The sequence below is a fragment of the Amblyomma maculatum genome, chromosome 6 (assembly GCF_055883805.1).
Source record: "Amblyomma maculatum isolate TAMU_Amacu chromosome 6, ASM5588380v1, whole genome shotgun sequence".
Classification (NCBI taxonomy): domain Eukaryota; kingdom Metazoa; phylum Arthropoda; class Arachnida; order Ixodida; family Ixodidae; genus Amblyomma; species Amblyomma maculatum.
Genome location: NC_139349.1, coordinates 78,824,805 through 79,113,162, shown reverse-complemented (window position 1 = coordinate 79,113,162; position 288,358 = coordinate 78,824,805). Strand labels below are relative to the sequence as shown.

Below are 288,358 nucleotides of genomic sequence, written 5' to 3'. Positions count from 1 at the left end.
CTCCGAGCGTCTAACCTGAATTATGTTTTCGATTAGACAGGCGCAAAGTTTTCTTGCACCATGTGCAATGTCGTTTAACCAGTAAGGAATTCCGCGTTGGGCTTTATCCGTCCAAGCGCTCATTTATTGAGATTTTAATGAAAGCTGAAAACCATTAAACGGTAAAATTTATTCCTTAAGATGTCTTTGTGCTAACCCCCTCGTGAAAAGCGACTGTTTTCTATTTCGTGATGTCTAGTCCAACTGTTGTGATAGGAATACATTAATTAATTATCCAGGCGGGACATCATCGTCTTCTCATCCCAGTTGTAGCAGATGTCGCAATCGATAACTATTATGTGCATCCGCTAGTCATTGAGGATACTGTGCGGCATGTCATGAGCGGCATTTCCCCTGACGCGCTCTTCTTGTCAAAAAAGAGCGTTGTTTGGCGTTAATGAGATTAAGTTGCAGAGTATGCTATCCACTTCACTCTGTGGTGTACATGCAAGCTGTACTGTAGGGACAGGCGAATCGGCCTTGCCGCAAATGTAAATTGAAAAGTGAGAAGTAAAGAACTAAGAGATAATGAAGGAAGGTATGTTGAGAGCTTGCGCGTGTCTCCGATTTTCAAGAGGAGCGCGCGCTTCGCCTCCGTCGAAAAAAAAAATAAAATAAGAATGCATCATGAAATTCAAAATGACAACGACCCAGTTGCAGTCGCCTTTCATGGCTCCGACTGAACAGTTGCCGCGGCGGGGCATGTCACGTGACTAGAGCGACACACGCGCGCGCGCGCAGCGCGCAGCTATTACGTCGACCCGTCGTCGTCGCCGTCGTGAGCTGGCGCGCCGCCGCATCACGAACCCGAAACGGCTGCGGCGCTCGCTCCTAAAGGAAGGAATAACGAAAGAAGATGCAAAAGAGCGCGTTAAAAGAGCTCTGTCTGCTTTTCAGAAAGATTTCGAGGGGGAGTAATAAACGCGAAGTGTCGTTTTTCTCATTTCCGCTCTCGCTGCAGCCGCCGCTTTGGGCGGGAAAACCGTGAGGTGCTCGCGCGGTGGCTGCGCTGTGTGTGCGTCGGTCTCCAGGCGCTCGCAGCAGACATTCGGCCTATATATTTCTCCGGAGAAATCAGCCGCACGGCAGCAACAGCAGCATGCATGCACGAACGCAGCCGGCAGGCAGTTCGGGACAACGAGCCATAGGCGCTTGAGCAGGCGGGCAGGCGCGATCACGCACACACACACACTCACTGCTGGCGTGCTGCTGCTGCGGCGGCTGCGGCACACACACAGACATGGCAGCAGCCAACGCACGTGGCCGGACATCTGTGCTGCAGGTGCCTGTGCACTTGTGCCGCCTGGGATCTCGCCGATCCCCACGAACACCCTTTGTCAGCAGTCCTTGTCGGGGGACAACGAGAGAGAGCGCCCTGTAGCAGCTCAGAGATCTCTCACACTGTGTGGGCCTGCGTCGTGCTTCTCTGTCTCCTACGAGTTGCTTGTCCCGTCCACCGGGCCACATACGCGTGTCCGCTGCTACAGCGTCGGCGAAAGCGCCGTCCTAGTAGTCATACAGTCACCCTCTCGAACGTCCGACATCCGGTCTTCTCGGACCATGGTAGTCGCCCAGACCAGCAGCCGTTTGGCCTCGCGGGGCAGCACGGGCCCCGGCCGCAGAACCAGGCGAAGAACGACCATGGCTCGTCTCCGTACGTACTACCTCCTCGGCAATGCACCGCGATGTGGAACGCGCCCAGTTCCACGGCGTGCCTTCACCCTCACTTCCGCTCTCCCTCACTCTCTCTTCGTATCTACTTTCACGCCATTCGAATAGAGGGAAACCATTGCACGCTCTGGGGAAAACACGCAAATGTCTCTTCTGCATTGCACCCCCCAGCTCATTACCGTGGTCTTAGTCATAAGATGTCTTGAGCAATCCAGGCAAATCTCTTCGTTCGGCTGCTGAACATAGTTTCCCGGTTTCGACCCCAGCAGTGGTGGCCACATTTCTTTGGAGGCGAAATAAAAAAGGTAATAATAGTGTGCTCAGGTTTCGGCCCATGTTAAGAACCATAGGTAGTCGAGATTAATCCTGGGCCTTCGAGAATAGCTCGCCTTACAGCTCGCAAAGTCATTGTGGCACTCCGACTCAGCCAGGTAAATCGGTTTGGGGATGAGCTGCCCGTTTGGGGATGAGCTGCCTGCCACGACTTAAATCCGGCTCGTTCCTGAAATGTCTCTCTCGTCCTGTGGTGCAGCGCAGGTTTGTGAAGTAGCTATAGCATTTCACCACCGACGCGCATTCAAAAGCGGAAATGGAAAGAAAATAGCTTCATTCATTGCAGTAGAAACGCTGCTGCGCAGCTAAAGAGCAAAGTAGGGTTTTCGGCGATATGTCGTAGGATATAGTTATTTGCTCCTGAAGCTTGCACAAGTGGCTGAAGCCAAACGCCGAGAAACCTACACTGTATTTAATGGTTCCAATGGAATACCAGTGCGTGCCTCCATCTTTGTTGAGTCAAAAAATTTATTGTGAGAACACATTCATCTACGAAAAAGAGATACCGGGTTTAAAATAATCATTTTAACGTGCTGTGGTCATAACAGAACAAGAAACTGGTAAGTGTATAAACGAGTTTAAGGCTACCCTGCAAACTTTGTGTGCTAGTGCCTGTGTTATCTGCTCAACAATTGTGCCGTAAGGAGGGGAAGGGAAAGTTAAATCATTATGCAATTACTGCCCTGTTTTACGTTTTAAACAGGGGACATAAACGTATAACGGTGGTATGTGTGCATACTAAGGGACACTTGGTGAAGATATGACCATGCACGCAGAAGGAGTGCTTATTGGGTGCTCTCTTCGTAGTACTAAACAGAAAAAGGAAAAATAGACGATTACGTTCCAGGGACACGCACTGCTCTGCACTGTCGGTTCATAGCAGGAAACACGAGACGGTCGTAGAATTATGGTGTCGCGTTCGCTCCAGAAAAAAAAAAAAAAAAAAAGAGGAGGAAGTGGGAGGGTAATTGCCATTTTTTGGTATAGCCGAATTGGAAGCTACAGTGCTCTCTGCATCTGACGATGTCCTCATACTTGCTTCCGACGGACGAAAGTATCATGCCCTTGAGAGAAATGTGAAACTAGAACTGCGCACTAAGCGTAACGGTAGAGCTGCTAACCCTGATGACAAAATGGCGCCAAGTGTTTCCGGTTCACCTTATTGGAAGGCATTTAAAATGAAAAGAAAAGCAAAAGAGCGAGCTCGAAAGCTGCGAGGACCAGGCAATGATTGCGAGCGCCGCTGTTTGCAGCAACCGCGCGAGACGTCACGAGCGCTCTTGCAGTTTGGCGGCACAGGTGCGTGCGGTTAAGTGCCATCAATTCCACGCAAGCAAGGGAAAAGATAAAGAAAGCAAAGCCGGCTTCGAAGCTATGCCGGCGAGCACCACCACCTGTGTGCCGTTCGTCGTGTAAAGCTGCGACGAACGCGCGATCTACGCAAACTTGCCGGAGGCGAGCTTGAAACTTTTTTTTTTCTCTCTGTTTTAGCGCTGTCCCTGCGAACATTGAAGGGAAGATGAGAAGCTCCAAAATGTTATGTCGTTTACTGATGTTCGCGTCATTGCTTTTTGCCGACAATTCCTGAAGCATCCCTATTGCAGTGGGAGTTTGTCGCGGGTGTTTTTCTCGGCCACTCGGCACCGGTGGTGTGTTAAGAAGCTGCAGGCGCAGGCAACACGTAGATAGGACGCTCAGTCTTGGTGTAATATTGATTAATGCACTACGTCTTTGTTCTGCATCCTCATTTCTTTGGCGTAGTTATTCTCATGAGGGCAGTCGCTTTATCTGCAGTAGAGCTGCCCTCTATATTTAAACGTGCATTCTCTTGTCATCTGCGTTACAAAAAAAAAAAAAAAAAGTTCAATCCGATGGTCGTGCTATATATTTTTTTTGCCAAGTAAAACAGGTCAAGCCAAAGCAGCGCAAGCTCTGCAGAGTTTAGCGAAACTTTGGAGGGAAAAAAAGGGAAGCGAACCAAAGATGAACATTCAAATATCTCAAAACGTAAAATATTCGAAACTAGAAAGTGCGCATTGTGACTGTTGATGAGCGAACGTTGACGCAGAAGAGCTAGCAGCGAGTGCGGCAGATTCAAACAGGACACCGAGAACCTCGTTCCTGTATCAGTACACCTAATGCTCACAGCAATAGCACTTAAAGGGAATTTTTTTAAAGGTTTCATACAGCTTCACTAATGGAATCAAACTAATATACAAACTATAGCTAATTCAATAGCCTGCAAAAGTCCCCAGATGTCCACAGTCAATAACTATTGTGCAAGATTATGTCACAACTGTCGCGCATGAAAACTCGCGCGCAAGTTTGCCAACAGTGCGAATTTCTATGCCGCTTCATGTGCCTCATTTCCTACGCGCCTATTCGTTTTAATTTTTTTCCAATTTCTAACAGTGATTCCGAAAAGGTAATGAACTCGGAAGCGTCTAATGACCACAATGACGCAGCAGGCAAGGCATATTAAAGAGAAAAAATTGAGTGACGTGAGTGAGAAATAACTTTTTTAATATCATTATGGCGCCAACAATTCCAGGCTTTCAGAGTAAAGCCAGTCTTAAAAGCGGACTGCTGTTGTCAAAACGCCTAGCGAAACCCTCATGGCACGCTGAAGTTCGTCGATCTAGACACCGTCACGTGATGTATCGTTGTCAGGTAGTATAAATGATGAGCTTCCCTTTGAACATGGTTCGCTAAAGCTAATCAAGCAACATCACGCCGAGCAGGCGCTTGAGAGTGCTCACCTCACTTGTCACACGACAGGTAACGTCTGAGTAAAGAGAGACACGCAGTTCCCCTCGTACATTTAGGTATATGGTTTGTTCCCAGACAACAGGGACTGAACATCGGCTAAAATTAAGTTAGGCGATATCCTGCACTCGCAGATAACTTTATAGCTTCGTCAGATGTTCAACTGAGCTTTAAAAACTATGTTGGGTGTATCGCTTGCAGTTTTGGTTGATGCAAGACCTTATAATAAGGGAGCAATTACTCATCATTGACATCCACCCAAGCGCAGCCATATACGGCTACAAAAGAAAACTACACAGCTTTCTCAGAAACTTCGTAGTTCAAGAAAAATTCTTCCTGGTCCGGGGATCGATCATGGGACCACCGCCTTTTCGGGGTAGTCACTCTACTAACTTAGCTAACCAGTATGGTCAGCAGACCAGATGGTAGGGCGAGAGCGAATTGATCAATAACTCGAAGTGGGAATGTCGTTGACCAAATATTTAGAGGAACCTCCAAGGTGGAGTAGATTTGTAATAAGGGAGTAATTACTCATTGACATCAACTCAAGCGCAGCCATACGGCTACAAAGGAAACCTAAACAGCTTTCTCAGAAACTTCGTAGTTAAAAAAAAAAAAAAATTGTCCTGGTCCGGGGATGCAGCGACTTAAGGTTTTCTATGAATAGGTAAGGCGGCAGTACTACATAGTCGTAGGATCTTCTGAAAAGACACTTTTGGATTGTTCAGCATCTTTAACTTATAGGTATTCGTCATCGTGTTCTTTTTTTTCCACGTGGCGATTCTGTTTACGTGGAACAGACATTTCCTTCTTAACCGGCTCTGCCTGCTACTGTCAAACGCGTACGGCATCACCTTCCGCGAGCTGTCTTTGCCGTGAATTATTTTTTTTTTTCAGTCATATGTTCTTTGTCTCAATGGCGTGTCGGTTATATGACTTACATGAGCTTGTTCCGAAGAGCCTGCTTTAATCCCGAATGCGTCGATCAATCTCCGAAGATTCGGTTAGTGAACAATATTCTCCTTCTGGCCCTATGCAATTATCGATTGTCATAGAGAAATTTTGGGGTTAGGGACCTCACTGAGCGGCCTGCACTCAGTTGAGATTGCGCGCCCATGGTGACCCTGCGTTGTAACTAGCGTTCAGAAGACATTGCAGCTGCAGTTACAAGTCCCGGTCTGCTATAAGAATACAATTCCCCTTTATATTTTATTACATTCCTACTGTTAGCTGCGCCGACTTACGGACCTCGCTATAGCGGGTACTTGACGTCCCCAAGTGCAATGGCATAGAACAAAATAATAAAAATAGAACAGAACTGCTCTATAGAACGGTTGTATTATCCTGGCCCCGGTTTAATTCTTACGGAAGAAAAAAATTAACAAATATCTGTCGCGTCATTTACCACCATGTTGGGCTTCGGCTCTCTTTTCATTAACTTTTCCCGCTTGTTAACGATACTCCATTTCCTGCAGCCATCGCCGGTTCATGACTGAACGCGCACTCTCAGGTACAATAAACTGAGCTTCAAGCGTGCAAGTGAGCACTGAAAGTGAGTTATGAAAACAAGTCATGCAGAAACGCGGTGCAGGTTAGCGTATAGTAAGCAATGCCACTTTAGAGTCAATGGCGCGAAAGGTAGTCATGGGATCAGCATACGTGCAGATGTTCTGCTGGAATTTAAGCAACATGCTACAAATGTGAACAACACTCAATTCCTTCGCCCTCGCCTTGTTTCTTTCTTTCCCCTGTCATTGACCAATGCGGTAAATGTGGCATGTACTATATATATATATATATATATATATATATATATATATATATATATATACAAGGCTTGTGTAAACGCACTACCTGCAAATTGCGGAATCTGTACTGGAATGACGTGTGTATATAATGAACTCACCTCATTTATAATGCGAGGTTTCGACTGGCATTCTTACTGCGGTGAATACTGCATGATTTGCAATGGTTCAAAGGCTGAACACATGGGTACTCAGAATAAACAAAGTGAAGCCACTATAGTTGTGCCTCGTTATTATGGAAACTCGCTATTTCTACTATGGACAAGGAGAAAGCGCAAAGAGACCATTCAGGCATATGTAGTTTTTTCGCGTTAATGTAGACAGTGACAAACATAAAATATCTACTGCATGAAGTAGATGCTTCGTATTGTACATTTTCATTGCCGGATATCAGGGTATGCAGTTTGAAATTGCAATTGACTGAGTGATGGCCCTCTTTTTGTATTGGTTTCGTGCTTTACACTGCGAAGTTTCTCAGTCGATGCACCCTACTATGTTTAGTGTCATTACCGACGGTAAAGAAAACAAGCTTTACAGAATGTTCCACGTAGAAAGACGCAATCAGAAACTGTCATCTGACTGAATGCTGATATATACAACGACTCGCGGGATGTGAGCTGCCGTAGTAGGATTTAGGCCAAGAGATACCACCAAGCCACGGTCAAATCTATATAGGTGCGTCAAACAAATATCACTCTATTTCATAAAAAATAACAACTAGAATAACGTGCTTGTAGCTCCCAAAGTTACCTTTTAGAACAACTTAACTGGTCACTACAATGCGCCAAAGTAGACCTTAAGCACCGCGTGTGATTTTTTCTATTATATTTTTCTCGGTGATTCGTTATAACAGACGATTCAAATCTGCTATGACGGATTCGTTATAACGGTCGACGCAGTTTTGTTCGGGAACTAAAATGTCCACATTAACGAGGCGCATCAGTACTTAATTAGAAAATGGTCGTACGTTCACAACCACTTGCTTTTCAAAAAGCCTATTGGTTATACTTCCGGTTGAATATCAAATAAAATTGTTTTCTCGTGTTAAACCACTGCGCGACTAACTAAAATGAGACCGCGTTACTCAGCAAGCAGAAAAGGTAGAGTGCGAGTTTTTATTTATTTTTTCTGTCCTTGTTTATATTTTTGTCGCTCCCTTATTTTCTTTTTTTTGGCTTATTTTTCATCGCTCAGCAGTGACAACTAAAGCCATGCGTAAAAAGTGCTCATTATCCTTATCCTCATTGTACATTTCGTGTATGAGCAGAGTCCACATTTGGAGGGCATTCAACTGAACCGCAATGACAACGACACGGTATCTCGAGTTCGGCTAATGCTTTTCAAACGCTACACCGTAAATGCATAGATGCCTCGCAGCAAGCACACATACATGCAGGCAAGCGAACGGTGTTTTTTCTGAAGCGTGAGCCGACTCCGCGTTCGAGAGCAGCCGAGACCACGAAGCTCCTCCTACACAGCTGCACAGGGGACCACAATGGCGCCCGGCGCTGCGCCGCTTGCTCTCGCAACTCGCCGTGCAGCTCACCTCTTCCCTTCCCTCCCTCACCTCTTCCCTCCCCCTCAACGCCTGCTCATCTAGCACACTGCCAACGGATCGGCCGACGCAGTGAACCTACGCATGACGGAAAAAGAATCAAAACAAGGGAGGCAGGTAGTGAGCGATAGATGAAACGTGGGAACCCCTCCAGAGCTAAGCCTCGTTTACCCGCCAACTCGACCGGATTGACACCGTCCGGTCCTTGCGCATTCTTTTTGCAGCACATATTTGCTTTTTACTTGCTTCATTCCGCAGTTGTGCCATTTGTCTTTTATCTCATCTGAACATCTCTCCCTGTCTCTTTATCTACACCACGTTTTAGGAGTGAGTGAAAGGGGCAGGATCGAGATCCGCGCTTGCCGCGAGGGGAATTCGAGTTGCCCGCGCTCAGGCTTGCGTTGCATCTGGGTCCTGGATTCGGGATCGTGCTTCACACGTGCGCAGTGTCACAAGCTCTCGTGCACAATGCGAGTTGCAAAATGCTGAAATATTCTTAGCCGAGCAACGGTTCACAACCTGAATTTTAAGCAAAGTGGCTTGTTGGGCTAGTTTGTTAGACATTATGTTAAAACAGCGCAATTTGTGTTTGTCTTTCCATCTTTCCGTGTTCCAGCGCTGTTTTAACACACTCACTTTTAAGCTAGCACGCTGTGCTTTGTTCAATGTGGAAACTGCGCGCGTGGTCCAGATTCGAGCAAGCATGGATGTTTCATCGTTCCTGCAAATTGTAAATATCGGCTGTAGATTCCATTTTGAGTTTTATGGCGTTTGTGCTCTTTGACCGAGTCTAATAGTGCCATGAAAATGGATTGCATTGCGTATTCTTTATTGTTTCCCCTCTTTTCTGTCACCCAGCACAGCGTTATAGTATACGTCAGCAGAGGACATTTATTGCTCACTAGCTCTCAGTTCTTTCATGACAGCATGCAACGAAAAATAGTATGGGACAAAAGAATCTCTCAGCAATAATGATAGTCGCGAATTGAAACTAAAAGGTGACGACTGTTCAGGGAATGATGTCGACCAAAGAAGGCTTCGTGCACTTTCTTCGAGATGTACAATTTGCCCATGCTCAGAGTCTGCTGCATTTGCTGCATTTGCCTCGATAACGCATAGAGTGATGTGAGTAATGCATATACAAGGACACTAACGCCCATTACGGCGAATGCCATCGGTATGGCGTTTTCAATCAGAATTAAGATCTGCTCTATACAGCAACGAAGCAGTGCTGCGTTATGGAAACTATAGACCTGGGCCGGTAAAACGTAACGATTCCTTTAATGCTCTATTCCAATGTCATCTGCCGTGCTGATCAGCTGACCCCGACAATGGAGTAGGTTAGAGGTGTCTCAGCCAATGACGAATGCAGAAAAGAAATACAAATGAAGAAAAAATATATAAATGGAGAGAATCATGCCATTATGCTAGTCCTTGGATTTGTATTTGCAACGGTTCTCTGTGCGGTTTATTTTTCGTTCAGTATTGGAATACGCAGCTGCCGCCTCTAAATTCAGAGTTGATATCTTGCAGTCAGCGTCAGTCCCTGTCTCCACTATAAAATCCGGGGCTGACCTTTAACGTTAACTATTCTTACCGATGAGAATCGTTACAAGATACGACCTCCAGAATCCTGCTTAAACCTATTAAGGTGGCAGCTTGGGCTTGTTGGTAACACATGTAAAAAAATAGAGCAGTGACAGAACAAGGACAAGCAAGGACACACACGAGCGCTAACTTCCAACAGCTTATTACGAAACGCAGGGCGGTAAATATACACGTGGTGGCAATGCATTGCGCAGGCGCAGGAGGAACAAGACAATCACCCATAGGGCATGAGAGGGCAATCGCCTCTCATGTCCCACGGACTTTTCAGTGCTAAAGCCCTGGAAGCAGTCGCTAATGCTTTCGAATCTCACCTGAAGCGGTCTATTCCTAAGCTGAAATCTAGAGCCAATGAGCTTTGTAACAGGCTGCAGCTACAAAGAGTTTTAAAAGGCATAAAATCGTCCAAACAAGATCACCTTGATATCTTCTTCAGTGTTAAAACGCACAAGGGGAACGTTCCTTTCAGGTCGATTGCCTCTGAGAGTGACACGTGGTAAAAGTGTATTGCTCTCTTCCTTCAAGAAAAGCTCAGCCTGTTACAAATCAACGATTCCTTCCTAGTCAAAGACTCCAATGCTGTCATAACTTACGTAAAGTTTCCACCGCTATAGAGTTTAAGAGCTTTCTCTATAGGATTTATTTTATTCATTGTCGCAAGCTAATTTGCTTCCTTGTGTTCAAACCTGCATTGGCAAGTTTAGAGTTATTCACTTCCAGAATGCTTCGGGTACGTCTAGCAGTGGCTTTTTGGAGCTTTGAAGTCTCTATTCTCAAGTCCACTTTTTATTCACTGGGGCGGATCGCCATATCTGCAGAGAAATGGGATATGTATAGGGTCGTGCGCTACCCCCGTGCTTAGCGATCTATAATTGGACGAGCTTGACAGAGCGCGTTGCAGCCACCTTGCCGGCTAAAAAGTAACAAATATTTTTAGATACGTTGACGACTATTTAATATTCATTGACTGTGATTCTGGTTCCTTCGAATCACTTGCCACTAACACACTAAATTTCGTACGCACAGGTTTATCGCCTCTAGTTATTACGCATGAGTTGCCATCAGGGGGTGGTATCCGGTTCCTTGATATCAACCTTTTGTTTCAGGACGATCAGATTTACTGGAAATATCAGCCACGCGCTAACAAGTCACGGCTCCCGTATGATTCTGCGCACTCCAATCTTGCCAAGAGGGGAATTGCAAAGTTATGCCTCTCCAATGCCATAAAGATGTCCTGCCCTCAGCTAATAGCAGCAAGTTTTGCTGAACAAGTACAGAGGCTAACTGATGCTGGGTTTCCTATGCATGTCCTTGCAAGTATTGCGAAATACTTCTGAGACAGCTCTGTTTCCCTCTAGATGTCCCACCTCCTCTTTCAGCGAATAAGCAAACAAGGTGCTATTATTCCATACATTCACGGCTTGTCCCATCGCTTGAAAAAGATTGGACAACGGACCAATGTAAAAGTCGTTATTTCAGCTCCTGAAAAGCTGCAGGAACTCTGCAAGTTGCCAAGACCTGGCCCTGCGAAAAAGGGTGGTTGTACTACGAAGCATGTGACAAAGTTCGTTGAATGTATAGAATCAATTGTGTACAGCATTCTATTGACATGCGGAAAGAAATATATCGGTCAGATTGGAAGGTGCCTGAGCAAACGCCTTCGCAAGCATCGCTACAATGTAAAAGAAATTCTTGGTGTACACTACAGAAACTGTGAAGATTGTGTATTTGTCTATGAGGCATGCAAGGTGATCACCAAGAACCCTAGCAAACTTACCCGGGAAAATCGAAGCTGGAGCCATAGACAGCTTAGGTGACTTGTGCATTGCGAAATCGTCTATAGGTTTATCTCAAAAAGAACTAAATTATCTGAGAAATTATTGAAAATTGTTGGTCTTCCTGCGCCTGCGCAATGCATTACCACACCGTGTATATTTACCACCCTGCGTTTCATAATAAACTGTTGGAAGTTGCGTCCTTGCTTGTCCTTGTTCTGTGCCTGCGCTATTTTTGTTGGCCTGCATGAACGTATTGGTTGGCTTGTTGGTTTATCACACAGAAGCAACCCGGGCAAGAAAGACGGACGCGAACAGAGCGCTGCACTAACAACGTTTGCTGACTTGAACTGGCTTGTACAGGCACCAGTACCAGGACAGCAGAAAGAAATTTAAGCAGCAATAAACAATAACACACGCAACCGTGACACGATTATCTCGTTGTTCCAACTCCTTCCCTTCAGTCATTAACGCGTTCATGAACGCTTAGAAACAGCAGCTCTTTTTCGCTCAGGTGCACGGTCGTGACACATTTATCAGATAAATTTTGAAGTGGCCTGAGCTTCCACAATCAGTTTTGTAGTATTGTCATGGCATTTACATAGAACATCATCATCATCATCAGCCTGATTATACCCACTGCAGGGCGAAGGCCACTCCCATATTTCTCTAATTAACCCGGTTTCTGTGCTAGCTGCATCCACTTGATCCCTTACATAGAACAGCTGTTCTTTCAAAGGAAGGTGTGCAGTTCTTCATTGGCTGCAGTGCTTGCTTATATATAGTTCACCCGAGTTCATAGCTTTAAGGGTTTTTCTGTGTTCTTGCAGCCTTGTGTTCAGATATCTTCCTGTCTGGTCTTTGTTTGTGTCATCTATCTTGTCCGCGTTGCTACTGCGATGTATTCCGCTGTCCGGAATCCTATTTTGTAAAGATATTTTTCATAACACTCATCTTTCCCGCCCTGTTATCGTTTGTAACTTTTTTTTTTTTTTTTTTTTTGTGATGGGCCAATAGCCAGCGAGAAATTTGGTTCTGACACTCGAGATTCAGATGACTAGCAGCAAGGAGGCAGAATAATATGGAAAACGAATGGTAGCTAAAAATCTAAACATGACCCGATGGTGCAATCAGGTTGGGGTGTGAACTTACAAACCATGTCTCCTAGTGATACATTTACCTTACTGGCTGACCCAAGGGGATCTCATGTAGCTTACGTGACTGGACGGCAGCCTGCGCCGACGATCGAGAAACGCTAACAATACGGACTATAAGCGCCCCTAATCTGGCCGAGTGATTTGCTCACCCTTTAAATTGTTAAGATTAGTCGTAAATATAGTGCCTGACGTGCACTCTTTGCACGTGTATGGCAGTACAAGCGTGCGGAAGTTGAGAGAAAAAAGGCTGCTAGTTTGTTGTCGTCCACGGTCTCGAATGGGCCTCGATAGCATGTATTACAACCTTCACGAGGTCGTCCTCTAGGGCGCGGCCCACCAGCCCCGCATGATCCCAGGCGACGCCACATGGGTCACATTGTGCTCACGTGGTTCCTATACCAGGTGGCTCACTTGGATATACGGCACCAGCTGGCCCACGTGTGCACTGTGTGATACGCCGCCTATGATCACGCGGGGTGGGCCTGCTTTCCTGCAGCTGAGCTCATTCAATGCGCCTCTAGGCACAATTGTTCCCAAGTACAATTTCCATAATACGTGCACTTTCCGGCTTCACTGCGCTCGGCATATACTGGCTAACAAGTTCAAGCGCAGGCATGAGAGCAACGATTGGGGATCCATTGCTCATTGACATCTCTGGTACTTGTACTCTTTGCCGCTTTTTAGTTTGTGCTGTTGATCAGTAGGAAATTATTAGTGTAGTCATCTTATAGCCTCAAGATAATAGACCATAAACTACAAGAAACCAGAGTTCTGGAAGCTGCTGTGTCGTAGACTATTGGCTTGTTTCATATGAATGACTACTTCATGGCGTTCTTCATATACTGTGTATGCGAGCGACAACTTAATGATCATAAAATTATACTGGGTGGCGGATGTCACTCTTATGATCCCGGAAGAACCTTGATAGGTTCGAAAAAACAGCTGGCACTGAGGACAGATGTATCAGTGCAGTGGTGTGATATCGCTTAGACATGTCACCGTGTCGGAGAAAAACGGTCTCGACGAAGTACGAATGGTGACCTTGAAGTTTAAGTATATTTTGTGCTAACAGTCGCCTTATTCGGCCAGCGCGTACTAAAGATCCAAATTTTAACTTTTGCTTACTTAAGGACGATTTCGAACCACCGGCGGACAACAAATTTAGCTTTGGACCTAAGTTGCTTCGGCGCCGTCCTGGGCCGGGGCTTTTTCTCTGGATAGAACAGGGGTAATTTGCACATGCAGTAACACGCTTTCAGCGAAGTCTCAATGTTGCCCTTGCCAACACAGCTGACTCGCACCATTATTATGTGATCCGTTTAAGTCAACGAGTAATTCATACAGTGTGCGAGTGTTTACAGCTCCGGAAAGCAAAATTGTTTGGCATTCAATGGGCCTGCAACTGCGAAAAAACTCCAAATTATTAGTCATGCCTCCCCTCCCACTTTTTTTTTTTCAAACTATAATGACAGTGTCAGGTGACACATGACGTAACATGAGAACCTATGATCACGTAGTCTTTGGTGATTAAGCCGAAGTAGCATACATGCGTTACAAAGAACTATGAGAAAAACACTGGCATTTAAAGCAATCAGATGGAGCCAAGCTATCCTTTGGTTTGCCACGCAAAGGCCCTTCTGTATCAATGTGCCTTGCAACCTGTAAAGTAAAGCATTTTTAGAGAGTCATTCGAACAGTAGGCTGCAGCAGCGTATACGCGACCTCGTTGTTTGACTAGATTTCTGACCAAGCGCTCTTCCTCCTCTCTGCACACCCGCTCCCCCTATCCCAATGAATTGCAGCTCGTAGTTCGAGCACGCTGAGTCGCGAGGAGCAGAAGCGCAATGCCTGCGACCGCGAGAGGAGCCGTATGCGTGACATGAACCGTGCCTTCGACCTGCTCAGGGAGAAGCTGCCCTTCTGCAAGCCGCCCGGCAAGAAGTTCTCCAAAATCGAGTCGCTCAGGCAAGTATACCGCCCACACTCCTGTTCTTTCGTACGAATACATACCTGTAGCCGTACCGCTCATTGCCAGCGTTTTTGTACGTCTAAGCAGGGTTCGACCATTATAACTGTTCTGTGACCTCCGAGACGCATAGAAGTAGATACTCTCTACGTTGCTTAGCCGCATCAAGCCGATAGGAAAATGTATAACACTCTAACAGGGCTTCTAGGAGCTTCAAATGCGCACCCACTTTACTACTCTTTATTGCGGGCGCCAGAATTTCTCACGGAAGGAAACAGCGGCAGTGCGCTGGGCAACGGCATGGCAAATATTAATGGTCAGTGTTACAAACCGCCAGCGCCTGGCGGACGCCTGCCAACGGGTCGGCGGCGGAACCCGTTAAAGCCCAACGAGACTGATGGCTGGGGCAGAAAGAACAAGGTTTATTGTGTGGCTTGGGTTTTTATACCAAGCCAAAGGAAAAGAAGAACGAAAGGAAAGCTGCAAGCAGAGGCTGCCGTGACGAAGAAAAAGCCGTCGGCAACGCTATTCAGTAACGTAAAAATTTTGAGCGCGGCTCTGCAGGCATTTCAGTTTTGCGATATGATGATATAAATACTGGAGAGAGTCAAGTATATACAGTTAGGGCCTGCTCTATGTTTTCCAACACATGACCATATCCTTCGGTTAACACACACTGCAGGCACCCTACCAGTTCTTCTTGTGTTGGCCACTTTCATGTCGCTCACTGCTCAAGTTACCCGTCGTATATCAGTCTTTCTCCCTGTTCCTCCTCCCCTCTACCAACCGTTTCCATCTCTTTCCATCTGTTCCCTCTACCGCGTGGTAGCCATGGCGGGTGGAAGGTGGCGCTTTGCTCTGTTTCTACCTGCCATGCCTAGCAGGTGGCCGGTTGCTCCAACTGCTACGCCGCAAGCTATACTGGCTGACAACAACGCCGACGCGCAATCCAGGAACAAGGGCTGCAGAGCAGCGCTGTAAAAATAATTAAGTAGAAAAACCGGCCCGTAAGAACTCAGAACGTGACAGAATCTTTTGTGGTGCAGGATGGCCATCAAGTACATCGCGCAGCTGGAGTCAGTGCTGTCCTCCCAGTCGTCGCCGGCAACGGGTGCGGCCAGTGGGCAGCACTACGACCCGTCCTTCTTCTCCTCATCGGTGTGGGCATCGGCTCCAAATTACTACAGCTGGATACGACAGGTAAGGGCAACCACAATCTTCATCATCACCACCACAACCATTACTAGTCTAGTCTAGGCTCGACTTTCCCATATCCTTCCGGTTAATCATGTCATGTGCCAGATCAGCGGACAGAATAAATATAAAGTCCCGCTTTAACGACGTCGTACGAACGTACCTGCGTGGCTTTTATATGGGTCTGACTCGGGATCCGAAGATCCTGGAGGGCTGGATTACGACCGCACCCGCCTATCCCAGAAGCGAAGCCCGAGTTGGCACTGTGCGCCAAAGTGGCCATGCAGTGCAGCCTTTTGACTTCAGGCAACCCGACTACCAGTCAGTATCAGTACGTGCCACCTAGTGACCACCACCTGCCAGAAGCATATCCAAGATTTTTTGCTGATATTGTCGATGCCGGATTTTCTACAGAAGGGGAAGCTCAATATTGGCGTGTTCAAAAGTTTGCGTCAGCAGACAGTATTGGTACGACTTGATTGAGATCACGGCTTTCCTATGCCTGCGAAGAGTCAAAGGTAGTGCAGCGAGTCAGCCTTGCCGCTAGGTGGGGTGCTTTCGAAAAGTCATCTGGGACAGGAAATTGGGCTGTTTATACGTGCGGTCAGTCCCTGATGTTTTGAGGGTAGCCGTGAAGGATACCTAATTGTATCGCCGTTTGCAGCACAGGATCTCGGTTCGGTCGTCTTGATTGTGCGCAGTGGTCAGATAGCCGTCTGGGCAACATTAAAATTTCCACAAATAGAGCAGCTTCCAGGTATTCTTCAGATTATGAAGACATTAGGCAAATATGCGAGTAGATGAAGGCCAATTCTAGAAACACCGATAGTTAGGCTGGTTGCCTGAAGTTTATTAAAAAAAAAAAAAGTGCAGCCGGACGACGAGGGGTGAAAGGGACGACGTGAGTTGAAAGTTAGAGCTTGTCTATGTCGTCCCTTTCCGCCTTCGTCCTCCTGCGCTATTTTTTCAACATTTTTGAAGACGTCATACTCTCTGACATCGAAGTCTCTAAGCTGTAGGAGAAGAAAATATGTTTGCTCACTTGCAGATTCTTTACAATTGAGTATATGTCTTCCCGATATCCATAATAGCCGAAATTCTATTTTTGTTTCCTTTCCCACTTTTCTCTCTTACTTGCGGTTAGAACTACATTTCTCCTACATCGAAATCTCCGAGTGTTCAGTGAAAAAACGAAATATTTTGTCACTTGTAAGTTTTTTATATTCCTATAGCTCTTCCACCAGTGCAGGGTAGCCTACCGGAATCCTCTCACAGTTAACCTCGCTGATTGTTCTCTCGCTCACCCCTTTAATAAACAAAATAACCCTCTCAGTAAGCGATAATTGTACTCTCCCACATTGAGGTGTCTGCTCTTTCGGAAGAGTGAAATACGTTCATTTACTCGTATACTATTTTGACCTATTCGAGATGTTTGTCATAAGACACAGCAAGAAAATGGGAGGGAATGTAGAAGGGAAGCCAATAGAAATACATTTCTGATTAACGTCCCGCCTTTCATTTTCTGTCTTTCTTTCCCTCCAACTGCATAACGCAGGACGTAGAAAATGGTGGACCGAGTGGCGGAGCCGGCACCGCCGGCGCAGGCCAGGGCACCAACGGCATGGGCATCGACGCAGCCGGCGCCAACCCGAGCGCCTTTTCCCCGCCCAGCCCCAAGTACTTCACCAACTGCGACAAGGTCAAGGAAGAGGCCCCCACGGCCGGCGGTGCCTACTGGCACGGGGAGGGCGCACAAGCGGCCCAATTCGTCTACCAGTAAGAAGATGCGGATGACCCCTCGACCACATTTTCGCGCACCTCTCTGCCTTGGACCATATGTACAAACTTGTATATTACCCTTCTAGTCAGCCTTTGCTCCTTCGTGGGAGGGCAGTGGGTTTGCTATTTGATTTTTCTCTCTTCTCTAGCTCGTTTTATTTTTATTTTCTTCGCCACCAAACTGCCTAATATCACGTGATAACGAGGGTGCTTTCGTGACACACAGCGAAGGCTTTACTTCGCCGCTCGCTCCTGCGAATACCTGCATTGTCAAAACCAAAGAGCGCGTAAAGAGCCTGTTTCTCCACCACCCTGTACCGAGAGACCAAAGAACGTGCCTCGCGATCGGAGCTGCGCGGTGAAAGTCATTTATTGTATATTTTATTATCTTCTCGGAGTCCAGCAGTCTGGAGCTTTATACAGACTTCTATCATTTACTACGGTTGCATATTATCGAAGTTTTCACGGTCATTAGAAGCAATAACAACAGCCTTTAAAAGTAGTTAGTCTTAAAATATGTTAATGTTATATGCCATTCACGGTACTATGCAACATATGTGATGTTAAAGGGCCTTTAAGGCGTAGAATATATACACACTGAAATCGAATACATCAGTGCGTCTAAAATATACCACTAGTGCAATCAAATTACGGGAACTACACGGCTTGTATTTGCATGTCGACACTATGCATGGGGAACGAAGGTGTGTTGGGAACGCGATATCACACCGCTCTTTCGCTACGACTTTAAAGGAACGCTGAAGTGGTCCTCAAGAATTCCCCCGAATTCAGGTATTCAAATTTATGGAACGTGTAGGTAAAGCAGGTCAATATATTTGGGGGTAGCGCTTAAAACTGGTGACATTATTGCCATTTAAACCTCCGAGAATGTTCACTGTTCTCCTCGAGGCATAACAAATCGGCGAGAAAGCTCAGTAAGGACATCATCTATGGCTAGATTGCAGATTTCGGCTGCCTTCACATCCACCCTGTCGTGCATGGTCTCGTGTCGCCAAACAATGGCGGCATTGATTTTTCTTCTTTTAACAAAGCGTTTATGGCGTTCCACATGAACCACCGCCGTAAATTACGTGCCGCCCCCCCCCCCTCTCCCCCCTCCTCCTAAAACCCTATGGTGGACAGTGCGGAGAAGCGTTAACATCATCGTGACTTTATTCGACGACTACGTCACTTTTTCAGATGCTAGCCAAAAGAATGTTTCGCATGCGTCAACTACAAGTCATGCGCGTTCGACACTTTTAAGCTCTTAAAATTCTCTACATCTGGATATATTTGAAGGAAGCACGGCAAACATGCTGTGTAGTGACAGACGAGGCGCTTCTCTCTTACTACGTGGGTGGCAATAAGGATAGTCTACGCAAATTATTTCATGAGCTTAAGCACGTTTCATTCAGAATAAACAATTATGATAACAACACAATATTACTGCGGGCTCCTGTTGAAAGAAATATGCTAGTCAGTCCCCACGACAAATATTTCACCGTGAGTTGATTGCTGTCATTGACAACTATCTCTATACTGACCCACATATTCTTGAAGCAAATGTGGAACACATACATGAGTTTTTGTTGCAAACGAAACCTCACGTTGTTGAGGTTTCCCAATGTCGTCTTCGTACCTTAACTAATTACAATAAGCAAAAAACATTTGTTCGTATTCAGCAGCGACACAAAAATGCTGATATGTGCTACAGCAGCTATTAGAGGCGACTGTACAAGTATTTTAAAGAGAAGTTCGCGTGCCTACTTCGTACTACGGTGCTTTTTTTTTTTTTTTTTTTTTTTTGTACATGATCGTGACACGTCCTTTAAGAACAGCCTCAAGTTTTGTGCTGATCTTATGAAAAGACAATCTGGAATGCCCTTTACAGCCAGGTTAAACTTCATGGCAATGGTACCTGCCTGTGCGACGTACAAACGCTAATTAGCAACAGTTGTCCGCACGCGCAATCGGAGAGGCGTGCTTACAGCTTCAGTTTGAAAAGCGGGCCTTTTCAGGGTTGCCTGCTTTATTTAGTCGGCCTTTGATAAAAAAGAGAAGGAAGGTTGCAAGATATTTAATGTGAACGAGTAATTTCTTTGTTCATTTATTAATGTAGTATGCAATATGTACAACGCCACGGAGCACCGAAATCAAAGAGGACGCTACGTGTGGCAGAGTTGTGCAAATGCTATCATGCTGTACTGCCGTATTTTTCATGCTTGCTTTTAGAGGAGACGGTTTTTGTGGATTCTGCCGTCTTGAGTTTGTGTGCACATGGCAAGTTTGTAGAAAAAAAAGGTCCTGAGCATTGGCCCTTAATTTTCTGTTATCATTTACATGTAATATTCTTGCGAGTAATTTTCTGTCGCGTTAATCCTCTTTTGTACCTTACTGGTGTTGTTTTATTCGCGGTGATCTGTGACGTTCCACGCATAAAAAGTTTAGATTTCTGAGAAGCATAGCTGATTTCTCTTCATTTCACTCCTGAATTTAGTGTTTATGTGTGATAGCATTTATGGGCAAACTCTGAACCACTTTCGGTGTCCCGGATTGAAGAAAAAAAAACGCAATATTATTATTCTGTTTTGATTAAGAGAGCGACGAATATCTTTAAAGAGTGCTTCCTTCACTTTCAGTGCGGGGGTAGTAGTTAATATCTCATTAATCCCAATACGAGCTAACAAATTCTATCTTATCTCTGCTATAAGAGCAACAACTTTAGCCTCAGCTTTTCCCTTCCATCGCAATCTTTTTAAGTACCGGCAGTCAGATATTGTGTTAGAACAGATTTTGTTTCTCACAGTCCTGGTATGAGACGCACAGTCGGATAGGAAACTTCTTCTGTTACAAGTATGATAGCATGCGATTCCTGACATCCTTGTTTCAGCTTTCTATCCTGTATCTTACGCTTTCTATTTTTCCAGGTGTACATAAATCGACAAATAAATATATGACAGTTTTCTTGGGCGGCACCTCACTTTTTTTCTTTTCTTATGTGCTTAGTTTCAAATAAAATACACCACTGCTGCTAGAAGCATAACGTGAGAGGGGCTTCTCCTGAAGTCTTAAAGCGCACGGTGAAGCCGCATTTTCAGTTTTGTGCATAAAACTCGTTACTGAGCTCACGGTAGGCCGGATAATGAACAGGGAGTATGTACAGTATTTGCCAAAGGTAACCAGGCTGCATGGTTTGCTTCTCACTTGTACTGTAAAGCCAACATAGATTTCCAGATGATCACAAATTGTTAAGAAGTGAGGACAGGGCCTCGTCTTTACTTTGCACAGATTTACAGCTGCAGAAGGGTTACGAGTTCTCTGCTACCCAACCGAGAAGCGGAACATACTGTCTGGTTACTTTTGGCAAAGACGGTACAAGTTCGCAGTACTGCAGTGAAATCTCCTCTTCTCGTTTTCAATTGGAAAGCTTATCCAGTGGTTGTATTGCAAACGCGGTGTCTTTACAACACGTGGCTGTTTGCTTCCGTTTCCAGCGAGGGACTGGTGATATTTAATAGCCTTTTACTAACTGTAATCGTTGAAGCTTGCAAGCGTGCGCATGCGTTTTTTAAACGCGTATTGTTAGTGAACAGGGATAAAATGTAAACGTTAGCTTCTACTGTTCTTTCTCTGACGTAGACTAAACATGAAGGGACGAATTAACGGTATTATACAGGACTTGGGCAGGGCGGATAGACGAGATAGAACACTAGTAATTTCGCGATGCGGTTATGATTGCTTTGTATTCCGATATTGTCATTGTCGATATACAGAGCCATTGAGAATGCCGCGTAAAAAGTGCTGCCTTATTTTTTTTCTACGGAGAAGTTTGTGTTACCATCAGTGCCTTGACAAATCGTGTTTGATTATTAAAAATTGTTGATATTGTTGCGAAATTACTGTTGCCGTCTTCGACAAATAAAGTATGTTTATTCATCGTGTGTTGCAGGCCACAGTATTATGCGATCACAGGCCGTAGCATCAAAGCGCGCTCGCCTGTACTCGACGACTGCCAGTAAGCTTCTTCCCGAAGTGCCGCTCCCTTGGTCGGCGCAGGTCAGACCCGACTCTATGTCAAAGCAGCATGATTTCAAAGCGGTGACATAGTGACTGCGTTTTCTTCTTAACTCTCAAACGCCAACCAGTTGGGTCATAGAGCTATAATGAGAGCAAAATATTGTGTCCTTCAGTGGGGGAAACTGAAGCAGTATCGCAGAAAAAATTTAGTTACAAATCATTTTCTGGGTGTAGGCGAGCTATACGAGGCGAACGATGTCTGCTAACGCCTTAAGCATTGCTTTAATGAATGCGCACAGAACCAATATTTGATGTCTGCGACCCATTGACACGTTAGCTTACTGCTTAGCTTTTTTTCAATTCCCTAACAGTTGAAGACGAGTTGACGTTGCAGTTATTTACAGCTGCCACGTAGGATGGCGTATGACGTATATGTAGTCTCGCTCACTCAGAGCTGAATAGGTTATGAGAATAGGTAGCAGTACTATCTAAGGCTGACTGTAAAGCAAATGCCTGAGTTTGTAGTTGGCAGTGATTAGTTACAAAGATTACTGATGTAGATAGCAGTCCCTGTAGTGGCTAGCCGGTTAGCTTGGCTGCACTGCTGCACGCTCGCGTGATGCTGGCTGGGACTGGTAAGTGTCTCGTGGCATGGCCAGTGTTCGCCTGGTTGGTGTCAGAAGTGGCGCAATTTCCACAGTAAGCTCAGCCGGGGCCGCTTCCTCTCGCTCGGGTACCCCATCTACGGCGGCGCACGTCACAGCAGCGTCTACGGCCTGAGCTACGCGGCCGTAACATGATGTCCTTAGTCATTCAACCACCGGAGGTCTTATGCTTCACGACTCCTGCCGAACGTCCGAAATGGAGGAAGTAGTTCCGAGTTTTTCCACGCTGCTTCGGTCTCTACGACAACCTAGAGTCGCGCCAAGTCGACACGCCCCTTTATTTGATGGACGACCAGGCTGTAGATCTTCGGAACTTTCAAACTTTCCAGAGAGAACGCCCAGAAGTTATAAGTCGTCCTGAAGAATGTTCTACATATGGTTCATATCGCGGCGAAACGTCATCTATGAACGGGAACGCTTCAGCACGAAGGTCGAACCCGACGGCGAATCCGTGGAAGACTTCGTGACTGCGCTTCGCAAGCTTTCAACCACTGTGAGTACGGCATCCTCCGAGAGGAACTGATTCGAGACAGACTGGTCGTCGGCATTCAAGGTCAAATTGTCAGCGAGATTGCAACTTGACGCTGATCTCACTCTCCAGAAGGCACTTGAGTTCATCAGGCAGGTCGAAAGTGTATGTCAGCAGCAAGCGGTGCTTCACCCAGAAACGCTCACCGTCAACAAAGTTGCATCAGGCAAACACGTCAGGCATCCGGCAAGAGCTACTCACGTCAGCGACGGCCGAGCGCACTTTGAGGAGGAGGAGGAGGAGGAGGAAAAAACTTTATTAAACGAGCGAGTTTGGACCCTTCAAGGGCCCAGGGCCACCGCACGGCCCTCACATTACGCGCATGTGTCCAGGTCACGTAGGGCCATGGCACTGGCACCCCGGTCCACACAGCGAAGTTGTATGTCCAGGTCCTGCGACGTAAGGAGGGCCTCCCATTCCTCCCATGATCCGATGGCGGGCTGTCCCTGCGGGGGAGGATCGGCAGGGCAGCCGAAAAGAATGTGGTCCAAGGTGGCGTGCAACTCTCCACAGATTGCACTCAGGGGAAACGGGTCGGTAGTAGGATAGGCGTTGAGGGGTGAGAAGCGTTCGGGTTTGAAGACGCCTCCGGAGGATTTGTTGGGAGTGAGACAGCTGGGGGTGGGGAGGGGGCTAGAGTCGACGGGCAAGGCGTGCTTGCTGTGTGAGCTCAGAAAATGTATGTGCCCGCTCCCTCGAGAAATCCCGGCATGGGTCGCCATTTGCCCGGCTAATAAGTCCTCGAGCTATGTTATCGGCGGCCTCATTTCCGGGATTGCCAGAGTGAGCCGGCACCCATATAAGCTCAATACGCCTGTCAGAATTCAGGGTGCACATTCTCAATATTTGCCACGCGGGAGAATGGACGCGTCCGCGGGCAAAGTTAAGTATGGCTGTTTTGGAGTCGCTAAGTATGTAAGCCGCATCTGTTTGCGCGATTGCTAAGGCTATACCACTTCCTCTGCTTCTTCCGAGTTACAGGGGGGGTCTATGAAGTGAGTAGGGGGGGGGGGGGGGGGGGGGCTGCTGGATTGTAGGCCACAGCTACCGAATGGTCTGAACCACATGCGGCGTCCACCCAGCGGACATCCTCTGCAGTCCCATAGTGTTTATGGAGAGCTTTGGCTCGCGCGACGTGGCGGGATTGATGGTGTTCTGGGTGGACGTTCTTAGGAAGAGGTTTGAGGATAAGCGCTGAATGCACGGCCTGAGGGAGAGGGTTTAACTCTTCAGCATGTGCGGGTATGCGAATGCCGAGAGTATCCAGTATATGTCGTCCTGTTTGCGTGCCAGCCAACCGAAGGTACTGCGTGTACCGATGTGCCTCTATAAGTTCTTGTATATTGTTGTGCATTCCTAGTTTTAAGAGCCTGTCCGTGCTAGTGGTCTTCGGTAGGTTGAGCGCTGCTTTGGTAGCCATGCGGATTAAGGCGTTGATTTTATCTTTGTCTGCACAGGAGAGGTTCAGGTAAGGAGAGGTGTAAAGAATGCGACTGAGCACAAAGGCATGTAGTACCTTTAAATTGTCAGCTTCATCTAGGCCGGCTCGTGAGTGTGAAACCCTTCTCAAAAGATGGATGACGGAGTAAGTAGACAAGTAGACTGTTTTAGTGCCTTCAGGGTAAGGTCGTTTTTCCCCGTGTCCTGTAAGTTCAGACCAAGAATGCGGAGGTTGGGAGTTGGTGGTATGGGAGTATCGTGCAGATAAATTGTTATGGGGGCGGTAGGAACACGCCGCGGCCGGAGTAGAAAGAGTGCTGACTTTGTCGGGGAGCATTCAAGGCCAATTTTTTCCGTGTGGGTAGATATAGCTGTGGCCGCTTCTTGAAGTGTAGATTCTATGTCTCCATCCGAGCCGTATGTGGTCCAAACCGTGATATCATCCGCGTAAATGGTGTGTCCCAAGTGTGGGATACTGCTTAAAGCCTTTGCCAGCGGGATCATGGTAATATTAAAAAGGAATGGCGACAACACTGCGCCTTGCGGGGTGCCAATGTTACCAAGTGTGAAAGAGGGGGTCTGTATATCATCTATATGCAGGGAGGCGGTGCGTCCGTTCAGGAAGGCCCTGATATAGTTATAGGCCTTAGGCCCTAGCTGCAGCTCTTGAATGCCTTGCAGGATAGCACTGTGCGTGACCTTATCAAATGCTTTGGTGAGGTCTACTGCCAGTATTGCTCTGGTGTGGTGTGGCATATCATTGAGGATAGCATTTGAAATCTGTAGTAGGGCGTCCTGCGCCGATAAATAAGCTCTAAAACCTAGCATGCTATGGGGATACAGTCCATGGGATTCCATGTGTTGCGTAAGACGGGTGAGGATGACATGCTCAAAGAGTTTCCCAGACATGATGTCAGAGAGATGGGACGGAGATTTTGGGCATTTATGGGCTTGTTTGGTTTAGGAATGAATATTATTTTACCGTGCTTCCATTCATCCGGCAGCTGCCCCGCTTCCCAGCACTCGTTAAAGTATTCAGTGAGCAGGGAAATAGAACGGTCATCTAGGTTTCTGAGCATGACATTGGTGATTTTGTCCTCTCCAGGGGTTGAGTTGCGTAGCTTAAGGAGGGCTGATCTAACTTCGATCTCCATAATGGCGGCATCTAGGGAGGGTTGATCAGGGCCTATGTAGTCTGGATAGGATATTGCTTGGCCCACAGTAGTATAATTTGATTGCAGTTGGGCTAAGAGCGATTGCTGACTACATCGATGTTTATGGATAAGCCTTTTTAGGGTAAGCCGAGTTTCCTTTTTATTTTGTGCGGGGTCTATCATGTGTCGAAGAAGATGCCAGGCCCTGGAGGAAGAGATTACCTCGCAACCCATCGCATATTTGGTGCCAGTTATGTTTACTGAGGGCGGCGCTGTGCTCCTCTACTTGCTTTTGAATTTGCGCCAGTTTAAGTTTAAGCTTTCGATTATGCTTATGTTTTTTCCAGCGCGCAAGGATACTCTTCTGTGCTTCGAGAAGGTGCATTAACCTACTATCTGCAATGGGAGTCTCGGGGGTGGTGTCTAAAGTTTGCGTGAAAGCCTGGACATCCTCCTTGAGCTGTGTCATCCATTTGTGGAGGTTAAAGGGGGTCTCTAATGTTCTGGCCTCTCTGTGCTTACGCAGATTATCCCTGCTAGTTTGCCGGACACGGTAGATTTTAGCTTTTTCGGCAAAGTCAAGCTTTATAGGTATTATATAATGGTCACTGCCCAGGGTCTCATTCGAGTTGCTCCATACCAGTGTTGGAAGGTTTCGGCCGAATGTAAGGTCAGGGCTAGTATCGGTGGTGGCACTATTGCCGATTCTTGTAGGTGTGCTGAGATCATTATATATAGAGAGGCCCTGCATCTGAAGGGTGTTGTGTAATTCCGCTCCTCTCTTGTTGGTGCGCATGTAGCCCCAGTCTACATGTGAGCAGTTAAAGTCGCCTATAATAATGAGGGGGTCCTTTTTTGCCACTGTGGATGCAGCTTTAATGAGAGCAATTAATTCGGCGACCGGCTGTCTCGGAAGGAGGTAACAGTTAAGGATGAATAGCGCACTTTGAATCAAGGCCATATCCTCGTGCAGCTGACGAAGTTCCGACATTGTGTCGTTGGTGTGGAAAAAATTAGCTGTGGTTTAGCTCTGGTTAAACCTGAATGGAAGCGTAAACTTCTTTTTACTGGCTACGCCTGTGGCCGAACTTGTAATTAAACACACGGTTAAGCAGTGGTTTAATTTGTGGTTTCGTTTTTATTTATGCCAATTAATACGCTGTAATGGTCCGTGAAGTAGTGAGACTTGGTTTCTATCGTGTTTATCTGCATAGTCGAGCTGGACGGTCTTGCGCTGGAGAACCAAGTCTAGACTGGCGCCCCAATCGGTTGTCCTCTTTGGTTCCCATGAGTGCGACTCCAAGGCAAACTTCAAAGAGCAGCGAAACCGGTGGCTAGGCAACGGGACGCTCTTTAAGGCACCGGCGAAATGCTCATGGTTAGCGTAGTGTAGCTTTCGCTACAAAATTATGGTTCACGTTTAAGCTCCGCCTTTAAGGTTGTGACCCGATAGCGTAGGCTACCAGCCCCCATATAAAACTCCGCTTTAACTAAGCCAAATGAACGTGCCTGCTTGGCATGTTCTAGTAACGTGAATTAAAATGTAATGAAAGGGTGTTTCGAATGTCACCATTGTTGCAATATGTTTCGGTTTTGGAACTCTCGAGCCTGGTGCAAGTAATATCGGCATCAGGCGTAGCATCAATAAAGATGGCGTTGCACAGAAGCCGCTGTGCGTCTCCACGTCCCTCCCGTACAGTCTGACAGAGGCACGACGGGCATTGGAAAATGGTGTCAGGAGCAGAAAGCAACGAGCCATGACACTAAGACTGCAACCAGTGTGAAGACAGCACGATAGCAAGGGACAACGGTGAGCAAAGATTGGCACGCCAACGTGATAAGCTAACCGCAACATGGCGTCGACAGCTCCTATTGATGCGCCAGAACGCATGTGCCTGACAGGTGACTTGCGAGCGAATTGGCAGCTTTTCGAGTAGCGTTATGAACTCTACCTCATCGCAACCAGCCAAGGCGCCGTCTTCAGAGCCGAAAGTTGTACTACTGCTAACGATTGCCGAGGCAGCCGTTACTAATGATGGGTCGCTCCGGGGCGAACCGGATCTTCGGAGCCGCTCCTTTCAAAGAGCGGGTGAGCCATTTCGCTCCGCAAAGTCGGAGCCGGATCCGCCGGAGCCGGAGCGGTCGGAGCCGGAGCGGTCGGAGCCGGAGCGGCCGGAGTGGTCGGAGCGGTCGGTGCCGTCGGATCTTTCAGAGAGCTGGTTGCTGGTTCTCTCGTTCAGCGAATTTTTCCGTCACAGGTGGGTGCGACTTCCGCGACATCTATTAGCGATGTGAGAAAGCAACCTCCAGCCCTTTCTTGCAAGATTCACAATAATGTCCTCGCCTTCGACTGTCTTTTGAACGGGGTGCGCCATTCTCTTGGAGAGCGAGTGAGGTGGAGATCTGCTAGATGACTGGGACGGCGGTTCTTTTGAAAAGCCGATTCTTTCTCGTTCAGTGAGCCTTGTCTGTCGGAGCCGGGTGAGATTTTTCAAAACGCAAAGCGAAAAAGCAACGATACCGCCCTTCCTTGTCAGTGTCACAACCAACCCATTGCCTTCGGATCTTCCCGCGGGCGCACTGCTGCTGGTGCCTGCACTTTTTTTGTCTTGCAGTTTTGTCGTTTCGTTCCATGCCAACGAGTGGGGACCTGTACTCGTACTCGTATGCTGTGTAAAGGGGTCCGCGGCAATCCCTTTGGCTCAGTATGACATCCGATGGCTCTGAAGGGGGAGTAAAGAAGCCTTAATTGGCAAAGAATGGCGCCGTTCATTGCCACGCTGCTTTTCGAACGATGTCTCACGACACTCATCGGTCATGCATTATTCACTGGTGCAACAACACCATTTGAGGCAATCGAACGTGCAGTTTACTGTTTTAATCCCCCTGTGTGGGTATGTGCCATCAAATTAGAGGAGAACAACAACAAGAACTTCTCTTTTGATGAAATAGTGCGTAGGGCTAGGACGAAAATAGAAGGGGACACAGAGAGCACTGACTACAACTATTATACATCTAATCGGAAGAGAAGTGATAGAAGTCAGTGGGAGGTAAGAAGAGAGAAATAATGACCATATGGCCGTCGCGCTCATCGTACAATTGCTGCTCGTGCCAAACACAAAGGAGCGTCGCACCGGAAGAAACACGGCAGTTGCCGTTCTGCCACCCAATGCCTCTTTACTGACGGCGTGCGAACCAGGCGAGGCGCCGAGAAGCCAGCGTGCCGAAGCACAGTGAAAATCAAAGAGAAAATGCGAGCCAGCGTGAAAATGGTAAATGCCACCGCTTGCTGTGTCACGCTTTTTTTATGGCCACCACCTTTTCCGGCATCGGATGCAGGCCATCCTTATCAGTTTCATGTCCCAAGTACGTTATACGTTGCTGAAACAAAGCACACTCTTTCTCATGCACGCGCACACCATGTTCGCTCAGACGCTGTAGGACCCGTCCTACTCTTTCGTAAGCCTGCCTGTAATTCTCGCCTGTGATGACTACGTCATCCGAGTAGCAGGCCGTACCCGGCATACCATAAGTACTTGGTTCATGACAGCTTGGAACGCTGCCGGTGTACAAGATATGCCATACGGCAAGCGACGAAACCTAAGAAAGCCCACGTGCGTGTTAATAGTCAGCATTGCTTGAGCTTGGTCATGTAGCTCGAGCTGCAGGTACGCCTTCGACAGGTCAAGAGCGGAAAACACTGTTCCGCCTTGCAAGGTTGCAAAAATGTCTTCGGGCAGCGGTAAGGGATAATGCTCAGCCTCAATCACCGGGTTTACGGTGACCCGGTAATCACCAAAAAGACGCCGCTCTTTGCTGTTCTTTATAGGAACTATGACCAGGGGCATGGCCCACTATGCCAGACCCGATATACGACACCATCATCATCATAATCATCAGCCTGACTATACCCACTGCAGGGCGAAGGCCTCTCCCATATTTCTCCACTTAGCCCGGTTCTGTGCTAGCTGCGTCCACTTGACCCCTGCGAACCTCTTAACCTCATCCGCCCACCTAACTTTATGCCGCCCCCTGCTACGATTTCCTTCCCTTGGAATCCAGTTTGTTACCCTAAGCGACCATCGGCTATCCTCTCTTCGCACTACATGTCCTGCACATGCCCATTTCTTCTTCTTAATTTCAACTAGAATGTCGGTAACCTGAGTTATTTCTCTGACCCACTCTGCACGTTTCCTATCTCTTAATGTTACCCCTACCATTTTTCGTTCCATAGCCCTCTGGGTTGTCCTCAACTTAAGTATACTCTTTCGGTTATCCTCCACGTTTCAGCCCCATAGGTGAGTACAGGTAAGATGCAACTGTTTTATACTTTCCTCTTTAGCGATACCGGTAAGCTGCTAGTCATAATCTGTGAGTGCTTGCCAAATGCGCTCCATCCCAATCTTATTCTTCTTGTTATTTCCTTTTCATGGTTCGGATCTGCGGTTACTACCTGTCCTAAGTAGACATATTCGCCTACTACTTCCACTACTTCGCTACCTAATGTAAACTGCTGTTCCTTTCCGAGGCTGTTGAACATATAGTCTTCTGCATATTGATTTTCAAGCCTACCTTTCTACTTTTCCTGTCTAGGTCACCAATCATTATTTGCAATTCATCCCCCGAGTTGCTTAGCAAGACAATGTCATCAGCAAATCTCAGATTACTGAGGTATTCTCCATCTACCAAACGACACCAGCTCTCTCTAAATTTGCCAATTCATGCTCAACTTGCGTAAAGCGTAAAGCGTACGTAAGCGACCTTGCTTTACCAAACACGAGGCGCGCATTTTCTTTCAAGACAATAGCTTTGAAACATTTGATAAAACCAAAACCAGAGTCAAACACATGGCGATTTTTTTTTTTTTTTTTGAAGGACGTGTCACTCTCCGCTGTCTGCACAGTCATTATCTCGTGCCAGTTCAGCTTAATTTTTGAAAGCCAGTCTCGACCTAACAACGTGGGCATTCTCGCACCCTCCGTTTCTCTTGAAACAACTAGCGGCAGATCAAAGCATCGATCTTGGTACTGCACTTTGGCGTCCATGACTCCAGCAATAGGCACAGGCGTTCCGTTGTATGCGACCAATTTCACATTAGCTTGTCTTAAACAGGCATGAGGAACGTGTTTCGCCCACTCTTTTTCAGACATAATTGATACAGCTGCGCCTGTATCTATTTTCAATTAAATCGCTCTGCCATTTATCGTAACCACAATAACAATGGCAGACGCGCCAGCCTTCAGGTTAGTGTGATAGAGATCCAGCAGCTCATTACTGTTATCACCCGACTCTACAGAGTGCACTACTTAAGATCTGCGCACTTTTACAACGACCTCTTTTTGTTTTGTTTTTTAAATTGGTAGCAGCGTCTATTTACAAAAGGGCAACTCACAGGTGAGTGTTGGCCTCTGCATCGGTGACAGGGTGCGTTCGTCCCTTGCGATGCATTCTTACGAGAGCTTGCTCTGGCTCCTTGCTTAATAGTCATTTCTCCGGTATGCGCTTTCCGTTGTTTCACTGTCGCCTGCTTCCAGTAGACTTCGGTGCTATCTGACGCTGCTGCTTGGTTGCTCGACGATTGCAGCATGTCTTATTTCATCGTCAGGAAGGGCCAGCAATCGGCATCGTATTGCTTCGGAACGCAATCCCGCGACGAGCCGGTCCCGCAGAGCCTCGCTCAGAAACGTGCCGAATTCGCAGGCTACCGCTAGCCTCTTCAATTCGACTATAAAATCCACGATCATGGGTTTCCTGCCTGCGCTGGTTGAACCGATATCGTTCGGTGAAAAGCGAGCGTTTGGGAGCGTCGTGCTTCTTAGGCGCACTTACTACTTCCTTGAATGAAGACTTCGCCGGCGTCAATGGCAGTAGTAAGCTCCGGAGCGTGACATAGGCCTTTTCGCCTACAGCCGTTAAGAAAACTTGCAGTTTCTTATCATGACGTAGTTGGCAGCAGCGAATAACTCGAATCGTTCAAGATACACTTCGAAGTCGCCGCTGTCAGGCAAGAACTCCGGTAACTTCCCGACGTGTGTTGGTCATCCCATAGCAGCCTGGCCAATCATCCCATGGGAGCAGCTTAACTTGTTATAGCCGGACGTCAGGCCAAGAAACAGGAAGCTTTATTACGAGTTGCATGCTCGCAGCCTCAAACCAACAACCACCATGGAGAATGCGCGCTATCTTATACCTGCGTGAGCTGCCGGCGCATGCGCAGGCAGACATGACGAACGCGATAAGCAATGACAATACATAGCGAGCGTCCTTCTCGCGCTAGAACACGACGCTATAACACTCCCTTCCTTTTACAGTTCTAAACAATCCGGCGGTCGTCGCTGTCTGGTGCTCCTTCGCAGTGGCACCGGTTGGTCGTCGCTTGTTTGCTATGCTGGCAACGGTGACGGGGCTGATTCAGCGGATTTTTCTATGGCCGGTGAATGTAGCCCTACGTCTGATGCATGAGGCAGTTCCGCCTCAGGAACTAATCTTGCACTCGACGTGATGGCCTAGCGTCCGGATATAACAGCGTCCATGTTTAGATTGGGTGTCCGGTGGACGTCCACATGATGATTTGTATACGCGACCACTTGTAGAGTATACTTGCTTTCTTAGTTTCAGTAAGAAACTTGCACTTTGCTACGAACATTTTGTGCTAAAATGTCAGATTAAGTGAAATGCTTCAAAGCTTTACTTTACTGCACACAATGTGCAGAAATTTGGTTTCCCCTTTCCTCACTACGCGGCCGACTACCACCCCATCACGCATCGGAACAGCCGTGAACTCGTTGGTTTTGAAACATAGGTTCTAGTAAGAGCTTAATTTCTTCCCTCATCTGTGGCACGACTGGTTGCATAGCCTCCTGAATCATCTGCCGCATACTTTGAAAAAGTTCTGTCCTTAGGTTATCTATAGCCTGGGTTACCCACGTTTTAATTTCGGTATACTGCTCGGGTTCCCCTGTGGCTTCAGATCGGATGGTAGGGGGGTTGGGTGCGAGTGGAGAGGCGCTAGTGTCAGTGGAGGGTAGGGGGTTGGTTTGCGTGGGTGATGTGTTGTTTTGGGGTTGAGATAGGAGCTGTTTTAACCGGCGGTTTTCGGCTTCGAGCGTGTTGAGCTTATCTTGCATTTTGGTTTGTGCCAACAACTGAGGGGAAGTAATGGCTACCTTAGCCCAGCTCACCTTTTGTGCGGAGCCGTCTCGCTTGTCTTCTCTTTGACTGCCGCCTCGCCGCCCAGGTGAAGTGCTGGAACGCCGGGAGTTTGCAGAGCCTCCGCTGGACGACCGCAGGCGCTGATGTTTATGTGGCTCATGGTGCTGCAAGCGTTGTCTGTCCCTGGATGAGCGGGTGCTGGTTTGATCGGTGCCAGATCGCTGACCTCGGGGGGTTGGTGTCCGATATTTAAGTTTGCATTTGTTTGAGTTGGTGAGGTGATCGCCTCCGCAGGTGAAACAGGTAACTGTGCACTCATGGCCAGAAGGTGGGTTCTGAACACCACAGGAGGGGCAGCATGACGCGTCCGGATGAGGACAGACGTCTTGGCGATGGCCTACCTGGCCGCATTTCAGGCACGTCGGTGTGGTTTTCTTGTATAGCCGGACCGGGGTCGCTTGCTGGTAGAAGAAGATGTGTCGGGGTAATTTGTGCCCGTCAAATGTGAGGGCTACCATGACTGTTTTCCCAAGGCGGCGAACGCCGATGACCGCAGCTTGTGGAGAGTAAATGGCTTGCATGATTTCGTCTTCCGTGGTTTCCAAGTCGACAGGAATGACTCCTCTGCATGTCGCATCTTGAGGCTTGAGGTATGCAGTCACCGCGTACAGATTACCTCCGACCCTAATGTGCTTGATGTTCAAGAGCTTGCGGACAGCTTCCTCGTTGCGTGCTCCTATGACGATGAGATTCTGGTTCCATTCGGGCCAGATGCTCAGTAAGCGCGCCTGCGGCTGAATTCCAGTAGCTTCATGAAGCGCGTGGCTGATTTTTCCGCTGTTCTTGAATTGGCTTAGATCGAGGGTATCCTTGGGTTTTATAGTTACGACCGCTTCGTCCTTGCTGATCTCTGCCTGTGTTGAAGGACGCCAGCGGGGCGGCCGCGTCCGTGGTGAACTGTCTGTCGTTGCAGAGCCGGACGCTTCCTGACCTTTTGGCGCTGCGACGTGGCGTTGGCTGGAACGCATTTGGGCCCATATCTCTTTCTGCCTTTCGAGTAGCGTCTCCGTGTAGGCGTTAAATTTTGGAGAATCGCTCACCTGGATTGTGGAGGTTTGCATTGCGTCGGGGTCGTATCCGGTGACGGTAGCCATCTTGATGTAGGTGGTAGCATACGCCTGGATCTGGGGCCGAAGCCCGCGCTCAGGCGGTTAGGCCTAGCTGCAGGCCACTGCTGAGTTTCGGGGTTCAGAATTTACGGGAAGCAGCGCGCCTACAACAACAGGTGGCGGAACTCATGCGGTCTGCCTCCCCACGATTGAAAGGCTTCCGTCGCCGACACGCTGTCGCGGACGAAGACTTGGAATCCTGCCTCGAACCCACCCTCGAACCTATGCGTTCCATTAACGAAGAATCTTCTCCACCTGTACCATGCCTACCGCCCGGACAGCAACCACCCCCAACTTAAGCGTCCTACAGTGGAACTGCCGCAGCTTCCGCCGTAAGAGAGCCTCACTCCAACAATACATTGATTCTCTCCCAAACCAACCAGATGTCATCGCTTTACAGGAGGTTAACAACTCCGCAAAACTCATTAATTACTCCACACACCAACGCACTCAGGCAACTTGCATTATGGTTCACAAGGATTATACTGCACTTGCTTTAGATCTAGAAGAAGAAGATGATGTAGTGTACGACTTTGTACAAATCCTACCTAGACACCGCAACGGTACGGGCACCTACATTCTCAGCATTTACAGTAAACCCACCCAAATTGCCTTTCCTTGCGCCAGGGTGTTCACGAAGGCACTCACTGTCGCCCGTGGAGCTCCGCTCCTTATTTTGGGCGATTTCAATGCGCAACACCCATCCTGGGGCTACCCGAAAGTAAACAAGAAAGGCCGCATCCTAGCAAACACCATATCAAACCTCATGCTTACCATGCTGAACGACCCGACCCAACCTACTCGACTTGGCAACAGTGTCACGCGTGACACCAGCCCCGATCTCACACTAACCCACGGATGTAAAGCTTGCCTATGGGAAAACACACTGGAAACTTTAGGCAGTGACCATTTCATTCTGATCATCCATCTTGCAAGCAAAACGCATCGACATATACGCGGTACTGCCAAAATCACTGATTGGACCGCGTTTCGAAAAGAGCAAGCTGACCTTGATCACCCAGATATCACTGATTACGCTTCCTGGGCATCGGACCTTAGGCACCTGTCCTCTAAGTACACCCGAACCCTGAAAACATCTTTAGACCGCCCTGCTATTGACTCCCATCTCCTGCACCTGTGGGACGCCCGCAGAGGCCTGGTGAAACGTTGGCGCCACCAGCGCCACAACAGAACGCTCAAACGCCGCATCGCAACCCTAACGCAAGCTGCAGAGGACTATGCATGGAACCTTGCTCAATCAAATTGACTGACAAGATGTGATTCCCTGAGTGGTAACCTTAGCTCGAAACAAACTTGGAGCTTACTCAGATGCCTCATTGACCCAAACAACTCCAAAAGCGACCAACGCAAGAACCTTGCTAGGGCTCTACATGGTTACCGCGGCTCCAATAGGGATCTCGTACAAACCATCAAACAAAAGTATTTCTGCACCACAGTCGACACGGACCCCCTCCCTCCATATAATGGGCAGCCCAACGAGAAACTAGATGCAGAATTCACTGTCAAAGAAATACAGGCCGCCATCCTAGCCATGCGCAGAGGCACAGCTCCTGGGAAAGACAAGATCACGGTGGGACTCCTCGCCAATCTCCACGACGCAGCCCTCACGCAGCTCGCGAATTACATTAACAACTGTTGGCGCATGGGCCGGTTGCCAAACGAGTGGAAGACTGCGGAGGTGCACTTCATCCCCAAACCGGGCAAACCCATAAATATTAACAATCTACGGCCCATCTCTCTCACCTCCTGCGTAGGGAAAGTTATGGAGAAGGCGGTACACATCAGGCTCACCCGATATCTTGAAGAAAACGACTTGTATCCACACACCATGTTCGGATTCCGACCTGGCCTATCCACCCAAGATATACTCCTGCAGCTTAAAGAAGAAGTCATAAACCCCCCTAACAAGCCTTTCTTCAGGACAATTCTCGCTCTTGACCTCAAGGGGGCGTTTGATAACGTAAAGCACCACTCTATTTTGGAAAATATGAGCCACATCAATTGTGGTGCAAGGACCTATGCATATGTTAAAGATTTCCTTCACGGTCGTACCGTCTACGCCGACCTCGGTCTGGCAGAACCCAGCCAAATACAGCTAGGCACACGTGGCACGCCACAGGGTGCTGTTCTATCACCCTTACTTTTCAATATAGCTTTAATCAAACTCCCAGCACAGCTAAATCAGGTATCGCATCTACGGTACGCCTTCTACGCGGATGACATCACTATTTGGACCACGGCCTATTCTACCGCGGAAATCGAAGACCGCCTTCAAGAGGCCGTAACCATCGTGCAAGCCTACGCCGCTAACTGCGGCCTTACTTGCTCCCCCGAAAAGTCGGAGTTGCTGGTACTACACAGCTCCCGCCAACGCAGACCCACTGTTGAAGTCAACCTCAATGGAAACCCAATACCACAGAAGGACATCATCAGGGTTCTAGGGCTTTACATCTACGACAAGGGCAGAAATGTGTACGCCCTCACTCGGCTCAAAAACACCAGTCTGCAGGTTGCGCGTATGATAGCCAGGGTCACTACCAACAACAGGGGTATGCTCGAACAAGACACCCTGCGCCTGGTTCAAGCATTCATCATTAATAGAATTGTGTATTCGACACCGTATCTGCACCTCAAAACGGGAGACTATAAGCAAATCGACGTCATTATACGAAACGAAGGTAAAAAGGCGCTGGGTCTGCCCCAAAGCACTTCCACAGAACGTCTTTTGCAATTAGGGGTGCACAATACAGCCGAAGAACTCCTTGTCGCCCAACGCGCCACCCAGATAAATCGACTAGCAGCAACCCGCACGGGCCAGACCGTTCTTATGGACCTGAACCTGACTAGCCCGCAAGGTCTCGTACAAAAACAGGCTATACCGCCCGGGTGGTCAGACTCGTTCATAGTCAATCCCCTACCCCGCAATATGCATCCTCTGTTCCACCAAGGGCGCCGCAAGGCGCGGGCCAAATACATCCAGGAAAAGTACGGGACGGACACTGCATCCTACTACGTAGACACAGCAAAGTCAGAAGCGGGGTACACGGTAGCGGTTGTGATTCACCAACAAAAACTGGTTGATGCCCTCACCATCTGCGATGACAATATAGAAATGGCGGAGGAGGTGGCCATTGCTTTAGCCGCCACGCATACCACCTGCGCCTATATAATAACAGACTCTATGGCTGCCTACCGCAACTACATCAAAGGGCGAATATGTCCCCAGGCTGCCAGAGTATTGAAAAATTATGGACACCCCGAACAAGACAAATGCCTCGTCTGGACACCGGGACATCAAGGCGTGGAAGGGAACGAGTGCGCCCATGCCGCTGCCCGAGCTCTCCTCCCCCGGGACTCGACCCCTCCATCCTCCACACCACCCTATCCCGGCCCTCTGGCGACGTATGCGGAGAGGTTACAGCACTGCAGAATCTCTCGCAGAAAATATCCACCCCCAGCCAAGGGGCTCTCCAAAGCGAAGGAAGTTAGATGGCGACGCCTAGACAGGTACATATAACACACCAGCCCGTTTAAACACAATACACCCCGGGTTCTGCGACTCCAAATGCAAATATTGCGGGGAAAAGGCAGGCCTGCACCACATGGTGTGGACCTGCCCACACAATCCTCCAGATGATCCGAATGCAGTGCCAACAATTGAGGGGTGGGAGGCTGCCCTATCCAGCTCTGGACTAGAGGCCCAACGGGCCATCGTGACACGTGCGCGGGTAGCAGCGGCAGCCGCTGGAGTCCCGGACTAGGGACCCCACCTACCATCCCCCTCCCTTAAATATACTTAATAAAGTTTTTCACTCACTCACTCACTCACTCGGAACAGCTCCGGCCGAGCGAGGCGTAGTACCGGGGAAAAAAGTGCCCAGGACATGAGAAAAGTAAATATGGCGTGCAATTTGCTCCACATTCTTCAGTGATCTTTTGATTTCACTGGCTGATGTTACAATACGAGAGTCCGTCTTTCAGGCAGTTGTCTGGTCCCCGGAACAACGGCTAACAGCATATCTATTCGATTCCTGATGATGCGTCCTGGAACCTTTTGTCCCTTGTAGTACATACCTCCCTGGTATGGGAAGCGGAAACAGCGACGGAAAGCTACCAAGACGTCTATGCGAAATCTCAGAAAAAGACGACACTTGGATTCGGCCGGCAACGCGGGGGTGATGACCGCAAGATGTCGCTACCTCCCACGGGAAAAGTATAGTCTGCCCACAGTATGCAACACCCATGGAAGGGCCCTTATAGCACGGCCGCCGGTGTTCTGCATGGTTCCAGGCAGCGAAGCGACCGGTATACCGCATGTTCTCCGCCTCTTGCGGGAGACTCCATGGGATGGCTTTGGCAGAAAAGATGGCTTTGACTATCTTTGACGAACGGAAAGATCCTTGCCTCCATTATCGGCGCATGCAAACCCAGCAGCTGGTAAGTCATACATAGCCCTTACATAGCCTTCTTCTTCCAGTCGGCACGATCAGTATTATTTGCAGATGTAATAAGCACGCCTTGACGTCACCTTCCAACTCCAACTCCTTGCATGGGGCGTGAACGAAAACGTTGCATCCACGGAGTAAACGCAGCCCAATCGCCACAAATATTTGTCAGTGAAATTTGAAACCAGTTCTCTCATAATACGACAACATAAACTGACAAATTCAGCCGGCCGATTGGATGTTTTTTTGCATGAACATATGCATGCCTGATGAGGTTATACCTCAAAATTTTAAAATGCAAGTTTCTTTCGACTGCAACAGAAATTTACCCCCGAATGATTGCGTTAAGAAATATCAAACATATTTTGGGTGCCTTATAAGCGCGGCATAAGATATCCATTCCTCAGTACAGCAGTTAAGGCGATACTGTAACCGCGTCCCTGCAGTACATGTTTCAAAGAAGGAGAGTGCCAAACCGGCTGTATCATGCAGTTGATGAAGAGATGAAACGGACGCCGTGCGGAAGCCCTTTATTTTAGTGATGCGCTATTCGTTATATGAATGTCCGGCACTGAATAATAAACCACCACGATAAATTATGTTCGAAGGTATCCGACTACACATTCGTATATATAAGGATCGAGCCTCCAAAGCTGATTCAAAAGATTCACGGGGAAAACGAAACGTACGAAAACGGACGTCGGAACCGCGGGCTGTTTGTGGGACACACAGGAAGCTTCTATTAGGAGAAATTGAGAAATGTGTTCAGAAAGACGTTAGATTTAAGGAATTTACAAAATGCGACGAAATCGCTCCCTCGTCGTCTAATTCACAGCAACGCTAAAGGCACCCTGACTCAAGAAAAAAATATTAGGGCAGATTACACTCTCGAGTAATTCACAGCGCGACACTGTTTGCGTTTGATTCGACTAAGTTATCCGTGATTATAATTCGAGCCTTGTGTTGTGGCTGTAGGAAGAAGGAAAGAAAATGCACGGGCCTGCTACTGGTTCTGTAGCTGAGCATCCTCCGCTGTCTCGTGCGGACAGAAGAAAGAAAAAGAAGAGGGAGAGAAAGACGCGCCCGCAACAGCCGTCGTCCACCACCTAAGCGGTGGCGGGTGCAATGCTGGCCTACAACAGATAAAAAATTCGGTGGCTGGCTAGCCCCCGCAGCAAGCGGCGTTAACCTATACCGTCCCAGCCCCGTAGGGCCAGGAACAGCCACCCTTCCTCCCCATGTCTATATATGTTGTCGTCGGCTGAGAAGTGTGACAGATATTGTGCCTTTCGTGTAAACCAATTCGAAACGCCGCTGATTTTTGCTTTACTGTGTCTGCTTCTGTATGCTGTGCGGTGCGGCGTTCGAGGAAGCGCCATTCGGTGAGGGTGCCTGCTCCTGGCCCTACGGGGTTGGAAATGGTAGGCGCCCGCCTTTTGCGGCGGGGGCTCTCCTGCCACTGACCGTGGTACCTGCCGTCATTGCACCCGCCACCACTTCGGTGGCGGACGACGGCTATTGGATCTATCCACCTCCCCACGAAGACCTCAATAGAGAGCAGTCGGTTGCCTGGAGACAGCTACAGACTAACACATACCCCAATCTGAGTCTACTCAGTAAAATCCACCCCACTACATATGAAAATAAATGCCCACTATGCGGAGAACCCCCTACACTCTACCATGTTACATAGGCCTGTCAAGAAACACAGGTAGCACCAATGAACACCACACCAACACCGGAGCAGTGGGAGGCTGCGCTGTCCTGCTCGACGCCTGACGACCAGCTCAAGCTGATTGACAGAGCGCGCAAGACGGCAAAGGCCACTGGGGCCCTGGACTGAGGGGGCCTCACCAACGCCGGGAGAATTCCCTTTGAGTAAATAAAGTTTTTCATTCATTCGAGGCGCGTTTTTCTCTTTCTCTCTTGTAGCGAGAGCTGCACTACGCGCTGCGCCGTGGCATCACGGCTCCGCCAGCTGAGTGCACGCGCGGAGTGACGTCTAGCCGGAGTGACGTCATAGTGCGCGCCTTGCCGCTGCGCCGACGGCGGCTTCAGGTGCTTGTCTTCACTAGAATTACTAGTCTTCACCGAGACGGGAGTCGCTGAAGATGAGGCCCCGTTGATTATGGGCTTTAAAATCGTTGCTGTAGCCAGGAGAGTAGACCAGGTGCGAAACGCCGGGGTTTGCGTTTATGTCAGGGAAAGCGTTCAAGCTTAGCGTCACCTTCCTCCTGTACTCGGTGAACGTGTCAAACTCTGTGAAAGTGAGATCATCATAATCGGTGTAAACCTATCTCCACAGGCGACCAGCGAAACCGCCCTAGACGTTGTGGCAAACGGGCTGCCTATAGCCATACCGAACGGTAGTTGGTATTCATCACGGGCGATTTCAAGACTCCAAGAGAGACTCTACATTTCTTCTAGCCTCCGAATAACGATTTCAACTGGAGCTGAGCAAACTACAAATGACTACCATCACGCAATGGGGAAGCAGTCTAGAACATTATCTCCAACGAAGCTCTGCTGATTCAAATGATGCTGTCGACAAAGTGAAAACAGCCTCAATACTTTACTGACCACCGGAGCGTCTTCATTGGTATAAGCAAAAAAGTTCAAGCCGTTACGTAAACCATGTGTCTTATTTTCAAGCGAAACCTAAGCGTAGCCAGGGGTATCTAGCTCTCGCTACTCTACCAGGTTTAACCAGAGATAAACCACAGCCAATTTTTTCTTTCTTCTATAAAATCTCCTCTGTCCGCAATAGGCAGCGGAGGTGGCTCAGCTTCTTTTCCTTCTTCCGACTGCCACAACAACAACAAGCGCCAAATTAAGGGCGCAGCACGGACACCTGCATGGATCGGACGCCCCGCGGGGTAAGCTTCGTATATGCGTGAGTAGCATGGTGAAGTCATCGGTCATGACCAGATGTGACGCCGTGATGAACTCTGCTCATGGTGACGTCATGTAGAACCGGACGTGATGTCATTACTGCGAACACATTCAGCTGCGCACGATACACGGAACAACCTCCAGCTTAAACTGAGTCGCTGGTAAAACAGGAATCCCGATTGCAGAGGTTATATCACAGATTTTCAATCATTTGCCAGCTCATGAGTGGCGTCTGGAGAAAGCGTGCGCTACACCTGTCAATCATCAAAAAAATAAAAATCCTGCCTCCAACGGGAATCGAACCTCTATTCCTCTGATCCCCAGACGAGAGAGAGAGAGAGAGGGCTCTATAATAAAAAACAGATTTTAGCCGGCGTTAATGTTCGCTGACATGCTACTCTGCATGGGGTAGGGAGTTGGGGAATAAAGACGGAAGAAGGGTTATGAAAGAGTGCGGTCATTGAATATGGATGGATGGCTTTTTGGATAATACCGAAGTCCAGTAGTGAGCTTGTATAGCGGGATGGTCAAGTGGGTGGGTAATTTAGATCAATATGTTTAAATAACAGCTCAAAAGGACCGAGACGAGTGGAAGGAGGTACACAACGACGGCGCTGAACTGTAGCGCCATCGTTGTGTACCTCCTTCCACTAGTCGCTGTCCTTTTGCGCTGTTGTTTAAACATGGATGATCACCAACTAGCCCAAACGACCGTTCCTCTACGGGTAATTTAGAGTTTGTTTAACATACCAATAGCACCTAAATAGGCAAATAAGAATGTCGTTGTACGGCGCTGCTGTCTGTAGCAGACTAAAGGCTAATATAGAGTTAACTGTGAGCGGCACATGGGTGACAGACTGCATGTGGTGTTCATAGTGCGCAAGTTCGTTGCCTGGACATTCGCGGAAAATATGGAGTACAGTCAACTGAGCTGCAGTTGTCACAAAACGGACTGCCTGCTTGCTTGAATCGGTACCATAGACGATGATAAATTGTTTCTAGATGACGCGGAAGCCAAAGTGGTAATCTTGATTTGTGGTGTGGGTTGATGGAATGGAGAAAGGGATAAGGATGACTTGGTAAGTTCCAGAGGCGGTTCTTCTCACCCTGGGTATATCGCTTGGCGAGTTGAGACGCATCTGATTTTGTGAAGTAGGTGCGCTTATAGTTGTGATGCAGTAGACCTTTGGGGGGGGCCTCTTCGTCTGCTCTCTCGTTGGCCAGGATGCCGCAGTGAGCCGAGCGCTTTAACCAACTGCGACACGCCCGGATATTTTTTGTATCGCTTTGATCAGCTACTTGTTTTCAAAATAATTTATACACTGTGCATGTACATAGAACATTGTTTCACTGTAATAAATATCATATCAAAAAAGCGCCACGCCCGAGATCGCGAGAAGCACATCGTAATTATCCTTCTCTAGCATGAGGATGATATAGCGGTGACAATGATGCTGCAATTATTGATAATGATGATAGTAGTGATAATAACAGTGCATTTGGTTGATAAGGACAACGAGAGCAAACGCAATGCACCGTGTGCAGAAGCAACACTCGTGGCTTTCAACCAACCGTGAGTGGCGCGCAGTCGTTGGGCGCTCGACCTCTGTGCCCAAGGATCCGCGGGAACGAATCTTGCCGCGGCGGCCGCTTTTCGACGAAGACGGAAAGCTAGGCACTCGTGTGCTCTGCAACGTCAGCGCACGTTAAAGAACTCCACGTGTCGAAATTTCTGGAGCCCTGCACTTAGGCGTTTTTCATATCCTGAGCCGCTTTGGGACATAAACCCCATAAGCCATAAAGATGCAACCAAAAGCAGGACGTTTTGTGCAGACGACGTAAATATCCTTTCTAAGACAGCTTCCAGACGTCTTGGCTAAGATTTCTGCTAGAGTCTCAATTCTTATATATGCCTTTTGCAGCAACATGGACGTTTTAGGATATCTACATGATGTGATGACTCTAGTTACTTAAAGCGGTCCTGGGTCCACACTGGGCTTGAGATGGAGGGACAGAGTAGGGATGTTTAATTAAAACAACTGGCTCAGTTTCGCTTTTGGCTCACCGTCAATGTGGGCTGCGTCGCTGCGTTGGAATGATGCTGCACGGGCTCTGAAGAAGGGCTGGGTGTTCGTCACGGCCAGGAGGTGGAATTCCGAGGGCTGCCGCTGCTTCCTTGTTTCCAGCTGGCGGAGGGATGAGCTGCCAGGCGTGGAGGCAGGATAACAGGCGCCGAACTTGAACGGCGGCTAGACCCCGGGCTCGCAGGTCGTGGCGCAGTCCCAATCATCTACCCTGCTCGTTTTCTGATCGACCGTCTCGTCCGCTGCCTGCGATCCTCCTCCCCCGCTCTCCCGTTTGCCCAACACCCCTTTGAGCCCTTTCACTCCATTGTCGAGCTTCCTTTTCACAGGTTGACCGGTTTCCGCGGCCGCCAGGTGCCTTTGTTAGCTCCTCCGCAGATTTCGCCCTTTCGCCCTTTCACAGGTCCCGTCCCAAGGAAGCAGGCGCGTAGCCAGGGGGGGGGGGGGGCTTATGGGGATTCAGCCCCCCCCCCTCGAAATGTTTTCGTGCTGTCATGTACCGCCGACCAAAACAACCACCGGCGCTCGAAAGCATTCTGGGTTTTGTCTACAATATCTTTTTCCGGTTCGTTCGAAAATAATTTCGGCACGAACATTACGAACTTGGGGGCTACATTTCGTAGCAACGCCCATGCAGACGGAGTCACGTAAAGCCAGTAACCATTTCCGAGCACTAAGTTTCAAGGGCGTTTAGATAGCGAGCGGGCTCGTCGCGTCAACTCGCGCCGGCCGCGGAGGTGGGGGTGGACGACGAAACAAGACAGGTTTCCATTCCCGCTCAGTGTTTCAAAGGCGGTATTTCTCTCGCCTTCGACTCCCCGCTTCCTCAAAATCCCTGTGCCTCTATTTTGGGGCTTTCTTTTTTCTCGTGCCTTCTGCGAATCCTCACCGTGCGGTAGCAGCTCTTAGTGGTACTCCCTCGCCCTTCTCCCCGTGCACTATGCTCTCTCCGTGGTTGCGCTTTTGGTTTGTGGTTGTTTTTTCCTACGCGCCGAAGAGAAGGAGCTGAACATTGGCCCAGGAGCGTTTTGGTTTTTTTATTGCACCTCGTTTTTTTTTCCTACATCGCTCTACGCCGCCCTACGGATCTTGCGGACGCCGGTGAGCGACCGCGACCAAAAGGCATCGAAGCGGCGCCGATGGCGGCGGAGTGACCGTTTGTCTCCTGATGAGGAGCCCAAGCCCCCTCCCCGCCACCCCCTTTTTCGGGATGGAGACGGAGACGAGCTGCCTTTTCAGTCCTTAATCCCCCTTAAAACAGAAGCTGACCTTGCGGGCGCCGGTGAGCGACCGTGACCAAAGGCACCGAAGGGGCGCCGACGGCGGCGGAGTGATCCTTTGTCTCCTACTGCGGGACAAAGAGATATCATCTGTTAACTTCTCCTTGGATTCCTCCGAAAGGTTACGTGTTCAAATGTACGAAAGATCTGAAGCAAAAACGGAGGTTTTAGTCCGCTTGGCTAGACAGGTACCGATGGCTCAGCTACTCAGCGCTTCAAGAAGGTGCGTTTTGCCGAGTGTGTGTCCTTTTCTGCAGACATGAGGTTGGTAAGGGCCAGCATGCGCGCACTGGAGCTCTCGTATCCAAGCCGTTCCAGAAATGGAAACACGCCCTCGAAATCTTTGACACGCACGAAAACACTAAATATCACCGTGACTGTCAGCTGGCGGCTGATAATTTTTTCCAAACATTCTCGGGAAGCGCGCCGAGTGTGATCGACCAGCTCGACCAGGGCAGGCAAACTCAAATAAGAGACAACAGACGAAGGTTAGGCCTATTACTGAGACAGTTCTTTTTTGCGGGCGACAAGGTCTGGCCCTTCGTGGCCATAGGGACAGTGGTCCTATTGATTTAAGCACAGGCTGCTCTGAAAATACTGGCATTTTGAGAGCGCTTCTTCGCATGCGAGCTCATTGTGGAGATACAAATCTGAAGAACCATTTGGAAAGTTGTCCCAGTAATGCATCGTATTTAAGTCCAGATGTGCAAAACCAAATTATAGAAATTTGTGGGGAAATTATCAAAGAAAGCCTAGTTGTAAAAATAAACGCTGCAGGCAGCTTCTCCGTACTTGCTGACGAAACGGCAGATATTGCTGAAATCGAACAGCTCACTGTTTGTGCAAGGTACCTAAACAAGGATGCCAACGATATCGAAGAAGTGTTTTTAGGTTTTGTACCAATTCAGGACCAAAGTGGTAGGGCCGTCGCAGACACCATTATAAAATTTCTGCTAGACCTTGGAATTAATATGCATAATCTTCGTGGCCAAGTTTATGACGGTGCCAGCTCGACGGCTGGTAAAGCGAATGGTGTGCAAGCTGTCGTTCGTGAGAAATATCCAGCCGCATTATACACCCATTGCGCCAGCCACTCCCTCAACCTAGTTCTCTGTGCGGCGTGCTCCATCACAGATATCCGAAACTGTTTTGGAACGCTAAAGGCAGCGTCAAACTTTTTCCGCAAATCTCCTAACCGCTCGCACATTTTACGAGAAATTATAAGTTTGATTTGTCCTGAGTCCAGAAGGCAGCGACTTTTGGGATTATGTGAAACGCGCTGGGTGGTAAAGCATGATGCAGTTCTTTCATTTGTGAATCTGTTTGAACCGGTGATCGCGGCCCTAGAGGAGATAAAATTAAACGGCAACGGCGAAAGTCCAGTTCAGGCAAATAGTTTGGCGTTGGCACTTTTGTCACCGGCATTCCTTGTGAGCCTGCATGTGGCGGAGCATGTGCTAGCGATGACCCTGCCTCTGTCAAAGAAGCTGCAGACCAGGAACATCGACATGAGCGCCGCCATTGACGACATAGATGTGGTGCAGCAGGCGATCGAAAATGACCGCAAGAATTCGAATGTTTCTTTTTCAAAAACCTTTGCGCAAGTGCAGGAACTGGCAAAAAAAAATGAATGTTGAAATCACCACCCGACGAGCCGGTGTCCGGCAGCAGGATCGTGGGAGCGTTACATCAGAAAATGCTGTGGAATATTTCCGGAGAACTGTATACATTCCATTCATGGACCACGTATTAGCACAGCTACAGCAACGGTTCGAAAGCACAGGACAATTTTAAAGGGCTTTTCTGTAATTGTGCCATCGGCAGTACCACCAATGCAAGATGAGCGAGAGAAAGGAGCAGAAAATCTCCTGGACGCTTTTGCGCAGGACGTGGATGTGAAGGCTGCTTTGGGGGAACTGCGGCTATGGTGGACAAAGTGGGCGAACAAAACAGCAAGCCAGCGTCCCAGTACAGGAATAGATGCCCTCTCTCACTGCGACGGCAGCTTCTACCCAAATGTGTACAAGCTGCTGCAAATTCTAGTCACCCTTCCAGTGACCACTGCCAGTGCAGAGAGATCATTTTCAAGCATGAGATTGCTAAAAAACTACTTGCGTTCTACAATGTCTGAAGAACGCATGGTTGGGCTGGCGCTTCTATACGCCCACAGAAACGTCGACATCAACGTGTCCGAAGTGATTGACCGCCCCGCCGAGTAAAGTTTGCCCTTTAGATAGCGAAGCAGGAAAAATAATGAAGTAAAAGCACGGTTCCTTCGGGTTCATAAACGCCTAATTATAAGAACATGATTGTTCATTAGCTTTTAAAACCGCAGACATTTTTGTCTTTTATTGTAACAGTCAGCATCTAGATCAAAATTATCACATGAATGCGAAAATTGCGAGGACATCAATAACCAATTTTGACCGACCTGCTCATTGAAAACCCAGCCCACGCGGCGTTTTTAAACAAGCACACTCGGATAATGGGTAGTTCGAATTGTCGCATCGTGTCAGGGTTTCGTCTGTCCCTTTCTTTCTTTTTTAGCTACCTGTCCGTCCTGCTTGGAACCTGTAATATAATGCAAATATATATGCCAACTCACAGCTGTATACACCGCAACAATGTGCCATATATACTGTGCATGCGATTCCTGTATATGTTTATATCTATTTTATTTGGCAAATTATTCTACTGTCTATACCTTCATGTACAGTGCCGTTCAAAATTGTATATATCATCACAAACAGACAAATTTTATTCTCCGTGTAAATACTGTATTTATTCGTTAGGCTGTATTTTATGTGCACTTTCCTTTGTTCTTAATCACGTGCATTTCCTGTTTCGGTCATTTGTCGGCGCCCATGTGATTGTCTAATCTGAATGTCTAATGTGTAATAAAAAATTTTCTAAACACACCTGTCCTGCTTTTTGCAACTTTTTTTTTAACCAAGGCAATACCCTTCTTTAATTTTGGGTACAGAATAACTGTTGTCGTCTGTGCAGGCAGTTAAAATCTACATTTAATGTATTGATTTTTCCATTCTTCCTCTATTATTCTACCCAATGGTGCTGTCGCGACCGAAGCGTGGCGATCATAGTTTTGTTCTTGTCTAGATCGTCTGTCTTTCTGTGCTTAAACTTTACTATCTGTGATTGCGCAACATGTTTATGTGCCTTGTTTGACGCATCATATGCAGTGACTTTGCTTACTTGCATAGATATATTGGAGACTTGTACGCATATTTAAATGTCATGTTGCGAGGTTTTGTGCATACATATAGTGAAGTTTGTTTCCAGTGGTAATTTTTTGCCCTTATCAAGTTGTATCATCTCATTTATAATATTCCATTATATCTTCGCATTTGTATGTACATATGTTTCGGAACTCTTCTGCTTTTTCTGTGCGCTCTCTGTTGCGACTGTAATTTCACTTAAATTACCCACAGTATACGACCGGTCACAGGTGTTCCTGTGCAATAAATGGAAAAAAGGACAGCGTCATTGGCCGTTGGACGTGTACAAAAATGTAAACAAGCGTCTTGGATGACAATGAATCATTTCCCGTCAAAGTGTTCATTTCTTGGCCTTTACGTTTTCATATCAGCGGTATGCACTGCTTTGCTGGTTTCGAACTGATATAGTTCTAGATTTCGTTTAATATGTTCTGTACTTATTCAACAGACAGAATCAGGAAAGCATTGATGTCAGTTATTTCCGCCACAATGTTTGTCACATACATATATGTCCTTTTACAATAAAGTTAATATTTTACATTTGTCTTGGCAGTGCGTACTGCGTGGCATTCAAGAATTCGTTTGCAGCACCTAATACACAATGGCTATTGGCTATTGGCTGGAATGAATCATATTTGATCCATCGACAAATGCTATATGGAGGAGGACGCGCTGCAACGTGAGCCCCCCCCCCCCCCCCCCCCCCCCCCCCCGAACAAAATTTCTGGCTACGCCACTGCAAGGGAGTAGTCGGTGGCTCTCCATAAATGGGCAGATTTTCGTCCCGTGATACCAAAATATGGGCATGCCTAAAGTTTGGCCACTCGAAGCCGGCATGGCGCGGCCAGCAGTGTCCATGAGTCACTGACCGGCGTCCGTAGCCTCGTGCACGCGCACGAGCCGTCACAATATATATATTTTTTTTTTTTACTTGAGCGAGTACTTCTCTCACAGCCACACGCCAGTTGTACGTGAAAGCGATGATTCTTGTTGAAATTTAAGCAACTCCATTACGGCTGCACACTGGTGTAGGCCAGCCCTTGAGCCCCACTGCGGCAAGCAGTCATCGCTACAGGCCTATAGGCGGCAAAGCGTAATGTAGATAAAATTAGCGCTAAACCTTTGACTAAGACAAGTGACACATACGACGAAAGACAGGCGCTTTTCTTTCGTTGCGTGTGCCACTTCATGAGTTCTTGCTTTAATGAAAGGCTTTGGGCTAACTTCATCGACATTGTAAAGCACCAGCTAGCCCAACACGCAATTCTGAACGGCTTGGATATTTTGTAGAAATTTGTTAGTCCGAGACATGCTTATTGCTTATTAGCATACTGTATAATCTTATTTTGAAGCATATGCGAAGCACAGTAGCAACAACCCCGGTACGACGAGTATATTTAACCTCCAGTGCGCGTTTCCGAGTGTTAAATTGGTTCACAGGAAGGGAAAGGCGCAGTAACTGTCACACTTGCTCTGTGGACACCCGAACCGCGCCGAAGGGAAGGGAGGAAGGTGGGAATGAAAGTGGAAAGAGAGAAAGAGGAGCCGTAGTGGAGGGCTACGGAGTAATTTCGACCACCTGGGGATCTTTAACGTGCGCTGACATCGCACAGCACACGGACGCCACTTCGTTTCGCCTCCATCGAAACGCAGCCGCCGAGGCCGGGATTCGATCCCGGGAACTCCGGCACAGTAGTCGGGCGTCTTACCACTGCACCACCCCGGCGGGGCACGTTTCCGAGTGTCGCTTTCGTTCTCACGTTCTCATTCTCTCGCTGGAGCGCCGTGTTCATGGGGCTTATGTTATGCCTCCCTGGGGCGTTTGCGCTACTATTTTAGTGCTAACAAAATGTTTCCTTCTACTTGTACCTGTGTAAACTGTTGCTAAAAATAAAACCAACAATGCTACTGGTGCCATCAAGCTCAGAACAAAAACACTTGCTAGAGCAACTACCTTCACAGAAAACCAGCAGATGCTGTTGGGACCAACTCCTGCTGAGACCAGTTGGCCCAGTTGAAAGCCACTAGTGTTCCTGTGGGGCCAACCAGCAGATTCCCAACTAACCCAGTTGGAAACCAGCTGGTGCTGTAGCAGATTCCCAACTGACCTAGTTGGAAATCAGCTGGTGTTGCTGTTGGAAATCAGCTGGTGTTCAGCTGGCCCGGCTGAAACCAACAAGGTCGCTGTTGGGACCAACTAGAAATTTTCACCTGGGATACACCACCGCACAACAAGGAAAAGACGTAGTTATCAAGGCCCTGGAAGCCACGTATCTGCCCCACACGCCAACGGAAACCCACCCGCCATACGGGGGGCTGCCGAACGCGTGGCTCGATCGAGACATTACCATGTCGGAGGTACGGGTAGCGCTGCACGAGCTCAACACCCGCTCAGCAGCCGGCCCCGATCTTATTACCAACAAGATGCTACGCAACCTCGACTATGCATCGATCGAGGCCCTAACACGCTACTACAACGAATGCTGGCGTGCGGGCAAGCTCCCCCGACAGTGGAAAACGGCAAGAACAATCCTAATCCTGAAACCGGGCAAGCCATCGGACATCGGCAACTTGCGTCCCATCACGCTCACGTCCTGTGTGGGCAAGGTGCTAGAGCACGTGCTTCCCGACCGGTGGCAGAAGTACCTGGAAAAGGAAGACTTATATCCGGATACGATGATCGGCTTCAGGCGCAGACTCAGCACACAAGACGCCATGCTACAACTCAAACAAGAAATAATCGACTACAAGACACAAGACAGCAAAGTAATTCTGGGACTTGATTTACAAAGCGCATTCGACAAAGTCAAACACTCAGCCATATTAGCACAATGACTCAACATGGGGGTAGCGAGCTACAATTACATCCAAGACTTCTTGACCAACCGCACGGTGGAACTGCGCGCCGGAGACCTTAAGTTCCCCGAACACAAGTTCGGAAGCACGGGTACCCCGCAAGGTTCAGTCATCTCGCCGTTGCTCTTCAACCTTGTCATGATCGGGGTAGCGAGGACAGTAGAAGGGACCGGCATCCGGCATACGATCTACACCGACGACATTACCCTGTTGGCGGCAGGCGGCACCGACGCCAGCATTGAGCAGCAGCTCCAAGAGGCTGTTACTGCCATCGAGCAACACCTTAACGGCACAGGCCTAGTGTGCTCGCCCGCCAAATCCGAGCTGTTCGTCCTCACACCATTACAACGGGGACGGAAACGCGCTCCCCCTCGGGAGTGCGATCACATAAAGATCGTGGCTGCATCGGGGCAGCGCATCCCCGAAGTTCCCAAGATCAGGGTCCTGGGCCTGCTACTAAACAAGAACGGCCGCAACGACGAGACCATCAACAAGATTACCACCAAGGCAGTGGACGCTATCCGGCTCACACACCGAGTCTCGGACGGGCAGTCATGCGTGAAGACAGTCTTCTGCGCCTCGTCCAGTCGTTCGTGATCAGTCACATCGCCTACGTTGCGGCCTACCTCAACTGGCAGGCCACTGACCGGACAAAGATAAACACGCTGATCAGACGGGTTTACAAGACGGCGCTGGGATTAATGGGGACCACGAGTACGGCTCGGCTCCTGCAGCTCGGCGTCCATAACACCTTAGAAGAAATAGCCGAGTCGCAGCTCACTGCGCAAATGGAGCGCCTCTCTACCACTAAGACAGACCGCAGTATACTGACGTCCCTGGGTTACAATCCCCGAGCTCCAGTCGGCAATCGTGCGAGATCAGCGATGAGGCCTGGGCCCACATCCACGTGGACCCCATCCCGAAAAACATGCACCCCGAGTACAACCAAGAACGGCGGCAGGCGCGGACCAAAGCCCTCGTCGAGCAACACGCCCAGGACCCGCACGCCGCGGTTCGTGGACACTGCGGAATACAAGCGAGAAGGATTCGTGACAGTGGCCGTTGCGGCGGACCGGCATCAAAACAACGGTAGCGAGCGTGCGGGGCACGGACGCCACAGACGCCGAGGAGGTTGCCATCGCTCTGGCGATCTCGGAGGCCGAGTGTCGCACCTTGCTCAGCGACTCAAGGAACGCTGTGCGCAACTTTGCCAAGGGGCGAGTGTGCGCGCCGGCGGCCGCCATCATCAGTAAGCTCGATGATGGGGTTGGTACAGGTGGGTCACCGCCGCTTGCGGCGGGGGCTAGCCTGGCGCCGACATTTTATCTGTTCTAGGCCGTCATTGCACACGCCACCGCTGGTGGTGAACGACGGCTGTTGTTGCGGCGCGCGTCTTTCTTTCCCTCTTCCTTTTCTTTCTTCTCTATATTCTCTTCTATCTGCACGAGGCAGCGGAGGTGGCTCAGCCACAGAGCCAGTAGCAGGCCCGTGCATTTTCTTTTCCTTCTCCCTGCAGCCACAACAACATCAGTAAGCTCCAGCTTCAAGACCGCGGCAACACTATCCGCATCAAGTGGTTCCCGGCGCACGCGGGAGATTGTGCATCCTCACCGAATCACAACGAGACGGCCCATTCGGCGGCGCGAGCGCTTACCTTCCGCGCTCCCGAGAGGGACCGTTCCGAATGGTGGTTCGAAACAAAAGACCGAATGACCAGTTACGAGGAAGTGACCAAATTTTACAGCCTAGCTCGACGGACAATGCCGCCGCCTCACCCGGCACTTAGTCGGGAGGAGGCGGTCATCCTAAGGCAAATGCAAACCGGGTCACTCCTAGCCCCGGCAATGCTACACGTCCTCCACCCAGACATCAACACGAGTGATATGTGCAGTGTATGCCAAGTGGGTCCGGCGGACCAATGGCACATATCATGTGGGACTGTGCCAGGTTCCCGGCCGAAGCTGCATCCAGGACATACCCGCCGCAAAGTGCTGTGCAGAATACAGACAAGGGCATGCAACTATGGGCCGTCCAGCAGGCTCGGGGTGCGCTCGAAAAGCACAAGCCTCACAATCCATCACAAACGGGCCAAATGAGGTAGTGCAGAGTAAGGCTTAACCCCAGGTAGACGCTTGGCCAGCGTCACGACGCTTTAACCCGTCGTTTGCCGGCTCCCTAATAAAGTTATACATACATACATATATGCAGCATCGGTGAGTGGCGATGAAGAGTGCACTCGATTAACGGCCCGGGAAGTAATCATGCACTGTACAAAATGTAGAGGTTCAACTATCCTTGAACCATCTGCCGATTCGATATTGACTCCATCACCTCCGCTCTTGGTAGGCTTTTCGGCAAATTGCTAGTGTTGCTCGACGGTCTCAGCAGCATGTCTGGCACACCTGCAGCTTCCTCTAAAAGTCACTTCTTTTTTGTCATGCCGCCTGGGGGATTCGACCGGCACATACACTCGCGAACCTCGGCCGCACTGTATGACGTATTTACTAGTTAAATGAAGGAGCGGCGTTCGTTGCAGTGCTATAATTATAATTGGTTTCAGGAAAGGAAAGACGCAGTATCTGTCACACTTTCTCCGGCAAGTGTCAGTTTGGACAGTGCATCATATCGCTCCTGTCGCGTACGTGGCGGGGATCCCCCTGATGGGGCTGGGACAGGTAGGTCACCACCGCTTGCAGCGGGGTCTAGCCTTTATCTGTTGTAGGCCGTCATTGCACCCGCCACCGCTTCGGTGGTGGTGGACGACGGCTGTTGCAGCGCGCGTCTTTCTCTCCCTCTTTTTTCTTTCTTGTATATCTTGTCTTCTGTCCGCACGAGGCAGCGGAGGTGGCTACCGAGCCAGTAGCAGGCCCGTGCATATTCTTTTCTTTCTTCCTACAGCCGCACAACAATAAATAACAACGTGGCGCTGAAGTGTGGCATTGCAGATTGCAAGAACTAATCTCGCGGAATCTCGCTGAATATGACAAATCTCGCGCACGGGATTTCTTTCTATGGGACTAGAAAGTTTTCGCCTTAAAAAATTAAGCCTTCCGTAATCGAGAGTGTCATATATGTAAGCATGAAATGGTTATACGAGCTCAGTTGCGGCCAGCTGTCACCTTTGTGAGTGGCTGCATAATCATGGCGTTGTCGACAGGGTCGTCTTCTGCTGCGGTGGACGTATAAGCGATCCGCTTTCCGCAAGACGCTTCCTACTGCTGGATCCTTTCATCATAGCCTGTATATTCCGAGTTTGCGGCGTTATCGAAGTGTCGCTATCTCGCGTGACCTCGAGTCACCTGATTGGTGGAGACGCCGGAACCGGGTGTTGCCACTACGGAACCGGAAGAGGTGGCAACATCATGTTTCGGCGTTTCCATCAATCAGGTGACTCGAGGTCACGTGAGATAGCGACACCGATAACGACGAAAACTGCAGAAGCGTACGCCGACTAGAATACTGTACCATGAGGAGGCGCTTACTGTACGATGCAATTCAGGAGACGCAGCGCGTTGGGTGCTCCGTGAGCGTCGATCTATACATCCGCCCGAGCTACCCGAGCTCCAACGCGAGCTGGATAAGCCAGCGTTGGTCTGCTGGCTCGAAAGTACGCAGGAAAGACTCGTACGTACCTGGGGTGTTTGAGTGGTCTGTGTTATACCGCACAGCACCCCACTTACTCTGGACCGGTCTCAAAGGCTTCCCAGACGGCCATAGACGTCCGACGGTCGACCGACGGACGTCCGTTTTCGGACCTTCGGACATCCGACGGAAGTCCGGTTATGTTCGATATACGTACAGCGGACGTCCGTCGGACTATCGTTCGTGGATCCGGATCGCGTCCCACGGACGTCCGACGGGCAGCCGGAGGCGGACATTCGGACGTTTCCCGGAACTTGCCTGCAGGGCCCACTATTGGTGTAAAAACTTACCAATAACATTCGTGTAAAGCTCAGCAAGCATGTGCCATGGAAATTTCAGTCACATACTAGTGCTCAATGCCTTTGTCGTGAGAGTAAAGCAGACAATAGAATATGCAACAGGTTCAAGTTTCCTGTTGTCTGCTTTACTTTCACACACAAAGCACTGAACAGCAGTGTGCAATTAAAACTTCCATCAGAGGCACATATGCTAGCTGAGCTTTACACAAATGCACCATTCCTGAAAACATGCGAAGTGCATAGGCATACCAGAATGCGAGGTTGTAAAAAAGCATTTTTTTTGGCTTTATTGCAAAAACTGCATGCATAAATAGTCTACACTAAAAAAATATCGATGTTAAGGAATGGCACGGTAAAATGCAGGCCAACTGGAGTATTAAGAATCTACTTGAATAATTTTTTTTAATTATCCTTGGCCGTGACAGCTCTTCCCTTGGGGAGGTGGTGGAGGAAAAGGTATTCATTGAAACCTAATATTTCGGAATTAGCGAGGAGATGATCGAGTTCTCTGTGGGCGGCCTCCGCAGGCCGGGATTCCAGGAGCAGTTACTATCCTGTGCATTTGCTCGATCAGCTGTTGCTGGCCTTTCAGGCTTAAGATGGAAAGAGCAGGTTGGGCTCCTCCTGCAATAGAAGGGAAAATGAAATTCAAGTTATCTGTGCTGAACTTTGATTACACATCTCCAAGGGCAACTGCCAGTTTCTCTCAATTGCTTTTTCCAGATGGCACTGTACGCATGCATCTCCATTCAGAACTGTCACATACTATATAGAAAGGTCATATAACTGCAGCAAAACCCATGCAGAATAACAAAAGATACAAATGTAGTTTGACCAGAACCTGGCATTCAGTATTTTAATGTTTTTATGTCGTCTCTTTGAACATGCCACTCTGACCAAACATAGCATGTTATGCTTGCTGCTATGCGCCCTCAGCAATGCCCAAGACATGGAGTACACATGCAGAGAAACTAAGCATAAAGGATGCTGTATATGAACATAAAGCACAGCCAGAGCATTGCAGTATTACACAGGTACGCATTGGCGGCAGAAACCTGCATTTTGAGCGGTTTAACAGGTGGATTTCTAAAGTCATTGTTCCTGCTTTGAAAAGAAGTGATCAATAATAACATCATTTAAAATTGTTACCTTTTTGTTCTGTAAACTGCACATTTCGCTGGTTTCCATGTACCCTCTACCGAAGACATTCCCTGGGCGTGTCAGGGGTATATCGACATCAACATCTAGGCTACAAGCGTCTAGAAAGCGTCTCCTTAGAGCAGCTGCGACGAAGTAACTTATCTGATAACATGCAAGCTGCTGCAGCAGAATAAAGACAGACATTTGACATGTGGCTAAAGCCCAATGTGGAAGCATAGCCCTCTGCAGTGATTGCGCAGTGTTCATGCTTCTACAAGAGTTAAAAGTAAAAGTAAAGTTATTTGTTTACCCACATCGCAATATGTGACATTACAATAGCAAGGCTTATAGTTACACAAAACACAAAAAGCTGACAACCACAAGCTCCTGATGTATTACCGGCAGCATGCAGCATGGATGTTAGTTACTGAAATATGGTTGCATAATTCTGGCAACCAGCTGTGCATGTATGTCATGGATTTCTCTACTACGCACAACAAATTACAAAAAAAAATAATGGTCTTTATATATGCAGCCAGCTGTTCACAAGAAACACTAGCTTTTTTATGGGGAAGGTAGTGGGCGCCAAAGAAACTGCCCCTGTAAAGGCGCCTAATTTGCCCCTATGTAATATCGGGGACAAAAGTGCGTGGACTACACAAACTGATATCAAAGCACATAACTTTCACATCGACCAGGAAACTCGGACCACACTTGTCAATGTGAAAGTTGAACGTTAGTTCTTTCATGTGTGCAAGAGAAATAAGGTCACAATTCGTTTACATCACGATTCTAGTCCAAAATCTCCAGACATACTGTCCAGAGACTTTCGCCCCCGCAGTATAAGCCACCACTTGGGTAAGAGATTAGTAAAAGAAGTGTATAAAAGACATTAGTGCTGCTGGACAGCCTAGCTATAAAAATGGTATTGACATTGGAGTACTGCCTTAAAGGGAAGCTGCACCGGTTTTAGAATTTGATGCGTTTCAGAGGGTCGAATCTCCAGGGTTTGTATGTTAAGTATACGAAATATTTTGGCTTTAGCTTTTGAAATAATGACGTAATCATCGATTAAAGTTGCTACCGCGTTCAGGCTTCTCCGCAGTGCACAGCGCTGGAGGGGGGGATGTCAGTAGCAGACGACAGGAGTACGACAGGCGGTAGTGACGTCAAGGACGGCGTCTACCTCTCTTCCGCTTCTATTGCCCGAGCAGGCCGTGCATCACCTGTCGCTTGTAGGCTACGCAGTGCAACCGTTTTCTTGTCTCGCGCTTGTTTTCTTCTTGCGAACGTTACCGCAAGCTTTTTCAGTGCATCTTGCACCATTCTTCACGAAAAGAACGACCATGCCGTGGTTCTGCGCAGCCTATGGTTGCACGAACACTGGCGGCCGAGAGGATGTGAGGATGTCGCGTTTCATAAATTCCCAAAGGAACGCAAGCTATCGGCGCAGTGGGTTGCCGCGATCAAAAGGAAGGATTTCAAGCTTACAAAATCGTCGGTGATCTGCTCAGATCATTTTCGCGACAGTGACTATCACCAAAGCTTGTCGTTGATGCGATCTTTTGGGATACCGATCAAATCTGCGCGATTGAAAATCGGTGCTGTGCCTTCTGTCTTCGCACACAAGAGCACCTCTCCGCCGCCAAGAGCTGCTTTCGCAAAAAGAAGAAAACTCGAAGTAAGAGGCCCAATACATCATATTGCTCTTCTGTTCTGTTTACGTTTTTGTTCTGTGGGGCAGAGGGGTGTCTGGGCAGATGAAGGCACAGGTGAAAGTAAAACGATTCAGCATTGGCGCACGCTGACGCGGCTGCAAAACTGTGAGAAGTAATGTCAGAGAGTAGAACGTTTTTTTTTTTTTCTTTTTTTTTTTAAAGAGGAGGGAGTGGGCAATTAGTGGAATGTGAGGAGTGCCATACCTTCTCCACGCGCTCATGCATAGCCAGGAACCTCAACGCCGCACCCAGTGCACGAAGTGCACGCCGTGCTTCGTAACTTGAACCGGGAGAACGCGAACGACCGCGCTAGCCGCGCGCGTCGGACTGGGGCGCGTTATATATCTCTGTCAGTAGAACAAGGACACACGCTAGACTTGCAACTGAATTTTACTCCGAAGAGGATGCGTTTATGCATTTTTTTATCTTCCTTGGTTGCACCTGGATAAAGATAAAAAAAATGCGTATAAACTCGTTCTTTCAGGAGTAAAATTCAGTCGCAAGTCTAGTGTGTGTCTCGTCCCCCTGCCTTCTGTGTTCATCTTTCTTTTGAGCTACCCACTGTCAGACTCATTTCAACAACTATCCCAATTAAGAAAAGAAATCGGGGCAGCTTGATGTCTGTGGTCGAAGTCGCGATGTTAAGCGCAGCTAAATGAAGTGCGCTAAACTCGCGACATGGCAGCGCGTGACTGCCGATAGCTGTCCTAGCGTTTCGGTATTTTTGCCGGAGCTCTAAATGGGATTACGCGCGCGCAGCAAGGCAAGGCAGCGGCCTGGCTTCTCGTCGATACCGCGCTCCCGCGTTAATTTGCTAAATCCCGCCAGAATAAAATGTATGCGTACTCGAGGTTGCGGGAGCTGAGAGCATGACTTTGGCTGCTCTTGCTGACATATAAATGACTAAATTCACGCAACAAAACTGGGGTGACGGCTCGTCTGGATGAGTTCATTTGTTTACAATCGGCACATCAAGCGCATTGATGTGACACTGCTTCGTTCGAGTCAGGCAGGAGATTTAGGGCACGAGTAACGCAGATATGTTCAATTGAGAGCGGATCACAGTCGCATACAGCAGTGCAGCGCAGCGATGCGTACCAGTGTGAATTTCCCATGCGGGAAATGGTTAGCGCTGTCTCCTCGCTCATCATGTCGCCGCTGCCGCCAGTGTCACCTTGTTCCGAAGCCGCCGCTGGTTCGAACAAGTATGGCTCAATATCATATTCCCCTGAGCAGCGTGATCGTTGCATGTTTAGTGGCATACATCCACAGAAAAGCATGTGCGTGCATGTACAATCGCTCGGACCGCCGCTACCACTCAATGGCACGCCGTCATTGACGTCACGGCGCGCTTGACCAATCAGAGGCAAGAGCGCCACTTTCAAAACGCTCCACGGCGTTGGTGCACGTTTTTCTGATTAAAAAGTAGTTTGCGGTCACTTATGGCTAAATTTAACGTTGTATTCGTGTTCAGGGGGTCGTAAACAATATATCTGTATTCCGAACTCTTTTTTTCTAAAAAGTGATGCAGCTGCCCTTTAAGGCGGGGCCTAGGGCATTACAAAAGCAAGAGTTAGTGTCCGCTGGTCCTCATTTGAACGAACAAAAAGAGGGGGGGTGGGGAAGAAATCTACCTCAACTACATGTTTTGAGTGACACCAAGCCACAGTTAGCATTAAAGATATCACACAGTTTTGTGAAAGATTTGGGAGTGCTTTGCTGCTTTCTTACAGGATTGGACAAAAGAGCTCACCATCTTCAGAAAGGCATGTTATATAGAAATGAAAATAGTGAATTTACTGCATCTGGCCACAACAACTTGCACACGGAGAGGAAGATGAACTGAAAATTTTATACATGAATGTACGTATTTACAACAGGTGAAACAATGACCATGATCTATGCTGAAGAGGAATGAGATCCAAATCAAGCTCAGAACGAGTTCTACAGGCCGCGGGGCCGTTTCATTAACTTCGGGACTCCGCCCAGACTTCTCATCCCCAATGACAACGAACTCACACATGACTGGCTAACAAACATTTTGGCATGTCTTTCCACTTACATAAGGTTCTTCACCCTCTCCCTAATACAAGCAATGCAAAAAGGACAACAAATTCGTTTGACAACAAACGGAATTTAGAGAATGGACCTCGAAATGATTGGCTCACTAGGTCACATGCCAAACTCTCTCCCCTAGGAAAAAAAAAAAGAAAAAAAAAATTAGAACCCATTAAAACGGTGTTCCACGTGCGCAACCATTGCCCAAAGCTTGCATCCTTGGCGGCTCTTTTTACAGGGCAATTATTGCAATTATTGGCGTCCGAGTCAGCACCATTGCGGACCACATCAGAAGAGCCAACCCACATCCTCCCGCTCCGCATCATACCGTCACTGTTACACACTTGCCCTTTCTCAACGCCGCCATCTCCCACCATTGTTGACATCCAGGGTTGGAATCCTCAACGAGACCCCCCTCAGCGCGCCTGCACTGAATAATTGTCACTTTTGTGGGCTCCCCAACAAGGAAGAGGGCCTTACACCCTTCAAATTGAGTGTTTTTTCTTTGAACGATAAGCAGTTCTTCCAAAAGAGGTGCGCGTTTCAAAGTTGTGCTGCCTCCGGGTGATGGGTCCAGTCAGCGTACTAAGGACCCCTTAGTTGGTGTATACTGTTCGTAAAGCTCCTTAAATAAAAATGAGCCCCCTACATGACGCAGCAACGAGAACTGCCTGTCCCCGCGTCTTCGAGTGCGACAGCAAAGTCCTCAGAAGAAGGGACTTCTTTCCATCTCTGCCTACGTTTCCATTAAGCACTGTAGCTACTGTAGCTGCCTCTCTGTGCGCATCTCCCCGCCTCCTGCCCGAGGGCAAGTGGGAGACGGCCGCAGCTGGGCATTGACCAAGTGACCCAAAAAGAGTAGACTGTAATAATGATGCCTAGCATACCCACCGATCCCTTACAGAAATAATTAAAAGAATGAAAGCAACACATCAGATAACGCTACAATGTTTCTAAGTGCAAAGTCGACAACTACAAGTATTATATAAATATATTGTACATCTCTGCACATTAACTAGACAGAAACAGTGCAGAGTAAACTAATAACTCAGTGTCTGGCAACACTATTAAAAGGGGATAAAGGCCACGGGGGGCTACGATTATTAGTACCGTTTTGCCTTTAAACTACAATAACATACTTGTTGCAAGCTTAAAATCAGATTCACACCTGCCCCACCCACAGCAATGGAACACACATCTGACTCAAGTCTGCAGAGAAAGAGCAATCTAGACTATTACAGACGCACCCTTGGTTGTTTTTCTGGCATTTCTGATGGTGAAGAATCTGACTTGTCAGTAGCATGTATATGAATAACAATCCTATGGCAGTAAATGCACCAGATTATCTGGAGTGGCTTTTCTTTGCTGACCACATATGAGGTGAGCTATAATTTATCCAACTTGGCCTAGCTTTATTCTATGAATAACAAAGCTATAGCAGGTACACAGTCGCCCACTCTTAGGCTGAACATGCGAGTGCGTGGCATGCACTTTTCGAGATGCCACTGCATCCATCGCAGCCGCACACCGTAGCGAAGAGGCAGACAGCGTGAAGTACCAGCCTCTAGTCCCTCTACCGCCACTGGGGTTCCAAACTAGGGACCCCTTGTTTTTGTCAGGACAGGCCCCCCCAGGGTCAGCTAGTGCGTAACCTCCTGTATTTGTATCTGATGGAAATGTTTTCCACCACCACCCACAATACGCAGCTGCGCATCATAGCAGATGTGAAGCAACAGCTCCTGGTCCTTCTACGCATAAGCCACTTTGCCTTGATGCATGCCTGCGCACCATAGTAAAGAGGCAGACGACATGACGCAGCAGCTCATGGTACCTTTACACATGAGCCCCCCCCACTGTACTTCGATACGCACTATAGCAAATATACAGACTACGCCACACAGCAGCTCCTGGTCCCTCTATGCATAAGCCATTTTGCCTCAATACGCACCTGCGTACCTGAGCGAAGAGGCTGACGTGAAGCTGCAGCTCCTGTGCCCTCCATGCACAAGCCACTTAGCATCAATGCACGGTTGTGCACTGTAGTAAAGAGGCGAAGGACGTTAAGCAGCAGCTCCTTGTCCCTCTACACATCAGCCATTTTGCCTCGATGCGCATCTGCACACCGTAACAAACAGCCAGATGTGACAAAGAAGCTCCTGGTTTTTCTACACATAAACCACTTTGCCTCAATGCACGTCTGCACACTGGAGCAAAGAGGCAGATGACGTGAAGCTGGAGCGACTGGTCCCTCTACGCACAAGCCACTTATCCTTGATGCATGGCTGTGACGGATGCATTGCTATTTTGCAAACTGCATGCCACACCTTCCCATTCAAGCTAGGAGTGGACGACTGTGTAAACGTAAAATAATGGTTATTTACTTCAATGGACAATGACAAAAAGTAACATGGTGGACAATGTAAAAAGAATTTGCTGCATAAAGTTTGTTGAAACCAGTTCTACATCCTACATGTAAACAAGCTAAAACCTGTCGAAGGGATGTCCTGTGTGTTTAAAATCATCACGCTCAAACAACTTCAACACTGACATTCAATATTAATAATATAGATAATGATACAATACTCACTTTTAGCCATACCAAAGAAATGAGAATGCAAAGGGATGTTGCTGTTTTTCCCCCGTGGATGACAGTTTTCCATGCTCAAAGTGCTGCTTCCTGTTGGCCTATGAAATCGGCTACAGCAAATGGCATCTGAAAAATTTTTGAAAGCCTTATGCTAGTCTTCAACGAGAAAAGCATTGCCATACAGAAGCAGAACACAAATATTTTTACAACACACTAAAAGCACCAACTGCGGTGCTGTTTTTAGGATGACTAGGTACAGGTTTTGCTGTAGCAAGCCAAATGTTAGCCTTCAATAAGGAAAGAATTCCCATACAGAAACAGAACACAAAAACTTTTACAACACATTAAAAGCATCAATTGCACAAATGTTTGTAAGATGACCAGGTACAGGTTTCTGCTATAGCCCACATCATGTGACCGGCGGTTATCAGAAGCCTTGTATGTGAGCATGATGCCCTAGATTCAATTTATGGCTATCACTGCATTAACAAGCATGGGTTTAAAGCTACTTTAATATGATAATCTAAGAACATGGTAAGAGCTTTCAGTGCAAGACATAAGCTCAGTATCATGCACTATAAGGTGCTGCATGGCTCTAGTGTAGCTGTGGCATTATCTCGCTGTCAATAATGCAGTGAAGTTCTTATGAGCCTTTGAATATCTATAAGGACAAAGCAACAGCAATTTTGTTTTCATCTCACTTTTGCTCAGCTCGTTTTTTTTTTTTTTTCTTTTTCTTTTTTTTTTTTTTTTTGAGCCCGCGGCTTGCATGGCCTCCCAGTATACCTGTTTTGCGTAAAAGAAGGCGTTGCAGGCACCAGAGCTCACAGCCCAACTGTATCGCGGCGGCGGTATGTCAAATTCGTGCCAGAACAGCGCAGAACAACGGGTCAAGAAAAAGGCAAGTGCTGACTTTTTTTTTTTTTCTCTCATCTCCTTGTCCGGTTGTTCTGCGCGGTTCGGTCCCACAAGCATAACCAACATGCGCAAGGTGCCAAAATAGAAGCCTGGGCGAGTTGGTATGTATACATTCTAAAACAGCGCAAAAGAACAGGGACGAGAGAACGAAACGTGTTGTACGTTTTGAGAAAGCGCTCGTGTTGTAGTACGTTTCGTTCTCTCGTCCCTGTTCTTTTGCGCTGTTTTAGAATGCGCAAGGTGCTGTCCTGGTTTGTCAAAGCTGAAGGAGAGTATTAAACCTTTAGTTATTTAGTAGCTACAGCCGTTCCTTCTAGAAACTGTAGTTGCCGTAAAGCTCAAGAGAGAAAGATCAGCGGCTGTCCATTAAAAAATGAAATAAAAACCTCGCGACGTTTTCACAAGTGTAGGCATGTCGCACGATAGGCTCGAGTGCATAAGTTTTCTCGTATAGTTTTTACAACTCAGCACGTTGCGCATGGTTAACAAATTAACTCCTTTAAAGCTCGGGCAGGCACTCCTTTATCAGAGACAGAGAAGTTGCGCGGCTTACTGGCGCAGCGTCCAGTAATGCCGAGAAAGATCGCCCTCAGACTTGAGGCTGCACTTTAGTTAGTCGGCGCGGAGCCATCCTGTCAGTCTCGCCTAAAACACTCGACCGTTCGGCTGCTGTACAGAGCTGTTTCCTTACCCAAAAGCTCAGCACCATCGGTGCATCGAAAAGTTCCACTAAAGAAACAAAAGTTCGTTGAAATACTTACTTTGGAATCGGCGGGTGAACAAAGTGTGCCAGCCGCACCAAGCCACAGCAAAAACAATGCTAGCAGTGCATTACAGCCGTAGGTATTTGTAACTGCGCAGAAAATGCAGAACACGGAAACGTGAAGCCATCTTCCATGACTAACTTGTCAGGTGGATTGGATTGGCTCATTTCAGATTTTTTTGAAGATAGGTTCGGTTTCGTTCTTTTTGAGCTTGCTGCTTGCTGCGTCTATTCAGCCACTGATTAAAATTTCACCGAAGCATCACGATAGAAAAATGTTTAATGGTCATTTAACTTTTCATCAAAAATTTTTGATGGAAGAATTCAACGGTGAAACATGCGGAAAATAAAAAAAATCTGTTTAATGGAAACGCTTTCTATCGCATCGATTCGCTCTGGTATCATATAATGCAGACTTGACGGCATTACTGATTTATACGCAGTTCAGACGAGCTCGACGACTACAAACTATATCATAGCTGTGTAAAAGCAAATCCAGTGGCGGACGTACGGCGGCTGTCCGCTGGGCGAACGGATTCGACCATCCGCTTTCGTACGTACGCCGGAATTCCGGCGGACGTCCGAAATCGGCCGCCGAGTTGCGGCCGAGTTCGGTTGTCCGTCGGACGTCAGTGGCCGTCTGGGTTCTGACAGCCAATGATAATGACGATAATAAGGTGTGTGGTGCCATATATTATACTTGCCTTTTGCACGGCGTTATTAGAAACAACAAACTTCATCGTTTTTAAAGGTGATACCTTAAAAAAAATAAAATAAAGTTAGAGGGTTTCTTAAATGGATAATGACGAAAGCCTACCCTTAATATCTTATAATTTGCCTCCCATCGTTAGCATCTTGTCGGCATTCGTTGCAGTACTATATATAATTATAATTGGTTTATAGGAAAGGAAAGGTGCACGCGTCTATCGCACTTTCTCCGGCAAGTGTGAGTTTGGACGGCACACCATCGCTCCTGTCACGTGGCGTTCGTTGGCTGATTAAAAAAAAGACTTATTTATTTATAGGAAGGGAAAGGCGCGGTAACTGTCTCACTTGTTTTCTGTGGACACCGCAACCGCGCCGTAAGGGAAGGGACGAAGATGGGAGTGAAAGTGATTAGGCACTACGAGAAGCTGCGCGGTCTTGTTGGGTGCGAAGTTCTTCACGAGGAAGCCATTTCTTAACGTGAAGGATGATAAATGTCGCCTGAACACACCAGGAGTGGAAGCGGTCTTTCCTTCCAAGTAATCGGCTAGCGCTTTCAGCACAGGGTCTGATCGCTGTTGTTCTGCGAAACTGCTGGCGCTTACCGGTCCCAAAAAGGCGTCGTCGTCATCGTCCTTCGGGGGAGCATCGACGGGAGCGCGGGATAAGCAGTCTGCGTCGGAATGCTTCCGGCCCGACTTATAGACTACAGTCATGTCAAATTCTTGAAGTCGTAGGCTCCATCTGGCAAGGCGGCCGGAAGGATCTTTCAAATTAGCCAGCCAGCAGAGCGCGTGATGGTCGCTTACCACCTTGATTGGTCGGCCGTATAGGTATGGACGAAATTTAGAAGTGGCCCAGATGATATTGCAAGGCACTCCTTCTCGGTCGTCGAGTAATTGACTTCGGCTTTTGTGAGGGACCTGCTAGCGTAGGCGATTACTTTCTCCTGTCCGGCACTCTTCTGGACGAGAACGGCTCCTAGGCCCACACTGCTCGCGTCGGTGTGAATTTCGGTCTCGGCGTTTTCATCAAAGTGGCCAAGTACAGGAGGGCATTGCAGGCGGCGCTTAAGTTCGCCGAAGGCTTCTCCTTGCGGCGCTTCCCATTTAAAAGGTACGTCAGCCTTTGTAAGCTGCGTCAACGGTTCGGCGATCCGCGAAAAGTTTTTGACAAATCGTCGATAATAAGCGCACAGCCCAAGGAATCGGCGCACAGCTTTCTTGTCGGCAGATGGTGGGAATTGTGCAATTGCAGCTGTTTTCTCCGGGTCTGGGCGAATATCGTCCTTGCTAACAATATGACCTAGGAACCGGAGTTCTTCGTAGGCGAAGTGACACTTCTCTGCTTTTAGCGTTAGTCCCGATGACTTGATGGCTTCCAGCACTGTCTGTAGTCGTTTTAGGTGGTCTTCAAAGTTTGACGAGAAGACAACAACGTCGTCCAAATATACCAAACAAATTTGCCACTTCAAGCCTGCCAGGACTGTGTCCATTACTCGTTGAAACGTGGCTGCAGGTGCGGAGCAGAGGCCAAATGGCATCACCTTGAACTCATAAAGGCCGTCCGGTGTGATGAATGCGGTCTTCTCGCGATCTCTTTCGTCGACCTCAATTAGCCAATATCCGCTCTTCAGGTCCATCGATCGATGAGAAGTACCTTGCATTGCAAAGCCGGTCGAGAGTGTCGTCGATGCGGGGAAGCGGGTAGACATCCTTCTTCGTTATGCTATTCAAGCGGCGGTAATCAACGCAGAAACAAAGTGTGCTGTCTTTCTTCTTGACCAAAACGACTGGTGCCGGGCTGTTCGATGACTGGATTACGTCATCACGCAGCATTTCCTCCACTTGATCGCGAATGGCCTGCCGTTCTCGCGGCGGTACACGATAAGGGCTTTGGCGTAGAGGTCGGGCGTGTTCGTCCGTTATTATGCGGTGCTTGGCCAGTGGTGTTTGTCGTACCTTCGATGACGATGAGAAGCACTCCCCGTAGCTTCGAAGCAGACTGAGAATCTGGTCTTTCCTGTTGTGGGTCAATGCCGTGGATTGATGTCAAATGTGGGCTGACGGAATAGGTGCGGTGCGTCTTCCAGCGTTTGGTCGTGGAGGGCGAATACATCTTTGAGGTCAGCTAATTCGTCGAGAAAAGCGATCGTCGTGCCCTTGTTGAGATGCCGGTATTCTTCGGTGGAGTTTGTTACCAGAACCTGAGCTTGACCTCTCCGGAAGTTCGTGATGCCTCTTGCGATGCCGACACCTCGTTCTAAGATATTTCCTTCGACGATGCCTTCAACGGTTTCGATGTTGCGCTACCTACGCAGATTGCTATGCTTGATCGGGGCAGGACGGTCAATTCTTCATCGAGGACGTTTAGAGGGATGTGTTACATCGACGTCGTCGTAGCAGGAATGGCTTTGTCTGCAGAGAGCTTGCCCAGCCAAAAAAAATCAATGGGTCCAATTGGGAAGACCAGTCAGATTGAATTGGTTCTGCCAATCTCAAATGGTTTGTCCAATGGGTACTGTCCAACCCAAATAGCTTCTCCACTCCCAATTGGGAAGCCCAGTTGGTTTCCTCACTCCCAATTGGGACACGCAGTTGGTTTCATGACTCCCAATTGGGAATGAAGAAACCATTTGGGGGTCCCAATTGGGATTGAATAAACCCATTGAGCTAATGGGAAGCCCAATGGGGACCAATTAGAACCAATGGGAAGCCCAGTTCGTTTCAAATGGGCGTCCCAATTGGGAGCGAAGGAATCCCAATTGGGACGCCCATTTGAAACGAACTGGGCTTCCCATTGGTTCTAATTGGTCCTAAGCAAACATTCCCAATTGGGAAAGTCAAGTCAGTGATATCCTTGACTGGGATGTGCAGATATAATACCTCTATTAAGAGACAACAGTGAAAAATTTAAGTTCTTAAGTATATGCCGCTTAATCTTATTAATTGATTATATCATGTTCACTCTAAGTGCAGGCATAATTAAATAAGTTAACTCTGAATGACAAAAATGTGTCACTGGTCCCAGCAGCACTGTTCAAAGAATGGAGTATATAAGTCTGCAACCTGTTGATATATACATTGAATCTGTATTAGTTCCGTGTGTGTAATGCTTGCTTGTCTCATATATGATTTCTGTAAAAAACTGTAATTTCATTCCACTTGTATAGAAGTCGGCTCCCCTATAACTTCTGGACACAAAACATTGAAATTGCATTTCCATTCTTTTTTTTTTCAGCTATGTGAGTTCAAACCATTTGGGCTCAATAGGTATGCCATTTGAGTTCAATTGGTGAACCATTTGGTCTTCATGGGTGACCTATTATTTCCAATTGGGAGCACCAATTCATATCAAATGGTCAGGCCCAATGGGTGGCGAAAACATAATTGGTTTTTGACCCATTCATTTCAATTGGGAAATTCCCAATTGGACCCATTGACTTTTTTTGACTGGGTGATGAGCTTGGATCGCAGGTCGATGATAGCCCTACGTTCATTTAGGAAGTCCATGCCTAAAATCACGTCGCCGGAGCACTGCTGTAAGACCACAAAGCTGGTGGGGTAGGTACGCCCATTTACAGTTATTCTTGCAGTGCATCGTCCCGATGGAGCGATCAGGTTGCCACCTGCGGTGCGAATCAGCGGGCCGAGAGAAAGAGGAGCCGTAGTGGAGGGCTACGGAGTAATTTCGACCACCTGGGGATCTTTAATGTGCGCTGACATCGCACAGCACACGACGCCTCTTCGTTTCGCCTCCATCGAAACGCAGCCGGCGTTCTTTTGGCTCGCATTCAAGTATGGTATTACAGATGGCGAGGACGCATCCCACCTCGGCGAATCAGAACGCCGAATGGGACACACTTTGTCCACGACGTTAGGAGCCATTAAAAAATTTCGCCTTAAAAAACAGAAGAAATTGAAAACAATTTTTGCAACTCGTTTGGGCACACCAGCGTTTGTATGCCGGTCCTGCACAGGCCAACGTTTGTTGGCCTGTGCAGGATCTCTATAAACGATGGTTAAATCTCGATCGCCGACTGGGTGATACCGTTTCGCTCTCGGTTTTTGCTCGTCACCTCTAGACCCCCGGCAACGCGAGTAAAAGCATTTCATGCTTGAAATTTTGAGTACCGCATTTGTTTTTCTTGTGCCGCCGAGAATAAGAGATGCCATATCGCGCCCACAGTCCAATGTTGCCGGAACAGCTGATAGCAGCATTTGCAGGGAATTTGCATTGAGCAGCAGCATTAAAAATAATCAACTTGCACACATGCCATATACTATACTTAAGACAAACATATTCCTTCTCATCTCAATATAATGCTCAAGTTTTCGAAGCTAGCAGTGTCAACTATAGTTTAATGTGCCCCTTAATAATAATGTTACAGACAGATCCTCAGGGCCCTGTTGGGGTGACTACTGCACCGAGAATAATAGGTTGCAGTAGCCTCATAGCTTTCATATGTTGCGACACATCTACTGTATGAGGAAGTACATCTGCTGCAATGGTATTCAAATTTGTGTTGTCTTGAACCCAGTGAATGATTATTGTCACTGGATAATGGTGACAAGCAGCATGTATAGTCCGTGCGACCCTAAGAGTCCAGTGGACTTTTTTTAAATGCTTTAGGGCTTCTTTGGAGCGAGTCTTTATGTGTACTTGTTTAAGCATAGGGTCGGCAGGCAACGCTTTTATGCCATTTATTATAGCTTGCAGTTCGAAGGCAAGAGTTGATTTGGTGTCGGTAAGGTAGGTTCGAGTGGTGTTCAGGTGAGGGCGAGTTGAGCGTATAAAAGCAACTGAACCACCTGTTAGGGTTATGGCTGCATCTGTGTAAATATTACCTGTGTAATAATTCCTTGCCACCGGATCCACTTTTGACCTATTTGACATAATCAGCATCCCTCAGGCAGCGCACACGTGCTCTAATTCCCCCGTATCCGTACCCCCTTCCCTCTAATCTAACAAGGGTGGAGGAGGTCTCTCTGGGATGGCTGAGAGTTGGAGTGGCCTTTACACCCGCCACTCGACACCAGTGGCAAAGTGCTACAATTCCAGTTCCCGACAAATGCCCACACTGCAAAGAACCCGCTTGCGACACCACTGTCCAGCATCTAATATGGACATGCCCAGGAACTTCGTATATGCGCAACACCATTCTACAAAAAGCTGGACTTTCACTGACTAATGACTCTAATTTCCACTTATGGATAACGGACAACACTTATGCACGCAATTATGCGACTTCTTGCACATGGCTGCACTCCACACTTCTGCGGCTCCCCCACCAACTTTTATGCTGTGTGGCAAACTCAGCGCCATAAATCATAGCTTCTATACCTAGAGGCTAGGAGGGGAGGATTGCAGCAGTTTGACAAAGGCAAAGCTTCCAGCGACTTATGAGGGGCATGTTCTTCGAGGCACACAGGCAATACAGGAGGCACTACCGCTAAATCAGATGGCAAAATAAGGATAACACAGTAAAAGCAGATGTCAGATGTTTATTCAATGAAGGCATTCACAAAACAAATAGTTTTCAAAGACATTTTATTGAATGTACAAGAACGGCATAGATTGTACAGCAGAAAATGTAGCCCATTTAACACTATATTAACATATATAAAATACTATTTACATCTTACTAACAAAACACCTAAAGAAAAAGTGAAATCTGGCACCAGAGAGGTTTCTTACTTTATCAACAATTATCTTTGCGTGTGGGCAGATTAAACGGGGCATGCTGCATCCCTCTGACTGCACTTACACGTTTAATGGAAACAGGGAGGTACGATATATGCCTATAGACAGATATCACTGGTATGAATGCACATTAGCACTCATTACTTCTTGTTAACCTCTGGTCCAAGAGTGAATGCAATTAGAAAAAAGAAGCATGCTCTGTCCACATCTGTACACACTGTCTACAAATGTCTAGTTATGATACTTTTGGTCAATCTACAAGCACATCACATTCACCCTTATGTGCTGAAGCACTAACTGCCAAAACTGCCTGGAAAAAAACAAAGAAGCTCAAGGCTGTCAGAAGGACGGAAGATGTGAAACAGCATTTCGTCAATTCTCCTAAATGAGAGCTACGGAAAGTCGTACACATTCACGCAGGCGATAAATTACAATAGTTTAGGGATAGCGCAAGAACCTTAGACAAACTTCTCAAAACCAGCCGTCCCTGCACACCTAACGTGTCACATTCACTTCAGAAATTGCACAACACTGATAAGAAGCACCAAAATGTGTAAACACATTTCTGTAGAGTCATTTATAAAAAAAAGAAAAAAAAGAAAAACAACTCAAGTCATTACAACTTGCAGAAACAGTCAACAAGAGCCGAACAGTATATTTGTAGTTATGTGGAAACAAAGACAATATATTAAAGAGTGCATTTACACCACAGGAATGTGTTCATTGGTCATTTTAGGTGAGCATTGACAGACCTGCGCCCACAAATGCTTTACTCACATATCCACAGCACAAAATTGTGCAAATAATATCCATTTCACATACATACACACAAAAGAAAGGCGACAACACAAAACAGTAACAGAGCAAGGGTGTGGGTTTAGCACACACTTTACTGTGACAACATCAATAATGTTACACATACATAAAATCTCATTTTCATTTCATTTTAAGCCTCAGTGTAGTGCTTCATGCCAGACTTTGCACACTACCAAGTCAAAATAAGGAAAAGTACTCTGAATAACATTCGAGGCAAAAACTTGCTAAAGAGTAAAAACAATCACTGAAAACGGATTAACGATGCTCATTGATATAGTCTCCATTCAGTTCACCGGTGCGTCTGAATTAGGACTGGCCTTGCACTGCCAAAACTACTTGCGCTATCATTCCCTTAAATGTCGTAAGGAAGTTAAAGAAGATTAGACAGACAGATCCTTGTCTAGCAGACTGTTTTTCAGCGTTTTGTCTGGGCCACCTACGTCACCTATGGATCTAAAATAAATTTGATTTGATTTGATTAATTCCTCATTTCCAAAAGCTCATATGAACAGTTATTTCCGCTGAACTGCTGGTGAATTTGTACTCCTACTTTACACAAGAGAAGAACTTTCTGGCTGTAGCTTCTGTTTTTTATTACCACGTTCACTTGTCAAACCTGCAACTTTGCCTAGAGTAAATAAAAATTGGAAATTGTACTGAGGAAAGGAAAAAAAACTTGGCAGCTTCCTGACAGTATGCTTTGTCACCAGAATAACAGCACATACATCAAAGCACAGCTAAAGTATTTAGAAAGCATTTTTCCTGGCTCCATAACTAAACCTAACTATACGGGAAGGAAATTTATTCTGGCTTTGTATCGCAACAGATGGTGCCATATTTCAAACCATAAGAAAAAGCTGGCGAGAATGCGAGAACGCAAATAAAACTGCAGTCGTTGCCATGTAAATTAGGTTTGTTTTGGATACAAATACCAGCTGAATCAAAATATGGAACAAGCTTACTAGATCCTTTTTTTATATTTGAATTTGCCACCTGCACTACATAAATGCCTAAATATGTCCAGGCTGGACACAGCTAATCAGTTAACACATCCTGGTGCACGTGTGACCAGCAGCAGTTACCAGGGAGGTAATGATAGTTGTTGAGCCTCACTATACATAGTGGCCGTTCCATAACACTGTGCCAGAATGTTTTAGTTATCTTTGACAACTGCTCCGCACAGTTCGGAGCACTGTTTGTTGCTGCATAACGAGTACTATGCTAACTTAAAAAGAGAGAGAAAAATTCCCCATGATCCTTTTGTCTGCATTGTTCAGTTATTACCAAGCTTCAAAGGCCAGCAACTTGCCATTCACCTTTAAAAAATTCTATCAACCTTTGTAATGCAAGGATGACTACCATAGCTGTAACTGCCCTTTTTACAGCAGAATTATATAATGTGGACTTCTGAAGCATGGCCCGAAATTTACACTAACCATTATGTTTCGTACCCCTTTCGCATGGTCAGAAAAAAATAACAGTATTAATGATCAAATGCATTTCTTTCCTCAGTTATGCAAAGTCACAATGCTGCTTGACGAGAATTCTCTCCAAGACTTGTTCCTTTCATAAGCGAATGCAAAGGGTGCAAATATTTGCGCTTAAATGTAAAATCAGATATGCAAATGCAGGCTGGAAATGCCCCCATCTTTTTTAGACAAAAATGCATACATCCAAAGACACTTCTGTTGCATAAGCTGCGAACAGAACAAGCAGTGCATCAAACAACCACACCGACATCATTATGGTTTGATTGTCATTTTCTGCCCAGCTATCGATTTCCTCGCATCCATTGTGAACTGGACTCTAAAAATTTGACATTAAAAAGCAAATGGCAAAATGTGAAGAAAGCAGATGTAAATAGTAATGAGGTTTTTATCTTTATAATCTTCATGACATTACAAACGACCTCAAAGCCCCAAACAGAATCTCAATAATAATAATATACACATGCGAGAGGGATACAGTGAAGGGCAGTTTTTCATCATAATTGCCAATGGCTGTACGCAAAGATAAGTGGAAATTCAAGACGGCTGTAAACAGAAATACACTATGACAACACGCACCAGCTTCAGCTATATTTCCACAAGCACATGAACAATGGCAGTAATCTTTAACTGCAAATAATGAATATTGTAGAACTTCATTCGGCAACTTCAATTTGAACAAAGCACAGAGGAAAAGCTCTAAACCAGATGGCTGAAATGAAGTTGGAAGATGCCATTCACCATGAATATATGCTGCATGCTGCTGCCCGAGGCCAAGATTTCATACTCTATAGTGCAGAGCAATCATGACAGGGTTTAAGAATCTTAAGAAAGTGCTCTATTATCCCTGACAACAGCTTCAGCAGAGATGACACGTCTGACATCTATATTCAAGGACAAACAATCAAAAATTACAACACCAGGACATGGAAAAAAGCTAATACACATGATGATGTGAATTGCAGCTACTTCTCTTCTCTCCTAGGTGCTGACCAAAATAAAAAATTGGCCTGCTGGTGACTGTGAAGAATTTCAACCTCATAAAGCGATTTCTTCTTTTCTTTTTTCCACCAAACGTAAAATAGGAACTCACCGGCAACCATTGCTACTCTTGTTTCTAGCTTGCCCACAGGTCTCTCAGCAAAGAAAAACAACACCGAGAAATTTCAGCATACTGTGATAAGCTCGCAGAACTGCCAGAAAAAAAAAAAAAAAGAACTAAAGATGATAAAAAAAAAAAGCTATTTAGAGGACTAACATAACCAGCTTTCATTATACAGTTCTTGTTGGTGGGGGAAAACTTGCGGACTGCCATCTTGTAATGAAGCAGCTCCGTCCATATGCTGGCTCACTGCATGATTTTTGCTTGATCCCATCCTCGCTGACCTGGTGAGGTCATATTACTTTCATTACCTGAAAATACAACAAAACATACAACAGCATATTTAAGGTATGTAGCATTAAAGGGTGAATCTGGAGAATATTCGTCATCTTATCATCCACTTAGCAGAACCCCGCTATAGTAAACTCTGATATAGTAAAAATTCGTATATCGAAAAGTGAAACCAAAGTCCCAGTTCATCTTACATAGATGACTCTACATGTTTTCCCCTTTATAGTAAAAACATTTTTTGTAAAAATCAGTTATAGTAAGGTGCGTCTGGCCACGGCGACGACTTTTCACGAAATGACATCACCGCCTGCGCCCTACCCAGAATCGCGAAGCAGATTTTTTTATTTCTTCTGAAAGCAAAAAAATAACACAGTGTTTCTTTATATGGCTTTACCACTAGGCTAAGCAGCATTCAGGAGACGCCAACTTTAAGTACGCCTTGAACCCGTAAGAGAAAGCATGCAGGGTATAGGAAAAAAAAAAAGTGAAGCTGTCTACAAACATGGAAAAAAGGCGACGTGGTCAATTCAGAAAGTAAAGGAGAGTAAAAGTGCAATGAGAAATAGAGAAGGGGAAGAAACGGGTGAACATTTGCAGCACTGTGCAGCACAAAGCACGAGGTGAAGAATTACTCCCATTCATGCTCTCCAGGCTGAGGCGCAATTAAATACGCTTGACGAACTGGTTCACCAACGTCAGCAAGCTCGATGCATGAAATGCCACATCATCCCTGAAGTTGCAGCTGTTGCCAAGTACATAAAAAATGGTTCTGTGAAGGTTCGTGATTTTGGCACGCTGCGACCACCGTGGCGATGCCTGCTCTGCATCTTGGCCGTCGACAGAGGCGGAGCAGTTGGCCATTCATGAGGCAATATGTCTTCTCTGCCCACTTCTCATCCCCTCTAACAGTCACATCAACATTATCACAGATTCCTTAGCCACCATACGCAGTCAGCAGCGTGTTCTGAATTCTGAAGATTTAACACAAGATATTCAGAACATACTTGAGGAATTTCCGAAAACGGTCCGTGTACACTGGGTTTGAAGGATAGCCACCCTGCTCAAGCATTGGTGGACGGAGCAAGCCGCAACGCAACTTCTCTTTGTCCCGTTGAAGTGGCCCCCTTACCTCCGGCGACAACACTCCTCATCGAAAAAAATTGGTGGTGGCTTAGCTTGGTTAAGCCTGGATATCAGAAGCGAAAAGTTTTGGCGATGCCATGGCTTAGCTTGTGGTTCCTTGGCGTAGTTGTGGCTTACCTCGTGGTTCAGTTGCACCTTATAGATATTCCATGGCTTATCATCACGGTGAAACATTGCTTACAGCCGTACATCACATAAGATTAAAGTTTATTCCAATTCCACATCATCATCATCGTTACACTTCTGTGTGCACATAAACACAGCCCGGTGAAAGCGTGCGGCACCGGCTAAAGGTCAACCGGCGGAGTCGCGGAGTCGCGGAGTTGCGGCGGCAGCGGCGGCTCCGACCACCTGTGCCTCTCCTGTGAAGTCACGTGGTTTGCGCATGCGCAGCTGTGGCTTTTATTGCGAAAGCAATACTACGCCAGGTCTAACCGCTCGTCACTGTGTGCCGTGTCCGTGTCCATGACCGTAGTCCCCTGGCAGGAGCAGCCAACTTGGGTCTCTCATTTCACATGGGACGGTTATGTCAGACTCGGCCTGCCAGGACCCTTGCATTCACTTTACCCCTAAACGCCACTCAGGCACATTCATACGGCTTGGTTAAAGCGGGGCTTTGTATGTGTTTCTAATGACGCAGCACACGCGAGACTCGGAGTTGACTAGCCTAGTGAAGCTTTTCACTTCAAAAGAGAACCTTGGGCGCGCCACACCAGCACTTCTCCCACCGTGTGGCACCGACCTCCCTCGCAGACTTCTGCGCAGAAAAGAGGTCTTGCTTCGAAGGTTGCGCCTTCGTGCCGCCCTCACTCCCACGGCAACCTCGTTGTGGCCGGCACAATACCACACCACATTAGATGACACCTGCCCCTGTTTCCGAGGCAGACATCACACATCTTCTCTGAACGTGCCCCTCTCTATATGCCATCCGGCAGAAACATCTGCTCCGATGCGGGCCTCCGTCAGGTCGACCGCCGGATGTGGACGCCTGGATACTAGATCCACATTACTGGCCACTACTAGACTTTGTTAAAGAATCAGGCCTGTACCTCTATTTGTAGCAAACAATATGCTGTAAGGCATGCTATCGCAAAGAAAAAAAAAAAAAAGAAGAAGAAGAAGAAGTGGAACGCAGCGTGTGCGGTCTTGCAGCACCTGACTGCCACATGCATTTATCATCTATTGCCTTTTACAAGAAAGAAAGGATGGAAAATAAGAAGTGTTCATGCGAGGCTTTTGTTTTCACATAAAATCAAAGTTGGTTGTAATCACTGCCACATTGTCCTCATGCTTAAGAGGTATTTCCACCAGATGTAAACAAAAAACCTTAAGTTGAAAAAATGGCACAAAGAGGTGATAAGAGAGAGATGGAAGGTAATTAAGAGTTTTTTTCATTAAGAAACCAGACGTGTTCAGTGAATAGCCATTTAATTACCAGACAGCATCTTCAGGATGATGTCATTACCAACAGCTGATATAGTAAAGACCCTAATATAGTAAAGATTTTTGCTGGTCCCAGTGACTTTACTATAGAGAGATTCTACTGTATTATATATTTTGTGTTATCGTGTTTTATGTTATATTTTCATTCCTTCTATGTCTTACAAATAGAAGGTGGCTATGCATATAACACACGTTTGATTGCACTCAAAACTAAGGGTTTGTTTGAGCAGCGTTGCATCATCTTCTGAGGTCTCGAGAACTGACCAGGGAGCCTTGTATCCCGAGTTCAATAGGATACCACTAAGCGTTGCAGATATATTTGTACGGCTTGCTTAATTAATAAGAAGCTCTATACCTATGTTGAAAGACTTTTCCACTTAATGTGGTATGCTGATCCAGACGTGAATGATAAACGAGGCAGAAATTAAGAGATTAGTGATTAAGCCAGCAGCAAAATGCATGCCCGCAAATCAGGATCTGCAGAGAAAGCCCCAGATGGGAGTCATTAACGCTGTCACATAACACACACATAAAGGTGGGGCTCAAGCGTCCCCATATTTTTTTTTCCCCTCCTCTGTCCTCTTCACTACACTTTTAATGACTTCACTTTTTAGTGGTCTATACTGCTTTCTCCCTATGACCATATAACAAACTTTTCTTTTTTGCATGTGCTTCACACTCTTTGCTCCGAGACCCTAACAAGACCTTCAAAAATTTGATTCTCCTTTCAGCTCACTAGCCTTTTGAGGTTAGACTACCTCAAAACAGGTGCCACAGTATCATCATTCTGTGGAGAGTGTACTGCCAAGGCCAGACGCTCTTTGATATCAATGCTTTTTACTATAGGTTTCTTTTTTATAAAATAAAAAAATACGTTTAGCCAGCTAGTGAGGCCCAAGTGGGACTGAACTATATCAGTTTTTACTGTACCAGAGTTCACCACAAGGAGGCTCTACTGTAAATGTACACCATTTCCTTTTGATGGAATGCAAGCCTTGGTATGAAAGCTTTGGCAAGTTTGAAGCACTTTAACCTCGATGGGTACTGCCACATTCCCAGGTTCCAGTGGCTCTGGGCCTGTATGCTGCTTTTCAAGCTGTTTCGAGGACACCCAGAAAGAGTTGCTAACAGGACAGGCACTACTCCTGTCCTTACCTCTTCTGCGTGCTGCCCCAACGCTTTGTTCTTTGTTCAAACATTATGTCTAGCCACCTGGTACCTCAGTGTACTTCGTTAGAGAGCCAATACCAAGACAAACGTGTGGTTCAGGTTTAACCAAAGGCGTGGGAGTGCAAATGTAAGGGCATAGGCAAGGAAATTACAAAGCAAACACTCTCCCGCCACCCCCTCCTTACTCTTCTTGGTGCGCTTGCACACTCATACTTTAGCCAAAAACAAAAAAAAGAAGCGAGTGCTCTAGTCCACCAGCGCACATGTCCCAATCAAGTTGGAAAACTGCAGTGTAATCCGACCAAAAACAAACCGGCAAATGAAAGGTGAGGGTTAAGGCCCGTACAAAACAAAATTAGCAAAGAAAAGATTGAGGCTAGTGCTGGTACGAATTTAAGTGCTCGAGGAGCACAAAAAGCACCCTAACAACAGCTTGGAAACTACTGCTTTAGGCTTTCAGTGAGCACACTGATGACTTGCTCTTGTTGAGCACTCTCAAGACCAGATGCCCAATTATAAGAGCCTCACCTGGAATCATTCTCTTCAAGCAGCTTGGTAATCTGGTTCTTGACAAGCTGGGTGGCCTCCTTGGCCTTGGGGATGAGCAGGCGGTCCATGGAGACAACCGTAAAGGTGCCCGTGGCATTGTCACTGAGGCCGTACTTGAAGGTGATCAGCTCAGGGTGCTGCTTCTTGCTCGTGATTTTGAGCACCGAGAGCAGTGGTCGCTGAGACACCACCCGCGCGACTCCCTTCTTGTGGCTCAGCTCTCGCAGCAGACAGAGATGCGTCTCGGTCACCAGGAGATGACTGCACCCAGGAGAAGATGAAAACAAAAAAAAAGTATTCCCTCTCTATCTCACCACTCACACAGCTTGTGCAATCATGAAATGCATAGCGGTTAGCAAGTCTTCACACCGTGTGGTGTTGCGCAACAGAAAACAGAATAAATTAGCAAAAAATAACCACAACGCAGATGCAAAAATTGCTGCGCTCTATTTAAAACAACTGGCATGTCTGTGCACCTGTCTCAGCTCATGTAATTTACCCATCCAAAGTGTATCCAAAGCCTAGGCATCAGCACCTGCAGCATAGCTGCGGCCGCCAACATAGATGTCGAGGTTTACCGAGTAACCTGCGGTCAGCTTCACCCAATTTGACATTACCAGAATGCCGCATTTAAGACACTGCTAAGTGATTGTTTGTAAATCGGCAATGATAAAAACGTGGCATGTTTTTCAGTTCGGCAAAGACAAGAATTCAAGTATGCCACGAATGGTGTCATCAAGCGCAATAGAACTTTGTTAATACGGTGCAAGTTCATAAACTCAAAATCATAAAAGCAAAAAACAAAAATGTTTTGCAGAGTTGCCTAGTTTTTCTTGTGATTAAAATATTCCCAGCTGTTCTCAATCCCAGCTACAATGAACTTTATGAAGATTGAAAAATAATTCTATACTATATGCATATAAAAAATGGCAGTAGAAGCCACTGCCAGAGAAGAAAGGCGAAATCTTACTTTGAGCACACAGAAACAAAATCATTTCTCACTAAAATTAAGGTGCTGTTGGCTTGCAAATAACCTTTGGCAGAACTTCACAGACAGAGGTTGTATATAAAGCGTTCCGATAAACAAAAGATGGCAATAAATGCAAACGTCAGTGCTATACTTTTCGACGGGATTTGAAGGGGGTGTTCGATTGTCCGATATAAGCAATAATTTGATACACAGTCAATTCCAGATATCTAATTATGTATATCTAATTATGGCTTATACTAAACTGTCGAAGAATCCCCTTGGAAATTCCACACAAAAGTAAAGCACACATATTTACTGAACTTCCACAAATGAAACACCTGATATACTGAGTGGTGCGATGAGCCCACCACGAGTAGAGCTTCTCCTAATGGCGCTACCGCAACCACTTTTCACACGTAGAGCAGGCAGGGCCTTGGGCACATAGTTGTCTGCTAGGCAAGTAATTAGCAGTAGCCTTTCATTAAACAGCACCATTTCCCACATGACATTGCTGCACCACGTGGGGAAGCTATGAGTTTGCAACATACACAACTGTGTACAGAGCATAGAATAACATATATATAAAGAGAAGACACTCCCATAGGGCCCCAGCGGCCCACCCTTGGGTATCAGCGCACAGCAGAGTCGGTGAAGCGTGCCAGCCTCAGAGCGGAGCGCTTCAAAATACCAAATCTCGGAGGCCCAATATTACTTTCGTTTTCGATTTTTCGCATGCGTCCCCTAGTTTAATACACAGGCTCTTTTGCTACTTGCGCGAAGTAGAAAGAGCAGAAGCAGTACCTGAAGCAATAAAGAACTATGTTGCTCGTTATCAACCCACCCAGGGCACGACAGGGACGCAAGAAGTGTTTGCACGGGAATATGGCGCTATGGATAAAGCAAAACCTTTTGAATCTGAAGGTTGCGGTGCATGCCACCTAGCCGTGACAATTAATACTGTTTGCACTTAATCTTGCCTTACTTTTAGTAACCAAATAATCTATATTCCGTTACTTCAACCTGTTTTTAATTAACCCTTTCGCTGTCACAAACATACTGGTAATTTTTCGCGTTTAACCCCCCCAGTGTCACCGACGTACCGGTACGTTCTCTATCATGCATTCAAAACTTTTCACCTGAGAGCGAAGCTGGCGTGCTTGGACAGGCTGCGCCATCTGTCAAATCTTTCTACAAGTTCGTATTTTCGTGCCGCGTTGTATTGCTACGTATATACTGAAGAGTATCAGAGCGACCGCGCCCACCCCAGCCACCTTCTTCGCTGGGGGCGCAGTCGGTCCGCGTGCGCTACTTTATCGCGCTAAGCGATCATGCGGCACACGTTTTGCGGCATGTGCGTGGGGTTACGAGTTCAATGGTTGTTCTGCCACATGCCGCAGGTTTGCAGGTTTTTATTTTTATTCTGTTGGCGTGTCTGCTACCATGCGTCATGTTCAGGCGCTCGCGCGTTTGCCTCTCGACACATGACACGATCGCTGCTTTCGCGCTCTTGCTTGTGGCTAGCAGCAGGCGGTCGGGACCTTTGACTGTGTGATTATAAATACGAGTTGAAGTCTGATTCGGTCTCTCAAGAAGTATCGAGCAGATTTTTTCTGATATTATCCTCATTTATCTAATTTATAATCAGGCTCATAATGATGATGATAACAACACCTGCAAAACACTGAAATGTGCATATTCCTTTGACTATGTTATTTGTATAGCAATCATAATAAAAAATAAATTGCTATGCTCGTTCCCTGATATGCTCTTTCCCTGAAACCAAGCCGACACTGGGGGTGCGTCACGGCCAGAAACGCCTGACAGCAAAAGGGTTAATTTTTAATTACATACAGTCCTGCAGCTAAAACTTTTTTTTTTTTTTTTTGTAGGTACAACGCCAACTGGCGAAGTCGTGGAACTTTCAACTGGGCCGCAAATGGCGTCGAGTGTCCTCTCTTTATATATATGTTACTCTATGTATAAAGTGCCTTAGGGTTGAAAATCAGACACCCGTCATATTAAACCCCAGGCCCTTCCACTAAGATCGTGGACCTCAACCCGGAACAATGAACACAGGGTGCATCAGTGTTGCTAATTCGCTTTGTGCGCTCTACACTCACATTAGAAAGGACATAACATAATGCTGTGCATGAATGGGGTTCCCCCATGCGAGCAGCACATTCCTTTGTGGTGACACTCAATCTCCCAGGCTTGGGTCCCAGCAAAACGCCTAATGTGCTTCGCATCAAAGCTGGTTGGAATCATCATAATTATACGTAAAATGTCAAGCCGTTATCAGTTTACCATCAAAAAATAATGTCACACTTAAATGAATGGGTAAGTGAGTTCCCAAGGCCTCTGATAGCAATGTGTGCGGAAAAGCAGTCCAGGTGAAAAGGCTGTCCCGCAGAATGGGCCTTGGTCACATGCATCGAGCACTACTCCAAAACGTCGGCCGAGCTGTCACAAACACAGAATCCTAGAAGCAACAGCTTAGGATTGCATAATGTTTGTCCGTAAAGCAGTACAGTGCCCAAGCAACTACTGGCAACTTGTTTTATTCCAGACCCTTAATTCGAGCTGATTGTCAAGAGCACATTGTATCACTTATACTTTCAATTAATTATGTATTTATCTGAAGAATTTGACGAGGCTGGGCTAAATCGTCATAAAAATGCATGTCACCGTTTAAAACAGTGGTGCATAATTGGGGCTCAGCTGCCGTAAAAAAGATAGGGAGCAATGGCCCGTGCCATACAAGGGCCACATAGAGTCAGAACCGTCAAAAAAAAAGCAGCGCCTTTAGACAATTATAAATGGTAAGGGAAACAGAAGAGTCTCGAAAACCAAGATGTAAATAAATTTTACCTAGGGTAGAGGTGTCCATTCTCTTTGATCTCTTCGCATTTGAAGTGCCCCAGAACTTCAGGTTTCTTCACCCAGGCGCTGATACTTTCTTCCTCTTGCGTCGACACTTCCAAGTCACCGTGCCCACCAAAGTCTGGAATGGAGTGAGCACACAACCCGTAAACACAAAGAACCGAAACATGTAGTCCGAAGTGGTCCACATGATAAGGCAGCAAAAAAGAAAATTTTGAGCTGAGAAACATGTGGTCCGAAGTGGTCTACATGATAAGGCAGCAAAAAAGAAGACTTTGAGCTCTTTTCTTTATCACACGAACGGAATCTTCAAGCATGCAGATGTCCTGAGCACGATTTTCATATTAAGATAAGATTAAATGTTCCAGCTCGCATTTTTGTGAGCTAACTGCAGAGAGTAGATGTCAACCAATGCACAAAGTGCCTTTCAGGAAACTGTGGCGGCTTGATGCTCTGCCATCAACGTACTAATGTGTGGAGTGATCTTCAAAAATAGTCTGCTTGCTTTGGAATTTTAGCTTCGGTGACGTGTTCTTTGAGCACTTTTAGCAAAATATTATTTATGTTGTGTCCAAAAAATGTTAACAAAAATTACGTTACACGTCTTAACGGATTGCAGTACAGGTGCATCACAACACAATGTTGCAGTTTCGGTTCCAGTATGCTTAGTGGCGCCACCCTGTGGCGATGCCAAAAAGCTTGCGAAGGAGCAGAGAATAAAATGTGGCACAAGCACCAGTAGCGCATGTGCGTTGTGCAGTGGAGTGGAATGCGGCATGTCTGCATGTTTCTTGGAGTTTAGTCATTGAAGGCAACTGCCGAGCTGGTCCGCTCTTCTGCACTGCTCAGTCAATACACTCATAACAAGCATGATCGCCTCTACGTTCTCACTGCCATGTCCAGTTTATATCAAAGTTAAATTTTCAGTGGCAGCAACCCCGCTGACCTCAAAAAAAGGTACTTGAGTTTGGTTCCCCTCAGCAGCAAACAAATGCCAATGACTATACAGTACAGCGCGTTGCACAATTACCGGCACGCAGTAGAACGCTTCTCCCAGCTAAACCGCAGAATCCTCGCAACTCAAATTTCATACGAAAATGGCATTTTGTCATTAGTATTTTTTAATATGTACCAACTTTGTTTGGGGTACTTGCTTGATTCGATCAGAAGTCGGATGTTTGCATCGTATGCGATGCCGGTGCCATCGATGGGGTAGCGGCTCGTCTTGCATTGCCGCCTTTGCGTGCGATGCGAACATCCGACTTCTGATTGAATCAGGCAAGTAGCCCAAAATATTTTGGTATAAAAAATACTAACAACCAAATGCCATTTCCGTACGAAATTTGAGCTGCGAGGATTCCACGGTTTAGCTGAGAGAAGCCCTCTACAGCGTGCCGGTAGTTGTGCAATGCGCAGTGCATCGAGTATTGTAAAGCACACAACAAAGTAAATAACAACAAACCTACCGTCATGCTCATCGTCAATGCTGAACACCGGTGCCATTCCACGGTAACGTTTGCCCAATTTGTCAGAGCTACTCACATGCCTGCAATAAGAAGAGAAGCCCCAAATGTGATCTGTAGGTTGGACACACACAAGCCTAAGTTTAATACTCGGCAATATGAGCAGAAATGGGAAAAAGTGAATGACCTTTGTCTTCCCATCCTACCAATCATCTAGCATTCTGTCTTCTATTGAAATGCTGCTTAACCAAGCATCACAATCTAATTGCTTCTTTATATTACGCCAGCCCTCATGTAACAGTTCTAATGGGATTCTAGTGGTGATAGACGGCAGACTGGGCAACCAGATCAGCTCATCACAATACTTTTAACAAGAAACAACTTCCATTCTGTTACGATAAATTCTGCGCCCCGGCCCACACACCTTTCGACGGGAGGCTGTTGTGGATTCGTGATGTACTCCACCAACTTGCCCTTCATGTCACTCGCTCTGCTCTTGAAGACAGTTGTGACCTAATGATATGAGAAAACAAAGGAGCAAATGTTTTCACACCAAACAGAAAAAGGGTTGTTAACTTATTACAAAAAATAGAAAAAAAAGGTCATAGCTCTGTGATGAATGCAACACCCCATTTGAGTTCAGCTGCAAGTACAGTACAACCTCGATAATTCGAAATCCAGGATAATTCGAAGGTTTTCTGCGGTCCCGTATTTTCCAATGTAAATTTGGCCGGATAATTCGAACAGGCGGCCTGCGCCAGCCCGGTTAATTCGAAAATTTGGACTGCTATGCGGCAATGTCTGATCCATGTTTCGCCGCAAACCCGGCGAAACGACGGCCCTACGGAGCCGCGAGGCAAAGCCACATAGTAATGGTGATGATTTATAGGCGAAGCGCCCCAGCCGGAGCACTCTCTGCACAAAAATCGGTCCACAGTGCGCCTCGCGCACCGCCGAAACACGTGCCTGCAGAGGAGAAGACGTGCTTCACTGCAACACGGCGGGCATACCGGTTTTTATCACGTGACCTCGCCCTCACTCCATCCCTTGGTGTGCTTCGCCCACTCTTCCCCCGTGCCTCCGACGCTGCAAGTACGCCACCACCACCGCCGCGCCGGTCTCGCCTGCGCCATTTCTTTGTGTTGTGCGCTGTGGTTAGGGGTCGGCTACTGTGCGTTTTTTTGGGCGGGACTGTGCAGAAGTGCTAGCTTTGTGACCGTAGCAGTGCAGAAATGCCAAAGTACAAGACTTTAACACTGCAGCAGAAGTTCTGCTTGATCCAGGAAGCAGGCAAGAGCGCTTGTTCGAAGACCGAGTTGGCCAAAAGGCATGGCGTGCCCCTCTCGACGTTGTCCACAATATTGAGCAACAAGTCAAAAACACTAGAGGCTTACGGCAAGACCTATTCTTCGAAGCGGTCACGAGTGCGGGCTCCCACGTATCAAGATGTGGAAGCTGCTCTGCTTCGCTGGCTGCAGAAAGCAAACGCTGCCCACCTTCCCGTCAATGGAACGCTACTGCGGGAGAAGGCCAACGACCTAGCTCTACAACTTGGGCACGAGGAATTTAAGGAATTAACTCGAGAGCATGACCTTAGGAGCCGCGAACTGCCGGACGCAGCAAACCAGCATCTCTGATTACTTTCAGTAGTAATTCAAAATATGCCGAATAAAGGTAACACGTTCCTGCAACAAATTTTTTTGCCTAAGTCTTATTTCTTGGTGTGTTCGGTTAATTCGAAAACCCGCTTAATTCGAAGATTTCTCGCGGTCCCGATGACTTCGAATTAACGAGGTTGTACTGTATGTGCTGCAGTACAACAAGGCAAATAATGGTAGACGACGCCGTTTACAACTACTGTACACTCCTTGCATACACGTTACTATAAAATTTTTACCTACTCGCAGATTAATTTCCTAGCAATGCTCAAAGGAGTGGGGATACTAAGTGTTCAATGCATGTTCTTGCTTTAGACTGACATGCAACCCATTTGTACATGTGGCTCACAGCATGACATTTGCACCATACCATTACATATCTATGATTAACTTTTTTCTCTCGCATATAGTTTCAGTTTCACCAGCAGAAATGTAACGATAATGATAAAACTGATCTTGGACTCACAGCAGGCACATAAAAACGAGATTAAATTGCTGCTTTGTCATTTTAGTTTGCTTCAAGCCTTTTGCCAGCCTGCCTCAAGATCCAAAACAGCATTACTGAAATGAACACAAATTATGTTGGATTCCAAAAGTTTCGCTTTAAACAACCACAACCACCAGTGTGACATTACACCATATGGCTAGGCAGCTGAAACTGAAACCACACGAGCGAGCAGAAGCTTGAGCTTGAATAATCCGCATTAATAGCAAATTCAAATATATTTCAATATTTTGGTTTGCCAGCTATAGTTTCGATGTATTTTAATTTATTACAAGTGCAGTTGTGGTTTGGCTGGCCGCTGACTGCACATCAGCCAGCCAAACTCAGCATCACCTTTGTGAATGGTGACTGGCATATATCATTACTGGCCTTTTTCTTTTTAACAGTGGCACAAAGTCACTTTAATGAGAAGGAGCTCCAAACCCGAGTTCGTGATTTAGTGCCTTTTGAAGTGCTCGTGCTTTCACATTGAAAAAGAAGGTCCTGCTGACAGACTAACCTGCTGCACTTTGGCGAAGAAGGAGACATCGTCGTCATCCATGCCATTTGTGGAGCTCGCACTGGAGCAGGAGCAGACAATGCACAGCCGAGGGCTGTGATCCGCAAGGTACGAGTCCAGGTCTTCAGCGATGAACTCGTGCAAGGCTGTGGGATTGTGGAGGACGTGTGAGAAACGAACAAACAAAAACCACAACAATGGCTGTAAGGATCCCTGTAACAATGCCAGACTTTACACTGGAAGCATTTACGAGCCCTACACAAGCATCTATCATGCTGAGGTTAATACCCTGTAGAGTGCTCTAGAGGCGGCATTTTTACTTTTCATGCAGTGTTGTGCACAACACAGTATAAAAATAAAACGCAAGGACAAAACTGCAATGTACGGTACAAGACTTTTGCCAGGAGCACCACTAACTTCACCACTAATGTTTCCTGGAATATAAAAATACATATTGTTTTCCTCTTTGCAAAAAAAAAAAAAAAAAAAAGAACTGTTGCCATGCCCAGGGCTAAAGGAGACATGCACCTAAGTAGTGTTGGTGCAACTGACATTGCTTGCCTTTAGAGAGTGCACAAGAAGCAATATCGATCTTTGTCTTCACACTCGCCCAATTCTGATAACACAGTTCATAGAAAACAGAGTAGAAACTCAATTAGAAAGAGAAAAATTTGGGGGACACATATGCTCTACCTTTAGGATCAGCTCGCTAACCACAGATACCATAATATTTGTCCGTTTCCTCATGCCTACTTATCAGAGGACTAGACAAAGCATATCTGACTCTGGACCCATAAGTCCCAGGTCCGATTCCCATATCAGCCTCTGCAAAGCTGCAGCCAACTCGTCCATGTCATGTGGTTTCCTGACGTTGCACAAAGTGCAGACCAATAAAAGTCCAGCCATGACACCCGCACGTGCCAAAGGTATCCTTGTGACGTTTCGCCGCTGACCGCTGATAGCTATAACAACACTGACACAGGGTTTCCTGCTATGCTAACAGAAGCCCTAATGCTGTTGTGTTGAAGTTGCAGACAGCACCAGGTGCTGAATGCTAAGTGGAGTTCACTGATGCTAAAACAAGCACTTCTAGTTCTCCCTGCCACCAATAATATCTACAATTACCTCTTTTGTTTCTCTGAAGAGCAACAAAATCAATTCGCACAGCGAAGGTACATCTCTGATGAGTTCATCCCAATTCTGGCCCAGCTTGTTCAAGCACATTCAGGTGGGGTTAAAGGTGTGCGCTCAACTGCTGTTGCGTGTTAAGCAGCAGCTTGTGCTAGTGTGTAGTGTGAACAACTGTGATTTGAGTCACTCAATAGGTAGCTCAAAAGAAGCGCTGAAGCAACACAGGCAACCACACTATAAGCCTCTCCATCAAACAAAACATTTGAAGTCTTCAAAGAGTCTGCAGTCCACCTTGCCTTGAAGTAGATGCAAGTTGAAATGTGTTGCAGAAAGGATAAAACATATCGAAGGACGGGTTGCAGATATTGGTAGCCCCACTAAGAAATTGGTCACATTCTTTAGGTGCCAAGTGCATCCCTCTTTGCCCACAAAGAAGCGAGCATAATGTCCCCAAATGCCTCTATGGCTCGAGAAGCCTTCAACACACTATGCACTTTTCTTATTTCTTAGCTGAACAGCGCATTCATCTTTCTCTCCTCTTTTAGTGCTTTACGTGCAATCGAGTTACGCCCCTTCCATTTTTCATAATAGGCAGTGGTCAAAATATCTCCCTACTCTCACAGTTTGACACATGCCAAAGCACTCGCCCGCTCTTCATCAAGCTTAGCAAACACTCGTGGCATAGAATGAACAGACAAAAGATGGCAACGGCGTCCAAGTTCCAACATACAGTGGTACAGGCTACAAGTGAAAACATGTAACATGAGACGATGCAGTGACTGGTCAAGTGGTCTTGCCCAAGTCGGTCGGTGGGTCCATGGACCTCGGCTGTCAGCTCCTAGTGACATGTGGGCCATAAGGTTTGTGAGCCAGCACTAATATGGTCTTATTCTTAGGCATTGTAGCGGCAAGCTCTTTGCCTTTCTCTTTCTGAGGGACCGATCTGCCACGCCCATCATCATGTACTGTTTCTCATCCTCAGTGCTTTTCTCATAGTTTGCGATCGGTGACCCAGAGTCATTTTACGAACTAGAAGAAGACAAGTGCCCTCACAAATGCCATCATAGTGTTTTACGTCATTCTGTCTTCAGTGGCTAGCCATCATGAAACAAAGCGGTTAAGTTTTTGGTTAGAGCTGAATGCCATCCATACAGACAGATTTGAATATTCTGGACGAGTTTTGGTGAATGTTTGCCTTCATGTTTGGCTTTAAGTTTGCCAGTTTCCAAGTAATGTTTCCTTTAGTTTGCTGGAAATGGGAGCAGAATGCCTTGACAAGCAAGCTGGTTCCAAGCACCTTGCTGATTCAGGGGAAAGCAAAGCTACCATACAAGCAAGGTAGGAGCTGCTTGCCTTTGTATCCACCCCGAACAAGGCTGACGTACTGGAGGTGCTTCTGGAGGAAGCTTGAGATGACCATGTGCACGTACTGGTCCTCCTCTTCCCGGCCGCTGCCCATGAAACAGAGGTGCTCGCCGCTTGCAACTGAGTTGGCCTCCATGGCTTGCTTCTGGGCGGCGAACAGTGCTTGCACAGCTGTTTCAAAGGCACGTGGCTCCTGCAGCATCTGCACGTTGAACAAGCGCCCGAGAATGGCAGTCAGCTGAATGATAACTGAAAACTTACAAACTAGGAGTGCCTCCAAAAAGTATGAAACTCACTTATACAACGAACTCTTTTCCTCAAAAGAATTTACAAAAATTTAGGTCATGCATAGTTAATGCGAAGTAATATATGCAGAAAAACCTTGTTAAGGCACACCCTTTGGGACTGCACAGAAACTACGCACTGAGCTGCAGTATGCCCTAACCGAAAACAGCCTAGATACTACAGTGAAATCTCGGCGATTCAAATCCAGTCAATATGAATTTTAGCATGATAAGAATTTTTAAAATTCCCTGCCTGGGACGTGTTGTGTACAATGTGCAGAATTTCGAATGTTCTGAACACTCAGCTGCACCACTACGGACACAAACGTGCGAACCATGGCTGCATCCTTAAACACCATGCAAGGTTTGCACATCATTGACTCCATCATTGCCAGCCAAACTGTAAGCATGATGGGCAGTTTGCAGCAGTGCGTGGCCCAAACACTGTCACAGTGTGAATTGCCTATCAAGCTTTACATCGAGCATGCAGCCTTCAAATCGACGTCATCACAATCGCTAGTCCTGCTATGCACCGCGACCAGTTGGTGGCAGCACATGCAGTGGGTGCGCGTGGCCTGCACGTCACTGACTCCGCGATTTGCATTAATGATCTTCTGCCGCACTGCACGCGCCATGAGTGGCAAGCTGCGGCCATAATCAGATCAGAGTCCGTATTCCGGGTTTCGACGTTATCGAAAGTGTCACTTCCCGCCCTGGCGTTTACACCAATCAAATGACTCGAGGCCGGGGAGATGAGACAGACACTTTTAGTAACGACGCAAACTTGGAATACAAACCCAGCTTGAATGCCTTTCCCACACTTCTGCATACTGATTTCAGTCAGTTTTGACGAAACGAATTTCCGTATGATACAATCTTTTTGCGACCCCGTGAGATTTGTACCACTCAAGTTCTGCTGTACACCCAATGACCTTGTAAAGGATGATGCCCGAGGTATCCGCATCCACACCCCCCTCACTCACGGATGGACGGACAGATGGACGAGACACACACACACACACAATAAAGTTTTTATTTATCATGTAAGGTGACAGAAACCCGCAACATCTAGCGTCAAGACTGCCTGGCAGCCCCAAAGCCATAGATCCAAGCTGTTCAAATGGGCCTCGTATCTGTGCAAAAAAGAACTGCATCTAGTGCAGTGTGCATGCAGTTTCTCCAGCGGCAGAGCCCAGGCCATTTTGCGCTCCCTCGTTGGCAGTGTTAGCTTTGGATGATGTTTTGACAGTGACAGAGGCAACAGTGTCAGTATCGGACCAAAATGAAGACGTTAATACTGCAGTTTCTGTGCCTCTCAGCATGCAAATGGTAACCATTTGCACACTGCCTTCCTCCTGCAGAACTTTTGTGAAAACAGCTGTACAAAGGCATCATTGCCAGCTGCGGTCAACATTTGGAGCTTTGTCCCGACAGGAAATGTGCTGGGGAGTGGCATCACTTGGGACCCAACCGGTCCAATATTAGCCCAGTATTGCAACACCCGGTTAGTGCACTGGTCCTATGTAGGGCCCGCCATTGCCAACAGAGTGCCAATATTGATTTGTTTGTGCTGCCCGGGGAAGCGTGCACTTCGCGATGCCAGTGAGTGATGTCGGTCAGCCAGCAACGCAGAAATTGTGGCTGCAGCACATGAAGGAAAGCAAAAGTCTGTTCTGACCAGACACAGCTGCAGCGCCATTCTACTCCAGAGCAGTCAAGTCATGCCACAACAATAATCGATAGCGATAGTGTTCTCATTCGTACGGCTTGGACCCCGACCGTTCGGACAGCGCCGGCTGTGAATAGGGTGATGTGTTGATGGCGGGTGTATGCTGAATCACTTGCTGGTGGGAGGGAGGAAGGAGTATGCTCTCTAGAGATGTCAGCAACTGCAAGTGTGCCCATCGAGTGCTGTGGCGCGTCAGTATAGGCACACCCCAATGATATATGCATTAGGACCACTGGTGAGGTTTCTTTGCTATACACGGAATAGCTCGTGGTGCTTTGTAGAGTTCTTTAGTTTCGTAGAAAATAATACATAACATTAAGCAAAACATTGTGATATGTCACTATGCCGTAAGCAAGGATGCCTTAATTAAGTTTTACTTTGTCAGTGGAAATATATTAGGCAACACGGCTGGAAGCAGGCTCTAGCCTTTCGGAGCAGGTATGGGAGCAGCAAAAGTCTTATTTTGGAGCAGCTTTGCAGCAGCAAACGTCAGATTTCGGAGCATGTTTGGAGCAATTTATGGCCTATTTTGGAGCACTTCAGAGCAGGCTGATGGCATTAAATACTTCTAAGCACATTTTCTCCTCAAACCTAAAGAAAGCTCTATTTAATTTGGCTTCTAATAAAGCACAAGAAGTGTTCAAATTAGCCTAAAGTTCGAAGTTTCGAATGAAATCGAAAAAAAAAAAATGCCGAAAACTGTTCGTGTCACAGTAGTTTTGCCTGCATGACAGCTGTGTGCATTTGGGATGAAACACAAGAAAAAACGACAGTTATTCCTGGTTTCGTCAAGCACTTTGCATATGCACACTGCCGGGAAGGTTGAAATATTGCTTCAAAATCGTAAAAGCCTCCTTACACTTTCACAGTACTACTCGATTGTATTAATAACTCTGCACAAAGTGGCCCCTTCGCGTTTTCAGGATGCTTCACCACAGAGTCTCATGGTGAAGCACTGCGGCGAAGCGCGCAGTGCCGTAAACTGTGCGTGATCAGCTGGAAGCAGAATGTGGATGCACGCGCGGGATGTATGCGTATGCATTAGAACAGCGTGACACCATCCCAAAACAAAAATAAAAGAGCAGTGACACCCCGAGCAGCTTCCGATGCATGCGCCCACTGGCAGCAGCGGAATGGCATGGAGTCAAAGCGAATCCAAAGCTATATTTCTGGAATGGCAAACCTCCGATCGTCGCCATGCCTGCCACAGCGCGCACAATCTACGCGTGCAAAACAGTTACATGCAATTCAGGTTCGGGGAGGGTGATCACTAGTGGAGCGTATCGTAACTCAACATGTCGCCCGACGCCGGTGCACTTGCCGCGTGCCGCCCATCGTTGCCATCTACCCTGCTGGACGCAGGCGAAGAGCATGATCGGAGCTACGATCAGCCGTCGCACCACGGTTAATCACACTCACTTTTCGCACATGTGTTCCCTTTAAATAGGCATCGGCCGCAACTGCACTCCTCGTTCAAATTGTTTGAACTTTGAATTAACGAGGGTCGAAGCAAAAAAAAAGTTACTTTGAAAATTTATTCTGTATCCCATTTAGCAGAATTATTTAGAAGTGCAATGATTCCAAAGATTTTTGCTTGAGTTCATGAAAGAAAGGTAGGCAAATGACAGCTACTGCATACAGCAGTGGAACGGATCAGCTGCGATATATTAATTTCAATTCAGAAACTCTCTTGCCACCTGCCTTTTGTGAAAGCCGCAGCGATAACAGCTTTATGACAAGCACCTTGAGTGACCAACTGGATGCGGCTGCGGCTGCGTGCTTTTCTATAGCCAAGTGTCAGCCGGTGTGTCAGGGAGATGCGGCGGCGCTGGCAACAGCAGTGACTCCCGGGGTGTAGGCAAAAGCCTGTGCAGTCTGCATTGGATGCACGGCGCTTGCTGTGTTTTCGAGCATAATTCCTCATATCCCTGCAAGCTGTGGTGCGGTTCGTTTCGCCACGAGGCACAAAAAAAAAAATTACACCTGTATCCACGTTTCTTGCGGTTTGATAAAAATGTGAGCGGACGGCAGCAGCGTTGAGCATGACAAGTAGACCTTTCAGCGACGGATCGTGCGTTGCAATTCTGCATTGAAACTTGGTCAGTTAGTTTGCAACTCTTAATTTTCGTGGTTCCTTTTCAGCCGCTTTACGAAGAGCGCAATAGCAAGTGCATGCAGTTTGTGCACGTTTTGGTTTATATACTATCAAATCATATGATGTTTTGATGCGATATTCCGTGTGAGTATGATCTTAATCGAAGGCAGGAAAGCTGCGCTGTGACATCCCGTTCACCTGCAGTACTGTCCGTGTATATGTTCGTACAGAAAAGGACACAAAAGCTGCTGCGAAGGTAACTGCGCAGTTACATTGAGCATTCACTCTAGCGCGATATTGCCGAAACAGGCCCAGTCTTGTAAAGTATAGTGTTTCTCAGTTTTCACTTTCGCGAGTTTCAACAAGTGACTCTTCATCACCAGTCGTAGAAAGCAAGTAAACATCGTTAGAATCCCGGCAAAGACACGCAGCATTATTTCTTGTATTATTAAATTTTCTTCTGAACGTCATGAACCTGACGAACGAATTAAATATCCACGTACAACCTAGCTAGCCCTGATTCAGCAGGATATTATATGTATGGTACTATATGGAGTTTAATGTCCCAAAGTGGATTCGCCTATGAGGGATGCAAAATAAGCAGTATAAGATGACACACACATTTGAATAAAAATGTTAAGTATATTAAAACAAAATCAGCAGATCACTTAAATTTTGCTGCAAGCGATCGTGGAGAATGTTGCATTTGCGCTCATTTACCTCTCCTATAGCGTGAAGAGAACAAAACGAGAACATTCTTAAAAGCCTTCATGTATATATAACCTGTGTATGACGTTGACGCGATAAAACAGATGTGAAACGTTTTTTTTTTTTTACTGACCAGGATAAAACAAGTTGGCAGCCCACAGGCGAATGTTACAAAGAATGATACGATGGCGAATGTTACAAAGAATGATACGATGAAATTCTGTCACTTAAGTTGCAGGTACAGAGAGCTAAAAATATGGTTTCTAGTCCCTATAGTAGCCAGTAATAATTTTCTTTACAGTGATGGTGCTTGGAGCAGCGCAAAGCCAGTAGCCGGTAATAATTTTCTTTACAGTGAAGGTGCTTGGAGCAGCGCAAAGCCCATCAAAAGAATCGTCATATTAAAACACGATTCCAGTCATTCATATCGTTGTCCTCCTTTCATGCGCTAGCAATAGGCACGGGAGTTGAACAGTGTTGACGATTCGTTTTTTTATACATTGCGCTTTCTCGTTTTCACTTACCTTAATCAGTCACTATAGCCGCCCACCGCTGTTGAGGCCACGGCGAAGGAAGCCAATGCAGCTCTTTGACAGGTAATTCCAGCAGTAATCAGCTCCAAAAGTGTTGCTACGCTTCAGAATATTTGCATGCGCGTACTGATTTCAAAGGCAGCGTCGCTTGGCGCTGTGTAGGCACGCTGCATTTCTGCCTACACTCAACGTCGCTGCTGATCGCAGCACCACCTTTGTTTACAAACACGACACTTGTCTATAGCAAGCACCCAGTGTTGCTCAACCAGCGATAATAATCGTCTAAATTTGGCATTGTATAACTTGCGATGGTCGATTATCTCGTAAATTGCCGTTTAGGCGCAGCTTGGCGCAAATGATCAGATTGGCACAGAATGGCGCAATTGGAGCAGCACTTCCATCCCTGCAAAAAACTAATGGGTGCATTTACTGTGCTCTCCCCATAGACTGATCCTGACACTCATTTTCTCCAGCCAATTTATGGCCTCACGAGAAGAATGGATTGCTAAATGCGACTAAGGAGCAAATGCTCCTGCTGCAAACTGTATTCAACTTTTTGGTCTGTAAACTTCGAACAATGCAGATTAGCAGCACCCTATTAGAGGGATAACAAGGGTCAACCAACATAACGGCAGAAATGAAAAGTCTCAAAAGGTTTCACTGACCAAGCTGGCATCAAGATGAAATGCTGTTTTGAGGTGTCCGCTGTTGTACTGGTCAGCAGGCCGACAGTCCACAACAAAGTAGCGCACCAATGTGTGCTGGGAAAAAAATAAAAAGAAAGAAAATGCACCATGCAAAAAAAAATGTTATCAATTATCACGTGTGAATGTCTCATGCACGAAATCTTGTTGGCCCTCAAGAGCATTGTCATTTCATTTTGCTTGTAGGGTTAACGTTCCAAAGCAACCATATGGATAAAACAATAAACCAGTTGGCAGTAAATATGATCACGCAACACTTGAGGTCAAAACCTACAAAATCAACTGGAGCATGCAAAAGCCATGAACGTGAAAAAAAAAAGGGGGGGGGGGGGCAAACACAAGGGATTTGAAGCAGCTCACCCTGTCTAGCTTGTTCGATGTTACGAGCTCTGAAACAGACACAGGCAGGCAGAGTGCCTGCGGGAGGTCCCTGTCTACACATTCCTCAGAACCAAAGATGATGGCATGATGCTCCTGCACAAACACACATTCCAGTGTCACATGAAAATGCAGCCCCCAAAAGAAAAACGCGTTGAAATCATCCAAAACTGAAACGCACATTTTTATGACAGATGTATCCCCAGTTCTGCTAACCAATTATCGGTTTAGGTGCAGTACACACTACATGTAATTCAAAGAAACACATCTTTTGTAACCATGCAGATACTTTACTGAATTTGTCAACAAGAATTCACTACACTCGGCAAATCAAATATTTGGAAGTGTAAATAAATAAAAACTGTACATTCATTACGCTTATGCAAATAACTACAATGAAATAGATTTTGCTGCAGAATCAGCCGTGCAATCTCCAAAGTGGTGAAAGTGCAGCTGCAGCACAGCAATTTAGTGGCACACATACAGTCAAACCCGGTTATAACGAACTGCGTAATTCAACGCAATTTGTTCGCTATATAAAGTATTTCGCTATAACCAAACCCGTTTATAACGAACTTCAGTACCAAATTCGTTATACACGATGTCCAGACAGCGCAGCGAAAACGCACTTACTAAAGAAAAACCGTGCCGCTCACCATGAATCTACAAAAGAAATTTATTGCAGATAAATGCTCACTTATTTGCAGTAGGCAGTGATCTTCGCCTGAACACTGCATTTAACTCCATCAGCGAGAATCGCACTTTCCACACGCGACATCATTTCCACAAACTCCAGTCCGCTTCCCTGTATTCCGGAGCAGTATCGGCGCAGCAGATCGGTAGCAGCGAGGGCTTCGTGCAACATCGGGCGAGGGCGATCGTCCTCCAGCGGCGGCTCCTCGGTCTCCTCGTTCGCACCAGATGCCAGCATGTCGGCAACAATTTCCGAGTCCAACGGGCTCGCTGTCACGGCTACGTTGTCGTCAACAGTGAGAAAATCCTCCAGGGCAACTTCTTCGGGCACAGCGTCCGGAACATCAGCGAGTTCTTCCCACAGCGTGGCAACATCGCTGTCATCTTGCACAGTGCGCGCTTCACTAGCAGCTTCTGCATCCTCTCGACATAGTCCAGCATGGTGGAAGCAGTTGCGGATTGTGGATTGCGTCACGTCTTGCCAGGCACGGTTAATCATTTCTATTGCGGCCAGCAAATTTATCTTGAGCTCGTCGTTAACCCGCAATTTCACCAACAGCCACTCAACGACGCGTTTCCTGTAGCCCAGCTTGAAAGCGCGGATGATCCCCTGATCGAGGGGCTGCAAAACCGCTGTTGCGTTCGGTGGCAGGCAACAAAGCTCGATGTTCTTGAGCGTGACGCCGCAGTGGTGCGCAGAACAGTTATCGAGGAGGAGGCAAATCTTTCGCCCGCTCATTGCAAGTTCCTCGTCCCAGCCACGCTTCGAACAACGTTCTGGTCATCCAGGCCTTAGAATTTGAGTTGTATGTGACTGGGAGTGAAGTGCATCCTCGCAGGCACATAGGAGACTTGAACTTGCCTATGACAAGCGGCCGCAGCTTTGATGAACCGTCCATGTTTGTCGTGAGAAGAACGGTGACTCGGGCCTTATTCAATTTGCCGCCATGGCACTTCTCATTCTTTAGCGCCAAGGTTCTGCTCGGCAGCAGTTGCCAAAACAAGGCAGTCTCCTCGGTGTTAAAAATACTGCACGGTTCGTATCTCTCCGTGACAGCACGCCACACGTCTTGCACCCACTTTTCAGCACTCTCAGCGTCCACTGCTTGGCTTTCACCTGCAACCACCTTCCCGGTGATGGAGTAGCGGTCATTAAATCATTGGAGCCAACCACTGCCCGCTGTAAACCCCTCGACGTCCAGGACGAAGGCAAAATCTTTTGCCTTCTGTTGTAGCATGGGGCCAGAGACCGGCAGATTTCGCGCGCGAACGTCCAAGAACCATTGTTACAGCGCTTTCTCTACTTGGTCGTAAGCCGGCTTGCGGTGGCGAAAGCCGTCACCATTTGGTCGTTCCTGTGCATTGCCTCTGATGGCCGACTGGTTTTTCAAAATGGTGCTTAACGTGCTCAGCGGAATCTTGAAATGCGCGGCAACGTCAGACTTTTTTTCGCCGCGCTCCAGCTTGTCGGAAAGCGGTAGGGCACGCCGCTGCTTCGTCGTCATCTTGCAGGATGTAGCGCCGGAATGCAAGCCAGCAGCAACGTAGGCACGTCCGGAATCGTGAGGATAGCAGCAGCACGACTTGCAAACGCGAACAAAGAAAGCTCCGAGGATGCGGGAAAGTTCGCCACTGACGCGTTCGTTGTTCAGAGGCTGCCTTCCCTTCGCCCAAACTTGAAACCAGTTCTGGCCGGTGTTGCTTCTTTCTCGAAGCGCAATAGGTCCGGAGCTGCTCGAACGTCTTTGATCACATGGTAGGCAGCTGCCGAATAGGAGCGCTGGAAAGAGAGGCTGGCCGATGGCGCGGACTTTAAAGGCTACTCACGCTACTCCGGGCGACGGCCGCGCATGTGTACAGGAGGGTCCCTCGTGGAAGCTGCTGTAGAGAGCCCCTCCTGCGTTTTACGGAAGCGTGGCATCGGCGCAGAAGCACCCTAGCGGGCGCGTGATGACGTATGCACTGTGTGAGACCTTGGGGAACGGAGCCGTCGCCAATCCCCCTCCCATCTGACAACGGCATGCGCTAGAAGTATTGCGGCCCGGCAGCGTGGGCTGCCCGGAGAGAACTCGGAGCCGGCACAAAGGCCCGCCCGTTGGCGGGCGTTTGGCGACCGATCGCGCGCGCTGAGTTCGCTATATCCGATGTGTAGTTCGTTATAAAAAATACATTTTATATGCATAATGCTAGCGGAAATTCGAGTGTTCGATATAAAACATAATTCGCTCTATCCGAGTTCGTTATATTCGGGTTTGACTGTATATAGGCCAGAGAGGATGTGACCACGACCTGAATGAAATGCTGGCAGTTAATTATTAAAGGAGAAGGTGGGCAGCTGTTCGAAGTGTCAGAATTTTAAACTTAGGAACTGAACTAAAGCAAAATCCTTTAAATGGTACAAGATTTTCAAGGCTGCATACCTGGTAGAGATGGCAAGACGAGCAGGTGGCCAGGTCTGCCCTCAACCGTTCGTTTCACAAGCAGCCTGTGCCAAGCCAAGGGCCACTCACCACTCTAAGTTTTAAAATGTGTTCAACTTAGTGTTTGTGAGGTATCGCCTTTTGAACGAGAGTCGTCATGAGGCATCGCCTTCTGAACGAGTGACCGCAAGCATTTCTTTTTTCAGAAGACTCACTAATAGCGAAGTTACAACTATTAACATCAATCTACTGCTCCTTGCTCCTCCCATTCCCTTCCGACTCAAGAATTTCTCTCCTGCCTGGCCGATTAGCCTACGCAGATGAAATTCACCCTCTTACTCCAATTTTAGAGGCAGTGCAAGCCAGTGGAAAATGGCAGATGCTACATGTTCTACAATAAAAAGCTAAAACTAAACACTTTCTGTTTGTGTGGGTGCACGCGTGTGTGAAAATGAAAGGTGCGACGCAGACAATGCGAACAGACAACACCGCGTGATTTGCCTGTCATCAGAGAGGCAGACCAATTGATGCTGCCCTTGATTATGTCCCTGGTTCATCGAGCCAGGGTAGAGGATATAAGTAGGTTGGCTCTTTTGAAAGGGAGTGTGACGGAGCTGTGATTAGTATTTTCGCCCCTTTCAAGCATTCGCATCACTAGTATTTTACAAAGTGCAAAGGCTATCTGCAATACTTGATTAAAGCAATGGACTTGCTTGCTTGCCTGTGGCCCTTTAACTGCCAGAAATGACATCGCACACTTGTGGCACCACTGCGGAACTATACGAACTGGTACAGTGAGTGCAGCCTAACAACACAGACCTTACACTAATGCACACCTGATTCGTGCAGTAAATTGCCCTTCCGCTCAAAAGCATTTCTGAACTGCAAGGATACCTTTTTGTTCAATATGCCCCAACTTGTCAGAAAACAGAAATGTAAGTTCCTGTAATTCAATTTAAGTTGCAGAGAACCAAAACAATGCATGGGTTAAGAGAGAGTGTAGTAGATGGCTCTGCACTTATTTAGACCACTTGACGTTCTTCAACAGAAATGTAAGTTCCTGTAATTCAATTTAAGTTGCAGAGAACCAAAACAATGCATGGGTTAAGAGAGAGTGTAGTAGATGGCTCTGCACTTATTTAGACCACTTGACGTTCTTCAACAGAAATGTAAGTTCCTGTAATTCAATTTAAGTTGCAGAGAACCAAAACAATGCATGGGTTAAGAGAGAGTGTAGTAGATGGCTCTGCACTTATTTAGACCACTTGACGTTCTTCAACGTGTGCCAATATCGCACAACGTACGGGAGCCTTTTATGTTTCGCCCCCACCAAAATGTGGCTGCCACGGCCAAGAATCAACCCCGCTCGTTCGGCTCAGTAGCCGAATGCCCTAACCACTGATCAATACCTTAATGTATGTCTCTAGCACTATACATTTACAGACAAACGTACTGTATCTACTTCAAAAACACAAAAGGTTTTTAATTACTAAGTACAAATCAATAAATCCTCAAAACTGTTCAATTTTTAAAAAAATGCAGTCTTTACGAAACTACACACAGTAATTAACGAAGTACTTTGCAGCTGGCTGACCAAGAAAAAAGCTAGGGCAGCATACCCGACTGAAGGACAGGGGCGTCCTTGTGGAGTAAAACTGGGCGAGTGAGCAGAAGTCCTCAATGTCTTCCGCTTCTAAGGCACATGGAGCAGATGATATGAGTTCTGTAGGAAAAAACAAAAGGAAGATAAGTAGCAGCAGAAAGATGATACTTAAGCTCTGCTTTTAAGGACATGATGTGACAATGCTAATGGCTCTTGCTTGCAGCTCCCCTTGTTCACAAATAAATAGTTTTAAGGTGCAAATAACAGACAAGACACATAGGTAGGTGACAGGATGAAGCGCCAACTTCCAACTGGTTTTATTCCATGCATGAAATGTACTTATATAGCTTGTCGTCACATGTGCAGGTAGGTCACCTACAGCTCAGGAACGACATGATAAGGCGCACTCCAGGAATTTCTTTTCACTGGTATACAACTGCGGTAGTTGAATGTCTCCTAAACAAGACAAAGAATGGTACTGGTAGAGCTAAACCAGAGGTCCCTCAAAAGAGGTAAGACCAGTGGTGGTGCCATATGTGCATCGTGTGGCCCATAATTTGAAAAAAAAAATTGCCAGCCGCCATGGTGTACGGCTCACCTTTTCTGCGCCAAGAAAGATAGGTGGCCTTTGCTCCCACTAAGAACACCACACACACAGAGAACACAGAGAACACCAAGAAATGAGACTGCGGAACAAAGCACAGGAGACCGTTCGTGAAATGTGCTGAAGGGGTAGTCTACGAAATCCCCCTGTCTTGCGAAACTCCTACATAGGTCAGACAGGCAGGTGCTTGAATGAGCGAACGAGGGAGCATGAGAGAAACGCAGAGCAGAACAAGGAAGGCACACATCTAACTAAGCACATTAATAAGTGCCCGTCCCGCAATCGTGAGCCATGCTTCACTGATGTGCGCATTCTGGGCAAAAGCAAAGATACCAATGCTAGGGAGTTGATAGAAGCATTTTTTATCAAAAAGAAAGGCAACTTGTGCGTAAGCGACACATCAATTTCTTTGTATAATAGTGAAAAGAAATTCCGGAGCGCGCCTTATCATGTCGTTCCGGAGCTTTAGGTGACCTACCTGCGCATGTGACGACAAGCTATATAAGTACGTTTCATGCATGGAGTAAAGCCAGTTGGAAGTTGGCGCTTCGTCCTGTCACCTCCCAATGCGTCTTGTCTGTTTTTTGCACCTTAAAATTAATTATGAACCAAAAAAAACTAGCCCAGCAGCAAGTGCTCCTTGTACATGCACTTTGATACTTGCTTAATCACTAATCCCTTACACTGTGCCTCTCTTATCTCCCGCATAATCACTACCATAGAGTTTTAAGATTTCACATTATGTGAAAGACTACCTGACACTGCCATATAAAGCCCCATTTTAACCAAGCCATAAGAACATGCCTACGTGGCCTAGAAGTAGCTTGTTTCACTCTGGATACAAGGTACCAGACGGTTCGTTTCCCATCAAACCACACCACCTTAAACAGAGAAGCCTCAGTAGGCAGTGCTGGCCAACATGGCCATGTCACGTAGTCTCGTGACATCATACGACACTCTGACTAATAAGTATCTAGGCATGCCTGTGATTTTGTACCTCACTCTGCCCACAACACTGGATTTTCTGGGGAACCAGGGCCTTTCCACGCTATTGCGTTAAAGGGCACTAAGCTGAGCACAAAGACATGTGGCTTTAAAAGCTTTAGAGCAAAGGCACAATAAAAAAAAAACGAGCAGTGACTGAAACTGGCAATGCAGAGAACAATCAGTGTCAGCTGACATATGATAACAGTTATACACAAAAAGATGCGTGGCTGCCAGGCCAGGGCCTGAAGCGAAAAGAATGTCACATCTAATAATGCCAGAAGTGAATTGCCCCGTTGTAGTATCCCACGCACACAATTCGGTGCATTTGTGATTCTCTTCTGTGTTCAGCAGTGCTTTTAGGAATGTCCCAAGGAGAGCACTGCAGGGTTTTCCTCTTTACATGGACTGGAAGTCGAAACCTAATATAGACCCTCGCGGTGTGAGCCGAGCAATGGAGCACAAGAGAGAGGGGACTGTGTGCTTTTCAAGTCAGCCAGAGCAGCGAGAAGATGAACCAGGATATGCCAGCTAGAGACGATCCAAGCCAACTGCTTTTCCATGGCTTTGCTGGAAGAGGGTGGAGGTTTTGCAAGTACGGCACGTGATACAGAATGACCCATCACGGGCCAGATTTCGTGGTGCCCAAATGGCATCTCACAAAGAAGGATGCACACAGGGACGGTAAGGTCCAGGTGCACAATGATGATGTCATGGCACGAAGGGTGCAGTGGAACAAGCTGTAGGTCTTTCCTGCGGCTCACAGGACGATGCCGGTGCCCTTATGGCTAGGCTGTTAGCTCCACTGATAACAAATCTTAAGAGGCAGAAGTAAATACCACAAATGAGCTCAGGCACAGAATACTACAGGTCCTCTTGGAAAACGAACCTTAAACCAAGCTGCATAAGGGCCAAGCGACTGAAAGCAACTGAAATGGATGCAGTTGAAGAGAGTTCTTTGGACAGCCTTCTGCTGGCAGTGAAGACATGCCACCACACTGCTGGTGCATGACTAGCACAAAATGGAAGAAAGGCCAAGAATGGCATCTTAGCCTGACAAGATGGTCTTGTAGCTTGACAGGGTAGACACATGCATATCAGCTCGTACGCACTACATGTTCTTCCCAGGGACCTCCTGATTAAGAGCTAGCATTGTAAAATTAAATGGTATACTTGAGAATCCTACGCACTGAAAATAACAGTTGCACTGCTGATGCTATAGCGCACAGAAGTGTACACTGACCCTGCCTAGCAATGCTTCGATACAAATGCTACCAAGAGGAAACACCACAGTCCTCAGAAACCTTCAACTGAGCATGTACACCAGCAGCAAAAAACCTATGATATGTAACAGTGACTAACAAGCCTAAATTATTTGCTAGCTTTGCAAGCCGAATGAAATAAATGCATGCGACTCTAATTTCTGAGTATGCAAATTGTACAGTGCTCCATTGAATCATAAGCAAAGCATGTTGGAATGAAAAAGATTTTGTAAGCTTTTTACCAAAATCACATTCGATAAGAGCGGTTCAGTCAGGTGGGAATAAAAAAAGCGAGAGCCAACTCACCTATGATAGCACTTTTACTGTCACCTTTCCTTGACATTATTTCTTCCCTGGGTGATGTAAAAAAGAAAGAAGTTAAAATAATGGCAAGCAGCACAATCATCCTTTTATCTCAGGGAGATATCACAAAAAATTGCGCAAAGCTATGTGCGCGATTCTTACTTTGTGTTTGCTAACAGCACAAGGCTGAGATAAAACAGGAGAAAGGGGTCAGCCAGCTGAAGGTAGATGTCCCACATGTTCTGGATCACCTTCAGGTCGCATGTTGAAGAGAAGAGGCTTCGAAACTGCAAGCGAGGGTGTGGAGGAAAGGAGAATGAAGAGGAGGATATTGTCACATGGTGGTGACAATGCTGTAGGCCATAAATGAAACAGACTGGCATGTTACTGAAATGAGCTCTTTACTGGGCTGACTTCCACCCCCAAAGGAGTAAGCAACTTGGCCAAGGCAGCGATAGCAACAAGAATACTCAGCGGCTGTCAAACTACCGAATGCCTGCCACTTTTGGCTATGCTCAATCTGAAAGCTGTTAAGGGAAACTTTCAAATAAGGAGCAAAAGAAAACTGCGACAATCTAGACTAATGTGCAATCAGGCGTGTGTGGTTGCGACTGTACAATATGACCCTGGGTGCATCTTTCGTTACTAGGAAAGTGTGTGTGTTGTTTTGGGTATTATGGCACATAGGCAACAAAGGCCATCATGCGCCAAACTCAAAGTAAAGCAGTTCTTGTTAAAAATAACTCAGAGTTTGTTTATTAGCTTTACTTCTTTTAAAAAATCAAAAAATAGAAGAAATTTCGACAATGGCATTCTCCCCTAGCAAAAGATTTGGATGAAATGGAATGTGTTTATTATAGAAACACAAAATGTTTCTTCCTGATTTCCTCATATTTAGTGCACGATATTAAAATGTGGTTTACTGTCAGTTGTTCACGGCATGTCTCACATGTAGGTTTTTCTTGTCTGAGGAGTATGAAGTTGTGTGTGAGATGTGTATGTCCAATGCGGAGGCGACAGAAGATCATTCCAAAAAGCGCTCTTTATGACTCAATGACTTCCATTCTTGAACAATAGTGTAGCTTGTTATTTGTCTCATTATCCCATGAAGCCTGCCACTTAGCTCTTAGTTTAGTCATTATAAATTCTGTGCAGTCTTTAAGGGGTATGTTGAGGTGATTTATTTCGTGTTATGTGCGCGTGATGCATGTCTGTCCGCTTTTTCATTACCCTTGATCCCCACATGGCTGGGGACCCAGTATGTTTTTATAATCTGTCCTTTTTTATTGGCTTTTACGACATTGTGGATGATATCTCCAAGTGATAGAGCTGCATCTTGGTGGTACTGAGCGTGTACAAAGCTTTGCGGCAATATGAGGCAGACCTGTACAAAGAATGATTATTAAATTTTAAACATCATTCACTAAACACGACCATAAATCAGACTTACCTTGCACAAGCAGTGTCTACTTGTCTAAACTAATTTCCTGCTCCTGCCTGTTATGTTGCTGACCATCTGCCAAGTGCACTGACCTTAGTAATTCCTTTTCTGCCTTCATTCACACACCCCTAGACAATGTTTACATTGTAGTCTCTTCTTTACATTATGCACCAAATTGCAAATTCGCACTTGAAAAAGTAAGGTTCCCATCAAAAATAATCATCCTTTGTGACCTCAGCAGTGTTACCATATTAATAGTAAAACCTCGATAATTCGAACTCGGTTAATTCGAAATCCCGGATAATTCGAAGGTTTTCTGCGGTCCCGTATTTTCCAATGTAAATTTGGCCGGACAATTCGAACAGGCGGCCTGCGCCAGCCCGGTTAATTCGAAAATTTGGACTGCTATGCGGCAATGCCTGATCCATGTTTCGCCGCAAACCCGGCGAAACGACAGCCCTACGGAGCCGCGAGGCAAAGCCACATAGTAATGGTGATGATTTATAGGTGAAGCGCCCCAGCCGGAGCACTCTCTGCACAAAAATCGGTCCACAGTGCGCCTCGCGCACCGCCGAAACACGCGCCTGCAGAGGAGAAGACATGCTTCACTGCAACACGGCGGGCATACCGGATTTTATCACGTGACCTCGCCCCCACTCCATCCCTTGGTGTGCTTCGCCCACTCTTCCCTCGTGCCTCCGACGCTGCAAGTACGCCACCACCACCGCCGCGCCGGTCTCGTCTGCGCCATTTCTTTGTGTTGTGCGCTGTGGTTAGGGGTCGGCTACTGTGCCGTTTTTTTGGGCGGGACTGTGCAGAAGTGCTAGCTTTGTGACCGTAGCAGTGCAGAAATGCCAAAGTACAAGACTTTAACGCTGCAGCAGAAGTTCTGCTTGATCCAGGAAGCAGGCAAGAGCGCTTGTTCGAAGACCGAGTTGGCCGCTTGTTCGAAGACCGAGGATGAGTCCAACGCAGTCGGCTTCGCCGAGTATATCAACATTGAGAGCGAAGAGCAGACTGGCTACTCTGACTTGGAGAGTGAGATCACTGATGGTACGAACATGCCCGATGACAGCGACGATAGCGACGACGACACCGACGAGCCTCCCCGAGCACCTGCTCTTGGTGAAGTTATCGGATCGCTGAACGTTATCCGCAGTTTTGTTGAGTGCCGCGGTGGAAGTTCAGAGATGTTTCGTCTATTTGACCAACTCAAGAGCATGACCTTAGGAGCCGCAAACTACCGGACGCGGCAAACCAGCATCTCTGATTACTTTCAGTAGTAATTCAAAATATGCCGAATAAAGGTTCCTGCAATACTAGTTTTTTTTTTAACACGTTCCTGCAACGAATTTTTTTGCCTAAGTCTTATTTCTTGGTGTGTTCGGTTAATTCGAAAACCCGCTTAATTCGAAGATTTCTCGCGGTACCGATGACTTCGAATTAACGAGGTTGTACTGTATGTCCAATGAACTAGTTAGAAAAAGCAATATACCTTATTTGTTGCTACATAAACAATTTTTGCAATTCCATCTTGGGCCATAAACTGAATGGTGCTAGCCCTCATTATGGCAACTGTACCTAAGAACATGAAAAGGAAAGGGAGACCCATGGCTTTGCTTTCAAAACTTGAAAATGGTGGCAAGTGATGAGGATGCACATCTTGAAAGCCCAAGTTGCGAAGTTTTCTATATTCTGTCACGTGATATATCGGCAACCCGTATTCTCCCCATTCCCTTGCTTAGATTTGCAGTCCCAGAAAGCTGGATCAAAAGATTTTAGGGAATTTTAGGAAACTGTACCTCTGACCAATCATGGCATTCATGTCACCTGCCAACAATCACCTGTCACAGACATGCTCATGACTTTTCAAGGCTGCTAGCCTTCAGACACTGCAGGACTATTTTTTCCGACATGAGGGGTACGAAAGCTCTCGCTTTAGAACTGATATAATCGAATGTAACCAACTATTCTTTGAAAACCTCACGCTTTAATTTTTTTTTCTTGAGCCTCAATGACTTCGGCACATTTTAACCTTCACAGCTCTTATTCATTGTGTACCAGGTAAGCCACTGACTTTCTGATTCACACCGTTCCCGAATTGTTCCAGGAAGAGCAAACATATGACTGCAACAAGTTTAGCACAGAGATGTCCTTTTGATGCGTCCTGTTATTTTCTTGCATGTACCAAAACTTTAAAAGCGGACCCAGTTCAATTCCAATAAAGCTGCCAACTTTTAGGCAACAATAATGTCAATGCAAATTGCCTACCCAAGGTAGGGCGTAGCAGTCCGGCGTGATTTTCATGGTGTCCAGAAACGAGCACAGCTCAGGGTCATGGTACAACAGCAGAAGTCGCAAGAGATGAAAAGGGGCACCATCTTTCACGCACTGCCTGCAAAGAGCACGAGAAAATCACAAGAGGGTCATTACAACAATGGGCATACAAAGAAGACTTAATATTAGTTGTCGGGATAAAACTTCAATATGCTTGTCCACCTTGATGCCAAGTGCAGATGCTAGTTCATAATGCCCTGTTCTAGATAGCCAGGCATTACCATCTAGTGGTAAATGCAGGAACTCGACCGCACTGCATCGGTAATTTTGTAATGAATACAGAGTGGTCCACCGAATAGCGTCAGCAATCTGAGCTAGAAAAATGCTTCCTTTGACACACCACTGTCAGCAGTCATGTGCATCAGAATACAGCTAAGACATGTTAACTAGCTGGTTAACTATCACTTGGAGTTTTTTTCACAGTGCCCTGGTGAGAGTAGCAAGCAGGAGAGCACGTTACAAATGCGCCACTGCGTGACACATATTCACAGGCGTGGTTAGCTCTGTCAGCGGCTGTTCAGTTTCGTTTTTGCCAGGCTGCAATCCCGAAATACTTTGCACTGCAGTGGCCACAAAAAAGGTACTTTTGAAAATCGAGAAACTGATAAGCAAATTATTTACGGTGAGCCACAAACCACTCAATAGAAAGCCCAACAATAATAGTTAAAGGTTAACTATGTAATACTAGTTAACCAGCCTGCCAGGCAACATGTCTCAGCTATGCACGACCACCCTTCCAGCCTGCCAACGCAGGGTCAGCACACACTCTAACCGCACACTCACCTAGGAACGTAAGTGGTGATCAAGGCATGGAAGCAGAAATACAGCTCTTCTTTTGACAGGTGCAGGGCGATGAGAGGTTCCAGCACTTCCATCCAGCCGTTGCTGCTCTCATAGTGGAAGCCCGTAGTTTTACAAAACCGGGTCAGCACCGACTCAAGGTCACACAAAACAGACAACTTCTCCTCTTCATCATTCCCGAACCTGTCTGAAAGAGGACAAAATTTTCACACCAAGCTGTACCCCAAAAGGGGTGGGTACAAAACCAAGATCCCTTTTCATTGTTTCAAGCTCATAAAAAACAAGTGGATGTGCAACTAAATTCCACCACGATAAGGAAACATGACCTATTTGAAGAAACTTTCACGATTCAGAGAAGCTCCCAGGCTGACCACAATAAACCACTGCAAATAAAAAAAACTATGTGCTACTGAGCATATATTTAGGTATATATGCAGTTAAACTGAAACAAGATGAAACTGCTGTGGAAGCTCTAAGCAATGTTTTGCATCTTATATTCACAGAAAAAAGAAAACAATAGCATTTTGTACATGAAAGCTATGTGGCATAAACTTTGCATCATGACATGGTTTCCTTCATAAATAAAAGTTTTATCATAGCCTTCAATGTTCAATATATACAGGCTAGTTATTTAACAGCAGCCTTCAATGTTGAATGTATAATATTTACAGGCTAGTCAACTAACAGCAGTCAGAAAGAATGTTCAGGTTTATACAGGTTGAAACGACCACGAAGTCATCACATACATGCTAATATTTCTTTTTTAAAAGAATGCTTTCTTTCATTGCCGTACCACTCCACCCTTAATTTACCCTCAGATAATGTGACACACTTTTCTGCTAATACAAGAAACGCAAAGGAAAAACCTCCAACTCACCAACAAGTGCCTGACAGTCCTTTCTAATCAGTGACTGTTCCGAGAGGTCATAAATTTCATCCCAATCACCTACTTCTTGGCCTTTGACGCCAAGACTTATCTGGAACGATGATAAGGGACACTTGAGAGGAAACACCCTATTGCAAGCTCATCCTCCTGGGAAGGAATTCGCTGCTTTTGCAATGACACCCAAGAAAGAAAACTACCGGCTGAGTGTGGTAACCAACGCGATCAAAATGTTCACTACTCAAGCTGCACTCTACAGCACTTCCCTTGACTTGATGAAAAGAGACAAAAAATAATAAAAAATGGCACATGCATTGAATATTGAGAATCAAACATTTTGGATTTTCCAAAAGGTTGAATAATACCGAATTTTAAGTTCAATCCACTAAGCGCTCTCTCTATTACATGTTCCAAAACAGCATCCTAAAATAACCAAGTTTTAAGATTTGGAAACACCCTACACATCAACAAAAGGTTACAGAGGCATTAACCTTAATTATTAAGCTTGAAGACAACACACAAGAGCAGAAAGGAAAAAAAAAAGATTACAGCGCTGTTGGCTTTTTTTTTCTGTGTCACTTTTACTGATTACCAACACAAGTTAGGGAAGGATCCTCATAATGCACACACAAAATCAATCCTTCCACATCGCCCTTCACATCTCCACTTGCTGAGAACAAAAAATGTGCAGGCCGAAATTAAAGACTACTTGCACTGACGTAAGTACACCATCCAGTCACTCATTTTCTCCTTTTTTGAGTGACTCAGTGCTGGTCCCTCATGACTGCTTCAAAGCTACAAGTCTAATCTTTTTCACCCGAGTCTGAACAAACAACTAAAATTTCATTTCTTTGAATTGTCCTTGAGTAAAGGCAGTCAACAGAGATTTTTTTTAATTGGCACTGAAAACGCTTCAAGCTACAGTGTTCTACTTTACACGGTGTGGCATGTATGAATGAAAATTAAAACTAAGTGCATGCCTATATAGAGCCTGTCTCTGGAGAAAAAAAATACTTTTCCCACATTCAGATAAAACTCAGATTATTCAGGCGAGCAGCTATTTAAATATAAAACAAGTTAAAATACACTAAGTACTTTCATTCAAGAACAGTAGCAAATAAGATAGGTTTAGAGGCATCGCCAATATCATATCATCAGTTAAAAAAAAACTACAGTCCAGTAACACAATACTCAAGCCTTCACATGCATCAAAAGTAACGGACCTGCAATAGCGAATGATTTAGACAAAAGCTATCACACAGCCCACATTTATGAGCACCGCAAAAAATGGCCTAAATTTGCTCGTGCAATACAGAAAGCCTCCAAATAATGATGAGGTCCCTTTGTACAATTAAAATGAGAGCTGACCGACCACAATTCCACAGTGCCAGTCTCCACACCAGTTTTTGTGTCATGATGCTTGCTGTGCCTACCAGCCAACCACAACATGATGCTCTCGAATGACTACGGCTTTACAAAGTCAGTGTTATCTAGCATTTTAGGGGGCCAACTTACTCAGTACCCAAGAGCAGGTAAGTATAAAGACCCAAAGCAAGGTGCACAGAATAAGGTAGTCACTGTAATGTGACTGAGCCAACAATGTAAGTGACAGAAACACTATTTTCTCTGTGCTCATACTGCCGCCACTCACCTTCCAGACATATGCTCGAAAGCATTCGGGAACTGGTTTCATTTTGGAAACCTGGCGCAGAGTATTCAGGTCGCATTCTGAAAGGAGAGCGGTCTCCAACTCCTGCATCCTTTCAAGTGGCCATAAAAAGCGGGGGAGGAAGAGGAGAAGGAAAAAAAAAAAGAACAAGAGAATTAGGCACCCTGACACTGCACACTGAACCCCCCTTTCCATTCTATGAAAGAAGTCAGAGCACAGAAAGAAGGAGAGGTCTAGTGGAGGAAAAACGAACAAGAAGCTCCTCTATGCAGGGGTAAACAGACTCTGGACAAAAACTTCAAACATTACTACAATCCAATGTTGAGTTACCAAAGTAAGTGGCAGTCTGCCATTTTTGAAGTGCATGCAAAATGTGTCTGTTTTATCGATAACCAGGAAATAATTAAAACAAAAAGTTCTGTCTTCATTTTTGCGTGCGCACCCTGGAAACGTATTCCTAGGGTTTGCACCGATTATCTGCTGCTTCAATGCAGTCTGTTCCTTTCTGCTGTTGGTACCGTAGGATGTCTCTAGAAAACACCATCAAAAATGGCTAACCCAAAACACTTCAGCGACAACAATGTATACAAGTGGTTAAATAAAGACAAGAAAGTGAGCGCTGATGCTATATATAATAAAAACTAGAAGTTTCCAAGGTTGCTTACACATAAAATAATTTGACAAAAAAGTGCCTCATAAAAAATATGCAAAGTATCTGCATAAAAAAAGAAGCATACTGACAGATGTTAGGAGAAATTTAAAACTGCCAAACTCTTGTGCCTGCAGTGTTTTTCTGTTAGCGAGCCAATTTTAACTATTCTTGTTACACCAACACATGTGCTCTAATGATGAAATTTAAGCTCATGGGAAAAAACAAATGCAAAGAGGTCGAAAACCCATCTGCCGCCAGTCACTAAGCTTACCTCCCAAAACTCTTTGCAGGCTGCCTGAAATTAAAGAATGTAGTGACTAAAATATTCAATGTGATGAACAAGAACTAAATTATTCAAAACTCAGCGCCAGTGCCTCCCGCCTTGTTGTGCTCCTGCTCACTCGCTTCGTGACAGTTGTTTCCAGCAACTTTAATATTAAAGTGAGCGGCAACAATATATCACGATACAGAGTGACTCGAGACAGCATCCACAATTTAACTACAGACCTGATTCCAGGATTTCTCAAAGGTGAGTAAAAATATCTACTGCCCGTCAAGTGAAAACCTCTATCAAAACAACCTCATTACAGAAGCGTGAAGGGCACCGCAAGCATACAAAATTTCGAAAGCAAGATAGTAGGGTGCTGAAACAAAGAATTACGGCAAGTAAATATGCTCAAGCAAACTAAGCTGCAAACAGTTACTCATCCAAATCATCATACATGATGTAATAAGCGTGCATTTTCAGCATCCCCCCGCCTTGTAAATCCCACCCTGTTATATCTGTTTCTTTGCGTCCGTGTCCTCTGTTTGCATAGTTATACACTATGCATTCTACTTCAGATCCACAAGTAGCCGCCTGTGTAAACATTTGATGCCTGCAAATGCCTTGTCTCTCCCATGCATGCATGAGAAGCTGGCAGGGTTCTGTGAAGAAAACAAATACAAAAACAGCCCACTCATTTTGCAGTGGTACTGTGTATTTACCTATCCGTTCGTGAAGACAGGGAGTATACCAGAATAGTAAAACAAGTATTATCCAATCCATGAACTACTATATTAAAATGCAACACATGGATGCACTGTAGAATGCAACCAACATGTCGACTGACATTTCATGCTACTTTGCTACTCACCTGTTTTGAGGTAAGTGAAATATACAGGGTAATAAATCTTATACGGATGGTTCATCACACTAAAGAACAGGTACAGAAGAGAGGTAATAACTATAGCACTGCTAATCACTTGCAGCAGTGTCAGCTCATTACACTAAAGAAGCCCTTTCAAGTAGTGCTGAAATTTGTCGCAAGTTGTCCACTCTAGCATTGGAACATATGCAATTGCATATTATTTGACAACACAGTACTTTTTTTTTTTCTATTATAAAAGAGTGAAATGAACAAAATGCTGGCTAGAGCTCAAATGCTCCTCACCAGCTTAAAGGCATGCAAAAATCACACAGAATGATGCTCTACTCAAACCAGGGTTAGAGACCCATTTCCCCTTGCATTTCAACCAAGGTAAACTGAGCACCTCGCTAGCAGAAAGCTGGAACACGCTGTATCATCAGTGAGTAGCCAACAGCACTGGGGATCGAACCAATACATCCTGCATGCTGACATGTGAGCAGCACCCATTTGCTCCACTTAACCAACACTTCCGTGAAAAGCACGTAACAAATACATAAACAGACATGCAAGCTTAAATTTGCGGCAGAGGAAACCTGCAGTCTTTAGATATGCATTTTGTAGATAAAAAAGATGCATAAGGAGCTGACAACAAAGTGACAATCAGCGTAACGTTTAGCTGATGAATATGATGCATATGTGTAACGCCCTTTAGCTAAAGTTTAATTGGTTTCTTTATGCGGAACTTGAATGAACGGATGTCAACTTAATCGTAATAAACGTGCACTGGACAGCTAATGCGTTGTCGAAAGCATCATCACCTTCGCTGCTAACAGCTGAAATAAGATGGGGGGGGGGAGGGGGGGGGGGAAACTAAAAGTCTGTTCTCGTTACATCAACTGGGCCCTTCATATAATTCCAGTGAACGAACACCCACAAACAACCAGAATTAATTAAGCACACCGACGACTACAGAATAAACAAGAAGCGCAGATTTGCGAGCATTGCAGTTCTCATAGACAGCATCGGAAAGTTGAAACGTAAGGAAACTGCTGCAGACATGCACCTGATTTTTCGGGATTTTCTCCTTGAGAGGGCTTCAGAAGCAAAACAACCCATGTGCAAATCTTTATACAGACAATTCATACGGAGGCAACAACCCTGATGTGAATAAACATGCATAAATACTATACCCTGCCAAGTGTCGGCCGCAAGATGTGTCAACGAAGAGTGGCAACAGCAATGACAAATACAGGCAATACACGATATCACAATATATCGAGAATTAGAATGTAATAATGGCGTGCAAATAAATGATATAGAATGAGACAGAACGCCGCTTTTCTAAAACGTTTTAACCAGCACATGAAAACAAAACTGCAGCCGAACAAGATTGCCAAGCACGCACCACCAGCTTTCGGAACTGTCGAGGGCTGATCTTCAAGTGAACTTCAGGATGAAGGAAACACAGCTCTGTAATCTGTATTTACCTAAACGATATTCTTTCCCTACAACATCCTCCTTGGTTATCTGTTTTCTAATGTAAATCGGTCATTAGGAAAACAAGATTAGGAAGGAACCCGGCTTACCAGCTTGTATCGTCGACGTCCACTGAAGTGGCCATGTTGGAAGAGGATAGACTGATGGCGAAACGGAAGGTAACGAACTTTCTTTGAAAAAAAAAAGAACAGTTATCTTAAAATATTTAAATTAAACTGAAGCGCTAAAAACTTTTGTTTTTGGTTTCTTAAATTTAGTGAACGAAAGACGAAAAGTCATGCTTTTTTTGTGTGTATGAATTATTTCGCTCGGGCTGTGCATTGTGGGTAGTTTTCTAGTTCAGGGTGAATAGCCAGGCGATGTAAGATGGCGGTGAATAGTAGGTCTAAGAATTTACAAGCAATGAACATTACATCGTTGTTTAGTCGAATACACGGAGCATTTTCTGAAGCTATGGCCCCTCCCAAGTTTGTGATCGACCGGCGGACTATAGAGAAGACGTGGAAGCTTATGGACAAAGTGGTCAAACTGTGCCAGCATTCGCGGATGAACCTAAAAAATAGCCCCCCGTTCATTTTGGACATCCTGCCGGATACGTACCAGCATCTGCGAGTGATCTACAGCAAACACGAGGACAAAATGCATTTACTGAACGACAACGAGTACTTTCGTGTGTTCATAGAGAACCTCAACAGGAAGTGCAAACAGGCCATCAAGCTCTTCAAGGAGGGAAAAGAGAAGATGTTCGACGAGACGTCGCACTTTCGTAGGAACCTGACTAAACTGAGCCTAGTGTTTAGCCACATGCTGTCCGAACTAAAAGCCATTTACCCCAATGGCATCTTTTGTGGCGACACTTTTCGGATAACCAAAAGTGACGCGTCGGAGTTTTGGAAGAACGCGTTCGGGGACCGGTGAGTGTTTGTGGTTACCCCGCTCGTGCTTTTTCCGCATCCATCACACTCGACTCTCGTTTGCATGCTCTTCTCAAGAAGCCGGGAAGCTTTTAGCGTGGGAACGGCGGTTCTCGTTTCCACGGTGATGTCAAATCCTAGCTGCCGCGGAAACTGGCAGGCGGACGCTGCTTCCATTTTTTTCTTCTCTAATTTGGTTTCGTGGTGCTGGAGCATACGTCGCTACGCTGCCCCGAGTCGTCCACGCGGTTTATCCACTGATTGGGTCCTCCTCCCCCATCGCGGCGAGCGGAAACGATCGCTCCATTGAGCCTGACGGAGTTGAGGGGTTTTCCGAGCGCATACAACAAAGCTTGTGTTCCACCCCCTTCGTCTCTTGCGCCGCATTTTTACACCCTGTTGTAAATTTAGAACATTTGCCTACTTGAAACAGCAGTCGTTTGTTGTTGACCTGAGCTGGCTTTCCTTAGCGGTACTTGCGAAGAGGTATTGTTTAGATTAGCAGAAAAAAAAAAAAAAAAGTGCTTTGCCGACTTTTGGCAAGGTCGTGGGTAGGTATCGCAAATAGGTTATTGGCATGCACTAATCGCTATACCCACCAGTTGTCATTGGTATCAAATCATGGAACCCTCTGGCAGATGTTTTTTACTGTTTTGTTTTCAAGTTATGCAACCATGTAAGGGCATCATTTTCCTTTTGTGTCGCTTGGGTCAGCAGTTTATTTCTTAGTAGCATTTTTTATCCTGGTTAGGGATAGTTACTACTGATCACTTTATGTCCCTGTCATCCTGTTCACGCTTGGTGAAAGCAGAGAAGTTTGATTTGGAAGCATGAATGTGAGTTATGTCCTTATTCTTGATGCCTTATGACTTTTATAACTGTCATCACATAAATTGAAAACATGCTGTCTGAATCGCCAGCACAGTTCGAAACTTATTTTGCCAGGATAGTGTTTATAGTACAAAATGGGTAGCCATATAAGCTCTTATTGAATTTTGACAGTAACTGCTCTTCATTGCCATTTCCTTTGAGCTTTCATGATGCATTGCTCGAGGGAATTGATTACGTTTCATACACTAGTGCCAGATGTGGGGTGCACAACATGTTTCGTGGTCTGTGTGACTGAACTAGAGCATAGTTTATGACAATTAGTGTATATAATTTGTTGTCTCAAATTGACCTTTTCTGTTAGTTAAGGTGCTCGAATGCTGAACCCAAGGACGCAAGATCTGACCGCAACAGCCACTTTTCAATAGAGGCAAAAAGAAAGGGGCGTTCATGTACTTTGTGATGTCACTGCACATTAAAGAACTTCAGGGGGTTAAAATTTTCAGAGCCCTCCATTACAGCATCCCTCACAGCTTGAGTCGCTTTGGGACGTTAAACCCTCTAAACTAAATCAAACCAAACCATCAAACTGTCCTTTCAACGATAGCATATTTGTCCAGAAATAGCAACTTCGTGTCAGTGCTCACCTTTCACAGCAAGATTTTTTCTTTATTTGCTTAGGTTGCCTTGACAATGGATTGCATTCCATAAAAATTAATAGTCTATCCTTCACATTTTGCCCAGGGCCATTGTTTCCATATCCACAAAAATGTAGGTCCTACTGATGTAGTCAGTAATAGTTGGGGAAGTCTGCAAACCTGGGGCCCGTAGTGCCTAGAGTGGGTAAAGTCCAAACAAAGCATTCATTGTTAAATGTGGAGGCATATTCTGTGATTAGGGGTGTGCGAGTAGTACTTTTGCAGCAAAGGTCGTTTTAGGATTAGTGTAGCCCTGCATTCTACCCTGTAATCTACAGCATCAGCCATAAGACCTTAATTGCATGAAATTAATTGAAATTGGATTTAATACACATTACCCGCCAGGGGTGGCATTGCCTAAGTGGAGACAGGCTGAGGCTGATAAAACTTTATTCACAATAAGTGGGAGAAGTAGGGGACATCAGCTAGCGTGCCGCAGGCTGTGGAGACCTTTGGCGACTTCGGCCCATTCGCTGGCCTTGAACTGAATGCCAGGGTCATAGCTGGACCTTAGCTTGTCCCAAGCTTCTTTAGAGGGATCAGGCAAGAGTTCTGAGGGAGGCTTATGGGCTTTGCTTGCCCAGATCATATGCTCGAAGATGTCTTTCTCCCTGCAAAACTGGCAGAAAGGATTCATATTCTTATTTATGAATTTTGATATGTAGTTTGGGTTCCCCGTCTGTAGCTTTCTCCATATGATTTGTGGGTGATGGCAGTATTCTTTTTATTGCTTTGTAATGTGCGGAGACTTCGTAGTATGATACGACTGGCTCAACGAAGGGTTCCGGTTCCTGACAGGGACGTTGTCCTCTGCGCTTGTAGGACAGAGTAGGGGGAGGCTGGAAGGGGGCCAGCACTTGGAGAATCCAGAGACTGACTGTTCTGGGCAGAGGAGGTTTCCACGTGGGAGGAGGAACAGCCCAGCAGGTTGCTAAGAGGGCGAGGGTGAATGGGAGGATAGCAACGAGGCCAGGAATGTGCAATGTGATTTTGACTCGCTAACTCGTCTTGTGTAATGTGAAGAAATTAGTGTTTATGAGTAATGTATACAACTTAATGGCTGGCCCGAAGCTTTAATAGCTTTTGCTGGCAAACCGAATTGAATACTAATAGTGTGGCCAAGAGCCAAATCAAATGCAAATAAACAACCGGGCCGATATTCACTACATGTGTGAGCGTTCTTACAAAATGAGCAGTCATTCAAGACATTGAAGTGCCAGTGGCGGCACTACGGTACGGTGCTATAACTTAGGGAGTTCAGTACTATAACTACAGCTTAGAGCTAAGCTATAAGAGGATCAACACTAACCTCATCTATGGAGTTGTAACATGAATTCAGCATATTCACTCGAAGACTGTCAAGTTGTACGTATAAGGAGATGACAGCTACACATGAGCCATGGCCTCCAAAAGTCTGACATCAAGACAGAATTGGCTGGTGTCACATATGAGCCTGACACCTCAAGAGACCATGTGTTCCGACATATGATTGGGCACCCATCACAGCTTGAACAATTAACCCTGTGCATATTTTAGTAATTTTGAACTAATCTGTTTGATTCGTTCAAATAACTAAATAGGACGATATTCAGTTGACTATTCGAAATTTTCTAATATTCTCACACCTCTTTTCTCGATGCTTTAAACCTTCTATACAACGCCCAGTGTAGTTCTCTCGCTTATTGGCAAATTGAGCACTGAAGGAAATTCGGGTCATGGTTGTATGCTGTAAAAATGCCAAGGTACTACTTCTAGACCTTTTGGTTATGCACCAGGGATTTCATTTTGCAACAGTATTGCGCATGAAACTTTTCGCAGGGGTTTCTGAAAAGTGTTGGTGTTGCGGAGATCAAAGCTGAACGTTCCAGCATCATTTGCCATTTTTGCTGGAGATTGGGCATTAATGTGAGGTGTGCAGTTCAGCTGCCACTTCGACTTCGCTACCGACTGTGGCAGAAGCCCTTAAGGAGCCTTTGTTTATAAAGCAGAGGCACCTACCAGATCTCTTGGTACTTGCACTTATTACTGTGTGTGACATAGGAGTGAACCCCTATTATTTTCGTCATGTTTGCTCAAGTGTATTGATCTTAGCAGCAGCAGTGCATGCCGTTAACCAATCCCAGCGTGTCTGTGTCATGCCATTGTAGCTAGATTGCGCTAGACACAAAGGATAAGAAAAGTCCCCTCACAGGAGGGACAGCTGTGTCTTAAGCTCTTTTCCTTGTCCTGAAAGTTCTGAAGGCTTTTGTGCCAGTGAAAATTGTAATTTGTTAAACGAATACACTCCTGCTAATGAGTTTTCGACAAAACACTTATATGAGCATAATGCACCCCCCATGACTAGTGGTGAAGAGCATTTTAACATTTACCAAAAAAAAAAGCTTTTTCACCTTAAGTTGACTCCTTTTTCACACCCGCGTTGTTTAATTTTGAGGGAGATTTACTTATGCTATTTCTGCAGGCAGTAGGAGGATTTGGGCTTATTTCTTTGTAGTTGGTAGCTTCTTTGCATCTGTGAAATTGAATGTAGTGAAACAGTTGCATGTCGCAGTATTGCGAAGTTGTATGCAGTGTTTAGGGCAGGTTTGTTATCCTAGTTACTGCACTTAAATGAATTGTCTCTGTACCAAATTCATGATCAGTCGCACTCTTTCCATTCATTTTTTCTTCTTTCCTTCATTTTGAATCATAGTTTGCTACTCTAGTATGTTCATGATCGACCTGTAGTGAGCACTGTCAGAATATTGGTATGTTCTGTATTGGAATTGAGTGCTTTGGGTCGTAGTGTACTGATAGGGTGTCAAAGTAGGCGTCAACTTCAGTGGCCATCACCAGCATTGTTACTCGGCATTTTCAGGAACCTGTGGTTACCTCTTCAATAACTGGGCAGTGCCTCCACTGAGAACATGAACTTATTGGTGTATTTCGGGCCTTTATTTATTCTTGTAGGAACAGGTCTAGTCCAAAGCCCAATACGTATTGAATGCTTGCACAGAAAATGATCCAAGTCTTACAGGCTAAAAGTATACATGTTGTGTATACTATATATATATATATATATATATATATATTGGGCATTATTTATACTGAGCAAGGAGCAAGTACTGTAGGGTTTGTATTTAACATAAGGTTCACCTGTACATTTTTTAAGCACCACCTGAATAACTAACGTGTGAAGATTTTTTAATTGAACTTAAGATGAAATTGTACTTTGTGTTCAATGAGTGCTGCCTGCCACCAAACTTACTCGCTGCGTGTTAAAGATGTTTTTGTGCGAGAGGAATCAAAACGTTTCCGGCAACCTGGAAATCCTAGAGCAGTTAAGGAAATCTTGCATAACTTGGAAGGCAGGGAATTTTTGGGGATATAGTATCTAAAGTTGGCCAAGTCACGAAAAATGACAGACTGAAATTAACATTGTTCACAGTGGTTTGTAGGGGTGCAGCAAGTATGTGCCGCACGCAGTCTGTGGACGTTTGCATGACTTACTTTTACTTCACACGTGTGCAAGGCATGACTTCTTGATTTTCTCTTTGTCATCCACTAAGCAAGCACGGGTTATGCTGGTTTGTTCTGTGCTGGTTGCTGCACCCTTTAGTTCTTGAAAGGAAGTGCATCAATGATGCACATGACAGGAGAAGCAGATAAGGACATGGCACCTTTATCCATGTTTGATTCAGGCTTTTGGTTTTGAAAGGTTACTCACCAACTGATGCATTGACCAATTCTTCAAGTTTCAGTCAGTGCTGATAGAGAAACGAAGTCAAATTCAAAAGCATATTCAGCACAAGAACCCAGAAACATAGTGGGTAGAGTAAACTTCTGGTTTTACTTCCTTACACTGCAAACATCAATCCATATGCTCAGGAGAAGAGGATGGCAGCTGCCCTTATTAAAGGGGAATTGGGGACAACTCCATGTAACTGCTATCACGCAATTTCTTGTAATTTAAGTCCATGTTAAAAACGAATTCTAAGGCTCTTTCTGGCTGTGTCGATGTTTTATTACAGCAGCAGTCGGCACAGAAAGCTATATATAAAAATGCAAAATTTTTCCTCCGTTAATTCAGACTTGTGACATCAAGATTGAAAGTGACTGTTCATGACCACTTAAAGGGCATCTAAGATGTAGCCTAATCTCAGGGATCCATGAGCTAAAAACTGTCATGACGCACTGCAGCTTGCGAATGGGGGCCTGTGGCAGTAGTGCCTGTTTTATTAACTTTCATTGTATATTTCCTAGCTCATAAAATCTCCGTTGGCAGTTCAAGTAGTGCTCTTGCTGTTAAAACAGCTATCTGTTGATACAGGCGAGCTTCAACTTGTTCTTGGCGTTCCTTCTAAGAGCCGAGAGTGAGTAAGCAGCGGTTGCTTCATAAGTCTTAGTCTAAAGGCGGACTGCCTTCAGGGGAAAAAAAAAATGCTCTGTAATAAATAGAAGAGATGGAGCAAATTCATTTTCTATGCATTGTTTACACTTTCAATTAATAATATTTTTGTGTGTATGAATGGATCCGTGTGTGGTGCCAAGTACCATCACTAACTTTTTCCGCCTCTTCAGTGGTAAGAGGATTTTGAACAGTCTCGAAGAACATTTACAGTAAATCATGGATTGAAAAGAGTAAGCTCACTAGACACCTTGAACTTGCACCTAGCTGTGCACTGGGCACTCAGGAGTTGTTGAGGTAGGACAGGCTAGTTGGTTTTGATGGAATGTACGCATATTTTAGATGTAAAAAGTACAGGGCACAAAAAGTATGGTCATGGGAAGAGACGCACATGGACATACTCTGCCATGGACAAATACACATGGTTTAAGAGTTTGTTCATGTGTGTGTCTTCCCATGTCGCATACTTCTCGTGCTGAAGGATGTTCATTCAGTCTCGAATTGATTTTGCCCAGGAAAGCTCTGTGAACTTAGGTAGCCGCTTTTTCTTTCTCACTTGCCGCCACCATTGACAAGACAGACGCAAATGTGTCTAGCACGCCCACTCATGCGCTGGTTTGGGCTCTCGACCGTGGGCCGTGAGGAATAAGAGCAAAACACTCCCCCGACGTACAATGTGCACCTGAGTGCGGGCAGAAGAGTGAGTTGTCTCTCTGGCTCTGAGCCAGACGGGAGGGGACCGGGCGACTACGTGAATGAAAAAGTTTGGCGAAGTGCGACGGACGGGTAGATGTGAGGAGGGAGGGGAAAGACCCTGGGCTGACGGCCACGGCTGCTGCGACCTAGCTTTCCGTTTTTAACGCACCAGCTTTTTTGCTCTCCACTGCAGGGGCGTATGACATCACATCCTTCCTCCTCCCTTTCCGTTTGCTTGTGCCACATTGTGAGTGTGGAAACAAAGGGAGGTTTCCCTTTTTTTCTCTTCAGTGGCCCTCCTTGTGTTTTCGTTTCACTTTATATTTTTTGCTCTGTTTCTAGTGGAATGTGTAAACAACTCCGTGGGTAGGCAATTTGCAAAGTTTTTGTCTGCCTTTTTTTCTTTCAATAAAAACTTTCTTTTTTAATTTACTTTCCAGTTTATTACCCCTAATTAGTCAGCAGAGTTTACAGTAACTAGCGATTGCCTTTGCAGTAAAAGGCAGACAAGGTCCTTGTTCAGCAACGTGCAGTCACATGAAATGCAGGGGACGCAGTTCTCAGTGGAAATTGTTATAACCTGCAGAAATGAAGTAACACGACCTTTTGCTGGTATCTTGTGGAGGTGGAGTCCATTGTAATGAAGCCTGCTCATACTAGTCACATGTTGTTTCAGAGCCAGAATATGCTTATTTGTTTCTCTCTCTCTATCTGTTTATATTCGTTCATAACTGCGGAGTAGACATCTGTAATAGTAAACCCATGGTCTAATTGCACACATTATGTAACCTCTCACCAAAAGATAACTGGAGCTTGTTTTTTTCTTTCTTGTAATTGTATTTTCTTTTTGCAAGGCACAGAGAAGTTTTGAAATGGTTAGGCAGTCATGTATAAGGGCTGGAGTTTTCAATTTGAACCTCTGCTTGATACTACTTTGCTATATTTTTTCGAAATTTGCTGTTAATTGGAAAATACCAGTATCCTTAACCTTCACGCCACCGCAAACAGGCTGTTGAGTTAGAGTGACACTAAAACAGAGGAGAAAGTTAACAGTACAGAAGTCAAGGGTGTTGCTGTGGTACTATTGAATTAAATACTGGACTAGTGTGTTTCGATTTATTGTTTTTCTACTTTACACACCTCTGTGAACTGTGCAGCTCCAGTTTCTCACAAAACATTCTCTGCTAGAATAATGCTGTCGTCACCTGCTTAAGGCAGTTACTTTGTGAAGCGGGCATCTCCACTGCATGTCAGGGCACTCGCATAAAGCCATGCATAGGCACCACGAAAAAATGCCAAGTTCTGACTACCCCATTGGTTAAATGGAAGTTGCACTGATGCCGTATATGTACCAACTGCCTGATGCCCTGCCATCACACTTCAAGTGCAGCAACCAACCCAACATTAACCTGGGATCCCAGCTCTTAGAAGTCAACTTCCACTTGTGCTTTTGCCTGTGAAATTTGTCATATCATTTTCATTCCTTTTTTTTTTATTGCCGATTGTGTTTCCTTCTACAAGCACAGCTCTAATTAAGACCATTTATACATTAATTACCGGTAAATTAGATGCTTGGGAGGAAAACAAAAGGTCAAGGTAAACTACGACTGACTTTGACCGCATAGGAATAGCATTTAATATCACTGAAGAAAAAAACGTTATCTATTCATAGAAATATTTGGAAAACAAAATATATTTTAAGCCTGTCTAATTTTCAAAGAATGAAAACCAGAAATTCCAGCCTCAATTTAATACTGTTAAATGCTGTTTTTTTTTTTGTTTTTTTTTGTTGTTGAAAAGCTGCCCTTTCTTTTTTTTTTCTTTTCGTTGCAGGTTACTTTTTGTTTGTTTTGTCTGCTCAATACTGCTTTCTTATTTTCTTAATATGAGATGCTGTTTAACGGGTTCTGGCTTTTAGACATTGACACTCTTTGAAAATTGTGTGTGTGTGTGTGTGTGTGTGTGTGTGTGTGTGTGTGTGTGTGTGTGTGTGTGTGTGTGTGTGTGTGTGTGTGTGTGTGTGTGTGTGTGTGTGTGTGTGTGTGTGTGTGTGTGTGTGTGCGTGCGTGCGTGTGTGGTGTGTGTGTGTGCGCGTGCGTGCGTGTGTGCACGTGTGTGTGTGCGCACGCGCGCCTGTTACTGCATGCCTTCTCAGGAACCAAGCATTGTTCATTCGTGTTTTTAGACATTCTAGACGACCGCTATCTCTTTCTATGCAGGACTGTCGTAGCGTGGCGAGTTTTTCGACAAACGCTTCACGAAGTTCATCCCATCAGCTCAGGGCTCGAGGCCATGGCGCTCAAGTCCACCATCGACCTTACGTGCAATGACTATATTTCAAATTTCGAGTTTGATGTGTTCACAAGGTGGGTTGACGCAGTCTCTGTATTTAGTTTAAAGTATGATCACCCTAGTTAGTGGCAATTTATATTGCGCCTTTGGCAAGTTTTTTTTTTTTTTGTGTGTGAAAGAATGCGTTGGGGGGGGATGCATTGTGCGTATATAAAACATGACGACGGTTGCCTGTTCTCTTTCGACAACAGGTCAAAGAACTTTATCATTAGTAGGGGCATTATTTATGTATTTTGTTTATTTACAGTGTTGAACGGGTTGTTTCAAGAGAGCCATTAAACCCGGCCAATAAGCATACTGCAGTTAACATTAACAGCTGTGTAAATTGCTGGAATCGGAAGACATGGGTAACATTTATGGATTTTCTTGCTTCAGACACAGAAGCGTAATCTATTCCTCAGCAGTGCAGCAGAAAAAAAAAAAAAATGACAAGCATTCTTTTATTACATGACATTTACATTTGAACAGAAATGGCCCGTGGTGCCTTTCATTCATGTCTCTAAGCAGAAGTACTGAAACTTTCCGATTTTGACATGCCTTGAAGGACAAGTCAGCAGACACGCGCAGCTGAAGGAAGTGTGCCAGGAAGTGGGCGTTTTGCTGTGGCAGGATGTTGCCTAATGATAGTGCGCGTCTCAACTGAGCTCGGTATGTGTATGTTCCAAGCAGAAGCTTGCTTTTTCTGTCATAATGTGGTGAGCGCAGGCTGTCGAGATGGGAATAACTTTGAATTCTTCCTGTTTGCATGTTACAAGGCAGCGTAGTACTTGTTTCTTTAGTGTGTTCAGTGAATGGTTACTTCCTTCTGAGAAAAATCAGTAGCCTCCGTTTTGTTTGTTACTCTGTTCATTCGGTGATTGATACAGCCGAGGTAAACAGAAAGAATGGAGTTGTATTACCTACTCATTTCTGGAGCATAGAAATGCACTGATTGGTTTTTGCAGTAAATGAATTGTTCATCGATAGCTTTTGGTGATGCAATGCTCAGGTCACTGGCTTTCTTCGTTACTGATGTGTTGCTTTTGTTATTGCTAATACTGCAAGTGGCTGGCAATCCCAGCGGAGCATCTTCTGGATCATATGAGCATACGAGCAAGCTCAGCTGTTAGCTCGTGATGGGCTCACCATACTGGGGCGTCTTCTAATAAGACCAACTCGAAACATTTGATCTCGGCAATGTGACCATGTTTTGACACATGCTTCTCTTTGCACCAAAAGCCACAATGAAGAGAGTGCTTCTTCACCCCTTGAGTCAGGAATTAAAGGGAGCATTTCTCCTGCCTGTGACTGACCAGCATCCTGTCATCATTGTCATCTCATCTTTTCTGTCGCAGGTTATTTCAGCCCTGGTCAACACTTCTTAGAAATTGGCAAATCTTGGCAGTTACCCACCCTGGCTATGTTGCCTTCCTCACGTATGATGAGGTCAAGGCACGCCTGTACAAATACATCAACAAGCCAGGAAGGTAAGGATCGCAGCTTCTTCTTGCGTGTAGGGAAAATGACAGTGATGCTACTTGGTTGTCGAACAAGTTCTTGCATTGCGTACCATGCACTGTTATTGAAATGAAAGAATGTGGGACAAACAATTAGGAACTGCTCAGAGGAGCAATTATTTCGATTTTTTTTTTTTGTTTAATGTATTTTTCTTTTTACTCAGTCATTAAGCTGTCTGCGCTTTCTTTTCTCTTTTTTTTTTATGACGCTTCTATTTTGTATCCATGAGATCGCTCTGTAGAACAGCATCTAGGCATTGCAGGATACACTACAGATTTTTTTATGGACCTCAAAGCTTTACTCAGCGAAATTTTTTTTTCTTTCTCAGCAATGCTTTGTAGGCAAGTGTTCAGTCACAGCCTTGCTAGGCAAGAGAGAGCACCTGAGGCAAAATAAGACTTAAAAAAAAAAAAAAAACAATAAAGCAGCAAGTTTCTTCTCCAATATGTTAGCTAATGGAGCGTGATGGCGGTTGTACCTTATCAAGTTAGTGCTTGTGGTGTGAAGTCTGCTCTGGCCCGGTCATTTCTTTTGCGTGGTTGCTGACATGGAGCTCTCTCTTTCGTTGCGTGCACAGCTATGTATTCCGGCTAAGCTGCACAAGGCTGGGTCAGTGGGCCATTGGCTACGTGACAGCTGAAGGAAACATCCTGCAGACCATTCCACAAAACAAGTCCCTGTGTCAAGCGCTTCTGGATGGCTATAGAGAAGGATTGTGAGTAGTTCTTTAGTGGCAGACTTTTTTGCATTTATTGTTTTTACTCGGTACAAATGTTTGAAGCCGCTGCGTCATAGACACAGTGCACGTGCCTTCGCTTGCAAGTTGTGGGTCATGAGCAACCGTACTAATGCTAGCCAGCTTTCACAAAGGAGCTATCGCGTTTTCCTCATTTTGTGCAAATAAATGTGTTTGGTGAGTGTCTCGTGAAGCGTGAAAGTTTTAACTTTGAATTCCTGGGAAAGCTTAAAACTTTTTACTTTGTTCTTGCTTGAGCATGCTTATGAAAAGAGTGGGAGCAGAGCTTTTCCTGCTCCCGTCCAGTGTTGTAGGGAGATGCAGCTTATGTGCGATAGTGTGCACAGCTCGTTCTGCTAAAAAACCGCCGCCAGAAAAATCCTGATTGGTGAGTAGAGTCATGACATCACAGCCACATGACCTCTTGCGGGAATTTCAAACATCTCGCACTGAAATAAAGCGAGCAAATTGGGGAAGGCTCTAAATGAAGCCAAAATTGCCGAGGAGGTTTTCTTAAAGAAGGTATTTCGGGAACTCTGTAATTCAATAAAATAAATTTGTTGCCATTCCGGTTCAAATCCAGGCCCTCTGCATGACAAGCCAGCATAAGCCACGAAACGTCATTGGTACCAAGTGTTAATGTGTTTGGGATGTTTACTGATGTTACAGTATTGATACTAATTCATATTTTAACCAGAAAAAGAAATTGTTCTTTTTGTTGTTTCTTTAATTTGCCGAATGAGAAGGCAGATTCAAAGGTGCTGTCATATCTACTGTTAAGTGAAGCTTAAGTGTTTTAATAAATTGCATTATCAGTGCCGGTGTAGCACACCATAATACGAGAGCAAGGAGTGACTTAAGATATTTTGAAATAGCATCATCTTAGATGGCTTTAAAATGGCGATTCGTCCCAACGTCAATTTTCATCTTATCCTTGATTAAAGCATTCAGTGTTCACACTTGTCACATGCAGGTTTTTGATGTTTAAACCATTTAACAGTACAATTTTTTTTGTCTTTAGAGGTAGAAAATATTTTATTAGTATTCGAAATATTCGTTCGTCATTGCTCTCCTCCTATTTTCACCTGCCACAGCCACTTTTGTTATGCCTTTTTTTTTTTTTGAAATCCTAATGGTTTTTAAAATATCCGCATTATACAGTGCTAGTTTAGTGCCGCTATTGAGAAACCTTTCGTAAAACAACTAGCACAGCCTTCAAGGAACAGATATTTCACAATTAAGATTGTTGCTTTAAAACAGCAGAAATTTTCTGCCTAATAAATGCTGCACAAGGCTCAGGTGCGTGACGCTTCTGACCAAGAAACAAACCTGAACCTAAGTGCTGACTAGCCATGCTTCCCACAGCTACCTCTACCCAGATGGGCGCAATGTGAACCCAGACCTGAGTTGGGCTGTGCAAGCGACGCCAGAGGACCACATCAAAGTGACTCAGGAGCAGTATGAGCTCTACTGCGAGATGGGCTCCACCTTTCAACTGTGCAAAATCTGTGCCGAGAATGACAAGGACATTCGCATTGAGCCCTGTGGGCATCTCCTGTGCACGCCGTGTCTAACCTCCTGGCAGGTCAGTCTCCTCTTCCTCCTCTCCGCAATTATATTCCCACCCTACTGTTATGTCTACTACCTGAGCAGCTTCGGCTTTCGGCAGCTGAGTCCAAGCTTGTACCCTTGACCGTGTCCATGGTTTCAGCAGTGGTTCAGTAGTTATGGAATTCAAAAATGGCTATGCATTGCTAATTTGCATTGCTAATTTGGTCCATGTTTTAAGTACCCAAATGGTCAAGGTTATTCCTCGTGCTCTGCTGCTTGTGAGCTGTTTAGGACAGCCGTATCTCGGGAACCACTGATCAGATTTTCATGAGGTTTCTTTTATTCCATACCGCAATGGATTTCCGAGGGCAAGACGATTCAATTTTTTCAAGACATTGGGTCTGGAATTAATGACGATCAATTAAAAGTTGGTTAATGCAGGCCTGATTAATAAAACTGATTTTGGGGTAGTGCTAAAGTTTTTCAGCAAAGAATTTTTTCAGCAAAAATATCTCAAGCAATAAAAAAGTTGGTGCTAAAGGATAGCCTCACCCTCTTAATCCCACAGTGCTGCCTTGGCTAATAAAAGCAGATGGGTTACCTTTCGTAACAAAAGCTACACTGCGGTAGGCTTTCAAAACCTCAGGTGGCCGCAGCTATGTTGTGAAGAGGCGTAACTACGAAAAGACGACGGCACAGAAGACAAAGAAGAAAAAGAAGACGAAGACGAAGAACACTCGGTCATCGGCAGCTAATGCTTTCGTTCCACATTCGGTTCAGCGGTGTTGAACCCTTCTCATTTTATTAGTGGTGTCTTTGCTAGCCGAGTTGGCACTGCTGCTACCTGTAGCCGGCCTGCCATTCGTTTAAGAGCAGAGAGATATTTTCAGTGATTGGTTTATTCAGGGCAATTCCTAGTGATTGATAGAGCGTGTACCATAATATAGCTGTGTGCGTGCATATGCATGCACGCTCTAGAATAAATGATGCCTGAGCAGATGATGCGCGTTTCAGGCCACTGTTTTCTCAGGGGGAAGGTGCCGGCATATAGTGAAATCTCATTACTACGAACACCACATTAATGAATTTTTCAAATTAACGAATTTTTTTAAGGATTCCCAGCAGATTCCTCTATGTTTTCAATGTAAAACTATTTCAGAACTGCGAATTTTAAAATAGCATATATTTCAGAATAACGTACATATATATATATTTTTTTATACATAATCTAGGAACATCAGTATTACGAATTCGGCTAAAATTAACAACACCGCAGCTTGCAACTCTCGTGTGAAACAGAAACTGCCATTTGTGTGTGTATGGTCCGTGGGCTGTATCTATTATCATCAGCAGATCTATTACCAGCTCCTAGCGCCACCATGAAGCTATGGTTTATTACGCTATAGCCAGCAGGCCTAGCCGCCTGCCATTTTTCTTCCTGTGTTGTGTGCACGACCTACTGTATAATGGGCGACCTGCGCATCGCGCCACTCTCTACGGGAGCGCGCGGCCGAAGAAATACCACGTGACCGCTGAGTAGGGACCGAAACAGCCGGTAGATGCCGCCAAAGCTCACCCCCAGAGTAGCGTTTCACGTGCTCCGGCTGGGCCTGCAAGCGAGCGGCGCAGAGTTCCGCGGGAGGATTTGTGGAACCATTATTTCTCATGAGCGATAGCTGCGGTAAGATAAAGGCGTGGGCCAGTGAAATGAGAGTGGCAATATTGGGAGTAAGAGCCCCGGAAACATCTTCGAAGAAGCCGTCGTCGTCCTTTCGACGGACGCGGTTGCGTTTCTTCAGTTGGTGGGCGCAGTAGCCCAGTTGGAGCAGACTGCAGTCTCCCTCCCGTGCACGTTCGTTCCTCCGTATTTGATATCTGCGCAGGCAGGCTGTGTCCAGTGCAATTAAATATTTGCCGAATATGCGTGCTCGGCGCTTCCCCCTTCCGTTTCTTGTCATGCGCATAATAAGCTTGTGAACACAAACTGTAGTGAAAATGAACGGGCGGCGGAACACACTGGACAAGAAAGGGACACCACATCCGCACACCAACAATTTATTGAACGGAAAAGTGGCATATACGTACAGCTCAAGCAGGAGACTCATCGCCTAATATAATCGCTGCGAACCCAACACGTGAAAGCCAGGCGGCAACGTCAGGATACCAAACAAGATATCTGTAACCCCAGCAGATAAACTAACAGAAAAGGCAAAAAGTTCGAAACGGAAGGCAGGCCGACTCTTAGCAAAAGCAGTGTGGACCATTCGTAGCAACAGCAGAGTAAGACATCATGAGAAGCAAAGCAGTCCGGACCCTAAAAAACGAAAAAAAAAAAAGACAACAACGAGAAAACAATCGTAGCAAAAGCAGAGTCAAAAAGGTGAAGCAAAAGCAGTCAAAGCCTAAAAAACCCTAAACCGACAACAAAAGATGAACATAGAAAAAGCAGATTCAAACAAAGAGGCAAAAGCAGTCAGAAACCTAAACCACCACCAACAATTAAAAGACTATCATAGCAAAAGCTGAGTCAAACAAAAAAGACGCAAAAGCATGCAGACAAAAACTTAAACCAACAACAACGAAAAAAAAAAAAAAAGAAGACGATCGATCGTAGCAAGTCAAACAAAAAAAAGCAAAAGCAGTCAGAAACCTAAACCAACAAGAACACATCGTAGCTCAAGCAGAGTCAAACAAATGAAGCAAAGCAGTCAGAAAACCTTAAAAAAAAAAAACAATCGTAGCAAAAGCAATATAGTCAAAAAGGGAAGCAAAAGCAGTCAGAAACCTAAACACAACAACAAAAAGCAAAACCAGAGTCAAACAAAAGGAGCAAAATCAATCAAACCTAAACAATAACAAGACGCTCGTAGCAAAGGCAGAGTCAAACGAACGAAGAAATGAATTAACAGCACACCTAACCACATAACGTCACGTTATATACTGACCGACTTTTAAGCCCTGAATTTTTTAGCAACCTAGCTTCTGTTGTTTGGTTAGGTGTTGTTTGACTCTGCCTTTGCTACGAGCGTCTTTTGCTATTGTTTTAGGTTTGACCGATTTTGCGTCTTTTGTTTGATTCTGCTTTTGCTAAGATCATGTTTTGTTGTTGGTTTAGATTTCTGACTGCTTTTGCCTCTTTTGTTTGACTTTGCTTTTGCTACGTTCGTCTTTTGTTGTTGGTTAAGTTTTTTCTAGGTTTCTGACTGCTTTTGCTTCACCTTTTTTACTCTGCTTTTGCTAATTGTTTTCTCGTGGCTTTTTTTTACGTTTTTTAGGGTCTGGACTGGTTTGCTTCTCATGTCTTGCTTAGCTGTTGCTACGAATGGTCCACACTGCTTTTGCTAAGAGTTGGCCTGCCTTCCGTTTCGATTTTTATTTTCCGTTTCTATTAGTTTATCTGCTTGGGTTAGAAATATCTTGTCTGGTATCCTGATGTTGCCGCCTGGCTTCCTCGTGTTGGGTTCTCAGCGGTTATTTGGCGATAGGTGTCATGCTTGAGCTGCACGTATAACTATGCCACTTTTCCGTTCGCAAAATTGTTGGTCCTCCTGCTTAAAATGCAGGTTACACACCGTGCTCCTGTCGCTTGGAATCCAGGGCTGTTTCCCTGACACTGAAAAGCAAGTAGTGCCATAACAGAAATGTACTTTGCTGACATCACTGAATGCAACAGAAACTATACTTTTAGAGCATCAGCTGATGATCGCAACCCTTTCCTTCTAAAATGATCTCGCTATTACAACGGACGCCGTCGCCCGGAATTCTCGAGTAAGGCGATCTTAATAAGCATGTTTAAAAGCTGGTGCAGCTTCATAGCTTAAGTTTGGCTTGCCGCGAGATGTTCTTGAGCCACTGATTTCGTACCTCTGTAAGGTGCCTGTCGATGTTTGCCCGCTCGACTTGCAGAGTGGCACGCAACAGTAGACCATAGTGCACGTAATGATGCCGCAAACGCGTAGGCATCCGCCGCCACCCACAGGCACAGGGCACGTCAAAACTGCCTCCGGTTAAGTTATTTAGTGCCTACTTAAAATAAACTCGCCGGCATCGAGCTTTGCGGCCGCTCCAGCCCGTATATCGACGGCCCACTCGTGTTCAATCTTCGCGTTCCGTAGCCGGTCGACGCGTCTCGTCGTGGGGGTGAGTTACAGCGCCACTCTCAACAGTGACGTTTTAGAGAACTAAAAAAAACAGCACAAGCAAAAGCAAACCTCCGGCGCTGGAGAGGCGGTGCATGCGCAGGTCCCCCATTATACAGTAGGTCGTGGTTGTGTGTCGTACGCAAGTCAGTAGTTCATGCATTCGCGCGTGCGGGCGTTGTTTTTTTGTTTGTTTGTTTGTTTGTTTGTTTGTTTGTTTGTTTTTGTTTTTTTTTCCCCTCGCAGATTATTTTTTTGTGAAGTTTGCGAGATGGCAATGGTATTAGCCAGTGAAGAGCCAAGAAGATAATGAACACAGCTGCTTTCACTGCAAGCAATCGACGCAGGGAAAAAACAATTCGTCCTGTACAGACAGCTAGCATTGCCCCATCGACCGCCGCAATCACTATGAAAGACCCTGACCCCGGCGGGGTGGCGCAGTGGTTACGGTGCTCGACTACTGTTCCCAAGGATGTGGAATCGATACCTGGCCTCGGCGGCCACTTTTCGATGGAGGCAAAAAGCAAGGCGCCCGTGTGCTTTGCAATGTCAGTGCACGCTGAAGAACTCCAGGTGGTCGAAATTTCCGGAGCCCTCCACTACGGCGTCTCTCATATCCTGAGTCGCTTTGGAACGTTAAACCCCCCACAAACCAAATCGAGACAAGATTTTCAGACTTCAGGGAGCATTGAAGATGAATTCATATCAAACTCTGATGGCTTTTTTTTTTTTTTTTTTTTTTTTTTTTTTTTTTTTTTTTTTTTTTTTTCTCGCATGAACAAAGTTCGTACTTTCATCGCTTGGTGCAATCACACACGCGATGCGGTGTTCCGCAAAGTGGAAGGTGTATGTGCTGTAGTGGTGTAATGTAGTGCGCAGTCGTGTTTACTGCACGCGGCAGAAGAAAATAATTGATTTCTTCAAATAAGTCAGCTTTGAAGTTAGTGGAACATTTTCTTTTGAGGTTCTGCTTGTCTACATACGTGCCTACTGCCAAGGTACGTCACTTTCATGCCTAGGTTTGACCACTGGCTTACAACGATTATTCAAAATAACAAGTGATTTTTTGCGATCCCGCGGGATTCACTATATCGAGATTTGACTGTACCAGGATGGTAGCAACGTTTTCTCTTTGCCTGCCAATTTCCTCCCCAAACCTTATTGCCCATTATTGGTAGCAAGTGCCCTCCAGTGAGAGTGAGACATGTCGACGAATAAAACAACTTTGAAGGGTTACGTTTGTGCTAAGCTTTGGTCAAAATAATTTTTTTTTTTTGTTTAAGAGACTATGAAATGCCTGAAATGTGGTAAAGCAAAGCGGTCGAGAGATAGGTACTCCATCACTAGTCACTTTATCGCAAGAATTTTTCAGCTAGCTTCATTAACGCCGGAGGTATCGGCAATTAAAAATGGCACTCCTCCTCTTTCCCCTCAACTCAACACTCCAAAAAAAGAAAGAAAAAACAGCTCAAGGACTCGCCCCATCCATGAAACATCATCGGCTGACGCTCGGATCGCAGGCTTTGGTTCTCACGCCCGTTTTTCCGAGCACGGAATTTCTTCATCCCACATCGCCCACATATTCATCAGACTCTGCCTTCCCCTTCTCGCCTGCGCTTGCATAGCTTTCAACCTTGTCTCGTGTCTTCCTCGTGGTTGTTGGCAAATGCGTGCGTGCAACCTGCCCAGCTGCACGCACACCGGTGCAAATTTGTGTACTTTTGTGATGCAGCTGAGGGCAGACCTTTCCTGCCGTGCGTTTCATTTAACTTAACCCTGCTCAAATGATCGATGCTACGCTGTTGCTGTGCCGTCGATTGGTACTTGAAGGCTGACACCGCCTAATTTATGTGCTGCTCCTGAAACATGATCTGAAGCAGAAGTGTTGAATCGGGCCAGCTTTTACACTTTTCGCACTCGGGCACCGACACGCACTTTCAGTCCACAGACACCTCCACATTATCGGTTAACGACACGAACTGAAGCGCCAAGCTCAGGTGTTCACGCATGGCGCACTCGAGCAGATGACTTTCGCAGCTACTGGAAGTGTGTCCGTTACGTAGTGGCCATCGTGGCTGCAGCGAATGGCAGCCTTTAGCGGCCTGTCATTGTTTCTAATTGTGACGTATGATCTCAAGGAGAATTAGTCCCAAATCTCACCGCCACGCGAAGTCCAGTCAGCCCGCGAATTTAAAAAAAAAAAATGAATAATTAAATCGCTGGCTTTGTTCCAAAGAGTTACACTTTGGGCACTTGCGCAGAAGCATTTGTTCTACACATTGAAAATGCTTGTCAGTCTCCTTTCCAGCCATTTCATAATCCCTTTAACGTAAGGATAGTAATCTATTTGGTCACTCGCGTATATAGAAGCAGTGCAACCTTAATTCATGCACGTGATGGTGTTTTTATCTTTTTTTGCTTTTCAAAGCAAACTAAAAGCCACCACCAGCCGACCAACACATCATGCAGGTGCACTGGGCCTGTTGCATGTTTGGCGGGGTAAGGAGATAAAGAGGGATCAGAAATTATAAAAGTGGGCGTAATGGTGTCAACAGTAACAATGAGACGTTATCCTCTCAGTATAAAAGAACCTTGGGCAGGAGGTATGATGCTCCTTTAGTTTTTATTTTTTACAGGCAAATGAATATTCCATCACCTTGTCATTGTGGCAGAGTGGCCATGGGGGTCATTTTCATGTGTTTCATACATAGTAAAAGCAAAAAAACAAAGCACCAGAGAGATGGGTGCACCGTCCTGTAGCGATCAGGCTTTTATGCTGTGCCGCAGTGGCTCAGTGGTTATTTCGCTCAGCTGCTGAATCCAAGGACACATGTTCAAACCTGGCTGTGGCGGCCATTTTTTATGGAGACAGAAAGCAAGGAGTCTGTGTACTTCGCAAGGTCAGTGCACGTTAAAGAACTGCAGCTGGTCGAATTTTCCGTGCTAGAATTTCCCTCATAGCCTTAGTCGCTTAGGGACTTTAAATCCGATAAACCAAACAACCAGGTCATCGTGTAAAGCACCCACACTTCATGGCCACTCGTCGGCCTCGTCTTCATTAGTGCACAGTCAGAGATGGTTATCAGGTGCAGCAAGCACTTTTCTTTGCACTGTTGTTTGAAATTGTGTTTTATATATTTTGCTGGAAAAAAATTGAGAAATCTTGGTGTTTCGGGGAGCATTTATAAAATCTCTCGCTTTTTTCGCGCAGGACTCTGAAGGGCAGGGCTGCCCATTCTGCCGGGCCGAGATCAAGGGCACGGAGCAGGTGGTGGTTGACCCCTTTGACCCAACAGGTCGGACAGTGCGCAAGACTGACCTGCAGAACTACAATCACCCCAACAGTTTGGTCGACCTTGACGATGATGAGCCTTTCGAGGTAAAAGAACTGCTCACTATTGCCTCGTGACCATGTAACCTCCTTCCCTTCCTTAAACATACCCCCCTTCCCCACCCTCTTGTGCTGTTTGTTTGCAACTGTCTTGTGCCACCGGATGGCCACCCAACTCGGTCAGCTGTGTCTTTTGAGGCACGAAGAAAAGTGCACCACTACTACTGCCTACGCGGCGTATTTACACGTCACTCACCTCCTCCCCTCTTGAGCACTACCACGTCAGATCAGTTGCCGCCACAACCATCCGTGGCATTGCCGTGTCCCATGAGGTCCCCACAAGCATGGAGGAACTACCTGACATCATGCCACTTCTGACTGGCTGCTTCACCCTGGTCTTCCTTTATCGCGTGGTCCAGTGATGGGAACCGCCGTTTATTGCTAGTGTCTGCACCTTTCCTTTTTCCCTTTTTTTTTTTCCCCTCCCCTTCAACTGTGAGCGTGCTGCACCCAATTTCGGTGACCTTCGTCTGCCTGTGCCAGTGTGTGTGTGTGCTAGTGTGTGTGTGTGTGCACGTAACTGTTGTGTGCACAATGACCGACGTTTCACCTTGAGGCGATGGTCCGAATGCCAAAGAACTGTCGGCCAGGACGCCCTCGACACTAGAGCAGACGTGCAGTAGTCACAAAGCGTCCGTGTCACAAGCCTGCACCCTACTGCCTTTTCCGGCTTGGTTTTTCTTTAGTTTTATTATTATTTGTGTATGCTCGTGCATGCAATGAAAATGCACAGGCTAGGGCTGCAAATGTGGAAGTGGCAGTTGCTTCAATTCTCAGTGGTACTGTTTGATTTGGCCAGCAAGCATTGTTTAAAAGGTTTAAATTGATGTGCGACTCGAAGGAAGACATCTAGCTCTAATAATACGGGCAGGCTTTATCAAAACAAAATGTGGGGAAAATGGAAAGCAATCGGAATTCTTATTGCGCATAGTAGTGCTTCGTGTTTTCCAGGGTTTAAGTTAATCAGCCTTGGCCATGTGTTGGCTTTCTCAAGGCTTGCCAGAGCAAGAGTTTACCCTATAAGCATACCATGAAAGAAGGATAGCCTGCTGCTACCACCTTCAGCACTTGCCCGTAATGCCTTGTTGTCCCAATGTCTTGTTTCTTCTTTTGCATACCAAAAACGTTTTCTCAGTTCTCATTCTGGGACAGTTTTTCTCTTTGTGTATTTATTTCTTCTTGGGTTGGTCCCTGTTGGCCACTTAGAGCTGATACGTTCGTCGAGTGCAATTTGTTTCTTGAACTTCAGCAGTAAGCTTTACGTGTGCTGTTGGTCAGCCTGCCTGCACGCAAAAACTTTGTCGAGGTATGAACACAAATAATAGGTCTTACCGTATTTACTCGCATAATGCTCGCACTTTTTTTTTTGCGGAAAATTGATTTGCAGAGTTGGGGGGTGTGATAAATATGCGGGGAAAATTTTCGAGCAAATGTTTTGGAGTGCTAAAAGCAAATTTAAATAGGTGTGAATCAGGATTCTTAGGTCAGCTGTTGTAAATATAACCAAAACATTACTTTCAAGCAGAACTTACCCTTGTTATAAAAGTACAGGGTCGCCAAAAGCACAAATTGCTAAAGCACTTTATTTGCCGCACGCAGCTTCATCACTCTTCGCGTTTCGTGGTATAATGCTCACACCAATCCATACAGTTCTACTCTTGATTAGAGACTTGACCCGAGTCCATGTCGACACTGCAATCGCCGTCCGTACTACGCAGAACTCGTTGGCGCTGAAGTGCCTGCTGGCAGCGCGGTTGCTATGCTGTAGCCCGTACCCGAAAGCTTTCAGCTTTAAAGGAGCTGTATAACTTCTGTACCGCCCCATCGCGATGAGACACCAAGAACATGGTAGGCGGTGGAACAAAGCAAGGAACGGACGGTACCACTGGGGATGGAACGAAGGAGCAATTACAACGAGACGTGGAACGCGGAGACACCTCGCAAAATGGCGACGGCTACGAGCATCATGGAGGTAAAAAAGAAAGACTAGCATGACCTATGATGATGATGATCTACACGAGCACGCTATCGCCGCCTGGTAGCACGTGCACACGAGGCCAGCTAGGTTACGTAGTGCTCCAAATATGGCGCTTGTTACTACTAGCAGACGACTCTCACGGTGGTAATATTGGTGGTGCAATGATTATGCGAAGAAAAAAATTTCCAATTTTTGACGCCCAATGTTGGGGGTGTGCATTACGCGAATGCGAGCATTATGCGAGTAAATACGGTATTCTGCTTGCCCTAGTTGTAGCCTACTGGTCTCAGAGTCATCCTGGCCATTCCTCTTCTCTTACTTTTTTGGCAGCACACTTGGCACGGTTTGTGAATATATTAAGAACTAATATACCATGCCTGATTCACTGATAACTGAAACAGTGTTAGCGCAAATTTTTATTTATTTTGCTTTCTTTGTGACATTCGAAAGTAGCTGTACAAATGTTCGGGAACATGTGTAGCGCCTGAAATGTAGGTGCTTTTATGGACTTTGATATTATTGTCATTTGAGTTGTTTTCTTTTTATTTCCTGCATTTTGTGAATACTTCCTCTGTTTGCTGAAAAGAATAGCTGTTCTAGGCTTGCCTTTCAGTTGTTGGACTTGAATCTATTTTTCTTTCCTTTTCCTCCTTTTCAAGAGAAGCGCGAAAATTGTATAACTGCACAACTCAACAGCTTCGCCTGTTGAATGAATATTTTATTTAAACTGCATCTCATGACAGCAGTTTATTCGGCCAATGCATGGGATGAAGTTTCACAGCCAAGCATTGCTTCGATAAATTTCGTTTATGGCACCTAATAATTGCCTATTGCTGTTTTTCTTTTTGGCCCATTTTGTTTTTGTAGGCTATCAAATGAAAGCAGCTATTCTGTTTTGCAGTCAGTAACTTTGCCAGTTAATGGTCTAGTATTGCTAGTAGGTTTCTATGAGCATTTACAGTTGAACTCCGTTACAAGGGACAAAGATGTAACAGATTGTCAAGAATAAGAGGCGTTTTTCATTCAACTGGCTGGTCACCCTGTCTCTTCCCATAACCCCATAAGCCAGTCAGGCATAGGAGACATTCAGTTATACAGTTGAACCTAAATATATCGAACTCAAAGAGGATCATGAATTAGTTCGATGTATCAATATATATATATAAAACTTGCCAACAGGTAAGCTCCTCTGTAACCCAAAAATGCGAATTTGATGTACCCACACTAGGGACTTGCTTCCTGCAGCGACGTGCTGCCGGCCAGCTAACTGTGAAAACCTGCGCATAATATGAGGCTTTTTCCAGATTTTATCATGTCAGATTTCCGCCTCGTATTACATGTGGATATGAATAAATTTCAACCTAAGTTCGCTGTTCTGGTCGCATTATTCAGCGCTATCAGCATCGGGCTTTCAGCGAGAGGAGGCGCCATTTAAGCGGTGGCATCGGTTGACGATTTTGGTTTCCCTATGCTGGCCCCGAGTTCCTCATTACCATGGCATGACCACAATGCTCACAAACACACGTGACCGGAAGCAGATAGTCAAGGAAGCAATAGTCGAGAATATCAGCTGCTCGTTGCTTCATGATGCATGAAATTTTCTGGCATGGCCTTCGATCGAAAGCATGGAGTGCGTACGCCTCGTGCAGCAACCACGAAATGTAATGCAAACACAGTAAAACCTTGGTGATACGAATCCGGTTGATACGAATTTCGGGATGATACGAATTCGCGAAATTCCCCGGCCAGAGTGCATTGTGTACAATGCAAAATTTTGGATGGTCCAAACACTCTCCCGCAAACGCGCGTACTGCGACCGCAACCTTGAGCACTACACACCGCCCGCACATCGTTGACTCCGCGATCGCTGTTATGTACGCATCACAAGCAGTTAGCGGTGACGCGTGGCTCGCACCTCACCGACGTCGCGATTTTCTGTTAGGCTCACGCTGTGAAAAGCTTTCAGCAGCGCGTGGCCCACAAACCACGGACGTTACAACCGCTGTAGCTGGCTGCAGCGTACGGGGCGGGTGCGCATGGACTGGAGATCGCTGGCGCCGTGATCACGATCCATGAGCAGTTTGCGGCGCCGTACGGCCCGCATGTTGCCATCTTCAGTCATGCTGTCCGCGCCGCGAGAAGTACGCAAAGGTGAGCGGATCACACATCGCTGGCATCGCGATCGTTTTTCACGCCGTGAAATCTTTGCAGCGGCGCGTGGCCTTGAGTAGTAGTCAGCGGCGGCGGGCGCACACGGGCCGTACATCGTAGACTTCGCGACCGCTAATCTCGCTGTACGCATTGCAAGCAGTCGGTGGCGCTGCGCGGCTGGCACGTTGCCATCTCTTGTCGTGCTGGCAGTGAGAAGTCCACGGAGGCACGCTGCCCGCACGTCACCGACGTCACACTGTGTGCACCGCGAGTAGCGAGCTGTGACCGCTCGACCGTAATAAACCTTCTCGGACGTAAACAGATATACGTGACTGCCTTTCCTACGCTCTTGCATACTTATTTTCATTCACTTTGATGATACGAATGTTCGGATGATACGAAATTTTTTGTGACCCCGTGAGATTAGTATCAGCGCGGGTCTACTGTAAATGCTTTTGTTGATCTTTCTTTGCTCGCATGATACGCGGATGAAAAAAATTTTTCCTGTCTTCACTATCCCAAAAGTACACCTCGTATTATGTGCGGGTGCATACTATACGCAAGTTTTTACGGTACTGGCAGCACACCGCTTCTTGTGCATGCGCCAACACACGGGGCGCACTTGCATAATGGTGGATAGGAGGCCTAAATGTTTGCTCTTGACGGTCAGTAAATAAAAAAAATTGTAGTACTTAGCTGATCTCGGAGTTCCACTTATCTCGAAATTGTTTTGTTTTTGTTTTTTGTTTTTTACAACTACGAGCTGCCGAGGGCCAAGTATTTGTAAGAAAGCCTGCCAACAGCTGCAGCTGTGGTGCTGTAGAAATCGTATTGTGTCTTGACGTTATCTCAGGCAGAAGCGAACAGCTACTTTGCTTTTGCAGCTAACGAGCTTGTGTAACAATCTGCGGACTTCTTTTGCAAAACTCCTAGTCACCGGATGAACAAACCTGGCTTTGAGACCTCTCTTTTAACAGACAAAAATACCTCTCTATTACTTGTCTATTATAAATGGGCTCATCTGTGTTCTTTTTTATCTTCCAGCTTGGCTTATTTCAGTAAATATGAGCTATTTACTTTATCATAGGCGATTATCTCTTCCTAGTTTGCTAGGAAGGTGGAGTTTTTTTAAGAAGAAAATTTTATTTGGAGATTAAACTCTGCATCAGCGAATATACAGGAGGAGATCCCAAAGCGTGAAGGCTGTACCCGGACCTCCTCTCGGCAGTTGTATGAATTCCAACGCAGGCATACACTGCTGCGTTTTCTCAGTTTGGCTTGCAGCAGGGGCAGGAAATGTTTATCATGTCTCTTTTGAAGGAAACCATAGAAAGATTGGCTTTTGTTGTTGTTGTTGGTTTTTTTTTTTTTTTCAATGTTTATTGCCTCGGCATAAAAATACTATGAAGGATGAAGGGTGTGGCCCAATTAATGTTTAACGTGTTAGGCTAGCTGTGGGCCGAAATCCAAAACGACTGCGCATATATTGTTAGCTGCAGGAATGTAAATGCATTTATTTGTTTACTGTGAGGGTTTAGAGGGTGCATTTACTTAGTGGGGTTATAGACGTGAACCCTTGATTTTTAATTCCTTTCTTTTTCTATTATCAGTAATAGATGGGCACGAGGGCGATAAAAGCCACTGTAAATGAATTTCCCGTTCACTTGCGTAAACCTGTGTTCCTTTTATTTTTTCGGTCTTATTGGTGAGTAAGCGTGCTGTTATATTTGTTTCTTGTATAAATTGATAAATTGTAGTGATTCAAGTGGAAAATTTGCTTAGAAAAACTGAGTTTCTTGCAGGATTTTAGTGCGCAGACTACAAGCCTTCCCATTTCAATTGCTGCTATACATTCTGTCCAAGTACAAATAATACGTTTGCACGAGATTTAAATGTAATGATCTTATCGTGCTTGCTTTCTGTGCCTTTTTTCCTCTTTTGTGACATTTTTCTGTTCTGAGAAACACAGCGTGTATTGCTATGGGTACACCGTGTATGTATTTTTGCTTTGCTGGTGATTTATTTATCTTGCTGCGACTGCCATAGTGATATTTGGCTGCAGGTAGTATAATTGTTCCTTCTTGCTTTTTTTTTTTTTCCTCAGTTTCAGTTCTCAACTGCAACAGCATGCTGGTACAAACGCTGGGTTATGTATGCATGTCATTTTTATAATTTATGTCATCTGTACATACAGTGAGAGAGAGAGGGTGAATGCGTTGCTCGTCTTTTGCATGTCTCTGCGTGTTTTCTTAACTTTTTACACTTGTGATTGCATGAACTGCTCGAACCGCCTGTGTTTTTAGTTTGGAACAGTGTGTGAAGGTAGCATATTGTGGTTTGTGTCACACGCAATGAGATAAAAGGAACATGCACTCAGTGTCAGAGTCAACCAGCAAGGTCTGTTGCAGTTTTTGTCGAAAACTTAATTAAATGCCTGGTGTCTCTTTTGTTTTTTGGATGATGCTGAAAGTTATAGTCCAAATAACATAATTTTCCAAAGCTATTCTCATTTCTTGTGTTCACTGTAACTGCCTTCCAAAGTGTGGAATAAACATTCTAGTTTCTTTGGGAGCATGATGCCATGGAAAGCGTGTTGTTTTTCCTTTTTTTCTTGTCGTGGTCAAGCAGCCTTGCTGCAGTGCTTGCAGGCGTGGTAACGGTCATTTGTTCGGGTGGAACCTGCCTGCATATGTACGGTAGATTCTCTGAGTAGAGGCCTATTAGTAAGCCTCATATTTCTATGATAGCACTAGTCTTATCTCTGGGTAGCCTTTATTGTTTGCTAGTAGGTGCATGATATTAGGCTTGCCATTTTGTTTTGCAGCAAAAGTGGTTGAGCACATGTTCCTGCACTAGTGGTTGGATTAACCGGAAGGTGATCGGCATGGGAACCACCGGGAGGGCATGACGAGTGAAGATGCGTAATCAGACGGTGGTTACTACTGAAGCCATGTGGAGTGTAGTTATCATGTAATTCTGAGGGTATGGCGAGCGAATATGAATCTCAACCAGAGGATAATTATACTGTAGAGGGAAGAGTGTATGGCAAAATTGTTAGGAGTGCATAACCTTAGGGTGGATACCGCCCGAACCATTTGAAGCATGTTTTTACGTGGAAGAGATGGTAACCACTTATGGAGGAGCGACGAGAAGGTGGTTGCCATGGGAACTGCCTTGCCGCTAGTTACTGTGGAAGTAAGAGCGAAGCTGCCATAGACAGAAGGTGGGACTAGTGTATGGAATGAGCAGCCAAAGTGTTGCCACAGAAAAGTGGTCACTATGGAAGGAGAGCGATATGGCAACAGTGAAGGAAGGTTGCATGGCCCATCTACGGTGAACGGCAGTACACGCTTGGGATGGCACGCTGTGGAGGAACGCTAACTAGAGAACGAGTGTGTGTGCAAAACTGAAGTGAGCTCTTTATAGGTATACATAATATGCTAGTCACTCTCATTCTTTTCCTCAATTCTTTGTTACGTAGAAATGGCCCAACAGTAATCGCTAAATATCTCCTAACTCTGTGCTAACCGTGCTTCATGTTCGTTCTGCTTTTTTTCTACATTTTGCAAAATGTACTAATGCTTTTGAAATATATGGTGTGGGAAAATAAGGTATAAATATTAAACAAGCTGCGGCTGAAAAGTACACGGTAGCAAGTATAGTATTTGTCCGTGTATTTGTGTTCTTCTTTTGCCGTGGCCGCGCTTGTACAGCAGTTTAATTTAGTATGAAACAACTCGCCCATCAAACTCCTCTGCTTCAATAAATAATGATCAGAATTTCCAGATTACTAAAGAAAAATGCAAAATAATTCATTTTCAATACTATACTATTCACTCTTATTAGGAAAAGCTCGCTCAAATAAGGAGAGTCTAGCCTACTATGCTGGGTGATGAATTTATTGTTACCTTCACAAGCTGACAGCATATGTGGAGAAATATATGCACATGAGCTTGGCATTTCAAGGAAATGGAATGCTTTTGTCTCGCAAAATTTTATTACTAATAATTATTCAGATTGAAGAAAAAAAAAAGGGGTCAAAGATGACTTTTCATTGTTGAGTAGGCTAGCACGTAAATGTCTACATCTACAGAACAAACACTTGGGGAGTTGTTATTCATTTCACCACAGCATGGAAAATTGCAAAGGCAATAAATTGGCCACGTGAGTACCCTCAGACTGCTAATTATCAAAATTATAAAATTACAGATGATGGAGAGTACTAAAAAGTGATTTCATTTTTTTCTTTTCTTTGGTCATTAATAAATAAAAGCATTTACAGGAGCCTATTGTTTTACATAAATGAGCCTTGATCATCAGAAACTTCAACAAAAAATGGTAATCTTTTGAATGAAGAAAAAAAAAATGATTTGAAGATTTGCCACACAAAGTCATCATTCTTTTCCTGTGAGCATGTGAGAGTAACTGGCATAGTCAGTTATTGTTGAATAGTGGCTTAATAATCTATCTACCAGCATATATGCCTTACATTTTACCAGCTCGTGTGTTGTAGATTGTCCATCTTTCTATATTCCTTTTCTGTTACAGCATGAAGTGTGCGTGCAGTAATTATTGATAGTTTGCATATGTCTGGGTACATATAGATTGAATCTTGAGTGTCTTTTCTGCATTTTGAAATTTCATCGCGCTCCACTGAACAGTGTCGGAAATGCTATGCCCATTGCACCAGTCTTTACCATTGCACCAAGCTTTCTGCACACCGTGACAGATGGAAGAATGTTTATAATATTGTTCCCATGATGCAGCATCTAACTACAATTTTCACAACTAACAGGAGCCTCGGCAAACACCAGGTTGGCGATGATTCCTGTCGGTTCAGGAAGGCCGCGTAGGGGTGACGGATTGAATACAGTCCTATTTAGCTTTTGTGCATTTTTCCTTCTGCTCTTAGTTGGTGCACACACGCACACATGCACTACACTCGCCAGCGTTATTCAAAACTCGCACCGGATATGCTCCAGCTGCAGAACTAATGAATATATTTAAGCAGATAAAGGAACATCGCGATGCATCCTGAAGCGACTCAGTATGAAATATAATATCTGCATTGTTCGCACTATTGTTTTTGCTGCGTCAAGTGCTACTGCTGGTCATTTACTTTGCCTCACATCCCTTCTTCTTGAGTAGCACCCAATCCTAGACATTGTGTATACATATCTCTTAATTCTAAGCAGAGTTTTCTAATTGTGGCCCACACATTGTTCACTTCTGCATACAGCTCTTGCTTTCCTCTATGCTTCCGGCTACCGCTGCTACACTTCATTTTGAGCCACTCACTCAGGTGTTTCCATTTGCTCTTGTTTTGAGTAGCCCGTACCTGTTGCTATGATTTGGACTTTGCCTTGAGATTGATGCATATCTGCTTCCTGTTTCAAAGTGTAGAGCCGGACACTACTACGAATTTCTGCTCGCAACACCCAGGATGCTGGTGAATGACAACTTAACTCTTTCGCTACCGTGCCTATTCAAATCGATCAATCTGATTGACGGTTCAAATTCTCGCGCGAGCAGTTTGCAGGCACCTAATGCCATCTAGGTTAGAAAGTGCGAAACAAACGACATCCGACATGTTTTGTTGGTTTTTTGCTTTTCGGCGCTTCTCCCGGCGTCGTTTCGGATTGCCGAGCGAGCACTTCGAGCATGGCGTCGTCATCGCGCGCAGACCCTTCTGGAAGAGATTGCGTTTATCAATCGAGCGCTTCAGGAGCTGATTTTGCGGATGCAGACAGCAGTGGCGAGCCAGAAAAAGACGTGGACACATCAGATTTAAGCACCCATGAAGAGGATGCGTCGAAGTTGAGCCGGCACATCCAGCGGGTGTGTCAGATCTATGTGCAGCGCATATTTCGATTACTAATAAATAGTTATGAGCGGCAGAGCATGTGCTCGCAGCTATATTATTTGTTTTCAAGGTCACAATGTCATGCGGACATCATTCCTTGCCAGCAGCTGTGAAGCGCGTGCAGTTTTTTCCTTAAGAAAACCAGGGAGTCGAAGTTGGTGGCACTAACTTTTCTTTTTTTTGCTGAAATAACAGCTTTTGGCAATACCCTCTGAAAATTGTCATCTTTTTATGACAAAATTAGCTCCAGAATGTATATCTTCAAATTTTTTCACGCTTGGTGTTTTTGAAGTTTTGTTTTTTTTTCAATAAGAATGATGTCCTCACAGTACAAATTTTTAAATTATAAACATTTTTTTCACTAATTTGTCTAATAAATATATATGTAACATTTATGTTATTGAATAGAACATTCTTTTAGGTACATTTTGATACCAAACAATGTAAATAAGGCATTAGTGTCTAGTCGGCAAAAAATATTTCCTTCCACCTAGTAAAAACTGCCCTTTTTCTCGTGGTAGTGAAAGAGTCAAACCCACCAAATTGTTTAAATTTTCCAAAAAAGTGAGAAAACAATAGCTTTAGAACTGCTGACTTATGCAATTGAGAGTCTCTTTATTACATTTGCATGGCAGTTTCGTAGCGAGAGTTACACTACGCCAGCCACTTCGCCTCTTCGCCGTGATCGAACTTCCGTCATGGTCGCACATTGGCCGTGGTCGCACTGACCTTGAGCTGTTGCCTAGCAACCACTAGAAGGGTGATATAGCAATCAGCCTGCGAAAACCTTTGCATTCACGTTATCTCTAGGTCACATAGGCACGTTCATACGGCTCGGTTAAAACGGGGCATTATATGTTGGCTGCTAACTTATGCTACCGCGTCACCACGAAGGTGGGAGTGAAAATAGAGAAGAGGTGCCGTGGTCGAGGGCTTTGGACCACCACACAGGAGATGCTTTCACCTCATCGCAGTTTAGTGGTCTAAAGAGCCCCCTATGGCATAAATAAAGCTGGAACCATTGAGTAAACTACTATGTGCAATAGCCATGTCTTTATTTTCAAGCCAAACCTAAGCGTAGCCATGCAGATAGCTCTCGCGTAGCTCCAGGTTTAATCGCAAGCTAAAGCACAGTTGATTTTTTTACTCTGCTTTTAAATTTTTGCTTATGGCTTTTTGCATATTGTGTACTCGGAGGAAATCAGCAGACTGAGCCCCTGCTTCTTCAGTATGGTCTCCCGAGTGCAATTGAATGAGTGCCAGAATGCACTCTGCAATGCTTGTGCACTACTGCGATGTACTACAATGCACTGCAATGTACTACTGACGGGCATGGCAAGAGATTTTCCGACAGTTATAGAAACAACACCAGCAACGCCCCCAGTGGGCAACAAAGTTGAATGCAGGCAACACTGGTGGCATCACGTGAGGGCATCATGCACTGAATAAAATGCTGTAGTTTCACATGGGGAAATGATCGCATTCTGTGCAATGCACTAGTCGACTGCTGAAGGCACATTTTCTTAGAACGTGCTAAAGATACGGCTTTTTGTGCATGCATCCATCGAGTCTCATACAATATAATATGCTGCGAACTTTGGCTCTGGAAATCTCACATTGCATAGAAAATTTTGAGAGGTTTGCCAGGTTTATGTGGATGTGCACAATTGAAAATCATCAAAATCAAATGCATCTCAATTTTCACCAAGTAACTTGCGATCGCTGAAGCATTTGGGCATAGCTTTACATGGACGCAATGAAAGTGCTGTATGTGAGTGGGAGAGACCATGCCACCGTAGCTTGCAAAGAAATTACTCTGTAAAATTTGTCAAAATAAACTGGCACTAAGTAACACGCACCGTTTTCCTCTGTCATATAGCTTGACTAAAATAGTGCTGCAGTAGATGTCTGCAGTAGAAAGCAATGCAGATTACATTGCTGTGCAAAGTACTTGCTGTAACCTCATGTCAGCAGCTATAACTTAAGTGCTTAAAATGAGAGTGTGAATCCAGTGTGTCGGCGGTTTTTCGTAGGGCTCGTGTTAGGTAAAAAAAAAAAAAGGTTAGTAGTTCACCAGCTATAGCGACACAACTTATTACAACAAACGGTCTGTTATAGTTTAGAGGAAATATTCAGACTTGGAACAGGAGCAGGTTGGGATAAGGTTTGATGGAGAATACCTCAATAATTTGGGATTTGCTGATGACACTGCCTTGCTAAGTTACTTGGGATGAACTGCAAAGAATGAGTGATGACCCAGACAGGGAAATCGGTAAGGTAGACCTAGAAATCAATGTGCAGAAGACCAAGGTAAGGCTCAACGGCCTCGGAAAGGAACAGCAGTTCACAATAGGTAGCGAAGCACTGGAAGTGGTAGGCGAATATGAAACGAAGATAACTAGGAGAATAAGGTTGGGATGGAGTGCATTTGACAAGTGCTCGCAGATTCTTACTAACAGCGTACCAGAATTGAGGCTCAAGAGGAAAGTATATAACAGTTGCATCTTGCCTGCACTTGCCTATGGGGCTGGCACGTGGAGGCTAACAAAAAGGGTTCTACTTAAGTTTGGTACAATACAGAGAGCTATGGAACAGAAAACAGTAGGTGTAACAGGAAGAATACCAAGGGAAGGAAAGCGTAGCAGGGGGTGGCAGAAAGTCAGGTGGGTAGATGAATTTAAATTTACAGGGGTTAAGTGGGTGCATCTAGCACAGGATCGGGTTAATTGAAAAGAATATGGGAGAGGCCTTCGCCCTGCAGTGGGTATAGTCTGGCTGGTGATGATGATGATGACATTTAGTGATATAGGGAACAAGCACAGTATAGGGTTTTTTCTTAATTCTGTTCTAGATTGTTAGCACCTAATTTTTTTTTCTTGACAACTGGTTCTCAATTTGGAGTCTCCGGGGTCTTTAAGGATTGCGACAACATTTTTGGGATCCTTAAAGCTTTTATTTGAAGCCTGCTACTTTTGTAGGCTGGATATGCTCAGTCAAATTTGGCATTACGCATCTTTGCTATTCTGGAGCTTGATTATCATTTCAAGCTAAAGAGAACCTCGTGCCTGGCACAGGACAAGGATAATTGCAAACCCATCGTAACGGATTTGCCTTGCAGTAGAGCTGGCGTTGGTGTTGGTGACATTTACATATCAAGACAAGAGCCATTGGTTGCAATTTTTTTTTTTACTTTTTTAGTTTACTATTTTTAACGCAAAAGTGTTACTTCGCTATGTTCACAGATTTCTGTCCGCAGACCGTGTCCACAGCAGTTGCGGGTAATTGAGAAGTTGTAGAGGTTAATGAGTGGGGTCAATTCGATAGAGGCTGATGTAATGTTGCTGCAGAAAAAAATAGGCCAATAAGTTAATTAGGTAATTAATTAGAATAACTGGTTCACAAGAAATGAAAGGCACAGTATCTGCCACACTTGTTCTGTGGACACCTGAACCACGCTGTAAGGGAAGGGAGGAAGGTGGGAGTGAAAGCGGAAAGAGAGAAACGGGTGCCATAGTGGATATGACGTCAAGGTTGTGACGTCACGCAACCGGAAGTAGAGCCAAAAAAAGAGCATAGGAAGGGATTGGCGCGCAATTTGAAAGTACCAAAGACTAAAATGGGCAAACAAGAAGTGAATTAAGCTACTAGAAGCAACCAGAAGCAACCAACAGCAGCATCCGTGCTTTCGCATTACTCCAATGTAGATTCTGCTTTGCTCTTTAATTTTTTAGTTTTACTATTTACTACTATTACTATTTTTACTATTTTAATATTTTTTAGTTTACTATTATATGTGTACTTTGATGAAACCAAACCACTCCTATCTTTTTCCTGAATAGTACTGATAGTATTATAAATAAATAAATAAATAAATAAATATAGCAGCATTGCCTCAATGCTTGAATGAACGTTTACATGCTAGTTTGTGTGTGTGCTCATGTTCAGGTCTTGCTGCACAGTTTATCCATTGTCATCACAGTGCACCTATCTTTGCACGCTTGGGCTCCTCATTCATCTCCACTTGGGCTCAAACGATTCCAGAGACATCTGTAACTGAGAATTGGTGCTTGAAATAACTGTAGAACCTTCTGAAACGGCACTTTCTCCAATAGTATTCTAGTGAAAGACGTATCGACATGGTCGTTGCGAACATTTGAGCCAAATTTAAAATCTTTACGTGGTATCAATAATTTACAAATAATTTTTAAAAAGTGCTCCCGGAAAGTGCTCGCAACCAATTAGGGCAACGCGTTGTCCCCGCGAAAACCTCCCATATGACTCAAACCTCCCATGTGATGTCATCGGGGCTTGCTGGGTGCGCCCACTCATTGGACGCTCCCAAGTGGCGCGGGCAGAACGGAGCGTGGTGGGGTGCCGGCGCGGCTTGTTTTCTTCATTTTTCTTCTTCCACGCTGGGATTCATTGAGTTGAGGGGGAAGAGGAGAAGCGTTGTTTTTGATCGCCAATATTTTCCACGTTAGTCTCCGTGCTAGCTGAAAAAGTTTTGCCTTGCGGAGGGGACTGATGGGATACCTATTACTCATGAGCGTTTTCTAGCTTTAGTGAATAGCTTTTCATGGGCCACTTAGCTTGCGACATTTTTAGTGTTGAAATTTTCGCAAAATGTGTAGGAGCTGCGCTTAAGTCTCCTTGGAACGCACTGCCTCGGCACAGATGCGCACACTTGCGATCACAGTGTATTACTGATGGGCCAGCGTTGCTTTATAGTTACTTGTCTTCAGTGTTTTGCACAGGCCAGTCACCTGAACAGAACCACCCTTTCACCATTACATGATGAAGCTCATTCAACTTTTATGATAAAACTGATTTCACTGCAGCTGAGAATACCACTAGCGCTTCACGTGCATGACCTACTTTGCTGCTAGCAAAAGAAGCAGCTGGTCTAGCTACAAATGAAGCAAAGCGCCTTGGTCTGCTTTATTGTCGCCTAGACTTTCAGGTGCTGAATGCACTTTGTGCAGTTGAAAGGATCAGTAGGTGCCGAATGCATCGAATTTTGATGATTCTGGTTTTAGGACCCGAACACATGGACGTCCTCTTTACAAGCCCTGGCACTATCACCACGAAGTGAAACAGCCGATGGAAGCAGGGTGAGTGTTATTTGACTTCGTTGTGAAAGAGGTCCAATAGGGAGTTGGGTGGCTTTCAGAAGTGCTCGTCCTTCTTGCGGAGCGAATGTGCAGACAGGGATGCAGCGCTTAATTCATGTTTGTGTAGCATACTGTCGTACTACAGGGTAGCGCAAGCCTACAAACATACAGCCACAAGCCTATTTGCCTGCAAGAGTGCAGTTTCTCGATAAATATACTTTCAATCTATCCAACAAAAAAAGTATTCTTTGCTTCCCACCGACTCATACCTGACCCTAATCTCACCACCGCTGATCAAACTAACTAAAACAAGTTATTATTGAAACCAGGGCACTCGGGCTCCATCAAAAAATGGAACGTATGAGTTACAAGCTTCAAGTCTCAGAGATGTAGAACTGGTTGTAGTATTCTTTTTTGTTTTTTTTTTTCCACAGATGTTTTCAACAGCCGGGGTGCAACTTGAAGTTATGCTTCAAACAGTGGCATAATTTGTCACTGGTTGGGCAAGCAAAAAAGTTTAGTTATGGTTAATGAATTTAAACCATGGCAAAACATAGCATGTACAATATTGTATTATACTCCTTTACCTTTTAGCCTAAACTGTCCTTTCTTCCTGTCGTTCACCTCTTTGATTTCTTCTACCTGTTTCCTTGCTATCCCTTTATTTCCACCGCCCCAGTTCAGGTGCTTCAGTTCATTTCGATAGCAGATACTGGGGCAGGCAAAAATCTTTTCCTTCCTTTATTATTATTTTCATTTTATTTAATAAAACCACTTACTGGCAAGACATAGCATTGGAAGTGCAACTAGCCTATACTTCTTGCCTTTTGTTTGGCTGCAAATCATTTTGTGCCCTATGCCATACTCGTATACCTCACTGTGCTGAAATTAAATAAGGTTCTTCCTTTTATAATATTAGTTACTTAAAATCTATATCCCATACTTACTCATATAGTGAACCTACTTTTTAACACGACAGCTTTGTGGCTACACTCAGCAGTAAGCCTGGTGGTTTTGTAGCCGTGGTCAGTGTTGTGAGTGAAGAGTAGCAAACATGCCTCTGGGAGGTGGTAGTTGGCAGATGACGTGTGACTGTGTGATTGTGTGACTTCACGAGACCACACGACACGGCAGATTTGTCAGATACTTTACGGAGGGCAATGTGGGACCTCGGAGCCAGATTCAGGCACCCTACACCAAGACTGGGCTGGCACGTTTGTACGGCTCGGTTAAACTGCTTTGTGTCTCTGTCAGGCGGTCTTTAACGTAATTTAGTAGCGTCTGACTGTGCTAATGAGTATGTACGAGGTAATAGGGGCACCAATTAAGGGATTAGTTATTAAGTGAGTAGCAAAATGCGTGCATGCAAATGAGGATGCACAAGAGACTTCGCAGGCAGGAGGTGTTAATGCTGTTGGTCAGACCCTTGTAGGTGGAGCTCAAGTGTCGGCAAAATTTATTTTTCAAGAAAGATCACTGAAAATTTGATGGGTGTGTGTATTCATTATTATGCAGGTACTAAAATATATTGAAAAGATTTGAAGCATGGACGAAAAGTAGACTGGAAATTAAGTACTTCACCTGGTACAATTTGCCTTATAGATAAAACAAAGTGATCTCTTTGGTAGTCTGTGGGCTTAAGAGCATTGTCTTTTGCCCTCAGCTCTTATGTGTAACTTGTGTAACGGCCCATAATATTATCGCAACAGAACACAACTACCAGAATTCAGCATGCAATAAGTTGCAACAATTCATAATATGGCAGATCACACAAAGAACCCTTAGTGACCTGGCATGGTTTATAATGGTCCTCGAATTCCGCTGAAAACAATCTTATTGGCTGTTCATCCTGCATGGTGACCCCGAAACACGAAGGTGGGGTCAAGTGCTGATCCTAAGGGCTCATCACATTTTCTAGTCTATTGATAGTTTTTTTCACTCGTGTTGCACGCTTGTGCACGTTTGTACTTATCTATATTTTTGCATTTTGCTTCTACACTTCAGTCCTGCAGTCGTTCACCCCTGGTGTCACCACATTCATCTCCCATGGTGACTCGTCGTATAGCGACCACAGCACCTCCTCCAGTGCCACCACGCAGGGCATCACCCACTAATACCCCTGGGCAGTCACCTGGAACATCGCCAAGGTAACGCTATCTAAGTCTAAACTCTACTAGCTCTGCAAAGTAGTCATAAATATCTGCTAGGTAGTTATTGCACCGTGCCATCAATCACAGCAGGCAGCCTGCTGTGATTGATGGCATGGTGCACTGGGAGCACTTCTGAATCAGCTTAGCACTTTCTAATACAACTAAAGATAATTGTGGGATACTGAGACACTTCAGCTCTGCCTTTAAGTGTATGACAACAAAACAGCGTTAAGGGCTCCCATTTGCTGGTGCGCCTTGTGGAGCCTCGTTTGCACCCATTCACTTTTCCCTGTAATCGCTTAACCCAGAGTCTTTTATATCTGCCTCTGTTAGCTCTCATATACTCGTCAACATACAGTCGTAAGATGTCACATTTCATGAAAGATGACCTAACACAAATATAAATCACCACTTTAACCAAGTCCTACGAACAAGCCTGCATGCATGCTGTGAGAGGCAGTGTATCTAATTCTGGATCCTAGAGACTTGAAAGGCTGGATTTTGAACTCTTGTTTCAAAGGCAAAAAATGATTTTGCAGTGCCTGCCAACTCCACCATATTGTGTAGCCCTGTGACATCACAAAAGCCTACAACCAGTCTGTGCACAGCCATGTCACATATGAACTACCATTTGCCAGAAACGTGGCCGTGATTTTTCGCTCACAACGCCAACAAAACCGACACTGGATTTTCTGCAGAGTGAGGCCTTTATCGCTGTCATATTAAAATACACATTGCTCGTATGGCCTTTTGCTGCAGTTCTTTTATGTACAGCGCATTGCACTAATACATGCGCGTCATGAATGCTTCTCCCAGCTAAACTGCTGAATCCTTGCAGCTCAAATTTTGTACATAAATGGCATTTGTTCGTCAGTACTTTTTAAACGAAATTCTTGTGGAGTATTTGCCTGATTCGTTCGGGAAAAATTGGATGTTCGTATCATCTGTGGCAGTGGCGAAGCAAAAGTAGCCACTGTCCCAGCGATGGCACCGGTGGCGCCATCTTGTTTTGTTTGCAGCAATACTGCCACAGAGATTTGGTGAAGGAAAGTAGGTGGGCAGAGCTGTTTTGCAGAAGTTTTGAAGAGCTTTATTAATTTCTTTATAAATAACAATCAGCAGTTGGCAAAAGCTGCACTGAATCTGAAAAGTTTTGTTTGTGAATTGCAATAAACATTTTCGAGCTCGGAGCGCAACGAGGTGGCGCCACCAGTGTGGCTTGCTATCCTTGGCTGCTGCCACAGATGGTGTGAATATCCAACTTTTTCTGATCGAATCAAGCTAGTACCCCAAACGGATTTGATATAAAAGCATACTCAAGTCCAAATGTGATTTCTGTACGAAATTTGGGCTGCAAAGATTCAGTGGTTTAGCCAGGAGGAGTGTTCTACGGTATGCATGTAAGTGTGCAATGCATTGTATGGCATATTGGATATCAACATGGCTGTCGGGCCAAGGTCGTCGGGCTAGCTGGCAATAATGGAGGTTATGAGGGAGGGTTGAACTTAAGTTGATTGGAAAAAGCGGCCTGTGTGTACATGTTTCTTGTGTGCCTGTTACCTCTCTTCACTCCCAGACAGTTAGCATGTTTGATTGAAAGGCCAGGCTGTTTCATTGCTTGAGTAGGCAAGGTCCCATACAGCACACTGAGTTCCAGAGAATCCCTTCAGATGCACTGAAAAGTTAGGACATCAGAGCTGCTTTCTGTTCACTTGATGCCAGAGGCTATGCCATATGTTCTCAGTGAATATTTCATCCATCTAAATGAATGTAAAATTGAGGAGAAAGAAACTGCCTATAAAATGCAAAGATAGTTGGCATATGTTTGTCTGAGTTCATTTTGAGATAGAAAAGTAACTGCTTGCAACAGAGCCACCTGACTTGCACCTGATTTGCATCTGCAGACACCAAACTTTATTCAGGCCTGGGACAGATGAATACATAAACGGTGGGGCACCTTCTCGGACATCTAGTACACCTCAAAGCTCACCTGAGAATTCTGGTAAGTAGAGATTGCAAATCAGCACATTTGCCGACTGATAATTTGAAGCAATTTTTGTTTAATTAGGATCAGCATCTGCTGGTATAGCACATATATATTATTGACACACGAATGAGCTGTGCTGGTTAAAGCATATGGCTTCGTTTGTAAATAGGGGCTCAAGAAAAAAACATCTTATGTTATGTTTTTCTTAATCTGTTCTTCCCCCACCTTTTTATCTCATTCTTGCTTATCACTTCTTGCTTTTTGTTTTATCTTCGAAAGCACTGAATAAACCTTCTGTAGGATGCATAAACTAATCTGACATGAGTGGTCTCACACAGGCTGTTCATTTCCACACCACTGAGGGACTGCTGCTAGATATTCTTTCTCGTGGAAGCAAAATGCACCAAGCAAGCATCAAACATTTGCACCAGCAGCATCGTATCTCACACTTTGTTACGGCATTGTATCCAGGGACAAGTGTGACCTACTCGGAGGTGCAGCACGATGCGGGGGGCCTGTTTGCCAGGGGCTCATGCTCTGGCTCCAGCTCCAACCCTGGCTCGGCTTCAAGCTCCAGCTCTGGCTGCTGCCTGGGGCCCAGGCCTTCGTCCTCATTTCCCCCGACCATTGTCACCCTAGCTCCATCACCACCCAACACCAACGGCACGTGGCCTGGGGGTGGCTGTGGCAGCAGCATGGCCCTGCAGCGAGCACCGTCTCCGCAGCCAGCACCCAGCGTCCACTATGCTGAACTGGCTGGCCTATTTGAAGAGCCCAGCTATGCCAACACAGAGCTCAGTGCCGGGCATGGTTAGTGACTACACAACCACTGAAGGCCTCCCCTACAAAGCACCTTAGGTGCTTGCTATTGGTGCTGTATTGGTGCAATGTTGAGAGGAAACGCATCAGCGTCAGAGAGGAACTTAAAAGGGAAGAGGGTAAAGAGTGACTGCGATGAAAAAGGGGAGAGAGGAGTCGAAGGTCACGCTTTGCTCTCTGGCTGAAGCCTCGCAGCTGCTGTTATGACATCACAGGGTCACGTGACGTGGCCGAGAGCTACGATTGGTTGACCGGATGTGCGATGACATGGCACTATGTGACAGAGCCAAGTTGGCAGATTGGCATTGGTTTTACAATTGAGGCCTTATATCTGTTGTATGAAGAGGGAAATGCTGCAGTCTGGAAAGGAGGAGCAGGGAAGTGAAGAGAGTAAAGAGCAGTAACAAAGGAGAGGAGGAGGGAGGAGGCTGAAGGCAGGTCAGTCAGGAGAGGGAAGAGTGGAGAACAGAAAAGGATAAATAAAGCGCGGCAGCTGCTTTGATGCACCAATGCAGCACCTGCTTAGCGATCATGATCCAGCATTGCGTGCTGCTTTTGCATTTATTTATGTACATAGTAAAGCACTCGCGTAGCATGGCCCTGCTGCAGTGACTCAGTGGTTCGCATGCTCAGATGCTCATACTGAGGACATGGGTTCGACCCCAGTCGCAGCTGTTGCATTTTGGTGGAGGCTAAACGCAAGGTGCCCATCTACTGCCTGATGTCACTGCACCTTCAACAACCCTAGATGGCTGAAATTTCTCGATCCTTCCATTACAGTGTACTTCAAAGCCAATGTTGGTTTTGGACACTAAAACCTATAAACCCAACCATGCGGTGTGCTGTACAAAATTAGCGCTACTGCTCATATTCCATATGAATCTCATTGATTGGCTGGGAAATTTTTAAATGACATGGATTTTGGTTGATTAAAAGGACAATTTCGAATTGTTAATGCAGGGGGTGCACTTATACTACAGAGTGTGCTAGTAGGGCAAGTTAATGTGGCAGCATTGGCCACGAAGTGAGCAAACAGAAGACAAGTATTTTGAATTGCATTCGATCATATGCGTCACCTGCCGGCTATGATTGGTTCATTGTTTCCTCGTGCAACACAAAGCATGTTTCTCATTAAGAGGATGTGGAGCTTCAGTCTTTTCGCATACTGTTCACTTCAGCGAACTAAACCATCGTGCATGGCAACTTCGCAAGTGCAAACCAGGTACAAGCTAGAAGCAAGCCATCAAGGCTACATCTGTGCTTGCCAGACGTTCACCCTGTCGTATTAAGAAGATGGCGCTCGATGTTTATAGTGTGGTGTACAGTTTAGTGGTACATTATCTGTTGATGTACAATCTTTGTCAAAAGTATATGGCCCAAGAGGTTCACTTCTAAGCACTGTAATGCGGCTGCCAACAGCAATACCGGAATATGAATGTAAGCTAGAGGAAAACGAGGGCGAGATTTGTCATCTACAAGATTTCGAATGCTAGCGTTGCTTTACGAGCCTCCTTACTGGGCTTAGAACAAAAATTCTTGGGCCGTATACTTTTGACAAAGGCTGTACATAATATGATTTATTGCAACGAGTACCCATCTGATTGGCACCCCGCCGTGGTTGTGGTTGCGGCTCTCAACTACTGTGCCCAAGTACATGGGATTGAAAAGTGGCGCTCGGCCGCTTTTCAGTGGCGATGAAAGTGCCCGTGTGCTTTGCAATGTCAGTGCACGTTAAAGAATCCCGAGTGATCAAAATTTTCCGAGCCTTTCACTACGGTGTCTCTCATAGCCCGAGTCGTTTGGGGCGTTAAACTCCATAAACCAAACCAAACCGAAATGACGTTCTTGACGAAATGTAGAATTTAAAACCGCTTGCCACAATTGTGGTGTTATATGCCTGTTTTTTATGCTTTGGCATGTCATCTCGCTCTCTTCTGACTTTTCTAGTGTTTAAATTGTGTTTCATAAATTAAATTTTTTTTTTTCGAAACTCCATTCTAACATTTTTCATCTTTACTTTATCAGTATACTTCTGCACCAGCAGTGCTCACCTAATGAGGGTAGTAATGTGGGACACAAATGCACCTTAATATGCTTATTAAGCTTATAAAAACCTTGTGCTCTGTTTATTTCGGCAAACATTTTTTGTTCTAAGAACATGCCCCCTTTTGGAGGTAATTTTTGTTCAGTTGAAGTAAGGTAAGTTTCTGATTCTTATAAGGCTCATGCCAAGATAAAAGCGAAAAAAATTCTCACCCTTTCAGGGGCTTAAATTACGCAATTTATGTTCGGTCATCATGTGTCCACATAGTGGCTCACTACTGCTTAATGGTTTTCGTTTATAGTTATCCTGTTGACTCATTATTGTCATAAGAGGTCACTTTGTCAACAAATCAGCCCATTTTAGGTCCCTGGAATCCTCCAGCTGGTTTTTGTTGTGTTTGCACTTTGAAGAGGTTTGTGTGCATGTTAAAGAACCCCAGGTGGTCGACATTTCATTTTGGTTCAGGTGTCCTCGGAAACAAGCTGACAGATACTGAGTCTTTCCCTTCCTGTGAACCAATTATTATTATTATTATATTTTGGGGACGTAGCACCTTGTATATGAAGGTTTAAGTAGTGCTCGTGTCACGTCCGCTAATGTGGACTTGGCACCTGAAGGGGATACTATACCCGTCACATACTTTAGTCTTCTGAAACTAACATGGCACTATGATGCATAGCTGTTGCACTGCATAACTTTTTTCTGTTCTGTTCACTCTCTCTCCCTTTGCAGCTGCTATTCCCATTCCTCGACAAACAGAGCCATCCCCATTGGACTCTCCACTGTGTTCACCCCTTCCTGGATCAGCAAATGGATCTGCGGGGACTAGCCAAAAAATTGAGAAGAGGTACGCAGCTTTGAAAGCCAGTGTAGTAGTACTAGTATCGATGTGGCGTTAAAACATTATATCTTGATGTGCTTGTAAATATTGGTAGACTTCCAACTTATTTTAGAGGCCACGAGAGAGTGAAGAGCCAGTTTATTCTGGATGGATCTGAGCATTCAGAAAATCTGTAGCTTGGCATGCCAAAGCTAATTGGTGCAGTATACCTGCTGGTACACCGTGATGGAGCAAGGGGTTTGATGAAGTTGCGGCATCTGATGGCAACTAGACAGCAGTAGAGCAAGCTCGGCATAGTACTAAACGATTGTTTAGGACGAAGGTGGCTATGTTTGTAGAAAGAGGGCAGTATGGGCAATTGAAGAAGAGACGGCTCTGGAAGAGTTAAATGATGTATGGACAACAAAGGAGGGCAAAGGGGCTCAGAGTAGAATTAGCAAGAGGATGATGGCAGCGGCTGCTGCTCGAGAGACTGCTTGCATTCATTGTGAAATCTGAAGTGTTCATTGCCTTTTAAATGATGTCAAAAAATTTATTGATTTCATACGTTTTCATGCCGTTTGCATTTGTTTAGTGTTTTTTTCTAAAATCCTCCTAGGTTCTCAAAACTCGCTTCTTTTGTCATATTCGTGCAAATAAGGTAAATTATACCTTTTCCCGTTAATCTATAATTCCTGCTGATATCAATAACAGCTGTATCACCGAAAAACTGAGCACATGGGAGCTAACGCATGGAAGCTATAACTTAAAATTGTCGATTTTTCGCAGAAAACTGGAAACTGAAGGCCTTATTCATGACATTGGCTGCTATTTGATATGAAGGATGCGAAGAGGATTGTGGATGTAGGAAAAAACCAAAAGCTTCTATTTTTTGGGCACGCATGCTTGGCTTTTCAAATAAATTCAGTTGGTAATCACTGCCAGGCGTTTCTTACCTATTCACTGTGGTTCAGGCATCTGAGCAGCGGGAATGCTTAGATGCTCATTTCCTTTCTCGTAGGCTGCGAGCGTTGAGGCCACTCGGTACCAGTGCACTGGAGAACAAGGAAAACGACCGTGTGAGCTACGAGAACCTGCACATGGACTACATATCGGAGCTCACCTCAGAAGGCTATGCGCAGGATGCTGTAATTCGTGCGCTGGGCATCGCACGAAATGATTTGCAAATGGCCCGGGACATTCTGCACGAGTTTGCGGGCAAGAACAAGTGAAGCAAGTCAAGTCGTTACTCTAGCACCAGACTTCAAACGCAGGGGACACACTGGCACCTTCATTGCTCGTTTGACTTCAAGGTGCAAAGACTGGTGTGTTTGATATGGTGGACGTTGATTGATAACAGGGTGGTTACTGTCGGCACCGCGGTTATACGGTCGACTGGAGAGCAAGCCAAAGATGCGCAAGGATGTGCAACGTGAAACACAGGTGGACGCAAAAGGAGTTATTTTCTTTTTGCTTCCTTTTCCTGAGATCGTGAAATATACTTCTATTTTTTCAGAACCTTAAACCTAAACGTCCAGTCACTGCGGGTATGTATTAGTGCAAACTTGTGTTCATTTCAGCTGTCAGGGCTCTGCAATTTCTCAGCCGTTGGAGAGCTTGAAAATCGAAAATGATGTACACAATGGTTACTCATACCTCTCTGCTTCTCTCTCTCTCCAGTTCTGCAGAAGAGCAAGGCAGAGTTATGCAAGTTCAGGTCTTTACCTGCGAATCTTGTCCTTCTAGATGTAGTATTAATCTTCCTTTTAACAAGACGGCTGCTTTACGAGCTGTGGAGCGACCCCAATGATTTTCAAGGTTCAGAGCTCTGAGCGTGAAGTTTGCATGCTAGTCAATTTTAGACAATGCAAAGTACAGAAGCAGAGCTTTTTCTTTGCATCTTCTCTTTGTGATCATTTTACATAGCGAAGGCCACAAGGCTGATCTTGGTTTTATGCGCCGCATGTACAGCATTTATACATAACCGTTATCATATCACATTCATATTGAATGGTTTTAATTCAAATGTTAGCAGTGTATCGCTACTAGGCGCTCTACTCGAGGTACGATCAACGCACAGCGTGACCGTAATACATGCCTGACTCGTACCATAGGCATCATGCATCGTACTTCAGTCACTGTGTGCATACATGTCTTCGTGAATAATACTGTGATTTGAGTCATGCATATAACTTATTCCAAATGTGTGCACGATGCGACTGCATTGCCCATTGTGCAGTGATGCTGTCTTCTTTGTGTTTAGCTTTTAATCTTTTCCCGTTGATTTTTTTTTTCTTTATTTCTTTTCTCGTTCTTCTGTCAGACTGGTGATTTTACGATACTTACGTTCCTTTGTATTGGATGTGCGCACCTGTCACATGACATAACCACTCGAGTTCAAACCGTTTCATGCACACACCAATACACAACAAAAATTTGTAGTAGTTTTTGGTGTTAGGGGAACTCAAAGTTGTGCATGTAAAATTATTTTTGACAGCTCCATGTTTTTATTTCAGTGATCTGCTTTCGCTGAACTTCGTTCTCTTTTTATGTTGTGCGTGCACTTATTCACCATCAGATTCTGTTCAATTTTAGTGTGCTAACCTGTGGCTTTGGCTTAATATGGTTGATCTGGATTACTACATGAACTAGCATTAATAGAAAGGAAAACGATCCATGTTAAATTTTTTTATTTAGTGTATATCACTGTTTTACATGCATCTCTGATTTGGAAAAGGAAAAATATGTAGGCATATACTTGCTTTTGTGTATGTGTTGGTAATAATAGGCGAGTTTTAGCAAAGAGACTGCATAGGTAAAGCCTTTATGTCAAGCATCAAAGGCTCTGTTGTATCTGTTACTGCAATGGGCTCATTCATGGAGCTTGTATCCCTCTAGTATATATAACCACATGACAAGTTGTATGCGAAACATATGGCAGTTTGCTTTGCCAGCAACTGTGTTCTCCAAAAAAGAAAAAAAGGAATGATGATCGAGGTATAAGTACAATTTTCATGCCCATAAAATCATCTGTTGACATCATGCGCATCATACCACTCTGATATACTTTCCGAGTGGCATTTCAGATTTTGTCCATCTTCTATTCAGTGTGAAATCTAAACTCTGTCTCGTAACACATTGTACATGTGTGTGCATGTGTCTGTATATGCAGCCTACAAGACCCTGAAAAGTAGGGCATTTGTGTAATGTAAAGCAGACACTCTTGTAAGCAAGGTGCCTGTCAAAAAAAGGCAAAAAAAAAAAAAAAAGGGAAAACAGATAAACCATCTAACTTGAGCATCAAAATACCTGAAGACACCAGCTACCAGCTCTTACTGGCAGTGAAACTGGTTCTTACTGGTTCTTACTGGCAGTGAAATTCAACCATGCCTTTTTTAACAGTGTTGCTACATGATGAGACAGTATTTCTGATCTGCTAGCTTTTACTTTGTTGCTTAACAAGCTTTTTTTGCTTTGCCATGAGGCCCTTTTCAGATATGAAAATGTGCAGTCAAGGGGTCTATAAAATGTAGATCACCTTCTTCATATTCTTTAATACAGGAGTACTGACACTAAAATTTTAGCTTTTACATTTTCTTTCTATGCTTGTAACGTTAAAGACGGCGCCATACTATTAATAGAATATAATGTAAAATTGCTGGACACTGATTTTTGAGCCTTTTTCACTGAACAGCTTTCATTTTTAATTTCTCTGCAACAAGTACCCATTGCAACATCGTAAGCCAGGTTGCAAATTACAATGCCTCAGAGAGCAGGGCAATTTCCGGTGTTATCTTGTAACTTCGCGTGGGTCAGCTGTTATAGAAACTGAACTCCTGTCATGACAACAATATTATAAATTATTTATTGTGCATTCGCGGGTTTTGTACTAACATTTATGACAACTTATTACATGCACAGCTGCCTAGGCAGGAAAACAATAAAAGCTTCGGTGTCTGTTCTCCAGTTCCAAGATAACAGCGGCATCACACAGCTTGTATCCTGATAAGGAGTCAGTTTTTGTGGGCTTTGATAAGGGTATATGTGTTTATATGCATGCAGATACTATGCCACAGCTTCAACCTGTGCCATGCATGGGGAAGTAAGCCAGTACATGTGTGCTAATTTAATACGGGGCATATGCGAAGGTTACGTGCACTAAGACGCCATGGCTGTAAGGTGCAAAGTGTTGCAATGAAGGAGATCATACGATATGTGCTTCCGAGGTTGGGAAAAGGCATTGATTGCAGTCTGGGAGTGTGTACGTGTTTGTGTCGAGTGTTTTGCAACTGCACCAAAAGTGATTCAGAGTTGTTCTTTCATGAAAAAGAATCGAGCTTTATTTCAGGTTGCTTCTTTTCTTTCAATGCAAACCCAGCTCGACCAAGCTTGTGAGATTTGCTATAGTGGTGGAGAACTCAACATGCTCTCATAAAAATCAAAATAAAATTCTGTGCCAACTCTTTTCACACGACAATTATTGCATCCATGCCTGCATTGCTGAAGTTGAATTCATGGGACACTGAGGCGACGGGTAAGTTAGCTTGCATCTCTAAACTATGACAGAGTCTAATTGTATCGAAAACAGAGTTCTCGTAAGCTGGAAAAGACCAAGAAATGAAATTCTGATAACACCGTCACAGGGTTTACAAAAATTAACATCTGAAACATTGAACACCTTCAGCCCCACTGTGGTTAGTACACTCAACTGCTGAATGCAAGGAGATGGGGTCAGTCGGCCACAGCAGCCGTTTCTCGATAAAAGTGGAAAGCAAGGTGTCTTTGGGTTGTGCATGTCTGTGTGTACGTTAAAAAAGCCCAGGTGGTCAAATTTCCGAGCCCTTTATTATGAATTGTCCCACATAGCCATAGTCTTTTTGGGCAACTTTAAACCCCATTAACCAAACCAAGCCAAGCCTTTTGCTTTTCACGTGAGGTCTGCGAAAAAGTGCTCAAGTTGCACGAAAACAAAGAAAATTAAAGGTTTTTCACATGTTAAACTTATGGCAAGACTTCCCTGCTTAGTGAACAATCTCGAGGCTGGGAAGAAGAGCAGCACGGTTGTCAACACTTCCTGTCCTCCCCTACAAAATGGCACCCTAAGACTCTTTTGATGGTGGGCTATAAAGAAGGATAATGAATCGCACTTGAGCCAAAAAAACCATGTCTTGAAAGTGACATGATTTGGCGCGAATTATTACTTGCTTAGTAAATTCACTGCGAACTGTATACTTCCTTCGAAACCATCTTAAACTTTAAAAGGTTTGCGTATGTGTTTGTCGTTCGCCGCGGTTACAGGTATGTATACAGCCGCCCAAATCTACAGCTGGCGTGCTTGATGGCCGCATTTTTCGTGCTAGTTCCTGCGACTTAGGGCAAATAAAACATGCTGGCAGGTCAATTTTAAGCAAAAGCTTGGTGAGCCTTTGCTTGTACTTGGACTTTTCGCAAGTTTTAGCTCCTCTCTAATGCTCAGAATCCCAGAAAATGGGGCCTTTTACGGATACCAGTTAAAGAATTTGCCATGCAGGTATATGTATCACGCTAACTCGCTCCGTGACTTGGCTTCTTTTTTTGTGCCCCATATTTGATCTTCACATGTAGGCAGCGTCCTTGAACTTCATATTTTTCTGCGCCATAGCATGGTGCACCATTGCTGCATATATGGGCACGCCTGCATCGGCAGCTAGCACATTAAGTGACGGGCTTTCCACTATGACAAATTATTATTTACATGCAACATAAATAAAAGACGTTTTTATTACTTCTGTGCTCATGACTCAGGGGTATGCGATCGAAATATTACCCATCATGCGAGCTCGAGCTCGATGTCTATGCTGCTTTTTATCTGAGGCAGAGGCGGATGATGCAGTAGCGTTGAAAGCATGCCAGCCAGTGCTAAAACTTTGCCAGAGCGATGGGGATGCTGCATAGAATGCACACCGCGAAACTGCTTCATGAAAGTCCGATATGTGCGTTCCATCTCACCCGGTTACTGCGAGCATAGTCATGTTCGACCACGAACGGGGGTCGATTAACATATTGTTTATACTTGTCGGTAGGTCAGGAAAATTAAAAAAAAAAAGGGGGGGATTAAGCTAGGCTTAACACAGCTAAACCTAAGTATAAGTGAAAGCGCCTCCATGGTTTTCTGCAGACCTCGGGACACCACATCCGGGTCTAAAGTACGAAGATATCAAGGGCATTTTGAAGGGAGAGGTACCAGGAGGTGAGCCAGATGGGCAGTGCACAGTGCCGGTGGAGGGGAAGAAATGTGAAATGTTGTGGTGACAGGTATATATATAGTGTATTTGTGGAGATATATGTACCGGTACGAATGAAGTTTGCTGGGTGTGGGAATAAAAAGCGAAGCAGCAACAGAAGAATCGCACCGCCCGCTCTGTGCACCACACGCACGCGCGGAGAAGCAGATTTGATATGCACAAGTAGCGAAGCAGCAGCAGAAGAAGAATCGAGCGTCGCCCGCGCGTGCACCACACGTGAGAAGAAGAAGCGGGCGGCGAGCAGCTAGGGCACCGGTCATGCGGTTGAAGGTCGGCTGAAGGTCAAACTGCGGCGTACAACGTGTCACCGCTTTCGCTTATAAAAGAATGGAAAGGCCGGAAGGCGCAGTATCGGTCGCACTGGAACCGCGCCGTAAAAGCTAGAGAAAGTGGTGCCGTAGTGGAGGGCTTGAGTAATTTCGACCACCCGGGGACTGACAGTGGTGAAGGGTGGCTGTTCCTGGCCCTATGGGGCTGGGGCGCTAGGTCACCTCCGCTTGCGGCGGCGGCTATAGCCTGCCACCAATTTTTATATGTTGTAGGCCGTCATTGCACCCGCCACCGCTTAGGTGGTGGACGAAGGCTGTTGCGGCGCGCGTCTTTCTCTCCCGCTTCTTTTTCTTCTCTACTTTTTTCTCTTCGCACGAACTAGGCCCCGCCGGCGTGGTGCAGTGATAAGACGCCCGACTATATGTGCCGGAGTACCCGGGTTCGAACCCGACCTCGGCGGCTGCGTTTCGATGTCAGCGCACGTTAAAGATTCCCAGGTGGTCGAAATTACTCCGTAGCCATGGAGGAAGGAAAGAACTTAGGAGAGGCCTAGCTGACGTCATTTTTTGGATGCCGACGCGGCCCCGCCGCGACCGTACGTTGCAACCTTTCGCCTCCTCCTCTACCCTCCGCATTTTCTTTCTCCGCGGCGCTCACGTACCTAGGGCCCTTAGCAACGCTGTTGCTAGTGGCCCGAGTTTTCATAGCAACAGCGTCGCCGTTGCTAATGACCCGACTCGGCTAACCCTAAATTTTGACGTCACTTCCGCCACACTTTCTCCAATGCATTGGGAATGGCATGGAGGAAGGAAAGCTTAGGAGAGGCCCTGACGTCATTATTTTGAAGCCGGCGCGGCCGCGCCGCGACCGGACGTTGCAACGTCTCTCACCTTCGCACTAACTTTCTCCGCGACGCTCACGTACCTAGGGCCCTAGGGCCCTTTGCAACGCTGTTGCTAGTGGCCCGAGTTTTCATAGCCACAGCGTCGCCGTTGCAAATAGTAGCCCGACTTGGCTAACCCTAAATTTTGACGTCACTTCCGCCACACTTTCTCCAATGCATTGGGAATGGCATGGAGGAAGGAAAGCTTAGGAGAGGCCCTGACGTCATTATTTTGAAGCCGGCGCGGCCGCGCCGCGACCGGACGTTGCAACGTCTCTCACCTTCGCACTAACTTTCTCCGCGACGCTCACGTACCTAGGGCCCTAGGGCCCTTAGCAACGCTGTTGCTAGTGGCCCGAGTTTTCATAGCCACAGCGTCGCCGTTGCTAATAGCCCGACTTGGCTAACCCTAAATTTTGACGTCACTTCCGCCACACTTTCTCCAGTGCATTGGTAATGGGAAGGGCCTCTCCTAAGTTGTTTCCTTCCTCCATGCCCGTAGCCCTCCACTACGGCTCCTCTTTCTCTCTTTCCACTTTCACTCCCACCTTCCTTCCCTGCCGGAGTACCCGGGTTCGAACCCGACCTCGGCGGCTGCGTTTCGATGGAGGCGAAACAAAGAGGCGTCGTGTGCTGTGCGATGTCAGCGCACGTTAACGATCCCTAGGTGGTCGAAATTGCTCCGTAGCCCTCCACTACGGCTCCTCTTTCTCTCGTTCCACTTTCACTCCCATCTTCTTCCCTTCCCTTACGGCGCGGTTGCGGTGTCCACAGAAAAACAAGCGAGACAGTTACCGCGCCTTTCCCTTCCTATAACTAAATCAGTTTTTTTACGGCGTGGTTGACGTGTCCACAGAAAACAAGTGAGACAGTTACCGCGCCTTTCGCTTCCTATAAATCAATCAATCAGTGGATGTGGCTAGCTACAGGCCCATGCATTTTCTTTTCCTTCACAGCCACAACAACAACAGCACGCAGCCGCCAGCGGTCGGGATCGAACCCGGGTACTCCGGCACAGGCTTCTTACCACTGCAAGAATGGATGTAAGGGCACAGAATGTGGATTTCTAGAGCGTGATGATGACAACAATTTAAAACTTTTTGAGTGGTTCAGCTCGAGATTGGAACGACGGAACGAAAAAAAAAAGAGGAAAAAGTTGCGCTATACAAATGGGGAAATTCCACGTGTACTACATCCATATTCAACCAGCCAGCAGCCAAGAGAAAACGCTAAAGCGCGACGAGCTCGGACCCTCGAACCACCTCAGATAGCCACCGAGACGCCGAAGAACTGCATTTATATGGGTGAATACACTACGCGAAGCTGATATTGAATGTTTTCTTTACTACAGAACTTATTTGTGCGCGCTAAATAGCCTATAACAGCAGTTTGCTAACAGAATAAGACCAACGAATAAGACCCAAGGTAGATGGACCTTGCAAGACCTGGCGATCACATTAGAAGTTGGTGATCTTCTCGAAAACGAAACTGACTGAGCAAGCAACGGTACCGAGTCAAGGCATGTCAAACCGGTTAAATGGCGTTATGGCGCATGTCCGCCCGTAAACAGAAGTGAGCTTCAAAAGAGATGCCTATAGTTTTGTGATGAGAGCACCCTTGTACTGCACACTGAACTTAATCTGATAGTTTATTATGTAAATACACGCTATACTGCTGCTGTCAGGCCAAAATGAACCTCGAGTTGCTAGGTAAGTATGTAGTACTTACGAGGAGTTGCTCGTATGGCTGCTTGCTACTTTTATATGGTCTTGACACTGCCTTCTAGCTGCTGATTTACTAGTATTAATGGGCGTTTGCTCAAGTTGAAAATAAACGACGAGTGCGTACGAGTAGAGATACTTATAGTGTGTTTGTTGTTTCCTTGTTTTCCAGAATCATTCGGCCAGAACTACCCAGAGGTTTGTTGGTCTGCTTACTTCATCAGCACATAAAACAGGCTGCCGCTGTCACACTGCCATGTCAGCTGTCGTTTAATTTGTGCAGAGGACCGGCAAAAGCGACCGGCTTTTGCATGACACGGTGCATTCACTGTAAGGACCAGTCGGTGGCAATGGGCACTCTTAATAGCAGATGCTGAAATTTAGGTCTGACCGGACTAGGTAGTCTCGGCAGCGACCACAGCGATCATTGTATACCCGTCCGTATGGCCCTGGTAATATTCAGCTTCACAAAAGTAACAAATTACAGCTGAATGCTATCGTCCTGAGGGGAGGTTCGAAGAGGATCCTACCGCCTGAACAAATCATTCTTTGTAACTAAGTCATCGCTACTGTCTGTTTGTGCGCAGAGTTTGTTCACGTTAAATTACCTGGGCAGTGCTTTTTCACAGGGAATATTTTGTGGGGCAAGGCTTGACTTGAAATATTAGCCTGTACATCCCCAGTACAAGTTTCTTGGCTCTGATACTTAGCCTTACACAATGTCTTTGAACAGTTTAAAATACCTGCGGGGCAAAATTTTTTTTTTTTCATTTCTTTTGCACCAAACTGAGCTGCCTTTAACATCATTAACAGTATTCATTCTTGTCTGTGTTCCTTTGTGCTGTGTTCTGTGTTAAATGAGTACCTATTTCTCGTTTGCGTGTTTTGTTCATTGTAACCATTGTGAAACATTGCCTATCACGTCATATTTGCTTTCTACTGCTAAATAATTTATTACTGAATTTATTTTCTCAGCTGTTTCGATTTTGGTTCCAACAGCTAAGCAATGACTATGATATCAAAGTTAAGTATAGGTCATGTGAGCGATAAAAAAAAAATTGCAATATAATCATTCCTCCATCATTTTGGTTCACTACAATGCTGTAACCCACATGCCTCAAGAACAGGAATCACAACAAGTGAAGAAGCAGTGAATAGTATTGCAGCTTTTTCACCCCTTACCTGACCTATACTTAATTTTTACTTTATAACCGTCACTTGGTTGTTTAAACCGAAACAGGCAACAAAAAAATTCACTTATAAATGATTAAGTAGTTGTAGACAAATACCACGTAATATCTTACATAATCTTTAACAAGAAGGAAAGAGCAACCATAATTTGGTTTCTGTACTCCTATAATCATAACTGGCCAACACCCATATCCTGATATTTAGGTAAGTGGCACCTATATTATTAGTGGCACCTATATTATTAAGCACTGTGATTTTGAGTTTGATGGATAGAGTATAATAAATCACATTAATATATGACACAACATACTTTGACCATAAATACTTCATTAAGGATACCTGTGACATGCACAGAAGTTGCTGAAATGCTGTGAACGCAGAAATTTGTATTGCTCTTTCGATCAGCAAAAGGCGACCAGTTTACAGACTTAAAATTTGCTGGTGCTTGTGAGAATGCTGGTGCTCCACAAGGCTCATCCATTGTTATTTGTAATTTCTGTATTGGCAGCATTTTCCAGTATAGAGCAATTTTTATGGATAGTTTCAGATTCAGCACAAAAGCAGTCATTCATATGTCATAAAAATGTATACATTGTGCAGGGTCTGTGCTGAAAATAATTAGACAAGTTGTGGCATTGCACGCGTATGAAAGCAGGCATCATACAGCAACAGTGAAATGTCAGATCGTGAATGTTCAAATGGCTCTGCTCAAAGCATTTTACACGTTCGTTGACAAGTCCACATGAGCAAAAGTTCTGGGCGCGTGTTGACGATAGTTGCGGACCCCGGTATTGATTGTGTACATGGCTTAGTGGACACTAATAAGTGCCGCATAATTGTAGAAACTCTTCTGAAATCATACGGACACTTAAATGCCGACCACTGTTCACTATAACACGCACGCAATCAGTATTATCATCCGAAGCAGCCTTCACGGCCTTCTGAAATGTTTTATGCCACTTGAACACTTCCAGTATTACATTACTGCATATCGCTGTTTCAATGTTCCCAGTTACAAAACGTTCGCAGCTCTGAAATGGGCACACGCTCAGGCACGTTCATTGGCTTCGTTTGATTGAAGCCAACTTAACCCATTGCATCATGAAGCTTAAACTTCCTGCACTGTCCCCCAAAACTGCTTTCCGGGTTTCCCAATCACGCTCATATGTGTGCAACGCCACAACTTGTCTCGTTACTTTCAGGACAGACCCTATAAATTAAATAAATTTAAATAGATGCCTGATATTTATTAAAATGAAATGGTGATTCTCATGTTATTTGTTGTTATTCTCGGGTAAGTATAAGTTGCTGCAAAATATCATTAGAAGTCACTAATTTTATTTTCATGTAGAGCAGTGCATTTTCTTTTTTTTTTTTTACTATGCTCCTTCCTGCGCAGGAATTTGATGGAGCACTGGACTGCATCAGTTTGGCAGTCACATGTGCCTTCAACAAACGAGGGACTCTCTTGGCTGTTGGGTGCAATGATGGCCGCCTCGTCATCTGGGACTTCCTGACCCGCGGCATTGCAAAAATCATCAGCGCTCATGTGCATCCAGTCTGCTCATTATGGTGAGGGGGAACTCTTTTGTATTGGGCAGAGAGCGTAAATTACAGCAGGTGCTGTAATATTTGCATATTTGACCTCGTAGAAGTTTTGATGCATTAGATTGGCCAGCCAGCCTTTTCCGTGGTAGCGCATTAGGTGAGACTGCTGTAACACATTTCAATTTGTCTCCCGCATGACCCTTCTTCTGTAAGCTTTCCCCGTTGCCTGTGCATTACTTACTTCTCTTTCTAACATCTCCCTCGTGCAGTCTCATCTTATGTGAATATTTTTGCTTTTCCAAACATGCTGCGTGACTGTGGCAGCATTGTATTTTTACAGCAGTCGCAGAACTTGTACTTGAAATTTTTTTTTCTTTATTTTAATCATCGTCTTCACCCACTGCAGGGTGAAGGCCTCCTCCATATCCCTCCAATTAACTCTACTTGTGCCAGCTGCAGCTACTTGATCTCAGCAAACTTCCTAATAATCTCATCCGCCCACCCAACTTTTTGCTGTCCCCTTCCCCTATAGTTGCTTTCCCTTGAAATCCAATCTTGTTGCCTTTAGTGACCGTTGGTCACCTTTAGCTCGCCTTCACATTAAATGTCTTCTCCATGCTCAGTTCTTTTTGATCTCGCCTACGATGTCCTCCGCATTTTTTCTCTGACCTACTCTGCACACTTCCTGTCTCTCAGCATTACCCCTATCATTTTCCGTTCTAGCTCTCTGCATTGTCCTCAGTTTAAACTGAACCCCTTTTCATTAGCCTCCACATTTCTGCCCCAAATTTATATACGTTCGTCTTGAGGGATACTGGTAAGCTGCCATTCATGGCCAGAGAGTACTTGCCAAATGCGCTTCATCCCAGTCTTGTTCTTCTAGTTATTCCATTTTCATGGTCCAGATCACACTACCAGGATAAGGAGACATATTCTCCTAATATATTCACTGCCTCGCTACCAATTGTAAATTCCTATTCTTTTCCAATGCTGTTAACATTACTTTAGTCTTCTGCATGTTGGTCCTTTGGCCCGTCATTCTGCTTTGCTCATCTAGGTAATTAGTCATCGCTTGCGATTCGTGTCCTGAACTACTTAAAGGGCCACTGTCCAGGGAAGGATCTTTTAAGCAAAGGAGCCCAGTGTTTCGATCAGGTACCGGAGATAGTCTGTGCAAAATGCTACAGTGACGCGCGCTGCAAAGCAACGAAAATACAAATCAAAGCTCTCTCATGCTCTTCTTCGGGAAGCCAGCTTTCCCGTTTCCTGTGCTGGCCCGTCGAGCCACAGTTATGACGTACTTCCTGAGAACGACGTCCATTGGTCCGTCTTGCTGACTGACGGGAGAAGGATGGGTGTCTACTGCTCGCTGCGCGCTTTTCCCTCGCCACGGCCAGACTGAACCCAGCGGCGCGCGCTCCCTCGCCCGTTTTTTTTTTTTTTTTTTTGCGCTCGCGGAGTGCCACGCCCTACCTCCTGCCAAGCGCGGAGGAGGAAGGGGAATTTGTCTTGCGGAGGCTAGACGACCTCGGGCAGGAGAGTGGAAAACCTTTGCGAGGGAACGGAAGGAGAGAAGCATGACAGAATCGAGTGATTGCGGTGGCTGTAACTGTGTTATTAGTTACTCTTTTCAAAAACGTTTTGCGGCCTTGCGTTCTAGGGGTGAAGTCTCACAGTCACCGGGGAAGAAAATATTTTCGACCGGAGGGTGGACAGTGGGCCTTTAAGCAAGCCAATGTCATCAACGAATCGTAGGTTACTGAGATATTCTTCATCAACCGTTATCCCTAACGGCTCCCAATCCAGGTCTCTCACTACCTCCTCTAAGCAAGCAATCAAGCAAGCAGCAGAAGCACTTTATTTTGCAATCTTTGTCTGAGGAGTAGCCTCAGCTGCCACGGAGTTGAGACATCAATGGTTGCTTGGCGTTGTAACAGAGCAGCTCTTCCATTCAGAGCTAGTAGCTGTTGCTGTCATTTACCAGTGCCGCATTATGTGTAAAAGTGTTGTACTAACTGCATTTAATTCATGATGTCAAGACACCTAACATTAGTTTTATGTTACTGAAAAGTTTCTGCACTGCACTGCAGAGCTTAGGTAACTGAACAAAGACAGATAAAAAAAAAAAAAAAGATTTGGACAGGAAACATTAGCCAATCTCTTCAAGAGTAGGTGCAAGAATGAAGTGCATTGCAGGAAAAATTCAATACATTCTAGAATGGACCTCTCCTAGAAAACTTTGGCTTTCAATGTGGCATGCATTCCTCCGCTGATTTGATAAGTGGTTCTGCACCATGTGTTGTTGAGCCCAAAACTGGCGCGCGCACAAACACAACAAGTAAAGAAAAGTGGACGGAAATATCTGAGGCGCACTTAAGCTTTGCCTTTAAGTGTATGACAGGACAGCATGAATGACTCCTACCTATGGCTTCCGTTGTGGATTGTAGTTCGCGTACAAGCACTTTGCTCCTTGCTTAATTACTAATCTGTTAATTTTTGCCTCTAATATCTAGTGTATTCTCATATAGTCGTCAGCTGCCACATTATGTGAAAGACCACCTAAAATGGATATAAAGTTCCACTTAAAGCTGTACAAAAGTGCCTGCATGGCATAGGAGTATGTACTAGCATGTCTGACTTAGGATCCAAGGGTCCCGTGGGGTCGATTCCCACCTCACCCTCCCACCTCGAAAGAGCAGTCAGTGTTTGCAGCTCCTGCCAACTCGGCCATGTCATGTGGTCCTATGACGTTGCACAGCACACCGACTAACCAGGGCCTGACCATGTCACCTGCCAGCTACCAGTTTCCAGGGGCATGCTCATGAATTTTCACTTATAACGCCGGCAGTGCCGATGTCGAATTCTCTGGAGAATGGGGCCTTTAATGCTATCATGTAAAAGTTGAACGATTGAATGTACGTTAGAGCCACCATGTGTGCCAATGGGTAAGGGCAGCTGCGTGAAAGCTCTCTCTCATCCATGCCTGCTGGCACTGCAGTTGGTGGCCGATGTGGAGAGGGATTTGTCCTAAGAAATGCAGTGTGGCATGTTGCCGCTGTAAACCCGAGCTTCTCTCTCACTTGAATACCTTTGACTGTCTGTGCTGTGCTCATGGCGCACTGATGCCCTTGCATGTGCCAAGCTGTATACCAGTGGGATGGAAAGTTTCACATTTGCTTCCGATTTAGTGTCACGTTCACTTCTATTCTCAGATGCTGATAGGAAAGGATAGGAAATATGTTAATTTCTCTAGAAAGGTCTTGTGCTAGTAGCGGAAGAGGTCCATCTTCCTTCTTCTCACAGGGTGGGTGCCCCTATTCCAGGGCTTCGCTGCTCGCTGGGCGTGCTGGATCAGACCTAGTTGGTAACCCAGATCGCCACTGGAGAGGCGGCTCTCTCACTGTTTCGCACTCGGGTCTTTACGAAAACTATCATTATTTCTACACTCCCACGTGATGTGGTACAAGGAAGGTTTGCTACCACACCACGGGCAGGTGTTCCGATATTGCAACGGGTAAATCTTGCTAAGGATATGCAGATTTGGGAATGTTCCTGTCTGCAGTCTTTGCCAGTACACTGCCTCTTGTTGATTTAGATCAGGATGAGGCAGCAGATAGCAGATCCATACCCCCTTATAGTAGTGCAGAATGTCTGAGTATGTAGGGCCGACTCACTCGGGTAGATCGTCCGATTGGGAGGAAGCTCGGCTCGTATACCCTCGAGCTACCTCATCGGCGCGTTCGTTCCCCGCTATGTCGGTGTGTCCTGGCACCCAGTAAATGTTGTGTCTGACTTTTTATGGGGTGGCACTCTGAAGAAGCCTGAGCGCGGCGCCACCTATGCGGCTGTTCATGTAGTTACGGCACGCTTCTCTCAAATCTGTAAGAATGGTAAGGGACGTGTTGCTTCGATACCCGGCTACCACCGCTAGAGCAACGGCCAGCTCCTCCCCTTCGGTTACCGTGCAATCCCTGACTGAGATGCTAGCTAATTCGTTTAGGTTGGAATCAATAGCTACCGCCATTGCGCTGTTATGTGAGCTTCCTGTATACGGAGCTGCGTCCGTGTACACTGTTGTGGGTTTTGTAGCTAGATTTTGTTGTACATACTTTGCCCGGGCTGCCCTACGGGCCACATGCAAGTTGGGGTCCATGTTCCGGGGAAGGGAGCTAACCTTTAGCGTCTGGCGAATTGCGTCCGTTATGCTCGCAGCACAATTCTAGATTTCCACAGTTCCGCCTAGCCCCAGTCGCCTAAGAAGCGAACGCTCTGTAGGAGTTTACTGAAGCCTGGCTATCTGCGTGACTAGTTGGGCTTCTTTGATCTCTTCGAAGGTGTTGTGAATGCCAAGAGCTAGTAGTTTTGCGTTGGAGGCTTTCATTGGTAGGTGCAGGGTTCTTGTAGGCTTTGCGGGTGATGATATCTGCACTTTCCACTTCTCCTTTGTTGAGATTGAAGTACGGGAGGGCATAGCCCACGCGACTGAGCACCAGGCTCTGAACCAGGCGCAGGGTATCCCCCTCTCGCATGCCGCTCCACTCCTGCGACATGCGCGTGATCATCCTAACGACCTGAGTGGTCGATTGCTTGAGAAGGCCGAGCGTATGACCGCATGGCTGGTTGCTCTGGAGCCACATTCCCAAGTCTCATAGCTGTCTTTCGAGGGAGACACTGAGGGTCCCTTCCTTGTGGTTCCCTTTGTGAACTCGCAGGAGTTCGGATTTTTTTGTGGAGCAGGTGGGGCCTCGTGCACGGACATATTCTTCCACGCAGATAGCTGCTGCTTGCAGTTGTTCTTCTTTCTGGCCGAGCAACCCGGAGGTAACCCAGACCTGTGAAGTCGTCAGAGTACATGGCGTGCTGTATGCCTCCAATCTTCTCGAGTTGTCTCGGGAGTCTGATCACAGCAACGTTGAAAAGTAGTGTCGAGATGACAGACCCTTGAGGTGTGCCTTTGTTGGGGTCGAGAATTTATCGCTGCGAAGGTCTCCGAGCCCAACTGTTGCAGTTCGGTTGGAGAGAAAGGCCTTCACATAGCTGTGAATCTTGCTGAGAATGGGTGAATGGTAGATGCTGAATGAATCGGAGCTAATGAAATTTTTTTGCCTCTTACATGAAGTGGCCTGACAGAGAAGTGGTTTTTATTTTTTTGGCAGCAAAGCAGGGTGTCTGATTCGCTCTGTCACTTTCAGCTTCAGTCGAAGTGGCCACAAACTCCTGAGTGCATCAACAGACAACAGTGTATGCATCTGGGACGTCTTGACTGGTGAATGTGATCACAAATACAGGTTCCCATCTCCAATAATAAAAGTGCAGTTTCATCCGAGAAATGAGTAAGTATGAGGTTTTTATTATGATTATTATCATCATTTTTTTTTTCATGTTCTGCTTGCTGTGGTTCACCCACATCTGCTTAGTTAAATGGAGCTTGGCACTGTACACCTGCATTTCTACCCAGTAAAAGCAGGTGGGAACCACTTTTGAAAGGTCTAAAAGGGAACGAGATGTGAATGGCGCTAGTTTAATGCACTAGAGTTGCCAAAACAGGCTCATAATGAGGACAGCTGCATGTATTGTGTATATCTATTACTGGGATGCAACTTCAACAGTTTGTACAGCCTGTTGACTGAACAGGCAGTGTATAATCTTGCATTTAGCCTAAAGCATAGGGTCCATTAGCTTTTTTTTATTCTTGTTAATTATAGTCGCACAGTAAGTATAACTACCATTAAATGCAGCCTCTACCTTCCATGGCTGTCATCACACAGAAAAGTGTTTTTTATTGCCCTCTTTCACAAGCTGCACCACCATTACGCACCACATGACCCGGTAGCTATGTTTCATTTGCCAAAGATTTGGCATTGGGTTATATAACTCTACACTTCATTTTATGAGCCATTTGCATATAGCCTAAAGCAACCTGAGCAAACAAGGAGGGTGTGCTCGATAAAAGTGTTCGTCCACAGCCTCATGTGGTAACTGGTGGCTCTATGTTTGGATAGGAAATAGTACCAGTATTGAAATGATTCGACGGGGCCGTGTTTGTAAATAGCGACATATGACTTTGTAGCGGGCCTCCTCATTGCAATGACTGTGGGAGCGCTTCTGCTGTTAAATTAGCCAGTAATTGAAATTTTAGCTCTACTGTAAAGTGCCAACTGCCTATTCGTTTATCCTATTAAGTAATTTAAAATACGTTTTGCATTCTTGAGACATTCAGGGAAATATTTATAGTATTCCTACAACGCTGATTGGGTAAGACAGGTGCAGCTTCACACGTCTGCAAACTGCTTGGGGATTGAGTATAAATGCATCTCTAAATATTTTTCTACAAATTTTTCTTCAGCCACCTTTCCTACCTAAATTGTTGGCAATAACAATTATGAGCAGTTCTAGAAATTAGAGGACATTTCACATTCAGAGGCTGTTTAGTGTTTATGCAACAACTGTATTAAGGCGCTAGCCTTTAATGCCTCATTGTTGTCGACAGAAGGTTGTCAGCAGAGGTGTCATGCTTTCGAGAGCGAGAGTTAAAAGTAAATTAATAAACCTAGTCTCCACCGGGAATCTAACCTCCATCCCTTGGATCCCCAGGCGAGCGCTTTACCACTACGGCACACCTCGGATCGTGAAACATTCTTCATAATTCTCCTTGTCTACTGCGAGGATGACAGCGGGATTCTGCGAGTGAGAGATACTGCGCCTTTCCTTTCCTGTAAACGAATTATAGAACGCCGGTGAACTTTGATGCGTTCAATGAAATGCTGGCTGTGTTCGAGAACGAGCGCGTGATGTACCGTCACGACAGGTCATGATGTGACTAGGTGATTCATGCATAGATGAAGCTCACCTGGCCGGGCGTTCGATTCAGGCGTCCATGCGGCGCCTTTCATTTACTGCTTCCTCGAATGCCGCACCACACAGCAAACAGAAGCAGACCCAGATGTTTAGGAGGCGCTAATATAGCAGGCATCACAGGGGTGTAAAATTGATTTTCAGGATAGAAAAGGCGCAGTATTTGTCAGGATTCTCCGCGGACACATGTACCTTGTGTAAAGGAAGCGAGGAAGGTGGGAGTGAAAGAAGAGAGGGAGAGAGAGGGGATTGGTGCCATAGTGAAGGGCTATGACCCACCGTGCTATAAAAGCTTTTGTCTTATCGCACTTTAGTGGTCCAAAGTGCTCTCTAGAATTTTTTTCCTCCTCCGTTTGTATGTGGATATTTTTAGTCGTTCCCTCATTATGCCTTTGGCTGTACTAAGAGCACAATATCATTCTGAACACACTATACCGGGGAAACGTTGCTCTACAACCTTTCTGCCTAACCTATATGACCGGTGAAAACCCAGATTACTTTTTTGTAGCTTCCATTCAATATTTATCATAGTATAAAGCACGAACAGCAGCGGTGATAGAGGACAAGCTTGTCTTACTTGACACTTAGTAATGCGTTGAATAAAGTTGTTTCCTCCTCACGTAGAAACGGGCAGAGAAGCAGGCCCGGGCAGAAAACACACTCCCGCAAAGCAGGTGTCTGGCATCGACTCTGCGATTAAAATTAATATGTCATGGGTTAAAGGCTGGCAATTCGTATCTCTCAGGACATTTAGTTCCATTTCCTTTTATTATTCTCTTTTAGAACTAGTCTCACTGTTCCATCAGAGCACTTAATTTGAGTAAGTAGCCCTTCACATTTATATCAGTGGTGTTTTTATAAGCAACACCAACTCCCGTGTTTGGCAATACGGAAGGGCTCACTCGACCTCAACAGATATTCCTCAACAAAGTAATAGCACCGCAATACAACATGCCATTGCCACCTATGGCAGTGAGAGTGGCCTGCTTCAAGTAGTGTGAGAGAGGTCGACTTGCAAGGCGCAGATCGGCAGCATGGCAAGCAACGAGATGCAGCTTGAAGAACCGTGAAGAAGTGAGAAGCTACACTCCTATCCCTCCTAATTTCCTAATTACCCAAACAGCGGCCGAGAGCCATCCCCTCAGTCAAATAAAGGCTTTATTCATTCATTTATAAACAGTGTCGTCACACAACAGCCTGCACTCTTGTGAACATAAAGTACCGCAAGTACGTAAATTGTTACTTAGTGGTTGCAACAGGTTGCCTTTTCAGACGCATGTAATAACTGGTGTTGCTGAGAATGGCTCTTTGGCACAGTTTCTTGGCAGGTAATTAAAGCCTGTGAATTTCTCTTGCAGCAAGGCATTCCTTGTATGCCCGATTAAGCATGCAGCTGTGCTGGTCAACGTAGACGGGGCTCATTCTACTATCCCTCTTGATGATGAGGTTAGGATTTTTAATACTTATGAAAGAACTGAAGCCATGACCTTGGTGATTTGTCTTACTCCATTCTTTATTATTTTCAGTCTGATTTGAACATTGTTGCTTCGTTTGATCGGAGAGGAGGCCACATCTACACAGGGAATGCAAAAGGAAAGGTAAAATAGTAGTTTTGCTGTTTCACCAATGATCTTATCCTGGCTCTAGAAACAGCATCCATGGAAGGACATTTTTGTGCATCGAGTATGCTGTAAGCATTTTCTTTCAGTAGCTGTCACGCTTTTGTTGCTATTAAGAGATTGTGCAGACTTGTCATTATTTCATCATAATCATCATCATCATCATCAGCTGTCCTCTAGGCTATAACCACTGCTGGGTGAAGGCCTTTTTCATGTTCCTCCAATTATTCCGGTCTTGTGTTAGGTGCATTGCATTCACTTGACCTCTGCAGACTGCTTAATCTTATCCACCCACCTGACTTTCTCCGCTCCGGGGTGGCGCAGTTGTTAGGGCGCTCGACTACTGTTCCCAAGGATGCGGGATCGAATCCCGGCTTCGGCGGCCGCTTTTCGTTGGAGGCGAAAAGCAAGTCGCCCGTGTGCTGTGCAATGTCAGTGCACGTTAAAGAACCCTAGGTGGTCGAAATTTTCGGAGTCTTCTACTACGGCGTCTCTCATAGCCCGAGTTGCTTTGGGACGTTATATGATTGATGACCTAGACAGGAAAAGTAGAAAGGTAGGCTTGAAAATCAATATGCAGAAGACTAAGGTAATGTTCAACAGCCTCGGTAAGAACCAGCAGTTTACATTAGGTAGTGAAGTGCTGGAAGTAGTAGGCGATTATGTCTACTTAGGACAGGTAGTAACTGCAGATCCGGACCATGAAAACGAAATAACAAGAAGAATAAGATTGGGATGGAGCGCATTTGGCAAGCACTCGCAGATTATGACTAGCAGCTTACCGGTATCACTCAAGAGGAAAGTATACAACAGTTGCATCTTACCTGTACTCACCTATGGGGCTGAAACGTGGAGGCTAACCAAGAGGGTTCTACTTAAGTTGAGGACAACCCAGAGGGCTATGGAACGAAAAATGGTAGGGGTAACATTAAGAGATAGGAAGCGTGCAGAGTGGGTCAGAGAAATAACTCAAGTTACCGACGTTCTAGTGGAAATTAAGAAGAAGAAATGGGCATGGGCAGGACATGTAGTGCGAAGAGAGGATAACCGATGGTCGCTTAGGGTAACAAACTGGATTCCAAGGGAAGGAAAGCGTAGCAGGGGGCGGCAGAAAGTTAGGTGGGCGGATGAGTTTAAGAAGTTCGTGGGTGTCAAGTGGATGCAGCTAGCACAGAACCGGGTTAAGTGGAGAAATATGGGAGAGGCCTTCGCCCTGCAGTGGGTATAGTCAAGCTGATAATGATGAAATGATGATGAATGACCCCACAAACCAAACCAAAACCACCTGACTTTCTGCTGCCTTCTTTTATGCTTTCATTCCCTGGAATCCAATTTGTTACCCTTAGGGACCATTAGTTATCATCTCTTCAACTACATTCCTTGCCCATGCCCATTTCTTCTTGATTTCCACTAGAATATCATTAACCCGAGTTATTTTTTTGGCCCACTCTGCATGCTTCCGATCTCTTAATGTTACGTCTACTATTTTCGTTCCATAACTTACTGCATTGTCCTCAAGTAGAACTTTTTCGTTAGACTCCACGTTTCAGCCTCAAAGGTGAGTAGATATAGTATGGTGAGGCTGCCCCAAAATAATAATGTGCCTCTTCGGGCAAGATGCAGCTGTATTATATACTTTCCTCTTGAGCGATACCGATAAGCTGCTAGTCATAATTTGCGAGTACTTCCCATGCGCCCTCATCTTGTCCTTATTTAATTAAAACAAGATAATTGCAGTTTCATACTTGAAGGGCCTTGATACCTTAAGTCTATGAGCCTCATGCAGTTTGCTGATCTGGTGACTGCATGCAATATATGGATGGTAAGCATCGATAACATGGTTGTTATGCATTAGTGATTTGCTCTTCTATTTCAGATACTTGTTGTTTCAGTTCCGGACCTCGCTATGAAGGCATCATTTAGAGTCACCACAGGAACATCAAACACCACAGCAATCAAGTCAATTGAATTTGCTAGGCGGGGCGAGTATGTTGCAGCTTTTTAATTTTTTTTCTTGCGTGTTCAGTGCTGTTTTGTATTTCTTGTTAGTCCTTATGTATACAGCGTGCAGTGACAGGCAGTTTGATTCTGTCCAGCTGTTTCTTGGTGAACACGGCTGACCGGATAATACGAGTCTACAGTGCGAGTGAAGTGATGTCCTTTGGTCGGGATGGCGAACCTGACCCATTGCAAAAATTACAAGACTTGGTGAACAAGTGAGTACCGTCCTGCTGAAAACATCTGCTGAGGAACATTGTGGAACTTTGTGGAATTTTCTGTGGAACTTTGGAGGCTGTGTTAACTATGGATTTCCAGGCATTGTCTGTCACGGCGAACAGATTTTCTTATTATAGCTTCAATTTTTTTTCGTTGTGGAATGTTCTTGCTGCCCGCTACTTTCAGTGCAAAGAAATTTCAAGACATCAACACATTCGTCACCTTCTTTTCTTGTGTTCTAAATCCTTTCATCACTATTCAGTTCAGGCGTTCAGTCGTGTCCGACTCTTCGTGACCGTATGGACCATGTCACGCCACGCTTTCCGGTCTCTCACTATCTTCTTAACGTCACATAACTTCATCTGCAGTCCATCGAGGATGCCATCTAACCATCGCGTTCGCTGCCTACCCCTTCTCCGGCGACCCTCAACCTTTCCCAACATCAAATCTTTCTCCAGCGACTTCTCTCTTCTCATCAGATGACCAAAGTAGCTGAGCTTTAACTTTAGAATTTGACCCTCCAATGAGCAGTCAGGGTTTATGGTCGACAATATGGACTGATTTGATCTTCTGGCAGTCCAAGGAACTCTCAAGAGTCTTCGCCAGCACCACAATTCAAACGCGTCAATTCTTCGGCGGTCAGCCTTTTTCACAGTCCAACTCTCGCATCCATACATCACAACTGGAAAGACCATAGCACGAGTTATACGGATCTTGGTTGGCAGACTAATGTCTCTGCTCTTTACTAGGCGGTCAAGGCTAACCATTGCTCTCTTTCCCAGAAGCAAGCGTCTCCTAATTTCATGGCTGCAGTCTCCTTCCGAGGTAATCTTGGAGCCCAAGAACAGAAAATCTGTCACAGCTTCCACTTCTTGTCCATTGATGCTCCAGGACTTGATAGGGCAAGACGCCATGATCTTTGTCTTTTTAATGTTCAGTTTAAGCCCAAACTTCTCACTCTCTTCTTGTACGCGCATCAGAAGTCTCTTGAGTTCCACTTCACTTTCTGCCATTAAAGTGGTATCATCCGCATATCTAAGGTTGTTGATACGTTTTCCAGCAATCTTCACTCCAGCTGAAGACTCGTCCAGACCGGCCTTCCTCATGATGCACTCTGCATATAGGTTAAATAGGCAGGGCGACAGTATGCAGCCTTGCCTCACCCCTTTCTCAATCGGAAACCAATCAGTAAGACCATGCCCAGTTCTGACTGTGGCCTCTTGCCCTTCATACAAGTTCCTGAGGAGACAGATGAGGTGAATTGGAACTCCCATCTCTTGGAGAGCTTGCCACAATCTGCTGTGATCTATGCAGTCAAACGCTTTCGCATAATCAATAAAGCAGAAGTAAATGGGTTTCTGGAACTCTCTTGCTTTTTCCATGATCCAGCGAAGGTTGCCAATTTGGTCTCTAGTTCCTCTGCCCTTGCGAAACCCAGCTTGCACGTCCGGAAGCTCCCGATCCACATACTGCAGCAGCCTACCTTGGAGGATTTTCAACATCACCTTGCTAGCATGCGAAATAAGCGCGATCGTGCGGTAGTTGGAACAATCTTTGGCACTGCCTTTCTTTGGAATGGGGATGTAAACTGACCTCCTCCAATCCTGTGGCCACTGCAGGGTTGTCCAAATCTTCTGACATAATGTATGCAGAGTGTTAACAGCGTCGTGGTTGAGGTTTTGAAGCAACTCAGCTGGAATACCATCAATTCCGCTTGCTTTGTTCTTAGCAAGGCTAGCTAAGGCCCCTTCAACTTCACTCTTCAGGATGCCCGGCTCGAGATCAGTAATGACAACCGTCTTAAGTTGGGTTTGCACATCCGGGTCCTTCTTGTACAGTTCTTCTGTGTATTCCTGCCACCTCTTCTTTATCTCTGAGGCTTCAGTGAGGTCCTTGCCTCGTTTGTCCTTTATCACGCCCAGCTTAGCACAGATAGAGGCGCAAAAAGTTAGAAATAAAGCAGTATTATGGCCAATTCAAGAGCACATCTGTGAAGCCGAAACTTTGAGGCATACAAAGAACTTAATACGCACAGCCGGAGTACACAAAGTGAAACTGCAGTCCCATTTGCCTTCTGCAGACAACTGTACATTTTTTAACGCGGTAGCGTTAAGGAGCTCGTGCCGCAGAAAAGCCGGTGTCATCGGCGGCGTTGGCCGTGAGCGATAAATCCCGGCATGCACTTCATAAATAAAAAGCAACTTCCAAGATGGGCTGGGTGGGAATCGAGCCAGGGTCTCCGGAGTGTGAGACGGACACGCTACCACTCAGCCACGAGTGTTTTTTTTCTTTATTGCATGAATTGGTACAAATACATCAGTAAAAGATCGTGATTGCGATGCCCCTTGGCTGACAACCGTGTCTAATGGACTTTCATTACCACAAGTTCGCCCATCAGACTCAAGACCTCCTCCGCAGCGTCTTGCTGCTTCAAAATTTCTTTTAGTTTATACACTTGTTCAACAAAATAATCACATACAGATCGTGCATCGACATCACAGTGTCTATAAGCCATCCTACTCCTTCAAATACTGTGAAGGCCCAGTAGCATGATGAGGTCATACTGAAAATCATCATTAATAGTTGTCAAGTACCGAATTCCACGTGGCGTCAATGGCAGGTCTTTTTTAAGTGTCCTTTCGATGCTTGAAAGCGGTACAAAAGCGCTTCTAGTGATTGCGGTGTTGCCTTAGAAACGTGCCGTAGAACGTTATACTGCGGTGTATATCGGTAATTATGAACATGTTACTTACAGAAGTCGCAGTTACACGAGTAGCGAAGTACGTTTCCACTACATTTCTTCTGTGCTCTGCGCACATGCAGAGCCATCTTGCGGCAAACACACAAGAACCCCTCCTCGCAATGTGCGGCGCTGCCCCGACACGTGGTGCGCCACTCGCCCCAGACGTTTCGCCGTGCACCCTCACAGGATGTAGAATCAAGCGTCTTTCTTTTCTTTAGATCACTATCTTCGCTCACCCGCTTCTCCCCTTCGGGCCGCGCGGGTACCGGTGCGAGGATGCCCCAATACCCTCGCATTTAATAAGTTTTCTCGACGAGGTGCAATAACGCTATCGCGTTCCACTCTTGAAGGCGAAGCTTAAGCGTCCTCCAAATTTTATTTTTTTGTTCATAGAAAAGACATCTTTAATAGGAAATGGTTATAGTAAAGAGAAAATGGCCATTGCAGCACGTGCAGTATAGGATCACGCGGCCAACATTCGGGGGCCGATTGGTACTAAAGATGTGCTCTTATAAATGGCTTAGCTACAAAGCTTGTCAATTGCGAGGAAAAATGAACTTTGTATTGGCTTTGGGGTTTGTTAGGCTAATTGCACGGCGAGCACGGGGGAAAGAGCTGGCTGTGAGCATAGGAAGAAGGCAGCATGAGCCATTGAGAAAGGAATAAAAATGCAGTGTGGTGTAAAAAAGAGAAGAAAAGGATGAACGTTTTCAATACTGGACAACACAAATAAAGCAGCGGTGGCAAAAAGCGAAGGCACTGTATGGATGGTTCTTCTGTGCTTCAGTTTTGCTGTGCTTTCCTGGACTTCCTCTTAAAATGACGTTGAAGCCATGGATGACTACGCACTGGTCGCACAACATTGTGGATTTCACGTTTAATCAAACTTTCATTATATTCACAGCTGCTTTGCTGATTATATTCACAAGGGGGTGTACTACCACAAGATGACATTGAAAATTTGATAACATAAAGTGTGGTAACCGAAAATAAGTAATTATGGCCAAAGAAATGGTAAGAGTAAAGTAGAGGATATTCCAGAGTGTTTCTTGTGTAAACCATCACTATAACGTTCAATAAGTGGCCATTTATTTATTCGACAGCACCATCAGAGCCATGCCATCACCAATAACTGATGTAGTCAATAGGCCTACTGGTCTGAGTAACTTGCTGTGGATTTCTACTTTATTCGTACACTAAGGAAATGGCAGTAAGCTGTTTTTTCAGAAAGTGATAAAGGTAAAATTAATTCCCAGAGAAAGTGAGCAGTATAAATTAGAGAACAAGCTTGAGTTGGCAGTGTCATAGCGGAACATATGATGAAACTGATTGACACATGTAATGCAGCAAACAGATAACTGATGGTCAGAATAAAAGGGCGGTTTACAAGTGAAGAAAAAGTAGCTGAGGGTGCCCGAAAGTTGCAGGAGAGATGAGGTTATGATTTTTTGCTGGTTAGGGTGGTTAGTAACTGGTGAAGAGGGGCCTCTCTTCAGTGGATGTACAATCCAGCTGCCTACTGCTGCTTCTGATAACGATAGACTCCAATAACTAGAATTCGAAAGCAATTTAAATTTTAAAAATATATGCAGAGGTTGAGATTGTTTTTGGAGACAAGTGGGATCTTGCGCAGAGCTCAAATCATTGGAAACCTTTTCAGAGAAAAATTGCAACTTCAGTTTAGCTAAGTTTGAATTATCAAGAGTCTGCTGCATTTAGGCTTGAGCTTTTAATACTTCATCAAAGAAGATTTTCATTGCGCGTCTTTCAAATCGAAAGTAGGGGTCCAGGCCGATATTGAGGCGAAAGCCTTTAATGGCTCTTACTGTTGTTGACAAAAGCTGTTCGAGCGAGCGGCGCACCTGATTGGTCGACAGACGTCACCAGCCGCCAAATTCGAAGCGACCAACCAGAAGTTTTATGCCCAATCACCATTGAATCGACACTTAAAAAATAAATTAATAAATGTTGTTTTCCGCTGGGGAATCGAACCTCCATCCCCTGGATCTCCAGCTCAGCGCTGTACCACTGCGCCGCGCCCCGGATCGTGAAACGGTCTTTACTATTCCCCTTGTCTACAGTGAGAATGACAGCGGGATTCCGCGAGTGACAGATACTGCGCCTTTCCTTTCTTGTAGACGAATTATAGAACGCCGGTGAACTTTAATGCTGGTGGGTCAATGAAATGCTGGTTGTGTTCGACAAGGGGTGCGCAATGTACCATCACGGCAGGTCACGATGTACACAAGGCGATTCATGCTTATACGAAACTGACCCCACCGGGCGTCCGATCCAGGCGTCCATGCGCCTCTTCATTTGCCGCTTCCTTGAATGCCACACCACACAGCAAACAGAAGCAGACCCAGATGTCTAGGAGGCTTTAGTACAGCAGGCATCAGCGGCGTTTGGACTTGATTTACAGGATAGAAAAGGCGCAGTATCTGTCACAATTCTCCGCGGACACATGTACTGCGTCGTAAAGGAAGGGAGGAATGTGAAACAGTGGTCACCCTCTTTACTCGAAGCATCATTCACCGCCACATTCACAACAAATGCGTGACAGAATGCGGCACTCAGGCTTTCACCTTTCACTACTTTAGTCACCAAAGTGTCTCATATTTTTTTTTTTCTTCAAAGGTGGGCGAACATTTGAAAGTTTAAAAAGTTTGAGTAGCTTACTATTTAATTCGCACCACACTTCCACTGTTCAAGCTATTCGAACATCCACATGCCCAGAAATCACGAATTTCTAGTCTATCTGAACTGGACATTTCGAAATGACAGCATTTTTCAATTCTCACAAAAGCTAACTTGCTCTTTTTTCATATAAGAACGGCTGCCAGCTTGCAGCAAAAGCCCGCACGTAATTTGCCAGAGTCTATCATGAGCCACCACCTTGTGGTCACTTGTGGCTGCTGGGCCAGAAAACGAAGTTCAGCATCTCGTGGCAGATTCTCCTCTTTTAGATCACGATATGCTTGTGCATGGAAGCAACCCAGTTTGTGAAGCTAGGGCAGCATTTGTGACCTGCATGCAGTGCTGCTGTCGCTTTGTGGGTTATCGCTTTAATTGTTCTCAATTTTCATCATATAATGTCTGGAAACTGTGCACCTCTGGTCACAGTGTTAAAAAAAGAAAGAATGCATAGCAGAAGCATCATACTGGAAGCCAGCCTTTTTGACCACGTCGTGTACAGTGTAGCGCATGCACAAGGGCAGGTAATAATAATAATTGGTTCACAGGAAAGGAAAGGAGTATCTGCCACACTTGTTTCTGTGAACACCTGAACCGCGCTGTAAGGGAAAGGAGGAAGGTGGGAGTGAAAGAAAGAAGGTGGAGCCGTAGTGGAAGGTTCGGAGTAATTTCGACCACCTGGGGGTCCTTAATGTGCGCTGACATCACTCAGCACACGGGCTCCTCTTCGTTTCACCGCCATCGAAATGCCGCCGCTGGCAGTCAGGATCAAACCCGGGTACTCCGGCAGAGTAGTCTGGCGTCTTATCACTGCACCACCGCGGCGGGGCAAGCAGGTAATGACAGGGTTTTGTTTTCGTGCATTCGTGGTCTGTGACACTTCAACGGCTGAGACCTATCATAGGGATTGAAGTCTGCTAAAACTGATATGCGAGGGCTAAGCAGGTTACATATCATCGAGAACTCTGAGTTTCCGATAGTATACGATCACCGGCGCTTTGTCCTCGCTAGCTGCGGAGAAGTATGGAAGGAATGGTCCCACCTGCGTTGCGGCTGAGGTTACCACTTTTGTGTTCGTTTCGCGAGTCGTCTGTTTGCGTTCTGCCAGCAGTGCCTTGCCTGGCAGTTCATTGACTACTGACATCACTCCTCCGGTAAGGAGGTGTCTACCTTACAGTGCTTTATGGCAGCATTCAGTAAAATCCTTTTTCTTTGCATGCATTAAGTCAAAGTTGGACTTTTTTTTTTTCACTGACAGTAATCGTCCGAAGAATTGTAAACAGGGTGTTAGCCCACAAAATAAGGTGTATTGCTATTACTATTAGTACATAGTTTCTGCTCCCTTATTTAATGCCTCATAGGCATTACAGATGCAGTTCTGTGATGGGTGGAAACAAGATTTGTTTGCAATAATATTTATTACTCGTATTCACTACACACCTAAATATTTGCACACCTCATATATGCATCTTTTTTTCTTTGGTCATATTTTGCAGGATATTTAATCTTTGATCTATAAATTGGCAGTATTTGAATAATATTCAGTTTGATTTGCACTCAGCTTTAAATAACTGAATGTGCTTCACACCAAAAATTTTACTGTTTGCACAGGTGTAATTTTTGGTACATTCCTTGTAGCATAGCATGCCTTGGCTATGCAGCAAAGAAGTTTTGTTTGTACTGTTAGTATTTGCAACATTTTTATCATTTCTTATTGATTAAACACACATAATAGCTCATGACAGCCTTTCCTGTGTTGTTTATGTTTACATTCTCACCGTGTACCAGCAGCCTGTTATAGCAGAGCGCATATGCTGTGTGCACAATGATTTTTGAAGGCTTCCTTAGCCTCATTCCTTTCTCTACTTCACAGTGTGTGAAAAAATAAACTGTGCATAGTGCTATTGTAAAACTGGATCTTTTCTAAATGGTTTGAAACAGTCTTTTTTATTCTTTGATGTATCTTTAGCTGTTTTTTTCTTTAGCAACCTTAACTACGGTGAAGTCCAGTTAATTTGAACTTGTTTAATTTGAACTTCTATTATGGTTGTTCTGCCATTTTGATCTCGTCAGCATGAGCTTTGTTAAAATTGCTCACCTAGTTCAAGTTCCATGTAAGTTGGAACATGTTTTTGGCCATCTTCGAGCTTTAATTAGGTAAATAAAAATAAACTACTAGCAACAGTACTGCAGCATCATTCTTAAGCTTTAGTTCAAGTTTGTTGAAGCACTCTGCATGCAGTAAAACCTGGTTTATACATCCTTTAAAAATGGGCGGGGAAAATGTATTATCCGGGAAAATGTATGATCAGAACTTTCTGATAATGAAAAATTTAACTGCTGAATGACGTACAAAGGCGGTTAGAGTTGAGACATTTATTGCATGAAGTGTAGTGAGCATTTATAGACATCCAGTTTGCATAGCTCCTGTTTTTAGCTCTCGCAGAATTCAGTCCGCATTTGCGTTGTCGTAAGTGCAGAAAAGGGTTTTAGTAACAAATCTGGTTCGTAAGAAGGTAATGATGAGCCAGGATCGCTTCCTTGGTTGCTTCCGGATGCTTCGCCCCCTTACACCAGTGGCATGTGGAGAAGCCATTGCACTGGCTTACAGTTTGAGAGTTTTTGCTCATGCTAAGTCCCCCAGACCCGGCCCACTCGTATTCAGACGAATAGTTGTAGTCATTAAATGGTTCCCTCCTGTGTTCCTAAGGCACCACAAAGAACCCACCGCATTGCTCCTCATGAAGTACGTTTCCGCGGGACCGGGTATGTTGGCTCGATGGCCTTCTCTAATGTTTCGCCCCTTTGCACCTAAGCACTGCAAAAGAGCAACTATGGTGGGTGAGCGCTGCTGATCAGTTTTTTATTATGCGAGCGCTTGTTAACACACGTCCGATTGATCGCAAAACGTATTATAAGAACACAATTTGGCGAAATTTTGAACATAGTAACCGTAAGCTGTGCTATCCGATAGTGTATTAACTGAGAGAAAAGTAGTGTAACTTTATGGGAAATGTTTTACCACCCGCGATTTTGAGTGCATTAAGAGGGCAATCGTATGAACCGGGAACTTACCAACAGTACCTGCCGCCATTATTTATTACTGTATATGTATTTGCTTTGGGACATGAAGAACGGCATTTTTACACTTGCATTTCAGGACCATGTGGAAGAAGTGCTGCTTCTCGGGAGACGGGGAATACATTTGTGCTGGTTCTGCGAGACAGCATGCGCTCTACATCTGGGAGAAGAGCATCGGGAACCTGGTTAAGATCCTGCACGGTACAAAGGGGGAACTGCTACTCGATGTTGTGGTGAGTTCACTTTTATGAGACGTGCAGTGGTTGAGTTGCTTATCCTCACTGGTAGTTGAGGTGCCCTGTGCCTCACAAATTGATGTCTAACTGTACACATAGGTCGGTCGCTATCACCATCATTATCAGCCTTAACGCCCCCCCCACTGTAGGGCAAATGCCTCTTCCATATTTCTCCAGTTAGCCCGTCCTGTGCTTAAGCTATCCTCGCCAATATTCTTCCAGCCAACTTTTTTCCACCCCTGCTATGCTTGTCTAGTGCAGTAGGGCTGTGCCAGGGGACTATGTTTCGAACTTTGAGGCCGCCCGTCTGTCGACGAATTAACACAAAATATCTGAATATTGATGTAATTGCATAACCAGGCAACATTTAATGCTTCAGCTTATGCAGTGAGACTAGTCTAGCAGTGCTGTTTGAGGATCTTGCAGGCATTAAATGCGATATCATAGGTTTAGTGGATTAGCAGGATGGAAACATGTACAGTGCTAAAGGATGGGCACACTCTATGCTATCTGGTTTAGTGGACAGGTGAGAGCTATGTCCCTAGTAAAATAAGGATATGCAGCTGGCAACATAGAAAAATTCTGTAGCATTAAAGAAGGGGTCGCGGTTATCATAAGCTTAATAAGGGGTGCAAAACAAAAAAGGCCAATGGACATACATCTGGCCATCTTGACTACGGTCAAAAGCTTCTGTGAACACATGGAATCGGCAGCGTGTAAAGTAAAAACACAGTATACCCTATTAATGGGGGGTTTCAATGTAACAATCATGGATTATAAGAAACTGTTTTACTTATTCAAAAAACTATGGCAGTTATGCAGGCATTATGGAACCAGGGTGTATAGAAGAGCAAAATGTAAAAGCTCAGGAAGATACGTGTCTACTGTGGCTGTACAGCCACCATAGTCCTCCACAAAGAAAGCGATAATTTTTAAATAAGAAAGGGTGTTAAGCAGGGAGACACAACTCTCCAGTGCTGTTCACCACTCACTTAGAAGAGTTATATTTATAGTTGGATACTACTCAAGAAAGAAAGCATCAGATACCCTTCAAAGAAGGCTCTTCAGCAAATTTTAGATTTTCTTTAAATCTAAGCACCCCCCCCCCCCCCCTCCTTCCCCCTCAATTTTCGACGTTGCGATCACATAACACGGGGTGCATAGCATCGAGTAGATATGATAACGATCTGACCTAGACAGGCAAAACAGTACGGTGATTCTAAAATTAATAAGTGGAGAAACAAACTGACAGTAAAGTACTGGAACTGGTAAGGTAAGACATTTACCCAGGGCTTGCAGTGACCACAGATCGGGACCACGAGAGTGAAACGACTACAATAATAAGGGGCAGAGAGCACCTGGAAGGTACTTCTAGATCATGAATGGAAACTTACCAGCATCTCTCACGAGGAACGTATACAAAAGCCATATCATACCGGTAATGAGCGAGAAACATGGAGGCTAGAGAAAAGGGTTCAACTTGGCTCTTTGCTATAGCCTCCACCAAAATGTTTTTGAATTTTGACTTTTGAGGGCTTGTTCTCATTATTTGTTTATAGTGGATTAAGGTAGCTCTTCTATGTGACGCATCTATAATGTATATGTGCACTTACTTACCTGAGTCAAATTATTGTTTCTATGTGTCATTGTTCGGTATGAAAATGTGTTGCTGTTGGTTGGCTCTGATGGTTTTTATTGACTGGGCCATAAAAATTTGGAACTGTGGTTGAATACCGTGTAAACCGTATTATAGGTTGAGTGGGAATATATGTTGACCCCCTTACCTTGAAGTGAAAAAGAAAAAAGAAAAACAATAAAATCAAGAAAAAAAAAAGATAGAGGAGCGCATATATTTACATTGGCCGTCTCTCTGCATCACTGGAGCTACGATCTCACTCCAAACTTTCAGCAGAGTCTCCGGAAGACGACTCTTAGCTGCTTGCCATCTCCCAGAAGGTGTCATCTAGTTCCATCAAGCGTGTTGCTTACGCAGCTTTCCTGAATGGCTGCATCATGCGAACAGCTGATCTCGTCCACTTTACCACTCGCCAAACCGCCGAACTGTCGCTGAGAGAGCGGCCATGTTGTCGTTCGCTACGGCGAACATCACCTTTCCGGAAAGCCACTGTAGGCTGCATCCACATGTTGTTATTCATTTCTAAAGAGGCATTTTATACCCTCATAGGTCGAATAAAAGAGTGCACGCGAAGATAAATATGCTTGGGACGGAAAAAAAAGCCAGCAACTGCAGGATGTCGATACGGTTTTGGGTGTCCGTTCATGAGCAGGCGTGCCACTTGTTGCCAGATTGTGCCTCAAATTCTGCTAAAGACAGCTATATAAGACGAAGGGTGACTTTAGCTTAGTTTTTTTGAGAAAAAATCTCGGCCTATATTCCGGTTTATACGGTACTTTGAAAGCTTAAACCGGGGGCAACTAAATGGAAGGCATGCAATAATAATCTTGCGCCTAAAAAATGCAATTTGTACAATGCATGGCTTGTTTCTCCTTTTGCCTATTAGCACCAAATCACTTTGCACTGATTAATCTTCCATGCTGATACTAAGCAAGTGCTGTTAATTGATGTCCTGTGCCAGACTATGAAGTAAGCATTCTCAGAAAACTGCACCGGTGCTCATAGAAGCAAGGGGGAATTTGAAATACTCGCACGACCAAATTTTTTATTGTCATCAATGCATTGCTCAGCTTGGGTAGAAGCTTTCCTACGACTTTGGGCTATTGTGGCCAAACAAATGTCTTCAGTACATGCTGAACATTTCACTTTTCATTCAGTAATAGCAGTCGGAAGTGAGGTTGGAAAACCTGGAGAAAAGCATTCAGTTGCAGCCGGCACCTTGTTCTTTTTTCTTTTTTTCAATCTTCTTGAAGGGCATAATAACTAGCACTTAGAGCATTTTTCTTCCCACTTTCTGCGTGCACAGTTCTCTTTTTTTCTCCTCATTTCCTCTCCGACTGGAATTGCAGTCTTATGTTTTTAAAGTTTGCTCATTGTTGTTGAAGTTGGCTTGTAAGACGTATGCCCCTTGGTCTTTCTGCCGTGTGTAAGTCAGCTTTTAAAGTGTGTATTGAGATACAGTCGTGCCTCGTTAATATGGACACTTTGGTTCCCAATCAAAACTGTCCATAATGTATCGCTAACAAAAATGTTAAAAACAAGGTATAATTACTGTCCGCTTCTGTTGATAGTGGTGGGCACTGAAGTTGAATCCAGTCATAACATGAGAAACTATACAAGCCCATTATCTCGGTCACCTTTATGCTTGAAATAAAGTAGTGTATCTTGAAGCGTCTAGCAGTATAGGTATTGCTTTATGACGTCTATGGATAAATGACAGTTTCTATTACAACTGTTCACATTTCATGAACGGCCGCTACATGATGTAACATTGCTTTTATTTGGCTTTCTACTTTGCACAAGCTGCCAAGAGAATTTTGTTCTCGGCCATTCATGCAATACGAAAAATGCTAATGTGCATGGGCTAGCTGGGCAACTTTGCTCTGTACGCATGAAAGCAGAAAAAAAAGGGGCGTTACTTAGTGATTTGTTCTTGCTGAATGTGTTGCAAAATTGCAAAAATATACTCAACATGCAGAAATTACACATTTTGGGCGGGGAAGTAGAGAATTGGTTCTCATTTCTGTCCACATTAATGCGACAAAATTACACGGACCCCAATGGTATCTGCGCATTTCTCCTTTGTCCACACTGCGAGCTTCCACTGTAGTGAGGCGCAAATACATTGAAAAAGTTTGGTCTTCAAAAATATTGTCCATAATTCGAGTCGTCCATATTAACGGGCGTCATATTAACGGGGCATGACCGTATTTTAATGCTGCATGCAAGCAGTGGCATTGTTTATATTTGGAGCAATTTTCAGAGTTGTTGGAGCAGCTTGAATGACTTCAGGATATAGAGTGGCTGTTCATTTGGGCAGGAAATCTGTTCTTACAGTTAAAGGCCAGTTGTATGTCTAAAAAGTTAGCAAGTAAAACAAAATACTTTCAAGCATGTATTTATAGTCTTAAACACATCTTATGCTATATATAGCAATCTGATAAATTAATTCTGCAGAGTGTTTAACTCTTTCCTTACTATATGAAAACAGGTAATTTTGAAGTTGTGTACATAAAAATTCAGCCATTAACAAAAATTTTTTGCTGTGTTGCATCAAATCCTAGTGTAGCTAGTACAGCCATGTTTTAATGACATAAAGGAAAAAAGACAGGATAAAAACAAAATTGCTTATAAAGAAAACCAGTTTTGAATTACCAAATTTTTAAGAATGGGCAAAAAAAGTTTGCAAAACAAAATTAAGTATATTCAGTCAAAAAATGTGAGAACAAAATGTCTTGAGTGTACATTTTATGTATGCAGAAACAAGTATTCAGGGTTACAGAACTTTTCTTGCTAAACTTTTCGATTAGTGAAATAAAGTAGCTTTTGGTGCTGAGCGCTATGGGCTACTGAGCAGTGCAGTTCCAAGGTCGAGGACTCATGCCATCACCTCAGTGCAAGGGGAAGTGAAAGTTACAGACACCTGTCAATAGTTGGCTCTGCGTGGAGTTGTCATCACTGTCGCAACTAGGACTAAATGAATGGATGCAATCTTTTCATGCATCTCTGTGGCTCGCATCTGCCATTCAAGGGTTGATGTCATGAAATTGCAAGAACAGCGCTACTATTTCTAAGCAGACTTCTTGATTTTGTAATTCTCAGTTATTTTCTTCTCTTTGTTTCAGTGGCATCCTGTGCGTCCTATTATAGCGTCTATATCCAGCGGAGTCGTGTCTATCTGGGCACAGCCGCAAGTGGTGAGTGCCTCTTTAGTTTTGAACTGAGTCATTGAAACTGTTTCCAAGAATCAATGTGGTAATTTAAACTCTTACCCTGATTCTGGGCAGAAATGGCTGTTGTGGAACTTTGTTTCCGTTTTTTCTTCTCTTAAAAAACAACAACAGGAAAACTGGAGTGCGTTTGCACCTGACTTCAAGGAATTGGACGAGAATGTGGAATACGAAGAACGTGAGAGTGAGTTTGACCTAGAAGATGAAGATGCGAGCCCCCCACAGCATACGGAGAAGGAAGAAGAAGATGCGGAAGTTGATGTTGAAACTGTTGAGCCCATAGTTGCATTTTGCAGCAGGTGAGAGCCTAAAACATGAGACAAAGCTGTTATAAATATTGCTTTTTTTTTCATGCCTGAAAATTTAACTCTCATTTTGATTGAGAGCCTGAGCTGGCATAACTCTTGATTTAATAATAATAATAATAATAATAATAATAATAATAATAATAATAATAATAATAATAATAATAATAATAATAATAATAATTAATTGGTTCATAGGAAGGGAAAGCTGCAGTACCTGTCACACTTGTTTCTGTGGACACCTGATCTGTGCCGTATGGGAGTGAAAGTGGAAAGAAAGAGAAGAGAAGCCGTAGTGGAGGGCTACAAAGCAATTTCGACCACCTGGAGATCTTTAAAACACGGACGCCTGTGTGCTATGTCACTGCACGTTAAAGGTCCCCAGATGGTCAAAATTATGTGCAATTTTCACATTTATCATCAAACATTAGATTTACAAAACAATAAGGCCTTCATACTTTTTTGTAGTATGTTGCTCATATGGTGTCTCAGTACAGTCTGAGTATTATGGGACCCTATTCTGTATACCGTTATTTATGCTTCTATTAGTTTTGTCCAGGAAAGTTGATTTGGTTTAATTTCAGTTGTACTAGTAGGGTCAGCCACAGCTGTAAAAGAGCAATGGTTTTGGATGTGTAATGGTGGTTGCTCTTCAGGCATTTTATTGCCAATAAATGTTGGTTGTTTTAGCATTCTTTTCTGAGAGCACATATAGGTAAGAGCTTTTTTTCTGTTGTCATTTTTCAGTGATGAAGAAGGGGAAGACCCACGTGCACTGCTGTATCTTCCCATATCTCCAGAAATAGATGAACCTGAAGAAGGCTGGGGGCAGCCACCAGAGCCGGTCAGATTTCTTTTTGTTTTTTGTTTATTAATGTTAGATTTAAGAGCTCTTGCTGACCTGAGCCAGTGTATACAGTGTCAGAACACTAGTCTATGCAGTGAGAGCTTGTTAATTCGATCCTCAATCATTCGAATTTTTGGATAATTTGAACTAAATACTTGATCCGGCCAAGCTTCATAGAGGTTTATGTAAAAGAAGACCTTTAATTCAAATGCGAGTCGGTTCTGCGCCACCGCATCTGGGTGGCCTGGTATCCAGCATATGGCCAAAGGAATGCTTCTGCGATAGAGAGGCTTAGTTAGAGGCTGCATACATCCAAAACGGAGACGGAAAATAGAACCAGGTAAAACCATGGAAGAGTAGATAAAGCCTAAATGGTGCCACAAGTGGCGCGACGATCGGCTGCGCCAGTGGGTAGGGGTTGGCGGCCACGGCGGCGGCTGCTAGCTCTTCTATTGTGCGCAACCTTCGAAGCTTGCAACTAAACCTCGTTAATTTGATCCCTGTTAATTCTGAAATGTGAATAATTATTTCAGTCTGTGCGGTCCCAGCCAATGCCCATGGAAGGCTATGACGTCGGACGGGTGTTACGAGTTTCCAAATATAAAGCCAAATTATTACGCGGGAAAAACTTTTTTTTTTTTGTTTTGCGACAGTCGTCCATCCTTCTTCCACCCATCAGACCACTGAAAGCACGCAGCTAGTCGCCATTATGACCCCGGCTTTTAGTACTGTTTGCTTCAAAAGGCATTTGCACTATCACGCATTCTAATGATTGTGTGGCAGTGCACAGCACCAACCTCAAACACGACAGGATAAAGTGAAAACGAAGCCTGCACAACCGGACGAGCACAGGCACTCTGCCAAGTTGTCCCCCTGCCCTGCCCTCTTTTTCCCGGTAAAGCTAACATGAAATGGTAGTGAAAAAGTAAACATGCCGTGATGTTATCGTTGCACAGCAACTTGTCGCACTGCCAAGAAATGTATGGTGGAGGAATGCGACGGTAATGGCGCGAAACAGAGCGACGTGCTAACGAAGGTTTTTTTTCTTTTTTTTTTTCAAATTCTCAGTTGTAAAAGAGGGGAGCGGGTTGCGGGTTCATTTTTTTTTGAAGCTATTCAATAATTCGAACATTGGATAATTCGAACCTTTTTACTGGTCTCGTGAAGTTCGAAATAATGAGCTTTTACAATACTTGGTTGAACCCTTTTATGAGAGGCATGTACCACAGAGCAATTTCTGTCTCCAACTTGAGAGTTTTAAAAGCAAGGCTTTATGCTTTCATTGTTCACTGTTCTGCTGCTACCTAGACATTGCCATCCAATAAATACGGCTGTCACATGAGGAGGCCACAAGCATGTTTATTTTGTTTATTATTCATGAAATAAGTGTTTAATTTTGTCCACTTGCTGTCGATGTTATTGAGGGGCAGTTCATGCTTGCACTGCAGCTGTGCATATGCTGATAAGCTGCCTTGTGTCAGTTTGCTGCAGAAAAGTACTGTTAGCTCTTGGTAACTAGCAGTTGCAGGAATGGAGGAATATTTTAACAAATGATATGAAATGATGTGACAAATAATGTGTTGTTCTTAGCTAAGTGAAACCCCGAAAGTTTCATTCTACTGATCATTAAGTTGTAATGCAGTGCAACTGATCGTGCCTTGCCATCTTCCTTGAGCACAGACGCCAGCATAGTTTGCGAGCAATGTCGCTGCATTCATAAAGTTGTGAACTTCACAGTTTCAGTTGATACTTTAAGTAATAATAATTTAATAATCAGGTATGCACGTTGTAAGTCAAATAACTTGTCTTTAGTGCTGAACTTCTTCTATACCTGATGCCTTTTACAGAAGAGGTCAACACAGTGGTAAAGAAGGGGCCATATGTGCAAATGTCTCTTATTCCTAATACAGTAAAAGCACATTAATTCCAACCTCACGGGACTAGAGAAAAAAGCTCAAATTATCTGGTTTGAATTATCGAATGGCCTCAAAAAAAAAAAAGGCTGACAAGAACCACTTACAGTAAATTATTTTGGCAAGATATTGGGAAATGATCACCTGGGTTTTTAGAAAAGAACAGCGCACCGTTTACTATCTTCATTAGTGCTTTATTGTGAGAACACTGTCAGGAGCATCAAAAAGAATTGGTCAAAAATGGTAATGGCCTTCCCAGCACCCTTTACGGTGCGTCACGGTAGCGGCGGCACCCCCCCTCAAGCAGCCTGTGTTGTGTGTGGTGCTGCACCGCATGACACTGAATGGCAATGATGAAGAAACATTTTCGGACCAATGGAAAAAGCGCGTGGTGGAGGCTTGGAAAATGCTCAGTACCACCAATGACCATTCGAAATGCCACAAAACTGCAGTTGGTTAGTTGGCTGTAGTGCAGCTGATAACCGCCGTTAGCGCGGGCTGACGCGACCAGTGCGACACTCATAGAAGCGAAATCGAAACTGAGTAGTCGGCATATTATCAGAGATGAGGGCATCGATGTTTTGTCGGTTCTTGCCTTTGCATCTTCGTCAAAGATGCGTGGTGCACTCAGCATCATACAGTTCAGATTTTGGGAGATATTTTGACAATCGCTTAGAGTGCCAATTGTTTGTGGACGCGGCCTAACTGATATGAGACCGATTGCGGCCATCAAACGCCATAGCTTACATGGTCGTCGGCTGGGACTGCACCGACAGGAAGACTTATTCCTATTTCCCAATTAAAGGGGCGTCAAATTAATAAGTATTTTGTTGCAATTCACGGAGATCACACGGAACAGAGAGCAGGCAGCCGCTGGCAAGGCCGCTACTTCACTACCCTCTGGTGCAGCCGGCTGCCGTGCCAGTCGCGGCACATAAACAGCATCCGCTGCCATTATGCTTTAACACAGACTACGGGACATATCCAGCAATAGTCTCTCATTGGGTAAAAACCCAATAAGAGATCCACTTGAAAATGCCTTGGCAAGCAATACGACCGAGAGTACTGTTTGAATTCACTTTGCGTTAACGAGCTGCCTGTTATTGCTGTCTTATATTTCTATATAAAAGCACTTATTAATATTTTCGTGTCATCATAAATTTTGTGACAATCTCGTTTAGGAACAGGAAATAAAATGTGTTGGTTACTGCGTAAACCTCTAATCTTTCCTTATTTAGTGCAGTGCTGCACATTTTTTTTGGCACCTAATTTCTCAAGTTATTTCATAGAATCTCAGTGCAAATTAGAGATGGATATGATGAGCATCAGATAGGAGCTTTAATAATTAAAATACTGTTCATCAAGCTAATGGTATGTACATTTAATAGCCTATAAGCAGTATTTGTTGAGCGCCACATCTCTAAATATATTTGGGCTTTTACCTAAGTGCGTAAGCTTTATGAAGTAAGAAAAAATCAGAGGTTGTAAGCGCTTGCTTTATCGAGTTTCACTCATTTCTGATTGTATACGCTATGAAACATGTCACCGCCACGATCCAATCCATCGTCAGGGCTAATCCGGTGAGGGATGCTTTAAACATGGGGGCACTTAATTAAGCGTCACCTTTAAAAGTAGAACATGATTGCGTTTTCTAGCCCCATTTGCATCGCACATTCAGTAGGTCTACTTTTAAACCAGCGAGCTTTTGTGACCAATGGGCAGTTTGTCTGTCTCGCAACATGAAAGTCCAGTGTTTGACTTCCACCTGTACTAAACATTTGCTCAGTTTTCATTTCCGCTCAGTTATTTTCCTTTGGTTACAGTGCTTCCTTCAGAAATTTGACGTCAATATGAACATTTCAACTTTGTCATGAATTTTAATGTTGCATCTGATTTTTCGCTGGCGGCCAATGTTATTTTCTGCAACGTGGGACCCTTAGCGACATCGCGTTAAAGTCTTATGAATTTGTTACGACAAAGCGATATACCTATAAGAGAGCTGTACTGGCACGATGTGCTGACAGGTGATGCAGAAATGTCTCATATATTTGGTTGAGGCACGTAACTATGTGCATATATGAAATGAGCTTGCAAAGAAAAGGCAAGGCAAATGAAAAAGCAAATGAAAACAACGAATATTCTGTTGAAATAGTTGGCCAATGCAGCATACCCACAATAAAACGGGCTCAACAATGCTGGTGATTTAGCGCTTGTTTGTAGGAGGCATCTGGTGGGTGCACACATTAGCTTCTCCTAGATGGCTGCAGCATCATCAATATTTTCACTTGTACACATATGGATACCTTAATTTTATGCTTCAGGCCACAGTAGAAGAAATTGGTGTCTGCCGACGAAACGAAACAGACATTGCCAACCATGAACGTTGGCAATTACCACGGTGACGAATGAGCAGCGACAACTCGTATCCCGGAAGGACTTTCAAAAACGACCGCTAGGCATCTTTCACTGGCACCCTTGTAGACAATGCACTGGGCATATAGTTCGAATTATCAGCGATAGAACCGACTCTGTAATAATGGGCTTTTTTAAACATACACTTCTATGGAGCCTGGCTGACCCAAGTAGTGCAGTTCAAATTGGTCAAAAATTCTAATTACTAAGGTTCGAATGGAGGAGCTTTCACGGTATTTCATTACAGCCGCGCCTCTTTAATGGGGTTCCACTGTGTAAGGTGTAGCGCAGTATACCCTGTTCCTTCTAATAGAATGCCTGCTTCGACTTTGTGTCGGCCTACTTCGATTCTCGGTTCTTGATGCGATGGCATTAAAAGCCTCATCAGAAAAAAATTGAGGAGTCCAGCAGTGCCTGTCATAAAATTTTAATAGGTCATTAGGGGGTGTGACATCACGAGACCATGTGACATGGCCGAGTTGGGTGGTGCACTTACACTTGTCAAGTGCTCCGGTCACGTGGGCTCAGGAGTATAGTTGGCTTAGTTGTATGCATATCTGTTCAGACAGCTCTGTGGATCAGGTTGAAATGGAGCCGGGGTCAACGTCGCCTCTGTCTACCGTGGTGGAGGATCCCCACAGATGGAGAGGGCTTAAGGCTTTGGATTTAATACTTTAAAAATTGTCATGAGATTATGGTGGAGATGAAAAGACCTTGCCTCATATAGTGCATATCGAACACTACAATATCAAAGAAAATAGACTTTACAATTTTAATTTGCCATTGAAAATCACATAGAAACAACTGAGGCGCTATCTAGCGGAGAAACCCTATTACTTTCGGTGTAGTACCCCACGTGACAACATGTCAGCCAAATATCGCTGATTTTCGCTAGTGCACACTTATTTATTTTTTTCTTCTAGGAGTGCTTGTCACAATTCATTATATTTTGCGCTCTTTCCAATGCATCCTTAAATAAAAACCATCCCTCCTTTCACACGGTGAGAGGCATGATTTCAGGTTTTGCCACTAGATGGTGCCACAGTGTTTGGAATTCTGTGAATGAAGCGGTGATAGTACCCAGTGAAACTTTCGTGCACGAGGTATGAGTTATTGGCCATAACAGCCTTGAGTGTGAAACTGAAAAGGACATTACTCTTAGCAAAAAATGTCGAATTACTGCCTGGCGAGTGAAATTTATATTTGTTTTCGGTATGTCTTTTTTGTTGACCACCAGTCGTCATCGTGGTCGTTGCTCACGGCTTCCAGCATCGGACTACATAAAAACGGGCGCATGCACTGATCGAAAAATTTTCGGTAACAATTTTCTACAGCGTTTCTACTGAAACTGTTACGGAACCGAACATTTTAGACATCAATCTTCCCATTGGGCCAAAAAGAAATGAGACCTAAATTTCAGTGTTCTGTCTCTTTAATACTATCCCACCCTCAACACGTAATGTAATTAGGTGTCCCCTTAATATTTCTTTACTTCTTACTGAACCAAATCATGCACGTGTTTCCATGGCTCAGTTGTGAGAGTGCTCGGCGGCTGAGACCAGGGCTGAGCGTTCAATTCTGGCTGCAGTGGCAGCATTTTGGTGAAAAAAAAAACGAAAGATGCCTGTGTGCTGTGCTGTTAAAGGGGCGCGAGTAGTTGAAAATAATTAGCCCTCTACTGTATTGTGCCTCAAAGACCAGGTTGCTTTTGGACATTACACACCACGTACCATAAGATAAACAGAATCGCAGACAGGGTACTCACAGGATAGTTCTCTTGCTTATGAGCTGGATTATGCTTCTGTTCAAGTAAAGAAAGAAAGTGTTTTGAAATATACTATAATTCGGTATGGAGCTTGTGAGGTAATCAGCATTGTCACCCATTTCCTTGCATACCATGGTTTATAGTTACATAAAGATTATAGGTAATATCCGGTGTCATGCTAAGGTTTTCACATCTACAGCGTGGTTCAGCACAGCTGATAATGCCTAACTTGTATTTTCTTTTGGAAGATAGGAACAGCCATTCACAACTTGTTCACAACTTGTGTTTGCTATATGCTTCTATGTTTTAAATCTTTATGCTTACTGCTGTGTTGACATGCTTCATTTTAGCTTAAAAAGGTTGTGATAAGGAAATTAATGTATCGATTGAATTTATTAATTGGGATCAGGATAGCTTGATGGCCTAGATGGTAAGTAGGAAGGGAAACAAGAAGCCGTCTACTGGCAACCTTTTTTTTTTGTTGTCTGTAGCCCTCCAGCTGTTGAATGCACGGTGGAAAATAAAGGTTTGATTTGAAATTTAGCAGTCCGCTCTAGTGTTGCAAATAGAAGTGTATGGAAACAGTTGCATTGGTTATAAACTCTTGCCTCCCCTCCATTTTTGGTGCTTTCATTGCAAGCTGTTGCTCTGCTCGAAGGTGATATATGTGCAACACTCTCTTTCAGTCCACTGAGGAGCACGGGACAAAACGACCTAGTTCGCAAGGAGACTCGCCCAAGAAGAAGAAACCCAAGACCTATGACATTGAGCTTAAGGATGCTCCAGTTGGGGGTAGAAATTCTGCCATGTACATTTCATGCGTTACAGAGAGTGTCCGTACATACACGTTTGACACCTGCTACGATGACATTAACTTTTGGTAGAGAGAACTTTTCCTGCAAGAAAAGAGACCACGCTTTGTTGACAGGATTGAGCTAAAAGAAGGATTCCCAACCTGTCCTTTTCCAACACCAGTTATGCTTGCTTTTGAGTAATATAATTTGCTGCTTTTCTGCAGTCCCGCATTTGTCATCAGAGTCATCCTACTCACTCTGTTGATTCAAATTTAAAGCTTTTGTTTGTTATTGCATTATGATGCAGTAATGATTTCATCTGACTGTCCATGGCATTCATATCATGCTAGGCTAGCTATTTTGTATTGGAATGTTATGTACTATACATGGACAGCTTTTGCTTTGAAATTCGTGTTGTAAAGAACATTATACTGGATGGCATATAGCAGTGACTCCTGGTCAAAAGTTGTTAAATGGAAATTCTTTTCCAACATTTCAATGCAAGCTGGGTGAGGCACTTGATGCTGAGTTTTGGTTGGCTTAAGAGACTTTACCCTTGCAACACAGTTACAGATAATGTTTACATTGCAGATTCATAAACCTTACTTGATTCCCTCCATATAATCAATCATGAAGGATAAGGTGGCTGCAACTGCCACAGAACAGGGTTAATTGGAGGGGCGTTGGAGAGTACTTGGTCCTTCGAAGGATAAAAATGCAGCACACGTTAACTGCTGTCGAACGTAGCCACTCTGCACTACCTGTTACCTCTTATTTTTGCTTTATTTGATTGTAATAATAATCATTAGTTTAGGAAGGGAAAGGTTCAGTATCTGTCACACTTGTTTTTGTGGACACCTGAACCATACCATAAGGGAATGGAGGAAGGTGTGAAAGTGGAAAGAGAGAAAGAGGAGCCGTAGGGGGGGGGGTAATGGGGGCTGCGGAGTAATTGTGTCCTCTTGGGGATTTTTAACGTGCAGTTGACATCGCACAGCACAGGGACGCCTCTTTGTTCCGCCTCTATCGAAACGCAGCCGCTGGCGGTCGGGACCGAACCTGGGTACTCCGGCACAGTAGTCTGACCTCTTAACACTGCACCACCGTGGTGGGGCACTTTATTTGATTATTTATTGATTTCTGCCACTGCTTGCTCTGTGGCAGTCATGAAGCTGAAGAGCAACGTTGCTAATTATGCTTGTTCTTGAGCACTTGGGTTTGGTGCACGAAGAATGTTGCACCTGTTGACTTGCTATGGGATGCCTCGTTTGTAAACGGCGCGGTATGTTTTCTTTGCCCAGTTCCTGCCCGAACATTGTGACTGCAAATTATCTCTGAAACAGTTTCAGAGGCAGGTTAACCGCACTGATTGATGCCATTCTCAGTGGTAACTAGTTACTCTTTGTAGCCTTTCTCTCTTTTTTTTTTTTTTTTTTTTTTGGAAGAGAGCTTTGCAAACTTGCACTCAAAAATGCTACTCCACCTGTTTCCGGCAGCATTCAGATAGTGAGCTAACTTTATGCTGTCACATTTTGCCACTATCCTCTGCATTCTTGAGAACAGCGTGTGTCCCCTAAGCGGCTTCAAACAGAATTTAGGGAGGAAAGCTTTGCCTTTCAGGCAATTTGATATGCATCTTGTTTCTTTATTTTTGCAGCCTTTAGATTGCAAAATGCACAGAAAATAGGGCAGCTTTATTTCCACTAGAGCAGGCACTGTTATGTTCCAAACAGAGTAGTGGATGACTAGAGTGGCTCACCATGCACACTAATAAGGTTAGCTGTGACAAAGCACTTGAGTTTCTTGGATGAGGAGTCCACAGAAGCAAACCGGAGCCTCATCATAGTGTTAGTGATGCGACGTCTCTGAAGCACTGCATATAACCTTGTCCATTTCTTTTGGCTCTGTGGTGGAACTGAGGACCATTGTCAGTGAACAGTAGAATTGGTTACTATTTGGGGCAGTGAGTGCAGCGGTTTCCCCAGGAGCTGAAATTAGGGGATTCTGGAATAATAATAATACTCAAAAAATAACAAAATATTCTGTCGATAAAAGAAACATAGATTGCAAATTAAGGGGATGCCATCAGGAAATTGGAGGATGAAGGCTGGCCTGCATCCCACAGGGGTTGTGCAAAGGTATCAGTGAATACCTTCTTTAGAGCAGGCTATGAAGGAATGGAAAGATATTGCTGCTATAGTGGCTCAGTAGTTAGCACTCTGGGCTATTGAGCCAGAGTACAGTGGTGCAATCCTGGGTGGGTGCATTTCACTGCATATTGATAGAATAATAATAATTGGTTCGCAGGAAGGGAAAGGCACAGTATCTGTCACACTTGGTTCTGTGGACACCGAATCGTGATGTAAGGGAAGAGAGGAAGATGGGAGTGAAAGTGGAAAGAGGAGGAGGTAGTGGAAGGCTACCATTCGCTGACATGGCACAGCACAGGGACGCCTCTTCCTTTGCCTCCATCGAAACGCAGCCTCGGGATCGAACACGGGTACTCTGGCACAGTAGTCGGAGTTCTTACCACTGCACCACTGCGGCGGATTGATGGAAGCAAAACACAAAATGTGGCCATGGGCTGGCCATTGAGGTTCCTGGGTGGTTGAAACAATCCAGACCCTTCCACTAAGGCATCCCTCATGCCCCATGTGTAGCTTTTGGATGCTAAATCGCATAATGTAAAATTTACAACGGGAATATTTTAATCAAATAGTATCATTTTACTCCAGCTTGCCATGTAGTGGTTTAATGCGCAGAGGGTTGAAAGAGGGAAGTCAAGGGTTTGAGATAGGTGCGCAACTTTCCTTAAGAGGTCTCTGACTAGATAATTTGGAAATTGATTGGGAACTACACAAGAGTAACCTGGGTACTCAAGGCTGGCCATAAGCGTGCACAGGGTTCTTCCATTAGAGGGAGCAACGTTTCAGCGCAACCCCCTCCATTCAGCCCTCTCCCATTGAGGCCCCTTTCCAAAGGTAAAGGGGGCAGGATCTTGGAACGCGACATCGCGGGACGACGGCCGCCAGTATAGTCAGAAAGCTTACATGATCATAACCCTGCATTTTAACTTTAACGATGACTGCACAAGTCCGACACAGTAAATTTATGGGCTAGGCTTGTCGCTCCTTTAGATAATATGTGGGGAGCTGCCTTCACTTCTGTAAAGACGCCTTCGAGACTGGCCATGCATTGTTTTTGGCCTCACGTCGACTATGCAACGCACTTTCATGCTCCCGACACTCAGCCTACATTTTGCAACGTAGCTGTCAGTCACAAGCACGACTTGGAAAAAGCCCGGTTGTGCGCTCTGTGAAAACGAAAAAAGCGAGGACTAAAGCGCGGAGGCCAGTTGTAACATTGTGAACTGGATCAGCATGTAAGGCAGCTGCGTGCGACCTTGTGCGACCTTGTGCCAACTGGACTCTCTTTGGGTAGCGCGTCCTTCCTTGTTGCATGCCTGTAGTTCGGTGAAAGCTAAATGTTCTCTCCGTCTCAGCCCGTTCGTTGCTCATGCTTTTTGAGCTGTTCTTTCTTTCTTTGTCTTCGGTGTGTAAAGTTTTTTTATTTATTTGTGGGAAGCAGGAACGTTTTTACAATCTTCATCGTAGTCGGCGTGTTTTTCAATCATTTCGCGATGCTTCTCCGTTAGCTCTCGTATTTTCGACTTTCTCTCTCGTACATTAAAATAAAAAGAAAGGCAGGGGGCGAAGGAGGATTTAGAGCGTCTTGCCGAAGAGCAAAACGCTCTGTTTGCTCAAGTAAAACTACACCTTCGTTTACCAAGATACTTTGTTGGGCGAGTTGGTACTTATTCATTATTAATATAAACAGCGCGAACACGAAGACAAGGGACAAGAAACAAGAAAGCCACAGTACATGCGCTGACTCCTAAGCCGTTTAGGCCCAGAAAAACAAACATGAAGAAAACGAAACATGTACTGTGGCTTTCTTGTTTCTTGTCCCTTGTCTTCGTGTTCGCGCTGTTTATATTAATAATGAATACACCTTCGTTGTTTCGGAATTTTTGCTCGTTTTAGAACAATTGGGCGGAACGGCAACGGTCATGTTCCAAGAAAAAAAAAAAATCGCAATAAGGGAGGGGGAATGCTCCATTTCAGGCGCGGCATTTTATGTCGTTTCCGACTGACGGAACGCTTTCGGGATATCGGATATCATAATATATATGGTTGTTGTATCACATTCCCACTAGGGGGATCGGCCACACATGAATCCAGCAGAAGTGTATTATGCTGTTTGATTTGAAATTAAAATGTATACACATATGTATAAAAATATGCAGTGCGATAGAAAAAAGGCCCTACTCATCAGAAAAAAAAATATCGATCAATTTCATCTCAAGAAGCTGAATGTCACCAGTCAGTCCGATGCCGGCGGGGAAGCTCTTCGACCTCATCGTTCGTCCTGAGATTTCTACGTTGCTACCGAACTTTAATCGTGCCTAGTCTACTGTTTGCCCTTTGAATGTCGTCTTTTGATAGCATTCTCGCATGCTTTTTCACCACGTCATCCGGGTCTCTACTTCAACATAGCTGGCTGCTTTGCGAGGTGTCCAAACGGCTATGGAGCAGTCTAGACCTTTCGGGTGGCTCTCTCTGAGTTGATGATCTTAGTTGCTGCCTGCTGGGTTGGATGTAGCTCTTTGACATGCGAGCTTAATCGTGCCCTGTGCGGAAGTTCATGTATCGGGCTCTCTGCCATTCATTATTGGCTCGCACAGAACCCGCGGTGCGGCATTCGCGTGGTTTACGCGAGTGCGCGGAGGGCGACAGTAAAGAAGAAGAAGAACAAAACGGCACTTCATAAAACATAGCTGGGGCCACTCAAAACCCATAGGATTTCAGTTGCACTGATTACGCCTTACACAGGATTTTGCAGTCGATTACAATAGCCCTTCGGTGATCTCACCGTGTCTTCTCGTTTTTTTTTTTTTTTATTTTTCGTTGCGGCCTTCGCAGAGACTCACCCACTTCTCAGCTCGAAGGTGAAGGACAAGAGCCAGCAGCCGCGCAAACCCCGACAAAAGCCCGGCAAGGCTGCTCCGCAGGGCGGTTACGGCCTGGAGGCCAAACTTCCCCGGTCGTCCAAGTTGTCCAAACTGAAAGGTACGTTGGTCCGGTCACACTCATTTTTGTGTCGTTCGGCGGCAACCCGAATGCCCTCCGATCGAGCTCGTGTCATAGCCGTGCTGCAAAGTCGTGCTGAGCCTTCATTTGCCTTGATGCAAATGAAGGCTCCCCGTCTGGAAGTCAAAGCGTCATTGCTCTTGGACCCAATTTGTTGGACAAATGTTTTCCCGTGTAATGTTTTCAACAATGTTTTCTTCCCGTGTGCCTCTTTTTTTTTTTCTTTTTTATGCTATCAAGCAATAACTGCTGAACCGCAACATCAAAAAACGAAAAAGAAAACGTTTTTCGCTGTTTGTTCGCGGCGCGCGCGCCACCTTATCGCGCGCAGTTTCGTCTTATCTTCGTTCTCAGTCAAGCGGAAAAAAAGCGGCGAACGGAAAATGTAAAAAGCAGTCCCCCCCCTTTTTTTTTCTCAGCAATTTTCCAACATTTTCTTTAGACATATTCCGCTCGGCGTTTTTCTTGTTCCGCGACTACGAAGGCCGTTTTTCATTGGGCGATTCGGACACGTGTCCTTAGCTCTGATGGGATCACAGCGGACCCGGTCGCGAATGCAGGGAAATGCTCTTTCTCTTCCGTGGAGAAAATGACCGCTTTTTAAGGCCTTTCTAGGCTCATGAAACGAAATCCCGTGCGCGAGAACTGTCATATTCCGCGAGAAGCGTTCTTGTCTAGCGTTCCTGCCATCTGCAATCCCACGCGAACGCGAAGGAACATGGAGCGACGGTGTACTGTCCAAACTCACACACACATGCGCGTAATGTGAGGGCCGTGCGGTGGCCCTGGGCCCTTGAAGGGTCCAAACTCGCTCGTGAAATAATGTTTTTTCCTCCTCCTCCTCCTTGCCGGAGAAAGTGTGACAGATACTGCGCCTTTCCTTTCCTATAAACCGATCATAATTACATGTAGCACTGCAACGAACGCCGATAAGAGGCAAAAGATGAGAGGCAAATTATAGGATAGGAAGGGTAGGCTTTCGCCATTCTTCTAACAGACATCTAAGAGACCCTCTAATTTTTTTTCTTTGTTTCGGCAGTCTGATTTCTTTTTTCTTTTTGTTGTTGTTGTACGAAAGTTATTAGATTTAATATTTTATGTAACACGTAATTAAACCTAAATAAACGTGCGTTTTAGGCATATAATTTGGAACAGTGAAAATGTGCGTTGCAGCACCAAATCTTATTTGCCAAAAACAAGATTTCACGAAAAAATTGACAGGTTTGTAAGAATACACTTGCACCTCAAAGGGAAATAGTGTTACAATTTTTTTTTCTAGAGTATGCATAGCCTTTGGCGTCTTATTGGCCACTATGCATGAGAAAATAGCAGTTTTAAGTTGACTAGTATTCTTGGTCAAAATAGTAACTAGACACGCGAAACGCGGCCGACGAGGAACACGAAGCTATTATGGCCGCGCGGACGCCAAGTTCCAGTCTTGTTTCCGTCGTCGTCTCTGTCATAACTGAATTCTGGCGGTGAAGGCAGCATGTGCAGACTCGCTGCTGCTCCTCGGGGAATCGAACAAATCAGCGGCAGACTACTGGTGAATTCAAGAAATTTTGCTATGTTTTCAATCCTGCCATTCTTGTTTTCTACTTAGACGCACCGCGACTTCGGAACGCGTTTAAAAATGGCATCGTGAGAGAGAAAAAGAAATCTGCATTGAAAACGAAATTTCACTTGCCTGATTACACGCCAAATAGCTCAGCGTGTCCGTAAGCAACGCGGAAAGCTCCGAAATCGGCGTGGAAGTCGTTGTTAGCGAACTAATAGATGTGCGGCGTCTTTGGGGCGGGTTCGAAAAAAAAAAAAAAACAGCGCCGCAAAAAAAAAAAAAAAAAAAAAAAGAAAACCCACGTTGAAACTAAGTCACTGCTCTGATCTGATTACATGACAGATGGCATGGAGCGGCTCCATTAGCAACGCGGAAGGGTCTCCGAAATATAGTTAGCGGGCTAACGATGCACAGTGGTCGCGGTAGGGAGAGTGAAATCGGTTTCAATTTTTCGAAAAATTGGCGACTTTTTTCAGTGGTTATTTCAGAACGCGTGTTTTTTTTTTTTTTCCGGCTGTTGTTATTTTGGACAAATGAATTGCTGAATTTTTTCGATGATTTCCTGAGCGGAAAAAAGTCCTTTTTGTCGTTTTTCTCGGCATGATCAAACAGTTTATTTACAACTGATATTAAGATTTCTTGTTTCGCGGCTATTCCTGTTGAAGGCATTGGGGCATAAATAAATGAGACAGCCGACTGACTAATACGACTGGAAGAGCTGGGGTGGCATGTCACCTTTGGGCTGTCGCGTTGGTTTGAACGAAAAGGTACGTAACTGCCGCTCAATCGTCTCTGTAGCCGAAATGCGATACATGTTCGTGACGCCCGTGCACGGTTTTGTAGCTTGAGCTACATTGGCCGCACTCTCGCTGGCTTCGCGTGGTTCTGGGGCGACAGTACTTCGCATGCTCGATGAGCGAGTGACGTCACTGCTCGCATCTGGGGGGTACTCCGAGCCACAATGGCAGCAGTGAAGTGCGGCATCCTGGACCGAGGATCGACCACGGCCCTCAAGTGACCAGCAACGGTCACAAACACATCGAATCTGTACAAAATAGTTTTTTCCACTCCATTCCATGGCGAGCCTCGCCGTCGCTGCCGGCGCGGCCGCTCGCCGCAGCTGCGAGGAGCCGGGTGACGTCACTTTATCGGCGCCGCCACTTCTGGAGAAGAAGCGGCGCTAACGTGCACCGACATCGCACTGCACACGGACGTCTCTCCGTTTCGCCCCCATCGAAACGAAGCCGCCGGAAGAGCGTAAAAAAAAAAAAATGATTTATTTATAGGAAGGGAATGGCGCGGTAACTGTCTCACTTGTTTTTCTGTGGACACCGCAACCGCGCCGTAAGGGAAGGGAGGAAGATGGGAGTGAAAGTGGAAAGAGAAAGAGGAGCCGTAGTGGAGGGCTACGGAGTAATTTCGACCACCTGGGGATCTTTAACGTGCGCTGACATCGCAAGCGGCGCAAGCAACAGCAAAGAGAGAGTGTAAGAAGGCGAAGAGAGCAGCGGAGACGCCCGAGCTACACTTTACACGAGCAGAGAGAGGAACGGCTTGTCGAACAGTGATGCCAGACTGCCGAGTGTAATAAACGGAGCATAGCCGGCCAGGTGGGGCCTATGTAAAAGTTCAGTCAACGGGAACCACCAAAAGAGGATCAGACTCTCATCGATAAACATAGATGACCACAACAAACTCAGCCAGGGAAACGTACCTCTTGCTACGTATATCCTGGCATAGCTGAGCTAAGCCACTGCCAATTTCTTGACAATTCTCTGCATGCTGTTGGCAAACCTACCGAACCGACTAACCGTTCTAAACAGGTAATCGTAGTGAATAAACGACTTAGCTTGCAGGGAGCAAGGAGGTGGTGCTTCCAGGTCTACGTGCACATGATATGTCTAGCGGAACAACTCTTCAAATCGCACGATTGCTATCACGGCCCTGGCTTCTCTACTGTTTACGCTTATTTTTTTTTTTTAACTTTGAGTGTGACAAAAATACCGCGTATATATATGCCTTGCATGCCAAGAATATATTGGCCTTTTTCGGTTAAAATTAAAGAAAAAAATAATTCGCTTACTTTTATCGGTTTGTACCGAAAAATCCGACCCCTGCTCGTAGTTCAGGCTTAGTGTCAGTGGGTGGCTCACGAGAGTGGTGCATATACCATGGCGGTGCGTTCTTCACTCGTCGTGTGGCTGTCATCGGCGCAGAGGCTACACGTCGGTTTATTGCTGTGTCAGACTATGATGAGTCCGAGCTGAGCGGGCGACCACAGTTCACGTACAAGTACGGTGCGGATCATCCTCAGCCCTCGCAACCTGCTTGGAGTTCCCTGTGATAAAAGTACGTGTCCTCGTCAGAGAATGTGGTGGACTTGGAAAACTCCCGTGCGTCAAGAATTAAGAAATGAAGGAGAAATGTAATAAAACGAATTAAACTGCGGCCGCGCAGAGACCCCCCGCGGTATACACCAGGAGGATGAGGAGGAGGAGGAGGAGGAAACTTTATTGAGGAGAATTTGGAAAGTTCTTTCTTCGTGGGAGTTCGCTTCTCCTCAAGCCGCCCCAGGGGTGGTCATCGCTCGATGGCGCTCGACGACCTCCTTGGCCCAAGCCGTGATTTCGTGTTGCCGGCTTGTTTGTCGTTCCTCTCGCCTTTTTAATGCGGAAGCCTTTCTAGGCTCATAACACGAAATCCCGTGCGCGAGAGTTGTGCGCGAGACCTGTCATATTCCGCGAGATTCTGCGAGATGCGTTCAATTGTCGCGTTCTTGCCATTTGCAGTCCCACACTTGAACGCGCGCAAAGGAACGCTACGCGACTGAAAAAAGAAAAAAAAAAAATGTTTTTCGACCCCAGGAGGCCTCCTTCCTTTGACCAGGAGGCCAAAGTCGCGGATTGGACCCTTTCCACAGCGACCGACTGAATGTCGATGGAGGCGGTTGTGTACAAACAGGTTCGATACACGTTGAACGACCTCAGGTCGCCTCTACTGCGGCTCGGCTCGTAGCCTACGATGCTCCTTTGGTGCGTTAGCAGCCCTATCTAATAGTTCTTTACGAACCGCTTAAAGCCTCATCCTAGGAACCAGGCGTACGTTGCTGTTCCGATTGATTTATAGGAAGGGAAAGGCGCGGTAACTGTCACTTGTTTTCTGTGGATACCTCAACCGCGCCGTAAGGGAAGGGAGGAAGGTGGGAGTGAAAGTGGAAAGAGAGAAAGAGGAGCCGTAGTGGAGGGCTACGGAGTAATTTCGACCACCTGGGGATCTTTAACGTGTGCTGACATCGCACAGCACACGGACGCCTCTTCGTTTCGCCTCCATCGAAGCGCAGCCGCCGAGGTCGGGTTCGAACCCGGGTATTCCGGCGCAGTCGTCGGGCGTCTTACCACTGCACCACCCGGGCGGGGCAAAAGACCTGCGTGAAAGCGAGAACTAAAGTGAATAGCAAAAGCCGTTATGTTGCAGTTTCCTTGTGCTTCACGGGACCGTGGTTGTTGACGCACATGGATTAAGCGTTGATAAGGGGTTCACGGCGAGCGACGGCGGCACTACTGAAGCCTGGGTCGCTTGCGAGCTGGCCTTTGCTGGGGCTCGGGCGCGGTGGCGGCGCGACCTGTTGTTTACGTCGCGTCGACCGACTGTGTAGAGGCGCGAGTTCACTTGACGTGGCCGGAACTGCGACGCCTTCCCATTCACCCTGCTTTCTCCCGTGCTTCCTTCCTCTGTCACCCACTCTCCCCACGCTATTCCCCGTTTCGCGCCTCCGCTGTTCGTTTTGCTAACGCGACGCGGACCGCAGGAAGACCCGCGCTTTCCGCTTTCGTTACGTCTGCCGATGACGTTCTATCCCATAGCCGATTATTCCCTTAGCCCTGAACTTCTGGCCCTGTTTCCCGCGGCACATTAAAAATTCTAGCAGTTTACAGCAGTGAGAAAATTTCAGTAGTTAGGCTTGTTTTTCCTTTTTATTCTTTTTTTTTTATGAATATTCTCGTTTCCTCACATTTCATGCCTAAAGTTTCCCGAACTGGAGGAAATTTTCCGAGCAGAATTTTGATCTTGGGTGCGGGAGGATTTTGTCCGAGGATGATTTTTTCCCTGCAATTTTCTCATTTTGAAGCGAGAGTGGTATCTGGGACTTCCGGAGTTATAACGGGCCTTACTGTTGGCGTAGTTGTTGTGTCTGTAGGAAGAAGGAAAAGAAAAGGCACGGGCCTGCTACTGGCTCTGTAGCTGAGCCACCTCCGCTGCCTCGTGCGGACAGAAGAGAAAATACAGAAGAAAGAAAAAGGAAGAGGGAGAGAAAGACTTGCGTCGTAACAGGAAACTCTCAATCACTGGCTGACCAAGGCTGAGCCAGACAGGGCGGCACTACCAAGTATGTCTCTTCGGTGGCCGGTGGTTCATGGTAGAGTTCGAGTAGCAGAGCTCCTTGTACGGCCACGTCAGTTGGTAGCTCAAATAGATCTTTTTTGAGTCCATGTCCCCATCAAGCGCAGATAGATGCTCAAAGAGGTACACACGTGAAGTGGCAGCTTCGCGTTCCACATTAGAAACTGCTAGTGCCATTAGTGGTTACCATCTCACTTGAGAGAAGTACGTGGCCGTGTTGGGGCCTAGTCCGCAGTTCGTGCGTTGTTGCGCAGGCGCAGTGCGCGCAGTGAGGGGCGTCACGCATGGAAACCTGAAGCGGAGAATGCGAAAAGTAACTGCAAATAGTCCTTTTTTAAAGGCGAAAGGCTCACGGTGAATATCTCGCGTCTGCGAGATCTGTCCGCGAGATTCCGCGAGGCTTGTCAGCGAGACGTCGCAATAGGTTCTGACGTCAGCATAATTCCCCCGGGTATAGACGTCGCAATAGATACTGGCGACGAAGCCAAAGAAAAGAAAGTAATGAAATTATAAGGAGTACAGAGTAGTAGTAGAAGCGGCGAACGGCGGTTGCAGGAGCGCGCGTAGCAATCGGAGAACGCGCGCGGTCGCTGCCACGGAGGAAGATAGGGGCGGAGCTGGTTACGAGGCCGATGCCGACGACGACGCGAAACGCAGGAACGGGCGCCAAAGAGCTGCGCTCAATAAGAAGAAAAAAAAAAAAAAGTCGCTACTACTTAGGTCTCGGTACAATAGCCGTTTATGGGCAGGGGTGGCGTCGCACTAGCGAGAACGGCCTAGCAGACGACGTTCGGTGCAGAATAGCGCGCCTTTGCGCTCGCATGCTTTGTCCTCTCCTCATTCTTCCGGCGCAACAGCGCCGGTTACGTTGCCGTTCGCGCGATACTTTTAAACAAAAGTGGTCGACGGCACACAGGTTCTTTCGAATCCCTCTCTCAAACTAGCCTCTATAACTTGACTAGCAGATGGATGCTTATTGGGAAGCGAAATGGTGCGACTTCACCCTGAACGCTGCACAAAGAACGGTTGCGCCACAATTTTGGTACGAAATCGCGGTTATCTGTTTCAACTTATATATAATTGGTTCACAGGAATGGAAAGGCGCTGTATCTGTCACACTTGTTTCTGTGGACACCTGAACCGCGCCAATAAAGCGACCTGTTGCAACTTCCCGAGGACACATTCTGCGGCGCCACTCGTGAGTCAAGTGCAGCTTGCTTTCGCCTTAAAATCCGCGGTGTGGATTCGTACTGCAGTTGGTCGGCAGTTGGTTTCACAAAATTACTTGTTCCTTATCGGGTTGGACTGGATTTTGGGGGGTTATGTTTGGGTGTGGACATCAAGGCCTGTGAAGTTCTGAAGTCGCACGGGTTGCGCGGTTGCGTGGGTGCAGTACACCGTAGCGAAGGAGCAGGTGGCTCAAGTCGACAAAACGACAAAACAACAAAACAAAAAGTGAGAAGGTTTCAACGCTGCTGAACCGAATGTGGAGCGAGAGCATTAGCTGCGGGTGACCGAGCGTTCTCCTCCTCCTTCTCCTCCTCCTCCTTCTACTACTCCCCCTCCTGCCTCTTCACGACGTGGCCAACCGAGGTCCTGAAAACCTACCGCAGCGTAGCTACAAAACTTTGTGCAGCTGATGACCCGCAGTATGCACATTGCAAGTGGTGCGGACGAAGTCTTCTATCAGCCTCCGCCTGCAGTCTGTCCGGCCGGTGACCCTCGTACATAAGTATGCCTGCCTCTACACGCATGCCAAACTGAATCAGGTGGCAGCGAAAGCTCGATCGGAGGAAAGGCGGACTCTCGGAGACTGCTCTGATTAAATCTAAACAGAGGGGCGCAGCGGCTCGCTGCTAACTCGCTGTCACTGAGCGCGCAGTTAGTCGTCGTAGGCGCAGAAAAAAAAAAGAAAAAGATAGAAACGGAGAGGGAACAGACCAGTTTCGGCGCTAAGCTTCTTTATAAGCTGTATACGAGCTTTGAGTTAAGCTTGTAGCCTGTCTCCGTCGCTCTGTCCAAGGAGTCCAAGGAGAGTTGGGAGAGAGAGCAAGGTCAGAGTGCGGGAAGCTGATGAGGAGGCGGAGGAGTGCGAATAGTGTGTGATTAGCCGCGCTTGCAGCTCGCGCTCGCTGTTGGTGGTGCTGCTGTTTTTGGAAGGCTCGAACCCAGAAGCCGCCTCGTGTGCGCGCTCGGTGCAGCTTCGGAGCTGAGGGATTCTATTTGGAGCACCGGCACGCGCCTCGTGTCATTAGCTGGCTAGACCTCTCGGCGGCGACAGCGACTTTTTCTCGCTTTATTTTTGGCTTCATTTGGAAACGAGCTTGCACGTCTCGTTTGATCTTCAGCTTTCCGCTCTCTAAAGCTCCGTGCACAGTTTCCTTTTTGCGTTCGCTCGCCGGTGAGCCGGACGGTGCGTGTCTCGCTCAAGCGCCCGGCGGGATGCGTGCTGTCGTACGCAGTTGCCCTGGCGAGCGCTCGGCGTTTATGCAAATGTGGTCGCGGCAATATGCATATGGGCGCGGACCAGACATCCCGCGGCGCGACGATGGACGGCAGTTGTCGCGCCATGGAAAGGGAAATGTGACTTGGAGTTGCTCGCGCGGCCTTCTTGGAGCGTGCACTTCTCTATCTTCTTTTTTTCTTTTTGAGAGTCAACAGCCGATGACTCGCACTCTGAGTGAACGGGACTTGTTCGCATTGTGCGTAGTTCGAATTAGTGGGAGCCATCGAAATACATTTGATGATGACTGAACCAACGCACGCTCGAGTAAACCAACAATTCGGATTAAGCGGGCTCGGATTAGCGGCAGTGATGGGCATAAATCGGACGCCAGTTGCTTTTCCGCGGTCGTGGTCATATACGCTGCAAGTGAAAACCAGTGCTTTCTATAGCAGCACGAAACGCCTCCTTATGCGGACGTCGGCTGTGCAGGTAACTGGTTATAAATGCAGAAATGCTTCCCACGGCTACATTCTCACCTTCCCTTGTTCGTTCGCCCCTTCGAGGAAATGACTATCTCAACTGGGCCATATATATTCAAGAAGATGTAAGGAATATTCGGATCGGCCCCAAGTTTCCCAGGGAGGTCTCTGTGTAACCAAAGGAAAGTAAGTGGGCGGGAAAGGAAACCGAAATGATTTGGTTGAGATGGGAATGGAACCCGGGAGTCCTTCGAATTGGTAGACGGACCCTTACCCGCACGCCACGAAGGCTGCTTTTTCTTCATACATGGTGTATTTGTTGCACGTGGTTAGTGTAAGGCCACAAAGGTTCATTGTGTTCAGGCTGACTAAAGGTGGAGGTGCGAACGAGAGGAACCCGATAACGCAGTCTAGTTCAATTCTCAAGCAAAAGTATATAAGAAGGATACCATACGAGAGATAAATTTCACCCTTTTACAAATACAAAAATATACAAAACAACCCTTTCAAGGTGGCGAAATACTCCTTGAAAACATTACTTTTCGTCATTTCGGAAAGAGCGTGGTGTCTTTCTTCGTTATGCACTCTTTATCGCTTTCGAGTGCGCGACCGTAACCATCCCTTTTGCATGTTCTTGCAATGCTGCTTGCAATGCAATTGCTGCGTTTTTCTTGGCGCGTGTGTGCTTGTTTTTGTGCGTGGTTGGCTCACTGCGTGCATAAGATGTCTATAAATATGCATGTACCAATGATATAGCGTCTTCTTTGCTTACATTCGCCAGGCCTACCTCGCTTAAAACACAACGCGCATGCATAGTAAAAGAACTAGCAAACAAATGCTCGAGCCGAGGTGCCGATAACAGGCGAGGATCTTATGCTACGCTATCGCTGCTGTCGTGTGGGTAATGCAAGAGTGCACAAAAGTTCTTTTAGTCACGCTCTTCTCCATGCTGTTCCTTGGTTATGCATGGGGGTCACAACATTGAACCACACGCATGCATTTCTGTAGTGAGTTAACCGAAGTGTATCGGCTAAGCCGTAAATTTTAAATACTGCATAATTATTTCAGTGGCCCGATTCGGGAGTAGCAGATTGCAGACCGAAATCGCGGAGGTCATTTTAATAGTCTTGTCTGCGTTGCTTCTCTTTTTCTGTGTCATTTCAGATATTGATGGTGGCAGCTTCGAGGGCTCCAACTCACCAGCGTGATCAGCTGGACGTCTTCCCCACTTTTCATCGCATCACATCTCCAATAGCACCGGCTGACTGCCATGAGCTTTACGAGTTTTTATGCTTGACATGCATTTTTATCCCGTTTTGTTCATTGTTTTTTTTTTTTTTTACACTTTCACCCTCTCATTAAAGTCATAGTTTTAAATAGTACGCGGTGTCTTCTTTATTCCTTGAAATGTGTCGCCCTTTGGTGTGTTCCGTATGAGCAGGCCCCGATTGATTGACAACTTTTGGAAGGGGCGTTTAGCACGGTATGGTTTCTTTTTCACAAATCCTGTCATGAAATTTCATTTTAGTTAACAACGTGGGGCAATGTTTTCTTTTTTTTTTTTTATGTGCGAAATGTGAGATCCGGGCGTGTCGAGCTTTGCCTGCATTGAAAAGCAGCCGTAGCGGCTGGCATCGAACCCTGGTGACTGGGCGTAGTAGTCGAGCGCCCTAACAACTGTGCCACCGCTGGCCACCTGAGCATTATATAAACCTCACAAGGCATGAGCCGGGTGACGTTTTGCTTGTGAATTCCTTCAGTTATCCAGAACTCCAGAACAGAATTCTAACCACTAGGAGATTCTAATTCTACTGAAGTTGAGGACAACGCAGAGGGCTATGGAACGAAAATGGTAGGGGTAACATTAATAGACAGGAAGCGTGCAGAGTGGGTCAGAGAAATAATTCAATTTCCGATATTCTAGTGGAAATCAAGAAGAATAAATGGGCATGGGTAGGACATGTAGTGCGAAGAGAGGATAACCGATGGTCGCTTAGTGTAACAAACTGGATTTCAAGGAAAGGAAAGCGTAGTTGGGGGCGGCAGAAAGTTAGGTGGGCGGGTGAGGTTAAGAAGTTCACAGGGATCAGTTGGATGCAGCTAGCACAGAACCGGGTTAATTGGAGAAATATGGAGAGGCCTTCGCCCTGCAGTGGGTATAGTCGATCAGGCTGATGATGAGGATGACGTTGCCGCTATTCGCATTACAAGCCATGAGCCTAGTATAAATACACGAGTGGCTGTGTCAGCGCCCGCATTAAACCGCAAATCAACTGGTCGTTTCTACTGTGCCTTCGTTTGTTAAGGTAAGAATACTAAGCGTGCTAGTTCTGGTTTCACCCACACATACACGCGTGCTAGTTCACGCATGCAAGCGCAGAACCGGCTCCACAAAGGAGACTGGTCGACTGGGCCGAAGCGGTCGCCGTCAGGCACTGCCTGCTGGCCACCACCCGTGATCAGGAGCCGGCCCAGCCCTTGTAACGAGTATTTCGCGGCTCCACTAAATAAAGTTTTTCACCACCACCACCACCACCACCTGATAAATTCCGCAGCAGCCATTCTCTCACACATGCATGCACGCGCGCTTCTTTCCTTTTCTTTAATTCATCAATGGCTCAATTACAATGACTCATTTAACTCGTTATTGCCAATCAAACACCAATCAATCATCAATCGCTGGAACCATAAATTACCATGATACGATTTTTTAGTAGAAAGGAAGAGGTTATATGCAGAAGGTTGCAGGTGGGGGTTTTCCTAACCCACTCTCACTAAGCAGATGACCTCCGGCGATACAAGGACGCGCGGTGTAAACATTGTAATCAAATTGCAGACATGATACACATGGTGCGGACGTGCCATAGCTACAAAGAACCAGACAGGAATATGCAGTCCTGGGAGGCTTTAATGATCAGCCAGAACAAAGACGTCCAAAAGAAAATCATCCATCTGACCCTGGACACTACTGAATCCCACGGGATTCCAGCTTGCTGAAAGGGGAGGAAGATTCCTTGATGGGTGTAAATAAAATTATTCATCATCATCATCACGCAGCTCCCGATTATTGCCGACAAGTACAACTGCAACGAAGGCCTTTCGGCCGAACTAGCTACATATGATCGAGCGATCTCTACAGGCCACCCTGTGCTGTTGGCGTCATGAGTCGGTCGGGCGCGCGCGATGCAGACACCTCCTAGACCCGAACAAATCAAAACAGACAGCTAGCATCAACCAAGTGAAGGCGAGACACGCTTTCCATGGGACGGATAAGCAACTAATGGAGAGACGCAAAGAAATATACATAGGAGAAACAACAGAAATTAAACAAGCAGAATATGGGGGTCCAGAGAATGGCAAACTAGATGCAGATATCACGGTAGCAGAAGTCAGAGCAGCTATTGCGGGGTTAAGAACTCGCTCGGCCCCTGGACCAGATAAGATATTGCCGCAATGTTATCGTACTGGCGCCGCCATGTGGCGAGCTCGGGAGACTGGCACGCGCTCGTCTTCTTCGCTCTCGGTGCTCGCCCGCCAGTCGGTTCCGTGCCTGATCTTGCCGGTGCTTTTACTTAGTCCTAGTAAACCTGCTGACCCAGTTTCACTGGCTTCTGTGACATTTTTCTGGTTTTAGTGAGAGTCCGGCCCCGCGGATGGCATTTAGCACGGCCGTCAATCGTTTGAGGTGCTCTTCGTAGGTCGCAGAGAAAATGACAACGTCGTCAAGGTAGACGAGGCACGTCTGCCATTTCAGGCCGGCTAGGACAGTGTCCATCATTCTTTGAAAGGTTGCGGGAGCGGAACACAAACCGAAGGGAAGCACCTTAAATTCGTACAGTCCGTCAGGAGTAAATGTTACGACCAAGCATCCGCAATTGCGCGCTCTATTGTTCGCCTGTGGGCATGGATAAGGTTTGTGAATATGTGGTGATGGTCCAATGGCTCTAAGTGAGCCTGTTTCCAGGAATCCTGTTTTGTAAGCATGTTTTGCTTTGTGGACAACCTGCAAATGCCAAATTGACCTTGTCAAGAGAACGTCTGGAAAAACACAAAGAAACGTCCCCCTGCGGGAAATAGCAGGAAGTGCTTTCTTTCTTTTGTTCACCCTTCCAGTCGAGAAGTGCTATCCTCCAGTGATGAATGCCTCCTATCCAAAGGAGACGACAGAGTGACATGTCCGCTGACGTGCAGGACAAGAAAGGAGCATGACTCATACGGCCATTAAGTGATTTCCCGGGAATGCAGGAAAGATTTGCAATTGTCGAAAAGGGACCATGTTGGGAGCCCTATGCGGCGCCACGTGCACTCGGGTTTCTGAGAAGTAAAACCCCTTGTCAGAACCAGCCTGTGGTTTCTTTGCTGAAGAATAGAAATGTACCTCCTCTCCTCGCCGTTCCCAAGCTTTTCCCGCCAACAAGTGATCACGCCCAACGAATGAATGCCGGACCAGTCAGTGCTTCAGACCATCAGTGCAGTGATGTGTTCGATTGGATGCCGATACCTGAGGGGCGTGCCCTGGATTTGGTTGGTCAGCATCTTCAGAGAGGGGCTGGACATAGGGGGTTTTTAAGGACGCTGCAGAGCACGAAATGTCGCTCTGGGCCTGGGTAAACGGCTCATCCAGTCGCTTCTCGCTATGAACCCTTAACGCTTGCCATTTTGCTGATGTACCCTTCTTTTTCGTGTAAATATTGTAAATACGTTTTCTCAAAGTGCCAGTAAACCTGCTTGTACATATTTTACCAACTTCGAAGATTCAGTCCTTCTTCAACCCGGAGTCTCTGCACGCTACCAAGTGAAAGCCGGGTCGCCATAGCCCCAGCGTCACGACAACTGGTGATCAGCGGTAGGATCTGAATCTACAAGCCCCAACACTGGTGCCCAGCGTTGGGATCTGAATCTACAAGCCACAACATCTGGTGATTGGAGGTGGATCTGAAGCTACAAGCCACAACACCTTGTGATCGGAGGTGGCATCTCAAGCAACAAGCAGGAGCAACAATCGGCCAAGAGGGCAGCTCGGAACATCGATCGCATGTGTGGGTGAGTGCTTGGCTTTTCTTCTGATGTGGACCAGGTTCTAGAACAGGGTTAGATTTTAGAACTGGTAAAGAGAGTGTGGAAACGCCTTTAGGTTGGTAGTTTGCACAGTTGTTTTGGAAGTAGCCGACACTCGGAGCGATCATGGACCTACAAAAGCTGCAGAAACCGGACCTGTTGCTATTGTGTGAGGAATTGGGAATTGATACAAGTGGTTTGGCACGAAAACCTTTGATTATAAAGGCAATCACAGATTTGGGAGCCGATGATGAGGAGCTCAGTGAAGCATGGAACCTCATCGCCCAAAAAAAGGAGGAACAGCTCAGACAGCAGAAAGAGCGGGAAAAAGAGGAAAAGAGGCGTGAGCGTGAACTTGAGAGGGAAAAAGAGGAAAGGGAGCGCGAACGTCAGAGGGAAAAAGAGGAAAGGGAGCGCGAACGTCAGAGGGAAAGAGAGGAAAGGGAGCGCGAACGTAAGAGGGAAAAAGAGGAAAGAGAGCGTGAACTTGAGAGGGAAAAAGAGGAAAGGGAGCACGAACGTGAGAAGCTTGAAAGAGAAGCAAAAAAGCTGGACCAAGAAATTGAGCTCCGGAAATTAGAACTAGAGTTGAGCAAGAGGTCGGGCGATTGTCCCCAGCTAGCGGTACCTCGTCTCAACAAGGAGGCAGATTTCAAGATGTCAAAGTACATGCAGCCATATGTGATATCAGGGGATATCGGTCTGTATCTGGCTAACTTTGAGCGAACCTGCGAAAAACTGTCCTTCCAGCGAGACACTTGGTCTCAGAGATTATTGACGGTTCTGCCCAGCGAGGCAGCGGAGGTTGTCGCGCGGCTAAGCAAGGAGGACGCGGACAACTACGAGAAGGTCAAAGCTTGCCTTCTGAGAAAGTATAGGCTTAGCGCCGAGGCGTTCAGACAACGTTTTCGGAACGCTACTAAGTCCAGGGACGAGAGTTACCCTGAATTCCTGTACAATTTAAGAGTCAATTTGGGCGAGTGGCTAAAGAGCACTGATTCCTACCGTGATAGGGACGCTGTAGTCGAGCGAATTCTTTTGGAGCAGTTTTATAGCTGCCTCCCAGAAAAAGAAAGAAATTGGTTACAGGACCGAGGCGAAATTAAGTCGGCAACTGAAGCTGCCGAACTCATTGAGGAGTACGCTTCGCGCCGACAATTCAGCAACCCAGCAGTAGATAGGCTCCGCAATCCCACGTTCAGTGTAAATAACCGTCAGAAAAGGCACTTTGCTAGATTTGCAAACGAAGAAAGGAAGGCTTCTTCAGGCAAACGCCCTAGAAAGGACGGCAGTGAGAAAAGTGGGGAAGTGACCAACGCGCAGAACACAAAGAAAAAGCTTGAGGCTAGGAAGCCGCTCACATGCTTTAGGTGTAATGAGCAGGGTCACATTGCCGTCAACTGCCGGAAAGAAAAGTTTGTTTTCTCGTATGTCAGTGACTGCGATGAAAATATGCAGCTTTTGGAACCTTACATGCATGACCTAGTAGTCAACGGGAAGCCTTGCAAGGTACTGCGCGATTCGGCCGCAACGATGGATGTTGTCCATCCGGTGTATGTGTCGCCTTCCGACTATACAGGACAGTATGCGTGGATCCGCCAGGTAGTGGAGGAACAGAGTGTGTGCTTGCCAATCGCGAACGTGGTCATCGAGGGCCCTTTCGGCAAGTTGACAACCGAGGCTGCCGTTTCAGGAAAGCTTCCTAAGTGCTATCCGTATTTGTTCTCCAACAAATCGGATATGCTACTGCGAAAGAGGGGCATCCTTTTCGGAGACAGAGTTGTGCCAGCCTTAACACGTTCAAAGGCGCGAGAACTAGCTACACTGCTAATTCCAGAAAAATCCAACGCGGAGGAAACGACAGCTAAAACAGTGGTCGATGCGGAAGACAGTGGGTCAGAAAACTTTGAGAGCAAGGCATCTCAAATAAGTCAACTTGAAAGTGAGCTTGATGAGACGCGGAATGAGGACGTCCTTGGGAGTAACCTCTTGCCGCCAGCGTCTAGTAATCTAACGAGACTTTTAAGTGAAAACCGAGAGGACTTAGCTATGGAGCAAACCGTGGTAAATCTAACGTTAAACCTTCCCGAGGAGATGGGGGACAACTTGATTTGCCTCAGCGGAAAAGGAAGCAACGCTCAGGAGCTTCTCAAAAAGACGGAGCAGAGAGGAGAACTAAAGAAATCCCAGCTGTCCGATCTGGGCGAGATAATAACAGAGTTTGAGGCCTGCTTCGTGGACAGGCCAGGCAGAACTGATTTGACTGAGCACGATATTGAGCTGACTTCAGACGTGCCAGTGCGATCAAGGTGCTACCGATTTTCTCCAAGGCAAAGAGAAATTCTGGATAGGGAAGTAACTCGCATGCTGGAATTGGGAGTAATAAAACCCTCGGAAAGCGATTATGCTTCGCCTATGATCTTAGTAGAAGCTCCAGGTAAAGACCCTAGGCCTGTGGTAGACTACCGAAAGCTAAATTCTCTCACCAGGGATCAAGTGTATCCTATTCCGAATATTGAGGAGAGAGTAGAACAGGTCAGTAGAGCGGCATATGTGACTACGCTGGACCTTACTCGAGGATACTGGCAAGTACCGCTCACTGAACGCGCCAGCAGATACGCGGCTTTCGTCACTCCGACGGGCAGCTACCAGCCAACAATGATGAGTTTCGGGCTCAAAAATGCTCCATTTTGTTTTTCCCGACTCATGGATAGGGTTTTAAAGGGGTGTGAAACATTCGCGGTGCCTTATTTGGACGACATTGCGGTTTTTTCCGACTCATGGGCGGACCATATGGTACATCTAAGAGCTGTACTGAGCCTTTTGCGTCAAGCTGGACTAACCGTAAAGGCCGAGAAATGTTGCCTGGCAAGGGCGACCGTGGACTACTTGGGTCACAATGTAGGTCAGGGTTTCAGGGAACCCAGCGAGATTAAGATTTCTGCGGTAGCAGACTACCCGCGGCCGAGCACGAAGACGGAAATTCGAGCATTCCTGGGTCTGACTGGATACTACAATCACTACATCCCTAACTATTCAGCTTTGGCCAGCCCTCTGACCGACGCTCTCCGCAAGACAGAACCGACAAATGTAGTCTGGGACGAACAAAAGGAAGCCTCCTTCGTAAACCTGAAGGCTGTGCTGATTAGCCGTCCGGTATTGCGAGCTCCAGACTATGGCCGAGAATTCACGGTCCAGTGTGATGCCAGTGATCGAGGGCTAGGTGCTGTTCTCTGCCAGAGAGATGACGACGGTAATGAGCACCCCGTGCTCTACTTGAGCAGAAAACTGAGTTCTAGAGAGAGGGCTTATTGCGCGTCAGAGAAAGAGTGCGCTTGCATTGTATGGGCCATTCAAAAATTGCAGTGCTATCTTGGAGGGGCCAAATTCACCGTAGAGACGGACCATTGTCCCCTAGCTTGGCTGCAAACTGCGACATCGAAGAACAGTCGCCTTCTTAGGTGGAGCTTGATTTTACAGCAGTACAATTTTGAAATAAGATACAAAAAGGGGAAGTTAAATGGGAATGCGGACGCGCTTAGCCGCTCTTTCTAAGCGGTCCGAGATGTTCCTCACCATGTATCCAAATTGATAATCAGGTTTTTTTTTTTTTTTTTTCGTGCGCTTGTATATGTGTGACTATGTAAAGCAGCACGTTTGGTTTTCTAGGAATACGTAGGTCCTAACGTCTTGAGTGTGGGCTTTTCTCGAACAACAATGGCAGTTTTCTTTTGACCTGGTCTCTTCAGACGGGAGCCGAGTGCTTGCTTCGACATGTGGTTGAGTTTCAGACAGCTCGAGCAATTTGGCCTACAACAATCAAGACAACGCGACAAGCAACAGCGAGCTTCAAGCGTTCACGTGCAGGCCATTAAGTCGTCTCTTCATGCAGCAGCTGGGACTGCTGCCCTCCGAGACTCTTCTGGCGGGGGAGGAGGCTGTTACGACCAAGCATCCGCAATTGCGCGCTCTATTGTTCGCCTGTGGGCATGGATAAGGTTTGTGAATATGTGGTGATGGTCCAATGGCTCTAAGTGAGCCTGTTTCCAGGAATCCTGTTTTGTAAGCATGTTTTGCTTTGTGGACAACCTGCAAATGCCAAATTGACCTTGTCAAGAGAACGTCTGGAAAAACACAAAGAAACGTCCCCCTGCGGGAAATAGCAGGAAGTGCTTTCTTTCTTTTGTTCACCCTTCCAGTCGAGAAGTGCTATCCTCCAGTGATGAATGCCTCCTATCCAAAGGAGACGACAGAGTGACATGTCCGCTGACGTGCAGGACAAGAAAGGAGCATGACTCATACGGCCATTAAGTGATTTCCCGGGAATGCAGGAAAGATTTGCAATTGTCGAAAAGGGACCATGTTGGGAGCCCTATGCGGCGCCACGTGCACTCGGGTTTCTGAGAAGTAAAACCCCTTGTCAGAACCAGCCTGTGGTTTCTTTGCTGAAGAATAGAAATGTACCTCCTCTCCTCGCCGTTCCCAAGCTTTTCCCGCCAACAAGTGATCACGCCCAACGAATGAATGCCGGACCAGTCAGTGCTTCAGACCATCAGTGCAGTGATGTGTTCGATTGGATGCCGATACCTGAGGGGCGTGCCCTGGATTTGGTTGGTCAGCATCTTCAGAGAGGGGCTGGACATAGGGGGTTTTTAAGGACGCTGCAGAGCACGAAATGTCGCTCTGGGCCTGGGTAAACGGCTCATCCAGTCGCTTCTCGCTATGAACCCTTAACGCTTGCCATTTTGCTGATGTACCCTTCTTTTTCGTGTAAATATTGTAAATACGTTTTCTCAAAGTGCCAGTAAACCTGCTTGTACATATTTTACCAACTTCGAAGATTCAGTCCTTCTTCAACCCGGAGTCTCTGCACGCTACCAAGTGAAAGCCGGGTCGCCATAGCCCCAGCGTCACGACAGTAAAGAATGCGGTTTTCTCTCGATCACGTTCATCGACTTCGATCTGCCAGTACCCACTGCGTAGATCGAGCGATGAAAAGTATCGGGCGTGGCGAAGTCGGTCGAACGAGTCATCGATTCGAGGCAATGGATAGACGTCCTTTTTCGTAATTTTGTTAAGCCTCCTATAGTCGACGCAGAATCTGAGTGCTCCGTCCTTTTTAGCGACCAGCACAACTGGTGAGGCCCATGGACTTGTGGACGGCTGGATCACATCATCGCGGAGCATTTCATCAACATGCGCCCGAATAGCCTCTCGTTCTTTCGGCGATACTCGGTAGGGGTATTGGCGGATAGGGCGCTCGGTGGGATCAACTATAATTCGATGTTTGGTTACTGACGTCTGTTTCACTTTGGAAGTGACGGCAAAGCAGTCACGGTAAGTGTCCAGAATTGCTTGAAGGCGGCGTTTCTGGACAAGAGACAAAGCTGGGTTCACGTCAGTTTGAACAGTATGTCCAGTGCTCTCGGGAGGGTTCTCGTTGGCCAGCGAGAGGGCGCAATGGGCGGATGGCGCACTGACTTCGTCAAAATAAGCGATAGCTGTACCTTGTGGTAAATGGCGGTATTCGGCACTAAAGTTCGTTAAAAGTAGTTCAGTTCGTTTATTTCTCAAGGCAAAGATCCCCCGAGCGACGCAGACTTGTAGGCTCAACAATAAATTCACGTTCGTTTCCGCGAGGCCTTGCAAGGCGGGGGGGTTGTCGCACTGCACTGTAACAAACAAGCTGGTGCGTGGAGGTAGAGTGATATTGTCGTCGCACACTCGGAAAATTGGCCTGTCTGTGTAGTCGTCGCTGTGCTGTCTGTACTCGTCGGAAATTGCGCGGTGAGTGGAGAAAGTCACCATGAAGTCACGGAGGTCGATGACTGCGTCGTTTTCTCTAAGAAAAGCAAGGCCGAGAATCAGGTCATTGGAGCACTCTGCTAGCACAACAAAGCAACACGAGAAAGTTACGTGGTGAATCTCGACGCGAGCGGTGCACACTCCGAGCGGCGTTACCACATGCCCTCCGGCTGTCCTTATCGGGGCTCCGTGCCAAGGAGTCGGGACTTTTCGCAGAAGGGTAGCAAGGCCATGACTCATAACGCAAAAATCAGCGCCGGTATCTACAAGGGCAGTCGTGTTGTGGTTATCAACGACGATCGGTATCTCGGCGGAATGCAGCTCACCGCCGACAAAGTGCGGCGTGTCAGGGATCGATCGTCGGGCTGACGGGTCGTTCGTTTCGTCGAATTACGGCGTCGAAGGTAAGCTTCTGTGATCGTCGGGAGGTCGTCGGAGTCGTTGGTCGTGCGGTGCGTCGATTGGGGGCGTCGGAGGAAAGCTTCGGCGATCGTCGAAAAGTGGTCGGATTGTTCGTCGGAGCGAAGGGTCGGAGGTCGGTCTGTGTGATCCAATCGGTGAGCGGAGGATGTTGGTCGTAGTGTCCATCGACGGCGGCCCTACCCCCGAGGGTCGCCGTCTTCAGTTTTCCCGGTGCGGACTTGGGGACTGCCTGAGGAAAGAACGGCGGCTGGTGGAAAACTGTCTCGGTGGTGGTGACCTGGACTGGCGTCGCTGGAGGGACGCAGGTGGGACGTGGTCGCTGAGGTCGATGTCCCGAGGTCGTTCGCCATAGCGCGGCCGAGGGGCATCCGGGGAAAATCCGCGCAAGCCCATCCGACGGTACGGGCAGTGGCGCAGAACGTGACCGGTTTCGCCGCAGTGAAAGCACAAAGGCAGATTGTTCGGCGTGCGCCACGCGTGTTCTTTGCGAACGGGTGGTCGAGCTTCAGGCACACCAGTCGAAACTGGATATTGGGGTGGAGGACGAGCGGGGGGAGCAGGGTTGCAGGGTGCCAATGGTTCAGGCGCAGGGGTACGCAACACGTCGCTGTACGTCATGATCTGTGGCGCAGGCGGCTGGGGCGACGGTACTGATGGTACTGCTTGGCGGAGCTCTTCGCGCACAATATCCGAGATGCCCCCAACACGTGGGTGTTGTTCGAGAGAGGGCAGCTTTTGCAGCTCTTCGCGCACGATGCTTCGGATAAGTTCGCGAAGGGCTTCCCTGTCGTTTCCGACCATTGGCAAGCGGAAGTCTACGGCAGCGATGTCCGCAGAGCGATCAAAATGTACAAATCGCTGATTCAAGGCACGCTCGATGCTTGTTGCTTCTTTTGTAAAATCAGCAACAGTACGTGGAGGGTCACGTACAAGGCCAACGAACAGCTGCTCCTTGACGCCTTGCATAAGGTAGCGCACCTTCTTTACCTCCGACATGGACGGATCCGCCCGGTTGAAAAGGCGAGTCATTTCTTCCACAAACATGGCGACGCTTTCATTAGGCCGCTGTGCTCGGGACTGTAGAGCGAGTTCGGCCATCTCTTTTCTTGTATCGTTGCCGAATGTTGCGAGCAGCTGCCGCCGGAAATCCTGCCAGGTGGAAATGGTAGCCTCATGGTTTTCGAACCACATCTTGGCGGTGTCTTCTAGTGCGAAATAAACATTGTGCAATTTTCGCTCCTCGTCCCACGCATTAAACACAGCGACCCAGTCGTAGCTGGTCAGCCAGTCCTCAATGTCTTCGAACTTGTCGCCATGAAACGGCGTGGGCGTGGAGTATGGCAGATCAGCTGCTGGGCACTCACGGGAAGCTGAGTGGTGGTCTGAATTTCCGCTGTAGTCATCGTGGTTCGCGGCGGGGAAACAAGAGGACCACACTCGGGTGCTAAGCCTCTCAAGCGACGGCTCGCCTTGTGCACAGGTATCGTGTCCACGGTGTGTAGATGGGCGTTGAAAAGCCGGTTTCAGCCGTTTGGCTTCTGTGACAATATCAAATGTCATGCTTAGAAATCTAGATGAAGGCTCGGTGGAAGCAATCACACGATACATAAACAAAGTATGGAAAGAAAGTAAATTACCGGACGAATGGAAAAAGGCAGAAGTGATTCTCATTCCTAAGCCGGGGAAAGAACCAAAGTTAGAAAACCTAAGACCAATCTCTCTGACATCATGTGTGGGGAAGCTCATGGAACACGTAGTGCAAGCGAGATTAACAAAATACATGGAGGATGAAAACCTATGGCCGCATGAGATGGTAGGCTTCAGACCTAAGCTCAGCACGCAGGACATAATGCTCAGACTAAGACATGATATCATAGACAAGAAAGGGCAAGACACTAAGGTAATCCTAGGCCTAGACCTCACGAAGGCCTTCGATAATATCAGACATGACGCGGTACTAAAAGGTCTTGAGGAAGTAAACGTAGGCAAAAGAACATGCAATTACATTAAGAACTTTCTTCAGGGCAGAAGGGCGGTGATTAAACTTCAGGACGCAGAGTCTCCCAGCATAAGGCTAGGAAGCAAAGGAACCCCTCAAGGTGCCGTGTTATTTCCATTTCTATTCAACATAGCAATGAGAGGCCTCCCAGCTAAGCTGAATGAGATCTCTGGAATAAAGTTCAGCATGTATGCTGACGATATTAACATCTGGATGAACAATGGAAGTGATGCAGAAATTGAGTGGAGCCTGCAGAGAGCTGCAGACGCCGTGGTGAATTATGCAGCCGACAGAGGACTAGCATGCTCACCGCAGAAGTCGGAACTCTTTAGGTACAACACCAACAGCAGAGACAAAAAGCCAATAAACATCAAAGTGGTAGTAGAGGGCCTAGAGGTGCCGTAGGTCAAGGAGATGAGGGTCCTGGGTATGGTTATCAATCATAAAGGCAACAATACCAATACCATTAAGAAATTAGCAACATATGCGAATCAAGTGCAAGGCATATTCAGAAGGATAGCAGTAAAAGGGAGAGGCTTAAAAGAGAGAAGCCTCCTAAGAATATCACAGGCGTACATAACAAGCAGAATCTGCTATGCAACGCCGTACTTAAATATGAACAAAGAGAACATAGATAAACTAGACAGGATACTGAGGAAATGTGCCAAGGGGGCCCTGGGACTTCCCATATCCACATCAACGGAACGTCTTGAGAAAATGGGTATCCACAACAGATGGGCCGAGCTAGCTGAGGGAGTTAGAATAGCTCAGCTGGAGCGACTTAGCCAATCTGAAACAGGGAGAAAAATACTAGAATGGATAGACATCAAACTGGGATACACTGCTCATAAGACAGTGGATATCCCGGAAGAGATAAGAGCCAGGATACGCGTCCCGCCTATGCCAAAACATATGCACCCCGAATATAACAAAGAGAGGCGCGGGCATAGAGCCAGAGCCTACGAGAAAAGAATGGGAGAACAACCAGCAGAACAAGTGGCCTACGTAGATGCTGCATGTGGACGGCAAGGAGCAGCCGTATCCGCAGTAGTCGACGGAACAGGAGCACCTGTAGTATCGGCTTCAAGCCGCACGAGAGACGCCAACGCGGCGGAGGAATTGGCAGTAGCGCTCGCTTGTGTCGGTACCAAGGCTAAATTCATACTATGCGATAGCAAAAATGCGGTCAGAAATTTTGGGAAGGGAAGAATATCAGAAGAAGCTAAACGAGTCCTCGAATCAAGGCCGCTTGAGCGCAACGTGGAAATTATATGGATACCAGCACATGAATCCATCGCAGGGAATGAGGCTGCTCACGAGTTTGCTCGAGCTCTCTATCACCGGGCGGCTTCCGAGCAGCCCTCTTGCATGGATATAAAAGATAGCATAATCTCGTATAAAGAAGTTACAGAGCACTATAAACTAAGCAGAAGGGTCTATCCGCCGCCAGACCGTTCCCTCGGAAACGGGGAGGCAATTGCATGGAGGAGGCTACAAGGGGGGGGGGGGGAGGGGGGCAATCATATTAGTCCCTTTTTGGTATATGCAACAATTTCAAAAGATGAAAAGGATCTACATTGCATAACATGTGGGAGATGGGGCACTCTAGATCATATTATTTGGGAATGTAACAACAGCACAGGAGCTAAAGAAAATATAGATAGAGACGCCTGGGAGACCCTGCTGCGAAGCGAGGACCCCGCTCAGCAGCAGCAAGCCATCCGCCTGGCGGCTGAGGCCGTGAAGCAACAATGCATATTCACCAGACCTTAGTTCGCGAGGCTCCTGAGTAAGGCTCCATCAGGCCTGCGTGCCGGGGAGTCCGAAACGAAGCTTCTTCTCGGTGGAAATAAAGGTTTTCAACAACAACAACGCGTGCGATGCAGGCTAGGCGCAAGAGATTCGGGGCGTCTGAGCAGGTTCACACTGGTCTAAATTCCTGCTTTCTGCTTGATGCGATGTGTACACCAGAGTGATGGGTGACAGATACTTTTGCTGTGCTGTCGGATGTAAACGAATACTTTAAAGGAATTTCCTGGCGACAAGAACCCCGGCGTCATGTTTGTAAATGCTGCCGGTCGCGCCATCTAGCATCAAGTCCGAGTATGCTCGGAGCATTTTGCACCAGAATGTTATGTGTACTGCGTGTAACTTAAAGAAGCTTGTTTACTCGTTAAAGATGCGTTGTTCTAGTAGAACCGCGCGTCAAAGCAGCCGTCTGCGCGAAGTGTAGGTGTCGAGAAGAAGGGCTGCGTTTAACACAAAAAAAGAAAAGGGTCGACGGCGTTGTCAGTCTAATGAGCAGGGGACATGTGACAGCAATTCACGGTGGTAATTGATATAACTAATTCCGCTCAAAGCCAAGTGCTCATATCAACGCAGGTTAGCGCAAGGATCAGAAAATACGCTGCTTGTCACGGAACCGGTGCGTGGCGTCTACTGCATACAAAGTACGATTTCTGACTCTACTTAACTAATTTATTGCCATCCCTCTCTGCTTATCCTTTGCATTTTTTACTTTTATTTTCCTGTACACTATGTAACTAAACAATGGAATAGCATAGAAAAGTCAGAAGATAATTCAAGCTTGTTTCAAGACGCTGGAATTTATTGAAGCCCGGTCACTTTTATCTGTGCCTTGCTTGGCAATATCATTCCATACATCATATCTTATTTCGCACACTGCTGATGTCCCTTGGTTTGTTGGTGTCTCGCACCGTCTGTCTCTGAAACAACTTGTTCAGTGAGGTCTAAAAATAGAGCAGCTACGCGATGAACAGCCTGAAGGCTGCAGCTATGAACGCTATGTTACGCAAAAGGGAATCTGCAGTTTTGACATGGTGACGAATTGGGTCAGTTAAAAGGAATCTAGTATACTGGACCACCGGAAGACACGGAAACAGAAGAATTTTTTGTTGCGAAAGCAACACTACGACAATAGACAAAGCAAGACCTCGGGTGGCCGCAGCTACATCGTGAAGAGGCGTAGCTACGAGAAGACGATGGCGACGAAGAAGACGAAGAAAAAGAACAGGACAAAGACGAAGAAGAACGCTCAGTCACATGCAGCCAATGCTTTCGCTCCACATTCGGCTCAGCAGCGTTGAGCCCTTCTCATTTTTTTCTTGTTTTCTTTCTTCTGTGTACGTGCATTTCTTTTTTTTTTTGCTTTTCAGTGTCTTTCACTGTAGATTGGTTTCGGATTTGAGTTCACCAGCACTTTAAATTATTGCTTGATGTTTCTAAAAAAATCTTATTGCTCTCTTAAAAAAAAAACAAAAAAAAAAGAAAACTAACCATTAACTTGGAGAGGTTAAAACACCGCTGTAGTTGCCCTTGGGGCGTGCAAATATCGCCGTGAAAACGATGTGCATGTATAATCCACTGTGACAACTGAAAGAACGAATCCATCTGCAAGGCCACGTGGTGGTTCTCTGGCCTGAAATGGAGGAGAAGGCACAGCCGCCAGCGCAAGCATTCCACCGCACGGATCCTCTAGCGGGCCAAAGGAGAGAAGTATATATTCGCAAGTATTGCGGTGTTTGTTCTCTCTCCCAGCGCCCCTGCCCTTCTGGAAAATTCTGACACAGTTCTGAAAGCAAGCAATGATTAAATTCGCGATAATGCGCTTTCAGCTCAACTTCTCAAGTGTCGTTAAGCGAGCCAGCTCGTGGAGCTGTGAACAAGTCCTTGTTCTAGAAGTATAGTCGCCTTTCTCTTTGTAAATACGTTTTTGTAACGTTTTATTGTTGCTATTTATAAGTTGTTTAGTCTGTTGCTTCGAATTCATCGTCCTTCGTCTCTCCGTGTGAACTACACTTCGCCTGCCAAGCCGACGGGCACCTTGACAGTTCAGCTGCAAATGCAGGAGAAGAACGAAGAACATGTCGAACCTTATACTCCATCTTCTTCTTCTTCTTCTTCTCCCTCGTAATAATGACACATACCCACAGTGGGGGATAGGCCAGAATTCGTTGTAGGTGGCATAATATAATTGATAAGGTCGATTTGGCTGTATGATAGATAATCTAATAATTAGGAGTTAGTGTTGCTGAAATAATTTAAAATTTCGAGGCGGATAGTAATAGAAAACAATGAAAAAAGGATTAAAATTGTATAATAATAATAATAATAATAATAATAATAATAATAGTAATAATAATAATAATAATAATAATAATAATAATAATAATAATAATAATAATAATAATAATAATAATAATAATAATAATAACAGCGCTAACACACAAATCTTCCAGTAGCAATATTATAATTATGAAGTAACTCACACACCGGTTTTAGGGCATACCCTTTGACGGTTGCACCAAAGGAGAGCAGGACAGGAACTGTAAATGGCAATCCTAGGCGAGCAAGAGGTATTTCTAAATAATTTCTTCTCTGAGTAGCATACTTGCGGCAGGAATATTTTTATCAAGCTTCAGCATCGCCTTGAAGCACTGCGATGCGTGAAGCCATGTGTCGATTGCCAAGCATTGGAGTAGCCATATACGGATTGAAAGGTCTTAAGATGCTGCACGCAGGCCCTGTGGATGAGCCGACACTTACGGCTACAAGTTTCACCCTCATATTGTCAGATTCCATAATCGTTTCTTGGATATACAAATTCATTCACACGTGCAGTTGATTGATGCCGGATGATCCTCTGGTTTGCTCCCTTATGTCGTTCAGCCTACTTTCAATTGTCGCAGCGTACACATAACATACACGTACACATACATTTTACGTCAGTGATGACATCACCGCATTTGCCTTACTCGAGTGGGCGGAATTTCACTTTGTGTGATTCTCCTACAGTGAAGGTAACGGATGAGCTCTCGTTTCCCGATAAGGGGGGGGGGGGGGGGGGGACGCGATTTTTAGTATTTCAAATGAATTGCGGGTGCCGGCATGAATCAAAGTTGCGTTATTTCTACAAGCCGTGCAACATTATACGAGTGACTTCAGGTGACCTGGCCTTATTTTACACAAGCCGCGAAATAGCATGTGTTTTGTTATAGTGGAATTGAATGAAATTAAACTTCCTCGCGAGTATTAGAATCTAAGGAAAATAAGCGTCAGCTACACCAACAAAAGGGCTGCACTTTTCCAGACTCACTATTTCCAGAAAGCTCGCACCTCTATGCCACGTCCCGCTTGCAAGCAATGGGCTCCACAAATATATGCTAATCTCGTGCAAGCAGCCGCGAAGCTCCTTCCAACGAGTCCTTCAGACGGAAGGGCTTTAGACACCGCGCACATTTCCACGATCTCTGCTTCATTCCCTTTTGTTAACCTATGCATTGCGGAGTCTTTCTTCAAGCTTACCTAAGCAGAGCTAGTCTAGGTGCATTGCCGCTTTATCCGACGATCACCTATAGTTTCCAGACGTGCCGAAATTTTGCATTTCGCAACTTTTGCGTACCACACGATAATTAATGGGATTACTCGTACGATGCGAAATTGGATTTGCATGCATGATGACCTCTTTTCTCCGGTTCGTTCTCTCATGCTCCAGCGAGCCGCGCCTAAAGAAAGGGGAGAACGAAGTATTGTAGGCCCTGTTCACTATCAGGTGTAGTGAACGGCAGGTGTGGCAACCGTGTATTGCGGCAGCTGCCATAATGTTACGCTGTTCGAAACTTAAAGCACCAAAAACGATGTTTCAAGATGGCCCGCCACTACCTCGCAGATTTCGCCCATATTTTTCAAATCCAAAAAAATATTACGGTGACAAAAGCAGTAACCATCGTGACGTTAACGTCTTCCCATATCTGCCGCGCCCGGCCTGGCATTCGCTACTATAACCAATCGTCGCGTTTCGGTCAGCTGTCACTCGCTACTGCAAAAACCTACGCCAATCCTGATCACAGTACAAGTTGGTAGATTGTTTAGAGAAAACCCCTAAGGTGGATTAGATTTGTAATACAGGAGTAATTACTCTGTGACATCCACCCAAGCGCAGCTATATTGCTACAAAGGAAAGCTGTACAGCTTTCTCAGAAACCTCATAGTTAAAGAAAAATTCGTCCTGGTCTGGGGATTGAATCCGGGACCACCGTCTTTGCGGGGCAGTCGCTCTGCCAACTGAGCTAACCAGGAAAGTCAGTAGACCAGATGGTAGGGCTAGAGCGAATTTATCAGTAACTATGGTCTTTAACTACGCAATTTCTGAGAAAGTTGCATAGCTTTCCATTGCAGCCGTATGGCTGCGCTTGGGTGAATATGTCAAGGAGTAATTATTATTATTATTATTATTATTATTATTATTATTATTATTATTATTATTATTATTATTATTATTATTATTATTGTTTGCAAATAGTACAAGCCATTTCGGCCCAAGCAGGAGTCGCGCAATGCACAAAAACTAGCTGCAAGCTTGATACATGGTGGTGTCGTGACGCTGGGGCTAAGTCGACCCGGCCTTCACTTGGTAGCGTGCAGAGACTCCGGGTTGAAAAAGGATTGAATCTTCGAAGTTGGTGAAATATGTACAAGCAGGTTTAATGGCACTTTGAGAAAACTTATTTACAAGATTATTTACAAGAAAAAGAAGGGTACATCAGCAAAATGGCAAGCGTTAAGAGTTCATAGCGAGAAGCGACTGGATGAGCCGTTTACCCAGGGCTCAGAGCGACATTTCGTGCTCTGCAGCGTCCTTAAAACCCCCTATGTCCAGCCCCTCTCTGAAGATGCTGACCAACCAAATCCAGGGCACGCCCCTCAGATATCGGCATCCAATCGAACACATCACTGCACTGATGGTCTGAAGCACTGACTGGCCCGGCATTGTTTCGTTGGGCCTGGTCACTTGTTGGCGGGAAAAGCTTGGGAACGGCGAGGAGGTACATTTCTATTCTTCAGCCAAGAATCGATAGGCTGGTTCCGGCAAGTGGATTTACTTCTCAGAAACCCAAGTGCACGTGCGCGCCACATACTGCTGAAGCATTGTCCCTTTCTGACAATTGCAAATCTTTCCTGCATTCCCGGGAAATCATCTAATGACCGTATGCGTCATGCTCCTTTCTTGTCCTGCACGTCAGCGGACGTGTCACTCTGTCGTCTCCTTTGGACAGTAGGCATTCCTCACTGGACGATAAGGCTTCTCGACGGGAAGGGTGAACAATTGAACGAAAGCACTTCCGGCAATTTCCCGCAGGGGGACATTTCTTTGTGTTTTTCTAGTCGTTCTCTTGACAGGGTCAATTTTGCATTTGCAGGGTGTCCACAAAGCAAAACAGGCTTAATAATAATAATAATAAATTGGTTCACAGGAAGGGAATGGCGCAGTAACTGTCACACTTGCTCTGTGGACACCCGAACCGCGCCGTAAGGGAAGGAAGGAAGGTGGGAATGAAAGTGGAAAGAGAGAAAGAGGAGCCGTAGTGGAGGGCTACGGAGTAATTTCGACCACCTGGGGATCTTTAACGTGCGCTGACATCGCACAGCACACGGACGCCACTTCGTTTCGCCTCCATCGAAACGCAGCCGCCGGGGTCGGGTTCGAACCCGGGAACTCCGGCACAGTAGTCGGGCGTCTTACCACTGCACCACCCCGGCGGGGCCAAAACAGGCTTACAAAACAGGATTCCTGGAAACAGGCTCGCTTAGCGCCCTTGTACCAACAGCACATATCCACAGCACTTATCCATGCCCACAGACGAACAATAGAGCGCGCAAGTGCGGATGATGCACGGTCGTAACAGTGGCAAGATGTACATCGGTCAAACCGGGCGATGTTTCAATGAGAGGGCGGCTGAACATGTTCGCAACCTTTCTACCCCCTCAGGAGGAAATTTAGCCTTACATTGTAAGAAGTGCGTAAAAACCGATTGTCACCCGTTTCTTGAAAGCACAGAGTTCTTAGCGACGGCTAGAACTAAAACGGAAAGGGAGATAATTGAGGCGTTCCTAATCGCAAAGAATTCGAAGAATTGTGTGAGCACACCGTCCATTATGCTTTCTGATAAATTTCGTATTTGGAAAGGAACACTTTAAACCGTCATTTTTAAACCCGCACCCGTACTCTTGTTAATTGTTTTTTTTTCCATCCTTCTTAAATTTTAGCCTGGTTTTTTAATTTTCATTGCTCGTGTCGCCTTTACCTTTGTTTCTTGTTGTCTCCCATCTTTCACTCTCAGTTTCACAGTTTTAGCCTCGGCGGTTCCTTAGTTTTAGTTCTTTTCAGCTTACGTCTTTTAGTGGCTTTGCATCTTCATCGTTTTCTACTATTACTGTCGGTTCCGCGTCTCATTCCTTTTGGCTGAGTAAGTTTTGCTAGTAGACAGCGTTTTGTTGATGCCCTCATTCGTGGTATTGGTAGTATCTTCACTTTCAGGATTTTTATTCTTCCGGTTCCCTGTTATCCTTTTATCAAGTTTCAATGGTGTGTAAGCTTGTATGCACCGGTGTCCGCGCATCGTGTACACGTATCTGTCAACAATTATCTGTTTTTGATCCCGGCTGTGTCATGTGGTGGTTGTTTTTAGCGTATAAAAAGCATGCTCGAAGCGTTTTATAAATAAAAGTTGGAAGTTCTGCGCTCTGTGTGTGTACGTGTTTTCTGTCTCTGTCCGTGTTTTTTCGCGCAGTTTAATCATGAGCGACAAGTACCAACTAGCCCGCCAGAAAACCCTTCTTGGTACATGAGACACATCGCTCAAAACAAAAATAAACGCAAAGGCAATGATTCACAATCAGAATGCAAACTAAAAAATGAAGATGGGATAATCTTCGAGCCGTTTGCAAAATCATTTTTACCGACAAGGAATTGCGGCTATGTCTGGTTAGATCACTTTATGCAATGACTTGAATCTATAGCTAGCTTAACTGTAACAATTTTCTGTAAAAATATTAACCTGTTAAGTTTTCTACGGGTCTCTAATAGAGGGATACCACGTTGCTTCATCAGAAGGGAAAGGGAATCTAGCCGCTTATGTCTAATGAATACAAAACGAATAGCTTTTCTCTGTACCCGCTCCAACTGATTCGTCTTTTCTTTTGTTATGACGGTCCCATATTACCGCCGCATGTTCGAGCTTTGGCCGAATAAATGCATTATAGACAAGCAGCCTCGTTTCATTTGGAGCCGTTTTAGATTTCCGCTTGATAAACCACAATTTTCTTAATGAAGAACTGCGGATGTCTAATGTTGAATTACAATGGCAGATCCTAAACAGGTTTTTCTGCTCTGGCCAGAGCAATTCAATTCCGATGGCAGAACAGGAGCAGATCGCAATGGCAGATCGCGATCTCGCGTCGATTCCGGATCGCTCCATGGAGCGACGATATTTGCTCTGCCTAAATCGGCAAGATGATGATGATGATAACTTTATTTTGCACCAGATAAGGAGGCCCCCAATTCCCGCCCCCGGCACGCAGGCCTAAGGGACGGGAGCAGAGACCTCCGCGATCAGAAGCAGGCAAAGAGGTCTTGGCTCTTCGCGGCTTCTTCCGCGAGGCGGATGGCTTGTAGCTGTGGAGCAGGGACCTCGTTCTGCAGCAGGGCTTCCCACGCTTCTCTACAATTTATATTTGGTTTGGCAGCGTGACGTTGTACCCGCTTCCGTTACACGCCACCACCGGCTAACACTCCTGTCGCGTGGCGTTGTTTGGTGCGTGTTCAAGTGTGGGATTACCCCTGGAGGGAAGGCGCAGTAGTGCGCGTTTGGTTGGAACGCCATCGGTCCTGTCGCATGGCGTTCCTTGGCGCGCGTTCAAGTGTAGGATCATCTGATCGCGTCTAGCGCCGCCTCAAGAGCTTTTCTTGCACTAAGTGCTCCCGTGGGAGCGAATGCGTTCCAATGGCAAATATTGAGGAATGGATCTCAGCGCGAGCGAAGCGCTCTGTTGGTGCTCCGGCCGAGCGCTCGCGATCTGCCATTGGAATTCAACATTAGTGACTGGACCACGAAAGAGTGTTCGTGAGTGTAACATCGAGATACTTTTAGTACTCAATCTCCATAACTAAGCTATCATATAATAAAAAATTCTGGGCGTCTTTTTTCCCAGTAATTCGTAACAGCACAGGTTGCAGAAAGAAGCAATCGTAGGACAGATTGATCAAAACACACCGACACTTTGCACGCACTAAACACGCCTTAGGAAATAGGTTACGTTTCTGCGCATAACAATGCAACCGATGACGAAATACCAGTTGTTCATAGTCACATATCGAGCTCTTCACCAATGACACAGATCGCAGATTGCACTGACAATTTATTCGGCTGCAATGAGCGATCGCTACGATGTGGATTACTTCAAACACGAACTGGACACGACTGTGAAAGCCACAGCAGCCTTTTCACGTTGCACAGTACGGGTGGGCCGTGAGGAATGATCTTGTGTTCTTTGTTTAGCTCCGACGCGGTAATGCTGTGGTTAAGGTGCCCATCTACTGCGCCGGAAAACCCGGGTTCGATCCCGACCGTCGGCGGCTGCGTTTCGATGGAGGCGAACCGAAGAGGCGTCCGTGTACTGTGCGATGTCAGCGCACGTTAAAGGTCCCCGGGTGGTTGAAATTACTCCGTAGTCTTCCACTACGGCACCTCTTTCTGTCTTACGGCGCGGTTCAGGTGTTCACATAAAGCGTGACAGATACTGCGCCTTTCTTTTCCTGTGAACCAATTATTATTATTATTATTATTATTATTATTATTATTATTATTATTATTATTATTATTATTATTATTATTATTATTATTATTATTATTATTATTATTATTATTATTATTATTATTATTATTATTATTATTATTATTTATTATTACTACTATTATTATTATTATTTAAACTCATTGTCGTCGAAACGCGGTTTTATCATTTTCGTTGCTGCGCGAGCTGTGCCGAGATGTATCTAGAATGATTGTGGTCACTTGTGTCTGTTTCCACTATGTTCAAGGTTATGTTAATCACATTGTGCAGCTTTATCTAGGTACTTCTTCGCCGACTTTAAGTTGAGCGCTAAGAGTGACATTCGGCTCCGCTGTAGTGGAGCAGCGGTTAGGGCGCTCGACTGTTGTGAACAAGGATGCGGGATCGAATCCTGGCCACGGCGGCCTGCTTTTCGACAGAGGCGAAAAGCAGGGCGCCCGTGCACTGTGCGATGTCAGGGCAGGTTAAAGAACCCCGGTGGTCGAAATTTTTTGAGCCCTCCACAACGGCGTCTCTTATAGCCTGAGGCGTTTTGCGACGTTAAACCCCATGAGCCATACCAAACCAACCACGTGACATTTGGTGGATGTGCTGAATCGCGTCAACGTGGACTACCCCCAAATATGCCTGCATGACTAACAGAAACCACTTCTGATCTTCGTGCAGACAAGGGAGCCCACAATCTTGGAAGGGCTGCGCAGTAAAGATAATGAATACTAAGAATACTCAAAGGAAAATGTGAGCTCGTAGGTATGGAGGGAACCATGCAGCAATGAGCCTGGTGAGCTTCAGCCACGTATGACTTTGCACACAGGTTACTAAGATGATTGCAAAGCGTTGTTTTTGCTTTCCTCACAAATCTGTTCTTAATATGTCGCGTCACCAGAACAATAGTAACTTTTTAAAATACGTAAATGCTAAAATGAAACTTGATGTGCTTTTTCTCATCTCATTAAGCCATGTGTGATATTTGAAAACCGTGGATAACTTTCTATATTATGATGGTTAAGCTAAAACGCCTCCATCTAAAATGACTTAATTTTCACTTTCTTGGCTGTAACACGCTTCAATATTAAGTCAACAGAAACAAATTTGCTGTGGCTCAACTTGGTTAAGCCCGGGAAATTGCGAAAGCAATTGGTCCTGCTTATACATAGACCAACCAGTTCAGCTAAACATTCAAGCTACACCTAGTTGAGCCAAGCGTAGCCAGGCGGTTCTTCTGTTTTTTCAGCACGGCGCCGCCGCTTGGCTGCAGCAGATCGTTCCAGCCTCGCCTTGTCAGATGGAAGGAAGGATGCACTAGGTGCGATCCTCCTGTGAGGGTACAGACTTCAACCTGCAACCATCATCATCCTACGGCTTATACGCATCATCCGACATACAGTAAGGCTGCGCCCCGACTACTACGAGGAGCCGAGCCACAGCCCCATTTATCTTCCTAGCGTGACGTCACAAACAACGAGCGCCCTCTCCCGGCTGCGACACAGTGCCGTGTATGGACTCGCCGCCACCATCCGATGGCGCGAGCTGGGGCTCCGTCTCTCGGTCTGGCGTGACGTCACACGGTCACGGGAAAATTGCGTGACGTCACAGCTGCGGTTCCTGTAAGGACTCACCGCCATCATCCGATGGCGCGAACTGGGGCCCCGCCTCTGGGTCTGGCGTGACGTCACACGGTCACGTGAAAGGTCATGTATGGAGGCGCCACGACACGCCAAAGGCTCGAAGTGCTAGCAGTATTGCTTTCGTAATAAAATGCTCATTCATTGAACAGGCCGTTTATGCAGTTAACCCAGCTCCTCTCGTCCGCGTGCTGCAGGCGAAAGTTGTGACTGTTGGTACTACACGCGTGTTTGGGGTCAAATGATTGCTTCTGGCGACGGCTTATTATTCTTATGGTCGCCAAACGCAGTGGAACGACCTTCGAAACTGTCGCTCATAAGACTGACATGAAACGCATTTAGTTAAAATTTACCAAAATTGGGAAAGATGACCATTTACCTTGAATATGTAACCCATAAACTATTAATGCGGCCGCCATCGGCGGTGTCCCCATGACATTATAACGACAATTAATGACGCATATAAGAAGTCACCATCGCTAATTTGATAATGAGCCATTACGTGCAGCCAATTAACTGACATATTAAACCCCATGCACACGACCATGCCTTTTTCTCTCATATATGGTCCCCATGACGCTCTTCACAACTGCCGCTGAAATCGATCACATTACGTGGACGCCCACTTCAGTGTTTTTTTCTTCGTTCTAATTCCAAGAAACCTTCCGGGCGCGTGACGTTTTGATTACGTAAACTTTAAGGGCAAGTTGGAACGACTTTATCAAATTTTCGTCCATCTTGTTACAGCGCGGGGAAAAACACGGCAGAAGGGAAGAAAACACACGACGAAAGATCTGCATGTGAATATGTAGACCAATAGAATATATAGACTCGTAGACCCATGGAATAAGTAGACCCATAGACTAACATAACCAACAAGAGCTTACATTTACACAGGCTCCCTGCGGCAACTTTTGATGCTTTTGAGACAGCCACTCTAGAGATGGCCGTGCTTTCTGTTAAATATCAGGGTGCAAGTATATATGTAACGCCATCCTGGAGAGTCGTGGAACGCTGAGCCTGACGAGGGAAGACCCAAGTTCTCCTCTATGGTACACTCTTGTTTGGGCTAGTTGGTGCATGATTACTTTCCCAATGATTTTATGAGTTGGGCCAAATCCTGTTTAACCATTGCAAAATGTGCAGAAATTGCCATCCTGAACTTAAAAACAAAGCATATATTTTTGAGGAGTGGAAACAACCGATATGAGCGAGAGGTTGTGGAAGCCTATGCTTCAAGAAAGCAGTAAACAGACCATCCAATGCGCTTAGTAGTGCGGAGCCTTTTTTTTCTGGAATTTCTGTAGGTCATAGCATCGTAGAGTTATCTTAATTTCTCTTGTTTTGTTGTCCTTCACTTTGGTTGTTTTAGATGCATTTTTTGAAAGTTTGTTGACTATTGATGTTGTTCGCACCAACTAGCCTAGTAACGTTTGTTCGTAGAGTCTTCATATTCGAATACCTTTTACGTCTTTGACGCAGGCTTTGTTCTTCTCACTTCATGTTAAAAAAAAAAAAAATCAATCTTTCTTGTTAGTCATCTGATATCACTTCCCTCTCGGTTGTTCTTTATAATTTTCTGATTTTTAAGTATTTATGATTGGTCATGGAAGTTTGCTTATTGTGGTGGTGAAGCGTTAGCTTCATTGACTCTTTTTTGTGTTTTTATTACTCCTAGATAGCTTGGATAAAAATATTATACGATGCTTTGTTATCATGAATCGTCTATGATATTATAGTTTGTTTAACGTATGTACTGCGTCAGCAGTGATTCCAAGAAGTGGCGATAGATGGATGTTTGTTCGTTGATACAGCTCGGTTGTCCTACAAAGACGCAGGCTTAATGCGAAATAGGCAAGCTGTTAGTGACGTTGCTCGTATCATTTGTGTGCCTTCCTTGTTCTCGTCTGTCGCAGCATTCATTGGGAGTGTATCCACGATACACAGATACCAACTCACTGACATTGCAGCCATAATTAATTTAAGTCTAATTTCCGTACTTGGAGAAAATCGACCCTGTGGTTATTTCTGGGCACGCTGATTTTTACCTGGCAGCAAATACGCAGCAATAGCTCAGAAAAGGTCACTGAAAAGTACTCTAGGCACTTGTTACATACTCGTGACGCCTGCGCCGAAAAAGACTCCGTGGATGTCATCTTGAAGTTAATGGTGGCGCATCTTATCGTCTCTGGGGTCAACACTGAAAAAAAAAAAAAAAAAAAAAGTCAACGAATCAGAGTTCAATTATGAAATTGGCAGGATGTCTTTCTGGCCTTACAAAAGCTCTATATTTAGTTGAATCTAACTAAATGCTTGGGAAAAAGGGTCAAGGCCCAAATAGTTGCGCCGATGTAGCAGTGATAGTTCCGCCATCGGACAACAATAAGTCCACCTCGCGCGGCAAAAGCCCATTATGTGGCCCTTTACGGCTCACAGAGTTAGGCTTAGAAGGCGTGGGCTCCTTTACCAAGCCACGAGCCCTGGTAAGCCGAGCACCAGGCCGGGTAGTGGCTTGCACCCATTTGAGAAAACCGGTAAGTGTCCGGCCGGCAATGGGAGTCGAACCCACTACCTCCCGTAGCCGAGGCGGGTACTACAGAGGTTACTGTCCACTTTACGATGTGTATATTACTTGATTTATGGAGTCAGGAGACAAAGGCGCCGATGATATTGTGACGTGCTTCGGGGTGCCAGAAAGGAAGAAGAAGCTGGAGAGAAGAAACAGAAGCCACAGTGGTGTGTGCTGGTGTTCCTTGGGGGACTCGCAGCACACACCACTGTGGCTTCTGTTTCTTCTTCTTCTCTTTTCTTGAGACATTAGGTCGTAGCTACTAGTTGAGCCTGGTTACCGCAAACCAGTACCTTGCGTCGACAGGGACTCGTGAAGAAGGCATAAAATTTGTCGAATAGTAACGAGAAGCAAATTCGAAAAAAAAAAAAAAGTCTGGGGAGGACACTTAATTTCAGAACATTCAAAACTTCGCAATGATGGGACAAATAGTGACAGGAACACAAACATACACAAAAACACACAAAAAGCGGCGCGCGCGCGTGTGTGTGTGTGTGTGTGTGTGTGTGTGTGTGTGTGTGTGTGTGTGTGTGTGTGTGTGTGTGTGTGTGTGTGTGTGTGTGTGTGTGTGTGTGTGTGTGTGTGTGTGTGTGTGTCTCCTCCCGTCCCGCCTTCTTTGCGCAATTTTAAATCTTCTGAAGCTACATGAACCGACTAGCCCAATTCCATGTCTACCTTCAGGACACTTAAGCTCCGCCCATAAGGGAATGACGTGACAGCGTTAACAACTTCCATTTGCGTACATGCGCTTTGCCGCCCACATAATTCTTAATTCGCGTCTGATTAGCATAAATACTGATTAGGATACAGTTGTAAGCTACCACGTCATGCGAAGGACCGCCCTACATATACCTAAAGGCCCGATAAGCCAAGCCGTGAGAATGCGCCTGCTTGGCTTAGGGGTAGCATGTCTGAGATTTAATGCAAGAGTCTTGGAGGATCCGATTGCTCTCACCCACCCATCTGAAAGGAGAGGCCCGAGTGGAAGCTCCTGCCGAATCAGCCATGTCACGTGGTCACGTGACGTCCCACGACCATATAAGATCAACTAGTGTCTTGCCCTGTCAGCTACCACCTGTCACTTCCCTACTTCTTCGCTCATAACGCCGACGCCGACGACGCCGGCACCGGATTTGTTGGAGAACGGGGCGTCAAGAGTTTGGCGTTAAAATTCATGGTCAAATAACGTCTTTGTCGGAAGGATGCGGTAATCTGTCAAATACAAGCCCACGTCAATTTCTCCACAGTGTCAACTCGCCTCTTGGCATCATGCAGCGTCTGCCCTGCTGCACGAAATTAAGACGGCGCGACATTCTGGCGGAAGCTTTCGTGTCGTTGTTCTTTCCATTATACTTTTTTCGAGACCAACAGCTCTCACGCCTTAACATCAGCTTATCGCTAAGCATAACAGATGACGGAGAAAATAAGGGCAAGGCGCGCGATCATGCTTAGTTCTTGCCCCTTTTCAAGAGATTGTGACCCTATATAATGGGACGCGGTAACGAGCTCAAACGCTCCCTTTACGCCGCGGCCTCTTCTTTTTCCCAAAGTAAAATGGAGTTCGGGATGGTCTCCGAAACATAAGAATTTTCTTTACGGATTTGTTATTTTTGATAGTGGTTGCACTCGCAATACGAAGTGTCTGTTCTCTCCTATCATTATGAGAAGACGTTGAAAGTATGGGGTAGAGAGTTAACGTAGCTAATTATCTAATTTCTACCAGGCTGCTACTGAGAGATTTACCAAGCACAAATCTCTCTGCTACCACAGTTCACAGCGGGTACTGGTTTTACCACTCGCTTCGTACGTGACAGGTGCAGGGTTTGCTTCCATGACGCTGGGTAGCCGGGTGTAGCTGCACTTTTGACCAGTTGGTATGCAAGCTTAAGGCTATGTAACTTGGCCCTCAGCTTTCTTGGGGAAAGATGGCCTTTGACCGCCCGTTATGCTGGCCAAACACCATGGTTGTGTTATACGTCTTTTTGGCCAAGTTTAGCGAAGCTGCCCTCTCGCCTTTGAAAATCATCATCATCGTCACCATCATGCTTTTTCGTAAGCTGCCCGCAAAGAATTTTTTCTTCGATTCTCCTCAGTTATTTCAACGATAGCTGACATAGTGGTTTCTCTAGCAGTAAACAACACCAGCGTTGTATGACGTTACCGAAAATCCCCGCGTTACATGCCACTCCCTTCCTCAAAAGAAACAATATAAAAATACTGCCCAGGAGGGTCTGATTTTTAATTAATATGTGGGCCGTCCTATGGAAGCTTTCGGGGATGTTAGGTCAGTGGTCGCGTGCTTTTCGGCGGCTTTGATGCGAGTAAACACATGACGAGGGTGAGGTGCGGCACAAGTTCAATCGGGGTCAATTGTCCTCCCCGGAAGGTCCGAAGAGGAAGAGAACATGTTTTTAGCTTAGGAGAGTATTCTTATTGTGCCCATCATTAACTTTAAAGAGCTGGCCATGTGACCCTGCGCCATGATGTCAAAGTGAACGGAGCTGTCTGGCGCTGAGCCATAGATTCGCCAGACACCCGCGTGACCGCCGCGCAGAGATGTCACCGCGAACATGCCTCGGACAGAAGATGAGGAACCCGGAAGAAGTGCCGTGCTCGTGAATAATCGGCCGCTTTCTAAAGGAGCTGCCCTTCTTGCTTCTCCGGGCTTCGCTTTTACTGCATTCATAGGGTCACTGACCTGCGAGGTAGGCAGGTCGGCGCACTTCTCACAAAAGTGCCCTCCCACGCCGGCGGACAGATGCAGCAGCAGCAACAGCATCGAGACGCATCGCTCGGGCAGAGGCGCAGCAATACTGCAGTACTCGGGGACTCGTCCGTAAAGATCCTGCTGGCATGCGGCAAGATCCTTACGTACGGGTCACTGACTAGCAGGAGCTACCCCAAAGCGAAGATGCATGCAAGATCCTTCAGTACGGGTCGCTATGGTCTATCGCATTAATGAAAAGCACAGTCGTGGCAGAATCTTAATTTGCGATTATTTCATACCAGAATATTCGACATACCTTAGAAATCAGAATTACGTTTTAAACATGCGTACATTTGTTAGCCAAAGTACGCTCAGCATACTTCTCCGTTCTGAACGAAATGACCCGGTGAAGTATGCGTACTTTCGCATGTTTGACGCGTAATTCTGAGCGAAACGACCCGCCACTGTTGTGTACAGTGTGTCGCGTGCGTGCGTCGTAAACAGTGACATGAACACAGAGCTATTGCGGAGGCCCGCCCGATGTGCCGAGTGCTCAGTGACCTAGACATTTGCGGGTGGGCCTCAAGCGAACTACTGTATATTGTGCCATAGTGTAATATTTCTTTTTGTTTTACCTATCCAGTCCTTTCTCCCTATCGCTCACCTCTGATTTCATGTATACCCCTTCCTCGCTGTCCCTTTATTTCCGCCAGGTGCATCAGATATCAGATATCAGATACCGGAACTGACAAACATTTTTCCTCCCTTTTGTAGATATAATAAAATAACCACTACAACCATAACAACAAACGACTCCCCTCTGCCGAGCCCGAGGACATTGGTTTGATTCCTTTTGTGGTGGTATGGATGTGAAACACGAGAAAGGTCATGTACCAAAAAGCTTTTGCCGAACGTTAGACGCCATGCACTGGTCGAAATTAAACCCGAGCGGGCGCCAGCACAGCGTGCATCACTCACTCACTCACTCACTCACTCACTCACTCACTCACTCACTCACTCACTCACTCACTCACTCACTCACTCACTCACTCACTCACTCACTCACTCACTCACTCACTCACTCACTCACTCACTCACTCACTCACTCACTCACTCACTCACTCACTCACTCACTCACTCACTCACTCACTCACTCACTCACTCACTCACTCACTCACTCACTCACTCACTCACTCACTCACTCACTCACTCACTCACTCACTCACTCACTCACTCACTCACTCACTCACTCAATCAATCAATCAATCAATCAATCAATCAATCAATCAATCAATCAATCAATCAATCAATCAATCAATCGTTGGGGAGTGCGTATAGTACTTTTTCTACGCTGGATTGAGTGCGAGTAGTGGAACTTCTGTACAGAATCGAATAAAAATCGAATGTTTTGTTTTTGTTCGCTGCTTTGCGATTAATCGTGCAAAGCGAGCGTGGTGGGAAACATTGGAGCGCCAGCGGCTGCGCTGAAGTGTGGTGCTTTGTTCGCTCAGTGATTAACGTCAATTTACGCGTGTGCAAAAATTACCTGTTCGTATTGATGACGATAGGCGATAAACTGGCGCTAAATCCCAATACATAATATGGGCAATAGCCCATATGAGCCACGGCCTCTGAGATCAGGCATCAAGGTAAGGTTGCTAAACTTCTATATGTCTTGCCGCATACACAAGAATGAACCACGTGCAGGCACAGAACCCATCATTCCGCGCGTACTGATCACCCATTGAGGATGAAACCATTGAGCATGCTTTCTTCGACTGCTGGGACATCATAAAAAAGATTCTTAACAAAGATATTCCGCTTAACTCTCACAATATCATGTATCTTCCGATTGAAAGCGAGAAATACATTCTTTGTTATCTTGTAATGATGTTGGGTCTGTATAGTACATGGATAATTAGGATGGCGGTGCGCATTCGTCACACGCAGATATTGACACAGCACCATGGAGATAATACTTTAAGGAAGCCATTGAAATGTATTGTGAAATTATTAGACTTGTATCCAGAACCTTACTGGCTCTAGCACATTGAAAATAAAACACATTGAAAGAATTAGTCATGTTACCCTAGTCAAACACGGCTGAGAATTCTTGTGTAAATATTGTATATTTTGAGTATAATAAAATTGAAAGTGGTGGTTCCGTGATTAGGACGCTCGGCTACTGAACCCGTGTTGAAACCAGACCGGTTCGAATCCTTTACGATGTTTTTTTTAGTCTGTGAGTGTGAAAGCAACTCCACAAACAAAAAAGATGGGACAAGGTTCTTGGTCGGTGGTGGCAACGTATGGACGGGTTTACACTAAAACCCAGTAAGCTTTCCTTCCTTCTGTTCTTGTCTGTTATTTTTTGCAGTATTGTCGAAACATCGCACAGACCGTCACACGACACTTACTCTTTTGCGAGGAAAACCTTTCTATTCCTAGTCTTTCTGGGACTCCGGTCACTTTATTAGGACCTTGGCACATAGTAACGGAGTAGCCGGAGGCAGTTGCGCTGGAGTGATTTATGTCACACGTGATTAGTCCATCACAACGCAGCCTAGCTGAAATCGTCTGACATAAAGGCAACAACAGAGAAGAAATCTCCTTTCCTCATAACAAGCTACGTGAGGCCCCACAATACCCGGAGGGGGTCCGTTATCTAATCAACAAAGTCGTATACAGTGTCTGCTTCATCTTGCCTGTAATCGATTGAGGCGTTCTGCTGAAGCCGCGATAATTCGGGCAGATAACGTGTTCCCGTGTTTTTGCCTCGGGGAGGCACTCCCGCCGACCCTCGGAAGACATGGACTGTGTACGTCAGCTGGTCATTGCGGTCTTGGCAGAAGCGAGCGTGTATTGATTGTGCCATTCCCGGTTGAGGCGCGATTTCTCTGAGGGCTCGTAGGGGAAATGGGGCGCGCTTGCGGGCGACACGAGCTGCAATTCGCGCTACAGACTGCCCGATGGCTGTCCCGATGGTTACGTGCATGCCAGCGGTTGCTGTTAGGTACGCCGGAAAGTGCTGAGTAGGTACTCGTCTTCTGTGCTTGTGAACGCGACATTGTTGAAGTTTTGTTTAACGACGCTCCATGGAGAGCGGCCTTGTTGGTGCTCGTTAATTGTCAAAAACTTCGCTGCTTGAGGTCACAAGATTCAAGCACATGAACGTGGGGACGACTGGAACGAGACAAAGCAACGTGAACAACTTTATTTTATACACAGTTCTCCAGATATTTCAATACAATGACCGAAAAAAAGATATCGGGAGAGGGCAGGGGAAGCATGCACGACAACCCGAATACAGCATTGGTCACATAATTCACGTGTGTTTCCTAGCTAGTATTATATTAAAGCATTCGTCATCAGCGCCGAATGTTAATGCTATTCTAAAAAAGCACCTTAGCATTATTCTGCAGAGTTGAAAAATGAAGCGCGTAGTTTCCGAACTATAAAATGCGATGATTTTTTCATGAACCCATTTTCTTTGTTTCTCGCTTTCATTTATATTACTGTATATATTACGCTGTCTCATTGTGTTGCTGTGTTGTTATTAAGCACTGCCTCATTGTGACACTCTTGCTTCTGATGTATGTTTATGCAATTACAACTTGTGCTGCTATTGAACACTGTCCTATTGAGTGACAATAATTTCGATGAAATTTGGTGCTTGACTTGCATTTCTGATGATCTCAAGCATTTATGAACTTTTTCTCAGCAAAATTAATTTGTTCGGCTGCTTTGACAATAACGTTCTATTTTATCCGCACCATTTTGTTTCTCTCTCTATCTTTTCTACAGGGTACTACTGTCTTGCGCCGAATTAATTTAGGCTCAAATGGTCAGGTGACTGCACTGCTGCAGTACTCATGAAATAATAATGTATAATCACGTGCTCCTTTTGAAAGCATCGGCATAACACCCCTCATTATACGCTTGTTTGTTGTCTCGGCAGCGGCCCGAAATGGCGCACCCGAACTTTTTTTCTAACACACCGAAGCAGTTTAGGCACTGTGGCAAGGAAGAAAAAACAATTCTTCAGAAATAAATATTATGACGCCCCCTTCAAGGTACAAGCAGTAGTAAATTATTCCGAAGGTGTTTTCAATGGCTGGCAAACATATCATATATATATATAGTGTGTGTGCGTGCGTGCGTGTGTGTGTGTGTTTGTGTTTGTGTGTTTCAAGCGCGCTCCGAATGCTCCGTTACCCAATCATCGTTCACTGATCACAACAATAAAACGAGGAGGTACTAACACTGACAAGTTATGATGCTCATTCGCAGGATCAACTAAAGTTGACCTCTATAGATCCACGGTTTAGGAAACTGCGACGTCACCTGCGGCTAGTTTTTCAACGTTAGCAGAGTATCGCCCCCTGTAATCTTGGAAGTCAGCTATCAGCAGCTCCCTGGGAGTTTACTTTCATGCTTTGGACAGGCCTCAATACGTTACACGAATGGCCTAAGTGACTGGTAGTCAGAGGCCAACCACCTTTGGTTTGGACTATGCTTTACCATAGCGTCGCATTTCGGTAGATGAGCACTGTGAGGCACTTAGGGACAGATGCTATCTATAAGAAGAAAAATAGGTGAACAACGTGCGGAAGAAGGATAGAGCAAAACAAATATAAAGAATGAGAAAAAGAGAGGAAAAGGCAAAGAAGGTAAAGAAACGAGAAGAAAAAGTTTTTAACTCATGGCATTTCATGGTTTATTTCGAACGCCACACTGGAGTATCTCCTTTATATTTTTTTGTTCCCTTTTTAAGCATTCTTAGCCTTTTGCCTGCCTCCTCATCTGGGAATGCACAGCATTTGCCAGAGCGTCCACGAATATTACGAATCACACTAGAGAAATAAAGGTCAGTAAAAGGGCGTTGGCACTAAAGATACACAAACAAAAAAAAAAATAACTGATGGACCGGTTGACGTATAGGATAACGACACAAAGAGGTCATACCTTTACGCTCCGCTGTGCGTTTCCGAGGGCATTTCTCGGTAGGTAGCAAAAAATAAGTTGCTACTACGAAATCACTCACTTTGACATTCCCTTTAAGTGCTGAAACGCTCGTATAAATTCTTCGATGGTGATGGCTTTTGCAACGCGTGAGCGCAATGATAGAGTAGGAGCATTCAATCAGGTCTTCAGCAGAGTAAGCATTTTTTGTACAAGGCACTCCTTTCGAAAGTAAGGGCGCGACCTGTCCGAGAAACGGCACTGCCGCTTCTTCTCTACGCTTCCCGTGTTTCCTTTACGACCGTTGCGCGAAAGCAACCCTTTGTTCGAACAAAAACGTCACTTAGCAACTCCGTATACCCGCGACCCACTAATGCCACTCTTTGCCTTCACTTCACGGTGCTCGAATGGCCGTCCTGCCCTTATCCCAGCTTTCCGATACCGAAAAAGAGCGGTGCTTCTGTGCCTTAACAGCGAGCGCCGGTCCACGTTGAGCACTCCGGTCTCGTACCCCTGCAGATTCAGGGGTCGCGAGCTAGGCAGTGGTTGCAGAGGTCTTTGCTCTCACCCTGAGATATGAGCTCGGGTAATGAGCTCGGGTAATGAGCGAGATATGAGCTGCCTCGGACGCCTTGACCTCGGCGTCCGAGGCAGAGTCAAGTCGTGGTTAGGCCCCACAACGACCATGGCAGCAGGATGGCAGAAATGCGCATTGAATCCGCTACATGTGGTCTCACACGCAGATATGTGTAGCGTTAACTGACGTGTGGTACATACATCATCGACATTGTTCACTTTGAAGCGAGCTCCAACGCACTTATTTTTTAGTCTTTGTTTATCGCTAGAGCTGCTCCCTATGCTAGAGCCTCCCTAAAGTCTCTAAAACCGACTCTTTAACACCCCTGCAATATGCGGAGAAGGAGTGACAAAAATGATTCAAGTTTGTCACTGCCATTTATTTTATGAGTTAGCGCTCACTTCCAGATTTAAGGAGACGATGAGGTCTTCTCCACGCAGTTATTACCCTCGATAAAAATTAATTTTTCGTTCTCTCAGTCATAGCTGCTAATTTTTCGCAAGCAAAATGTGCCTTTAAGCCAAAAGAATTTGATTTTAAAAATGATTGGTAGTGCTAATATTAGCAGCTAAGCTCATCAATCAGCGTGAGCTGAGCGGAATTTGCAGGCGAAAGGTGTGAGTGACAGAAAATGCCGGATTTAGGCAAAAATTATTAGCTTTGCCGAAAATTTATAAGTTGAGAAAGCTGTATAGCTTTCCTTTGCAGCCGTATACAGCTGTGACCGGGTAGATAGTAATGAGTAATTACTTGTTTATTACAAATCTTCTCCGCCTTGGGTAATTCCCCTAAAACATTACATGTGACAATGGGCACTAGGGGCTTTTTCTTCTTGTAAAGCGGCCACGCGATCAAATTTTAGATTGCAGGTGGAAGTGGTGGTGGTGGTAGTAGGGGTTTATTGAATAATCAGAAATTAAGAAAAAGAGTGTTGCTGGCTGCGGCAACTGCGATCTAAAGTCTGAAGCTCCCGAGCTGCGCCCGGCGGGAAAGAAAAGGGTATTGGGAGAGAATAGTGAGGAGAACTACAGATGGGAGCGATAGCAAAAAAGGACAGGGTGCTGTTTAACGCTTGCGATATCAGGCCTGGGCAATGGCTGAGTTATATGGAATATCATCCTCAATTTCGACCTACGCTAAGTTATCGCCGCAGCTTGATGGCTTTGAGCCTGCATATAGTATATGAAGAAGCAGAATAACAGTGCGTCACTGCAGGTTTTGACGCACGGCCACTCAGAGAATACTTAGGGAAGTTATATATATTGTAAGATATACAAGTTATCAGACTTGTGAACCCAACATATTACTGGCTCCTCACAATTAAACACTAAAATTAATAAAACAATTCAGCCATGTTACGTCAGTCAAACACAATGGGCGGTTCTGCAAATTTTACGTATTTTTAGTGCAGTAGAAAATGCCTAGTTATCTGAGTGTAAGCTATTTTAAGCTTGGTCACACGGTCATACTGGTGTTGTTCCCAATGCGATATTCTCGCTTTTCACCGGTCTTGGCCTCGAGCCTATCACGCTTTCTCTTTGCTGCTGTTTACCGGCGAGCTATATCGAATGGATTATGAGACTTAGCCTTACGACGGCGCAGAAGCATTGCCGCACTCGGGGCGGCTCGCAACTCAGCCATGGCGAGACTGAGCAACTAAGCGCCGGCGAAGTAGTTTTTAATCTCCCAACCTATATTCACGTGGTATCACAGCGGAAAGTCTCCATGCTCACGATCGGGACGATCGCTCGGCGGCTTCAGATAATGCTACGGACAAGGAAGCTGAGTACACTGGCAGTGGCGCGGGCAGCAGCTCTCGCGCTAGGCCCTCTTTGGCGGACCAAGGTCAAAATCAATAACCTCGGTAGTTGCAGCGTGAAGAGTAGAGCTATCATCTAAGGAACTGCGATAGTTTGGCTAATAAATAAATAATGGTGAAAAGAAAAACGGTGATAGCTTTGTTATTTGATGCAGTGGTCAGGGGAGCTGACCTGCGCGCTTCGCCGTGGGTCAGAATCCCGTTCGTGACCGTGTGCCATTGTGCGCGGTGTCACTCTGTGACGACAACGACAGAGTGTCTTGAGTGACTCGGGATTACATACCAGGAATTCGGAGACGTGCGTTCTTATAGTGCACTATACCATTGCGCAGACGTAAACTCCAAGAATGCACTTCAGCGAATGTCATCTATCACTGTTGTCTACAGAAGAGCACCTTGCAGAGACGCAGTAATGCTGCAAAATGTTCCCGCTCACCAATTCAAATTCACTAAAGACTTACCGAAAATAACGCATTGCGCCACCGCTTTGAAGAGAATGGCGCTGCAGCGCAGCGGTGCAGGCACGCGCTCCACACACACACGACGTCGGCTGAAAGCTGCGTCAACAAGTGTATTTGTGCTTTCCTAGCTCATATAAGCTTCATTTTCTGTGAGTATGGTCTCTTTGCGGTTAGAATGTGGTATTCTATACATGCAGTACAACTCCTGTTTGTCGTCAGTGAACCTTTAATGCTATTATTTGTACGTCACAATGATAAAGCCTGGCAGAAAACAATTCGGTTTGTTGATTTTGTAGTGTTCTCGTAGACATAAAGTTGTCAGTATTGTCTAAACGTAATATTGAAATCATCATGGAGAAAATGTCCCTGTTGTGGACTGAGAGGTTCGAAAAGCAATAAATTCACGCTTTCTCAAACGAGCCGAGAGTAAAGCGAATAATTGGGCTAGTTGGTATGCCATTGATTATGCGGCAGCGCGCCAAGAGACATCCACTGTCCCTCTCCCTGTCTGTGTGATTCTTGGTGCGCTGCCTCATAATCAAGCCGAGATAGTCAGTTTGAAACGTCAAAAAAAAAAAAAAAAGAAATGGCGTTAAAGCCTACAGGATTGTAGGGGACTCATCTGGCTGAAAGTAATGAATGAAATGTTAGGTACTTGGAAAATTTCGCTTAAAATGTCGCATTCTTTTCTGCATACGCAGTATGGACTGAGGCAGGTATTCGAGCACGGCGCTTGAGTTCTAAAGAAATTTTGGCATATTGCTCCCGTTTATATTCCCTAAATTTTCTTGCTGTTCAGTTGCAGGCGTCTTTGCGGAGGCCACGACGCATGGTGGCACTAGCACTGTGATTCTCCCAGTCTTTTGTCTTCGTCGCTTCATTCGGGGGCCAAGCTTCCTCATTGTACAGTTCAGACCACCCTTGAGGGCGATAAAACCAAGGTACAGGTCTGGAGCAAGCCATAAAACCGTTATCGCTACTGTAGGCCTTAAAGAACGCCATAATATAACGTTGTGACCCACGTGTATCTAGGTGCTAACATCATTTCTTACTACGAACGTGAGGTACGAACATTTTTAAGGTTCACATGAGATAAAGCAGGTGCAATAAATAAATATTTGCGCTAACTCACGACGCCTGATTAAGTTGCGCAGCTCTGGAAAAATGTGGCGCTGAGAATTGTATGACTTTTCGACCTCTTTCTTAACCAAGACTAGCTTTGCATATTTTTTCCCGCTTAAAGAAAGGCGACGTGGTCAGCCTGAAGTTCCGCTGCAGGGTCACCCAGTTATAACATAGCTGCAACTAAAATGCAAAGAGAGTCTATATGTAACAAAATCATGCCAAGTTATAGGTAAACGAGTGTGAACGGGGAGGGGGAAGGGGGGGGGGGGGTGGTATGAAAGTGAGGTCGCGCAGGCGGTGCGAACAACCCGGGTGGACCACTGGCGTAGCAGAAGCAGCAAAAAGCTTGCCTCGCGGTCCTCGAATAACGCTGAGAAGATTCGATAGGTGAGGGGCCGAGGGTTCCGTTTGAGACACTGCCCTTGCGAACCAGGCATTGATAAGAGACGCGCATCTCCATGTACCAATGGTGCTGGCGCCCTCCTTTCATGTGCAGGCGCCCTCCGTCTCCCACCTTTGATTGACTTCAGTGCTTCACTGCGTCACTGCTTCACTGCCTCGCTGGCTGCTCAAAATACGTACGGTCGTATACTAGGACCTTGTGGATGTAGTTCCGCTGTCTGAGCAGCCAAGTTATGGGAAAGACGCCCTCGCTTTCTTTGCCGCCACTATTGTACCTAGCTAGCCCCGTTGTAATCTCGCTCGCCTTGAGAGCGAAGCGAGCGCTTGTCATGTTCAAACTTTATTAACACATGCCTCACCGCCCGAAAAGCTTGGCTCCAGGAGCAGCAGGAAGAGAAAGAAGCAACTCCATTTACACTTATTTACACCGTGTTATAGCCTTGAAGTGCCGGAACTTGTGATTAATAACTGTGGAGAACTCATCAGTAACCAAATAGAAGGAAATAAGGGGACTCGTTATGAGACACATACGAGGGGAGCCAACAGCAACAGGCACAAAGGAAAGCTTAGCGCATCCATTGGAGTCTATCGACCACTGGGTAATCGAGTGATGTTCTGTCACTGGGCTTAGCGCCTTCGTCCTGTCTCAGTGAATACTTGTTTACTCTCAAGGAAATTATAAGACCCGTCGATCTTGTGTCTGTGAAAAAAAATTGGTAGGGTTAAGCTCAGCGATTTAGCACATAAATCAGCGTGAGTTAAGTGGCACTAGCAGTCGAAAGGCGTGGAGTGATAAAAAGCTCCGGATATCAGCAGGCTTTGCTCTTTGCCTAGGCACCGGTATCGAATCTATAGGCACACGGCAGGCATTGCTCTGTACGTCGCCTTTTCCCACATCATAGAGTAGTTAAAAAAGCCGTTAGGTCCCGCTGCATGACACGGATGCTCGACCGATGGTAACCCCTCGGTGCCTTCCGTCCACTCTGACCTATAAAAGAGCTGGAATAAGGGAGTAAATGCTAATAAGCATCCACCCGAGGACAGCCGCTTTATCAGAAACGTAGCACTTCCGAAAGCCGCATATATCTTTCCTTGTAGCCGCACGGCTGCCACCAGGTGGATGGTTATGACTAATCACTTATTTATTGCATATCTGCTACACCTTGGAGGATTCCCCTAAAACACACAGAAATAGACACTAGGCAGTTGTTTTGTCAAGCGGCCGCTTGTTACAGTTTTGACTCCTACGTGAAAATGTTTGCGTGATTTTGCTTTGGGACTGGAATATAAGTTGGTGAAGATGGCGATGCGCAGCGCGAGGACGTGGCTGCTTTACAAACCCGACGTCAGGCAGCATTGATGACTTAGCACTCAAAACATACAATATTTACTCAAAAACCGTCCGTCGTTTCTGTTTAGTGAAGCGGTCAGGGAATCGAACCTGCACGCTTTGCCGTGGTTTCGAATCACGTTCCCGGACGCGCGCAATTTATATGTTTTGTTTATTATGCACCCATCACGGTATGTCTGACGTCACACTTTGTTGAAGGCAGAGTGGCTTCACATCAGGAATTTGCTGGCGCACGAATTTGCACTAGGCTGGTCAGCGGGGCATTTCCGGTAAGCGCCGCTAGTCAATACTGCGCATGCGCCGTAACCATGGAAACAAGTTGCTCCGAAACACAGAAGAAAAAAAGAAGATGAGGATGAGAATAGAGAAGAGAGAGAATAAGCCGGTCAAATGGAACAATACGATTCGGAAGACGCCAAGAAGACGCGCCGGATCGCCAGTGCATCGGCGACGAGAACGTTCGAGTCGGACTTTGTGAACAATCCGTTTGATAGCTTTCGCTACACATATCCAGGCTTAACCGAGCTGAGCCGCCATCAATTTTATTTTTCATTCAGCGCATGCGTTGTGCCCTCGCGCATGCGCGAACCACAATATCGCACCTCGGCGAATGTTACGCAGGCGTCACGAGCTTCCCCAGGAGAACCCCTTAAACCTTAAGAGAGGCAGATCACGCTGCAAAAAGTATGCTGTACCCTCACTGGCAAAACTATTTGTGTATTGTTTTGTTTCTGGCCATATCTAGAAAGCTAAACTTGTACCACAGAGCAAGAATCTTCTGCAGCATTGCATTAAGCGGAGACAGAATCGAAAATGGGGTTGGCGGCCTTTGCTTGCGTGTGTCGTTCTGTCTTATCTATGGCATACTTGCGGAGATATTGTTATTCTCCACAAATGGTCAGCATGGATTGGGGGAATCAACTCTCGTTCTGCGACGTCTTTGTTCAAGTATAAAATCGCCACTGAGTGAGCGAGCGAATTAGTGATGAAGTGCGTAAGCGAACGACTGACCGAGTGACTTAGTGATGGATTCAGTGAGTGAATTTGTTATTGAGTGTATGGGTGAGTGACTGACCAAGTTACTGAGCTAGTAAGTCAATGAGTGAGGGATTGACTGAGCCCCCTGCTGTAACGCCTTTGGGCGCTGCAGGGTAATCTCCGAATAAAAAAAAAAAAGTAAAGAAATGAGTGTTCAAGCGAAACCCAGCGATCGGACGAGTGGTGCCTTTCTAGTGTACTGGCGTGATTAACTTTAGTGCGCGGCGCCGGTGCGATCCCGAGAAACCTCAGGAAGCCGAGCAAAGACGTCTTGCTTTACTTTCCTTGCCCTCTATGTCCCTTCGTCTTTTAGTTTATGCCTCTTCTTGCTCGTCACCGGGCTTCTTCGGGCAAGTTTCTCGGGACAAAAAGTGAGAGGAAAAAGAAATACCACTTTTGTTTTTCTCTCGGTCGGGGCGTGGCTGCTTTGCTCCTCAAGTCACGTTTTCCTAGAGAGGTTTGCTGCGTCGCCATGATCCTTCGCACGCACTCGCAGCCAGAGCTCATACTGTCTTGTGAGAGGGCTTGCGTAAGAAACGAAGATAAGAAATGGGATACGCGCCCACCTCTCGGATTCAGTGGAAGCAAATAAAAAAAAAAAGAGGGAGACGAATCACAGCATGCTCCTTCTAGGAGAGCTCTGCGGGAGATACTGTATTATTTTTTTTTCTTGCAGCACTATTTGTCGACGACAGCCATCTTAAGCAGTAAAAATCCGCACTGCAGAGGCATTGCGAACGGACTGCGTAGACGGCTCTTGGGGTCACGAATAATTACCCTGCAATATTTGCTTCAGGTAAAGGTGATATAGGCGCGCCTTTTAGAAAGCGCCCTGTGTGCGTGGGTATTCTATTGAAGACAGAGGCGTTCTCAGCCCATGGATTACTTGCATCGGCGCCATAGCTGCTTCCAAACTGATGCACCTTAACTATATGAAAGTCAGGGTATTGGACGACTTAACACCGTGGGTAACCATAATTGCATCCGTGACGTCACATGCAAGTCATCTATTGATTACACCATAAACCAGACATTGTACTTCGTTCAGCATGATACTAAAGAGCAAGATATGTGCGGTTGTGATGACCGATAACTCATCCTTGTATGGACATCTAGATGAGTCCGGATATACAGGGGACGCTACCAGTACTAAATATATAATCATATAGAAGCTGGATGACAGCCTGCAGCCTCGTTCACAGAATGGGTGGTAGACGTTCCAAGCCTTTCCCCTCTGGAAGCTTTGAAAACCGACGTTTGTGTTTATCGGAAAACTGGTGGGCCTTTCACGTTTGTGGCATCTGTATCTATTTCGTTCCACAAACTAGGCCGATCGTTCTACTACTACACCATGTACATATCGCTTTGAACCGCCTTCTTCTGTGTAAGTGTAAAAACTTCCATGTATAGATATCGAAGTAGTCAATATTAAAGAACATTCGATACTTCAAATTAATCCGTTATTGACTTTAGTCTACCGGCTCCCCTTGCGGACTCTCTTTGGCGTACATGCACTTTGCTGCTCGCTTGGTCACTAATACTTATTTGCACCTCTGCTATCTCACGTGTACTCCTTACCATGCAGTAGTAAGCTGCTACGTTATACTAAAGACAGCAAGGCCTAGATAGAAAGCTCCACTCCAATCAAGGCGTACGGGCGCGCCGGTGTGGACTATAGGGTTAGCGGGTCTGAATCGGGATCCAATGAGTCCCGCAGGGCTCGATTCCTTTCTCACCCGGCGCTCTCAAATGAGTAACTAGAGCTGGCAGATTCTTGCAAATTTCTGACAGCATGCGGTATATTTACCTTACATCGACACATCAGAGCCAGGCCTTGCAACCTGCCAACTTCCACCTACCAGACCTATGCCCGTAATGTTTCGCCCACGACAATGCCGATGCTGGATTTTCTTAAGTGCAGAGTCCGTACAGTCATCGCGTTAAAAAGTATTTGCAAGCTTAGTCTACAGGTGTTCAGCTACGTGATCATTTACTTCCAGGCATGCGATCATGAAATCGACTTAAGTCAATGTGTCGCACTGTAGAAGTACGCAAAGGGGCAATCGTACATTGTTCTCAAGCTTAACGGCCGTCGCCGCTTTTGCAAATCTTCCTAAAAAAGTTCATACTCCTTTTCTTACCTAAAAGTTAAGGCTGGAATTCTTGGAATGAATTAACTGCATATGGGTATACCTCATTCACGAACTTCATCATGAAAATTGTCACTGTGTATTTGTGAATACTGTAACACATATGCTTTCGAGGAGCTGTACGTTACCCGGGATCTGATTATGCTTTACGGTCAGTCAGATGAATATCATCAATGTGAAATAATGGATTAAGGCGCACGGTGAGGGCATAGTTGTTTTTGCTAACTCAAACTTACTGACAAATGAAAGGACAACTAAGCTCTCTCTCTCTCTCTCTCTCACACACACACACACACACACACACACACACACACACACACACACACACACACACACACACACACACACACACACACACACACACACACACACACACACACACACACACACACACACACACACACACACACACACACACACACACACACACACACACACACACACACACACACACACACACACACACACACACACACACACACACACACACACACACACACACACACACACACACACACACACACACACACACACACACACACACACACACACACAGCAACGGTAATGAACAGAATATACGCAAGAAACTCACAACTACGCACTAAGAGAAACGCACAGATGCTAAGGTCTAACTATAGCGAGAAGTGCCTTGGCACATCATGTTGTGCGCCTCGGCCACTCTTGAAGATGAACTACTCGGCCACGAGATCCAAAGAACACATCGCCCACGTTCCCAAACTAAAGGGCCGTCCGCCGCTCAGCGCGCAAAACCGAGGCAATCTCCTCACATCAACAGACACAAAAAGGACACATGCTAAGGGATGGTACTTAGACAAAGATAAAATCAAAAAGGCGCTCGTCCTCATTGTGAACAGGCGCGAAGGCTCGGTTGTTTATCGTGTTGCCTGTCAACTATATAAGCCCCTCTTACATAAGCCATTAGGATTGCGTTTACCTTGCATCCTTGCCATCATGCCGTCCCCTCGTAACTTGTGCAGAGCGTTACTAGTTGGAGCCTACAACTGTCACCGAAAGTGAAGGCGCATGAGTGAGTTCACTGGCCTGGCGAAAACGCCGGTCTGACAGCGACAGAAGCGGCATGTCACGAGAGGGAGCAAAGAGAACTTACGCGAAACAGCACTGGACGAAATAGGTTGAAAGGCAAGCAGAAAGAGAGCAGAACAGAGTCAACGCGTTTCTGAAAAGAGAAAAATTAAGATTGGCGGGCGTCCCCACAACTAGACAATTAGAACGCCCTACTACATTACTAACCTGTCAGGAGAGCGGGGTGAAAGAAAGCAAATGTGCGCTATAAACAACCTCAAGGAAACCGAAGACACTGTCTACCTCTCCGCCCTTCTTTTTTGTTACGCCGCAACCACTAAATACTAAATTTTGCTTGTAGGTGTTTTACAAGCAGTCACGAGTCATTTCATATCGTCGGGGTGTCTTTAAAAAAAAAAACAGAAACGGTGGTCATTAACACGAATAGGAAACATGTTTATCAACGGTAAAGTGTACAGCTAGAAGCAAAATGAAAGGGAACATAAGAGCGCGCGGCCTCCGCGCTTTGCAAAGCGCTGCCACCAACACAGGACGAGAATGGGTAGCACGAAGGGTATGCTCGGATAGAGCAGCTGACCAAGCCTACTCTGGATGCGTCTTCACCACTGATTTTTATCACCTGTCGGTGTCAGCGCATTTGAAAGCCCGGAGGCCACGCGCTCCCGTGTTCCCTTTCATTTTGATTCTAGCTGTGCGTTCTAACTCACTCGAGAACACCAAAGACCCGGTCTCACCTTGTGGAAATACGGATGTTATGGTTGGTATCCAGAAGCTCGTGGCTTAAGGTTCCCGCATTATTGACACACCGTAAGCAAACACCCTGTTAAAACTGTTGCGCAAAGTTTCCGGAGTTCGCCATGCATGTGACAGGCTGTGCATGACAGGAAACGTTTCATGTACAATTAACACTTGGCATGAAGAATTTATGTGCAACTTCGACCAAACCAAGGTTTGAGGAGAAACTGAAGCACGTACCAATGCGGACATAAGCAAAATGCTTTTTCAAGGCACGCGGTAAATACACATGCACGCGCTCGCGAACGCACGTGCGAACGCACAGGCACATGCACGTACAGTCTTTGTCAAAAGTGTAGAGCCCAAGGGGTCTGCTTCTGAGCCGTGTAGTGGCGCTGACTGAGCATAAATGGAGGTACTTCCCATTGGAGAGGGTGGGGCAAAACATCTTCTTGTCATCAAGAAATTCGAAACACTGGAAATGCTTTACGCGGCGCATGAAGTGGCTGAAAAAGACACACCCTGGGCTCTACACTTCTGACAAAGACTGTACATACACAAAAGCTGTGATTGTTCTGCCCCTGAATATGAAAATGTTCGCTTGCATAAACCGGGACTCTATTTGTTTACATTTAATCAGAGGTTCTTGAGTGTATTGGTGTTCCCGCTAAGCCGTTGTTGCTTTATATAGAAGGCGCCGAATGAACTGCATTTCGTTGCCTCTTGCGACATGATTTCCGGCACTGGCCACAAAACATAGCCAGTTGCTTGTTCAGGGGGAAAAAAAAAAGCATAACACCTCCGTTACGCTGCATTCAAGCATTTTGCCATCCGGTACTTGCAAAATAGCCGCGTTACGACGAGGTCCCGGCATTTACGACATTTTTGAAGAGAAATGGCATGCGAAATTTCCCCCGTTTGTTCGCGCAAGTGAAAGTGTGTGACACATAACCTATGTTGAAACACTCGCCCTTCGCTTTACTATGCAAGCGTTTGAAACTTTTTAGAACCGAAGAAAGTGAAATTGAGCAGGGTGCCGCAGTTCCCCAGTGGCAGGCTGTAAATTAAGTTTTCGGCTCTATACGCGTACGTTGTTCTGTATTTGACACGACAGTGTGTATAATGTACATGTACAGCAGACATTTCTGGTATGAACAGGATAGCGTTAAAGGCCCCATTCTCCAGAAGATCCGGGGCCGACATTTTCGGCGTCGGCGTGATGAGCAGGCTTGCCCCTGACACACTGGGCGGTGACTATTTATTTATATGTTTTACCTTTAGGGTACAGAGTATATCATACAGGGGAAGGGCAATAGTCAACAAAAAGAAAAACAACACAAATCATAATTTCTACAGGATTAGAAAACAATGCAGGCAAAAAATTATGATTAACAATTTTCTTACAAGAACATGAAATGACTGATGAACAATAATATGAAGTGTTGCATAAAAACAGCATAATAAATCAGTTAATGAATGCGAACCTTTCCTTACGTTTTGTTTCTTTTTATATGGAGCTTTACGTCCCAAAGCGACTCAGGCTATGAGAGACGCCGTAGTGGAGGGCTTCGGAAAATTTCGACCACCTGGGGTTATTTAACGTGCATTGACATCGAACAGAACACAGGCGCCTTTGCTTTTTGTCTCCATCAAAAAGCGACCGCAGCGGCCGGGATTCGATCCCACGTCTTTTGGAACAGCAGTTTAGCGCCTTTACCGCTGCACCACCACGGCTTGGCGAATGAGGTACTTGGCTAGAATTGCAAGGACCTTCTTGAACTGAATTGTATCATTGATGCTAGTTCATGGTCGTACATTGACTGGTCGTCGAGTTTTTTTTTTTTTTTTTTTTTTAAATCAGGAAACCGCACGATAGGGCCCAACTCGTGTTTCACCTTTGAGATGGGTAAGTGAAATCGAAATGCAGCCTTGGATCCTAAGTTAAACTTGTGCCTAGGCCACGCAGGCACAATATCTCTGACAGGTGGCGACGGGTGCTAATGAGTATTATGAGATTACAGCGACACACATCAAGGGATTAGTGATGAGGCAAGTATCAAAGCGAATATACACGAACGACGATGCAAAAGGCTAGCCGGAGACAGGAAATACTAACGCTATACTGTATGTACATTTTGAAAAGTAGCTTTGTTCAGAAAATCCGGCATCGGCGTTGTGAACGAAAAAAAATGGCTGTGGTTTAGCTCTGGTCAAACAGGGTTGAATTGCGTTAGCAATACCTCCATGGCTACGCTTATGGTTCAGTATGTAGTGTTCCTCATGGTGCAGCTTGAGATGTTTAGCTATGAGTAAATACATGGCACACAAATGAACGACTAGTCTTCATTGAACGACGTCTTGTCCGTATCCGTGGTCCCCTGGCAGGAGCTACCAACTTGGATGTCTCGTTTCACATGGGTCAGTTATGTCAGAATCAGCCTGCCAGGACCCTGGCAATCACGTTACCCCTATAGGCAACTAAGGCACGTTCAGACAGCTTGGTTAAACCGTATTAGGCTCGGCTGGCCCTTCCCGGGACTATGCTACGGGCTGAACCTTGGCGCAGTATTGCTCACGCAATAAAATCAAGGGCCTGGCTCTGGCAGGTGGCAGGTGGCAGATGACATGGGAGGGCACCTATTGGTCGCAGGAACGTGAGGCATCATGGGACCACGTTACATGACCATTTGGGCAGAAGCTGCCAACTTTGGCTTCCCAATTCAAACGGGAGGGTGAAGGGAGTCGAACATTCTATAATTCTTTCATTCCGAGTCAGACATGATACCATAGGCCACGCAAACACATTCGTACTGCTTTGTTCAGCGGGGCTTAATATGTGTGTCGGATGGTCTTTATTATAACATGGTTACTGACGAATGCACGCTAAAGAGCCTTTACGAGGTAATAGACGCCCAAACTGAGGAATCAGTGATTAAGCGAATGAGAAAGTTTACGTGCGCGAACGAGCATCCTCAAGGGGAACCGCGGGAGGGAGTCGTTAACGATTAAGTCATAACCATAAAGGTTGTACTTAATTGTCCACCCCCTTCCTCATAATGTTTTTTCAAAGCATCTATGCTAGCAGAAAGATGAAGAGGCTGCCAGTTAGTGAGAGGAGAGAGCTGCACCGGCGGGATTAAGTCACGTACAGATGCTCACGTGAAGAAAAAAAAGCTGGCGAAAGTGGCTGACAAGGCGAAACAAAGAAAGAACTCCATTTTCGCTTTTTTTTTCTTCTGGAGCGAGGATACGACACGAAGCTTTAATGCGATGTCGCTAACGACCTCGTTCCACAGCAAGTCTGGCGTCCGCGCTGTCGGAGTTGTGGTGGGGGGAAAATCACGACAATGCCCCTAGTAGGTGTTTGTTGGCAGGTGGCATAACTGTGCAGTAATTGGCTGATTGGTTGGTAGGTTGTGTGACATCACGATACCACCTTACATGGGAGTAGGGGCCAACGCGGCCAGCTTGTCTAAGATGGTAGATTTAACTGCATGGGAAGCGAATAACGTGGGACCCTGGTATCCCGACTCCGACACGCTACACCTACGTCACGCCGGCACGTTCACACGTCTTTTTTAAAGCGGGGCTTTAACACCGTCAGGAAATTTTTAAGAAAATGTAGTAGCCTAAAACGACAATATACGAATAAGCATGCGATCGAAAAAAAAAAAATCATTTACAGGGGTGCAGTTACGTCTTCTTATTTGCAGAAGCGAAATCATTATAGAGTTCCGTGCCCAATTCTGCTAGGTTCTTCGTTTCGCAGCTTTTCCGACGTCTACAAATTTACTCGTTTTTATCAGTTCAATTCCAATCTTTTCCATTATTTCATTTTGATTTGTTATAACATTTATGCGTTTACTAGCCTTTATTTCACTTCATTTTAACCCCGCCGGGGTGGCTCAGTGGTTACGGCGCTCAGCTACTGTTCCCAAGGGTGCGGGATCGAATCACGGCCTCGGCGGCTGCTTTTCGATGGAGGCGAATAGCAAGGCGCCTGTGTGCTGTGCGATGTCAGTGCGCGCTAAAGAATTCTAAGTGATCGAAATTTCCGGAGTCCTCCACTACGGCGTCTCTCATAGCCTGAGTAGCTTTGGGACGTTAAACTCCACAAACCAAACTAAACCACTTTGATTTATTTTCTTATTTATTTTTATCATATATATTTTTTGCTTACTGCCACTGTTTTCCTTTTTTCAGCGACCTGCGGTGTCCTTACGCTATACAGTGAGAGTTACGGACTCGTTCTCAGGAGGTCGACGCGGGGTAAAGGTTTCCGCGTTTGGCTAGGGAACGGAAGGGTGACGGTTCAAGTCCTGGCAATGACGCGATTTACTTATTTTTTTCTTCGTTAAACTATCCCGTGATGAGAACTCATGAGCATGCCACTCATTAGGCAGAGAATGCTTTCGCATTAATATAAACGTAAAAATTAAAGGATTAGTAATTTAGCAAGTAACAAAGTGCATGTACAGTTCTTATCAAAAATACGCGGCCCAGGGCTTGTCCGCGGAGCACTTGTGGGGCCGCACTGCGGCGTTTCTAAATGCGTCGGGTGCTGGCTACGAGAGTGCACCGTAGGACGACAGCTTTGGACCTCACTCTCGCACTGTCATGTAACAAGCCTTAACTGTGTGCAGTGTTAGTCTGTTGCACCGCTGGCGCTCGCTTCTGCTTCTGGATGCTCGACGGTCACTGCGCGCGCCGTATGGAGTGCTCGCTATGTTTGCACCGAGTCTGCTTCACGTGTTTAGAGGCAAAAGCTTGGTTCGATAACAATTGCTTCCATCCTAGCCTCAATGTCAAAACTTCGGGTCAAGCCATAGCAACAGAAGTGTTATATCGTATCATTAGAGGGCATTTCATTAAAGTTATCCTACCTACCTATCGCTGCGTAGCTTATGTCGAGTATAATAGCCAGAAGTGTTAGATTGGTGGATAGCTTATGTGGGGTATAATTGCACCAGGTTAATTGTGGGTCTTAAATATTTCCAGCTGCTTACTTAACTGTGATTAATATTGAGCTTCACGCCTGTAGCGTCGTGTCATATATGAGTGAGTAGCGTATGTTGAATGTAATTACACCTAACTGCCGTTGTAAGTTAATTGTGAATTACGTTTAATTTGTGCTACACCATTGAGTCATATAGGGCATGATAAATTATATCGAGTATAATTGCAGTAAAATTATTGAATGACCTAATCATTATTAGTTAACTGTGAATAAAAACTGAACCTTATGTCACAGCGTCGTCTGATATGATATGATAGACTATGTTTAGTATTATTACACTGGGGAAGTTGAAGGTCCTAATTACCACTGTAGATTGTAAACTTGTTCATAGGAAATAAAGGCTCAGTATCTGTCACACTTATTTGTGGAAACAATTATCGTCAATTAGTTAATTGCGAGCGCACTTACACTCCACCTTAAGCTATCTAACAATAATAACTCCATGCTGTAGCGTTAACCATAATTAATTATGACCTGCATTTAGTCTTACAGAATTATACTCCCCATAAGCCTGTGGGAATCCTAACGGCGCTCGGACTCTGCTCTCAGAGCCGAAAGCCAAGCCACTAATTTGGACCACATCTGTAGCAGGGAAGAAAGACAAACCGAGGCACAACCAGCGGGCCAAGCACTCAATGTTCTTCCGCGCGCTCCGACGTCGCGGCGTCGTCTGCGTGCGTATGCTGCAAAGACCGATGAAAATTTGGAGCTCCCAATAAACAGCTTGGCGCGCTGGCTATGCATCGTTGTGCCGTTCTCCACTGCCACGTATGTGGCCCGAGCTTGCGGCTTGTCTTTCGACTTTGAGAGCAGAGTCCTAGTCACGTTAGAACCACCACACCTATCCAACGACTATGACGCTGCAGTAACGAAAGGTTTCATTTTAGGTTACAATTAATTAAGTGTATTTAACTAGGACCTAAAATTAGTTCAGTGCAATCATATCCAATATAAGCTATCTAGAGATATATGATGCGACGCTGAAGCATGAAATTTAACGTTTGATTACAATGAGTTAATTAAAGGGAAATATTTAAGGCCCCCAATTAGTAGAGTAAATTATAGTTGACATAAACTGTCCATATATCTAACACCTGTGCCTATTGTACTCGACCTAAGCTACATAACGGTATAACACATTTATTGCTGTGGCTTGACTCGAAAATTTGACATGGAGCCTAGGCTGAATGTGATTTTTATGGGCGGAATGGTGAGCAGAGAACGCACTAAAAAACAAAAAAAATGAACCAAAGTTTCTCTACAGCTATACATGCGAAGATTACTCGATGCACACATGGCGAGTGCCTCGCACGGAGCGCGCTAAGGAGACGTGTTACGTGAAAGCGCTAGAGCGAGGGCGAAGGTGTCGTCATACGGGGCACTCCCGCAGTGGGCGCCGGCCGCAGATAGCAGCGCCGTAATGCGACCCCGCAGATGCTCCGCGGTCTGAAGCCATGGACCTCGTGTTTTTGAAAGCGACTGTATGGGAACGAGGATCTTCAATGGCAACCGCAGACGGGAGCTGCTTACGCTATCTCGTTATATTTTTGCACCTTTTTCTCGATGCGACTTTGTTTGGTTCTGACTCCTCGCCGAGTAACTCATCTGGTGGTTGTGGTAGTGGTTATTTTATTTATATACAAAAGAAAGGAAAATATGGTTGCCAGCCCTTGTATCTGCTATCTGATATCTGAAGCACCTGAACTGGGGTGGCGAAAATAAAGGGATAGCGAGGAAGGGGTAGAGGAAATCAAAGAGATGAGCGATAGGGAGAAAGGAAAGGCTAGGTAAAAATAAAAAAGAAATATATACATTATAGAACAATATACACTAGCTTGCTTGAGGCTCTGTCATCTGGCCTTTGACGATACGGTAATGCCATTGCTCGCCTTGTGAAACGCTTATAATAGAATACAACTTAAAAAACAGCCGTTGCTAACTATGGGCAGGGATCCGCAGCGTGTGTATTACTCCTCAGAACTGTGAACAGGATTCGTTTTCAATATTTGACTTTACAAAACTAGCCAGAGGCATCGAAAATCTTGAACATTTAATTTGGCGTTATTTTTAGCTTTTTATTTAGGTAACCAAAAAAGCCTCAACGTCGGACTACTTACTGTCGCGGAGGAATTGTGTGATTCGTTCACTGCAGACCTAAGCTGTATATCCGACTGTAGTAGTAAATATATCACACCGCGGTGTTTTCACCGCAGCATTCCTCATTATGTAGAGATGCACGCTTTACAGGCACTTTTGAAAAATGTCATCTGTTCTTTGACGAAATTTTTCAAAAGTGCCTGTAAAGCGTGCATCTCCACATAATGAAAAATGCTGCGGTGAAAACACCGCGGTGTGATATATTTACTACTACAGTCGGATATACAGCTTAGGTCTGCAGTGAACGTCACATACAATTCCTCCGTGCCAGTAAGTAGTTTGACGTCGAGGCTTTTTTGGTTACCTAAATAAAAAGCTTAAAATAAGGCCAAATTAAATATTGAAGGATTTCGATGCCTCTGGCTTGTTTTGTAAAGTCAAATAATTAAAACGAATCCTGTTTACAGTTATGAGGAGTAATGCGCACGCTGCGGATCCCTCCATAGTTAGCAACAGCTGTTTTTTAAGTTGTATTCTATTATAAGCGTTTTACAAGGCGAGCAATGGCATTACCAATGTGGATCAGAAAGTTAATGTGGCTGAGGAGTTCTACACTGATCTACGCGATATCCGAAGTGGCCTGAACGATCATGAGAATATCAATAGAGTAGAACAATCACAAGTTCGATCCGTAATTAAAATCGCGGAAACCGTTAAAAGCAGTGAAAAGAGGGCAAGCAGCGCCGGTGAATGAGCTGAAGACTTGTTGAAAGGCGGTTGGGCGATTGCGCTAGAAAGACTGGCCAGCCTGTATACACCATGTCTGATGGCGTCGACCGCACTAGAATATTAGAAGGACGCTATTTTTACGTTGAACGATAAGAAAGTAGACGTCATGGACTTGGAAAATTAGACCAGTTAACCTATTGTCAATTACATGCAATCTATTTACGAAGAATATCAATGTAATCGAGGTACCATTAGACCCCAACCAGCCAAAGGATCACGCAGAATTTCGTCAAGGCTATGCTACAATAGAGCATATCCGCACTATCGACCAGGTAACAGAAAAAACCTCGGGAGATAACCCAGCTCTGTACATAGCATTCATACATTGCGAAAACATTGTAGAGGTTCAACTATTCTTGAACCAAGCCAAGAGCTGTAACCATCGGCGGTGCCGTATTCGCTGCTGCCGTTTCGATCTTGGCTCGATTCCAAGCTTGCAAAGCATCACGGCAGCGGGCTAGTCTAAATTCTTGTTGTTCGATGGTCTCGGCAGCCTGTCTGCTATGGCTGTGGTTTCTATATTTGCCGAGAGTGTCTTCCTCTACGCCACGCCGCCTAATTTTTGCAAAGCCACCTGGTGAATTTACTCGACACTACGCTCGCAGTCTCGAACTTAGCGCCCCGCTAGACTTCATGCCCCGCTAGTCTGCCGCCTTCACCTTCATCTAACTCACCCACGTTCCTTATAGGCTACAGGTAATCCTTTTGAATAAATATTTATGGATGAATGAATGAATGCCGCACTCACCCAGTGTCACCCGTTAATAATTAAGGGGGTATTATTAACGATGCGCCCTTAACGGTGCGCACACTCCCAGACACCCTTTGAGTGAGTGGGGGTAGCTGTTCCGGTCGCAAAGGAGATGCCCTCGGCGTGCGTGGCAAGCTCAGCCGGAATTCAACTACCTTGTGGTGACAGAAGGGGGTGGTCGTTTGGTGCCCAGCGGTCGCCGGTTCAAACCAGAGAAAGGATCGGAGTCAGAAGTAACAAACAAAACACAATTTATGCACAGCAAGAGACGATACAAAGGAATACACAAGATCACTTGAAATACATAGACGAGAGGTTCACAGAATACAAACGCTAAGCATGCAATTACACAGGTATCCAATAACGTAGAGGCTTTACAACAGATGAAACACGAGAGAGTACATAAACAAACACCAAATTGTTCACCGGGCACTGTTGCAGTCCGACGCCTCAAGAGTCACGATGTGGCCGCCATACGAGACGAGCGCCGCTCCCTTGAAAGTCCGTGGGCTTGCCAGCAGCGGGTGATCCCCGGGAGTCCAGCCGAAGCACAGGCGAATACGTCGCAAAACACGGACGAACTGACTGACTGACTGTCTGACTCAACAAGCGGCGCGGTCGCTTTAAATAGGGCGCGCCGCGTCTGTTTGTTAACATGCGCCAAAGCTAGCGCGCACACACACATAGCTTCGCTGGTTATAGCTCCCTCTTCTCCTCCCGTCGAGCCGCGCGTCGTCATTGGCCAGGTCCCATAGAAGATGCTAGAATTTTCTGGCTGATTCCAGTCCGATGAATCACCGTCCTCCCCGGGCAATGGGAAAGAGGGTGACGGCAACGCGTACAAAGCTACGCATCTCCCGCGCGGGGAAGGGGGCTTTCTCTACATACTTTCCACGCGACGCCGCGCGGGCCTCGCGCCGTACCGGCTTGATGAAAATGGGCGCCGATTTCGTGACACCCAGATGGCGTACAGGATGGCATATTTACCTAGGTTAAACAAAAGAGGGGCGCAGATGAAACTTCGTGTAGACGGTGATGTTGGCTACAGAGCGTCAAAGGGGGTTGTAGTATAACACGAGGCGTGATTAGTTTTGAGACCACTATTAATTTGGAATCTCTGCCACAGACCTTTACAAAAAGTCACATTATGTTAATACCAAAAACCGATAAAGAAAAGCTCCAATTCGTAGATGGCTACATACCTATCACGCTTTATAAGATTTTCGCTGAGGTCCTCTTAAATTGATTGAATGCCTACTTTGATTGCAACTGATAAGACACGGGGCTTGACGGGCCGGTGAATAGACTAATCTACACGTAGTACGTACGCTTATGCAATATTGCAGTGATTCTATCTAGTAGTTAGCACTGCTGCGAATTCACCTGGTGAAAGCATTTGATCAGGTCTCTCATTTTTTCCTTTTAGGCGCCTTAAATTATGAATTCTTGGTTCAGTTGTTTCTATACTGGGATACACCTTTGCTAAAAAAATGCTTCGTACGCTTGATTGTAAATGGTTGTCTCTCACATCCTCTGTGAAACAAAGTTGCCCACTGTCCCCAATTTTGTTCGCTCAATACTCGGAGCCACTTCGTGTGTGATAAACAGTAGAGAAATCAGTGGTTTTAGCATAATGGGTCACTAAGTGCCGTATTAGCTTACGCAGATGACTTCGCGTTTTTCTGCGCTGACAAGCCAAGCATTGATGAGGTTATTAATTCAACGGAGGACTTTGGTTCAGGGTCAGGTGCTCAGATTAACCATGACAAAAGTTGCGGTCTCTTGTTTGGTATGTAGGGATCGACACCTGCTGAATATGTTGGCGTGGCATGGACATATAGACTACCCAATTACCTCGAGTACCCTTTAGCGCTTATAAGCATCGTGTGCATTACTGGAAAAATTGTTTACCAACTCTTCAGGCTACGTTGATACTTTTGTCCTCCATAGTCTCTATTTTTGGCAGAGCAACCGCCTGTAATCTGTTTCCAGTTACTAAAATATAAGTTATCCAAATAATTCAGGGTGCAAGACTTTACATTCAGCGTTTCCACAGAGTGTTCGTCACTTCCGTGTGGAATTGGTATTTTGATATGAGGCGTGATAACGTTCCCGGCCTCTAAGCACTAGTAGCATTTGTTCCTGTCCCACCTGTATGCGTATTAGATAGGTTTGGTCTACTCGAAAAAGCACGAAAACTGTTTCTCTCACATTGTACTGAAACTTTCTTTTATAGGATAGATACTGAGAATCTGCTGGCTAAAACACATTTAGAAAAAAACGAAAGAAAAAGGCATTGTCATGGCTACCGTAAATTTCGGCGTGTATGATTCTCCGTAAAACATTGAACATTGCTTCATTGATTGCAACGATGTAATACTAGTCAAGAATGGTATGCAAAGGACATTACAAAAAAAAAAAAATTCTTTAAACACCACACTCTGTACGAGATTTTACAGCGCTGCCATTTGATGAGCCTTTAGATATATTCAATAGAAGGGAAAGTTGGGCGAGTTGTAGGTTTATTCTTTCTCTTCGGATTACACAACCTTTGGAAAACGTGCATGTTGGACAGACATTGTGAATCTTGTTTCTGCAGAGGACAGTTTCCGTAGGATTTAGGAGATTGTATGCGAAGGCGAAGTTTGAACCGGAGTGGTACTCACTTTGAATGATATGCTCTGCAATGCCTCTTGCTTAGAGCGTTGTTTACCTGGTATCTACGCGCACACGTGCGCGTGTGTTTCTCTTCTGTGCATTGTCGTCTACTCAGCTGCGTGTTTCATCATGTCTGAAGAACAACTAGTTCAATGTTCTTTCTATTGTATTACTTTATATTGGTATGACCCATTGCGCATCATGTTGAGTTGGTGCTCTTTTTGCAATAATTTGCACGGACATAATGTGCGCAGAACATTGTTGTAATGTAATAAATCCATGGTGAAGAAAGAAAAGCATAAACTCGGCAATAAAAACAAAAAAAAATAGCATAGTACTCTCGTGCCTAGACTAGGAAAACTGATCTTTTCCTTCTGGCACAAATTAGAAACTGAGCTGCGGTAACGTTTATTTGTTTTTATAATTTCGTTACAAACGATGTCACGTGGTACGCGACGTTACGAATAAGTTACGAATAAGGTTTCATGAAGAGTACCTCAGTAATCTGCAAATTTCTGGTATACCACTGGCTTGATAAGTAACTGAAGGTAAGAATTTCAAGTAATGATTAATGATCTGGATAGGCAAAGCAGAACGAAAGGTTTAAAATTGATGTGGAGAAAATTAATCTGATGTTCAACAGCCTTGGAAAAGAGCAGCAGTCTGCGATAGGTAGCGAGGTGCTGAAAGCGCCATGAAAATACGTCTAATTAGGGCACACGGCCGTACATCCAGACCACGAAAACGAAACAACTAGATTGAGATGAAGCGCATTTGGCAAATACTATCAGACTTTGAATAGCAGCTTACTAGTATCCCTCAAAAGGAAAACATATAACAGCTCTAGCTTAGCAGTACTCACCTATGGGGCAGAAACACGGGGCTAACGAAAATGCCTCAGCATAAATTGAGGACAACGCAGATATCCATGAAACGAAAAATGATAGGGGTAACTTTAAGTGGAGGGAAGCATGCAGAGTGGATCAGGCGGCAAATGAAAGTTGATTACATCTTAGTCGAAATCAAGATGAAGAAATGGGCATGGCAGGACTGTCAATGCGAATACAATATAACCTCATAAGGGTAACCAATTGGATTCCTAGAGAAGACAAGCGTAGCAGGGGACAGCAGAAAGTTGGGTGGGGGATCAGATTAGGAAGTTTGCGGGGCTAAAGTGGATGCCGCTGGAACAGGACCAGGTTATGGAAGGAAAGGGGAGAAAATTGTTCACTACAGTGGGTGTAGTCAGCCAGATTATGGTTATGATGACTATGTTTCACGTTGTAGATTGAAAAAATCTAGAGTGAATTCTTTCACAGCTATGCAAAAACGTGCTTGAAAAGCACATCAAAATTGACCTGTGGCTGACATGTAACACCGAGCTCAGGCATTTTTACCTTCGAGGCTAGGCAAAAATGGCGGCGGCACAGCAGCCGGATGGACGCAACATGATGCAGATATGCGGTCAAAGCAAGCGCTGGCGTGAAAGCAACTTTGATTCAGTTTCAGTAAGAAAAATAAAACCTCAACCAATAAAGCATGTACTTTATAGTCTGTACAATGCGTATTGTTTGCGTATGCCTATCAGCTGGTCTACCTCTAACACAACCATGTAGGATCCGGCCCTGCCACTTAAATTTGTTGCTATTATGCCCACTTAGCTTCCCTGAGGTAGTCGGTGGATATATACTGCACATGGACGTTCTAGTAATATTAGTCACACGAGTCAAAACACTTTGCAATATCGCCCATTATTTTTGTGCTAAACGAGTCCGTGTTCAAAACACAAGTCTTATAAATGGTGCTGCTTCCCTTAGTTGTTATTGCTATGCCACGAGGTAGTGTGGGGCGATGGGATTAATCTACTGCACATATGGCATACTCCGTACATTAACTGTACTGGAAAACTTTACAGGAAACAGCACGCTGGACTGCCGCTAAAGATAACGTAGTGCTGGTGTGGTGAACAAGAAAACTTCGAAATTACGTTTTTGTGCAAACAATTCTGCTTCACTTGAGATGCTTGCAAACAGAGCACAAGTCTTCGGAGTATAAATGAAGTTTAGAATCCTGATGCATATTCTGCATGCGCTAACATCAGTACAAAAAAGGCTGCAACATATAGCGGTTGACATAACCAACGAACGCACATTTTCTTCACAGATTACGACGAAGCATTTTCTGCGTCGATACCTTACTATTCATGCAGAAATTACTGAACCACTGTGGATAACGCTGGGCCCTCGAAAGTATCTGCCACGCATTTAGAATGTACATGCGTTTTGTTATTTTTACGTGAGCGTCATTATTGTTGCTATGTTTTTATATCCGGCGTGTAATTTTCTGTTTAAATATTGTTTTTGCTTTGTTGGCACGGGTTCTCTAGCTTTCGCAGAGCTTCCTAAAGCTCTTCACGGAGCAAGGATTTTGGGAAACGGCTGCTTTTTTACCTTTATTTTCTTGTAATTCGAGCTAAATGATTAAAATTTGGGAACGCTACCTGTGGACCTGTGGATTGGGAAGTGATTTAATAGTGGATCAGTCAGTTTTTTTTTACGTTTTTAAGAAATTTTTCTTTTTGCCCGAACTTTGTGGTGGGAGATGGTGGTCTGGGTTCTTAAAGTAACCGAAACATATAACTAGATCAGTGCTCAGTAATGCTGTTACCAAGAACACACGCTAGTGAGGAAGATGGTACTTTAGAGAGCATGATCAATTAGTGTGCTTCCACTGTCATGGGTAAGAGGAGTAGTAATTTCAATCAAGTTCAGAAAAAAAATGTGCTACGATAAGAGCTAGTAAAGCTGACACATAAGTAATATTGATATCGCCAATAGTAATGCCATTTTGTTTTCGAGTGAAATCATATGAAAGACCTGATCAGGAGCTATGTAGAAATCAACCACTGATCAGGATGCTGAATTCTAAATGCAGCCAAATGACAAGTTTATTTGTAAGGCGAAGAAAATGATGATCTAAGTCAGTCTAAATAGATAAGTAGTTAGACACCTATTGCTATATTGCACAACTGTTTGCAGGAAAGATTTTAGAAACATAAAATTGCTACAAGGGCACGACTGCTGGTCTGTCTGAGGCAGTACTCCGGTGTGTGTAGCCAGTGAAACATAACATCTTATTATCGGCACATGATATCAATTTTTTAAGTGAGTGAAAAGTTGGTAGAAAGTAAATAAAGACAGCCGTCTGTTTCACCCAAGTGTTTGCTGGTGCTTCGAGTATAGCGATGACCATTAAAAGAGGAATATAGATCACTTGCTTGTGAATAGAAGTCATGGTTAATTGGTTACGGAGGAGACTAGCCAAATGACAATAAAATCTTACTCCATTTCTCAGGTCGGGCTCACTACGAATTCGTAGAACATTGAGCTGTCTTTCTGGTTTTGGTTGGTAGTTATCTCTTCATAAGGATCTCTAGGCCGGGTAGCGCACACTTCGCGTTAAGCTTTGATATCAGTTGGCAACCAAAGTTAGTTCCGGCGTATAGACACAGCGGTGTCACGCGCTCTCCGTTTTATTATTTTTTAAAGCATGTTTTCAGCGTCATTGTTAAATTGAATACAAGGTTGTTCTCGAGAAAGGTCGTACTAACACCTCTGAAATCACGTCTTCCGCTAGACAGTGGTGAAATCAAGCACCGAGTGTGCACTTCCCCCTTCCCTGTATTTGTGCATCTGCCGTAGCTCAGTGAGGTGCAGTAGCAGATATTCCTGATGAGCTGTACGAAACGAACATTTTAACCAAGCGAATAAAAACCATGCCGCTTTCTTAGTACAATTTCATGTTTTTTTATTATCCCTATAGAGAAAGCTGTCTTGTAGGTGTCCTAGGTGTCATGGATTGGGAGCATGTACTATTAACAATGTGAGCCCTTCGTTTTCAGGAAATGTGTGTTCGAAGAGGAGGCTGCACGCACTGTGCTCCGAATAAAAATGGGGACTCTCAGCCGTGGAGTCTGTTACAAGCCACAGAGCAAGCTTACAAACATGTGGAGGAGTGGCACTTTGCGCAGCTTCTACTAAATTCGAACTTTAGCCAGAGAAGCGTGAGCGTCACTTCCTGCTCCGTCAGCGGAAGCTGATTTCCGGCTAGGCCTGAATACTCGAATGTGATTTTCAAGGCGTCTGCGCCACCCGGCAATGCGAAAGCCGCTAGTGAGCGTGCGCCACTTAGCTTTATGATTATACCCAGGGCTTACACCCTTAAACGCGTTGTGCTCAAGAAAGGGCTGGGAATTTTGCCTGTGAGAAAACATTGTCGAGAAGTATGCTCCGTGCATGCCTTTCCAGCAACACGGGCACACAAGCTTCGAACAAAAATTTAAAAAGAAAAAGCGCCACTTATTCAAAGTGTGACGACAAGCCTAGCCTATAAGCGCAGAAGTGCGAGCCGTTTCAGGGAAATCGTAAGCGTTCCTCTTAATGTTTCAGCAGCAGTTGTATGCCCTTAGCCTGTTCCGAGTGAGTGTTGCCGCGTGCAGCGTCCATTACGGGCGAGAAAATGGCCTGTGCTACGCATCACATACCAGCTCGTAGGCTTTGGCTTGGCTAAGCCATCTCATAGACGAGCGCAGCCATCGCGCACGTACTGTAAGTATATCCACTTAACGCTGCTTGTGTTCCTCGATGCAATTAAGGGCGCGCAGAAAGGACACGTCTCTCTTCTACCGCTTCGCCTCCGAGGTTGCAGCCAGTCCGTCGTAAAGAACTGCTGTGGGCTCATTTCTTGCAGCGGGGCTCCGTGCAGTCTTACGCATGCGATGGGTGAAACGGGCCATCGATCAATGCCGGCGTTACTCTGGCGACGTTTTTCCCAGCGTCTGGCCTATCGCTGAAGGGGGCAAGGCTTTCTTGCGAGTTCATTTTCGTGTCGTTCTTCTGGATGGAAGAAAAAAGTTTCGGTTAGCAATCGGTAGAAAGTCTTAACCGGCTGTGTGCGAGAGCCCTTTTCTTTCTTACGTAAGTGAGCTTGGTTTCTGGCGTAATTTTAGTAGTCCGTGATGTTAGAGATATGTAAATACTAAACCAGTGCTAACGCCATGTCAGTTCCAACGTCAACACCGGCGCTAACAACAACTGTAAATCTGGCGCTAACACTCCTAACGCTAGCTCAAAGACTAACAGAAAGGCCCAAGGTTGCCTTCTGTAACGGTTCTTATCGCGATTCATTATTTTGTCTTCTTGCTACAACTAAGCTCGGCCTTTGACATTAAAAACAGCAGCTGATTTTTTTTCTGATGAAGTTATCTACTGTGGTGTCACAGAAGGTACAGTTACCAAAGGTAACGGAAAGGGAGAAGAATTAACCTATCAAAAAATAAAAAAATGGCGAAGACGCTTTAAGTCTGCTTACGTGTGAGGATGTTAAAGCTTTGTGATTATGAGTCATGACTATGCGTAATGATTGTACTGTATATACCGGGCTTTTTACAGCACGTTACTATTAAAGTGCTGAGTAATGCTACGCCGCACAATATACGGAAGTAATGAGTCTCGACTCTATAGAACATTATACTTCAGCCTCAATGACTACACATGTCATCTTGCATACGTTGTGCCAAAATGCACCAGCGGGGTAACGGAATCTGAATTTCATGCTATCCGAATTTTGTGTCATAGCCGCCGTCTCCGCCGTCAAAGCAGACCCCCCTATCAGAGCCCGGCCATGTCACTTGCCGACTACCACCTGTCAGATGAATGTTCATGAGGAGAACCACGATGTTGCTTCCCGAGTTGGCAGAAGCAACATGTGCATAATTACCCTCTATAACGAAGCCGTACGAAGGTGCCTATATGGCCTAAGAGTTATGTGCTTGTCTCTGGATTCAAGGGCTAGCTTGATCACCATCTCAAATGTGATGCCAAATTTGACAGGTTCTACCAATTCGGCCATGGCATGTGATATCGTGACCTCACACAAACAGCCGACAAATGAGTGTTCTGCCGTATACCTGTCATCTACCCCCTATTAGGTGGCTTCACGTGAGGAGGACGGACGGGATAGAGCGACACACATGCACGCTACCTCCGAGCTTCCAATTCATGTCGCCGATCAAACACCAACCGACATAAGCATGTTCTCGATATTTTGCATCTTACTCCATACACGCCGTCAGCTTTTCTCATAATAAGTCTAGAAAAGTCGTCGCATTAAAAAAAAATCGCTTTAAGAATGCGTCCCTATAGAAACAAACCCCTATACTAAATTCTAGGTTATTACTAACTAGTGCTGTCAATGCGAAACTCTGCGATAACCTCATTTCCGTATTCCTTCGGTTGCCACCGTGTCGTGCTGAATTATTCAGGAATTCCAAGGCAAAAGTTTGTTCACCAGCAGCTATGTATATATATGGTCCCGATACGGGAATTAAAAGAAAGATGAGGAGGAGAAAGAACCGCTGTATTCTGGCTACATATTGAGTTTCCAACGTTGACATAGCTTGCTGAAGCGAAGCTCGTTCCCTAGAAGTAGTGCCAACCGTGCACTTCAGTATAGGGAAACAGGTTTTGGTGCGATATTGAGTTTTAGGGTGACGGACCAGGGCTAGCGACAAAGCTGAAGAGTTGCATACAGCGCGGGGAAGAGGAGAGTTGGGGGCGAGTTGCGGTAGAAGATGTAGGAGAAATCAAATGCGTATCAGCTTTTCTCTCTGGAGAGATTTTGTGACACCAAGTCTCGTGCTTTTGTACGCTCGAATCTTTATTTCATTTTGCATTTTGAGCACTTTACACTGCGCATATGGAGGAATCTTCCCAGTTATTAAGAGCAGTAAGCCATACTCAACTCCACAATCTATTTCTCAGACATAGTACCGGTTCTATCCATATTTTGCAGCCTTTGACAGGACGAATAATTAAAGGGTAGCGCCTTGTGTCCTTTAGAAACAAGACTACTCCTAGCTTGAATAGCGGTGATGAAGAAATATTTGAAAAATGCAAAATGCAGATGTTAACAGCCACTTTAATGGCAGTTCGATAGGATATTAGAGTGATAGCTTTACTCAGTGCAAATATCCAGCACCGTTTCACACCGATATAATGACTTTAAGCCATACTCAGTTTAAATAAAACCAGCATAGGTACGGCGCCCTATGCTTGTGCTTCTCAAGGTCAAACCTTCAAAGTCAAACCAAAGTATCATAATTGTTGGCCCATGTCATGCCGAGAATGTGACCTTCAGACAGCCTCAAGGTCAAATCAACGTTTGGCGCTCATGCGTATACTTTTCACAAGGTCAAACGTTCAAGTTAAAAGACTACAGTAACATCAGTGTTGGCCTGGAAGCGTGGCCTTAATCTTCACCTTAAGTGACCTCACCTAGATAAATGCCACATCTATTGCTGGCAGGTCACGTACCCGAGCACCCATTCGTCGATTAGTTGCTGGGCTTAACGATAGCACATGCTGTTACTAAGTTTTGAAGGGGCTGCCAACTCAGGTTACTCATTTGGGGTGGGAGGACGGGATAGAAATTGACCTTATAAACCTCTTGGACGCTGAGTAAGGCAAGCTAAATGTTCCACGCAAGCACGTTCGTACTGTATACTCAAAGCTGGGATTTAAGTTTTTGTCGAATCACAGTTACGAGCAGCTAAGCATCTAAAGTCGCCAACGAATAGGACACATATAGCGTAACCACGAAGAACTGTCGCTCGACTTTCGATTTAACATTATTGAACCACTGCTAATTTGCTCGCACATAATCGGTGTGTACGCCTTATTAATGCGACAATGCTGAACGCCTCGTACTCCAGACAGTTTGCGGAAGCTCTGTCGAATGGAGATAAAATAGCGAGAACATATAGCGATCATGTGAATAGCCTGTAGAGCGAGCTGAAACAGACAATTTAGCGATATATGGGTAGTCGTTAATAGTACATCCCGTTTATCACAGTCAGAGATGAAATCGGAGATTTCAAATTCGTCTTCTGATTTTTCGGTACTGGTGTGATGCGGATTTTTAACATTTTCATTTAGGCCAGAAGAAACGGTGTTAAATTTCATCGTGAGTCATACCTCCTTCACACGTTTAGTAATGTTGGAAAACTGACTTGCTTGTTTTAATGGTAACACTTATCTCAGCATGCGCTTAGGTTTACACGCGTGCTCACGTTTCGTTGATTACATTGGGGTTCTTCAGATCATGGAAGAGGCGGCGAATTCTTTTGAATGGTTTGATTTCAATCATTCTTCTTTCCCAACACCGAACCGCTCTATCCAGTGATTTTTCATGTAAACGTTGTCATGTGTACTTTTTATGTATTTTTGTATTGCGACCCGCCAACCACAGATCAAACGTGCCCGTATAAATGACTGTCTCCTTTGTATTAGACAACTCTGACGAAGACCAGACCCTAGTCGAAACGTTAGTAAATAAGGTTGTTGCTGTTTTCACAATGCTTCAATTCATATATATATATATATATATATATATATATATATATATATATATATATATATATATATATATATATATATATATATATATATATATATATATATATATATATATATATATATATATATATATATATATATATACGAAGGAAAGAAGCCAACAGTCGGCGAGGCCAAGGAAAGCATTGGGGATTGTACTTTGTCTTTTTTTTTAGTTTTTACTTCGATAATCACATAAATTAGTAATGTAATCTGTTTAGGGGAGAGGGAATTAAACACAAAGTAGAAGAAAAAACAACGTGCCGATGGTGGCAACCGAACCCACGACCTCCGAATATCGCGTCCGGTGCTCTTCCAACTGAGCTACATCGGCCGCTGTCCCCCCTGCTACTTTCTTGGGTATTAATGTTGTCTGTATACGAACCTTGAGAGTGTTCACAACATTAATACCCAAGAAAGTAGCAGGGGAGAAAGCGGGCGATGTAGCTCAGTTGGAAGAGCACCGGACGCGATATTTGGAGGTCGTGGGTTCGGTTCCCACCATCGGCACGTTGTTTTTTTCTTCTACTTTGTGTTTAATTCCCTTTCCCCTAAACTGATTACATAACTAATTTATGTGATTATCGAAGCATAAACTAAAAAAAAAAGACAGTACAATCCCCAATGCTTTCCTTGGCCTCGCCGACTGTTGGCTTCTTTCCTTCGTGTATTATAACGAGCACCCTCATTTCCCCTTCATTTATCTGTATATTATATATATATATATATATTCGCCAGTGCGCTGTGCAATGTCAGTGCCCGTTAAAGAACCCCAGATGGTAGAAATTTCAAGAGCCCTCACTGCGGCGTCTCTCACTTTAAACACCACAAAACAATCAGCCAACAAACTCATACTTATGGTGCTGTGCTTAATTAAAAAAAGAAAACTAAATAGCAAAGGACCTAGAATATGGAAGGTCCACAGTTTTCAATTTCTGTGCCTTATGACAGTAATGCTCGGCGACAAAAAACAAACAAACAAACAAACAAACAAACAAACAAACAAACAAACAAACAAACAAACAAACAAACAAACAAACAAACAAACAAACAAACAAACAAACAAACAAACAAACAAACAAACAAACAAACAAACAAACAAACAAACAAACAAACAAACAAACAAACAAACAAACAAACAAACAAACAAATAAAACAGGTGGAGAAGCAAGAATGGCAGGCAATAATCTCTGCGTATTGCCCTTGACGAGGTAAACGGCGAATACCAATACCGAGGGCGATTACTTTTAGAGCTCCCGAAGGCATTGTTTCCGATTACTTCGTTTTCAGGTTATTGCGGCAGCATCTCTATAAATTGCACAACCTTGATATAGAGATTGCAGCAGAAGTTTTGTGTCTGTGCGATGCATCGGTGGTGAGACCCAGCGCACACTTTAAACCGTGTTTGGCAAGTTCCCTTCTTACGAATGTGTATGTGCACGTGGGCGTTCGTTTTTTGTTTTTGTTTCAGTCTAAAGCTTTTTCACTAAGGGAACGCTAGAGCTAGTTGTTTATATCGAAACCTCGAAGATATCCAAACGTTGTTGAAGAAATCTGGATATTTATATCACAAGAACTATCGCCTTGCTGCTTCGGCAATATGACCTTGCGGTGTGTTTCCAAAAGATAAAACAACCAAGCATAGGTTTACGACATTGCTTTTTAGGGATCGCTTACACTGAGGTGCAGACCCTGTTGAAGAACTGTGACTGTTACAGTTGGACTATTATGCAACGTAGCCAGAATATATAGAAGAAAGCGTTCGTTCCATTTATCGACGGTTGGTTGGCTAACCCGCTGGCTACCGCCTCGTTGCCAGCCTCGTTGCCTGACGAAAGTGGAAACTGCATGGTCTCTCTGTTTAATCGAATTTGATGCCAAGGCAGTGGTGCTAATCCGGGTTCTGAAGCGTGAAACAATGCGGATTACGAAACTTTTCCTTTCACTTTACAAAATGCGTGAAAATGATATACAGGACAACGCTTTATATTTACTACTACCTGTAAAAAAATGACTTTCTGGATCTTTCTGGCTCTGTTGACGACTGCTCGGCCGCAAAAGACACGTTTATCAGCGCGAAAATTTGTTTTAAAGCTCCTCCTGCCTGTCGCAGCCAACCTGAACTTCCTTACCAAAAACAACTGATTGTAATCATATTAAAGTGAAAGGTTAAATTCATAACCTCTGAGATCCATGTCGTAAATGTCGTTGCCGGCGCTTTCACTTGTGAAATCGGCCGGTGAGAACTCAGTTTTTGAATTGAGTGGTCTCATTTTGATTAGGAGGCGGTACCTTATCGGTGCATGCAAACTTATACTGGCTCTCAGTGTCCCATAACATCATCAACAACAAAAAAGAAACAAACACCAGAAAAGAGAAGATAGGTGCCTGAACATATACAGTCATTCTGCGCTTCTATCTCGAGCCTTTATTGTTCCGTTTTTTCTCTACTTCGGCCTTGTGCAGATTTCATCAATCTGATTTCACAACTCTTTACCCTGACGCTTCTTCGTTTATCCGCCGAGTGCCGATTTTCGTCTACTGAATGTTATTCGGAGAAGTGGACATTAGGCTGCCTGAATCCCCTTGCTATTCCAGCTTCCAGCTTCGGCCAGACGTTTGCTCGAGCGGTGGCTCACAATACAAGTGGAACTGCATGAAATGTGCTCTGAGATAATTCGATTGAGGGCTAATTTAGCCAATGCACAGACGAAGCGGAGGTTCTCGTCCCATACTGGCGGAAGAGTTGAGCTGGCTAGTACTAAGGCGGTGATTTAGCATATGTCGAGTGGCTGCCTGACTCTATTTTTTTCTTTTTGTGCAGACTGCTCACACTTTCATGCAAGCAGCACTTCTTGAGTAGAGTTTGCCGTTAAGCGGTACCATCAAAGCCGTCGACTAGTTTTCCATCTATTCTAGGCACTGTCTAAGTGGTTTGTAAATTGCATGCTTACCATATATATATATATATATATATATATATATATATATATATATATATATATATATATATATATATATATATATATATATATATATAAAGCCCTATGAAGAATGCAGTAATTACAGAAAAGGCACATATTTCGAGATGGCCGACTCATTAGAAATAAAATTAAACGAGCTCAGAGAGCGTCTGAGAGCTTGCTTCAGAGATGCTTGCTATAACGTAATAATGAGCGAGGGAAGTCAGAAAAATTCAGTCGTAACAGCAACGATAAAAATAGCCATCTGTACACTGTGGTGCAACGTGCAGGAGAAAATGGCTGACATTTTACCCTGCTAAACCTAGTTAGGCGAAAAAAAGCATCGGTTTGCTTAGTTTTGCTTTGGTTGGGCCTGGTTTAGACACAGGCTCACATGGTTTTTCAGGAATTAAATTGCCGAGACTATATGGAGTCGAAAACGCCGCCAACTACAAGAGGGAATGCGTGATGCTGTATCTTAGGCCAAATGTCAAATTTCAACTGTCAGAGGTCAAGTGATGGTACGCCGTATGTAGTATCATGGTTAAGCTTATAGACCTTTGCAATGGGGGCCCCCTAGGCGTCTCCATAATGCTCGCTGGGCTGTTGAGTGTGCCTGACGTCAGTACAGTGGAAAAGACAGCGGAACCGGTTTGCAACAGCCTAGAGAGGAGGTGTTTTGACCTTCTCCTCGCCCAATGCAAAGGTCTATAGAGCCACACTGTGACCCCTGTCTTGTTGAAGGTCACGCGGCTGCCAGGTTGGCCTTGGATGATAGATAACGTAGTGAAGCTTTTGCTTAAAAAAATCTCTGCAAGATGCAAGCGTCTTTCAAGAGGAATTTGTGATTTTCGTTGCGAAGAAATATTGAGGAGGTAGGGAGAAGGGCAGGAGAATGGACGTCGCAAAGTTAATGTGTTAAATGTAGATAATAACGGCATCGAAAAATATTCAATGCATATAATTATAGAACGACCTAGCTGCGACGAAGACAACTGAGCGGCGCTCTCAAGTTTAAATCGCCGAGCTCTTACTTGCCAGCCGGCATGCAATACGCTTTCGGTAACGAAATCTGTGCTGGGATGCTCTTCAGGGTAAAGGACGCCAGAGTATCAAGTTGTAGCTCAGCGTAAAGAAAAGCTCTTGCTATCACCACCTGAGTAGCGCGGAGGGCTTTATGGCAGGCAGGGAATAAGATCTGTCGATGAGGAACCTAGTGGCCTCCTTCAACTATTAATTTATTTGTTCAATGCAGCCCGACTATATCAACCCTGTATATTTAGAATTATAGCCTATATCGAACACACATATTGTCCACTTCAAAATCATGAGCATAGGAAAGTCGAGCAGTAAATCACACCACAATGCCGTAGGTGATTCGATGTATCGAACTGCGCGCTGCACCCCTGCATGTGGCGGTACTCCCAACGACACATTTCGATCACTTGACAGATAGCAAAAGCAGAATCCTAATCATCAAAGGCATCAAAACCGCCTCAGGCCCCCCCCAACCCCCCCCCCCCCCCCCCCCTCCCCGTGCACATCCACTCCGAACGTTCTCAACATGGGTATTTCAAATACACTAGATACCAGAGTAGCGCAATAGTAATGACTTCTACAGAGCCGATCGGAGCAAAATATACTAGAAAAGCTAGGCTTCGCAAATCGAGCGAGGATATCCCAACAGACATAAAGAACAAAATCACAATTCCACCACTCTCAAGGAACATGCACCCGGTACACCATCGGAGTAGAAAACAGGACCGAGCGAAAGCTCTACAGAAAGAAACTAGCCAACAGACAGGCGTGGTTTACACGGACACGGCGGAATAGGAACTCAAAACGAGATTAGTAGCCCTAGCAACCAGGGAGGACAGGGAGCTTGTCTCGTGCTGCAGCAATCGACAGAGACGCAAAAGCGACTGAGGAGATGGCCATCGCGCTGGCCCTAACTCAACAAGTGTCAGGCCTTCCCCATTATATCGCTGCCATAACATATCCATCAACATTTACGAGCGCTTTAGAAACCTGCATTTTGTAACCCCATCCCTTATGTAACACCACCACTCGGTGCCTTTAAGGAAAATAAAGTGATGTGATGTGCTTCCCAATCGACTACCCGAAACTACAACGCATGCAGGGTATCTGCCAAAGCACTCAAAATACGGGCTGCTTAACCGCCACCGGCACAGCTAATTAACCCCGCCTGGACTACGGCCCACGAGGGTCTGGATGGAAACGAGACACCACACGCATTGGTCCAAGGACTCACACACCGGAATCTCAGTGCGGTCTCGCCGAGCAGGAGCCCCTTCGGAACGAGGAACTGAATACACATCAAGATATTCTTAGTCATGACAGATTAGGAAGACAGACACTACCTCGAGCAGGCAAGTGTCTAAGCAGAAAGGAAAAGGTCATATGGGGAAAGTTGCTGGCAAGGGTTATTCCCAACTCGCTCGCACTAAGCAGATGGCATCCGGTGGTCGATACTGATGTCTTCATCTCCCCACGATTCCTCAAGTGGTGCAAAAGAAGTTATTTCATCCATCCATCACTTTAGGCACACAGAGACGGGCAGGCTGCGTGGCCTTAGGCCTATGCTTGCAGCTATAACTTTATGAAAGCGTGTGGCGAGCTGAAGAGGGGAGGGGGGGTTCGCTTTAGGGTGGATTTAAATCTCCTGGGCCCAAATCACTGAGCCAGTCACAGACCAATTCATTCTCCCCGCTTCTATCGACCCATATGCCCTGCGGTCAGGACCGACTAGTAGGAGCAGAAGGATCGATTGGAGACTGGTTTTGTGATTAGTATAGTGGCGAAGATATCTGATTCCTTGTACTCCCTTTTCCCGCCGCACTATTGCCATGAGGGGAAGCCAACCTAATTAGAGGCTTATATAGCGTGCTCCACTCGCTTCGTTGCCGAAGATTTTGCTGAGCTCAACTGTATTTTCATTTCAATGTGCAATTATTCTAATTAGAGTGTACTACTAACAGAATAACACACGCTATAACAGGCAGTGGTTAGGTCTAAAGAATTGCTCACAGCAGCTTCGATATAAAGGAGGTTACCGCCTGTATCAATGCCTAGAGAGCGATGCGCTGTCAATGAGTGGCTGGAGGCGAACCACTCAAGAAAAGCGCGGCCGGCGTGGGTGAAATGTATTGTTGCTTGCAGGCTACAGACAAGTTTGTCTATTGCTAGTTTTTTATATATTGATATCCCGAGCTGTTTCGCTATTCCTTTCTAGACCGATATATCCGAGTTCAATTGCATACCTTTGGGGCACACTGTACAGTTAGAAGTCACGAACAAAAGCTTTCCGAAAGAGAATGCATAGGATTAAAACAGTCTGATTTACTCCGCTAGATAGTCAACTCGTATTCTTCAAGAATATGCAGTGAGCATAAACT

General features: G+C 45.6%; 4 protein-coding genes and 1 long non-coding RNA gene across 7 annotated transcripts in view; 3 read left to right on the top strand and 2 right to left on the bottom strand.

Annotated features, from left to right (window-relative positions):
* LOC146186080 (uncharacterized) overlaps positions 1-20,620 on the top strand; it is a 37,887-nt gene extending 17,267 nt beyond the window's left edge. Inside the window, exons 3-5 of the mRNA XM_084606997.1 lie at positions 14,509-14,671; positions 15,719-15,872; positions 17,422-20,620. Of these exons, the coding sequence (XP_084463123.1) occupies positions 14,509-14,671; positions 15,719-15,872; positions 17,422-17,646 (542 nt within the window). The 3' untranslated portion in view covers positions 17,647-20,620. The remainder of the gene's footprint in view (positions 1-14,508; positions 14,672-15,718; positions 15,873-17,421) is intronic.
* A 33,772-nt stretch (positions 20,621-54,392) lies between these two features.
* Positions 54,393-63,869, bottom strand: LOC146186079 (uncharacterized). Its single transcript, XR_014708072.1, has 3 exons — positions 63,709-63,869; positions 62,030-62,155; positions 54,393-55,150 (listed from the first exon to the last, which is right to left on the bottom strand). It is a non-coding gene; the product is annotated as an uncharacterized LOC146186079 (long non-coding RNA).
* A 6,079-nt stretch (positions 63,870-69,948) lies between these two features.
* On the bottom strand, positions 69,949-113,490 carry TBC1D23 (TBC1 domain family member 23). Of its 2 annotated transcripts, XM_084606995.1 has the most exons (17): positions 113,390-113,490; positions 110,004-110,112; positions 108,347-108,446; positions 107,452-107,656; positions 106,603-106,726; positions 103,053-103,177; positions 102,894-102,940; positions 99,754-99,857; positions 95,004-95,117; positions 94,605-94,700; positions 88,579-88,792; positions 86,095-86,240; positions 83,857-83,945; positions 83,436-83,515; positions 81,958-82,090; positions 78,099-78,380; positions 69,949-73,834 (listed from the first exon to the last, which is right to left on the bottom strand). In XM_084606995.1, the coding sequence occupies exons 1-17, from the start codon at positions 113,422-113,424 to the stop codon at positions 73,831-73,833; spliced, it is 2,007 nt and encodes a 668-aa protein (XP_084463121.1). In that variant the 5' UTR covers positions 113,425-113,490; the 3' UTR covers positions 69,949-73,830. The 2 variants fall into 2 exon arrangements, with proteins under 2 accessions (XP_084463121.1, XP_084463122.1); XM_084606996.1 differs by lacking the exon at positions 69,949-73,834 and having other exon boundaries at positions 78,095-78,380.
* A 135-nt stretch (positions 113,491-113,625) lies between these two features.
* Positions 113,626-161,881, top strand: Cbl (E3 ubiquitin-protein ligase CBL). The gene is made up of 12 exons (XM_084606994.1): positions 113,626-114,214; positions 123,043-123,189; positions 124,510-124,641; positions 125,250-125,387; positions 126,774-126,993; positions 134,310-134,477; positions 149,518-149,592; positions 151,597-151,739; positions 153,647-153,744; positions 154,201-154,539; positions 157,325-157,439; positions 158,434-161,881. The coding sequence occupies exons 1-12, from the start codon at positions 113,667-113,669 to the stop codon at positions 158,642-158,644; spliced, it is 2,334 nt and encodes a 777-aa protein (XP_084463120.1). The 5' UTR covers positions 113,626-113,666; the 3' UTR covers positions 158,645-161,881.
* Positions 161,882-166,356: 4,475 nt separating this feature from the next.
* On the top strand, positions 166,357-217,070 carry Rbbp5 (retinoblastoma binding protein 5). 2 transcript variants are annotated; one of them, XM_084606993.1, is made up of 15 exons: positions 166,361-166,558; positions 166,743-166,768; positions 169,161-169,333; positions 174,502-174,642; positions 177,523-177,610; positions 177,691-177,762; positions 179,660-179,769; positions 179,880-179,999; positions 188,598-188,751; positions 193,516-193,587; positions 193,735-193,919; positions 194,673-194,769; positions 201,549-201,654; positions 206,639-206,785; positions 216,855-217,070. In XM_084606993.1, the coding sequence occupies exons 1-15, from the start codon at positions 166,540-166,542 to the stop codon at positions 216,896-216,898; spliced, it is 1,554 nt and encodes a 517-aa protein (XP_084463119.1). In that variant the 5' UTR covers positions 166,361-166,539; the 3' UTR covers positions 216,899-217,070. The 2 variants fall into 2 exon arrangements, 1 of the variants encoding a protein (XP_084463119.1); XR_014708071.1 differs by lacking the exon at positions 201,549-201,654 and having other exon boundaries at positions 166,357-166,558.
* The last annotated feature ends 71,288 nt before the right edge of the window (positions 217,071-288,358 follow it).

Excerpts from the sequence above, each read along its gene's own strand:
- TBC1D23 (XM_084606995.1), bottom strand. The coding sequence starts at position 113,424 with ATGGCCACTTCAGTGGACGTCGACGATACAAGCTG. Across the intron at positions 88,793-94,604 it reads TTCATCTTGATGCCAGCTTG|ATGCTGCAGGAGCCACGTGC; the intron begins GTCAGTGAAACC and ends TTCAACGTGCAG. Across the intron at positions 83,516-83,856 it reads CAACAGCCTCCCGTCGAAAG|GCATGTGAGTAGCTCTGACA; the intron begins GTGTGTGGGCCG and ends TTCTTATTGCAG.
- Cbl (XM_084606994.1), top strand. The coding sequence starts at position 113,667 with ATGGCGGTGAATAGTAGGTCTAAGAATTTACAAGCAATGAACATTACA. Across the intron at positions 126,994-134,309 it reads CGTGTCTAACCTCCTGGCAG|GACTCTGAAGGGCAGGGCTG; the intron begins GTCAGTCTCCTC and ends TTTTTCGCGCAG. Across the intron at positions 134,478-149,517 it reads ACGATGATGAGCCTTTCGAG|GACCCGAACACATGGACGTC; the intron begins GTAAAAGAACTG and ends TTCTGGTTTTAG.
- Rbbp5 (XM_084606993.1), top strand. Across the intron at positions 166,769-169,160 it reads TCGGCCAGAACTACCCAGAG|GAATTTGATGGAGCACTGGA; the intron begins GTTTGTTGGTCT and ends CTTCCTGCGCAG. Across the intron at positions 179,770-179,879 it reads GAATTTGCTAGGCGGGGCGA|CTGTTTCTTGGTGAACACGG; the intron begins GTATGTTGCAGC and ends GATTCTGTCCAG.